We start from the raw sequence: 254,459 nt of genomic DNA on the forward strand, positions 1-254,459 counted from the left end.
CGAGCTCAGGGTTAGGGTTTATTTCGACCCCTTTGGTCAATTTGGGTGCGGTCTTCGTTGACGTGGTTGGGGCTGTGTGTGGGTGGTGGAGCGCAAAAACCGCATGTTTGGCGGCACTTATTTAGATCTCAACCCTAACTCCTAGCCTGCACAAGTTGAGGTAACGGTGAGTGTTAGGGTTACAGCCAGGGTTAGGTCATTTCGGCCCCTTTGTGGATTTGGGTGCGGTTTTGGCCTTTGGGCATGTGCGGGGGTGCTGGCGGTGTGGTAAGCGCAAAAACGCGTGTTTGGCACTTATTTGGGCCGCGTTTTGGTCCCTATTTTGAGTCCTCGAAAACCTGGCGGGCGCCGTGGTTAGCGTTTTGCGCCAAAAGTCCACGGTGCTTAGTATGACGGCGGGGAAGGAGTTTCGAGGGATGATGGTTTGGCTTTTGGGCATGTGCGGGGGTGCTTGGCGGATGTGGGAAGCGCAAAACCGCGTGTTTGGCACTTATTTGGGCCCGCTTTGGCCCTATTTTGAGTCCCAGGGTTGGAGCTAGGGTTACGGGTACGAGCGCTAGGTTAGGGTTTATTTCGACCCCTTTGGTCCATTTGGGTGCGGTCTGCTGGGACGTGTTGGGGGCTGTGTGCGGGTGGTGAGCGCAAACCGCATGTTTGGCACTTTATTTGGGATTAAACTCTAACCCTAGCCTTCCGTGCAAGTTGAGGTAACGGTGAGTGTTAGGTTACAGCCAGGGTTAGGTCATTGGCCCCTTTGGTGGATTTTGGGTGCGGTTTGGCCTTTGGCATGTGCGGGGTGCTAGCGGGTGGCAAGCGCAAAACCGCGTGTTTGGCACTTATTTGGGCCCGTTTTGGTCCTATTTTGAGTCCAGCGGCGGGCGCCGGTTAGCGTTTTGCGCCTAAGTCCACGGTGCGCTTAGGTAATGACGGCGGGGAAGGAGTTTCGATGGATGCGGTTTGGCTTTTGGCATGCGTGGGGTGCTGGCGGATGGGAAGCGCAAAACCGCATGTTTGGCACCTTATTTGGGCCCGTTTTGGCCCTATTTTGAGTCCCAGGGCTGGAGCCAGGGTTATCGGTACGAGCTTAGGTTAGGTTTATTTCGACCCCTTTGGTCCATCGGTGCGGTCTGCCTCGCTGGGACGTTGTCGTGCGGGTGGTGGAGCGCAAAACCGCATGTTTGGCACACTTATTTGGGACTTCAACCCTCAACCCTAGCCTGCACAAGTTGAGGTAACGGTGAGTGTTAGGTTACAGCCAGGGTTAGGTCATTTCGGCCCCTTTGCAGGATTTGGGCGGCGGTTTTGGCCTTCGGGCATGCGGGGGGCGTTGGGCGGCGTGGTAAGCGCAAAAACGCGTGTTTGGCACTCTATTTGGGCCCGTTTTGGTCCTATTTTGAGTCCAGTGGCGGGCGCCGTTAGGTTAGCGTTTTGCGCCAAAGTCCACGGTGCCGAGTATGACGGCGGGGAATGGGAGCTCGGGAGGATGCGGGTTTGGCTTTAAATAATGCGCGGGCGCTGGGCTTATGGAAGCGCAAAACCGCGCGTTTGGCACCTTATTTGGGCCCTGCTTTGGCCCCTATTTTGAGTCCCTTAGCTGGAGCTTCAGTCGAAAGTACCGAGCCAGGGTTAGGGTTTATTTCGACCCTTTGGTCCATTTGGGCGCGGTCTCGCTGGGACGCGTTGGGGCTGTGTGGTGCAGGAGCGCAAAACCGCATGTTTGGCACTTATTTGACTAACCCTAACCCTAGCCTCCCGTACGTTGAGGTAAACGTGAGTGTTAGGGCTACAGAGGGTTAGGTCATTTCGGCCCCTTTGGTGGATTTGTGCGGCGGTTTTGCCTTTGGCATGGTGGTGCTGGGCGGCGTGGTGGAGCGCAAAACCGCGTGTTTGGCACTTATTTGGGCCCGTTTTAACCCTATTTTGAGTCCAGCGGCGGGCGCCGTGGGTTAGCGCTTTGCGCCTAAGTCCACGGTGCTTAGTGGCCACGGCGGGGAAGGAGCCTGGAGGGATGCGGTTTGGCTTTGGGCATGTGCGGGTGCTATGATGTGGGAAGCGCAAAACCGCGTGTTTGGCAGACCTCTATTTGGGCCCGTTTTGGCCCTATTTTGAGTCCTTAGGTTGTTGGCTAGGTTATGGGTACGAGCTAGGTTAGGTTTATTTCGACCCTTTGGTCCATTTGGGTGCGGTCTTCGCTTGGACGTGTTGGGGGCTGTGTGGGTGGTGGAGCGCAAAAACCGCATGTTTGGCACTTATTTGACTCAACCCTAATCCCCAGCCTGCACAAGTTGAGGTAACGGGTGAGCGTTAGGGTTACAGCTAGGTTAGGTCATTTCGGCCTCCTTTGTGGATTTGGGTGTGGTTTTGGCCTTTGGGCAAGTGGGTGCTGGCGCGGGTGGCAAGCGCAAAAAACGCGTGTTTGGCACTTATTTGGGCCCGCTTTGGTCCTATTTTGAGTCCAGCGGGCGGGCGCCGGTTAGCGTTTTGCGCCTAAGTCCACGGTGCTTAGTATGACGGCGGGGAAGGAGTTTCGGAGGGATGCGGTTTGACTTTGGGCACGTGCGGGGTGCTGGCGCTGGGCGGATGCGCAAAACCGCGTGTTTGGCACTTATTTGGGCCCTTTCGGCCCTATTTTGAGTCTCCTAGGTTGGAGCGTAGGTTACGGGTACAGAGCTAGGGTTAGGTTTATTTTCGACCCCTTTGGTCCATTTGGGCGGTCACCGCTTGGGACGTGTTGGGGGCTGCGTGCGGGGTGGCGAGCGCAAAACCGCATGTTTGGCACTTATTTGACTTAACCCTAACCCTAGCCTGTACAAGTTGAGGTAACGGTGAGTGTTAGGGTTACAGCCAGGGTTAGGTCATTTCGGCCCCTTTGGTGGATTTGGGCGCGGTTTTGGCCTTTGGGCATGTGCGGGTGCTGGGCGGTGGCAGCGCAAAACCGCGTGTTTGGTAATTCTATTTGGGCCCGTTTTTGTCCTATTTTTGAGTCCAGCGGGCGGCGCCGTGGTTAACGTTTTGCGCCTCTGTCCACGGTGCTTTAGTATGATCATGGGGAAGGAGTTTCGGAGGGATGCGGGTTTGACTTTGGGCATGCGGCGGGTGCTGGCGGATGTGGAAGCGCAAAACCGCATGTTTGGCACTCTTATTTGGGCCCGTTTTGGCCCTATTTTGAGTCCTTAGGGTTGGAGCCAGGGTTACGGGTACGAGCTTAGGGTTAGGCGCCATTCGACCCTCTTGTACGTCCATTTCCCCAAGCGCGGTCTCGTTGGGACGTGTTGGGGGCTGTGTGCGGGGTGTGGTGGCGCAAAAACCGCATGTTTGGGCACTTATTTGGGACTAACCCTAACCCCAGCCTGCACATGTTGAGGTAACGGTGAGTGTTCAGGCTACAGCTAGGTTGTGGTCATTTCGGCCCCTTTGGTGGATTTGGGTGCGGTTTTGGCCTTTGGGCATGTGCGGGGTGCTGGCGGGGCAAGCGCAAAAAACGCGCGTTTGGCAATTTATTTGGCCCAGTTCAGGGTCCTATTTTGAGTCCAGCGGCGGGCGCCGTGGTTAGCGTTTTGCGCCTAAGTCCACGGTGCTTAGTATGACGGCGGGGGGAAGGAGTTTCGAGGCGGGATGCGGTTTGACTTTGGGCGTGCGGGTGCTGGCGGATGGGAAGCGCAAAACCGCGTGTTTGGCACTTTATTTGGGCCCGTTTTGGCCCCTATTTGAGTCCTTAGGCTGGAGCTTAGGGTTACGGCGCCGATGAGCTTAGGTTAGTTTTGCGTTCTGACCCTTTGGTCCATTCGGGCAAGCGGTCTTCGGCACGTTGGGACGTGCTGGGCTGTGCGGGGTGAGCGCAAAACCGCATAAGTTTGGCAATTATTTAGATTAACCCTAACCTTAGCCTGCAATACGTTGAGGTAACGTGGAGTGTTAGGTTACAGTTGTTAGGGTTATCATCATTTGGCCCCTTTGGTGGATTTGGGCGCGGTTTGGCCTTTCTTGGCATGTGCGTAAAAGTGCGGGTGCGTGGCAAGCGCAAAAACGCGTGTTTGGCACTTATTTGGGGCCTGTCGTTTGGTCCCTATTTTGAGTCCAGCGGCGGGCGCCGCGGTTAGCGTTTTGCGCCTAAGTCCACGGTGTTTAGTATGACGGCGGGGGAAGGAGTTTCGGCTGGGATGCGTAATTTTGGCTTTGGGCATGCGGGGGTGTTGGCGGATGTGGGAAGCGCAAAACCGCGTGTTTGGCAGCACTTATTTGGGCCCGTTTTGGCCCCATTTTGAGTCCTTAGGGTTGAGCCAGGGTTACGGGTACGAGCTTGGGGTTAGGCTCTTATTTCGACCCTTTGGTCGATTTGGGTGCGGTCTGTTGGGACGTGTTGGGGCTGTGTGGGGTGGTGAGCGCAAAACCGCATGTTTGGTGCACTTATTTGGGACTAACCCTAACCCTAGCCTGCACAAGCTGGAGGTAACGGTGAGTGTTAGGGTTACAGCTTAGGTTAAGGTCATTTCGGCCCCTTTTTGGTGGATTTGGGTGCGGTTTTGGCCTTTGGCATGTGCGGGGTGCTGGGCGGGTGTGGTAAGCGCAAAAACGCGTGTTTGGCAATCTTATTTGGGCCCGTTTTGGTCCTATTTTGAGTCCAGCGGCGGGCGCCGTGGGTTAGCGTTTTGCGCCAAAGTCCACGGTGCTTAGTATGACGGCGGGGAAAGGAGTTTCGGAAGGGATGCGGTTTGACTTTGGGCATGTGCGGGGTGCTGGGCGGATGTGGGAAGCGCAAAAACCGCGTGTTTGGCGACTTATTTAAATTCGTTTTGGCCCCTATTTTGAGTCCTTAGGGTTGGAGCTAGGGTTACGGGTACGAGCTAGGGTTAGGTTTTTATTTCGACCCCTTTGGTCGATTTGGGTGCGGTCTCCGTTGGGACGTGTTGGGGGCTGTGTGCGGGGGTGGTGAGCGCAAAAACCGCATGTTTGGCACTTATTTGGGACTAACCCTAACCCTAGCCTGCACATGTTGAGGTAACGGTGAGTGTTAGGGTTACAGCTAGGGTTAGGTCATTTCGGCCCCTTTGGTGGATTTTGTGCGCGGTTTTGGCCTTTGGGCATGTGCGGGGGTGCTGGGCGGGTGTGGCAAGCGCAAAAACCGCGTGTTTGGCACTTATTTGCAAATTCGTTTTGGTCCTATTTTGAGTCCAGCGGCGGGCGCCGTGGGTTAGCGTTTTGCGCCAAAGTCCACGGCGCTTAGTATGACGGCGGGGAAGGAGTTTCGGAAGGGATGCGGTTTGACTTTGGGCATGTGCGGGGTGCTGGCGGATGTGGGAAGCGCAAAACCGCGTGTTTGGCACTTATTTGGGCCCGTTTTGGCCCCATTTTGAGTCTTAGGGTTGGAGCTAGGGTTACGGGTACGAGCTAGGGTTAGGTTTATTTCGACCCCTTTGGTCGATTTGGGTGCGGTCTTCGTTGGGACGTGTTGGGGGCTGTGCGGGGTGGTGAGCGCAAAACCGCATGTTTGGCACTTATTTGGGACTAACCCTAACCCTAGCCTGCACAAGTTGAGGTAACGGTGAGTGTTAGGGTTACAGCTAGGGTTAGGTCATTTCGGCCCCTTTTGGTGGATTTGGGTGCGGTTTTGGCCTTTGGGCATGTGCGGGGGTGCTGGGCGGGTGTGGCAAGCGCAAAACCGCGTGTTTGGCACCTTATTTGGGCCCGTTTTGGTCCTATTTTGAGTCCAGCGGCGGGCGCCGTGGGTTAGCGTTTTGCGCCAAAGTCCACGGTGCTTAGTATGACGGCGGGGAAGGAGTTTCGGAAGGGATGCGGTTTGACTTTGGGCATGTGCGGGGTGCTGGCGGATGTGGGAAGCGCAAAACCGCGTGTTTGGCACTCTATTTGGGCCCGTTTTGGCCCTATTTTGAGTCCCAGGGTTGGAGCTAGGGTTACGGGTAATGAGCTAGGGTTAGGTTTATTTCGACCCCTTTGGTCGATTTGGGTGCGGTCTTCGTTGGGACGTGTTGGGGCTGTGTGCGGGGTGGTGGAGCAAAAACCGCATGTTTGGCACTTATTTGGGATTCAACCCTAACCCTAGCCTGCACAAGTTGAGGTAACGGTGAGTGTTAGGGTTACAGCTAGGGTTAGGTCATTTCGGCCCCTTTGGTGGATTTGGGTGCGGTTTTGGCCTTTGGGCATGTGCGGGGGTGCTGGGCGGGTGTGGCAAGCGCAAAACCGCGTGTTTGGTACTTATTTGGGCCCGTTTTGGTCCTATTTTGAGTCCAGCGGCGGGCGCCGTGGTTAGCGTTTTGCGCCAAAGTCCACGGTGCTTAGTATGACGGCGGGGAAGGAGTTTCGGAAGGGATGCGGTTTGACTTTGGGCATGTGCGGGGTGCTGGCGGATGTGGGAAGCGCAAAACCGCGTGTTTGGCACTTATTTGGGCCCGTTTTGGCCCCTATTTTGAGTCCTTAGGGTTGGAGCTAGGGTTACGGGTACGAGCTAGGGTTAGGTTTATTTCGACCCCTTTGGTCGATTTGGGTGCGGTCTTCGTTGGGACGTGTTGGGGGCTGTGTGCGGGTGGTGAGCGCAAAACCGCATGTTTGGCACTCCTTATTTGGGACTTCAACCTAACCCTAGCCTGCACAAGTTGAGGTAACGGTGAGTGTTAGGGTTACAGCTAGGGTTAGGGTCATTTCTGGCCCCTTTGGTGGATTTGGGTGCGGTTTTGGCCTTTGGGCATGTGCGGGGTGCTAAGGCGGGTGTGGCAAGCGCAAAACCGCGTGTTTGGCACTCTATTTGGGCCCGTTTTGGTCCTATTTTGAGTCCAGCGGCGGGCGCCGTGGGTTAGCGTTTTGCGCCAAAGTCCACGGTGTGCTTAGTATGACGGCGGGGGAAGGAGTTTCGGAAGGGATGCGGTTTGACTTTGGGCATGTGCGGGGTGCTGGGCGGATGTAGAAGCGCAAAACCGCGTGTTTGGCACGGCTATTTGGGCCGTTTTGGCCCTATTTTGAGTCCTTAGGGTTGGAGCTAGGGTTACGGGTACGAGCTAGGGTTAGGTTTATTTCGACCCCTTTGGTCGATTTGGGTGCGGTCTTCGTTGGGACGTGTTGGGGGCTGTGTGCGGGGGTGGTGAGCGCAAAACCGCATGTTTGGCACTTATTTGACTAACCCTAACCTCTAGCCTGCACAAGTTGAGGTAACGGTGAGTGTTAGGGTTACAGCTAGGGTTAGGTCATTTCGGCCCCTTTGGCGGATTTGGGTGCGGTTTTGGCCTTTGGGCATGTGCGGGGTGCTGGGCGGGTGTGGCAAGCGCAAAACCGCGTGTTTGGCACCTATTTGGGCCCGTTTTGGTCCTATTTTGAGTCCATGTGGCTGGCGGGCGCCGTGGGTTAGCGTTTTGCGCCAAAGTCCACGGTGCTTAGTATGACGGCGGGGGGAAGGAGTTTCGGAAGGGATGCGGTTTGACTTTGGGCATGTGCGGGGGTGCTGGGCGGATGTGGGAAGCGCAAAAAACCGCGTGTTTGGCACTTATTTGGGCCCGTTTTGGCCCTATTTTGAGTCCTTAGGGTTGGAGCTAGGGTTACGGGTACGAGCTAGGGTTAGGTTTATTTCGACCCCTTTGGTCGATTTGGGTGCGGTCTTCGTTGGGACGTGTTGGGGGGCTCTGTGCGGGGGTGGTGAGCGCAAAAAACCGCATGTTTGGCACTTATTTGGGACTAACCCTAACCCTAGCCTGCACAAGTTGAGGTAACGGTGAGTGTTAGGGTTACAGCTAGGGTTAGGTCATTTCGGCCCCTTTTGGTGGATTTGGGTGCGGTTTTGGCCTTTGGGCATGTGCGGGGGTGCTGGGCGGGTGTGGCAAGCGCAAAAAACCGCGTGTTTGGCACTTATTTGGGCCCGTTTTGGTCCTATTTTGAGTCCAGCGGCGGGCGCCGTGGGTTAGCGTTTTGCGCCTAAGGTGCTATACGGCACCTTTCCCTCTAAGATGTTTGCCACCGAAAAGGCCCCGAGCGACAACGCACCACCACCCACTGAATCAAGAGAGAGCTTTCAATCTGTCAATCCTTCCAGTGTCCTGATCAGGTGAGTTTTTCTGTGTTGAGTCAAATTAAGCCGCAGGCTCCACTCCTGGTGGTGCCCTTCCGTCAATTCCTGGGGACAGAATATGTAACGCCCATGACGACTTCAGATAAAAGGGAGCAGCTACCTGTCACCTGCTTACAACGCTGCACCTTACATACAGGAACAGCATTATTTAGACAGTCACACATTCATATTCAGTATTTAGGCCACAAGCCCACTGCTCATTTTCGACATGGAGTAAAAATATGTAATTCCCTGTTTGTTTTCCAATAAATTGTTTTATCAACCCCCAACCATGATCTCATAACGTTCAGAATTTCTACACCTAGTGGTTATAACACTTTAACTAAAGCATACATAGGTTGAAATGAGTGTGTTCTTCATGACATAATGGGGTATCTACAGTGAACATGCCACCCCTGTCTCTGTACATTCACCACCAGTAGTTTACCGTAGCATAACAGTAAACCAACCACCCTGTGATGTGTGAAACTGTTGGTTAGTTTCATATTTAAAAATAGCCATATATTTTATCTTTGATATCATTGAATGCGAAGTAAATGTATTAAACTATTATTCGGAAATTGGAAGGGCTGGGGAGTAGAACTATTGCACATCTAGCGAAGTCAGACCAATCTCATGGCACAGACATACGTAACTAACACGACAGGCAAAAATCGCCCGCAATTTCCCCAACCGAGCTAGAGTTTTTCATATTAAACACTACTGTTTCAATGACATAAAGCGCTTGGATATTTATATTGTACACAGACCAACATTTCACTCGAAATGGCAGTTTGGATACAAGCTGACATATTTCTTTGAAGACAGATACTTTCAAGAAAATTACTGAGACGGTCCCCACAAAAGAGAAAATAGTGCAAAGTTTTGCACAGAACCACGAATCGAACACCCACAGTTTGGAGAAATAACAGCCGCGGTGAGCTTCAGGATACTGTTCCGTACAATACTGACGATATCAAAATAGCGAAGGACTATTTTAATTTTTTAGGAACTACTTTATATCACCGACGGCCCAGGGATACATCCATATTTTTATCATAAGTGAAAAATAGTATTTTACAGAAAACAGGAACGGGAGAATTCATTTCACGGGACATTCCAAAAGAGGTTCCTACTTCACATGCCATCTATACTAGTCTGGATTCCTATTATTCTTCGTATATTATATATATTTATGATATTCAAGGACTATTAAAGCACTGACAATGTCCGATTGCGTAAAAAAAATATCCTTTACAAGTGTCATAACTTTTATGGCCGGAGTTGCTCCCTTCCACCCGGCATCGTATTTCGCTAATTGCTCATGATCCCACAGGAGTATTCCTAATTACTTTGCTTTGTTCAGGTAAGTCATATTAAGGATATAGAAGACATTATGTGCAAAAGTAAATCACCTGTGTGGCAACATAAAAAGTCCCATATATTTCTAATGACAATTTTAATTAAGCAAAATAATTATAAGAGAGCATCGGTTTCCGTTCATGGCTCTGCCCAACCGAATCAAGCATGTTGTTGTCGGCTTGTCACAAACTTTTATTAATAAAGATCCCTTCGGTGGCTCCGAACAAAACCTTGCACTCAATAAATGCATAAATAACTTAATGTGATTGTTTTTAACCGTCGTTACACCAAATCTTGTAATTTGTTCTCGTTTCGAGTCGCCTTCATCTTGTGATACCCTCATGTAATGTGCACTTATTTACAAGTGACAGCTCACCTGGGAGTTGGGGTATTGTGTACTTGGCACTGACGACTGAGAGGGAAATGAGTGGAAGAAGTACTTATTAATAATTCCTAATGAGAATATAATTGTTGTCCATTATACTCGATGGAACCCTAACAGTAGTATGTAACATTGTGATACAATCCTGATACAGTGTGAAATTCTCACTGTCACAGTGTTCTACAGTGTTACACAGTTCATCCTTTCTGACCCTTACACCCTCCCTTGTTAAACATTGTTCTTTGTTGGTAAGCCCTCCTGGGCTTTAACTGAGTTATTCCACACTTCATATTGAGACTATCAGAGCTGTTGGGTGTTGTATGTAGGTGTGGTATGACATGTCAAATTGCTAAGCCTGTGAAGATTGAAGCTGACTTTCATTCAAAGCATAGGCCAGACTATACAGGAGCCATTATGCAGTGTCTCAACACTGATATGTGCTTCTTCACACAGGACAACAGAGGCAGGTGTTTACAATAAACAAGAAGCATGTAATTGAAGTTGTTTGTTTAAAATTCTTCCTTTTGAGTATGAACAGACACTAATACAGCCAGGCAAGTTGTGTCTGCGTCTCCCAGCACTGACCCTTACAACTCTCAGGCTTTAGTGGAATAACTAACCTGAGTGGCTAATGTGTGTATACTGACAGAAACATGGCAATGGTTAATACACTGAGGGGGTAAATGTATCTATTTGACAAGTGATATTGCTTACATGAACCAAAAATATGATTTTACTTGTTTCATTTCATTTAATCAAGTGCAGATTGATGCTCATGCTGTTGATCACTGGGTTGTCTTGTCCAGACTCGATTATTTACAGACCGCTGCCACATAGCTGGAATATTGCTTGGTGCGGCATAAAACTACACTCACTCACTCACTCACTCACTCACTCATTTAATCAAGTAGCAGCATAAATTAAGCTGAAATACTGACACATGCACCCTGGGTTCATATTCAATGCCAATGAATAAGTTACACAGGCAGCCAAGACACTATTGGGTTCAGTAATATACAGTCTTTCTTCAGTTTAATCATTCTCAACACTTTGTTCAAATCAGTATCCAGTATAGTGACAAGCAATATGGTGCATCTAGTATGTTACAGCTGATAAGCTATAACTGGTATGCTACAGCAGGTATGCTACAGCTGGTATGCTACAGCAGGTATATTTCAGAATCTGTTTATAGAACCAGGGGATTCCAGAGCAAATCACAACCGCTTTTAGGAATATTCCAGCAATATGACTGTGGGGACAGCAGAAATGGGCTTCACACAATGTACCCATGTGGGGAATCGAACCCGGGTCTTCAGCGTGACCAGTGGACGGTTTAACCACTGGGCTACCCTACCACCCGGGGCCAGCTTTGAGTTAAATTACCCTGGTTTATATAATGACCAACACAAGGACAAACATCCTCCCTGGCTACAGACCAAGCTATATAGATGTTGAGGATTCCAGTGTTAGTGCAGTGACACAACCAGTGTGGTACAGTGTACCTGTTGTTTAGTTCACTCATGTTTCTTCAGACCAGTATTGTATATGTCTCTCTAGCACTTGAATGTTATCACTTAACACACTACATGATATTTGCTGAACAAAGTATCTTGCTGATTACATGCAGCTGAATAACTCTATCTGTTGTCTCATTATATACTGAGGGAAACAAATAAGGGAACACCACTTCATGGCGGTGTTCCTCTATTTATTCTCAGATTTCCTCCTACAGCACTTTTCAAAGTTGGTGATGAAAACTGGAAAATATTAAAGGAATGCCTGAACTTTCCTGGGCTCCTTTATTTCTTTCTCTCAGTATACATGTATAAACAAATATCTCACTCAATTCACACTGGTATTTCACAACTCTCATAGGTCATTGGTAGCAGATATAAACAGGTGAGTGATAGCCGGTATAGGCTGTATAGACTAACTTTATCGAAAACAACTTCTGTATTTCCTGAAGGGGGTCTGCTTGAGGGTGAAGTGACTTGTTATTTGTTCATGACATTATTATGGTTCCAATGTTTATGGCTGGTGGTCCTTATCCAGTGCTGAGATCAGAGATTAGAGATGGATGCAGCAGCTTGTTATTCCATATGTTCTTGTAGCTGGTTGTAGTTAGTTCCTGGGCTCCGAGGTCCCCAAAATAGTTTATTCTCTGCCAGCTAGTATGATAAGGGTCTTGGCTCCCAGTGAGGGTTCTGGTGAAACCCCTTTTCCAACTGGCTGGTCTGGTTGTGGGGAATTAGCTCAGCAAAGAGTTCAAAGTTCCAAGAAGCTAATTACATTTCTATTACCAAGAACAGAATAACATGGGGTGGCCACAGACAGTCGGTACAACCCTCTGGGCTGAGAAACATCTTGTATCTATTTAGTGGTAATGTATACCTTTTGGAATAGTATGTCTGTGAGATGAGTTGAGTTTTTATAGTCTTTCTCTATGCTATTACTGATTATGATGAAAACTAATATTCTATATTAATATTTTCCTAATATATGAATCCTAATATATCGCTTACAGTGGTAATATTGAATATTTGTATGAATTATTTACTCCATGATTACATAATGTCCTCAAGATTAATATCCCACAGTGGTGCTCCACTGACAGCTCACACCTTCTATGTATATAGAAATTCCTTTTTTCTTATTTGTACTTAAAACTGGCTTGTGTATATGTATAGACTTGGTGTTATTGATATATGGCTGAAGTATTGCCGAGAGGTTTAACAATTTTCTTTCTTTCACTCACTCACTCACTCACTCACCCACCTACTCACTCAGTGACACAACTTGGTCAGCTCACATTGATGACCTGGTTACAGTACTGGGGACCTCATATACCACAGTTACCCTGGTGTTCCACAGTTACCCTTGACAGTTACCCTGGTATACCACAGTTACCCTGACATACCACAGTTACCCTGACATACCACAGTTACCCTGATATACAACAGTTACCCTGTATACCACAGTTACCCTGATATACCACAGTTACCCTGGTATGATTACATAGACAACAGACAGTGCCATAATGCACTTGCAGTGAAGGTTATATACATCGGAAAATTATACAAAACCTGTTTTTTTCGGTAGTTGAGTGTAAACTCAAAATGTTGCTGAACCATTGTGGGTGCCTATATTCATGAGTGTCCGCCCACATTAGTGGTGGTCCGATTAATTGAAATAATCGAAGATTGGTCGCAGTGACTAAACGACCAAGCAATTGATCATGTTTTCTCATAATTGAACACAAACAATTCTGGAACACTTGTTTTCATAAACAATATTTTTCACAAGGTTGGTTTTGTCTGTTACATTTCATAAGCACTACAAGCTCGTTTCAAGTCATGATTGAATTTATCTTAAAGACTCCAAGAAATTTATGTTCCTGACATACTAGTCATCCTTTAAACATGTGAAATTTTGCCAAAACACCCAAAAGAACTACATGTACATGTTTTTTCCATATTTTTATGTGCATTAACAAATTTCATTAATGACGCTAACCAGTTTTTTTCGATAATTGATCGGTTGTAATAAACCGATCATCAATTATGAGATTTTAACCAATTCCCAACACTAGCCCACATCACCTGTTTCTGACCAGTAAGAGTGGTACAAGTACTACAATGATCTGGGTGGCTTTGCTTCACAGGCTTTATCCAATTACATAATGTGAGAGGGAAGGGCCAGCTTCCGTGTTCTTCAGAGGTTACACAGAGGTGGAACAAAAACAGAGATCAGTGATTCTACAGTCCGTTTGGCTCAAAAGCGTACCGATGAATTGCAATCTAACTCGAAAACTAATAAACATAAAATACTCAATGAAACGCTGATCATAATCAAAACATCATACCAACTCCTGTGAAGTTTTTTGCAGAATTTTTGTCCTAAAAATAAAAATGTTTAACAAACTATCATTAAAATATTGACACAGTTCACTGTTTGTTACGAGGGAGGAGAGCAGAGAAAGGGACAGCCAGGTGTTCAAGAAGCACGTTCACAGACAAAGTTATTTATTCGTTAACCTGTGCTGTGCCGTCTCCATCCGTTCTCGAACACCTGGCTGTCCCTTTCTCTGCACTCCTGGATGCCCTTTCCCTTGATGCCCATTTGTTTCAGTTTAAAGGAGATTTATTACACAACTGTTTGTGATATGTTATAATGGAAATATATTACACAACTGTTTGTAATATGTTATAAAGGAGATATATTACACAACTGTTTGTAATATGTTATAAAGGAGATATATTACACAACTGTTTGTGATGTTATAAAGGAAATATATTACACAACTGTTTGTAATATGTTATAAAGGAGATATATTACACAACTGTTGTGATATGTTATAAAGGAGATATATTACACAACTGTTTGTGATATGTTATAAAGGATATATATTACACAACTGTTTGTGATATGTTATAAAGGAGATACATTACACACCTGTTTTTGATATGTTATAATGGAAATATATTACACAACTGTTTGTAATATGTTATAAAGGAGATATATTACACAACTGTTTGTGATATTATAAAGGAAATATATTACACAACTGTTTGCAATATGTTATAAAGGAGATATATTACACAACTGTTTGTGATATTATAAAGGAAATATATTACACAACTGTTTGCAATATGTTATAAAGGAGATATACTACACAACTGTTTGTGATATGTTATAAAGGAGATATATTACACAACTGTTTGTGATATGTTATAAAGGAAATATATTACACAACTGTTTGTGATATGTTATAAAGGAGATATATTACACAACTGTTTGTGATATGTTATAAAGGAAATATATTACACAACTGTTTGTGATATGTTATAAAGGAGATATATTACACAACTGTTTGTAATATGTTATAAAGGAGGAAACAAAGTATACATCCACACACAAAAATGTCACATGTGCTTTCATTGTGTTCTAAAAAGTAACAAACAACTGCCCAAATCAGATAGCCAGCTTGTAAGTCAGGTGAAGTCAGGCGGTGACCTCATAGATGCGAGACGACGGCCATTTTACTTTGTTTACAATGCTTATATCTAAATGTTTGATCCACATTTTAAGTTGGTGAGTGAAAAATGAAACATACAACTTTATGAATGACAGTAACTTCCCTCTGTGGCACTTGTCTCTGTCACACATCACTGATGTCATAGGCCACAGAGGGAAATTGAGTAGAGGCCACGTGCCACAGAGGTACAGGTGACCAGTTTCAAGTAACGATATGTGAATGGCTGAAGTTTTTTAGTGCTTAATTAACTAAGTGTTAGCAGGGTATAATTAATTAATTGTTAAATCGCTACTGATGGTAGTGTGGTAATTGTGGCCTCAGAGGGAAGTGCCACAGAGGTACTAAACAACTTACATAAAAAGAGGAATTAATCAAACTATAGACTGTATCAAAGCACCCAATAGGCTCGTCGTTACTACTTAATATACTTTGTCTATTGTTGTATTTGAAGTGGATTAAATGTAATGAATTGTCACAAATGAGAATCTTCTGTATGTACAGCATCTGTAGACCCTGAAATCGAATCATTCACTGTTTATATATTTATGTAACTGTAGTAGATGCTGACAACCATATACATGATATACACTGTTTATATATTTATATAACTGTAGTAGGTGCTGACAACCATATACATGATATACACTGTTTATATATTTATATAACTGTAGTAGATGCTGACAACCATATACATGATATACACTGTTTATATATTTATATAATTGTAGTAGATGCTGACAACCATATACATGATATACACTGTTTATATATTTATATAACTGTAGTAGATGACAACCATATACATGATATACACTGTTTATATATTTATATAACTGTAGTAGGTGCTGACAACCATATACATGATATACACAGTTTATATATTTATATAATTGTAGTAGATGCTGACAACCATATACATGATATACACTGTTTATATATTTATATAACTGTAGTAGATGCTGACAACCATATACATGATATACACTGTTTATATATTTATATAACTGTAGTAGATGCTGACAACCATATACATGATATACACTGTTTATATATTTATATAACTGTAGTAGATGCTGACAACCATATACATGATATACACTGTTTATATATTTATATAACTGTAGTAGATGCTGACAACCATATACATGATATACACTGTTTATATATTTATATAACTGTAGTAGATGCTGACAACCATATACATGATATACACTGTTTATATATTTATATAACTGTAGTAGATGCTGACAACCATATACATGATATACACTGTTTATATATTTATATAACTGTAGTAGATGCTGACAACCATATACATGATATACACTGTTTATATATTTATATAACTGTAGTAGATGCTGACAACCATATACATGATATACACTGTTTATATATTTATATAACTGTAGTAGATGCTGACAACCATATACATGATATACACTGTTTATATATTTATATAACTGTAGTAGATGCTGACAACCATATACATGATATACACTGTTTATATATTTATATAACTGTAGTAGATGCTGACAACCATATACATGATATACACTGTTTATATATTTATATAACTGTAGTAGATGCTGACAACCATATACATGATATACACTGTTTATATATTTATATAACTGTAGTAGATGCTGACAACCATATACATGATATACACTGTTTATATATTTATATAACTGTAGTAGATGCTGACAACCATATACATGATATACACTGTTTATATATTTATATAACTGTAGTAGATGCTGACAACCATATACATGATATACACTGTTTATATATTTATATAACTGTAGTAGATGCTGACAACCATATACATGATATATGTTTATATATTTATATAACTGTAGTAGATGCTGACAACCATATACATGATATACACTGTTTATATATTTATATAACTGTAGTAGATGCTGACAACCATATACATGATATACACTGTTTATATATTTATATAACTGTAGTAGATGCTGACAACCATATACATGATATACACTGTTTATATATTTATATAACTGTAGTAGATGCTGACAACCATATACATGATATACACTGTTTATATATTTATATAACTGTAGTAGATGCTGACAACCATATACATGATATACACTGTTTATATATTTATATAACTGTAGTAGATGCTGACAACCATATACATGATATACACTGTTTATATATTTATATAACTGTAGTAGATGCTGACAACCATATACATGATATGTTTATATATTTATATAACTGTAGTAGATGCTGACAACCATATACATGATATACACTGTTTATATATTTATATAACTGTAGTAGATGCTGACAACCATATACATGATATACACTGTTTATATATTTATATAACTGTAGTAGATGCTGACAACCATATACATGATATACACTGTTTATATATTTATATAACTGTAGTAGATGCTGACAACCATATACATGATATACACTGTTTATATATTTATATAACTGTAGTAGATGCTGACAACCATATACATGATATACACTGTTTATATATTTATATAACTGTAGTAGATGCTGACAACCATATACATGATATACACTGTTTATATATTTATATAACTGTAGTAGATGCTGACAACCATATACATGATATACACTGTTTATATATTTATATAATTGTAGTAGATGCTGACAACCATATACATGATATACACTGTTTATATATTTATATAACTGTAGTAGATGCTGACAACCATATACATGATATACACTGTTTATATATTTATATAATTGTAGTAGATGCTGACAACCATATACATGATATACACTGTTTATATATTTATATAACTGTAGTAGATGCTGACAACCATATACATGATATACACTGTTTATATATTTATATAACTGTAGTAGATGCTGACAACCATATACATGATATACACTGTTTATATATTTATATAATTGTAGTAGATGCTGACAATATACATGATATACACTGTTTATATATTTATATAACTGTAGTAGATGCTGACAACCATATACATGATATACACTGTTTATATATTTATATAACTGTAGTAGATGCTGACAACCATATACATGATATACACAGTTTATATATTTATATAACTGTAGTAGATGCTGACAACCATATACATGATATACACTGTTTATATATTTATATAATTGTAGTAGATGCTGACAACCATATACATGATATACACTGTCTATATATTTATATAACTGTAGTAGATGCTGACAACCATATACATGATATACACTGTTTATATATTTATATAACTGTAGTAGATGCTGACAACCATATACATGATATACACTGTTTATATATTTATATAACTGTAGTAGATGCTGACAACCATATACATGATATACACTGTTTATATATTTATATAATTGTAGTAGATGCTGACAACCATATACATGATATACACTGTTTATATATTTATATAACTGTAGTAGATGCTGACAACCATATACATGATATACACTGTTTATATATTTATATAACTGTAGTAGATGCTGACAACCATATACATGATATACACTGTTTATATATTTATATACTAGTAACTGTAGTAGATGCTGATAATCATATACATGATATACACTGTTTAGTATACAATCAGGATAACTTACCTGAATAAATATATTTTTGACAGTGATGATGCAAATATTTTTTACATGTTTCTGCATGGGGAAGTGTGTGAAATATGAAACATGACAGGTATATTTGAGTATAATACTGTCTGTTTTTGTTTTTGTCCCCCGACGCAATGCGGAACGGGGGACTATGTATTCAGCGGCGTCCGTCCGTCCGGACGTCCTGATTCTTGTTTACGCGATATCTGATGAACTGTTATACCCAATGTCTTCAAATTTGGTGACAGCCTACATTGGGGGATTACGCAGTCACCAGTCGATTTGGGTGACCTTGACCTTAATTTCAAGGTCACCATCTCATGAAGTGTTGTACCCAATGTCTTGAAATTTGGTGACAGTCTACATTAGGGGATTATGCAGTCATCAGTCGATTTGGGTGACCTTGACCTTATTTTCAAGGTCACCACGACACTGACCACTTTTCAAACTGTTGATAAATTGATATCTCATGCACTGTTGTACCCAGTGTCTTCAAATTTGGTGACAGCCTGCATTGGGGTATTACACAGACACCAGTTTATTTGGGTGACCTTGACCTTATCTTCAAGGTCACCACGATACTTTGACCGCTTTTTAAAGGCGATATCTCATAAAACATTGCACCCAATGTTTTCAAGTATGTTGACAGCCTACATTGGGTAATTATGCAGACACCAGTCATTTCAGGCATCTTGTATGTGACCCAAAAATAAAAAGTAGTAAATATAGATATTCCATTCTTTAGTGGCCATATCAGTGGCAAACACTTGTTTTTACTAGTTTGTTGTTAAAATAAATTGGGTGTTCAATATATAACAAACTTTATGGATAACAACTTCTTTTAGTTCGTGAGTGCAAATTTTCGATACAGTTTCTTGTACCGTTGTCAAGCTTGATTTGAACATGATGAGAAGAGGGTGTATATATACTGAATGTAACAAAGAAAACAACATGTAATTCACATAACTGGCTTGGCAGTAAGCTGATGAAGCCAGTGAGTTGACAAAGGCAAGGCATGGCATGGAAGCCAGTGGTGTACAAATAATGAGATGTTTATACAGTAGATTGGGCTTGGTGGAGGAGGTGAGGTAAAATGGTTGTGCTTGAGAATATTTCGCTCATGTGACGACGTGCATGCGTGTGTATGTGTATGTGCGGCTGCTTGTACTAGCCCAGACTGAAGCTGGTTTTATAGTGCTAGCCCACTGAGATACCATGCTGCAGTGAAGCATGAATACCCCACTCAGACACATTATACTGACTCCAAGCCGACCAGTCCTTGTTGTACCCATTAATGCTGAGCGCCAGGCAGGGACCAACAAGTACCATATTTTAATGTCTTTTGGTGTGACGCGGTCGGGGATCGAACCCGTGACCTTCTGCCCATCCGCTTGGTGGAGGAGTGCATCATAAGCGGATGGAATGAATATCCTTGGTCTCGGTTGTTGGTGGGCTTTTGGCGTTTGATGTGGATGGCTTTGGTGAGCTTGAGTTTAGTCTGTTGGATTGTTAGCAAGAATGGGTCAGTCCACTCTATTTTATGATTGAGGCTTGCTTTGATGTGGTCAGAGATGGCTGATTTGCTGTTGAAATTGGTGACAGAAGTCTTTTTCTTGTGTGTTGATTGGTCGGGATGTTTCGCCTATGTAACTCTGTCCACAATCACAGTTTATTTTTATTTTGTTGATGTGTCAAGAATAAGCTGATTAATTCTGTTGCTAGAAGTTCACCTTGAAGAATTGAATTCAAGTAAAAACCATTGGTATATAAATATTTATCTGATCTTATTAAGTCATAACAGGGACAAGAAAAGAAGTAATGGAGAGATACTTCCCATGGATACCCACATGCACAATTCAGATTATTTGAAACATGTCTACTAAAACAATGAGAGTTCAAGTCACTACAACCCAACCTGAGGCAAGCATGGATTATTTTACAAAATATAGATCCAAATTTTTTCATCAACATTTCCTTGTTTGATCTGTAATGAATTAATTCCATAAACTGTCAAATTAGAAAACTAATCAATCTGTGTTCAGCAGTTTCAGTGTTGACATCAGACTGATCGTCTTCACTTGACACCTCCTCCTGGCTTTCTTTGCTGCTGTCATGATTATTTTGACTAACCACGGGCTCATATTGGTATGGACGAATATGTGTAAGGCCATTGAGCAAAAATTCAATCTTTTTGTGGGTGTTATTGTCTGTGGATTAGGGGTGAGTGATAATACCAGTTAACCCGTATATTGCAATTCGAACTTCACAATAAGATATATTGCGGTACACTTTTCGGTACACCGGTTCTCCTGATACGATAAGTAAAATTTCGTCAAGTAGTGAAAACTACTAATACCATTTGCATTTCCTTTTTATTATTATACGTTAATAGTTTTGAGAATGTTTATTGGTCATATAATTGCATTTTCGTGACTCTTAAACCATGTAAATAAAAAACTAGATTGGTACCGGCACTTGTTGTAAGAATAAACAAACCAAAATGGCGAACGCTGCTGCAGATGCTTTTTCTTGAGTTCCAAACTTTAGAGCGAAGTCTTTAATTTGGAAACATTTTCAATTGATCTCTTGTACAATCACATTTGAGTCCTGACAGTGGCCAGTGGCATCATTTCAAAAGAAAAGAAACAGTAATTTCATTACCTTAAACCATGTATTAGACTTCCACAATATATTGCAACACACATTGCAATACGCCAACACATATCGCAATATATCTCAGTACGAAACTTTTGGCAATACCCAACCCTACTGTCGATGCCATCGAGAATGTCAGTAAACTTCTAAACATGAAGAGCGATTAGCAGCAAGTCGACTGGCTACCATGATGTCAGGTCATGTGATAACAACTCAGCTCATTAACTGTCAGTAGTTTCTGGAATGCTAGTACTTTTTTAACGATTTTTGCTATTAAGATTGACTTTTGTCTTCTTCACGTTACTAATTTTGGTATGCCCTATAAATGATTAAAGTATTTTACTGCGCATCTCGTTTAGCTACAGATGTGCTCACCATACAGTGACAAAGGCCTTATTTAAATAGTTAGACAAAGTATATTACTTTGGTTAATCATAATAATTTCATTAAAAAATATTATCTGTGCTTTGAAAAAGTGTTTGGAAACTGGCCTAGGAAGGGCTTAAAATATCATGAGTTTCTATAAAACTGTTATTAACTGCTATATCCTATGATATTAAGATGTTGTCATGAATAATTATGAAAAGGACTACTATGGTTATAGGTCTGCATGCACAGAGGTGTAGAGAAAGACTGAATTGAAACATTCAGTGTGAAAGTAGCTCACATATCCATACCGCCAATAATTATTCCCAATGCAATCACATATCCATAATTATTACATTTACCACATGCATACTTCATTGAGTGTATCACCATGTGGTGTGGGGCACCTTGCTGCACCCTTGGAGTGAAGTTGGTGCGGGGGAACCTTGCTGCACCCTTGGAGTGAAGTTGGTTACACCAAGTGATAGTGTATCACCATGTGGTGTGGGGCACCTTGGTGCACCCTTGGAGTGAAGTTGGTTACACCACGTGATAGCAAGTGTATCACCATGTGGTGTTGGGCACCTTGGTGCACCCTTGGAGTGAAGTTGGTTACACCACGTGATAGCAAGTGTATCACCATGTGGTGTGGGGAACCTTCCTGCACCCTTGGAGTGAAGTTGGTTACACCATGTGATAGTGAGTGTATCACCATGTGGTGTGGGGGAACCTTCCTGCACCCTTGGAGTGAAGTTGGTTACACCCTTGGAGTGAAGTTGGTTACACCATGTGATAGTGAGTGTATCACCATGTGGTGTGGGGAACCTTGCTGCACCCTTGGAGTGAAGTTGGTTACACCACGTGATAGTGAGTGTATCACCATGTGGTGTGGGGAACCTTGGTGCACCCTTGGAGTGAAGTTGGTTACACCATGTGATAGTGAGTGTATCACCATGTGGTGTGGGGAACCTTGCTGCACCCTTGGAGTGAAGTTGGTTACACCACGTGATAGTGAGTGTATCACCATGTGGTGTGGGGAACCTTGGTGCACCCTTGGAGTGAAGTTGGTTACACCACGTGATAGTGAGTGTATCACCATGTGGTGTGGGGGAACCTTGGTGCACCCTTGGAGTGAAGTTGGTTACACCACGTGATAGTGAGTGTATCACCATGTGGTGTGGGGAACCTTGGTGCACCCTTGGAGTGAAGTTGGTTACACCACGTGATAGTGAGTGTATCACCATGTGGTGTGTGGGAACCTTGGTGCACCCTTGGAGTGAAGTTGGTTACACCATGTGATAGTGAGTGTATCACCATGTGGTGTGGGGAACCTTGCTGCACCCTTGGAGTGAAGTTGGTTACACCATGTGATAGTGAGTGTATCACCATGTGGTGTGGGGGAACCTTCCTGCACCCTTGGAGTGAAGTTGGTTACACCACGTGATAGTGAGTGTATCACCATGTGGTGTGGGGAACCTTGGTGCACCCTTGGAGTGAAGTTGGTTACACCACGTGATAGTGAGTGTATCACCATGTGGTGTGGGGAACCTTCCTGCACCCTTGGAGTGAAGTTGGTTACACCATGTGATAGTGAGTGTATCACCATGTGGTGTGGGGAACCTTCCTGCACCTTTGGAGTGAAGTTGGTTACACCATGTGATAGTGAGCGTATCACCATGTGGTGTGGGGAACCTTCCTGCACCCTTGGAGTGAAGTTGGTTACACCATGTGATAGTGAGTGTATCACCATGTGGTTTTGGGAACCTTGGTGCACCCTTGGAGTGAAGTTGGTTACACCATGTGATAGTGAGTGTATCACCATGTGGTGTGGGGAACCTTGGTGCACCCTTGGAGTGAAGTTGGTTACACCATGTGATAGTGAGTGTATCACCATGTGGTGTGGGGAACCTTGGTGCACCCTTGGAGTGAAGTTGGTTACACCTGCGTGATAGTGAGTGTATCACCATGTGGTGTGGGGAACCTTGGTGCACCCTTGGAGTGAAGTTGGTTACACCATGTGATGAGTGAGTGTATCACCATGTGGTGTGGGGAACCTTGGTGCACCCTTGGAGTGAAGTTGGTTACACCATGTGATAGTGAGTGTATCACCATGTGGTGTGGGGAACCTTGGTGCACCCTTGGAGTGAAGTTGGTTACACCATGTGATAGTGAGTGTATCACCAGGTGGTGTGGGGAACCTTGGTGCACCCTTGGAGTGAAGTTGGTTACACCAAGTGATAGTGAGTGTATCACCATGTGGTGTGGGGAACCTTGGTGCACCCTTGGAGTGAAGTTGGTTACACCACGTGATAGTGAGTGTATCACCATGTGGTGTGGGGAACCTTGCTGCACCCTTGGAGTGAAGTTGGTTACACCATGTGATAGTGAGTGTATCACCATGTGGTGTGGGGAACCTTGGTGCACCCTTGGAGTGAAGTTGGTTACACCATGTGATAGTGAGTGTATCACCATGTGGTGTGGGGAACCTTGGTGCACCCTTGGAGTGAAGTTGGTTACACCATGTGATAGTGAGTGTATCACCATGTGGTGTGGGGAACCTTGGTGCACCCTTGAGTGAAGTTGGTTACACCATGTGATAGTGAGTGTATCACCATGTGGTGTGGGGAACCTTGGTGCACCCTTGGAGTGAAGTTGGTTACACCATGTGATAGTGAGTGTATCACCATGTGGTGTGGGGAACCTTGCTGCACCCTTGGAGTGAAGTTGGTTACACCATGTGATAGTGTATCACCATGTGGTGTGGGGAACCTTGGTGCACCCTTGGAGTGAAGTTGGTTACACCACGTGATAGTGAGTGTATCACCATGCAGTGTGCGGAACCTTGGTGCACCCTTGGGGTGAAGTTGGTGCGGGGGAACCTTGCTGCACCCTTGGAGTGAAGTTGGTAACACCATGTGATAGTGAGTGTATCACCATGTGGTGTGGGGAACCTTGCTGCACCCTTGGAGTGAAGTTGGTTACACCACGTGATAGCAAGTGTATCACCATGTGGTGTGGGGGAACCTTCCTGCACCCTTGGAGTGAAGTTGGTTACACCATGTGATAGTGTATCACCATGTGGTGAGGGGCACCTTGGTGCACCCTTGGAGTGAAGTTGGTTACACCATGTGATAGTGAGTGTATCACATGTGGTGTGGGGAACCTTCCTGCACCCTTGGAGTGAAGTTGGTTACACCATGTGATAGTGAGTGTATCACCATGTGGTGTGGGGGAACCTTCCTGCACCCTTGGAGTGAAGTTGGTTACACCATGTGATAGTGAGTGTATCACCATGTGGTGTGGGGCACCTTGGTGCACCCTTGGAGTGAAGTTGGTTACACTATATGATAGTGAGTGTATCACCATGTGGTGTGGGGGAACCTTCCTGCACCCTTAGAGTGAAGTTGGTTACACCATGTGTTACGAGAGTGTTTATTTTGTAATTTGTAATAACATTGGTTAGGTGATAATAATTATGAGTCACAATGTTTTGAGTGTTGGTTGTGGGTCACAATTCGAGTCATATATACTGAGTCAAAGAAGAAACTTCACATTCTTTCTTCAGGACACTATTAAAGCACAAGAGATGGTAAGATGGTTAAATTGTTATTATTTCATTGCTAAGATCTGTGTGATGTACTCGATACACTGACAGTGCCATAATCAGTTCCATTAGGCTACACCGCTGTTCCAAAACATGGGTATACAGAATGTCAAGTCACAAGATTAAAAATGCGAAATTTCTCAGTTCAATATCGTATATGGCCGCCCCGCGCATTCACCACTGCCAAACACCGTCTCCTCATCGACTGCCTGATGCTTGTGAACACGTGGTTGGGGATTCTGCGCCATTGCTCTTGCAAGGCAGCGCCAAGTTCCTGCAAATTCTGAGGTTGGTTCCTAAGACCACAAAGCCTTCTCCCAAGTGCATCCCAAACGTGCTCTATTGGATTAAGGTCAGGGGACCTCGATGGCCAGTCCATGACGATGATTTCAGCGTTTTGAAGGAAATTTCGTGTCAACATCGCGGTATGCAGCCGAGCATTATCATGCTGGAACTGTAGACCTGGGCCATGAGCCGCCATGAAAGGAACGAGTTCAGGGGTGAGCACCTGGTCGCTGTAAGCAGCAGCTGTGAGGTTTCCACGGATGACCAGAAGTCGGGAATGGTTGTTCGCACAGAAAGCACCCCACACCATGCAACTTCCGCCCCCGAATCTGTCGACTTCCTGTACACAACATTGGGCATACCGTTCATGACGTCGTCTCCAGACTCTATGCCTGCCGTCTGCTAATTTGAGGGTAAACCTGGATTCATCGCTACAGACGACTCGATTCCAGTTTCTCTGGGTCCATCGGAGGTGACGTTGGGCCCACAGCAGACGTTGGCGTTGATGAAACGGCGCAATATTGTCAGTATTATTGATATGGGCGTCGAGAATGGAGATTGGCAGCCGCAAACCGATTCACGAATGGTCTGTGAGGACAGTCGACCTCTAAACATCTCAGCCCTGGTTCGTGTAGCCGGCAGAAATCTGTCACGTAGGTGGCGTGAGGACGATTTGGCGGTCTTCTGCTCGTGGCGCCACATCGTGGGCGACCGATCTTGGGCGATCAGAAGTGGTGCCAGTTTGTTGTAGATGACCTGCATCAAGTCATACACAATGTACGGCGGCTGCATCCCATTGCTCTTGCGGCGTCAATAACTGATCTTTCCTCTTGCAACATGCCACCGGCACGTTCACGTTGCACATTTGACAATCGTGGCATTTCAAGTACCGTTAGAACTGTGGTTTAAAAGGGTTTTTTCAATTCCTGAGGCCAATGCAAACACGTGCATATGAAGAAAACTTCGATGCGAAGATCACGTGATCGACTGCACGTCCAAAACCTGATTTGGCACTAATGTCATTTGCACGACGAATGGATGGGTTTGAGTGGGTTTTGCTAACGTTTTTCTAGAGTCGAAAGATAGGTATCCCATTTCGGATACATAGATGTATCATCAGAGAAAAATTATTCATTATTTTTCAAATTACATTTTGTGAAGTTTCTTTTTTGATTCAGTATGGTCAGTGGCAACAGTATTTTAGCGGCACGCCTTTATGATAGCGCTCCAGAGTTACCTCCCTTGACCGGATGTTTATGTTTTGACATCATCGTGTCGTATGTTCAACATGTTTCGAGAAAGATCTAAGTGTTTAATGATACAGCCATGCTTTGCTGGAAAGTTCGAGAATCTGTGTCAGTATATATAAAGGCTGGCTGTTGTGTGGTCCGACATGCAAGGACTGATACTCGGACTAACACATGGACTTATCATATCACTGGAGATGTGTTCGTCGTCGTCTGTTATCAACATCGTTTGACCTACATTCCATGCTGACCATGCGTGCCTGACCGCTCTCTTTGTAAACTACCTTCAATTAGAATATCACTGTAATAGCAAGACTCTGGTGAGTTAATATTTTATATTTGTGACCCATTACTTTAGATTTGTGACTCAACTGCATTGTACTAGAAATCTGTATTGTGATTCATTGTAGCTTGCTCACTGTTTGTTCAATATATTATTGGATATTTTAGAGTTAGATTTGTCTGTGTTATATTTTGCTGGTTCAAAGAGGGATTCTTAAACCTTTTGTCACAGCAATTATTTAACCGTAACAAAATTGGGGGCTCGTCCGGGATTGAATTCATTTGACATTTTGAGACCTATTGTGAAATTGTTTTCAAATTTCTGCAATTTTGCAACAAGTTAATTGTGAAACCAGCCAAATGGTGTTTGAACTTGAGAAGTTTCTTGAATCCCCTACCCATGAGACAGTCAGTGGATTACGCAAATCAGATTTATTGCAAATTTCTTCACATTTCAAACTTGAGGCCAAACCTGCTATGAGGAAATTTCAGATTTTGAAAATTGTGTTGAATCACTTTATCGATGAGGAAGTTTTTAGGCATGAGGTTTTGGAAATGGTGAAAGAAGAGAATTCAGAAAATTTGGAGATGAAAAAGCTTGAAATTCAGTTGCAAATTCAGAAAGAAGAAATAGAATATAGAAAAGAAAAAGAAGAAATGGATGTGATAAAGTTTGAAATGGAGAAGGAAAAATAAATAGAATAGAGAAAATTGGAAGTTGACAGAGAAATTGAACTGAAACGGCTAGAAAAGTCTTCTCCTCCGTCAAACTCTTCCTCTTTTGACATTGCAAGGCATGCAAGACTGGTACCACCTTTTAATGAGAAAGAAGTAGACAAATACTTCCTACATTTTGAAAAAGTTGCTGAAAACCTCAAGTGGCCTAGAGAGTCATGGACTATGCTACTGCAAACTGTTTTGAAGGGTAAAGCTCAGGATGCTTACTCGGCCTTGTCGATACAGCAAAGCTCAGACTATGATCTTGTCAAAAAGACACTTTTAAAAGCTTATGAGTTAGTGCCTGAAGCTTATCATCAGGAATTTAGAAATGCTCTTAAAATGGACAATGAGACTTATGTAGAGTTTGCTAGAGAAAAGGAAACTTGTTTGATAGGTGGTGTGGGTCTAGGGAAGTCACAGATTTTGATGGTTTGAGACAGTTAGTTTTGATGGAAGATTTCAAGCAGAGTGTTCATTCTGATCTCAAGACTTATTTGGATGAACATAAGGTTGATGACTTACATGAGGCAGCCATGTTGGCAGATGATTATTGTTTGACTCACAAGAGTTCTTTTAGGTCTCCGGGTTATACAAAGATTTCTGGCCAAAAGGGCTTTTCCCCGGGTAAGACTGTAGGACATGCAGGTTACAGTGGTGTTAGAACAGGTTCAAACTCTTCTGACAAGCAGTCACATTCTTTTCAGTCTAAGCCTAAGACTACCAGTGGTTCTGATCCTGTTTGTGCATATTGTAAAAAGCCAGGTCATTTGATTTCTGCATGTTACAAACTCCAGTTTATAAATCAGGCTGTAGGTTCCCCAAATGCTTTTGTGTCAATCGCACCTAAGCCTTTCTTTCCAGGTGGTTCTGAGGAGAGTATTTTTGGTGAGAATAAGTCCCCAGATTCTGTAGTTCGGAAGGAGTTTTTGCCCTTTGTTTCTCAGGGTTCTGTGTCGCTTATGGGAGATAATTCTACCCCACGGCCCGTTATTATCTTGAGGGATACTGGAGCTCTACAATCTCTGATTTTGAAGGATATTTTGCCTTTTTCTGATGAGCCTTCAGCGAACTCAGATGTTTTGCTTCAGGCTATAGGTGGCAATTCTTCTGCTCCTCTCCATTTTGTGAATTTAACTTCAGATCTGATTTCTGGTGAGGTGAAAGTTGGTGTTCTTGACTCTCTCCCAGTTCCGGGTGTCGATTTGTTGATCGGTAATGATCTTATGGGGGCCAAAGTTGGTGCTGATCCCATTGTCACTGTTTCTGCGGAGAGTTCAGTTAGTACAGAAAAGTTGGAGGATGAATTTCCGGGTATTTTTCCTTCTTGTGCAGTGACTCGTTCAATGTCGAAAGGCATTTCTTCCAAGACTTCTTTGCTGAATGATACCTTTTATGATTTGTCAGATACTTTCATGGATCATTCTTTTTGTGAGGTAGAGGGTGGTGACTTATCTTCAAAGAGTAGTGACTCTTCAGGTCTTCTTGATAAGTCTGATAGTTTGTCAGGTGGTGATCACATTCTTTCCAGAGAGCAGCTTATTAGTGCGCAGGGTGAGGATGTTGAATTGCAGAAGTTGGCTAGTAAGGCTATTTCTTTTGAGGAGGTTAGCAAGGTTCCAGTTTGTTATTATTTCAAGGATAGTGTTCTGATGAGGAATTATAGGTCGCCGGATGTTATCCGCGGAGGATGAATTGAAACTGTATCATCAAATTGTGGTTCCGAATTTATTTCGAAAGCATGTACTTTCATTGGCACATGAAAGTCCCATGGCAGGTCATCTTGGTGTAAACAAAACTTGTGAGAAAATTTTGGCACATTTCTTTTGGCCCAGTTTGAGACAAGATGTGGCTGAATTTTGTAAAACCTGTCATGCATGCCAAATTGTTGGAAAACCAAATCAGAAAATTCCTACCGCACCTTTAAAACCTATACCGGCCTTTGAGGAACCTTTCCGTAGAGTTATTATTGATTGTGTTGGTCCACTACCTAAGACAAAGTCTGGTAATCAGTATCTTCTCACTATCATGTGTGCCTCTACCAGATTTCCCGAAGCAGTTCCGCTTCGTAGGATTGTTGCTCCTGTGATTGTCAAGGCTTTGATCAAGTTTTTCACCTTAGTTGGTTTGCCAGATGTTGTTCTGTCTGATCAGGGCTCAAATTTTATGTCTAAGGTGTTTCAACAAGCTATGTACCAGTTGGGTGTATTAAGCAAATTAAGTCTAGTGCTTATCATCCGGAGTCACAGGGAGCTTTAGAGAGGTTTCATCAAACTTTGAAGAATATGATCAAGACTTATTGTTTTGAGACAGAGAAAGATTGGGATGAGGGTGTGCATTTGTTGTTGTTTGCTGTCAGGGAGTCAGTTCAGGAAAGGTAAGGGTTTAGCCCCTTTGAGCTTGTATTTGGTCACAGTGTGTGCAGGCCACTAAAACATTTAAAAGAACAATGGTTCAATCACAATCCTGAGATCAATCTTTTAGACTATGTGTCTACATTTCGGGACAGACTCTCCAAAAGCATGTGAGTTGGTCAGACAAAACTTGAAAGTTTCACAAGCAAAAATGAAACAAAACTATGACAGAAAGTCAAAAGAGAGAAAATTCATTCATGGTGAGAAAGTGTTAGTCTTACTTCCCATTCCTGGTCAACCACTGAGAGCTAGATATCAAGGTCCATATGTTGTTGACAAAAAGGTTAGCGACACAGACTATGTTGTCCTTTACGCCTGGCCGTCGTAAACAAAAGAGATTGTGTCATGAAAACATGATTAAAAAATACCATGACAGGTTTGAAACCAAACAGGTCAATTGTATTGCCACACTCTCCCCAGTTACTGATTGCACTAAAGACAATGGTGAACATGTTGACAATATTGATGATGGTGTTAGCAATGTGAAGTTTGATGACCTTAGTGATAATGTTTCACCAAAGTTAAGAAATTCTGATGTGTTAGCTCACCTTGATGAGAAACTATCACATTTATCCCCTGAGCAGAAAGTTCAATGTCAGATTTGATTCATGAGTTCTCTCATTTATTTCCTGATGTGCCTGGTCGAACTGATGTTGTTAGCCATGATATAGATGTAGGTGATGCTGTGCCTGTAAAACAACACCCATATCGCATGAACCCTGAGAAACGTGAAATTCTGCGGAAAGAAGTGAAATACATGCTGGACAATGACATTATTGAACCCATTGACAGTCCGTGGAGTTCACCATGTGTCCTTGTGCCGAAGAGCGGTGGAGGTGGTTGGCGCTGCTGTGCTGACATGAAAGCTGTCAATGCGCTCTCACGAACTGATTCGTATCCAATACCGAGAGTGGACGATTGCATCGATTACATTGGTCAAGCTAGATATATAAGTAAGTTTGACTTACTGAAGGGCTTCTGGCAGATTCCACTCACAGACCGTGCAAAGAAAATATCGGCATTTGCTACACCAGATGGACTGTATCAATACAAAGTGATGCCGTTTGGTCTGAAGAACGCACCAGCGACGTTCCAGAGACTCGTTAACAATGTCACATCTGATCTTGATAGTGTTGAAGCTTACATGGATGATGTCATCAATTAAGACATGGAGTGGGAAGACCATCTGAAAAGAACTCGTGCTTTCTTTGAAAGACTGTCTGAAGCAAAATTGACTGTGAATCTTGCAAAGTGTGAATTTGGAAAGGCACAAGTTGAATTTTTAGGGCATGTTGTAGGGCACGGCCAGGTACAGCCAGTTCATGCTAAGGTTGAAGCTATTGTACATTTTCCAGTACCTCAGTCTAACAGAGAACTCATGAGATTCTTGGGTATGGCAGGCTATTATAAAAAGTTTTGTCAAAATTTCTCAGATGTTGTAACACCACTTACCAACCTTTTGGGGGAAAAAGGTAAAATTCCAGTGGGATAGCAGTTGTCAGATTGCATTTGAAAAAGTCAAAGCCATACTCATGAATTCTCCAGTGTTGCAGGCTCCCAATTTTGAGAAAGCATTTAAGTTACAAATTGATGCAAGTGATGTAGGTGGAGGTGCTGTCCTGATTCAAGAGGATGATTCGGGAATTGAACATCCAGTTTGTTATTTTTCCAAGAAGTTTGACAAGCATCAAAGAAATTATTCTACCATTGAGAAAGAGACATTAGGTCTTTTGCTAGCTTTGCAGCATTTTGAAGTGTACCTAGGTACCACTACTTTGCCAATTGAAGTGTTTACTGATCACAATCCCTTGACTCTTCTTCATAAAATGAAGAACAAGAATCAAAGACTTATGAGGTGGAGTTTGACTTTGCAAGGGTTCAATCTTGTGATTAGACACATTAAAGGCAAAGACAATGTTTGTGCTGATGCACTTTCCAGATTGTAAATGTATAATGACTTGATGGTGCTGTATGATTGTATCTGCATTATATCATAGTAATTCTGCAAGATGTTTCTCATGTTGTTCATATTATTACATGTCATCTTATTATGTTAGTATTTTGCTATGATTGTAACAGAAAGTTTCTGTGAAACTTTCTTTTCCTTAAGGGGGAGAGTGTTACGAGAGTGTGTTTTTCGTAATTTGTAATAACATTGATTAGGTGATAATGATTATGAGTCACAATGTTTAAAGTTTTGACTGTTGGTTGTGGGTCACATTTTGAGTCATATAAGTTCAGTGGCAACAGTATTTTAGCGGCACGCCTTTATGATAGCGCTCCAGAATTACCTCCCTTGACCGGATGTTTGTGTTGACATCGTCATGTCGTATGTTCAACATGTTTCGAGAAAGATCTAAGTGTTTAGTGATACAGCCATGCTTTGCTGGAAAGTTCGAGAATCTGTGTCAATATATTTAAAGGCTGGCTGTTGTGTGGTGCGACGCAAAAGACTGACACACAGACTAACATACGGAATTACATGGATCTTTCACTGGAGTTGCCCATCGTTGTTTGCCTTCGTCACAACTCCATCGTCTGACCCTGACACTTCGTGCCTGACAGCTTTCATTTGTAAACAAGCTCCATTTATATATCTGATCTCACTGTGATTACCAAGACTCTGGTGAGTTAATATTTTATATATGTGACCGATAACTTTAGATTTGTGACTCAATTGCATTGTATTAGAAATCTGTATTGTGATTCATTGTAGCTTGCCCATTGTTTGTTCAATATATTATTGAATATTTTAGACTTGTCTGTGTTATATTTTGCTGGTTCAAAGGGAATTCTTAAACCTTTTGTCACGGCAATTATTTAATCGTAACAAAATATCTAGTGTATCGGGTATATCTAGTGTATTGGGTATTTCTAGTTTATTGGGTATGTCTAGTGTATTGGGAATGTCTAGTGTATTGGTTATGTCTAGTGTATTGGGTATGTCTAGTGTATTGGGTATGTCTAGTGTATTGGGTATATCGAGTGTATTGGGTGTATCTAGTCTATTGGGTATGTCTAGTGTATTGGGTATATCTAGTATATTGGCTGTATCTAGTGTATTGTGTATGTCTAGTGTATTGGGTATGTCTAGTGTATTGGGTATATCTAGTGTATTAGGTATGTCTAGTGTATTGGGTATATCTAGTGTATTGGATATATCTAGTGTATTAGGTATATCTAGTGTATTGGGTATATCTAGTGTATTAGGTATGTCTAGTGTATTGGATATATCTAGTGTATTAGGTATATCTAGTGTATTAAGTATGTCTAGTGTATTAGGTCCGTCTAGTGTATTAGGTATATCTAGTGTATTGGGTATATCTAGTGTATTAGGTATGTCTAGTGTATTAGGTATGTCTAGTGTATTAGGTATATCTAGTGTATTAGGTATATCTAGTGTATTGGGTATGTCTAGTGTATTAGGTATGTCTAGTGTATTAGGTATATCTAGTGTATTAGGTATGTCTAGTGTATTAGGTATATCTAGTGTATTATGTCTAGTGTATTAGGTATATATCTAGTGTAGTGTATTAGGTATGTCTAGTGTATTAGGTATGTCTAGTGTATTGTATATCTAGTGTAGGTATATCTAGTGTATAGGTATATCTAGTGTATTAGGATGTGTACTGTATTGGTGTCTAGTGTATGGGTATATCTAGTGTATTAGGTATGTCTAGTGTATTGGGTATATCTAGTGTATTGGGTATGTCGAGTGTATTGGGTATATCTAGTGTATTGGATATGTCTAGTGTATTATGTATATCTAGTGTATTGGGTATATCTAGTGTATTGGGTATATCTAGAGTATTGGATATATCGAGTCTATTAGGTATATCTAGTGTATTGGGCATGTCTAGTGTATTGGGTATGTCTAGTGTATTGGGTATGTCTAGTTTATTCAGAATATCTAGTATATTGGGTATATCTAGTGTATTGGGTATATCTAGTGTATTGGGCATGTCTAGTGTATTGGGTATATCGAGTCTATTAGGTATATCTAGTGTGTTGGGCATGTCTAGTGTATTGGGTATATCGAGTCTATTAGGTATATCTAGTGTATTGGGCATGTCTAGTGTATTCGGCATGTCTAGTGTATTGGGTATATCTAGTGTAGTATATCTAATGTATTGGGCATATCTAGTGTATTGGGTATATCTAGTGTATTGGGTATGTCTAGTGTATTGGGTATATCTAGTGTATTGGGTATATCTAGTGTATTGGGCATGTCTAGTGTATTTGGTATGTCTAGTGCATGGGTATATCTAGTGTATTGGGTATATCTAGTGTATTAGGTATATCTAGTGTATTCGGTATGTCTGGTGCCTGGCCGTAAGGTGATAGAGGAGATAGAAAATGCACACGGAAGGTTCTTTCTTGATTTCTTCATTAATTGCAGTTTTTGTATAGTAAGTGGCCTAATTGGTTGCCAAGATTACACTTATGTGAAGAATGGCTGTTCAGTGGTGGATTATTTTGTTTACATCACATGAAAATATATCACTGCTTACAGTAAATCAGTTATGGAATGACCAAGGTCTTGACTAATAAATAACTACGCACATACATATTGTTCAAGTGCAGTCTATATGCCAAAGTTTATCTAAGCTCGATATCAAACAGGCGCCATCGAAGTGTATTAGCAAAACTAAGGTGTGGTACTCTCCATCTGGAAATGGAACTAGGAAGAATCAGCCGTTCCCCTATCCGTCTCAAGGATCGAATTTGCAAATGTTGTGACCTTGGCGTGATTGAAGCTGACTTTGACTTCCTAATGGAATGTAGTGTTTATGATGACATCCGTCTTGATATGATTAATCAGATTTACAATAATTCATTGTCACTACTGTCAATAATAATTAATTAATAGCCGCAGGTATGTTTTACGTGTATGAAACGCACCTCAAACACGTTACTTAATCTTAATAATCAACTCAACTCGATCATGGTATTTTGCGTTGTATATGTTTTATTCATGTAATTCGCACGCACAGACGCACGCATGCATGCACGCACACACACACCTCTAAATCGGCCGGATATTTTCAAATATTCTGTAAAGTGCAAAGGTTATTTTTGCATTTTGAGGCCCATAGTTCTTAGATACAAACATCATGCAGTGCGTAAGATATATTGATATACAATGCAAGACTACTGTACATGGTAAAGGACAAGGTATATCGATATACAATGCAAGACTACTGAACATGGTAAAGGACAAGATATATTGATATACAATGCAAGACTACTGAACATGGTAAAGGACAAGATATATCGATATACAATGCAAGACTACTGAACATGGTCAAGGACAAGATATACTCATATACAATGCAAGACTACTGAACATGGTAAAAGACAAGGTATACTGATATGCAATGCAAGACTACTGAACATGGTAAAGGACAACATATACTGATATACAATGCAAGACTACTGAACATGGTAAAGGACAAGATATACTGATATGCAATGCAAGACTACTGAACATGGTAAAGGACAAGATATATCGATATACAATGCAAGACTACTGAACATGGTAAAGGACAAGATATATCGATATACAATGCAAGACTACTGAACATGGTAAAGGACAAGATATATCGATATACAATGCAAGACTACTGAACATGGTAAAGGACAAGGTATATCGATATACAATGCAAGACTACTGAACATGGTAAAGGACAAGGTATGACGATATACAATGCAAGACTACTGAACATGGTAAAGGACAAGATATATCGATATACAATGCAAGACTACTGAACATGGTAAAGGGCAAGATATACTGATATACAATGCAAGACTACTGAACATGGTAAAGGACAAGATATACTGATATACAATGCAAGACTACTGAACATGGTAAAGGACAAGATATACTGATATGCAATGCAAGACTACTGAACATGGTAAAGGACAAGATATATCGATATACAATGCAAGACTACTGAACATGGTAAAGGACAAGATATATTGATATACAATGCAAGACTACTGAACATGGTAAAGGACAAGATATATTGATATACAATGCAAGACTACTGAACATGGTAAAGGACAAGATATACTGATATGCAATGCAAGACTACTGAACATGGTAAAGGACAAGGTATATCGATATACAATGCAAGACTACTGAACATGGTAAAGGACAAGATATACTGATATGCAATGCAAGACTACTGAACATGGTAAAGGACAAGATATATCGATATACAATGCAAGACTACTGAACATGGTAAAGGACAAGATATATCGATATACAATGCAAGACTACTGAACATGGTAAAGGACAAGATATATCGATATACAATGCAAGACTACTGAACATGGTAAAGGACAAGATATATTGATATACAATGCAAGACAACTGAACATGGTAAAGGACAAGATATGATAAGGGTGGTTTTGGGCCCACAAACTGAATTGGATGAACACATGTTATTTGTTTAGAGACAACATAGCTTTGCATAAAAAAAGTATTTTTTAAATGATCTGAGGCCGTAATTTCAATGCAGAGGGGCCCCAAATGGGTTTTATCAGTTCCCATGAAAAATAACAAGAAGTCTGAAATATCAGTGTGCCATAGTGACTTCAAAATCACAGGGGCCCATTTTAGGTCTAATTACATTTTGGGCACAGCTTGATTTTAACAAGTAAGTGTTAAAAGTCAGTATTCACAATCAGTTTTAGCAAATATACAGTAAACATCTCATTCACAATATGTTATGACAATAACCAATCATGTAGCACTAAAAATCACAGGTCTTGACCTCAAAGGGGGCCATTTCAGATGACATTAGATTCTTGGCTCAGCTTGAATTTAACACCATTAGTGTTAAAAGTCAGTATTCAAAAATCTTCAAAAAGTAATTATTCACAACTCATTCACTGCAGAGATATAAAACATCCACTTTCACTCTTCATCCACATGGTCTTCAATCTCAGTTTCTGAATCACTGTCAAGAACTGCAGCATTCAACAGTGCATCACTGGCATCTTGTCTTGGTGTCTGCCATACCCAGATCTTCTCCACTGAAAAATAGATGACTTTATATCAATATGAAATTCTATTTTAAAAACCTTGATAATCTTTTCAAGGGTAACATTACTTATTTTCAAACCACTAATTAACAGCTGTGGGCAATTTGTAAATATTTACTCAAAGAAATGACCATACTAACATTTTGAAACAATGCTTACCTTCTCCATGTTCTTTATTGTGTGGGAACAAAGGCAACGAGACAGTGGAACAGTCAGTGTCTTTAGGCTTAAACAAGATTTACATGATATTAATTCAAGTTTGTTTGAACAGTGTAACATAGATTACCAAACTTAATAATTATTTTTATAAAATTTGGATTTCATGTGTACAAGTTAAGTTAAACATTGTAAATTGGCAGACCATACTTTTGAAAAAAAAGAAAAAGAAATGGGAGACACCGCCCAAATTTTCTCGCTAGGTGGCGCGAGTGAACTAGAGGTTACAGCGGGGAAACCGGAAGTCAGCTTTGAAAGTGGCTCATATCGGTGATTAGGTCCACAGTGGTGTGAAAATATTCATATTACCATAATCAGTTTGACTACAGGAGATCTCATGATATTTATGCAATGAAACATATGAATGAATTATATGCTGTCATAATGTGTTATATTCTTTACACTTTGACATTCCATGATTTCCTATAATTATGACAAGAACAAAAATTAAGTTAATTTAATCTGTAGAACATGACGCTGAATGTCACATATAAGTAATACATGTATTATAAATATCTGGTATGTATTATCTTCCTGTAGGCTAAATTATCGGAACTTATTTTCAACCAAACCGATTGTTCCTAAAATTTATATGAGAAAACGAAATGCATGACACTATATGTTCATAATTTCTATATAGGTTTGATCATTTAATTTAATTTAATGCAGAGTTGCAGGAGTTATGGCGATGTACTATATAACTCGACTGTTTCATTCGTTAAAGGAATAACTCGCAGTTCGACGAAAGTTTCCACACAAGGAAAAGCATATCAAATTTATCAAATATTTTTTTCTACTGAATATAGCTTATTTATGTTGTGGAAGACAGCATCTACCGGTATGAACATGGACTTTTTATCTCCTCATCCAGTGAAATTCGGAAATGGCGTCATAGCCATTTCGGAAAAAATAAAATTGCTGGTAAGCGAAAATATAAAGTAAAGTCGGGAGCCATCGAGAGTGCTTTGGTTATTGGTACCTAATATATTACAGGAGGTCATGGCTTCATAGACTACAACAACTGAAATATATCGATTCTTGATTTAGTCACGGACAGTAGTTAGTACACAACACCGTGACAGAAACAGTGCGGTTTTGACAGGTTGGAAAAAGGGCTGGTGGCGAGCACAAACTGCAGTGACTATAGAAGATTATGAATGAAAGTCTTCTTGATAAATATAAAGATAGGTTACATACCTCTCAATCAGTGCAAGTTTCCTTCCTGCTGTCGAAGCTTTTCTTTGGTGAAGCTCATATTTCAGCTTTGGTACGGACCAGAGATGGTACTGGCTTGCCATGTTTACATAAACTTGGTGGCGGCTCTAGTTGAAATTCGCGGGAAATAATTTGCAAAATTTGTAAAATCGGGCAAAACTTAGAAAAAATACGAATAGCTGCTGAAAACAATAGATCAGACTATAGATGGCAATTAGGTCGCTGAGCCAGGTATGACGACGGACCGTTGACTCACCTGGCATGAAATGCACGTGCTCCCTACAGACACAAGGGGTCATCTCAAAGATATTTTGTGCTTTTTCATGTGTGTTGACTATGTCTCATCTACTGATTAACATCTTATGTGTCTTTCTTTCATAAAGTTTATGTTGAGATATGTCAGAGAGTATGATACCCGAAAACCATAGAAACGCATCGTAGTATATAGGTGGCATGACCACCCGAAGATCGACAGGACTGGATATTATTTGTAAATTGTTATGACGTGCCGTGTACCTCCCCAGTATAATTGCCCTAAAGGATTATCTTATCTTAGCTGATATCTCTATCCCCAAGCCTGGCCCCAGGTTTTGCTTTTGAGGCGACCCCTCCTATCTGTTTCTTTTTATAGTGACAGTGAGACTGCATGGTAGCTACATCCTTCATAGTTTCGGCATAAAAGTTATTATTTTTACGTCAGTTATCGTTTATAATGAATCTACGTTTAATTTCAAATTGGGCATTTAAAAAGTGTCCTTTGTAATACAATATCGTCGCACACTAATTTGCATCAAGCCAGGGTCTGTTCCAAATAAGTCTTTTTGGACTTTGAAAAAACCCACATTGCTCATTTCTGCACTAACTTCCCCTCAGTAAAGTCCTTTTTCTCCGTTTCCTATCTCTCTACCACTGAGACTGTAGTTAGGCCCGAACTTAGTTACCAGATATTTCACACTTTCACATATCAACTACATAAATTGTAGAGATAAAAGAGAAAATACAGTTTTTTTCTATTTCGACAGTTCTATAGTACACCCACGCTCCTGGCGGATTAGTACGGTGGTACGCGCCCCATTACCAGGATTTGAACCTGCATGTCTGATAATAGATAAAATTGACAGTCCATCACTGTAACCACTAGGCTACATATTCTACTATTACCACTTGTCACTTTAAGCTTATATATTACACTTTGCAACAATGTGTCACTTGGCATCTGCTTGCGTCCATCATCTGCTAGACCTAGATACAATGTTCTTATTCTAACCATAAACCTTTCATACAGTTAAGTATAGTCATTTTGGTTAAACGTAATCTAATATATCATAGAAAACATCAAGATACATTATTTTTGTTAAAATGTGTGTTTATACACAGTTACATCCTGTTGAATGACAGTGTTATTTGACAGTGACAGGTGACTCAGAGGTGTTTGATATACAGATGATAGAACAAATATGATAAAATTCTAGAATAATTACAAAGATTCTCAACTTTAGAATGCTGCCTGATCATATTTTGAAAAATCTTTTGATGTCTTCTTACTTTTCCAGCAGAGATCAACAGGGTCTCAAAAAAACTACCCTTGTTTACCTCAAAGTAATCAGCCTTGATAGTCCCTTACGATATTGAAAATGTTTAATAGACATGTTTGATAAGTTCATTTTAGTGCTCTAAAACATTCAAAATAAATAATGAATCATGGTATAGTTGTGTAAATGTGATGGATAGTTTTTAAAGATATTGCTTTAGGCCAATGTTTATTTGTTTAGATGTTGTATGGGGCAATTTCATATAACAGAAAAAATGTATTTTTCCTTATCCTGACTCATGCTTATTGCTTGTCTTCTTCTTCTTGCGAACATAGTGGAACACGTGTATCTCCCAATTGAAGTTCCCTTCAATTAAAAAATCACTAATTAGTACTCACCACGAGTTACCTCCCTTTCACAAGCGCGGGAACTAGGGTGCCACCTGAACCCATGTGCCTCACTCTCTCCTTCTTCGCCCAGTGAGCTGGGCGTGAGAGCGCGCCTGTGTCTCCCAACACACTATATCCTTTATTTATATTTAGTTTAGTACCTCTTATATTCAGTTATAGAGGTGTAACTAGTATCCTTATTCAACTTGCATTGATTATTAGTCGTGTTTCTGCTGTTTTATTCACGGTTCGCCGTGTTTGTTCAGCAGTTTACGTTAATGAGAATCTGCTTAGGTTGTAAACTACGTTATTCCGCTACCGATCCACACTTAAAATGCCCTAGTTGCATTACTCCATGTTCTATTGTTTCTCGTTCCGTTTTGAGACGGAAGGCAGATAAATCTCGCAAACAATCTTCAGTCATGGCTAATAGATCGGAAGCTAATATACCCTGTCAACTGTTGACTGACAACCCGCCACCAGCTGGTGGCCTGCCGGAGTTTCCCTCGGGGGATAAGCGTGGGACGCAGTCCGCTATGTCCAAGAAGCGACCTGCATCTCAAGACATTCCGTCTTCACAGTCTAAGACTAGGAAAGCGTCCACATCATCTCAACGTACGCTTTTCGAACCCCCAGGTCCACAGCTTCGTCAAAAGGGAAATCTACGAAAGCTACAAATAATTTTGCCTCCGATAATCTACCTGTCTCAGAATTATGTTTATATGATGATGATATTCCGATTATCATTCCAGATGCACGTCATAAGAAACGTCCAGTATCTGCTACTGTCACTACAGCGCAGATCAACACGCAACCAGAGATGCCTACGCTGACGCCTGAGTTTATGATTGAGGGTCCCGTCACTTTCACAGAGAGGCCACCCTCAACGCCAGCACGGACCATCCCAGACGACCTAGTTAACCAAATCATGAGACTGATGGAGGACCGTTACGGTCATAATAAGTCATACAGGGCCCCAGAGCCCGCCTTGGCTTCGCGTAGGGCCCCAGAGCCCACAAACGCACATCCGCGAAGGGCAACTCAGCCCGTAGCGATCACTTCGCAAAGGAAGTCCCAGGCCGCCCCGCGAAGGAGCTAGAGCCTCTCCAGTTGCGTAGGGACATCGCGGAGAAGGAGCGCGCCGAGCCCACACCCTGTAGAACACAGAGGTCGTTTTGAAGCAAGCTCATATGTCGATTCGGACACTGACTCTACCTCGAGTCTATATCTACCTCGCCCAGAAGATTTAGAAGAGCTTCGCGAAGTCCCCAGCGTTACGAGGATGTCTCCTCCAAGGTCTCCTTACACTAGCCACTTTCGTCAGTCCGTTTCACCACAGTCCTCTCATAGATCTTCCTACAGATCTAGGACTCCGACATGTGACCCTTCATCAGAAGGAGAAGGTATCATTTTCTCAGATGCTGAGATTAGATACTGGATGGTGAATGAGTTACAACTTGCTTCCCCATCGAAGAATGAGAATTCAACTCAGACTTACCTGATGAAGGATGATGATGTAGACAATATCACCTTACCTCCTATTGACCCGATTGCAGCGGTACCAGCTAATCTTGATACAGCCTGTTCCAAATCTTCGAAAGTCCAATCTACACATTTCCCGGTCTTCAATGCCAAGAAATTTGCTGGACACAATATGGACCCCTTTTTCAAGGCCCAGGATATTGATGACAACTTTAAATTAATCAGCGATGCCAAGTCCAGAAGTAACAGAGTAGACGATCGCAAATTCACTCAATTAGATACCATCTCCAGGAGAATGTTCTTTGGATTGAATAGATCTAGAACGATTAATGAAACTCTCATCACCAAGTTCAAGAATTCTACAGAGGAGGAAGATAGAATGATCTACTCAGCTCTACTCATGCAGAAAAGAGACCACCAATTTCTTACAGAGCACCTGTCAGCGCTTACTGAAACTACTACCATGGCTCGTCGGCAAGGCTTACTAGCCTCCTGCTCTTGGGATAAGCAATTTACAGAATCTCTATACACAGCTCCATGGTCATCGCCCTTACTGTTTGGTGGCAACATAGACAAGGTCTCCAAAGAAGTATCTAAAGACTCGAGAGAGGTACTTATGATCAGATCCATGGATACCTTAGCGAACGTCATTAAACAGTCAACACAGAGATACTCGGGCAAGTCTAAGTTTTCGGGGCTACAGAAAGCACGGGACAAGAAATTAGCTGCAGCTAAAGATCCCAAGGATTCTTTTCGTCGCCCATACAACAAATTTAGGGGAGGATCAGCTAGAGGCAGATCATCCAGAGGTGCCCGTGGATTTAGACGATGGAACTCAGGTTCGGAACGACTGGAGTCTTCCACCCCCAGACGTTCCAGTACAACCGTCTCAAGTGGGTGGACGCCTTCAGCTACACTGGGAAAACTGGGGAATACTACAAGATCCATATGTATCCAACATCCTACAGCACGGATATCTAATACAACTCAAGGCCAAGCCTCCGTTAACAGTCAACCCCACAGGGTTCAACGTTCAACCGGCACAACTACCTATGTTAAGAGAAACAGTACTTACTCTGCTAAACAAACAGGCCTTAGAAGTTCTGGATCAACGAAACATCGTACCAGGTTTCTACTCCCCAGTTTTCCTAGTGCCGAAGAAAAATTCCAAGGAGAAGTTTCGTCTCATATACAACATGAGCATCTTCAACAGAGAATATCTATGCAAACCACCAACGTTCGCATGATACACTTACCGCAACTTCGGCATTTAATTCGTCCCAAAGATTACATGGCCAGCATAGATTTGCAAGATGCATATCTACACATTCCGATTCATCCCAACTCAAGGAAATATCTAAGATTTATCCTAGACGGGAAACATTACCAATGGAAGGTTCTTCCCTTCGGAATCACATCGGCCCCTTGGGTATTCACAAGAGTGACCAAGCCTATTGTCTCATACCTACATCGTCAAGGTCTTCGCAGCGCTGCTTTTTACCTAGACGACGGTATACAAGTGGATCCAGATCCACAGCGTCTCAGACTACAGCTGAACTTAATAATCAAGCTACTAACACAATTAGGATGGTTAGTAAATCTACTCAAGTCGGACCTAGAACCAATGCAGGATCTGCAATTTCTAGGAATACGATTTCTAACAGCTCAGAATCGTATTGTAGTCCCGGAGGACAGATGGATCAAGATCCAACAACTTATTCCTCAAGCCCTACTCTCTCCGTTACCACTACGACAGTGGCAGAGCCTATTGGGACTACTCACATCAGCTCAAGACTTGACAGTCAGAGGCAGGCTTCAATTACGTCCGTTACAAGTCCTCATCAATGCTCATCTCGAGGACCCTCTACCATTCAGTCTACCAGATTATGTCAAACCACATCTACTCTGGTGGACCAAGAGATTGAATGTTTGCGCAGGCGTCTCCTTAGTAGAGCCGGAATTGAAAACACATCTCTACGTAGACGCGTCACTACAAGGTTGGGGAGCCCACCTTGCTGGCAGGACAGCGTCAGGCCTATGGAGCAATCAAGAGAGCAAATGTCACATAAATCTGCTAGAGATGCAAGCAGTCATAAACGCCATAAGTCACTGGAGCAACATACTACAGAACGCTCAGTTGATGGTTCACACAGACAATTCAACAGTGGCGTTTTATGTGAACAAACAAGGTTCAACAAGGTCACAGAACCTACTGACTCGATGTTTCAGACTGTTCGATTTAATCGACAATCTAAACATACACGTCAGAGCTTGCCACATTCAAGGAGCAAAGAATGTATTAGCAGACACTCTCTCTCAGCCACACCAACCGTCGCCGACAGAATGGATGCTCCACACAGAGATATTCAATCAAATAATCATGGAAATAGGATCTCCACTGATAGACCTATTCGCCACTCGATTCAACAAGCAACTGACAACATTCGTGTCGCCAGTGCCAGACCCACTAGCATGGGCAACGGATGCACTAAGCATATCGTGGGAGAGACTCAACGCGTACGCTTTCCTGCCTCAAGCGTTGATCCCACAAGTCTTACAGAAAATCAGTCAAACGCAGAGCCTCCATCTGATTTTGGTCGCGCCCTACTGGCAAGCGAGAACTTGGTTTCCAGATCTCATTCAAGTAATGGGAAAACCAATTCTTCAGCTCCCACAACGCGCCAATCTATTGATACATCCGCACACCAAACAAGTGCACGAAACACCAGAAGCATTCCAACTTCACGTATGGATTGTATCAAGGCATGTCTGAATAAGAGAGGTTATTCTGCCAGAGCGGCAAAAGCGGTCACGCTTGCACTACGTAACTCAACTCGTAACTTATACGATGACAAATGGCACAGTTTTGTCAATTACGCTGCTAAGAAAGGATTTACAGCCAGATATGCTACACATCCTCGAGTGGCAGATTGCTTATGTTATCTACGGCAAACTAAGAATCTAAAAGGCTCAACCTTGTCCACTTATCTTGCAGCTATAAGTTCTGTCATAACTATGCGAACAGGCGTCAAGTTAACAAAAACACCAGAGTTACTCGCTTTGTTACGAGCGTTCCGATTGGAGGATCAGAAACGGAAGTTTCACGCTCCAGCCTGGGATCTAAATATAGTGCTCCAACACCTCACTAGTGAGGCTTATGAACCATTGCTATCTACATCGTTTGAATCACTGACCCACAAAACCTTATTCCTGTTAGCACTAGCTACGGCCGCCAGGATGTCAGAGATTCACGCATTGGATTACTAGAGAACATGCTTTGATGATATTCATAACATCACTCATCTGGGACTTCGCTGGGATTTTATAGCGAAAAAACCAACTGCCAGGTCAACCAGACAGATTATTCCACGTCCCAGCTCTCTCATCCATACTTGGACCGCATGATACGATGGATCTATCACTATGCCCAGTGAGAGCACTGAAAATATATCTCCAACGATCCAAACAGAGCAGAGGGAAATTCAAGAGATTATTTATCCCTATATCTACAGCTACGCAGACGGAAGTCTCACGTACTACTATCTCTATCTGGATCAGAACTGTCATACTACATGCCTACAAGGCTGCAGGACTCGACCCTCCAAGAGCTTCTAATCCTCACGAAATTAGAGCGCTAGCCTCAACTCTTGCTCTACATGGGAATTGCTCGTTGAATACCATAATGGAGGGATGTTTCTGGAGATCCGATATGGTGTTTGCCAACCACTATCTGAGAGATATCACCACCGAGGATGTCTCAGGTATCCATCATTTCGGTCCCATGGTCCTCGCTCAACAGTTGACAGTTCCACGGAGAAGATAAGTCTATCTTACAGATTTTATACTTATCTGATAACAGTACTAATAGCTACATGCTATCTATATATTTTGCTTAAGTTTAATTTATTATCTTAAGCTCAGTACTATGGGTTTTTATATCATACTATATATAAGCTTACAACTCCTAGGAGTTTTGCTATTATATATATGTTCAGCTTAAGTTTCATCAATCCTTACGCTCAGTCATATGGTCATATGCATAAATGTATTAGCTAAAAACTCTAAGGAGTTGGTTACTATTATACAGCTTAAAGTATAATTATATCTTAAGCACAGTACTATACTATTATAGCTTAAATATATGCATATCTTAAGCTTAATACTTTGGTTCATTTATAAAAGTACCCACTATAAACTCACAGAAGTTTATACTATCACATTAATAGCTTCAGCTTACATTAATGTTGCATATACTTTTATCATATTCACTAAATTGTAATAACCTTTATATGGCAGCTGATAAGTTAAGCAGCAGGAATTCATCAGTTCAGTGCCTTTATGAAGTTCCCATAGGGTTATTACAATCATCACAGTTCAAATCACTAATTATTAAAATCCAAAGTATATATATTCCCACCTCCTTTTCCGTCAGATTCTACAAGCAATAAGCATGAGTCAGGATAAGGAAAAATATGAAATTTTTAGAGTAAAATAAATATTTTATACTTATCCTGACTCATGAGGTAAGCCCTCCCGTCCTCCCCACTTAACACTTTGGATTTCTTAGGAAAAATAAAGTGTCGGGCTCGAAACAAAAGGAGAGAGTGAGGCACATGGGTTCAGGTGGCGCCCTCGTTCCCACGCTTGTGAAAGGGAGGTAACTCGTGGTGAGTACTAATTAGTGATTTTTTAATTGAAGGGAACTTCAATTGGGAGATACACGTGTTCCACTATGTTCGCAAGAAGAAGAAGACAAGCAATAAGCATGAGTCAGGATAAGTATAAAATATTAATTTTACTCTAAAAATTTCATACTGTTTTAAACATTTTGATATGAGCAAAAGCGTGACCCACCACAATTGTTTAGGTGTGCATTCTAATTTACTCTCTTCATGTGTGGTGAACAAATTGGGATGGGTCATGCTTTTGCTCACACTTTTTTTTCACTCTGAAAATAAGAAAATGTAGGTTTTTAGAAGATATTGTAAAATAGATTAACTTTGAGGTCTTCAAAGAGGAAAAAAACAGCACAAAAACATTAAAAAAAGCAATTGGAGGTAATTTCAACAATTTATTTAGCCTTCTTTATGCTAAATTATCATGTTGTAGAACTCTGAATATCATGAAGTTTTGTGGGCCAATAAGGGACTTTATCATACCTTGTCCTTTCTTTTGAGGAACAGTGATATCTTCCTTTAAGAACAGAATTTGTTGTTGGCATTAATGAGACAAATGTATCATGGGATGGATGTTAAAATAATATGGTGATATAACAGTTCTCTACTTGTCTTATAATGAGGACATAACAGAAGGAAATGAAATTCATCTTCAACAGATCATAAATCACACTTCGAGCATAACAGTTGGTTATGATCTTTCAAAGTTTAAAATGTAGTAACTGAACATTTAATTTATGCGATGCACAACACAATTTACAGTACACTCTTAAGAGATCCTTTGACTGAAAACGCTCCAATACATACTTCTCTTTGACTGGAACAGCTCCAATACATACTTGTCTTTGACTGGAACAGCTCCAATACATACTTCTCTTTGACTGAAACAGCTCCAATACATACTTCTCTTTGACTGAAACAGCTCCAATACATACTTCTCTTTGACTGAAACAGCTCCAATACATACTTCTCTTTGACTGAAACAGCTCCAATACATACTTCTCTTTGACTGAAACAGCTCCAATACATACTTCTCTTTGACTGAAACAGCTCCAATACATACTTCTCTTTGACTGAAACAGCTCCAATACATACTTCTCTTTGACTGAAACAGCTCCAATACATACTTCTCTTTGACTGAAACAGCTCCAATACATACTTCTCTTTGACTGGAACAGCTCCAATACATACCTCTCTTTGACTGAAACAGCTCCAATACATACCTCTCTTTGACTGAAACAGCTCCAATACATACTTCTCTTTGACTGAAACAGCTCCAATACATACTTCTCTTTGACTGAAACAGCTCCAATACATACTTCTCTTTGACTGAAACAGCTCCAATACATACTTCTCTTTGACTGAAACAGCTCCAATACATACTTCTCTTTGACTGAAACAGCTCCAATACATACTTCTCTTTGACTGAAACAGCTCAATACATACTTCTCTTTGACTGAAACAGCTCCAATACATACTTCTCTTTGACTGAAACAGCTCCAATACATACTTCTCTTTGACTGGAACAGCTCAATACATACTTCTCTTTGACTGGAACAGCTCCAATACATACTTCTCTTTGACTGAAACAGCTCCAATACATACTTCTCTTTGACTGAAACAGCTCCAATACATACTTCTCTTTGACTGAAACAGCTCCAATACATACTTCTCTTTGACTGAAACAGCTCCAATACATACTTCTCTTTGACTGAAACAGCTCCAATACATACTTCTCTTTGACTGAAACAGCTCCAATACATACTTCTCTTTGACTGAAACAGCTCCAATACATACTTCTCTTTGACTGAAACAGCTCCAATACATACTTCTCTTTGACTGAAACAGCTCCAATACATACTTCTCTTTGACTGAAACAGCTCCAATACATACTTTCTCTTTGACTGAAACAGCTCCAATACATACTTCTCTTTGACTGGAAACAGCTCCAATACATACTTCTCTTTGACTGAAACAGCTCCAATACATACTTCTCTTTGACTGAAACAGCTCCAATACATACTTGTCTATGACTGAAACAGCTCCAATACATACTTCTCTTTGACTGAAACAGCTCCAATACATACTTCTCTTTGACTGGAACAGCTCCAATACATACTTCTCTTTGACTGGAACAGCTCCAATACATACTTCTCTTTGACTGAAACAGCTCCAATACATACTTCTCTTTGACTGGAACAGCTCCAATACATACTTCTCTTTGACTGGAACAGCTCCAGTACATACTTCTCTTTGACTGAAACAGCTCCAATACATACTTCTCTTTGACTGAAACAGCTCCAATACATACTTCTCTTTGACTGAAACAGCTCCAATACATACTTCTCTTTGACTGAAACAGCTCCAATACATACTTCTCTTTGACTGGAACAGCTCCAATACATACTTCTCTTTGACTGGAACAGCTCCAGTACATACTTCTCTTTGACTGAAACAGCTCCAATACATACTTCTCTTTGACTGAAACAGCTCCAATACATACTTCTCTTTGACTGGAACAGCTCCAATACATACTTCTCTTTGACTGAAACAGCTCAATACATACTTCTCTTTGACTGGAAACAGCTCAATACATACTTCTCTTTGACTGAAACAGCTCCAATACATACTTGTCTTTGACTGAAACAGCTCCAATACATACTTCTCTTTGACTGAAACAGCTCCAATACATACTTCTCTTTGACTGAAACAGCTCCAATACATACTTCTCTTTGACTGAAACAGCTCCAATACATACTTGTCTTTGACTGAAACAGCTCCAATACATACTTCTCTTTGACTGAAACAGCTCCAATACATACTTCTCTTTGACTGGAACAGCTCCAATACATACTTCTCTTTGACTGAAACAGCTCCAATACATACTTCTCTTTGACTGGAACAGCTCAATACATACTTCTCTTTGACTGAAACAGCTCCAATACATACTTGTCTTGACTGAAACAGCTCCAATACATACTTCTCTTTGACTGAAACAGCTCAATACATACTTCTCTTTGACTGAAACAGCTCCAATACATACTTGTCTTTGACTGAAACAGCTCCAATACATACTTCTCTTTGACTGAAACAGCTCCAGTACATACTTCTCTTTGACTGAAACAGCTCCAATACATACTTGTCTATGACTGAAACAGCTCCAATACATACTTCTCTTTGACTGAAACAGCTCCAATACATACTTCTCTTTGACTGAAACAGCTCCAATACATACTTCTCTTTGACTGGAAACAGCTCAATACATACTTCTCTTTGACTGAAACAGCTCCAATACATACTTCTCTTTGACTGAAACAGCTCCAATACATACTTCTCTTTGACTGAAACAGCTCCAATACATACTTGTCTTTGACTGAAACAGCTCCAATACATACTTCTCTTTGACTGAAACAGCTCCAATACATACTTCTCTTTGACTGGAACAGCTCCAGTACGTACTTCTCTTTGACTTGAAACAGCTCCAGTACATACTTCTCTTTGACTGAAACAGCTCAATACATACTTGTCTATGACTGAAACAGCTCCAATACATGCTTCTCTTTGACTGAAACAGCTCCAGTACATACTTCTCTTTGACTGAAACAGCTCAATACATACTTCTCTTTGACTGAAACAGCTCAGTACATACTTCTCTTTGACTGAACAGCTCCAGTACATACTTCTCTTTGACTGGAAACAGCTCCAATACATACTTGTCTATGACTGAAACAGCTCCAATACATACTTCTCTTTGACTGGAACAGCTCAATACATACTTCTCTTTGACTGGAACAGCTCAATACATACTTGTCTTTGACTGAAACAGCTCCAGTACATACTTCTCTTTGACTGAAACAGCTCAATACATACTTCTCTTTGACTGGAACAGCTCCAATACATACTTCTCTTTGACTGGAACAGCTCCAATACATACTTGTCTATGACTGAAACAGCTCCAATACATACTTCTCTTTGACTGAAACAGCTCCAATACATACTTCTCTTTGACTGGAACAGCTCAGTACATACTTCTCTTTGACTGAAACAGCTCAATACATACTTGTCTTTGACTGAAACAGCTCCAGTACATGCTTCTCTTTGACTGAAACAGCTCAATACATACTTGTCTTTGACTGGAACAGCTCCAATACATACTTGTCTATGACTGAAACAGCTCAATACATACTTCTCTTTGACTGGAACAGCTCCAGTACCACTTCTCTTTGACTGAAACAGCTCCAATACATACTTGTCTTTGACTGGAAACAGCTCCAGTACATACTTCTCTTTGACTGAAACAGCTCCAATACATACTTCTCTTTGACTGAAACAGCTCCAATACATACTTGTCTTTGACTGAAACAGCTCCAGTACATACTTCTCTTTGACTGGAACAGCTCCAGTACATACTTCTCTTTGACTGAAACAGCTCCAATACATACTTGTCTATGACTGGAACAGCTCCAATACATACTTCTCTTTGACTGAAACAGCTCAATACATGCTTCTCTTTGACTGAAACAGCTCCAGTACATACTTGTCTTTGACTGAAACAGCTCCAATACATACTTGTCTATGACTGAAACAGCTCCAGTACATACTTCTCTTTGACTGGAAACAGCTCCAATACATACTTCTCTTTTGACTGGAACAGCTCCAATGCATACTTCTCTTTGACTGAAACAGCTCCAATACATACTTCTCTTTGACTGAAACAGCTCCAATACATACTTCTCTTTGACTGAAACAGCTCCAATACATACTTCTCTTTGACTGAAACAGCTCCAATACATACTTCTCTTTGACTGGAACAGCTCCAATACATACTTGTCTTTGACTGAAACAGCTCAGTACATACTTCTCTCTTTGACTGAAACAGCTCCAATACATACTTCTCTTTGACTGGAACAGCTCCAGTACATACTTCTTTGACTGAAACAGCTCCAGTACATACTTCTCTTTGACTGAAACAGCTCCAATACATACTTGTCTATGACTGAAACAGCTCAATACATACTTCTCTTTGACTGAAACAGCTCCAGTACATACTTCTCTTTGACTGGAAACAGCTCAATACATACTTCTCTTTGACTGGAAACAGCTCCAGTACATACTTCTCTTTGACTAGAACAGCTCAGTACATACTTCTCTTTGACTGAAACAGCTCCAATACATACTTGTCTATGACTGAAACAGCTCCAATACATACTTCTCTTTGACTGGAACAGCTCCAATACATACTTCTCTTTGACTGGAACAGCTCCAATACATACTTGTCTTTGACTGAAACAGCTCCAGTACATACTTCTCTTTGACTGAAACAGCTCCAATACATACTTCTCTTTGACTGGAACAGCTCCAGTACATACTTCTCTTTGACTGGAACAGCTCCAATACATACTTGTCTATGACTGAAACAGCTCCAATACATACTTCTCTTTGACTGAAACAGCTCCAATACATACTTCTCTTTGACTGGAACAGCTCCAGTACATACTTCTCTTTGACTGAAACAGCTCCAATACATACTTGTCTTTGACTGAAACAGCTCCAATACATACTTCTCTTTGACTGAAACAGCTCCAATACATACTTGTCTTTGACTGGAAACAGCTCAATACATACTTGTCTATGACTGAAACAGCTCCAATACATACTTCTCTTTGACTGAAACAACAGCTCCAGTACATACTTCTCTTTGACTGAAACAGCTCCAATACATACTTGTCTTTGACTGAAACAGCTCCAGTACATACTTCTCTTTGACTGAAACAGCTCCAATACATACTTCTCTTTGACTGAAACAGCTCCAATACATACTTGTCTTTGACTGAAACAGCTCCAGTACATACTTCTCTTTGACTGGAACAGCTCCAGTACATACTTCTCTTTGACTGAAACAGCTCCAATACATACTTGTCTATGACTGGAACAGCTCCAGTACATACTTCTCTTTGACTGAAACAGCTCCAATACATACTTGTCTTTGACTGAAACAGCTCCAGTACATACTTCTCTTTGACTGGAACAGCTCCAATACATACTTGTCTATGACTGAAACAGCTCCAATACATACTTGTCTATGACTGAAACAGCTCCAGTACATACTTCTCTTTGACTGGAACAGCTCCAGTACATACTTCTCTTTGACTGAAACAGCTCCAATACATACTTGTCTTTGACTGAAACAGCTCCAGTACATACTTCTCTTTGACTGAAACAGCTCCAATACATACTTGTCTTTGACTGGAACAGCTCCAATACATACTTGTCTATGACTGAAACAGCTCCAATACATACTTCTCTTTGACTGGAACAGCTCCAGTACATACTTCTCTTTGACTGAAACAGCTCCAATACATACTTGTCTTTGACTGAAACAGCTCCAGTACATACTTCTCTTTGACTGAAACAGCTCCAATACATACTTCTCTTTGACTGAAACAGCTCCAATACATACTTGTCTTTGACTGAAACAGCTCCAGTACATACTTCTCTTTGACTGGAACAGCTCCAGTACATACTTCTCTTTGACTGAAACAGCTCCAATACATACTTCTCTTTGACTGGAACAGCTCCAATACATACTTGTCTATGACTGGAACAGCTCCAGTACATACTTCTCTTTGACTGAAACAGCTCCAATACATACTTGTCTATGACTGGAACAGCTCCAATACATACTTGTCTATGACTGAAACAGCTCCAATACATACTTGTCTATGACTGAAACAGCTCCAATACATACTTGTCTATGACTGAAACAGCTCCAGTACATACTTCTCTTTGACTGAAACAGCTCCAATACATACTTCTCTTTGACTGAAACAGCTCCAATACATACTTCTCTTTGACTGAAACAGCTCCAGTACATACTTGTCTTTGACTGAAACAGCTCCAATACATACTTGTCTATGACTGAAACAGCTCCAGTACATACTTCTCTTTGACTGAAACAGCTCCAGTACATACTTCTCTTTGACTGGAACAGCTCCAGTACATACTTCTCTTTGACTGAAACAGCTCCAATACATACTTGTCTATGACTGGAACAGCTCCAATACATACTTCTCTTTGACTGAAACAGCTCCAATACATACTTCTCTTTGACTGAAACAGCTCCAGTACATACTTGTCTTTGACTGAAACAGCTCCAATACATACTTGTCTATGACTGAAACAGCTCCAGTACATACTTCTCTTTGACTGGGAAACAGCTCCAATACATACTTCTCTTTGACTGAAACAGCTCCAATACATACTTCTCTTTGACTGAAACAGCTCCAATACATACTTCTCTTTGACTGAAACAGCTCCAATACATACTTCTCTTTGACTGAAACAGCTCCAATACATACTTCTCTTTGACTGAAACAGCTCCAATACATACTTGTCTATGACTGAAACAGCTCCAATACATACTTCTCTTTGACTGAAACAGCTCCAATACATACTTCTCTTTGACTGAAACAGCTCCAATACATACTTCTCTTTGACTGGAAACAGCTCCAGTACATACTTCTCTTTGACTGAAACAGCTCCAATACATACTTCTCTTTGACTGGAACAGCTCCAATACATACTTGTCTATGACTGAAACAGCTCCAATACATACTTCTCTTTGACTGAAACAGCTCCAATACATACTTCTCTTTGACTGAAACAGCTCCAATACATACTTCTCTTTGACTGGAACAGCTCCAATACATACTTGTCTATGACTGAAACAGCTCCAGTACATACTTCTCTTTGACTGAAACAGCTCCAATACATACTTCTCTTTGACTGAAACAGCTCCAATACATACTTCTCTTTGACTGGAACAGCTCCAGTACATACTTGTCTATGACTGAAACAGCTCCAATACATACTTGTCTTTGACTGAAACAGCTCCAATACATACTTCTCTTTGACTGGAACAGCTCCAGTACATACTTGTCTTTGACTGAAACAGCTCCAATACATACTTGTCTTTGACTGAAACAGCTCCAGTACATACTTGTCTTTGACTGAAACAGCTCCAATACATACTTGTCTTTGACTGAAACAGCTCCAGTACATACTTGTCTTTGACTGAAACAGCTCCAATACATACTTGTCTTTGACTGAAACAGCTCCAATACATACTTCTCTTTGACTGAAACAGCTCCAGTACATACTTGTCTTTGACTGAAACAGCTCCAATACATACTTCTCTTTGACTGGAACAGCTCCAGTACATACTTCTCTTTGACTGAAACAGCTCCAATACATACTTCTCTTTGACTGAAACAGCTCCAATACATACTTCTCTTTGACTGAAACAGCTCCAATACATACTTCTCTTTGACTGAAACAGCTCCAATACATACTTGTCTTTGACTGAAACAGCTCCAGTACATACTTCTCTTTGACTGAAACAGCTCCAATACATACTTCTCTTTGACTGAAACAGCTCCAATACATACTTCTCTTTGACTGAAACAGCTCCAATACATACTTCTCTTTGACTGAAACAGCTCCAGTACATACTTCTCTTTGACTGAAACAGCTCCAATACATACTTGTCTATGACTGAAACAGCTCCAATACATACTTCTCTTTGACTGAAACAGCTCCAATACATACTTCTCTTTGACTGAAACAGCTCCAATACATACTTGTCTTTGACTGAAACAGCTCCAATACATACTTGTCTATGACTGAAACAGCTCCAATACATACTTCTCTTTGACTGGAACAGCTCCAATACATACTTCTCTTTGACTGAAACAGCTCCAATACATACTTCTCTTTGACTGAAACAGCTCCAATACATACTTCTCTTTGACTGAAACAGCTCCAATACATACTTCTCTTTGACTGAAACAGCTCCAATACATACTTCTCTTTGACTGAAACAGCTCCAATACATACTTGTCTATGACTGAAACAGCTCAGTACATACTCTCTTTGACTGAAACAGCTCCAATACATACTTCTCTTTGACTGAAACAGCTCCAATACATACTTCTCTTTGACTGAAACAGCTCCAATACATACTTCTCTTTGACTGAAACAGCTCCAATACATACTTGTCTTTGACTGAAACAGCTCCAATACATACTTCTCTTTGACTGGAAACAGCTCCAATACATACTTCTCTTTGACTGGAAACAGCTCAATACATACTTCTCTTTGACTGAAACAGCTCAATACATACTTGTCTTTGACTGAAACAGCTCCAATACATACTTCTCTTTGACTGAAACAGCTCAATACATACTTCTCTTTGACTGAAACAGCTCAGTACATACTTGTCTTTGACTGAAACAGCTCCAATACATACTTCTCTTTGACTGAAACAGCTCCAATACATACTTCTCTTTGACTGGAACAGCTCCAATACATACTTCTCTTTGACTGAAACAGCTCCAGTACATACTTCTCTTTGACTGAAACAGCTCCAATACATACTTGTCTATGACTGAAACAGCTCCAATACATACTTCTCTTTGACTGAAACAGCTCCAATACATACTTCTCTTTGACTGAAACAGCTCCAATACATACTTCTCTTTGACTGAAACAGCTCCAATACATACTTGTCTATGACTGAAACAGCTCCAATACATACTTCTCTTTGACTGGAACAGCTCAATACATACTTCTCTTTGACTGGAAACAGCTCAATACATACTTGTCTATGACTGAAACAGCTCCAATACATACTTCTCTTTGACTGGAAACAGCTCCAATACATACTTGTCTATGACTGAAACAGCTCCAGTACATACTTCTCTTTGACTGAAACAGCTCAATACATACTTGTCTATGACTGAAACAGCTCAGTACATACTTCTCTTTGACTGGAAACAGCTCCAATACATACTTGTCTATGACTGAAACAGCTCAGTACATACTTCTCTTTGACTGAAACAGCTCAATACATACTTCTCTTTGACTGAAACAGCTCAATACATACTTCTCTTTGACTGGAACAGCTCAATACATACTTGTCTATGACTGAAACAGCTCAATACATACTTCTCTTTGACTGGAACAGCTCCAATACATACTTCTCTTTGACTGAAACAGCTCCAGTACATACTTCTCTTTGACTGGAAACAGCTCAACATACTTCTCTTTGACTGAAACAGCTCAATACATACTTGTCTATGACTGAAACAGCTCAATACATACTTGTCTTTGACTGAAACAGCTCAATACATACTTCTCTTTGACTGAAACAGCTCAATACATACTTCTCTTTGACTGAAACAGCTCCAATACATACTTCTCTTTGACTGAAACAGCTCCAATACATACTTGTCTATGACTGAAACAGCTCCAATACATACTTCTCTTTGACTGGAACAGCTCCAATACATACTTCTCTTTGACTGAAACAGCTCCAATACATACTTGTCTATGACTGAAACAGCTCCAGTACATACTTCTCTTTGACTGAAACAGCTCCAATACATACTTCTCTTTGACTGAAACAGCTCAATACATACTTGTCTATGACTGAAACAGCTCCAATACATACTTCTCTTTGACTGAAACAGCTCAATACATACTTCTCTTTGACTGAAACAGCTCAATACATACTTCTCTTTGACTGGAACAGCTCCAATACATACTTGTCTATGACTGAAACAGCTCCAATACATACTTCTCTTTGACTGGAACAGCTCCAATACATACTTCTCTTTGACTGAAACAGCTCCAGTACATACTTCTCTTTGACTGAAACAGCTCCAATACATACTTCTCTTTGACTGGAACAGCTCCAATACATACTTCTCTTTGACTGAAACAGCTCCAGTACATACTTGTCTATGACTGAAACAGCTCCAGTACATACTTGTCTATGACTGAAACAGCTCCAATACATACTTCTCTTTGACTGAAACAGCTCCAATACATACTTGTCTATGACTGAAACAGCTCCAGTACATACTTCTCTTTGACTGAAACAGCTCAATACATACTTCTCTTTGACTGAAACAGCTCAATACATACTTCTCTTTGACTGGAACAGCTCAATACATACTTGTCTATGACTGAAACAGCTCAATACATACTTCTCTTTGACTGGAACAGCTCAATACATACTTCTCTTTGACTGAAACAGCTCCAATACATACTTCTCTTTGACTGAAACAGCTCCAATACATACTTCTCTTTGACTGAAACAGCTCCAATACATACTTGTCTATGACTGAAACAGCTCAATACATACTTGTCTTTGACTGAAACAGCTCCAATACATACTTCTCTTTGACTGAAACAGCTCCAATACATACTTGTCTATGACTGGAAACAGCTCAATACATACTTCTCTTTGACTGAAACAGCTCAATACATACTTCTCTTTGACTGAAACAGCTCCAATACATACTTGTCTATGACTGAAAACAGCTCAGTACATACTTCTCTTTGACTGAAACAGCTCAATACATACTTCTCTTTGACTGAAACAGCTCCAATACATACTTCTCTTTGACTGAGCAGCTCAATACATACTTCTCTTTGACTGGAACAGCTCAATACATGCTTCTCTTTGACTGGAACAGCTCCAATACATACTTCTCTTTGACTGAGCAGCTCCAATACATACTTCTCTTTGACTGGAACAGCTCAATACATACTTCTCTTTGACTGAAACAGCTCAATACATACTTCTCTTTGACTGGAACAGCTCCAATACATACTTCTTCTTTGACTGAAACAGCTCCAATACATACTTCTCTTTGACTGAAACAGCTCCAATACATACTTGTCTTTGACTGAAACAGCTCCAATACATACTTCTCTTTGACTGGAACAGCTCCAATACATACTTCTCTTTGACTGAAACAGCTCCAATACATACTTCTCTTTGACTGAAACAGCTCCAATACATACTTCTCTTTGACTGAAACAGCTCCAATACATACTTCTCTTTGACTGAAACAGCTCCAATACATACTTCTCTTTGACTGGAAACAGCTCCAATACATACTTCTTTGACTGAAACAGCTCCAATACATACTTCTCTTTGACTGGAACAGCTCCAATACATACTTCTCTTTGACTGAAACAGCTCCAGTACATACTTCTCTTTGACTGAAACAGCTCCAATACATACTTCTCTTTGACTGGAACAGCTCAATACATACTTCTCTTTGACTGAAACAGCTCCAATACATACTTCTCTTTGACTGAAACAGCTCCAATACATACTTCTCTTTGACTGAAACAGCTCCAATACATACTTCTCTTTGACTGAAACAGCTCCAATACATACTTCTCTTTGACTGAAACAGCTCCAATACATACTTCTCTTTGACTGAAACAGCTCCAATACATACTTCTCTTTGACTGAAACAGCTCCAATACATACTTCTCTTTGACTGGAACAGCTCCAATACATACTTCTCTTTGACTGAAACAGCTCCAATACATACTTCTCTTTGACTGAAACAGCTCCAATACATACTTCTCTTTGACTGAAACAGCTCCAATACATACTTCTCTTTGACTGGAAACAGCTGAAACAGCTCTTTGACAATACCAATACATTCTCTTTGACTGAAACAGCTCCAATACATACTTCTCTTTGACTGAAACAGCTCCAATACATACTTCTCTTTGACTGAAACAGCTCCAATACATACTTCTCTTTGACTGAAACAGCTCCAATACATACTTCTCTTTGACTGAAACAGCTCCAATACATACTTCTCTTTGACTGAAACAGCTCCAATACATACTTCTCTTTGACTGAAACAGCTCCATTACATACTTCTCAACTCCCAAGAGAGTTATAAAATTACCATAAATATAAAAAAGGATGACCTTGAAATCTTGAAATTCCAATTTTGAAATTCAATATCTTTGCATCTCTGTGTCAACATAGACTGAAAAATCTTGACATTACCACATTCTCGGCTATTCCAGACATAAACAAAACCAGTTTCAAAGAGTAACTTACAAATATGTGAAACCCAACAGTGTGCCTTGTTCATCAAACTGTTTCAACATTTCATAGCATGCTCTAGGATACCTCGACCTGTCCATATGAAGTAATCCACATCAATAGGTAATAAAACCACTGCAGTAATGTACACATAAATAACGTCTACCTACATCTCCAAAATGGCAATACTAGAAGTACGCCTGGAAACACAAAGATACCTCTTAAAAAAAGTCAATCTGCACCTTTTCTATCGACGACCAAAAAGTATATATTGTTCTTGTCTGTTTGACCCATTGATCACTTGGGGTGTTAAATGTTTATTGGCCCGACACTCTCTCTGTGAGTGGCAGTAGTTAAGTCCTTATTATCCCCCACTCATTAGGTGTCACCAGTCAATATATGGTCTGAGCCCTGAGCGTATCGGCAAATAAACCAGCCAATGAAAGTCATCGTTACATTTTTAGCTTAGATTCAACCAACAAAATAAACATAATTAAAAAACAATTATCATATATTCATGACATATAATACACATTGCTGATTACAGTGTCTATCTAATTTTGAATTCGTACTGACGGGGTTTTTTTGCTGCTGAGTATATATTGTACAAATCTAATACTGATGTTTATTCCATCAGGCCTCCGAGAAGATGGAGCTAAAGACGTTGTCATCAGTCAGATCCCGACCTATCCCTCTGTTAAATCTTCTCTGTACACAGCTCTGTACACATACTGATGTTTATTCCATCAGGCCTCCGAGAAGATGGAGCTAAAGACGTTGTCATCAGTCAGATCCCGACCTATCCCTCTGTTAAATCTTCTCTGTACACAGCTCTGTACACATACTGATGTTTATTCCATCAGGCCTCCGAGAAGATGGAGCTAAAGACGTTGTCATCAGTCAGATCCCGACCTATCCCTCTGTTAAATCTTCTCTGTACACAGCTCTGTACACATACTGATGTTTATTCCATCAGGCCTCCGAGAAGATGGAGCTAAAGACGTTGTCATCAGTCAGATCCCGACCTATCCCTCTGTTAAATCTTCTCTGTACACAGCTCTGTACACATACTGATGTTTATTCCATCAGACCTCCGAGAAGATGGAGCTAAAGACGTTGTCATCAGTCAGATCCCGACCTATCCCTCTGTTAAATCTTCTCTGTACACAGTGAGGGCCAAGACAAGACAGGCTCTGCCACGTTGTCGTTCCGACATCGAGCAGAGATATACACCAAGACTACGGATGGCGACAACTTCCACCTGGCGACAGAGACAAGATGCTCATCTTCACGACTGACTCCAACCTGAGATTTCTGTCTGCAGCTGATGTGGTGTATTGTGATGGGACATTTGACAAGTGTCCCGATGTCTTCACTCAGATGTACAGCATGCTTTTGTGGAGGGTAACATGTGCCCTTTAGTGTATGGACTATTACCAATTAAGACGGAATGGACATATAAACGCTTTTTTAGATTCTTGAGAGGCATTTAGAAGTTGGTGTATTTATAAGACGAGTATATGGATGGCAACGTTTTGTTTATTGTATGTCACGTTTCTGGGCTACTTCTTGCCCCTTCTTCAGGTGATGACTTGAAGAAGGGGCAAGAAGTAGCCCAGTAACGTTGTCCATATACTCGTCTATACGCTTTTTATGTCCCCGCCATATATGGCAGGGGCATATAGGGTTACCCTCGGTGTCCGTCCGTCCGTACGAAACAGGGAATGTATTCTATCCACTTCTCCACCATAACCGCTCTGTGGAATTAAATGAACTTATACATGGGCTTTCTTGGGACTCTAATGGTGTGCATCTCATATTTTGTTTTTTTATTTTATTGGTTTATTTTGTAAGTTGAGAGACATTTGAACTTAGGTACATTTTGCTGAATTTCTCTATGATGATAGTGTAATAGGGGATGAAGTCTATCACTTTTACAGATGTTTGAACTTAGTTGAATTTTGTTCTATTCAGCCTGTGTTCGTTCCATCCAACAGGGGGTGTACGTTATCTACTTCTTCTAAAAAACTACTTGATGGAATTCATTTAGATTACACATGTATAGGGACTCTAAAGGCATGCATCTCATATTTTGATTTTGTATTTTATTTATTTTTCCAATTTTAATGCCGTTTGAACTTAGATAAATTTTGTTGAATTTCTCTCTGAATATAGTGTTGTAGGGGGTGAAGTCTATCCACTTCTCCACAAAAGCTGCTCAACAGAATTGATTGAGCTTCCCAAGTGTTTCATTGGAACTCTATAGGTGTGCATCTCATACCTTGTTCATCCAATTTCTTAATTTTGTCACTTCTACAGATGTTTGAACTTAGTTGAATTTGGTTCTATTCATCCTGTTCGTCCCATATAACAAATTTTGTTGAATTTCTCTCTGATGATAGTGAAATAGGGGATTAGGTCTATCCACTTCTCCACAAAAACTGCTCAACAGAATTGATTAAGCTTATATGTGTGTTTTATTGGGACTCGAAAGGTGTGCATCTCATAGTTGCATAGATGTTTATTGAACTTGTTCGTGAATTTTGTTCAATTATTGATCTTTATATGATAATAGGTTGTGTTATCTAACCCCTCAACACATTGTTTGTACTGTTTTGAAGTACTTCAGTGGGACCCTGAATGTCTGAACTCTTCCTACAGCAGCGGGGGGCATCCGTGTCCCTGGACACAATTTTTTCTTGTTTAGAATTGTGAAGTCCCATGCGGACGCTCTCCATCTCAACCTATCGCCGACCATCATCTTCACCGACTTTGAAAGGGCAGCCCAGTTGAATACAATCTTCCCACAGTGTTATGAAAGGATGCTTCTTTCACTACAGTCAAGCTCTTTGGAAGTACGTCCAGAAATGCAATCTGGTGTCTGCTTTCAAAGAAGACCCAGGGGTGACTACGCTTGTCAGACGTGCCATAGCCCTTCCACATGTGCCAGTGGAATTGGTCAGTGACCTGTGGTGGTATGCCCTTGTGCACGCTCTCGAAAGTGACAATGTAGTCAATTTTACTTACTACGTCACTAGCTACTGAGTAGAGGTGGCCATGGTTGCGGGACCTGGAACCACTTTCAGACGGTTGGACCTCGCACCACAAACCACGTGGAAGGCTGGCACAGGAAGCTAAGTCTACAGATTGCAGGAACCAGCCACTGTCTGTTCAAGGTGGTGGACTTCTTGAAACAAGAACAGGCCTTTGTTGAGATAACCATCTTGCAACTTCAAGCTGGTGGCACATGCCAGATAAAAAAACCGGAAATATCGACAACTGGAGGAGGCACTGGATATGTATAAGAGACAATTTTTAAGCGGACAGAAATATTCTGTACAGTACCGCATCTTACTGGTTATTGATATGTATTGATATTGTGTATACATGTATACTGTTATGAATGTTAGAATGTCATGTTATGAAGCATTGTTAATTATATGCAGTATTAAAAATTGTTAAAATTTGTTATCCTTTTAATCTTTATAAAGATATAACCTTATATTACTCCTACTTGTCCGGTATTCAACTTTCCAATACAGACTATAGTCGTCATATCAAAGACAAGACGGTAATCCCCCGTCCGGCATCATCTGTCAGCATATTAAACAAAACGGACAGGTGGGTTTGGGAATGGGGTTGGAGGTGAGGGGCAGGTTGTAAACTGTTGGCGACATGGGGTATTTTGAAAACACAAGGGATATGTTTCCTTAACTTCCATCAAGTAAACAATGCTGACCATCGAGATAGTGATTCCTATCAACGTTTTACATTGTGTTCATGCAAGGTGCCTACATCTTTGTTGGTAGGGAAGATACAACTGCACGTTAGGAGTAAGAGGGTTGTCTTTCTTTACATTATGAACATTCAATTCCCAATCACATCAGAACGATTTCAAGCCATGTTGAAGATGGAGGACTGTTTTATTGACATTCCTTGAATCATGGGGTATTGGTTAATGAACCTGGTGAACATAGACATGCTTATAAATCTAACTTCAGATATTCAGGGCAATTTCTCAAAAATGAAAGCAAATGTCGTTTGAAGATTACAGAGAAAACAACATGTGAAATGCTGCACTTGTTCTTTGATAACATCTTTGTAAAGTTTTGGGATAAAACAGTTTAGACAAAACGTGGGTATCCTCGTGGACACCAATTGTGCTCCCATCCTTGCGGATCTGTTTCTTTATGCATACGAGTCAGAATTTATGTTCGGGTTGACAAAATCATAAGGTAATATGGCCAAGAAATTTAACCTAAGCCTCAGATTTATCAATGACATGTTATTAATAACAATCAAATAACCAATTTCCGTCCACTGTGTTACCCGCTGAACTTGAAATAAAGGAGACCAGTGAGACCGCTTCATGGGTTTCATATCTAGGTATATGCATATATATATGTATATATATGTAATAGGGTGAAATAAAAGCATTTATATTAACTTCATGTGTTGCGTTATTTTTATCAAAATGTATATACATCTGTGTTGTTTTGGGTTCAACAGAGGTTCATTGTGTTCACAATGAGCAGTTGTCGGCAAATAGTGTTTTAAGTGCTTGATGCAGGTCTCTGATTGCTTTGGATCATTCCATTACAAGGTCATAGGGTAATTAGGTTATTCTATCTTTCTGTCAGGTATGTGATTTGTAATGATCACCTGGTTGATTGGGATTGGCTTATTTTCAAATCATAGGTCATCAGCCATTTTCACACACAGCACTTGTCACCAGTACTTAATGTGCACAGCAATTCAAGATAACCAATAATCTACTTCCAAGGTTAGTAATTATAGTCCTTTATGCTATATGCTTTATTAATGAATAAATAACATAAATAAGTATCATAAGTAAGCATTCTCAGTAAAGTATTTGATAGTGTAATTAACAAATGTATGAATACTCTTATGCAAGAATGTGTGTATGAGTGATGATTTTATATATAACTTTGTATTGTAAGTGTGATTGGATTATGCATATTTATATAAATCACAATGAAGTAATTTAAACATATGCTTATTGATGTTATGTAATATAGTGTGATGTAATATGTACGCTTGTATCTTAACCCATGAATGAAATTGAACTTATGATAATACTATTGTTACAGAGTGTCTGCTGATATCAACTGATATCACCCGATCACCTGATTCCACAGAAATAAACGAGTTCACCTCACACCCGCAGCCTTTATTCTCTTCTCACTGACACAGAGGGTAAATCCCAGGCCGCAACATATATATAGAGAGAGTGATAAATAAACTCTGCACAAGGCTCTATGACCTGAGCGAAACAGGCTTGTTGTGTTGAGCAAAAAAACCAAAAGCTCCAGGCTTTGGTGTTTACATTTAACAAATTTTGGAGCACAATCCAGCATGCTCTATCAAGGCTGTGATATTAATCTTTCTCAGATGTGATTCAAATGTGTTATAGTAAACATGTGAAGTACATTCCAAACTTTACTCATCACTAACAAAAATGATGTCCGATTCCCTATTTTGACTTGAACCATAGGTTCTGATGATTTCTTCCCAGTGAACAATTGACCAACCTTTCCATTTGTCTGTGAGAGCCAGCAGCATTGTGGGCTTTACATGTTCACCTTCCATCAAAAATGTGGTTTCACAAACATAATTGCTCCCGGTATAATGGTAATTGTTCAATTGACTGTGCTTTTAGCAAAAATTTCTTATCCATGTGGAAATGGTTTGGTGACTTATATTCAAATATGACCAATATGACAAGAGTATTGGTGAACAGGCTTACATATGTTCTGATAACACTAAAAATGATATCAACAACATAAAACAATTAAAATGTAATGGCATTTTTATTTGATTGTTTTGAAGCATATATATTCAGGAAGGTCACACTCTAGTACATGACAGACTCAATGAAAGGAGGCAGACTGGTGGCCAATACAACCACAACTGAAAGTCTTGAAAGGATGACCATTTTGTACCTAATATTCCATGGGCAAGACACACTGACTAGTGTTCAGGAAATGTTCATTTATAACAAGGCGTATTGAAAATATGGCCTGTACATGTCCACTTAGGGCTAAGCTCCAGGATATGAAGGAATTAGCTGGGTAATCACCCAGAACAATCATCAAGAGTGAGGACAGGGTTTTGGTGTGAGTAGACAACAGTGGGGGTGGGGAGGGGGGTATGGGAGAGGGTTTTGAGAGGACATGAGCTTTAGGATATCTCCTAGTGTAGTGGTGGGCTTGATGTACACACAACATAATAGGAGAACATCAGCAGCCGTTAATTGTGACCATTATAAGAAATTGAAATGCTTTGAAAAAAAGAACAATGCATTGGTCAGATGAAACAAAATGGTGACAGAGATCACATCAATCAATAAGAATGCACCAGTGTTGGTGTATCAACACATGATTGTTGATCATCCCACACTATACCATTAGGGCAGCCTGATCATACTGGAATGCTCACTTATCTCAGTTGAAGTGATTCCTTGTGTCCAATATTGCCACATTACTTCTATGAAGCTCAAACAAATCATAACATATCTCATGAGCACTTTTTCAATCCTCAAGGTCAAAATGGAAAACTTTATGTTCCCAGGGATCAAATGTCCTGTTCAAGGTGCATGGCATATTCAAGTGTGTCTATCTATGTACATGGGCAGTATTGTGTAAAACAAACTTTTAAAAGTAACTGAAACTTTTCATTTTCAATTTTGCTTTCAAGCAATGTGATAGGAGATCAGGATCCAGGATTTCACACCCCTTTAACCATACAATGGTACAGTCCAAATATTGTCTGGATTGCACTTATTATGAATTCAGGGTTGTTCAGTTCATCCTTTGATTTTTATCGGGGACAAAGAATGATGATGCAGCATAAAGTAAGGCTACAATGACAGTTCACGCCTGCAGGCTTCTATTCTGTGATATAAAGCAACACCAGTAAATCCCAACTTGTTACGCCAGTGACAGAACCTACAGTTCAAGCCTGTATGCTTCTTGTCTCCTACAGCAACTTCGGTTCTACCACATCAACATACAACTACACAGTTCACCAAACCAGGACCTATTGTCCCAGAAAATCATGAATCATTTTGATTAGGACATTATTTGACTATTTGCTGCAATCTAATTAGTTCTGAAAGTTACAAAAAATGTAAGCTGTACAGGTGCAGCCCTCACTAACAACATCACAAAATCACTCCAAACATGTCCTACTACACACTGCCTGGTGCTGCCTGCAACAAACAGCTGTGAACATTGCAACACACTGTAGGGGCTAATAGTAGCCCTATGTTAATAGGGTATCACTCGATGACACTTTCAGAATCTTCCACAATCACAGAACTCTAACCATTGTGCCAAGCCGCTGTAATGATATACAGTGATGATACAGCATAGATCTTATACACAACCATTATGCTGATATTACTTGAAAGTCTGTGACAGTACTGCCAGACCTGAGTACACAAATCCTGGACCCCTAATTTTAAATGTGTAGTAGGACAAGTAATTGTGTTCATTAGGAAAAGAAGAACAACAAATGGTTCCCTGGCTGTCTTTACAAAAATTGATTTTGCAAAAGAAGCATGTGTTGTTTTTGTTTTTTAAAAAAAGTACCTGCCTATGAACCAACAATACTCTTGTCTCAAGAATAACTATATGACTTTGCTATGACAGAATTTAAACTGATCAATTTTACTACACCATCCAACAAAAGACAAATGTACAGTGAGGTGCTTCTACAATCTGCCATGGAATCTGGCAACATACATAAGCTGACATAAGTGAACAAATGTCACCAATAATTCTTGATTCTCCTCTGTAACCTCAAGGATGTGATTAGCTTTGTGAACAGAAAGAGGAGAAAATCACGTCCTTCCTGCTTGTCTTCAATCTTCCAGCAACATGAGAAGCAACATGAAATCAGACATTGGTAGAGACAGCTGAGGCTGCAGAATCTGTGCAGCATGATGACGTGAGCTGTAGGTAGGGCACAGCCACATAGAGTGGTGTCACATATATGTACACCCACATCTAAACTTCTCATTGTATACAACGTTGTCTTTGTACATCAGTGAACAATCAACATGCATATAAATACCAACATGAGTTAAACATATGAAACACAAGCAAAATATATATATATATATCCTATACATTGTCAATGTCTATATAAAACCATACCATATCTCCATATAAAACTGTAGCTGCTTGTCAGTAGAATAAATAATATGCAGCAACAGTTGGTAAGCAGTATTCTAACCCTGACCGTGAGTTTACCCATCCTGGTCCTCATGGAGGCAACACAAGACACATCTATACCAAATCGTGCCAACTGACCACAGACAGTTGACCTCTATGGACAGTGAGTACTTGCAGGTCAACTTCAAAGAGTCAGTTAACACATTTAGGCTGACCCCCATGAGACTCATAGGCCCTCCTCTACCAGACAGTGACTGCTGCATATATGTCGAACTCTACCAGACAGTGACTGCATATACCATAAAGTGAGTGGAACATCTCAACTAAACATTAAGTGCTTACACATTGACCTCCTAATACAGATAAGAACTAAATATCCTGCCCAACACCTGGTGAGAAAGGTATTATGGTTGACTTTTCCCAGTGCAGAGAGAGCATGCATTCACCCAGAGAGCATACAGCTATTGCCATGAACATGCTGTGATGCTTGCATAATACTTAATCCTTCATCAGCCTTAACTTGAGAGGATAACAGCTAAACAGCTGCTGTTGCATCTTCTATCCTGCAGTGGTGTAAGATGTCCTATCCTGCAGTAGTGAAAGAAACTCTATCCTGCAGTGGTGTAAAGATGTTCTATCCTGCAGTGGTGTAAGACGTTCTATCCTGCAGTGTTGTAAGACGCTCTATCCTGCAGTGTTGTAAGACACTCTATCCTGCAGTGGTGTAAGACGCTCTAACCTGCAGTGCTGTAAGACGTTCTACCCGGCAGTGGTGGTTAAGACGTCCTATAATGCAGTGGTGTAAGACACTCTATCCTGCAGTGGTGTAAGACACTCTTTCCTGCAGTGGTGTAAGACGCTCTTTCCTGCAGTGGTGTAAGACACTCATTCCTGCAGTGGTGCAAGATGTTCTACCCTGCAGTGGTGGTTACGACGTCCTATAATGCAGTGGTGTAAGACACTCTAACCTGCAGTGCTGTAAGACGCTCTTTCCTGCAGTGCTGTAAGACGCTCTTTCCTGCAGTGGTGTAAGACACTCTTTCCTGCAGTGGTGTAAGACGCTCTTTCCTGCAGTGGTGTAAGACACTCATTCCTGCAGTGGTGCAAGATGTTCTACCCTGCAGTGGTGGTTACGACGTCCTATAATGCAGTGGTGTAAGACACTCTATCATGCAGTGGTGTAAGACGCTCTAACCTGCAGTGCTGTAAGACGTTCTACCCGGCAGTGGTGGTTAAGACGTCCTATAATGCAGTGGTGTAAGACACTCTTTCCTGCAGTGGTGTAAGACGCTCTTTCCTGCAGTGGTGTAAGACACTCATTCCTGCAGTGGTGCAAGATGTTCTACCCTGCAGTGGTGGTTACGACGTCCTATAATGCAGTGGTGTAAGACACTCTATCCTGCAGTGGTGTAAGACGCTCTAACCTGCAGTGCTGTAAGACGTTCTACCCGGCAGTGGTGGTTAAGACGTCCTATAATGCAGTGGTGTAAGACACTCTTTCCTGCAGTGGTGTAAGACACTCTTTCCTGCAGTGGTGTAAGACGCAGTGGTGTAAGATGTTCTTCCTGCAGTGGTGTAAGACGTTCTATAATGCAGTGGTGTAAGACACTCTTTCCTGCAGTGGTGTAAGACGCTCTTTCCTGCAGTGGTGTAAGATGTTCTACCCTGCAGTGGTGGTTACGACGTCCTATAATGCAGTGGTGTAAGACACTCTTTCCTGCAGTGGTGTAAAGATGTTCTATCCTGCAGTGGTGTAAGACGTTCTATCCTGCAGTGTTGTAAGACACTCTATCCTGCAGTGGTGTAAGACGCTCTAACCTGCAGTGCTGTAAGATGTTCTACCCGGCAGTGGTGTAAACCACTCTTTCCTGCAGTGGTGTAAGACGCTCTTTCTTGCAGTGGCGTAAGACGCTCTATCCTGCAGTGGTGTAAGACGTTCTATCAAGCAGTGGTGTAAGACGCTCTAACCTGCAGTGCTGTAAGATGTTCTACCCGGCAGTGGTGTTTAAGACGTCCTATAATGCAGTGGTGTAAGACACTCTTTCCTGCAGTGGTGTAAGATGCTCTTTCCTGAAGTGGTGTAAGACGCTCTTTCCTGCAGTGGTGTAAGACACTCATTCCTGCAGTGGTGCAAGATGTTCTACCCTGCAGTGGTGGCAAGATGTCCTATAATGCAGTGGGTGGCTCTTTCCTGCAGTGGTGTAAGACTCATTCCTATAATGCAGTGGTGTAAGACGCTCTTTCCTGCAGTGGTGTAAGACACTCTTTCCTGCAGTGGTGCAAGATGTTCTACCCTGCAGTGGTGGTCACGACGTCCTATAATGCAGTGGTGTAAGACTCTCTTTCCTGCAGTGGTGTAAGACACTCTTTCCTGCAGTGGTGTAAGACACTCTTTCCTGCAGTGGTGGAAGATGTTCTTTCCTGCAGTGGTGGTTACGACGTCCTATAATGCAGTGGTGTAAGACAATCTTTGCAGTGGTGTAAGGCACTCTTTCTCTTCCTGCAGTGGTGTAAGGCGCTCTATCCTTGCAGTGGTGTAAACCGGCTCTTTCCTGCAGTGGTGTAAGACAATCTTCTCTTTCCTGCAGTGGTGTAAGACGCTCTATCTTGCAGTGGCGTAAGACGCTCTATTCTGCATTGGTGTAAGACGTTCTATCCTGCAGTGGTGTAAGACGTTCTATCTTGCAGTGGTGTAAGGCTCTCTTTCCTGCATTGGTGTAAGACGTTCTATCCTGCAGTGGTGTAGGACAATCTTTTCTGCAGTGGTGTAGGACAATCTTTTCTGCAGTGGTGTAAGACGTTCTTGCCTGCAGTGGTGTAAGATGTTCTATCCTACAGTGGTGTAAGGCTCTCTTTCCTGCATTGGTGTAAGACTTTGTATCCTGCAGTGGTGTAAGATGTTCTTTCAAGTAGTGGTGTGACAGCATTTTTCCTTTTATGTGAAATCAATTTGACCTTCAAATAAAGACAAGAATGTTAACCCTGTATCACATGCAATAACAAGGACAGCTGGGAACAGAGTAGCCAAGCAATGTGCAACTACTGACACAAGTGGACAAGGAACACATAGCATATCTCCGTGGCTGCCTCCTGTGAGTTGGTCACCAGACCCATCATTTGCTGGAGTCCAATCATATAAGAAAAACTAAAATACCTAATATTTCTGAAACAACTTAACAAATAGTCCACACAGTTGTTTTCATAGTCGGTCGGTTGTGTACCATTATATGAAAGGTTGCAGTGTAAGCATACATGGTTGGGTGCTTTGTCAGTCTACATCATAGGTTACTCTGTCACCCCATACAGTAGGTAGCTGCACCCATACCCATGTCAGTAGGTTACACCCATACAACCCCACCCCCACACACAAACACAGTAGGTTGCACTGACAGCTCACACAGTAGGCTGATCTGTTAACCCACACACTTGTTAGCACCTTCACCCCACTTAGCTGGTTGCACCAATACTCCACACACTGGCTGATCTGTTAGCCCACTTAATGGGTTGCACCATTACCCACACACAGTAGGCTGATCTGTTAGCTCACTTAATAGGTTGCACTACTTGCCCCCCCCCCCCCTCCCCACACACACACAGTAGGTTGCACCATTACCCCACACAGTAGGTTGCACAACATTTAAGCCACACACATTAGGTTGCACCATTATCTCCGAACATTAGGTTGCACCATTACCACACACAGTAGGTTGCACCATTACACACAAACACAGTAGGTTACACAGGCAGCTCACACAGTTGGCTGATCTGTTAACCCACACAGTTGTTAGTACCTTCACCCCACTTAGCAGGTTGCACCAATACTCCACACACTGGCTGATCTGTTAGCCCGCATAACAGTATTGGACATGTTTACCCACATGGTAGATTGTAGGATGTATAGATGCTATCTCACTATACGTATATAGATCTAGTCCCACAAGGCAGATTGAAAACTCTGTATTGTATCCAACATTGTAGACTGTAGAACTTGTATACCACATGGCACACTGTGGGATATATATGTTATCATGCATAGCTGACTGCAGGATATCTATATGTTATCATACATGGATATAGTAGGATATATATTAGATATCCCACATGACAGCTGCACTTACAACTCCATGCCACGTCTGTGAGCTGCACATGGCTTCTGATTGGGTACATACATGTGTTCGGCAGTGTGACAAATATGGCACAGAGCTGTTGTGTCATCTAAAAGGCCATAGATCTGTTCAGCCACAAGGGACATGGACAAGTAAACCCGAGTTGTTCAAAGTGAGGCCCAAACTTATAACACTGTATATTGCAGGCCCATCACAAGTGAAAACAAGTAACATCTTCAATAGGTATTCTCATCTTTCACAGAATCATAAACATCTTATAGACAACAAAGAAATATTCATACAATGGGATGAGATGATTACACAATATCATCAGATTATACAATGAATTCCAAATATACAAAAAGGATATAAAATATGGTAGAGATTTCTTCTGTATATGGCATCTTCTGTCACACCTTGATGACACACTCTCTCCTGTGTCCATGGCTACAGGCTCTATGCCCATGGCAATACACACCCATGTTGCCATGGCAAAATGTTACTTAGTGTAATACCAATGTTGCTATGGTAAAATACTACCGTGTATCCATGGCAATACATACCCATGTTACCATGGCAAATGTTACTCTGTGTCCATGGCAAAACATCTCCAGTGTCCATGGCTCTCATTGTCAAATCTTGATGACAGAGACAGATGTTACAATGTCTGCAGCTCCATCCATTCAGCACTGTCCAGCATCTTGTGAACAAGCATCACACAAGTCTATTAGCAGCGCAGTCTGGATGTATTCCGATCCTGACCACAGTCACAGTCATATCTCTGTTTTGTCTTTATCTGTAGTTCACATTAAGAACAAGGAAACATGGTTGTTGTCAACATAAAGTGCTGGTTGACCTTCAGCTCAGACACACACTTACACGCACACATACTCCATGTTAAAGGAGGGCATCTTCCTGGATGGCAGAGGTACATATATCTCTATAAGGTACAACAGAAACTCCTGAGATCTGACAAACATACTGACAGCACAAGTCGCATCGGCCAACTGTCGTATGTGTATCCCACAATTCACTAGTTCTTCCACTTCATATCGCTCAGCTGCCATTGTTGTGAAGGCAACCCAGTGCACTCCCCTGCAGAGAAGGAAAGGAAGTTCACAAATACGTCACAAAAAGAAATGATTTCTATTTCGACAAAACATGTAAAATGTACGACCCCATCCCCACTTGTAACCCAACATATTACACCTTGTATCTCCCCTCTATTGGTGCCTACTGCCTAATCCCTGGTGCCTACTGTCCTATCTGCCTACTGGCTGATCCATGGTGCCTACTGCCTGATCCCTGATAACTACTGCCTGATCCCTGATAACTACTGTCTTATCTGCCTACTGGCTGATCCATGGTGCCTATTGGACATCCTTGGTGCCAACTGGCTGATCCCTAGTAACTACTGCCTGGTGCCCCCTGCCAGATCCCTGGTAATTACTGCCTGGTGCCTACTACCTGATCCCTGGTCACTACTGCCTGGTGCCTACTACCTGATCCCTGGTAACTACTGCCTCATCCCTGGTAACTAGTGCCTGATCCCTGGTAACTACCGCCTGGTGCCTACTGCCTGATCCCTGGTGCCTACTGCCTGATCCCTGGTAACTAGTGCCTGATCCCTGATAACTACTGCCTGGTGCTTACTGCCTGACCCCTGGTAACTACTGCCTGACCCCTGGTGCCTACTGCCTGATCCCTGATAACTACTGCCTGGTGCCTACTGCCTCATCCCTGGTAACTAGTGCCTGATCCCTGGTAACTACTGCCTGGTGCCTACTGCCTCATCCCTGGTAACTACTGCCTGGTGCCTACTACTTGATCCCTGGTGCCTACTGCCTGATCCCTGGTAACTAGTGCCTGATTCCTGATAACTACTGCCTGGTGCTTACTGCCTGATCCCTGGTGCCTACTGCCTCATCCCTGGTAACTAGTGCCTGATCCCTGGTAACTACCACCTGTTGCCTACTGCCTGATCTCTGGTGCCTACTGCCTGATCCCTACTGCCTGATCCCTGGTAACTACTGCCTGGTGCCTACTGCCTCATCCCTGGTAACTAGTGCCTGATCCCTGGTAACTACCACCTGTTGCCTACTGCCTGATCTCTGGTGCCTACTGCCCGATCCCTGGTGCCTACTGCCTGATCCCTGGTAACTACTGCCTGGTGCCTACTGCCTCATCCCTGGTAACTAGTGCCTGATCCCTGGTAACTACCACCTGTTGCCTACTGCCTGATCTCTGGTGCCTACTGCCCGATCCCTGGTGCCTACTGCCTGACCCCTGGTAACTACTGCCTGACCCCTGGTGCCTACTGCCTGATCCCTGATAACTACTGCCTGACCCCTGGTGCCTACTGCCTGATCCCTGATAACTACTGCCTGGTGCCTACTGCCTCATCCCCTGGTAACTAGTGCCTGATCCCTGGTAACTACTGCCTGGTGCCTACTGCCTCATCCCTGGTAACTACTGCCTGGTGCCTACTACTTGATCCCTGGTGCCTACTGCCTGATCCCTGGTAACTAGTGCCTGATCCCTGATAACTACTGCCTGGTGCTTACTGCCTGATCCCTGGTGCCTACTGCCTCATCCCTGGTAACTAGTGCCTGATCCCTGGTAACTACCACCTGTTGCCTACTGCATGATCTCTGGTGCCTACTGCCTGATCCCTACTGCCTGATCCTTGGTAACTACTGCCTGGTGCCTACTGCCTCATCCCTGGTAACTAGTGCCTGATCCCTGGTAACTACCACCTGTTGCCTACTGCCTGATCTCTGGTAACTACTGCCTGATCCCTACTGCCTGATCCCTGGTAACTACTGCCTGGTGCCTACTGCCTCATCCCTGGTAACTACTGCCTGGTGCCTACTACTTGATCCCTGGTGCCTACTGCCTGATCCCTGGTAACTAGTGCCTGATTCCTGATAACTACTGCCTGGTGCTTACTGCCTGATCCCTGGTGCCTACTGCCTCATCCCTGGTAACTAGTGCCTGATCCCTGGTAACTACCACCTGATAACTACTCCTGATGCCTACTGCCTGATCCCTACTGCCTGATCCCTGGTAACTACTGCCTGGTGCCTACTGCCTCATCCCTGGTAACTAGTGCCTGATCCCTGGTAACTACCACCTGTTGCCTACTGCCTGATCTCTGGTGCCTACTGCCCGATCCCTGGTGCCTACTGCCTCATCCCTGGTAACTAGTGCCTGATCCCTGGTAACTACTGCCTGGTGCCTACTGCCTCATCCCTGGTAACTAGTGCCTGATCCCTGGTAACTACCACCTGTTGCCTACTGCCTGATCTCTGGTGCCTACTGCCCGATCCCTGGTGCCTACTGCCTGACCCCTGGTAACTACTGCCTGACCCCTGGTGCCTACTGCCTGATCCCTGATAACTACTGCCTGACCCCTGGTGCCTACTGCCTGATCCCTGATAACTACTGCCTGGTGCCTACTGCCTCATCCCTGGTAACTAGTGCCTGATCCCTGGTAACTACTGCCTGGTGCCTACTGCCTCATCCCTGGTAACTACTGCCTGGTGCCTACTACTTGATCCCTGGTGCCTACTGCCTGATCCCTGGTAACTAGTGCCTGATCCCTGATAACTACTGCCTGGTGCTTACTGCCTGATCCCTGGTGCCTACTGCCTCATCCCTGGTAACTAGTGCCTGATCCCTGGTAACTACCACCTGTTGCCTACTGCCTGATCTCTGGTGCCTACTGCCTGATCCCTACTGCCTGATCCCTGGTAACTACTGCCTGGTGCCTACTGCCTCATCCCTGGTAACTAGTGCCTGATCCCTGGTAACTACTGCCTGTTGCCTACTGCCTGATCTCTGGTGCCTACTGCCTGATCCCTGTTAACTACTGCCTCATCCCTGGTAACTAGTGCCTGATCCCTGGTAACTAGTGCCTGATCCCTGGTAACTAGTGCCTGATCCCTGATAACTACTGCCTGGTGCCTACTACCTGATCCCTGGTAAATACTGCCTCATCCCTGGTAACTAGTGCCTGATCCCTGGTAACTACCGCCTGGTGCCTACTGCCTGATCCCTGGTGCCTACTGGCTGACCCCTGGTAACTACTGCCTGATCCCTGATAACTACTGCCTGGTGCCTACTGCCTCATCCCTGGTAACTAGTGCCTGATCCCTGATAACTACTGCCTGGTGCCTACTGCCTGATCCCTGGTAACTACTGCCTGGTGTCTACTACCTGATCCCTGATAACTACTGCCTGGTGCCTACTGCCTCATCCCCGGTAACTAGTGCCTGATCCCTGGTAACTAGTGCCTGATCCCTGATAACTACTGCCTGATCCCTGATAACTACTGCCTGGTGCCTACTGCCTGATCCCTGATAACTACTGCCTGGCGCCTACTGCCTCATCCCTGGTAACTAGTGCCTGGTGCCTACTACCTGATCCCTGATAACTACTGCCTCATCCCTGGTAACTAGTGCCTGATCCCTGATAACTACTGCCTGGTGCCTACTGCCTCATCCCTGGTAACTACTGCCTGGTAACTACTGCAGGATCCATGATAACTACTGCCTGGTGCCTACTGCCTCATCCCTGGTAACTAGTGCCTGATCCCTGATAACTACTGCCTGGTCCCTACTGCCTGATCCCTGGTAACTACTGCCTGGTGCCTACTACCTGATCCCTGATAACTACTGCCTCATCCCTGGTAACTAGTGCCTGATCCCTGATAACTACTGCCTGGTGCCTACTGCCTCATCCCTGGTAACTACTGCCTGGTAACTACTGCAGGATCCATGATAACTACTGCCTGGTGCCTACTGCCTCATCCCTGGTAACTACTGCCTGGTGCCTACTACCTGATCCCTGGTAACTACTGCCTGGTGCCTACTGCCTCATCCCTGGTGCCTACTACCTGATCCCTGGTAACTACTGCCTGGTGCCTACTGCCTCATCCCTGGTAACTAGTGCCTGATCCCTGATAACTACCGCTTGTTGCCTACTGCCTGATCCCTGGTGCCTATTACCTGATCCCTGGTAACTACTGCCTGATCCCTGGTAACTACTGCCTGGTGCCTACTGCCCTATCCCGTGTGCCTACTGCCTGATCACTGGTGCCCATTGCCTGATCCCTGGTGCATACTGCCTGATCCCTGGTGCCCACTGACTGATCCCTGGTGCCTACTCCATGAATACCGGAACATACATACCAAGTGATGGAGTCCCTGAGTCATGGACAGACGGTTTTCCTAGACACAGCCCAGTGTTGACATGTCTCAGCGTCAGAGTCTGCCAGAAGGAAAATAAAATGACATTAATACTGACACAAACACAAGCAGCTTGTCACAATAAGACAGTGCTTTGCATCATACGTGTGCAAACAGTACAACATATATTCATACATAAAAGAATTGAAAACTTCGTTTGGGTTAGCGTTAGGGTCATCTTTTCTTGTAAAAGTTTCTGGTCTACATGAGGATGAGAACATATCTATTTACTGATGAGAAGACAGAGTTACTCAGAATACTAGGTGTTAATGCTGCCTCAAGAAAACTGACTGTAGCTCCATGTACCGAGTGTTACTGCTGTGTATGCTCGTACAAGATGAGTACACGAGTCATGGAGCTCGTACAAGGTGAGTACACTAGTCATGGTGCTTGTACAAGGTGAGTACACGAGTCATGGTGCTCGTACAAGTCATGAGTACAAGATGAGTACACGAGTCATGGTGCTCGTATAAGGTGAGTACACGAGTCATGGTGCTCGTACAAGATGAGTACACGAGTCATGGTGCTCGTACAAGGTGAGTACACGAGTCATGGTGCTCGTACAAGATGAGTACACGAGTCATGGTGCTCGTACAAGGTGAGTACACGAGTCATGGAGCTTGTACAAGATGAGTACAAGATTCATGGAGCTCATACCAGGTGAGTACACGAGTCATGGAGCTCGTACAAGGTGAGTACACGAGTCATGGAGCTCATACAAGGTGAGTACACGAGTCATGGAGCTCACACAAGGTGAGTACACGAGTCATGGTGCTTGTACAAGGTGAGTACACGAGTCATGGAGCTCATACAAGGTGAGTACAAGTGTCATGGTGCTCGTACAAGGTGAGTACATGAGTCATGGTGCTCGTACAAGGTGAGTACACGAGTCATGGAGCTCATACCAAGGTGAGTACAAGAGTCATGAAGCTCATACAAGGTGAGTACATGAGTCATGGAGTCATGGAGCTCATACCAGGTGAGTACAAGAGTCATGGAGCTCATACAAGGTGAGTAGTCATGGAGTCATGGAGCTCGAAGTCATGGAGCTGTGAAAGGTGTAAGTAAGAGTCATGGGGCTGAGAGGTGAGTACACAAGAGTCATGGTGCTCGTACAAGGTGAGTACACAAGTCATGGAGCTCATACAAGGTGAGTACAAGAGTCATGGTGCTCGTACAAGGTGAGTACATGAGTCATGGTGCTCTTACAAGGTGAGTACACGAGTCATGGAGCTCATACAAGGTGAGTACACGAGTCATAGAGCTCAGCTCATACAAGGTGAGTCATGGAGCTCATACAAGGTGAGTACATGAGTCATGGTGCTCTTACAAGGTGAGTACATGAGTCATGGAGCTCATACAAGGTGAGTACACGAGTCATGGAGTTCATACAAGGTGAGTACAAGAGTCATGGTGCTCATACAAGGTGAGTACATGAGTCATGGAGCTCGTACAAGGTGAGTACACGAGTCATGGAGCTCATACAAGGTGAGTACAAGAGTCATTGGCTGTTCAGTGTACTACAGGGAGGCGTGGAAGCCGCGGTGGCTGAGCGGTCTAGGCGTCTGACCTCGTGTGCTGGCGATTAGGTGCCTGACTCTGAGGGGGTGGGTTCGAATCCCAAATGGGAGTCAACCCAAGAAAGTACTAGAATCTGAACTTTACTAAGAAAGTGTAATCCCAAATATAACATATGTTACATTTGACCACTTTCTAAAATGGCATTGTGTATTTTATGTGCTTCTACCAACACTTCAATTATTCTGTACTCTCAGTGGACTATGTGCTTCTACCAAAACACCAACTATTCTGGACTTTCAGTTGACTAAGTGCTTCTACCAACACACCAACTATTCTGTACTATCAGCGGACTATGTGCTTCTACCAACCCATCAATCATCCTGGACAGTCAGTGGACTATGTGCTTCTACCAACACACCAACTATTCTGTACTCTCAGTGGACGATGTGCTTCTACCAACACACCAACTATTCTGTACTCTCAGTGGACTATGTGCTTCTACCAACACACCGACCATCCCGGAATCTCAGATGACTATGTGCTTCTACCAACACGTCAATCATCCTGGTCAGTCAGTGAACTATGTGCTTCTACCAACACGTCAATCATTCAAGACTGTGTGTGAAGTGTGTGCTACTATCAACATTTCAGCCTTCAAGGACTTTCAGTTGACAGTGTGCTTCTCTCCATCTAATGGTCCCAGTTGTGTACAGAGACTTGACCAGGACTTCTAGCTGGTGCTGCCTGTGAAGTTTGTGTACTGAAAACTATGCATACCTTTCATAGACATATACGTGGCACTACTGGTGGCTTGGCTGTGTTCAGCCTTATACTGCTGACTACTAATAGCTCAAACATATAGTACTACCTGTGGACTATATTCCCAATGGACGTTGTCAGCATCGCACCGTGCAAAATACACGGCTGATGAGCCGTGCGCCTGGACACACATATTCTCATCCGTCATAATGAGTTTCTTCTTGGTATAAGCAAACACCTAGTCGGTCATCAAAAACAAACATTTACTGACAGTGAGACATACAGCCATACAAGTCATGCAAGTGCACCACACTGGAGATGGCAGCCCTCAGCTGAAAGGAACAGAACTGTTAGAGACAACACCTGTCACAAGCCGCATGCAGTGAGATGAAGACTGGGGCAGACAGTGCATATCTCAGGTCACCAACACCTCATCAGGACTCACTACTACTCATTTCCCCCAAATACTCATTTGTTCAATAATAGATTTGATGAACAGTAACAGATGATGGTACTGTCAGAAACCCTGACACAGTTGTCTGCCCCTTGTCCTTCTCAGTACACATTAAGTCAACAGAATGCATCATATAAATGATAATTTCTTGCAAACTGACAGACAAATTATCAGTATTGTTCTTTGGCCGAAACACCCATCGACAAAACAAATCATGCCATCATCCTTTTCAGAGTTGCCTCCCTTGACATAAACAATTTTTCCTATGCACACATTTATATGGACACATTCTGCAGACTACGGAGCATTGCAAGCAGCAACAATACCTCTAAATCATATTCCCACTTTTGGTTGCCCCCCAGCCCGTGGCACTGAAATAGTTTGACAGGGCCGGTCACAGAAGAGACATCCAAACACAGGTCATCCGTCTGGAGAGCTTTCTTTTTGGTATAAGAAAACACCTGGAACAGAATGATGTTAGCACATGACAGCATCCTTGAAGAAGTGTGGACCAGGGAATCCAGCCACACAGCCATAACTCCATAATAATACCTTACTCCAAGTGTTACTCTAACGAGTTAAACCACTCAGTTTAGTAGTGGTGGTCCGATTAACTGAAATACAGGCATCCCTCGCCATAGCCCGGGTCTTGGGGTCCATGGATGACCACCCGCGTTATTAGACACCCGTGTTATAGTAACGATTACATAACGTGGAACAAAGGACAAGCCGGAAATAGCAATCAGCTGGGCACAGATCGATGTTTTGGTCCAATGTACCGGTGATTCAGTTAAAAACGATCCGAAAATATAACATGAAAGAATTTCTATTCCATTATCAGAATAATTTATATGTCAAGCAGTTATTCTAACAGAGATCTTGCTATCGTATAAGTATAATGCATGTTTTCTACGAACATATTTAACATAATAATTAGCATTGCCGCGGTACATGCCACTTTGATTGTAAAAACAAAATGTTGGCAATTAATTGTCAAATATGACTTCAATGAGTCAATAACGCTGGTCTTGGGGTCAATGGATGACAATGCTGTAAGCTGTTCGTGATTGCTGAGAAAAATGTGAAATTGGTGCTATCGCGGTAGGCGCGCGAAAAAGGGACCCTCTCGAACGTGGTAAGCGGGCGTTGTATGGAATGAGGTAGTGCCATTTCACTCACGGTTTCTCCATTGTTATTGTAAACAGTTTTAACGAATGAAAATGGGATTGAATTTAATCAAATAAAATGTGTTTTCTGACATACATTCTCGGATGGCGGAGTTTACCCGCGCAATTACGCGGTGTGTTGCATCGTAGCAAACGTTGTAAGTGTCTTTATTATAAAGTTATTACGATGTTTCGCTGTTCATCTATTATTATTGAAAAAAAACCTGCACGTTTTAAGCATCTGAAAAACCATGGATATGTACGATAAACACTGTTAATTGCAATCCACACTGAATTTCACTAGTTTACAACGTGATTAACAAGAGCTCAAGAGCGGATTTGTTGATGTGCTATTTTCGATGACGTGAATATGTGTGATCACTGGGCAACTTTTTTTATGGGAGCCACGGCTTACCCCGCGGTTTAACCGAATCCGTGGTATCGCGAAGAGCGTTATTGCGAGGGATGACTGTAATTGAAGATTGGTCGCAATGACTAAACGACCAAGCAATCGATCATGATTTCTCATAATTGACCACAAACAATTTTGGAACACTTGTTTGCTTTAACAATATTTTTCACAAGGTTGGTTTTGTCTGTTACATTTCATAAGCACTGCAAGCTAGTTCCAAGTCATGATTGAATATATATCAAAGACTCCAGGAAATTTATGTTCCTAACATGCTAGTCATCCTTTAAAGATGTAAAATGTGCAAAACACTCTAAAGAACTACATGTTTTGTCTTTATTTTGGTGCGTTAACAAACGAACAAGGAAAATTTGATAAATGACGCTAACAAATTATTTCGTCGATGATTTATCAGTTGTAATGAACCAATCATCAATTATGAGAGTTTAACCAGTTCCCGACACTACAGACTAGTGGGCGCCAGATGTCAATCTATGCAGGCCATTACAATGTGTATTAGGCCAAGTCAATCTTCATACTCTGGAGCTATCATCACACAAGTCATAACTACACAGATATAGGGATAACTTATCTCTTAAATTATTGTAATTTGTTCTGCAGATCACCTAGCTTTCATGTGTCATCTCACTTCAGGTTTATGGTCTAAATCTGATGTCTGTCAGAACAAACCATGCTGGTAAGGAAAACACAAATGTTAAGACATTATAAAGAATTTGGCATCAATAATATTTATCATCATAAGTTTCATAATTAGACGAAACTCTAAACACGGGTCATCATATTGTGTCCGGAGATGTGAATCAATTTCTATAAGGCTGCCATGGTGTTTAACTCCAGAATTGTTTTTTTTTTATCCGACTTGCAGCCTCAGAAACTATGAGTGTTGGAAATGAAGAAGTAATTGACTGACTTGACACTAGATCCACCAGATCCTTATTCCAATACATGACTGACATTTGAAACATGCTCAATAAAAAAGAACAAGTAAAATACCTCTCAGATGAGTTACTAAGTTGAAGTGGCAAGAGAATTACACCCGTGTCTACAGTGATGCATGCAAGCAATAATGTCAAACACATTAATAAAACACAAACCTTCAGCAAGAAAAGGTAAAAAACTTCATCAAATACTGTCTTAAAGGGAACAACACTCCAACTGTCAGTTGTCTAGCCACTGCCATCTTAATTATCCCCCATAATTACCAGATGCCAATTAGTTTCAAAGACTTAACATCTGGGCATCTGTGCATCAGCATGGAAGCACCTTGTTTACAATGAGGGGGAATAGTAACAAGCGTTATCCAAGCAAGACAATTACAACTCCCTTCTTGGTATAAACCCTATACCATGTATCTTCATTCACTTGATGGATAACAGACTCCCAGTACTGGTTCGGACTGGTTACTCTGACTTCAAATCCATTACACACCTTACAAATATGTAATTTTTCAAGTAAAATTGATATTTTATACTTATCCTGACTCATGATCTTTTGCTTATCTCCCTTTCCCTTGTGAATGGTAGTGGAACACTTGAATCCCTTGAAGTTAACGAAGCGGACGTAAAAATACACTCACCCACGAGTTACCTCCCTTTTCCCGCGTAAACAGTCATGTGACCAGCCTTACTTGTCACTCTCTCCTGATTCTTCTGCCCATGCACTTGGATCTGCTGTGAAATCCGAAGTGTTTCCAGCGGGGAGGTTGGGAGGGCTTGGCCTCATGAGACAGGATAAGTATAAAATATCAATTTTACTTGAAAAATTACATATTTTTTTCTTATCCTCTAGGAGGTTCTAGTCCTGCTGTTTTATAGGCTCTCAATATGACGGCTCTCATCCAGAACAATATTGTCGTTCTTGAGACTTCTGATGCCTCTGTGGATAATGGGATGAACTGGCACTTGAATTTGCATCTCCTTGTTTTTGTCTTTTGAAGATATATCTTCAGGGCTCTGACTGGACACAAGGATAGGTCTCTATATCCTCTGGTCCTAGGATTGTAGATAGAGCTGGTACGTGGAACTGTCTATCTGGTTGACCAGGTAGTTGGTTCTTGGCAATGAAGTCCTAGATCAACTGCAGCATGTTGCCCCGTGTCGAATCTTGTTCGACCAAAGTCCAGCGCATGTATCTCTGATATTCGAGCTGCCATGGCTAGCGCAAGCAGGGACAGAGTCTTCTGTGTTAGCAGCTCGAAGGTAGTCTGATCTAGAGGTTCGTAGGCATCACTGGTAAGATGACGTAGAATTACATTCAGATCCCAGGCCGGAGCTCTGAACTTCTTTTGCTGGTCCTCCAGTTTAAAAGATCTCAGCAGAGCAAGTAATTCTGGTACTTTCGTCAACTTGATGCCTGTTTTCATGGTGATCACTGTACTGATGGCAGCGAGGTATGTAGATAATGTCGAACCTTTCAGTTGTCTAGTCTGTCTAAGATGACACAGATATTCCGCCACTTGAGGATGAGTAGCTTTCATAGCAATGAAGCCTTTCCGCCTTGCATAAGTCTCAAACTTCAACCACTTGTCATCGTACAGGTAACGAGTGGAGGACTTGACTCGCACAGTCGGATGGCCCAAGTCAGTTTCTGCGGATCTGCTCAGATCACTTAAATGTCAAGGCCATCTATGGCCGACAAGTGAGTATGATTGCCGTTGGTTTTCGAGAAAATGCCTGCATACTGTCGAGGAAATGATTTGTAGATTTTGCAATAAGTTTTTAGACCTGTGGAATGCTGCTGCCGATCGAATCTAGCCCTACATAGGTGCTGTCAACGTGGCTGGAATTAATAAACGAATTTAAAAGGTGAGTTTTTGCTGTCTTGGGTGATGCATGATTTTGGCTTGGAATTGCGGAGGTAGCTGTTTTCGGCGAGTCGTGGCATATAACTTTTGAAATAATGATCCGATTGTGACCATTTATAGCTCATTTTGTAGGCAAATCATCTCGCTTTTGATCCATAGGCCTTGACGGGGCTTTATAAATAGTTGACATGGTAAAATCTAACTTTGATTGAGGAGGGGGTGGTTCCGTCGTTACATCCCTTTCCTTTTATATAGTACTAGGGTAGGGTCTATATGCCTATATGTCTTTCTAACGCTGTTTCTAAGCGTGACACGCCCCTGTGGATGTGTCTACGTAGAGATGTGTGTCAAAGGCCGCAGACGTTCGACCTGTGGGTCCACGAAAGTAGGTACCTCTTGAGATTGTCTGGCAGCAAGATAGGGTCAACGGGGTCCAGATGTTTTGTCAGGAACCGTTGCAGCGGCCTTAGTTGTAACCTTCCTGTGCAAGTCAAGTCCTGCGCCGAGGTTAGTAGACCGAGTAGACATTGCCATGTTCGTAGTGTTAACGGAGAGATGACTGCTTGTGGAATCATGGCTTATATCTTGACTCAATGATCTTCTGGGACCACAATTCGATTCTGTGTTGTGATAATTCTTATTCCCAGCAATTGAAGATCTTGTTTTGATTCTAACTCCAACTTCATCAGGTTCATTAGCCATCCTAGTTGCGTGAGCAACTTAATTGTGAAGTTCAGCTGCTGTCTGAGTTGATTGGCACTTTGAAGAACCTGTATGCCGTCATCCAGAAAACCGGCTCTGCGTAGACCTCGATGCTGCAGATAGGTGCAGATAGGCTTGGTTATTCGTATGAATATTGATAGAGCCGACGATATTCCAAACGGTAGGACGTTCCATTGGAAGTGCTAACCTCTGATTGCAGTGATGATACATCATTCTCCCCCTTATATACGCAGGCGATCTGTGTTGATCAGCATACATCGAAGCGTTGTCTATTTATAGCAAGGCTGGCTCCAGTGTAGCATCGCAGGGGACAGGTACTCATACCGACTTTTATCAGCGACAACTTTCAAAATAAACATCATTTATCCTGCTGTCCAGGCTAGACATCTATTAGATTCCCATGATGATAAAAGGCCGTAGTTGTATACTGTTTCCAAGGCTGCCGATGAATTATTCCCCCGTACCACGGGTTTGATTACAAAATACAAGTCAGTAAACTTGCTGGAGCCTACTCTGTCAGTGGGAGGCGTTGTCTGACGTGGACAATCAGCTTCCAAGCATGATGTCACCAGTGTTGTAGCAAGTTGGCCTCCATAAAATCTGATGCAATTAGTTGGTTGAGTAAAAGCGCGCGCGCGTAATTCTACGCCGCTCATATAAACCTCTTGAATAAGGATTGCTCCAAGTGTAAAATCTTGTTAAGTGATATAAATCACGTATTCCCATTGTGGATAATATAAGATAGCATGACGAAGGAGGCTGTCGAGACGTATGGCTGTATGGATCTTGAAGTAATACCGATGTTGAATCTAGTTGATAGGATATGAAATCATAATCCCCACGCTGAGTGACGAGTGTTAATAATATCATCTGTACGTCCGTTCAAGGATTTTTGAAGGCATTGTTAACCTTAAGCCCCTTACAAAGGTCGCCTTGAGGTTCTCCAGTACTTGAGATATCGGCTTCATAGGTGATATCATATTGGAGTCGAAGTCCTTAGCTTATATGCAGTACGTCTCTGTTGGGTTGGAGTCAGTGAGTGAACGACAATATCCGCAGGCCATCTGCTACCCGGTATAAGACCTCAGCATCCGTATAGATGAAGGGATTCCTTTCATCAAATAGGTTGTCGTCCGAGACTGAACCTATACAGGTATAAGGTTTGTGCAGGCTGTAGAGTTGTGCAGGCTATTAACTGTAGAGATCGCACATGTTGTAGATCTTTTTGCTGAGTTTTCCGTTTTCATCATTGCTTCGTTTTATTCAGCCGTATGGTAATAGAGTCGACGTCAACATCCTGCCTGTTGATCTAAGGGTTCGTTAACCCTAGGGTTCGCGAACCCTGTAGATGTCTGTGTTGCTGATATCTGCCTGTAGATCTGAGAGTTCGGGAACCTTGAAGATGTCTGCATCACTGACATCTGCTTGTTGATCTGAGAGTTCGGGAATCCTAAGGTTCACGATCCTTGTAGATGTCTACATTACTGGTATCTGCTTGTTGATCTGAGGGTTCGCAAACACCTTGGGTTCACGAACCTTGTAGATGCCTGCGTTGCTAATATCGCCTGTTGATCTGAGTAGTTCTCTGAGGAGTAGGTTCGCGCAGGTCCGTGGGTTCGCAGGTCCGTAGGTTTGCACACGTTGTCAGCAGATGAGAGGTTCCGTCGAGCCTTCGCCTCTTCCACGAACCTACGTTCCATCATGGCCATCATCTGGTTGGTGAATTGCCTCATAAATTCATCCTGATCCAAGTTCTGCCTCGATTGAAGCTGCTGTGATTTAGATGAAGCGTTCGCGAACGCTGATGAGTTGTGTGCCTCAACTTCACTCCGTTGAGAGGTAGGTGGTAGTTCGTCAAACAGCTGGCCTGCTGTGGCACTTGCAGGAGACGATCTAGTAGTCATGGACTTCGATTGAGTTGCCGATCTAGTAGGTACTTCAGGTAGAAGTAACGGGGGATCATCAAAAACGTCTACTTCATGCGGAGGTAATATCTCTTCGTTGAAGGATTTCTGACGCGTTGACTTACTAGGCCGCATAGATTTACCCTCCGATCTGGTAACAGATGCTCTCCTCTGCGACGTAGAAGAAGACGACGTCTTTTTCTTACTTTGAGCCGGTGTCAACTGCGTTGTAGCCGATCTCTTCTGAGCCCCCGTACCAGACGACTGCCCCTGCAACGTACTCAACATAGCACCAGTATTATGAATTTCAGCAGTAGCAAGCAACATACGGTTTGCAGGCTGATCTCCTGATTTATCAGCCGTGACTTGAGATGACTTCCACACCCGATCCATGGCACGTCAATAGATATAAGACAAAGATTGATTAAATTGTAGATTTGATAAATCAACACAATAAGTACAAGGCAAGCTGGAAGAACATGGTTTGATGCATGAAGGGCATTGGGGGTGAGGATCAGCCACGGATAACCTGTGCCTGCAAACACTGTAAGATTTCATGAAATGTAAACAAGTTACATTATGATGAAATTATGACACAAATACAAATAATCTTTACAAATTTTTTTACATATAATAAAAAGAATTACAGCGAAATCCATACAGAGCGTAATGTTTTTATTTTTAGGATCTAAATTAAAAGGATATAATGCCCTATACGGGACTCCAGTATTCGCCCAACCATCCGCTTTGGCAAAAAGGGAGAGAGTGACAAGTAAGGCTGGTCACATGACTGTTTACGCGGGAAAAGGGAGGTAACTTGTGGGTGAGTGTATTTTACGTCCGCTTCTGTAACTTCAAGGGATTCAAGTCTTCTACTACCATTCGCAAGGGAAAGGGAGATAAGCAAAAGATCATGAGTCAGGATAAGAAAAAATTATATAACTTTGATCACGGAAATACATGCAACAAACAACGACTGAGGGGATAGAGAGTGTAATTATGCCTCCCAATTTTCATGAGCAAGAACACAGACGATAACACGAGCACTGCCAACCTGCATGTGCAGAAAGTCACGTGATCAATGGTAATATCGAGCACACAGCATGTTCATGTTGACAACAAGTTGACTAGATGTCTGACAGTTGTAAGTATGTCTTTAACTCAAACAAGTTTGTAATGAAGGCCTTTCTGAAACACTGAAGAACAGCTCTTTTCTGAAAATGCAGGTAACATAAATGAAATTGATTCAAATCTAGGAACGTCTAATGTAACAAAAAGCATAATACAAGTGAATGTTTGTTTAGATTCAAATATTGTTTTATCTTTAATAACATTTTAGAACTTTTGACTCCCATGGTCATTGTCAAATTATTCCAGATAAAATTGTCTCAACTAAAAGACATTCCAATTTTTCAGATCTTTGCATTTTATTTGTCATGTAACATTGGTAAAATTATATTCTATAATAAGAAAATTCTGAATCAGCGAAAGAAATAGCCCATTTATATTTTAATATTCTCAAACTTGGAGTGTTGTTTTCCTTTAAAGACACACACGCTAAATGTTAACAGGGAGATGTATCAGGGGCTGTGATCTGGGATAGAGACACAGAGGCTGTGATCTGGGATGGAGGCAGAGAGGTCTTCAGGGTCTGTGATCTGGGATGGAGACAGAGAGGTGTATCAGGGGCTGTAATCTGGGATAGAGACAGAGAGGTGTATCAGGGGCTGTGATCTGGGATAGAGACAGAGAGGTGTATCAGGGGCTGTGATCTGGGATAGAGACAGAGAGGTGTATCAGGGGCTGTGATCTGGGATAGAGACAGAGGGGTGTATCAGGGGCTGTGATCTGGGATAGAGACAGAGAGGTGTATCAGGGGCTGTGATCTGGGATAGAGACAGAGAGGTGTATCAGGGGCTGTGATCTGGGATAGAGACAGAGAGGTGTATCAGGGGCTGTGATCTGGGATAGAGACAGAGAGGTGTATCAGGGCTGTGATCTGGGATAGAGACAGAGGGGTGTATCAGGGCTGTGATCTGGGATAGAGACAGAGAGGTGTATCAGGGCTGTGATCTGGGATAGAGACAGAGAGGTGTATCAGGGCTGTGATCTGGGATAGAGACAGAGAGGTGTATCAGGGCTGTGATCTGGGATAGAGACAGAGGGGTGTATCAGGGGCTGGCTGATCTGGGATAGAGACAGAGAGGTGTATCAGGGGCTGTGATCTGGGATAGAGACAGAGAGGTGTATCAGGGGCTGTGATCTGGGATAGAGACAGAGAGGTGTATCAGGGGCTGTGATCTGGGATAGAGACAGAGAGGTGTATCAGGGGCTGTGATCTGGGATGAGACAGAGGTGTATCAAGGGGATAGAGACAGAGAGGTGTATCAGGGGCTGTGATCTGGGATAGAGACAGAGAGGTGTATCAGGGGCTGTGATCTGGGAAGGAGACAGAGAGGTGTATCAGGGGCTGTGATCTGGGATAGAGACAGAGAGGTGTATCAGGGGCTGTGATCTGGGATAGAGACAGAGAGGTGTATCAGGGGCTGTGATCTGGGATAGAGACAGAGAGGTGTATCAGGGGCTGTGATCTGGGATAGAGACAGAGGGGTGTATCAGGGGCTGTGATCTGGGATAGAGACAGAGAGGTGTATCAGGGGCTGTGATCTGGGATAGAGACAGAGAGGTGTATCAGGGGCTGTGATCTGGGATAAGGAGACAGAGAGGTGTATCAGGGGCTGTGATCTGGGATAGAGACAGAGAGGTGTATCAGGGCTGTGATCTGGGATAGAGACAGAGAGGTGTATCAGGGCTGTGATCTGGGATAGAGACAGAGGGGTGTATCAGGGGCTGTGATCTGGGATAGAGACAGAGAGAGGTGTATCAGGGCTGTGATCTGGGATAGAGACAGAGGGGTGTATCAGGGCTGTGATCTGGGATAGAGACAGAGAGGTGTATCAGGGGCTGTGATCTGGGATAGAGAGGTGTATCAGGGCTGTGATCTGGGATAGAGGGAGACAGAGGTGTATCAGGGGCTGTGATCTGGGATAGAGACAGAGGGGTGTATCATCAGGGCTGTGATCTGGGATAGAGACAGAGGTGTATCAGGGGCTGTGATCTGGGATAGAGACAGAGAGGTGTATCAGGGGCTGTGATCTGGGAGGAGACAGAGAGGTGTATCAGGGGCTGTGATCTGGGATAGAGACAGAGAGGGTGTATCAGGGGCTGTGATCTGGGATAGAGACAGAGAGGTGTATCAGGGCTGTGATCTGGGATAGAGACAGAGAGGTGTATCAGGGGCTGTGATCTGGGAAGGAGACAGAGAGGTGTATCAGGGCTGTGATCTGGGATAGAGACAGAGAGGGTGTATCAGGGGCTGTGATCTGGGATAGAGACAGAGGTGTATCAGGGGCTGTGATGTGGGAGGAGACAGAGAGGTGTATCAGGGGCTGTGATCTGGGATAGAGACAGAGAGGTGTATCAGGGGATCTGTGATCAGGAGACAGGTGTATCAGGGGTGATGATCTGGGATAGAGACAGAGAGGTGTATCAGGGGCTGTGGATCTGGGAAGGAGACAGAGAGGTGTATCAGGGGCTGTGATCTGGGATAGAGACAGAGAGGTGTATCAGGGGCTGTGATCTGGGAAGGAGACAGAGAGGGTGTATCAGGGGCTGTGATCTGGGAAGGAGACAGAGGGGTGTATCAGGGGCTGTGATCTGGGATAGAGACAGAGAGGTGTATCAGGGGCTGTGATCTGGGATAGAGACAAAGTGTGATCAGGGGCTGTGATCTGGGATGAGAGACAGAGGTGTATCAGGGCTGTGATCTGGGATAGAGACAGAGAGGTGTATCAGGGCTGTGATCTGGGATAGAGACAGAGAGGTGTATCAGGGCTGTGATCTGGGATAGAGACAGAGAGGTGTATCAGGGCTGTGATCTGGGATAGAGACAGAGGTGTATCAGGGCTGTGATCTGGGATAGAGACAGAGGGGTGTATCAGAGGGGCTGTGATCTGGGATAGAGACAGAGGGGTGTATCAGGGGCTGTGATCTGGGATAGAGACAGAGAGGGTGTATCAGGGGCTGTGATCTGGGATGTGGGGAGACAGAGAGGTGTATCAGGGGCTGTGATCTGGGATGAGAGACAGAGAGAGGGGTATCAGGGCTGTGATCTGGGATAGAGACAGAGAGGTGTATCAGGGGGCTGTGATCTGGGATAGAGACAGAGAGGTGTATCAGGGGCTGTGATCTGGGAAGGAGACAGAGAGGTGTATCAGGGGCTGTGATCTGGGATAGAGACAGAGAGGTGTATCAGGGGCTGTGATCTGGGATAGAGACAGAGAGGTGTATCAGGGGCTGTGATCTGGGAAGGAGACAGAGAGGTGTATCAGGGGCTGTGATCTGGGAAGGAGACAGAGAGGTGTATCAGGGGCTGTGATCTGGGATAGAGACAGAGAGGTGTATCAGGGGCTGTGATCTGGGAAGGAGACAGAGAGGTGTATCAGGGGCTGTGATCTGGGAAGGAGACAGAGAGGTGTATCAGGGGCTGTGATGATCTGGGGGAGACAGAGAGGGTGTATCAGGGGGCTGTGATCTGGGGGATAGAGACAGAGAGGTGTATCAGGGGCTGTGATCTGGGATAGAGACAGAGAGGTGTATGGGGGCTGTGATCTGGGAAGGAGACAGAGGTGTATCAGGGGGCTGTGATCTGGGAAGGGAGACAGAGGGTGTATCAGGGGCTGTGATCTGGGATGGAGACAGAGAGGGTGTCAGGGCTGTGATCTGGGGAGGCAGAGAGAGGTGATCTGGGGGACAGAGTGTATCCAGGAGTTGTGGGAAGGAGATCAGAGGTGTATCAGGGGCTGTGATCTGGGATAGGAGACAGAGAGGGTGTATCAGGGGGCTGTGATCTGGGAAGAGAGAGAGAAGGTGTATCAGGGGCTGTGATCAGGGAAGGAGACAGAGGGTGTATCAGGGGCTGTGATCTGGGAAGGAGACAGAGAGGTGTATCAGGGGGGCTGTGATGTGGGAATGAGACAGACAGAGAGGTGTATCAGGGGCTGTGATCTGGGATAGAGACAGAGAGGGGAGGTGTATCAGGGGCTGTGATCTGGGAAGGAGACAGAGAGGTGTATCAGGGGCTGTGATGTGGGAAGGAGACAGAGGTGTATCAGGGGCTGTGATCTGGGATAGAGACAGAGAGGTGTATCAGGGGCTGTGATCTGGGATAGAGACAGAGAGGTGTATCAGGGGCTGTGATCTGGGAAGGAGACAGAGAGGTGTATCAGGGGCTGTGATCTGGGAAGGAGACAGAGTGGTGTATCAGGGGCTGTGATCTGGGAAGGAGACAGAGATGTGTTTCGGCCTGTGATCGGGACTGGAGACAGATAGATGTGTTTTGGGCTGTGATCTTGGACAGAGGTGGAGAGTCGTGTCAGGGGCAGTGATCTGGCATGAATGAAAACAATTAAGATTGTCAAACTGTTAAAAAATATCAACAAATAATAAAGACGAAGTACCTGATTGCCTCCCATACCGTGACATGTCACCATGCCAACCTTTTCGCCACTCTTCCTTCCCATTGTGTCAATACAAGAGCTGGTTTCCTTGTTGCGAATCTGAAAAATAGAAGACATGAACACTGGCTGTGAGTTGTGGTAACATCTGCAGACACAGTTATTCTGGCTCTTACTCTACTGGCAATAGGATCAACAATTATGAGGGTGGAGGACCATCCCATTCTGATCTGTGACTCTATCTGGTGGCAGACAAACAGTTACAAGAGAAGAGGCCCATCTTGTCCATGGAGTAATCCACAAGTTGTTCAGTATCTCGACCACATGGAGGAACAACAACTACAGGAGTGGAGGCCATCATGGCCTTTGAGCAAACCACAAGTTGATCCGTGAATCTACCACATGGTGGATCAACAACACTTACCTCACCAAGGGAGTAGAAATCAATGGGCATTTGTGATTCTGGATAGATGTTTTCCAAGTACCAGCGGAAACTATGACATTTCATCCTCTTCCTCAGTTCCTGTCGCTCTGATATGTCCCCATAGTCTGTGCTCTTCACACCTGATCAGTAAGAGATAGGGTCAGCCTAAGTAGAATAGCTTTGTCTTTGTCAGAACATTATGTGTTAGAGACATCTAGTTCTATGGAAATGATGTCTTCCAAGACCTATGATGATATGCCGTAAAACCTTGACATATCCTATAGAAGAACTTCATATACTCACCTTGACATGTCCTATAGAAGAACTCCATATACTCACCTGGATATATCCTATAGAGGAACTCCATATACTCACCTGGATATATCCTATAGAGGAACTCCATATACTCACTTTGATATATCCTATAGAGGAACTCCATATACTCACTTTGATATATCCTATAGAAGAACTCCATATACTCACCTGGATATATCCTACAGAAGTCCATATACTGACCTGGATATATCCTATATATCCTATAGAAGAACTCCATATACTCACAGTCCATATACCTGGATATATCCTATGAAGAACTCCATATACTCAGGGTGAAGATAGAATAGGTCTTCAGCAACCAATGCTTGCCACAAAAAGGAGAATATGCTTGTCAGTAAGAGGCCTAACGGATAGTGGTCAGGCTCTTGCAGACTTGGTTGACACAACGGTTCCATCGATGCTATGCTGTTGATCACTGGATTGTCTGATCCAGACTATTTATCCTATAGATGGAATATTCCTGAGTGCGGCGTAAAACTAAACTCACTCACTCACCTGGATATATCCTATAAAGGAACTCCATATACTCACCTTGATATATCCTATAGAAGTCCATATACTCACCTTGACATGATATCCTATTGAAGAACTCCATATGCTCACCTGGATATATCCTATAGAAGTCCATATACTCACCTTGACATGATATCCTATTGAAGAACTCCATATACTGACCTTGACATGATATCCTATAGAAGAACTGCATATACTGACCTGGATATATCCTATAGAAGTCCACATACTCACCTGGATATATCCTATTGAAGAACTCCATATACTCACCTGGATATATCCTACAGAAGTCCATATACTGACCTTGACATGATATCCTATAGAAGAACTGCATATACTGACCTGGATATATCCTATAGAAGTCCATATACTCACCTGGATATATCCTATTGAAGAACTGCATATACTGACCTGGATATATCCTATAGAAGACCATATACTGACCTTGACATGATATCCTATTGAAGAACTCCATATACTCACCTGGATATATCCTACAGAAGTCCACATACTAAAGAAGAACTGCATACCTTGACATGATATCCTAAAGAAGAACTGCATATACTGACCTGGATATATCCTATAAAAGTCCACATACTCACCTGGATATATCCTATTGAAGAACTCCATATACTGACCTGGATATATCCTACAGAAGTCCATATACTGACCTTGACATGATATCCTATAGAAGAACTGCATATACTGACCTGGATATATCCTATAGAAGTCCATATACTCACCTGGATATATCCTATTGAAGAACTCCATATACTCACCTGGATATATCCTACAGAAGTCCATATACTGACCTTGACATGATATCCTATAGAAGAACTGCATATACTGACCTGGATATATCCTATAGAAGACCATATACTGACCTTGACATGATATCCTATTGAAGAACTCCATATACTCACCTGGATATATCCTACAGAAGTCCACATACTCACCTTGATATATCCTATTGAAGAACTCCATAGTAGAAATCCATAAACTAACTGGATTTATCTTACATGCCTCAGTAAACTGGCCAGATTTAGCCTATAGTAGAATTCCATAGACTGACCTGGGTTAATCTTATAGAAGAACTCTTTGTATTCGTCCATCCAGACCTCCACTATCCGCTGGGTGTTGTGGTTGATGATCCTGGCAACTCCTCCTGGCCATGAGTAGGGAGATGTTTTCCGGAACACATGACCCACACGCGAACACGTAACAATATAGATCTGTCCCCCACACATCCACACCTGTCAACAACACAAGATATGTCAACAACACAAGATATATAAACAATATAGATCAGATGAGCACACATCCACACCTGTCAGCAACACAAGATTTGTCAACAATATAGATCTGTCCAGCACACCTGTGACAACTGTCACACACTTTGTGTACCCCTGTGACAACTGGTAGTCTAGATCACACACTTTGTGTACCCCTGTGACAACTGGTAGTCTACATCACACACTTTGTGTACCCCTGTGACAACTGGTAGTCTACATCACACACTTTGTGTACCCCTGTGACAACTGGTAGTCTACATCACACACTTTGTGTACCCCTGTGACAACTGGTAGTCTACATCACACACTTTGTGTACCCCTGTGACAACTGGTAGTCTACATCACACACTTTGTGTACCCCTGTGACAACTGGTAGTCTACATCACACACTTTGTGTACCCTGTGACAACTGGTAGTCTACATCACACACTTTGTGTACCCCTGTGACAACTGGTAGTCTACATCACACACTTTGTGTACCCCTGTGTCAACTGGTAGTCTACATCACACACTTTGTGTATCCCTGTGACAACTGGTAGTCTACATCACACACTTTGTGTACCCCTGTGACAACTGGTAGTCTACATCACACACTTTGTGTACCCCTGTGACAACTGGTAGTCTACATCACACACTTTGTGTACCCCTGTGACAACTGGTAGTCTACATCACACACTTTGTGTACCCCTGTGACAACTGGTAGTCTACATCACACACTTTGTGTACCCCTGTGACAACTGGTAGTCTACATCACACACTTTGTGTACCCCTGTGACAACTGGTAGTCTACATCACACACTTTGTGTACCCCTGTGACAACTGGTAGTCTACATCACACACTTTGTGTACCCCTGTGACAACTGGTAGTCTACATCACACACTTTGTGTACCCTGTGACAACTGGTAGTCTACATCACACACTTTGTGTACCCCTGTGACAACTGGTAGTCTACATCACACACTTTGTGTACCCTGTGACAACTGGTAGTCTACATCACACACTTTGTGTACCCCCTGTGACAACTGGTAGTCTACATCACACACTTTGTGTACCCCTGTGACAACTGGTAGTCTACATCACACACTTTGTGTACCCTGTGACAACTGGTAGTCTACATCACACACTTTGTGTGCCCTGTGACAACTGGTAGTCTACATCACACACTTTGTGTGCCCCCTGTGACAACTGGTAGTCTACATCACACACTTTGTGTACCCCTGTGACAACTGGTAGTCTACATCACACACTTTGTGTACCCCTGTGACAACTGGTAGTCTACATCACACACTTTGTGTACCCTGTGACAACTGGTAGTCTACATCACACACTTTGTGTACCCCTGTGACAACTGGTAGTCTACATCACACACTTTGTGTACCCCTGTGACAACTGGTAGTCTACATCACACACTTTTGTGTACCCTGTGACAACTGGTAGTCTACATCACACACTTTGTGTACCCCTGTGACAACTGGTAGTCTACATCACACACTTTGTGTACCCTGTGACAACTTTGTGTACCCTGTGACAACTGGTAGTCTACATCACACACTTTGTGTACCCTGTGTCAACTGGTAGTCTACATCACACACACTTTGTGTACCCTGTGACAACTGGTAGTCTACATCACACACTTTGTGTACCCCCTGTGACAACTGCCCTGTAGTCTACATCACACACTTTTGTGCCCTACCCCTGTGACAACTGGTAGTCTACATCACACACTTTGTGTTACCCTGTGACAACTGGTAGTCTACATCACACACTTTGTGTACCCCTGTGACAACTGGTAGTCTACATCACACACTTTGTGTACCCCTGTGACAACTGGTAGTCTACATCACACACTTTGTGTACCCCTGTGACAACTGGTAGTCTACATCACACACTACCCCTGTGACAACTGGTAGTCTACATCCCTGTGACCCTGTGACAACTGGTAGTCTAGATCACACACTTTGTGTACCCCTGTGACAACTGGTAGTCTAGATCACACACTTTGTGTACCCCTGTGACAACTGGTAGTCTACATCACACACTTTGTGTACCCTGTAACAACTGGTAGTCTACATCACACACTTTGTGTACCCCTGTGACAAGTGGAAGTTACAGCCGAGGGTATATATTATAGCCGAGGGTATATATTATACACAGGTTATATTTGGGACTACACCTTCTGACTAAAGTACAAATTCTAGTACATTTGGATTGAGTCCCAACCATGATTCGAACTTGTTGTTGACAGAGGATACCACAATGTGGCTTTGCTGTAGAGGTTAGCTTATTTCACCTGGTAAGCATGTTCACTATATACATAGTTGACTGAATGTGTTTGAGTTACGCAGAGCTTCAGTAATTTTGTGCTGATTTGGAAATCTCATATTTTTAGAATACAATTGTAACTTATACAATACATTTTTCTGTTTATAGGTTTCACACTAAATTCATTTATTGACACATTTCTGTTTCACTTATTGTTTCAACTTAGAAATGGGCATGTAAAGATGAACGTGTTATTTACATGCCCTTGAAACAAAGTATGACTGATGATACTTCTGTGTGAATATGTAGACTACAGTGTATTTGCAATAAGTAGTTGTAACACCAACCATATATACATCCTATAGGGATTACCACATTTTTATTACGTCATCTACATATCTGCATGAGTATGATGATGTCATGAATGTACGAGTTACCCATCTTGCATTACCCATAAGGTTGTCTCCAACTCGCTCGTTGTGTCTTACACCCCCACAATAAGTACAATATATTGACAATTTGAGAAATATTCTGATATGTCCTTGACATAGTCAAGTGGGTGTTTAGTTAAACCACTGGTAAATAACATATAATGAACTTTTTTGCATATATTACTTAATGATTTTTATGACACCTCAAAAAAGTATTTTAGAATGAAGAATGTGTACTACTTACCCTAAAACTCATTTCCAGGTTTTCGCCACCCCAGATGTCCATCCCCTCATCATATGACCCAGTTTCATAGAAGTAGTCTCGATGGATGGAGAACAGACCGCCAGCCATGGTAGGTGTCCTGACAACAGAAGTAACCATAACAATGACATGAACTGTTGCCAGGCAGGATACGGAAGGATGTGTCACAGGTTTCCCTATATTAATTCATATAGCTTTAAAGGATGTTGTGACTTCTACACCAAATGAAATCTGATTCAGTATATGATTAAGTATTCTGTGGCCAACATTCATACCAGGAAATAATCCCCTAACAAAAAACATGTGATATGAAAGACGAATTATGCGATACAAAATGTTTATGGCATGTTTATTTACAATTTCAGTTGTATTCCTGGTCTGCTAAGCAATTTCATATGTAGAGATTAAGATTTTCATGTGTAACTGTCCTAAAATATTAGCCCGAAATATGAGTCAGAGATTGATCATTCAAGATAAACAAAATCACTATGACAATATTTAAGCATCCCACAGTCTGGTTTTTCAACCATGACATACAGTAATAAACCCAACTTACTTCCAGTCAAAGCAGGACAAGGTAGCTCACAATGAATTAAGCTGCACATATACTGCACACATGGCAACATAATGACTTGGAAGAAAAAACAAATCAAGAAAATATTTTCTTTTTCAACTCCAATTTTTTCATCTACTGCAGAGATTTGTCTCCAAATTGTAATTTTTCAAGTAAAATTGATATTTTTATACTTATCCTGACCCATGATCTTTTGCTTATCTCCCTTTCCCTTGCGAATGGTAGTGGAACAGCGGACGTAAAAATACACTCACCCGCGAGTTACCTCCCTTTTGCACTTTCCCGCGCAAACAGTCACGTGACCAGCCTTACTTGTCACTCTCTCCTGATTTTTCTGCCCATGCACTTGAATCTGCTGTGAAATCCTAAGTGTTTCCAGCGGGGAGGTTCTGATGTTGTATTTCTGATGTATTTCTAATGTTAATACGATTCTGTGTTGTGATAAACCATACACACCTCAGTACGATATGTTCCCATTCACTTTGCATTGGTTCATCCTCATATCAACCTCTTATGACGTCATTAGCGGTTGTTTTCAAATATCCCCCTTGGGGATTATCATTATATCATTCCAGGGTCTTACAATACCAGTGTTTACTCGGGTGAATATGGAAAACCTCGGCTTCGCCTCGGTTATCCATATTCTCCCCTCGTGAAAAAACAACATCGGCAATTCTTGAATATTTCTCTCGACTTCCGTCTCGAGAAATATTCAAGAATTACCTCTGTCAAAATGACAAAAAAGATCCAAGACGGCGGGTACATCTCTCCATTCTTCTTGCTCACTTCCAGTACAAATCTACTCAACCAGAATGTTAATTCTTCCGTATACATATTATCCAGAGTTTTGATCATTTTGTTCTCATTAAGTCTGCTGTTATTTCTCCATATTGCCCATGTGTTATAAGTGTTCATGGCCCATTTGTTTCTGCCACAGGTGTTCACGGGTATGGTAGTGCGGGCTCGGTCTTCGATGTCTGTATTAGACGAAACAAACTTGAATCGCACGTCCTCATCGTTTCTTGCGGCATTACTTTCATCGTCGTCGCTAATATCAGAATGAGAAAAATCAGTGTTGTGTACCTTCTCAGGCCCAAGAACAGCAGTGAGAGAGAGAGCCTATATTTCTTGACTTGCAGCGAGTATTTCTTCGTCCGACTGTGTCGACATCGTGACTTCAAAGGACATGACACATGCTCATGCAGTACGCAAGCAGTACAGTTCTGCATTCGGTCGAGCGAAAGTTCCGTTATGTTCATGAGTGTTCGCGAACATCCCATGTTAAAAAAGGACACCCGCGGTGAGGTATCTGCAACTGAACGCACCTCGGGTCCTGCGTTCTGGTCTGTGCACTTTCCCGTGGGACGATCTCATCTTGTTTCAAGGGGTGTTTGCGGGATTTTGAGACTAAGTAAGACCTAATCCTAGTTGAGTGAGCAACTTGATCGTGAAGTTCAGCTGTAGTCCGAGTTGACTGGCACTTTGGTGAACCTGAATGCCGTCGTCCAAGTAGAAGGCATTGCGTAGACCTCGATGATGTAGATATGCGACTATAGGCTTGGTTACTCGTGTGAATAGCCACGGGATATTCCAAAGATATTCCAAACGGTAGGACGTTCCATTGGAAGTGCTGCCCTCTGAATAGGAATCGCAGATACTTTCTTGATTCCGGATGTATGGAGATGTGTAGATACGCATCCTGCAGGTCTATGCTGGCCATGTAATCTGCTGGACGGACGAGTAGTCTCAGTTGAGGTAGGTGGATCATTCTGAACCTGTCTGGTTTCAGTTGATAGTATTTGTTGAATTTGCGCATGTTGTAAATCAGTCTGAACTTCTCCTTGGAGTTCTTCTTGGGTACTAGAAAAATTTGGGAGTAGAAGCCTGGAGTGAGATGATGCTGATCTATTACCTGTACCACCTCCTTCATAAGTAGTGAGTTGATTGCTTCTTGTAGTCTGTCTGCCTGCTCCTCTGCATAATCAAAGACCATCGGGCTGAGGGTTAGCAGAGGTGTGACCTTGAGTTGTACTCTGTATCCTTCTCGTAGTACTTGGGAGATGTATTCGTCCTCTAGTATTCCCCAATTTTTCCAGCACCTTTGTAGACGTCCACCTACTGTAGATGGTTTTACAGGAATGGCTGGGGGGTGGAAGACTCCAGTCGTTACGAACCCCAATATCAACGTCTAGTTCCTCTGGATCCTCTGGGAGTGCAGCCTCTCCCTGAGTTTCCTCTGTACTTTCCGGATGGGCGACGAAAGGACCCTTTGCCCGCCTCTGAAGCTGGAGTACTTCTTCTGCTTTGCCTTCTGTATGCCGGAATATTTGGACTTGCTGTTATACTTTTGCGAAGTATGACGGATGACGTTGGCCAGAGTATCTAAGGATTTTATCATCATGAATTCTCTTGAGTCGTGAGTAGCTTCCTTAGCTGCATCGTCTATTTGTCCTTTAAAGATAGTAGGTGCCTCCCATGGAGCTCTAAGTAGCGGTTGGGTGAATCTGTCACTCCATGAACAGGAATGCCAGTAGACCTTGTCTGCGTAGCAAAGTGAGACCTGCAGATATAGATGCCAGATGGTCCGATAAAAAGTATTGGTCCTTCTTCTGAGTTATCAGCGCCGAGTATATCATTCTGTCCTCTACCTAACTTGAGTTCTGGAACTTAGTGATCAATGCTTCATTGATAGCTCTGGACCTGTCCAAACGAAGAAGGATCTCCTTGTAGCAGTATCAAGTTGAGATAACTTTTTATCTTCCAGTTTGTAAGTCTTGTTCGTTGACTAACTTCATGTTATCATCCCATTCCGGCGCCTTTATAAATGCATCTATATGATGTAAGGGGAATCTCTTCACATTAAATGATGGCAGATGCTGACTCTGGAACTTGGTTGCTTTCGCGGAAGCTGTGCGTAGGTTGGAGGGTACCTTGGATATAGGTTCAATCGGAGGGATAGTGACCGAGTCAAAGTCGTTGTTATGCATCATTTAAGTGTAGACTTCATCTTTATGCTTAGAAGGAGACTCCAAGTTCAACCCGTTGGCAATCCATGCTGTAACCTCTGAGTCTGGGAAGACAAAGTCTGCTTGCTCATCCAGTATCTCCTGATTAGTAGAGCTAGGCCTCTGCGGATCATCCATGTGCAAATGTGTATCCCTTCTCGAACCTCCATCATCTTTTCGCGAACTTCTGTCTGAAGATTCATCTCTTCGCGAACCTCTATCTGTAGATTCATCTCTTCGCGAACCTCTATGAAATGAGCCTTCTCTTCGCGAACCTCTGTCTCGTGATGAGTGACTTCGCGAACGTCTGTGAGAGATATGAAATCTCGATCTAGAGCGGCTAGGTGTAGGAGATGGATCCTTCGATGTTCTTGAACGTGAGGGTTCGCAGATGTAGAACGGTGAGTAGGCATGTCATGTGTTCTATCCTCCTCCAAGATGACAGAGTCGTCCGACTGTGGAGACCTTCGGAAATGTGTACGTTAAGCCAGCGTAGTCTTGAGATGTAGTTCATGAGGGTAGGTTGGCGCAGGTCCGTTGGTTCGCGCAGGTCCGTAGGTTTGCGCACGCTGTCAGTAGATGAGAGGATTCGCTGAGCCTTCGCTTCTTCCTCGAACCTACGTTCCATCATGGCCATCATCTGGTTGGTGAATTGTCTCATAAATTCACCCGGATCAAAGTTCTGCGTAGATTGAAGCTGCTGCAGTGTAGATGAAGCGTTCGCAAACGCTGATGAGTTGTGTGCCTCAACTTCACTCCGTTGAGAAGTTGGTGGTAGTTTGTCAAACAGCTGGCCTGCTGTGGCAGTTGCAGGAGACGATCTAGTAGTCATGGATGTCGATTGAGTCGCCGATCTCGTAGGTACTTCAGGTAGAAGTAACGGGGGATCATCAAAAACGTCTACTTCTTGTGGAGGTAATATCTCTTCGTTGAAGGATTTCTGATGCGTTGACTTACTAGGCCGCGTAGATTTACCCTCCGATCTGGCAACAGATGCTTTCTTCTGCGACTTAGAAGAAGACGACGTCTTTTTCTTAGCATGAGTCGGAGTCAACTGCGTTGTAGCCGATCTCTTCTGAGCCCCCGTACCAGCAGACTGCCCCTGCAACGTACTCAACATAGCACCAGTATTATGAATTTCAGCAGTAGCAAGCAACATACGGTTTACAGGCTCGACCCTGTTTTATCAGCCGTGACTTGAGATGACTTCCTCACCCGATCCATGGCACGTCTATAGATATAAGACAAATATTGACTAAATTGTAGATTTGATAAATCAACACAATAAGTACAGAGCAAGCTGGAAGAACATGGTTTGATGCACGAAAGGCATTGGGGGTGAGGATCAGCCACGGATAACCTGTGCCTGCAAACACTGCAAGATTTAATGAAATGTAAACAAGTTACATCACGATGAAATTATGACACAAATACAACTAATTTTTTACAGACTTTTACATATAGTACAATATAGCTATAGCCAAATCCATACACAGTGTACTTTTGAAGAATAGGACCTAAATAAAAAGGATATAATGCCGTATACAGGACTCCAGTGCTCGCCCAAGTGGATTCAAGTGCATGGGCAGAAAAATCAGGAGAGAGTGACAAGTAAGGCTGGTCACATGACTGTTTGCGCGGGAAAGAGAAAAAGGGAGGTAACTCGTGGGTGAGTGTATTTATACGTCCGCTTCGGGAACTTCAAAGGATTCAAGTGTTCCACTACCATTCGCAAGGGAAAGGGAGATAAGCAAAAGATCTTGAGTCAGGATAAGAAAAAATGTAATTTTCTGAGTAAAATTGATATTTTATACTTATCCTGACTCATGCTTATTGCTTGTCTCCTTCCTCTTGCCAACTTAGTGGAACACTTGTATCTCCTATTGAAGCTCCCTTCAATAAAACAGACGTAAAATCACTACTCACCAGAGTTGTCACTATTTCCGTTTTGGCGGGAAACCGTGGCGCCACCGTTCTCCCACGCTTCACTCTCTCCTGATTATGAGCCCGACACTAGAACTTGCAGGGAAATCCAAAGTGTCTAGTGGGGAGGTTGGGAGGGCTTACCTCATGAGTCAGGATAAGTATAAAATATCAATTTTACTCAGAAAATTACATATTTTTCCTTATCCTGACTCATGCTTATTGCTTGTAGAATCTGACGGATTGGCGGCGGGCTGTTACTTTGGATTCCATGTAGTGATTTACGTCATCTATACCCCCCTATGGGAACTTCGTATTGGCACTGTATGTAACTGCTAATCTCTGCTGCTGCTGCGACCTTGTCCTTCCAGCTGCCTTTTGATGGGGGGACCACAATAGTTAACTTTGGGTCCTTTCTTCTGTTAACATTTTATGTGGATTTTTGCGACTCCATTTCTTGATGCATGCACCAAGTGGAGAAGCGACCCTTTTCTGTACGAGTATCCTTACAAGTACTGGGTCATATCACTTATGCTAGTCGTTAGACGTGCATTGAGACTTAAGCAGAACTCTGCTGAGTGTAGGCTTTGTAAGTCATGTGATAAAAGGGCGAGACTCCGTCTCAGCGCCTTTGTGGGACTGTCAATTGTTGTGCTACAACAAGTGGCCCGATATGGTGAATGCCAGAGCTGTCCTCAGTGGCAATGTCCCTCAGGTAGTGGTTGGCAAACACCATGTCCCATTTCCAGAAGCAGCCCTCCATTATCGTCCTGATAGAGCGATTCCCATGTAGAAGTGGCGTTGACGCCAGAGCTCTAACTTCATGTGGGTTGGAGGCTCTTGGAGGATCAAGTCCTGCTGCTTCAGGAGGCCTGTAGTATGACAGTTCTGATCCAGCCTGATATTTTAATGTGGAAGACCTCCGTCTGTGTCGCTGTCGATATCGAGACGAAAAGACACTTGAATTTCCGGTTCCTGGACCTGGATCGTTGTAGGTAGACTTTCAATGCTCTCACTGGGCACAAGGATAGGACCTGCGTATCCTGTGGTCCAAGGACTGATGATAGAGGTGGGACGTGGAACTGTCTGTCTGGATGACCTGGCAGTTGATTCTTTGCTATGAAGTCCCATCTCAGTCCAATATGCACGATGTTTTGATTTGCATCAAATCGTGTTCTCTCGAAGTCCAGAGCATGTATTCCGACATCCTTGCTGCTGTTGCTAAAGTTATCAGGAACAGCGTCTTCTGCGTCAAGAACTCGAATGATGTTCTCTGTAATGGTTCGTAGATGTCACTAGTGAGATGTCGTAGAACTACGTTGAGGTCCCACGCCGGAGCTTTAAGTCTCTGTTGTTGGTCCTCCAATTAAAAGGGCGTAGTAAGGCCAGTAGCTCTGGTACTTTTGTCAGTTGCACTCGTCCTCATGGCGATAACTGAGCTCAATGCCCCTAGGTATGTTGAGAGTGTTGACCCTTTTAACCGCTTCGTTTGTCTAGGTGACAAAGGTAGTCCGCCACTTGAGGATGTGTCACTTTCATGGCAGTGAAGCCGGTCCTCGAAGCGTATGTCTCGAAGTGTCGCCACTTGTCGTCGTACAAGTTGAGTGTAGACTTGCGTAAAGCTAGTGTGACTGCTTTCGCTGCCCTGGCGGAATATCCTCTCTTGTTCAAGCATGCCTTGATACAGTCCACACGTGTAGCCGGAACACCTCTGGGTTGCCGTGCGCCTGCTTTGTGTGAGGATGTACTAGTAGATTCGTCCACTCTGGTAGTTGCAGTTGAGGCAGTCCTAGGTCTTGTATGAGAATAGGGAACAATATTCTCGCTGGCCAGTAAGGCGCGCCCCAAGTAGTTGTAGGTCTCTCGTCTGACTGATTTTCTGCAACACCCTCAGTATTAGAGCTGGTGGTGGAAACGCGTAAGCGTTTAGTCCTTGCCAGGAGATGCTTAGAGTGTCCGTTGCCCATGCCCGTGGATCTGGTATTGGTGAGACGAATGTTATCAGTTGACCCTTGTGGCAAAGAGGTCTATTAATGGTGCTCCCATCTCTCGTATGATCTGCTTGAAGATCTCTGGATGTAGCATCCAGTCTGTTGAGAATGGCTGCGTTGGACAGGATAGTGCATTTACTATCACATTCTTGGCTCTTAGAATGTGGCATGCTCTGATGTGGACATTCAGGTTGACTGTTATGCTGGCCAGTTGAAAGCAGAGGTCCAGAAGGTTCCCCGACCTTGTTGATCCTTCTGCGTGTCATGTCTTGTGCTGACGTGAGAAGAACCAACAGACTCTGCCACTTCGTAGTAATAACGGAGAGAGTAGTGCTTGAGATACAAGGACTAGTATCTGTATCCTACGATCTTGAAACCCTTGCCGTGTCCGTAAGGGAAATGAAGCTATGTCCAGCTCCGAGACTGCCATCGGTGTGAAGTCTATATAAAGTCGTCTGGCTGCCGTCACCCAAAGTCTGTCCAACGTATGTTGCTGCAATTCGTCTGATGAATCGTCTGCAATGATGACAGGGAAGGTCTCTAACCTCGTGAAGGCAGCCAAATCACGTAGGTCCCGCCTAACTGGACTGTAATTGAGGCCTTCCTCGCTCGCTGACAGGTTGTTGTCACTTGTAACCCACTTCTTGACCTGTGAACTACGGCCGACCTCTGCGCAGGGCATTGTCTCTCGTGGTCCAATCAAAATAAAGCATTTTGATTCCTTTGGCTTGCCGTGCTGTGACGTCACCAGTGTAGCAGGAAAAAAGGTCCTTGTAGAATCTAGTGCCGCCGTTGATATCTGATCACCTTTCGGTCTTGTCCGTAGCCTTCCGGAGTTACACGAGTGACCACGTGTATCGAGGGTGGAATGGTAAATGCGCGAAATATTTCGCCGCGTAATACCGATGTAGGTAGGCTGTTTTCCTGGCTGCTGTGACTGTTACTTCAGTCCTGAAGATAATGTTGTCGCCCTTTATACAGATGATCAGCTGAAATCGTCACGTTGTTAGTGCTGCTCTTGTAGACTGCATACAGCCATCTCAATGAAGCGTCGTAATTGTAGAATTAATGCTGAACTTTGTTGGAAATTCTACTCAGGGAATCGTTGACGAGAATGTAGTTACCTAGCCTTAGCAAGGCTGCTGTTGAACCACGCCAGTGAGAATATCTGCAGATTTGTACGGAAGTGAAGATCTCTATATGGCCATGAGTCTTCTAAAGTAGATATATCAATCTATGTGAATCCCGTCCCGGATTCAGTCTGAAGAGCTGTGCCGGTGATGAATTCGGACAAGAGTACCCCTCTTGAACTTTATTACATGCCCTTCAGTCTGTGTGCCGACGAAGATCTTTCCCTTCTAGGGTGACGCTAGGTCCAGTCACCCTCGTGTCCTGGTTGAGTAACCTGAAGATCTGCGTAGCGATCTGCGTGGTGGTCGTCGTGGTGTGTCTGTATGGCGCCTTGTGTGTAAGTAATCGTCTCGTAGTCCGGGATTGCCTTCCTGGCAATATATTGCGAAATGGTGATTCCCGTGATGATCTGCGAGGCGTCGTTGATGCCCTTGATGTAGGTAGTCGGCCTGAAGATCCTTTATTAGGCTCATCATCTGTTGACGGTCTCTGAAGATAGTGCCGTCCTGCACGCAGGTTGTAGACGACATGTAGCGTTCTGTTGAGAAGCTAAGTACTGCGACGTCTCTGCGTTGTAGATGGCCTGTGCGAATGCCTTCGCGCAGGCTCGGTGACGACATGTAGCATTCTGTTGAGAAGCTAAGTACTGCGACGTCTCTGCGTTGTAGATGGCCTGTGCGAATGCCTTCACGCTAGGCTCGGTGACGGCATGTAGCGTTCTGTTGAGAATCTAAGTACTGCGACTTCTCTGTGTTGTAGATGGCCTGCGCGAATGCCTTCGCGCAGGCGTGTTGAACGGTATGTAGCGTTCTGTTGAGAGGCTAAGTACTGCGATGACTCTGCGTTGTAGATGGCCTTCGCGCAGGCTCATCGACGTCCTGTAGAGGTGCGTGCTACTGCGCTGGGGATCTACGTGGAGACATGCGTGGAAACCTGCGTGCGGGAAGACCTCCCTTTGGTTTCTCTTTTTCCGTTTGGAGATCGGCGTGGAGAGAAGCCCGGTGAACTGCGTCTGTAGGGTAACCTGCGCGGAGACCTGCCTGGAGATGAGCGACTCTTGGTTCGCGAATGCCTCGGTGAATCCCTCGACAATCTGCGTGATGTCTTGGAGGCTGTGTCCGACATCCTTCGCGAATGCTGATCATCTGAGGCCGCATCTGGGGATAGGCGAGTCGTCCTTCGCGAGTGCCGTCGCGAATGTTGATCGTCCGAGTCCGCATCTGGGGATGGGTGAGACGTCCTTCGCGAGTGCCTTCACAAATGCTGATCGTCCGAGGCCGCAGCTGGGGATGGGTGAGTCGTCCTTCGCTCAGGCTGGTTGACCTCACGAATCGTAGATCTGTTCTCAGACGTCACGTAGGTGGAGGGCCTCTCTGTGGGCTGGTTGTTGAACATGCGATGCCCTTTCAAGTGCGCAGCGCCTCTCCATCATCTCTATGATCTGTTGGGAAACTGCTGCATGAAGACCCCGGGTTGAATGTCTGCGGTGATATATGAGCTGCCCTCTCTGCGTTGGTAGCGATATGGGCCAGGGATCGCTCATCTGCCGTCAGTGTAGATACCTCGGACTGCGTAGACAGCTGCGCTGAAGTCAACGTTGCTGAGACTGGCCTCTGCTTGAGGTGATGTATCTCTGGGATAACGAGCGGCTGCTCATCGTAGAGTCCCTGTTCCGCCATCGGGACAATCTCGGCCGAGAAAGTCCTTGTAGTCTGCGCTGACTTCCCTGTAGAGGTGGTCGTCGTCCTCGGGATGTGTAGCCTTCTCTGGGTAGAGGATGGCTTCTTCATCTTAGGCTGCGACGATGGGATGTCCGGAGTAGCAGGCCTCTTCTTGGGGGTGGCAGACAACGTCCCACGCCTGTCCCCCGAGGAATTCTCCAGCGCATCACCAGACAGCAAGGGGGTCGTCTGACATCAGTTGACTCAAGAGGGACTCAGCCGGCGTATCTATGATTGACAAAGCCGTCTCGACCTGTCTGCAGCACCTCTAAGGACGCAAAGAAATTATTTATTAAATGCAAAATTAGTTAAATGATGGCAATGAATAAGCCTGAGCTGGAAAAACATGTCTTAGTGCAGCTAGGGCACAGTAGATGCGGGTCAGCAGCAGAGAACCGATTATACAACGAAAACAGGTTTCATGAAATGTAAACAACTGAACAAACATGGACAAACCGTGAATAAACAGTGCTAAATACGACTAAATTTCAAACCATATTGTTGAAGGATACTAACTAAACCTCTATAAAAGTAGAATAGAGGATAATAACTAAGTAATAAACAGATATAGTGCCGTATAGGAGACACAGGTGCTCTCCCAACCGTCCACTAGGGCGAAGAAGGAGAGAGTGAAGCGTGGGAGAACGGTGGCGCCACGGTTTCCCGCCAAAACGGAAATAGAGACATCTCTGGTGAGTAGTGATTTTACGTCTGTTTTATTGAAGGGAGCTTCAATAGGAGATACAAGTGTTCCACTAAGTTGGCAAGAGGAAGGAGACAAGCAATAAGCATGAGTCAGGATAAGGAAAAATATACATCTTTGATGAACAAACCCAAAACGCTGAGTCTAAGGACATGTTTAATACATGCAGAGATGAGTGGTGTGGGTGTAGAAAGGGAGGGAACTCTGCCCACCTTGTAGGCTGACTGCGGTCACCGCCTCGTCTCTCCAGTTCTCTCTGCGGCACAGGGTACCAGCGGAAGTTGAGTTTCCAGTTGAAGCCTCCCCACGTCATGTCCGACCCAGTGATGTACTCGAACGTGTCGTCACTTATCACATCAATGATTGGACACACCACAGCCTTCCTGCAAACACATCAGCACTGACACTGTTACTTTCATCAGATTTCATTACCGTACTTCAAATAAGGCGGACAAGTTAAAGGTTACATGCAATCAAAACACAACTTTGCAGATTCTGATATCTTTCGGTATGGACTTACAGTAACTAATTATCAAAAATGCAAATTCAACTTATGAAGTTGAAAATAATGCGATAAAACCCCCCCAGCAAAATCAGAGTTCAAACGATTCACTAAATTCATCCCAACTGGGGTGAAAAGTGGTTTCAACAGCTGTGCTGCGCTCATAGCACATGTGCAGTGAATAGGTTCACCAAGCTTGAAGCGAGATGCCCAAATTATAAAGTCGAGAGCAGGAGTAGCCTAATCTTGGTTGTGTACACAAACAACAAATAGTACATAATCTACTCGTTACAAAAAATAACCTTGTTAAGGATCTAGATCTACTCAACTATGTGTCAACCAGTGAGGTGTTCACATTTTCGCTGGCAGTGAGTACTTGGAGCAGGCTTTGATGTGAGCTATTTTTCTAATGTTTTGTTGATATATCACAGGCGCGAGCTTTTTATATGTTATGACAGTAGATTACCGATTTATCTGTTTATGTAATTTCATTTAACTATTTCACCACACGTTCTTCTTACCGAGTCACTTTCTCAGTTCAATACTTAAAAGCAACGCCATTATTTAGCATTGTCAGAACTGTGATATAGATATACCTGTATACATCTGAACTGTGTGTCTGTGTGCATGCATGTCTGTGAGTCTGTTACACAAACAAACATCTGAACTGTGTGTCTGTGTGCATGCATGTCTGTGAGTCTGTTACACAAACAAACATCTGAACTGTGTGTCTGTGTGCATGCATGTCTGTGAGTCTGTTACACAAACAAACATCTGAACCGTGTCTGTGTACATGCATGTCTGTGAGTCAATCACACATATACACATCTGAACTGTGTGTGTGTGTATGCATGTCTGTCACACGAATACACATCTGAACTGTGTGTGTATGCATGTCTGTCACACGAATACACATCTGAACTGTGTGTGTATGCATGTCTGTCACACAAATACACATCTGAACTGTGTCTGTGTGCATGCATGTCTGTCACACAAATACACATCTGAACTGTGTGTGTATGCATGTCTGTCACACAAATACACATCTGAACTGTGTGTGTATGCATGTCTGTCACACAAATACACATCTGAACTGTGTGTGTATGCATGTCTGTCACACAAATACACATCTGAACTGTGTGTGTATGCATGTCTCACACAAATACACATCTGAACTGTGTGTATGCATGTCTGTCACACAAATACACATCTGAACTGTGTGTGTATGCATGTCTGTCACACAAATACACATCTGAACTGTGTGTGTATGCATGTCTCACACAAATACACATCTGAACTGTGTGTATGCATGTCTGTCACACAAATACACATCTGAACTGTGTGTGTATGCATGTCTGTCACACGAATACACATCTGAACTGTGTGTATGCATGTCTGTCACACAAATACACATCTGAACTGTGTGTCTGTGTGCATGCATGTCTGTGTGTCTGTTACACAAATATACATCTGAACTGTGTCTGTGTGCATTTCTGTGTCTATCACACAAATACACATCTGAACTGTGTGTGTGCATGCATGTCTGTGTGTCTGTTACAGAAATATACATTTGGGGTGTTTTTGGGTGGGTGGGAATGTTCCTGCTCTCAATAATCCATGACAAGTTAATTTTTCCACACTGATCATCTAAACTGACACCAGCCATATACACAGACATTGATCACTTAAGCACACATCTATCATCCACACAGACATTGATCACTTAAGCACACATCTATCATCCACACAGACATTGATCAAGGCCCACACTCACCTGTTCTTGTGGATCTCATACAGCAAGGGTTCCAGCCAACCCTCTGTACACTCACAATGAGCATCCAGGAACGTGATGACATCTCCACGAGCTTCCTTAGCTCCTGTCACAGAGAGCAGGAGATTTAATGGAGGTATGCAAATCAGACACAGACCTTACCCCACTGATTTAAACTCCCCACAGGTTTAAAGTGGTTCCAAGTGGTTTCTTCTACCCTAACACAAAGAGGACAAGCACCTCATCTGGGTTTTGTGAAACTCCAGTGCAACAGCAATGTCTGAATTTAGACACTAACCTGAGCCTCATGTTACAGAACTTCCATGTTATCATATCTGTTCCTTCCGTAGCTTCCTAGATTCATATACTACCCATCAAAAGTTTAGACTCACTTAACCCCCTGGATGCCGAGGTTTCTTCAGGTACATTTTCATAAGGTTTGAAAAGTGAACGTTGTGCGAGAATTGTGCTCGCGTGGTCCTGGATCTATGTACGGCTATAAAATTACACAGAAATGTATAATATTAAATTTCCTATCCGTTGGTATAAATATAAGTGCAACTACCTTGGAGGTTTGAGAAATAGACACTGCTAAATGTTGTCCAAATTTTTGTTATGCGTTAAAAAACAGTAAATTTCTCCGCTTTTTATCGCACACCGATAAAAGCACTGTGCTACGTATTTTTTTATGTGGCATCATTACGGAAAGTGTGAGCGAAGAAAATACAGCCTGATATCTGACTGACTGACTGACTGAGTTTAGTTTTCGCCGCTTGTACATATTGAATTGGGTTCATGTGCTTAAGCATAATCGAACCGTCTTTGGCGTGGCGAGCCCAGCATTAAAATGGCTGAAGCGACAAAAGTGTACATATGAATGGGGATTTTCTTCTATGATGTCAGCATTAAAAATGGCTTGCAAAAACAAGAATAGGTCATACATGTATAATGACAAGGGGGCATAACTCTGTTATGCTGAACACTAGGTTATACCAAATATAAATCATTTTCATTAACATTATCAGTTTTACTTATAAGGTTGAATTAAATCACAGTTCATTAACCTGTTCATATGAAATTGCAATATTAGTCCAAATAAATTGAATATTGTACATCATAGGAACTAAAGTAGTTGCAGTTATGGCTACGTTTGATCTTCAAACACTTGTGTAAAGGCTTAGAATATGGTATACTGCACTAAATATGTCAATTTCTTATGTAAATATGATTTAAACAATCAAAAACTTTCAAAGAATGAAACACTGTAAACCCTATATGCACGTATGTTACGATATTGGACAAAGCTGAATGTAGATACTGAAGTCAGTTTCATGAATAATTATCAGAACTATACGCAAAATATACACCATAATACTGACAGTGTAAACGGAAGGATTGGGCAATTGTGTTTAGTCTTGTTCAACCGACCTTCACCTCAAAGAAATTGCCTATTATGTACAACAATGTTGACGTATGACATCACTATCGCTGACCGATTTCTAACAAAATGGCGGCTTTGAGACCATTGATTCAGGGATCGTTTGTACATAAATATGAGAAGTAAGTAATCAGAATGATTCTGACTGTCTGTGTATTGTTATATGATTTTATCGTTTTCATTATAAGTAAGAGAAAAAGCCAGAAATGCAGATAATAAAATGTAATTTTTAGAGTAAAATTGATATTTTATACTTATCCTGACTCATGCTCTTTTGCTTGTCTTCTTCTTCTTGCGAACATAGTGGAACACTTGTATCTCCTTATTTGAAGCTCCCTTCAAAATAAAATCACTAATTGGTACTCACCACGAGTTGCTCCCCTTTGTTTCCCCTGGCGGGGAAAGGTGCCAGCCACCCTCTGGCCATGTGCTCCACTCTCTCCTGATTTAGAGCCCAACACTTGAATTTACAGGAAATCCAAAGTGTTATGTGGGGAGGATGGGAGGGCTAACCTCATGAGTCAGGATAAGTATAAAATATCAATTTTACTCTAAAAATTACATATTTTTCCTTATCCTGACTCATGCTCTTACTTGTAGCATCCTCACAGACGGAGGTGGGTAACAGAATACTTTGGATTTATAATTAGTGATTTTGTATAGATATACTGTAATATCCCCTCACGGGAACTTCATGAAGGCTTAGATTTAGGATGTTTCCTGTATAAAGAAAACCATAGGTTATATAAAGCCATTAAAGGGAATTACATTATGAATATATTGAACAATACATATAAATATATATATATATATATAGGTGACTCTGATAGAGGCACTGAAATTGACTATACCAAAGTATATGCTTAAGGTTGAATACTTAAGCTGAACATATATACATAGCCCTAAAACTCCGTAGAGTTATAAGCTAGATGAGTATGTATAAAATACATATTAATCTTGTGAGGATAATATTTTAGCCTCTCGAGGGACTGTCAGTTGCTGGCGAGGACCAGTGGTCGAAATGGTGAATGCCAGAGACATCTTCTGTAGTGATGTCTCTCAGGTAGTGATTAGCAAATACCATGTTAGATTTCCAATAGCATCCTTCCATAATCGTGTTCAAGGAACAGTTACCGTGTAGAGAGGGTAGAGGCCAGTGCCCTGATCTCATGTGGATTTGATGCTGTTGGTGGGTCCAAGCCTGCTGCCTTGTAGGTAGGCAGGAGAATGACAGTCCTTATCAAATAGATATTGTGGTCCGTGACACTTCTGTTTGATTAAGTGGCGATAAGGGGATGAATAAGCGTTTGAGAAATCTTCTCCTTGTTTTGGATCGTAAGTAAAATAAACTTTGAAGCTCTTACGGACACAGTGATAGGTCTTGTGTATCTTGTGATCGAGAATAGAGGATAAGCGCCGGGATGTGGAATAATCTGTCTGGTTGACCTGGCAGTTGATTTTTCGCGATGAAATCCCATCTTAATCGAGTGCTGTGTTATGATTGTCATCAAACTGTATCCTCTCGTAATCCAGGCGTGAATTTCAGACATTCTTGCTGCTGTGGCTAGCGATAGCAGAAACAGTGTTTTCTGTGAGAGAAATTCAAAGTTTGTCGATTCAAAGGTTCATAGACCTCACTCGTGAGGTGTTGTAACACTACATTCAGATCCCAAGCTGGAAGTGGAACTTCGCTTTTGGTCCTCAATCGGAAGCTCGTAGTAAGGCCAGTAACTCTGGAGATCTTGTCAATTTGACACCCGTTCTCATGGTGATTACAGAACTAAAAAGCGGCAAGATATGTTGATATCGTTGAACCTTTTAAATGTTTGTTTTGGCGTAGGTAACACAAATAGTCTGCCACTTGAGGTTGTGAAGCCTCTCTTGCTGTAAACCCTTTCTTTGTTGCATAATTTTTGAAACTGTGCCACTTGTCGTCGTACAAGTTCACGAGTTGAATAGCGTAAAGGCAAAGCGTGACTGCTTTTGCGCCCTGGCAGAATATCCTCTCTTGTTTAAACACATTTGTATACAGTCCATACGTGTAGTTGGAACATTGCTGGGTTTCCGTGCACTTGTTTGGTGTGAGGATGAATTAACAGGTTTCGCGGCAGGTAGCTCCAGTGTTGGTTGACCGATTTCTTGAATTAGTATGGGAAACCACGTTCTGCACCCGACCAGTAGAGCGACCAAAGTGAGTTGTAGGCTCTGTGTTTGTCTGATTTTCTGTAATACTTGAGGTATTATTGCTGGCTGGTGAAGCAGCGTGCGCGTGAGGCCTTCCATGATAGACTTAAATCCGTTGCCCAAGCTTGGGGGTCTGGGACTGGTGACCACGAATGTCGGTAGCTGATTGTTGAATCGGCGTGGCGAATAGGTCTATTAAGCGGCTCCTAATTGCTTGATTATCTGTGCAAAAATTTCCCTGTTGATCATCCACTCTGTCGGTGATGGTAGATGAGGCGAGAAGGCGTCTGCTAGTATATTTCTGGCTCGGGAATGTGCACTGCTCTGACATGTAGATTTAGATCTTGTATTAAATCGAACAGTTGAAAGCTTAGGTTCAAAAGGTTCATCGATCTCGTTGAGCCTTGCTTGTTTATGTAGAAGCGCCACTGTCGAATTGTCTGTATGGATCATTAAGTAGCATTTTGTAGAAATGTGCTCCAATGTAGAATAAGCGTTGATTACAGCTTTCATTTCTAGACTGTTTATATGGGTTTGCATTCTTGCTGATTCCATAACCCTGATATCGTGTGGTTGGTGAGATGAGCTCCCCAACCTTGGGTAACAGCGTCTACATACAGATGGGTTTTGTATTCCTGCTCTGCTAAACAAATCCCTTCATGAGACATTCGATTTCTTGGTCCACCATAGTAGATGCGGTCTGAGATGTTTGGTAGACTGAATGGTTGTACATCGTTGAGATGTCGTTGATGAGACCTGTAGGGGGCGTAACTGTAATCTGCCTGTGACAGTCATGTCTTGGGCTGATGTGAGAAGACCTAGTAGGCTCTGCCATTGTCGCGAGTGGTAGCGGAGAGAGTAGAGCTGGTGGAATGGTCTGCTGTATCTTGAATAGCGGTCTTCTGGTACCATAATACGGTTTGCGATTTGTGATGAATCGAATACCTAGGAACTGCAGGTCTTGCGATGGTACTAGGTCCGACTTGCGTAAGTTTACTAACCAACCTAGTTGTGTTAGTAGCTTTATGATGTAATTTAACTGTAGTTTGAGGCGCAGTGGATCTTGATCTACTTGTATCCCGTCGTCGAGGTAAAGCACTCGCGTAGCCCTTGGCGATGTAGAAATTTGATAATCGGTTTCGTTATCCTCGTGAATAGCCAGGGGCTGATGATATTCGAATGGGAAGTACTTTCCACTGGTAATGTAGCCCTTCTAGAGTAAATCGTAGGTATTTCCTGGAATCGGGATGAATGGGGATGTGCAGGTAGGCATCCTGTAGATCTATGCTGCCCATGTAGTCCATAGGGCCGAATCATCTGGCGTAACTGAGGTAAATGTATCATCTTGAAACCCGGTGGTTTTGCGTAGATAGTTCTTGTTGAAAAAGCTCATGTTGTAGATGAGTCTGTATTTCTCCGTGGAGTTTTCTTGGGAACTAGGAAAACTGGGGAGTAGAAACCTGGTTCGGCGTTTGCTTGATCTATTACTTCTATGGCCTGTTTGGATAGGAGTGATGAAACAGCCTCTCTTATCTTTGGTAGTTGTTTAAGCTTGTAAATCGAACTTGGGGGTTTGATTGTCAGCGGAGGCTTAGCCTGTAGAGGGATCTGAAATCCGTGTTGAAGAATGTTGGAGGCGTAAAGGGTCTTGCAATATTCCCCAGTTTTCCCAGTGTAGTTGGGCGTCCACCCACTTGAGCTGGCTGTACTGGAGCGGCTGGGGTGGAAGACTCCAGTCGTTCGAACCTGTGTTTCAGCGTCTATAATTGCGGGAACCTCTGGGTGTCCTGCCTCTTCCTGATCCTCCTCTATAGTTGCCATATGGGCGTGAAAAGAATCTTTACCTCTAGAGCTGGCTATCTTCCTGTCTCTTGCTCTTTGTAGGCCCGTGAACTTAGATCTGCCTGAGTATCTTTGTGAAGTCTGGCCGAAATGGCTGGCTAGTGTGTCCATCGATCTAATCATAAGGACTTCCCTGGAATCCTTAGAGACTTCCTTGGCGACTTTGTCGATTTCTCCGTCAAAGATGGATGTTGTCGACCGCGGGGCTGTATAAAGTGGGGCTGTAAAGTTCTCCCCAATTACAGAGGCGAGGAGGCCTTGGCGGCGAGCTAAGGTCAATGCTGCTGAAACAGATGTAAGATGATCCGTTAAAACTGCTGATCTTTCTTTTGCATAAGTAAGGCAGAATAAATCATTCTATCATCTTCCGTCGTGGAATCCGGAATCTAGTAATAAGAGTCTCATTGATGCGTCCTAGATCTATTTAACCCAAAGAACATCACGTCTCGTCATGGTTTCTATATGAGCCAACTTGCGATCATCCATCTTGTAAATCTTGTTCTTTACATGGCTGATGATCTTATAGTTCTCATCGATGTCCTGGGCCTTGTAGAAGGAGTCCATGTTATCGTGGAGAACTTCTTGGCTTGAAAGTTGGGCAGATGTGGTATCTGAACTTTTCGTAGCTTTCTGGAAAGCTGCATCTAGATTCTGTGGCACTGCATAATCGGGTCGATCGGGGTAGAGTGATTGCATCTGGATCATCTTCCTTCATCAAATCGTCTGCGCTGTATTGCCACTTTTAGATGGTGATGTGAGATCTAGGTTATTGACCATCAATACCGTATCTCTGCATCAGAAAATATGATTCCTCCATCATCCTCAAAACCATCATCATTAACAAATTGTAGATGCTCTTAGGGACTGCGTGTAGCTGTCTGTATATCTGATGAGGTTTGTGGCGATCTAGTTGACTTGTCGCGCTCTATGTGGAGATCTGGCGGGTGTCGACCTGGTGATGAGCGAAGTGGAGATGCGTCTATGGGATGATCTTCGGAGACTTGTGAGGTGAATGTTGATAGCCCAGCGAAGCTCTTCGGCAGTCCCTCGATGTTCTTCTAGATGATGAGGATCTGGAATCATATGTCGCCAGCGAATGCCTTAGCGAAGCTTCGAAGCTTCATTGCGTCGGTCGGGGGATCGATGATATGACCTTAGCGAAGGCCTCCGTGATGTCTGATGGTCTGAGTCCATATCTAGAGATGAAATCGAAGATGGTGATGATCTCTCCGCCAGCCGAAGGCCTTAGCGAAGAGCTGTACATCTAGGTCCGCCGTCAAGGTGGTGCGGGACTTCCTTAGCGCGAAGGTGACATCGTCTTGGCTGCTCGTTGGCGGGGGTGCCTCTGGGGTGCTGTCTACGTTGGAGCCTTCAGCGAAGGCTCGGACCCTGCTTGCGCAGTTTGTAGTGGTCCTCCATGATGTTCATAATCTGCGCATCATGTCTTCTGGGATGATCTGTGGCGAAGTCGTCGGCGTCTTTTCTGCGATGGGGTTCACATCAATGGCGTCTGGCGTCGGTGTAGAGCATCAGGCTGCATGGTGATCTCTGCAGAAGTCACAGTCGCTGACACGGTCGCTTCTTCTGCGTAAGTCGGGGATGATTATCGGCTGATCATCGTAGAGGCCCAATTCTGCTGCTGGAGCGATCTCGGCTGAAAGTTCTTGCTGTCTTCGTAGAATTTCCCTTTGGAAGTCTGCGCTGCCCTGGGTGTCCTCAATCTGCGTTGAGGCGGCGATGAGGCCCTCTTAGACTTGGTCTGCAATGGCGGGATGTCTGGGGAGGCGGTCGTTTCTTCGAGTAGCGGACTGCGTCCCCGTTCCTCTACGAAGGGTCTCTAGCAGAACACCAGGCGGAGAGGGTCGATCGCTAGCAGCTGACTGGATGGAATATCTGGACTCTCTGCCATGTTTTGCCCTTGTTTGCGTGATCTATCTGCATGCGTCTTAAAGGCATAAAGATGATATTTATTAAATGCAGAATGAGATAAATTAATGCAGTAACTGCAGCGTGAATTAAGCGCGCGCAGTAGAACAACTAGGGCATATTACATGTGGATCGGAGGCAGAAAAGCGTAATCTACAAATCGTACAGATTTTCATCAGCGTAAAGCTAGCTGAACAATCGCGAATACGCGTGAATAAACAGTAGAAATCACGATAATTAATCAATACAAATAGTAAAGGATACTAGCTATACCTCTATAGTAACCTATGAGAGGTAAAACTAAGAGATTATCAAAGGATATGGTGTGTAAGGAGACACAGCTCTCTCATCATCCTGCTCACTGGGCGAAGAAGGAGAGTGGAGCACATGGCCAGAGGGTGGCGACACCTTTCCGCCAGGGGAAACAAAGGGGAGCAACTTCGTGGTGAGTACCAATTAGTGATTTTATTTTGAAGGGGCTTCAAATAAGGAGATACAAGTGTTCCACTATGTTAGCAAGAAGAAGAAGACAAGCAAAGAGCATGAGTCAGGATAAGGAAAAACTATACAAAAATGACAAATGTACCTACCTTTCAACCTGGCTCTTATTAAACCAGTTCTTTCAAATGACCTGAGAACTTTAACTTTTACACTCAAAGTTTTTACATAATCATCAAGATCTTTTCCCAAGTGGTCTGAAACAACAAGCAGTGAGTACATTAACAGAAGCTATATGCCGGCCTATGTGTTTAGTGTAGACATACACAGTGGAGGGAGCAGTGTAGACATACACAGTGGAGGGAGCAGTGTAGACATACACAGTGGAGGGAGCAGTATGACAACACACAGGAGCACTGACAGACAATTAGATGGTGTTACAGTTTCATGCTAAAGTAGGGCAACACACAGGAGCACTGACAGACAATTAGATGGTGTTACAGTTTCATGTTAAGTAGGGCAACACACAGGAGCACTGACAGACAATTAGATGGTGTTACAGTGTCATGTTAAAGTAGGGCAACACACAGGAGCACTGACAGACAATTAGATGGTGTTACAGTTTCATGTTAAGTAGGGCAACACACAGGAGCACTGACAGACAATTAGATGGTGTTACAGTTTCATGTTAAAGTAGGGCAACACACAGGAGCACTGACAGACAATTAGATGGTGTTACAGTGTCATGTTAAAGTAGGGCAACACACAGGAGCACTGACAGACAATTAGATGGTGTTACAGTTTCATGTTAAGTAGGGCAACACACAGGAGCACTGACAGACAATTAGATGGTGTTACAGTTTCATGCTAAAGTAGGGCAACACACAGGAGCACTGACAGACAATTAGATGGTGTTACAGTTTCATGTTAAGTAGGGCAACACACAGGAGCACTGACAGACAATTAGATGGTGTTACAGTTTCATGTTAAAGTAGGGCAACACACAGGAGCACTGACAGACAATTAGATGGTGTTACAGTTTCATGCTAAAGTAGGGCAACACACAGGAGCACTGACAGACAATTAGATGGTGTTACAGTTTCATGTTAAAGTAGGGCAACACACAGGAGCACTGACAGACAATTAGATGGTGTTACAGTTTCATGCTAAAGTAGGGCAACACACAGGAGCACTGACAGACAATTAGATGGTGTTACAGTTTCATGTTAAGTAGGGCAACACACAGGAGCACTGACAGACAATTAGATGGTGTTACAGTTTCATGCTAAAGTAGGGCAACACACAGGAGCACTGACAGACAATTAGATGGTGTTACAGTTTCATGTTAAGTAGGGCAACACACAGGAGCACTGACAGACAATTAGATGGTGTTACAGTTTCATGCTAAAGTAGGGCAAACACACAGGAGCACTGACAGACAATTAGATGGTGTTACAGTTTCATGTTAAGTAGGGCAACACACAGGAGCACTGACAGACAATTAGATGGTGTTACAGTTTCAAGCTAAAGTAGGGCAACACACAGGAGCACTGACAGACAATTAGATGGTGTTACAGTTTTCATGTTAAGTAGGGCAACACACAGGAGCACTGACAGACAATTAGATGGTGTTACAGTTTCATGTTAAAGTAGGGCAACACACAGGAGCACTGACAGACAATTAGATGGTGTTACAGTGTCATGTTAAAGTAGGGCAACACACAGGAGCACTGACAGACAATTAGATGGTGTTACAGTTTCATGTTAAGTAGAAGCAACACACAGGAGCACTGACAGACAATTAGATGGTGTTACAGTTTCATGTTAAAGTAGGGCAACACACAGGAGCACTGACAGACAATTAGATGGTGTTACAGTTTCATGTTAAAGTAGGGCAACACACAGGAGCACTGACAGACAATTAGATGGTGTTACAGTTTCATGTTAAGTAGGGCAAGACACAGGAGCACTGACAGACAATTAGATGGTGTTACAATTTTATGTTAAAGTAGGGCAACACACAGAAGCACTGACAATTAGATGGTGTTACAGTTTCATGTTAAAGTAGGGCAACACACAGGAGCACTGACAGACAATTAGATGGTGTTACAGTTTCATGTTAAAGTAGGGCAACACACAGGAGCACTGACAGACAATTAGATGGTGTTACAGTTTCATGTTAAAGTAGGGCAACACACAGGAGCACTGACAGACAATTAGATGGTGTTACAGTTTCATGTTAAGTAGGGCAACACACAGGAGCACTGACAGACAATTAGATGGTGTTACAGTTTCATGCTAAAGTAGGGCAAACACACAGGAGCACTGACAGACAATTAGATGGTGTTACAGTTTCATGTTAAGTAGGGCAACACACAGGAGCACTGACAGACAATTAGATGGTGTTACAGTTTCATGTTAAGTAGGGCAACACACAGGAGCACTGACAGACAATTAGATGGTGTTACAGTTTCATGTTAAAGTAGGGCAAACACACAGGAGCACTGACAGACAATTAGATGGTGTTACAGTTTCATGTTAAAGTAGGGCAACACACAGGAGCACTGACAGACAATTAGATGGTGTTACAGTTTCATGTTAAAGTAGGGCCTTACACAGGAGCACTGACAGACAATTAGATGGTGTTACAGTTTCATGTTAAAGTAGGGCAACACACAGGAGCACTGACAGACAATTAGATGGTGTTACAGTTTCATGTTAAAGTAGGGCAAACACACAGGAGCACTGACAGACGATTAGATGGTGTTACAGTTTCATGTTAAAGTAGGGCAACACACAGGAGCACTGACAGACAATTAGATGGTGTTACAGTTTCATGTTAAAGTAGGGCAACACACAGGAGAGCACTGACAGACAATTAGATGGTGTTACAGTTTCATGTTAAAGTAGGGCAACACACAGGAGCACTGACAGACAATTAGATGGTGTTACAGTTTCATGTTAAAGTAGGGCAACACACAGAAGCACTGACAATTAGATGGTGTTACAGTTTCATGTTAAAGTAGGGCAAACACACAGGAGCACTGACAGACAATTAGATGGTGTTACAGTTTCATGTTAAGTAGGGCAACACACAGGAGCACTGACAGACAATTAGATGGTGTTACAGTTTCATGTTAAAGTAGGGCAACACACAGAAGCACTGACAATTAGATGGTGTTACAGTTTCATGTTAAAGTAGGGCAACACACAGGAGCACTGACAGACAATTAGATGGTGTTACAGTTTCATGTTAAGTAGGGCAACACACAGGAGCACTGACAGACAATTAGATGGTGTTACAGTTTCATGCTAAAGTAGGGCAACACACAGGAGCACTGACAGACAATTAGATGGTGTTACAGTTTCATGTTAAGTAGGGCAACACACAGGAGCACTGACAGACAATTAGATGGTGTTACAGTTTCATGTTAAAGTAGGGCAACACACAGGAGCACTGACAGACAATTAGATGGTGTTACAGTTTCATGTTAAAGTAGGGCAACACACAGAAGCACTGACAATTAGATGGTGTTACAGTTTCATGTTAAAGTAGGGCAACACACAGGAGCACTGACAGACAATTAGATGGTGTTACAGTTTCATGTTAAGTAGGGCAACACACAGGAGCACTGACAGACAATTAGATGGTGTTACAGTTTCATGTTAAAGTAGAGGCAACACACAGGAGCACTGACAGACAATTAGATGGTGTTACAGTTTCATGTTAAAAGTAGGGCAACACACAGGAGCACTGACAGACAATTAGATGGTGTTACAGTTTCATGTTAAGTAGGGCAACACACAGGAGCACTGACAGACAATTAGATGGCGTTACAGTTTCATGTTTAAGTAGGGCAACACACAGGAGCACTGACAGACAATTAGATGGTGTTACAGTTTCATGTTAAAGTAGGGCACACACACAGGAGCACTGACAGACAATTAGATGGTGTTACAGTTTCATGTTAAAGTAGGGCAACACACAGGAGCACTGACAGACAATTAGATGGTGTTACAGTTTCATGTTAAAGTAGGGCAAACACACAGGAGCACTGACAGACAATTAGATGGTGTTACAGTTTCATGTTAAGTATAAACACACAGGAGCACTGACAGACAATTAGATGGTGTTACAGTTTCATGTTAAAGTAGGGCAACACACAGGAGCACTGACAGACAATTAGATGGTGTTACAGTTTCATGTTAAAGTAGGGCAACACACAGGAGCACTGACAGACAATTAGATGGTGTTACAGTTTCATGTTAAGTAGGGCAACACACAGGAGCACTGACAATTAGATGGTGTTACAGTTTCATGTTAAAAGTAGGGCAACACACAGGAGCACTGACAGACAATTAGATGGTGTTACAGTTTCATGTTAAGTAGGGCAACACACAGGAGCACTGACAGACAATTAGATGGTGTTACAGTTTCATGTTAAAGTAGGGCAACACACAGGAGCACTGACAGACAATTAGATGGTGTTACAGTTTCATGTTAAAGTAGGGCAACACACAGGAGCACTGACAATTAGATGGTGTTACAGTTTCATGTTAAAGTAGGGCAACACACAGGAGCACTGACAGACAATTAGATGGTGTTACAGTTTCATGTTAAGTAGGGCAACACACAGGAGCACTGACAGACAATTAGATGGTGTTACAGTTTCATGTTAAAGTAGGGCAACACACAGGAGCACTGACAGACAATTAGATGGTGTTACAGTTTCATGTTAAGTAGGGCAACACACAGGAGCACTGACAATTAGATGGTGTTACAGTTTCATGTTAAAGTAGGGCAACACACAGGAGCACTGACAGACAATTAGATGGTGTTACAGTTTCATGTTAAAGTAGGGCAACACACAGGAGCACTGACAATTAGATGGTGTTACAGTTTCATGTTAAAGTAGGGCAACACACAGGAGCACTGACAGACAATTAGATGGTGTTACAGTTTCATGTTAAAGTAGGGCAACACACAGGAGCACTGACTGACAATTAGATGGTGTTACAGTTTCATGTTAAAGTAGGGCAAACACACAGGAGCACTGACAGACAATTAGATGGTGTTACAGTTTCATGTTAAAGTAGAGCAACACACAGGAGCACTGACAATTAGATGGTGTTACAGTTTCATGCTAAAGTAGGGCAACACACAGGAGCACTGACAGACAATTAGATGGTGTTACAGTTTCATGTTAAAGTAGGGCAACACACAGGAGCACTGACAGACAATTAGATGGTGTTACAGTTTCATGTTGAAGTAGGGCAACACACAGGAGCACTGACAATTAGATGGTGTTACAGTTTCATGTTAAAGTAGGGCAACACACAGGAGCACTGACAATTAGATGGTGTTACAGTTTCATGCTAAAGTAGGGCAACACACAGGAGCACTGACAGACAATTAGATGGTGTTACAGTTTCATGTTGAAGTACAGCACAGCCACAACAGAGACCTTCTATGCAATGCCATTTAGAAAGTGGTCAGATGCAATATATGTTACATCTGAGATTATGGAGGCTGAGCGGGTTAGGGCGGGTGACTTTGTGTGCTGGTGATTTGGTGCCTGACTCTGAGGGTGTGGGTTCGAATCCCAGATGGGACTCCACCCAACAAAAGTACTAGGATTTGTACTTTACTGAGAAAGTGTAATCCCAAATATAACATATGTTGCATTTGACCATTTTCTAAATGGCATTGTGTAATCATTGTTTACAGTTTGTTTCCACTCAGCTGTCGACCTTGAGAGAGAGAGTACAAGACATGAGTTAAAAAAATGTCCTTTCCACGTATCTGATTACCTTTCTCACTGGCATCATCCACCAAGATGATCTCTTGGAGCAATTTCCGTGGCGACCGGTTCATGATGCTGTGGACAGTGCGGAGCAAGGTGGACCAGGCCTCATTGTGGAACACAATGACCACACTGGTGGTGGGGAGGTCGTCCAGGGGTGGGTAGTTCTTCTTCTTACATCTGTTAAACACTTAGAGTTCTTATGCTCAATTCTAAACACATTGAACACAAATAATCCCTGTCCAAACCAACTTATCCCACACTGAACTATACACACAAATAATCCCACACTAAACTATACACACAAATAATCCCTGTCCAAACCAACCTATCCCACACTAAACTATACACACAAATAATCCCTGTCCAAACCAACTTATCCCACACTGAACTATACACACAAATAATCCCTGTCCAAACCAACTTATCCCACACTGAACTATACACACAAATAATCCCTGTCCAAACCAACTTATCCCACACTAAACTATACACACAAATAATCCCTGTCCAAACCAACCTATCCCACACTAAACTATACACACAAATAATCCCTGTCCAAACCAACTTATCCCACACTAAACTATACACACAAAAAATCCCTGTCCAAACCAACTTATCCAACACTGAAATATACACACAAATAATCCCTGTCCAAACCAACTTATCCCACACTGAACTATACACACAAATAATCCCTGTCCAAACCAACTTATCCCACACTGAACTATACACACAAATAATCCCTGTCCAAACCAACTTATCCCACACTGAAATATACACACAAATAATCCCTGTCCAAACCAACTTATCCCACACTAAACTATACACACAAATAATCCCTGTCAAAACCAACTTATCCAACACTGAAATATACACAAATAATCCCTGTCCAAACCAACTTATCCCACACTGAACTATACACACAAATAATCCCTGTCCAAACCAACTTATCCCACACTGAACTATACACACAAATAATCCCTGTCCAAACCAACTTATCCCACACTGAACTATACACACAAATAATCCCTGTCCAAACCAACTTATCCCACACTGAACTATACACACAAATAATCCCTGTCCAAACCAACTTATCCCACACTGACAATAATACTTATCCCACACACTATACACACAAATCCCTGTCCAAACCAACTTATCCCACACTGAACTATACACACAAATAATCCCTGTCCAAACCAACTTATCCCACACTGAACTATACACACAAATAATCCCTGTCCAAACCAACTTATCCCACACTGAACTATACACACAAATAATCCCTGACAAATCAAACCAAGTACACTTAAAGCCACAACATGATGTAAGAAGGTAGAAGTAACAGCACAAGAAACCAGATGGGTGCTCAGGCCTCACACGCCACCAATCATTTGTCAATGTCACAGATATATACATACAACTTGCACATTAAGTTAAGTTTATGACAGCAAGAGTTTGTTTTCTTTTAATAGAATTATTCACAAGATGAAGACATAAAACCAAGACACTCTTAGCAAATAACCTTTGCATATTCATTAACCAGAATACTTAGTATTCCACAACTACCAAGATCGAAACCATGATAGGAGGGCATAACAGATCAACCCAAGTATGGACAATATATCAGATATGTTATGACAGACAATGTCAACTTACGCATCCATTCTGTAGTCAGGCAATGATCTGTTGAGGGACATCATGTCACTGGCCACAAGGTTAAACTGGTTGATTTTGAACTTGCTTTTGGCTTCAGCTTCAAGGTTCTTGGGGACAACAACTGCCTTCCCCATCTCACCAGGGCCAGTTGGAGACCGGTTGGGCAGAAGACCTGCAGCAAACAGAACAAACATTACAATACAAAACAGGCTGTTGCTGTCACCATCTCTCAGGAGGGGAACAACACAGACAACTATTATTGAGGTCACCATCTCTCAGTAGGCTAAAAACACAGACAACCAATGTTGAGGTCACCATCTCTCAGGAGGCTAACAACACAGACAACCCATGTTGAGGTCACCATCTCTCAGGAGGCTAACAACACAGACAACCAATGTTGAGGTCACCATCTCTCAGGAGGCTAACAACACAGACAACCAATGTTGAGGTCACCATCTCTCAGGAGGCTAACAACACAGACAACAATGTTGAGGTCACCATCTCTCAGGACAACAACACAGTGTTGAGGTCACCATCTCTCAGGAGGCTAACAACACAGACAACCAATGTTGAGGTCACCATCTCTCAGGAGGCTAACAACACAGACAACCCATGTTGAGGTCACCATCTCTCAGGAGGGGAACAACACAGACAACCAATGTTGAGGTCACCATCTCTCAGGAGGCTAACAACACAGACAACCAATGTTGAGGTCACCATCTCTCAGGAGGGGAACAACACAGACAACCAATGTTGAGGTCACCATCTCTCAGGAGGCTTGAGGTCAATCTCACAGACAACCAATGTTGAGGTCACCATCTCTCAGGAGGCTAACAACACAGACAACAATGTTGAGGTCACCATCTCTCAGGAGGCTAACAACACAGACAACCCATGTTGAGGTCACCATCTCTCAGGAGGAACAACACAGACAACAACACAGACAACCAATGTCTCAGGAGGGGAACAAGACAGACAACCCAGACACACTGTTCTGCATCAACCATCTCTCAGGAGGCTAACAACACAGACAAGTTCTGACCTAGAAACTGAAAATGGATGGTACAGGTCACCAGTGTCTCTCAGGAGGAGGAACAACACAGACAACCATGGGTGTATCATACTCAGGCCCTAACAGTGTACATCTCATGGAGTGTATCATACCCAGGCCCAACCCAGTGTCATGTTGAGGTCACCAGGTGCCAACAACAAGACATTCAGTGGTGTTTGGTTCTGAGGGTGTGTGTTTAACAACTGTCCAGACAACCCATGTACCCTTGAGGTCACCATCTCTCAGGAGTATGAACAACACAGACAAGGTTGTGGTAGAGTTCCATTTGGTGCCAGTGCACAAGTCATACACAATTTCAAATGTTTAATCCTCATGTTCATAAATATGAAAGTTATGATGTTCACATTGATGCAGAAAATCTAAGTAACATATCACTAAAATCCTGACTAAGCATCAAGAGAGTTACAATTATGATATATGCTTTTTATTGTCATTGTTCAAGTAATTAGAAGTGGTGATTTAAATACTGTCTATCATCAACCATTTCCTGATCATAGTGTCTTTGGGGCGGTGGGGTAGCCTAATGGTTAAAGCGTTGGCTCGTCACGCCGAAGACCTGGGTTCGAATCCCCACATGGGTACAATGTGTGAAGCCCATTTCTGGTGTCCCCAGCCGTGATATTGCTGGAATATTGCTAAAAGCAGCGTAAAACCAAACTCAGTCAGTCAGTCAGTCATAGGGTCTTTACACTCAGTATCATGAGAAATATAAGGAAATCCTTGTCTTTTCAAACGTTGTAAGCCCTGACTTAACAGATTCCCTTGGGCTAAAAAGCAAATTTATGGTGAAAATTATTAAACAGATCACTGAAAATCCCGTGACTACGCAAGGTGTGACGATGAATGTTGTGCAGCCCAGTGTGTGGTACTTGACACTTACACAATCAGCATAAACAGATATGTTGTTATTGCCAACACAGCCGTACCCCTGCCTTACAGTGGCAGCATGGACATGGCTGGGACAGTCAAGTAATGGACCAGAAATCCAGGGACAATAGCACACTTACTGATTTGGTTGAAGCTAAAACTGAAAGGCTATTTAGGACATCTGTTGTGTAGAAGAGCAGAGATTCTACTGCATATATGTAAATTTGTTTGTTTTGCACCACTGAAGGGGTGGTGGAAATTACAGGTTTAATGCCTTGCCCCAAACAATTCTGTTGTAGCTGACTGATAAATGCTGCTTATAAGACAAACTGCAGGGACGTCAGTCATAGGTGTTACATTTCTACTCAGGCATGTAATCATCTGTCGTAGAAGGATTGGACTGAAAAGAAGATTATATTGGTAGAATAGACTAGGGAAGAGCTCCAGTACTTTTCACTAATTATTCAAGATATTGCCAGGACTGTTGAGCATAGGGTGACAAGTAGATGGATTTCAGAATCCCAAACATAGGTGAACGGCATGGAGGAACTCTACATTTCCATGTGTTGCCGTAGGGCACAAGGTGTGGGACATTTAGGATGTGAATGTTGTTACAACAGCACCAGGCTTCATCCTCGTGGAGGTTGCCCCATAGTCGGGATCTTTGACGCCTTTTCAGAGCAGGATACCATCATCTGCATGGAGTGGAGTGTGATGCTCTTACTGAACATCAAAACACTAATTGGGAACATGAGCGTGCCAGACTGTGATCACATCAGGGTTTAGGTTTTTAACATTTGTTTTTGTAATTTGTAAATATTTCAGTTCTGGTAAGATGGTCTCTGACAGGTGATCAGACCAAGTACTGGTCACACGTTCTTTGTAGGCAGTGGTGATCATAACTTAGCAGTATGGTTCAGAGCAACCTGACACGCCGGTACAGATAAGAAAAGGCTGTACATTCCAGTACTCTTAAAACATGACTGAATGCACATAATTTCCAGAATGTAATGAGTGCCATTTCCAAACTGCATGTAAAACAGACCTTTTACATACATTATTTACTACTCCAGCAATTAAACAGACACCCTTGGCCCTGGAAGACATAAACCCTGCCAGTGGAACACAAAGTTGTCAAAAAAATGTCAGCTACACCCATGACACTTGTCACCTAGAACATGCCATGCATGCTTTACTTTCCCAACCCTGTAGGTGTAACAGTGTGTCAACAGTGTGTAACAGTATGTGAAACTGTGTGAAACAGTGTGTAACATGTAAAACATTATGTGAAACTGTGAGTAACATTATGTGAAACAGTGTAACATTATGTGAAACAGTGTGTGTGTAACATTTTGAGAAACAGTATGTGAAACAGGAACAATTACATGTATTGTTAGTAATTATTAGTAAAATTATCTCTGGATTATGGTTGCCTTATACCTGTGGGTACCACAGACACATACAGAAATGGAAATGAAAATTTATCACCAGTGGTATGCCTAAAGAGATACAGAGTTATCTCCCTTAGCTGTGATGTCAAAGCATTGTTGCTTGAAACTCTTCAGAAATTTTCTGGAACATATATAACATCTTCTGGATTAAATCACATGGATGAAGGGTAGAAACTAGACCGCATAATCCAGATATAAGTTCACTAACAATTACTAACAATACATGTAATTGTTCCTAATAATGTCGTAAACATTCCCTCTGGATTATGGTTGCCTGAATCCCACATAAGGAAGGAGGGCTTACATCATACCACTTACTGAGCCAGTTACATCCACATAACCTACCATGGATAACTATGACTTAGGAATAAATTAGATACAAATATATAGGAAATGGATTAATATCGTGAGAGATTGAAATCCCAAACATATTCTCAGAAGACTCTATCCACAATACCCTTCCAGTGATGTCATTTAGACAAGAATAGTATTAGTAATTCCTTCTCTGAAAAACTGATCTTATATCCATAGACTTCTAGTCTATGACGTCACTTCTGGTTCCATGACGTCACTTCCGGTTCCATGACGTCATTTCCGGTTCATTACGTCACTTCCAGCCTATAGTCATTACTTCCGATTAATGACATCACTTCCAGTTCCTTACGTATCCTTAAATCTACACTCTAGAACTTGCGGATAACAGACATCACTTCAGGTAGTGAAATTGAGTCTTCCCAAGCATACAAATACAATAAGTGGTGCTCGGTTATAAGATAAGGGTCTCAACGAGCTTTACCCTTTAGATAAATGGTTCCCTCTGTTTTGTCCCTCCCAGTCTGAACTTCCATATCCATTGCCATCTCGATGTGATTCCCTTGATCCTACCCTCTTCCCCTCCCCCTTACCATTACCCTTGATGTTATAAGGAGCTGAGGTCTCCCATGTACGAAGCGACGTGCCTCAAGTAAAGGATTATGAACGTGTTCGAGGATATCCACTGACAGCTCACAACGACTTGTTCAAGTCACATGGACACCCAGGCAGCTAGTGACGTAACTAATTCCCTGGGTGCCGTTCCACTAACCGATCTTAGCCCTACGCCAATCATAAAACCCTAAAATCCCAATCTTAGCGTGACATTACGATCGGCTTACCGTTCCACTAACTAATCTTAACCAAGTCAATCGTAAAGTTAAGATCCAAAGTCTAAGAAGAAGAGCGTCCCTAATTCTTTACCAACCATGAAATGAATTTGTTAATTCTGCGATGTAAACAAACACTGCACTGTTCAAAGCCTTACAAATGTGAGGCCAGTCTGACCACTGTCGTCATGGGAACACAGCCAAGGGAGTCGGTGTAATACATTTGTACAACAATATTGCAACGTCATGGTTAAGAATAGGGATGGGTCTTGAAGTGAACAATGTTCTGAAACAAAAAGATACAAATATGTTTGATTTCATGTGGGCTTATTTGGTAGGGGATCCTAAATTTAAAGGCAGCCCCTGTGTTTTTCAAGACCACTGACTAGACTAGATTCTAGATATGTTATCAGATGATGTGCTTGTGGCGAGGTAGAGGCATTAACACGCACTTGCCCCTGAAACCAAGGTGCTCACTACCCTAATATTTTGCTCGATGCTTTTTCTCCACGTTTACACTTGGTTCCAATATACTACTTCCTCTCATTTCTCTATCTCTGCACGAAAGAGTCCTGATCTAAGCTTGGATTGGATTGTAAGATCGGGACTGGCTACAATCAGTTAGTGGAACAGGTGTCACTTTTAGCTAAGACGATTGTAAAATTGGTGTAACTTGCTAAGATTGATCTTAGATAAGATCGGTTAGTGGAACGGCATCCTGATCTCATGAGGAAAGAATCTGATGTTAACTGACTCTTGATCGTGATCATGATAGGAAAAGGAGATGGTCTCCCTGTGCCAGGATAAAATGGTGTTCTTGGAAAACTTAGAGTCCATGTAAGCCTTGCAAGAGATGAAGAGGCGATTGCGATTATGTCGGATGTTTAGAGTACGCAAAATGAATGGGGCAGACCAATCTGGATCTGTCGGATCTAGAGGCAGAGGTACAATGCTTAAGCTTCTTAACATATCTAAGGTGCAGCAGAAAGTCAGCTATCCTGGGGATATATATCTCAACTCCACTCGATAAATCTGTTCCCCATGTATCATACAAAGAAGGATGTAGATGGTCTGATCGACTGGGAGATAGCCAATGTTGCACTCGTCGCAAAACCTTGCTGTTTGAGTGTATGATACAGAATGTGATACAGTATGTGCTATAGTACAAGTTACAGTATGTGATACGGTGTGGGATATAGTGTATGTGATACAGTGTGGGATACAGGATAAATTACAGTATGTGACATAGTATATGTTACAGTATGTGACATAGTATATGTTACAGCATGTGATACAAGATGTGACATAGTACATGTTCTGAAGGCATTTTTGTTTTATCACTAAAACTGCTCGCTCAAACGCACTCGATGCATACTAGACGTATCACCTGAACACACCTGGAGATGTTGCACGTGAAAAACGAATAGGTTTTGCATATATAAGACGGTGGTCAGCGATACACCGGGCATTCGCTCCTTTCTGCCATTCGGTGCTATTCGTTCAAGTTCGTGTTTAGGCATTTAGACTATGAATGACTTTGTTGTTAGATGTGTAGGTTCAATTTGCTATTGTGGCGTTAGATTGTTGAACTTGTATTAGTATGTTTAAAGGTTAGGCAATTAGCAGTATTTAGCGGGTCATTTCATTTCAAAGTTCATTCAGAATCACTTTAGAGAATCACGTTTAGTTCTTTGTAAATCATCCATAGTTTTCTCACTTATAATAGTTGTCACATTTAGTTCCTTGTTTTAGGCCAAAAGGTAAGTTCAAAATTTTAGTTGATTAGGTTTTCAGTTAATTTGTATAGCTCTGCCCAATCGTTTTATTTTCCACTGCGTAACATTTGGTAGCAGAGCGTGGTTCTTCTGGTTAGAATATTCAGTTATAGTTGTGTTAGCATTTAGTTCAGTTAGATAGTTTAAGACATAGAAATAGTTACTGTGAATAACTATTCACTATGTCAGAGTCCAAGCCAGCTGCTAAGTCTACGTTAGAGGTCGCTCCTGGCGAGATAGAATTGAGAATAGCCAAACTTAAGCATCAGAAGACTGTATCAGAACAAATTGTTGAATTTAGTTGAAATTGAGACTCCAGATCGTAAAACAATCAGGAATGCCATAGACCAGGTTAGTTCCCTGCAGAGCAAGGCTATAGGTATCATAGTTGAGTTATTAGAGGCTTACAGCTTGATTGGTGACTCTGACAAAGTTCAGAAAACTAGTAAGGAAAATTGAAATTTTTGAAGATGAGATTCAACTGGCCCTTGATAAAGCTGAAGGGTTTCTTAGAACCAATGCACCTGCTAGTTCAAAGGCATCGAACATTAAGTCTGTAATATCAAGGTTATTTCATTCTGACGCAAGTCATTCGCATGAGAACTGTAAAGGTTCACAACATGGTTCAGGCGTTAGTCAAGGTGGCAAACCTACTTCACCCAACATAGGCTGTGTTTCACAAAAGCCAAATATGGTTAGTAAACTTCCACTTAACACCGAAGGGTATTATTCCTCTTCAGGTAAGTTATCTAGGCAGCACAATATAGGTGAAGACATGTGGAAACAATTGAAGCAACTATCCATCCCTGAAACTGGAAGAAATATATAATTTCAGGCCAATACGACCAGGGAGTGCTAAAGATTTGGACAATTTTGCCGACATGCTTGATGTAGCTGTGGTCAGTTTGAGGGAATCTGACACGATAGAGGAATTGGGAAGTGGGTGTTTGTATTCACTACTGGTTAAAAAAATGAATGAGGCTATGATAACGCAGTTTCACAGATGGATGTTTGAGCACCAAAGACAAGAGTCAGTTGAGACACTTAGGGAATGGATACTACAAGAGGCAGAGTTCCAGACAATAGCTTCAGAGGTAAAACATGGAATAGTTACAAATCAAAGACAACAGATAGGAGAGATAGTTACAAGAAAGGAACATTTGCAAGCACATATAACCGAGCTAAGGCAAGGCAATGTCATATTTGTCATGGAACAGATCATGACACGTGGGGCTGTGCACATTTCAAATCTCTTGGTCTACCAGAAAGGTGGGATAAGGCAAAACAATTAGGTTTATGCTTTCGCTGCCTTGACATCGGTCATCTGGGTAAATCATGCAGTAGAATTGAGAAAAGTGGGCTAGATGGCTGTAAGGCAAATCATAACAGGTTACTTCATGACAACAGCAAAGTGGCCAGGAACGATAGGGCTGACAGTGGTGTTGCGGAGGTTAATGATACAACCACAAAGTCTCATGAAAGAAGATCAGAGACAACAACCTTGTCAACTTCTAAACAGGAAGCACATTATCTTGCTCTTAGGACAATTCCTGTCGTTCTTAAGAATGGTAATCACAGAATGACCGTGAACGCATTGCTTGATGATGCTAGTACGCATACTTACATCAACGAAGATGTAGCATATGAACTTGGTGTGCAAGGTAATACACAACAAGTGTCGGTCAATGTCCTGAATAATAAACAGGTGACCTTTGACAGTATGCTAATTGATGTTGGCCTAGAGAGAGTGGATGGTTCAGTAGACATGACCATTACAGCTTTGACAACTACCAAAGTAACTGGTAGAATGGAAGTTATTGATTGGCGTAAACATGCAAAGCAATGGCCACATTTGAGGAATATTCAATTCCCATAGGTAAGTTCTCGGCCCATAGTTGACATCCTAATAGGTATGGACTATTTAGAGCTGCATTCTTCTCTCAAAGAAATCTGTGGGCTTCCAAGAGAGCCAGTAGCTAGGTTGACACCTTTAGGCCGTACTTGTGTGGGTCAGATACCAGGATTAGACAGGCATGCAACACATGTTGCAGGTTCATTTTTCATCCAGAATACAGAGGTAGAAGCAGATACAAATCTTGAATCTTTGATTCATTCATTTTGGGAATCTGAAAGCATTTCGAGTTCAACAACAGTTAGAAGTCTTGATGAGGATGTTGCAGTTAAGGCTGTAAAACAATCTCTTGTGTACAAAGAAGACAGATATCAGGTTGGCATTCCATGGAAGGAGGGTCGTGATAGTCTGCAAAACAATTATGACATGGCATGCAGTCGTCTTGTCAATATAGAAAAGAAGTTGTCAAAAGATCAAACCATTTCAGAAGCCTACAATGACGTCATAGTACAGTACATACAAAAGGGTTACATCAGAAAAGTACCTGAAACTGAAATAGGTCTAAGTAAATGTTTTTTGCCTCATTTTCCGGTCATTAAACCTGACAGAAGTACAACAAAGGTAAGAATAGTATTTGATGCTTCGGCTAGGAATAAAGGCATATCCTTGAATGATGTCATTCATCAAGGCCCTAAACTACAGAATGATTTGTTTGAGATCTTGCTGCGGTTTCGGAAACACCCTGTTGCAATCATTTGTGATGTTGCTGAAATGTACCTCCAAATTGAACTTGCTCAGGATGACCGTACATATCTAAGGTTTCTTTGGAGATCGATGGATAAAAACAAAAAGCCAGATGTGTTTGAGTTGCCAAAGGTTTTATTTGGACTAAATTGTTCTCCATTTTTAGCTCAGTATATCACTCAGGAACATGCAAAATCACTTCAGAAAGGGCTTCCATTAGCTGCAGCTACAATAAAAAAGTCAACCTACATGGATGACAACATTGATTCTGCAGAGACAAACAGCAAAGCTATAGAGCTCTACAAACAGCTGCAACAGCTGTGGAGTAGTGCAGGAATGCATGCTCGTAAGTGGGTCTCTAATTCAATACCAGTTCTCCAACAAATACCAGAAGAAGACAGAATAAAGGAGATTAACATTCAAATGAGTGAATTGCCATCTGTAAAAGCATTAGAGTTGCTTCTACAATGTGTAACATTGTGGTCTGACAGTCAGAATGTCCTTTGGTGGATTAGAAGACAAAGTACATGTTTTAAACCATTTGTAGCAAACAGGATTGCATACATACAGGAACATACAAACATCAGTCAATGGAAATACGTCCCTTCCAAGCAGAATGCCGTAGACATTCTTAGTAGAGGTGCAGATGTTGAAACCCTTTCCACTGACAAATGGCTGCGTGGACCTACATTTCTGACTCGTGATGAAGATGAGTGGCCAAAACAGACAGTTGCCTTTGACAACTGTGAGAATCCAGAACTAAAAAGACCTTCTCAAGTAAACGTAGTCATGTTTACTAAATCTGACTCAAACACTGATAGGTTAGAACCAAATAGATATTCTAGCTGGAAGAGACTCTGCAGAGTGTATGCTTGGGTCTATAGGTTTCTTAACAATGCTAGAGCTCCCTGTTCACTTAGAAAGAAGGGTGAACTGGATGTGGAGGACATTGAGGACGCAGAAACAGCAATACTGGTAAGAAATCAAAGGGAAGAATTTCCTGATGATTATTTTCACTGATGAGAAAATCAGAGTTGTCAGCAAACAGTAAGTTGGTCGGCCTACAGCCTTTTGTTGATGACAATGGGCTAATGAGAGCAGGGGGCAGACAGAGGTTTGCGGATGTATTGTCTTTTGATGCCAGACATCCTGTTATACTCCAAAGATATTCCTGGGTCACCAAACTGATTGTCAAATATTATCATGAGCAGGTGAGTAACATGGGTACAAATAGTACGTTGTCAGCCTTGTCCACTAGATTCTGGATTATTTCAGCTAGAGAGGAAATACATCAGTGAGAAAGACAGTGTTCATGGTGTAGAAGGCAAAAAGCTAAACCAGCACATCAGATAATGGCAGATCTCCCTAAGGTTAGGGTACGATGTTCAATGAAAGCATTTGTGACAACAGGTGTGGATTATGCAGGTCCATTTTACACGGTACAAGGTCGAGGTAAGAGTTGACAAAAATGTTATTTCTGCCTTTTCACATGTCTGTCAACACGAGCAGTAATGGCTTTTTGGGTTAGACACGGAATCGTTTCTGAATGCCTTATTTTGTATGGCGCACAGACGGGGTATGACAAAGGAAATAATCTCGGACAACGGGACTAATTTCGTTGGTGCTGCAAAAGAGCTGAAACTGGCCTAGACTCAGGCGTAATTAAATCAACTTTGGCAAACAAAAGTGTCAACTGGATGTTCAATCCCCCAAATGCGCCATACTTTGGAGGAGTCTTTGAGTCTTTGGTGAAGTCGGCCAAAAGAGCTATTTATGCTATTTTGAGTTCAGGGGATGTTAGTGATGAGGAACTCATGACAGCTGTCATAGGAGTGGAAGCTCTTATGAATTCTAGACCTTTGACGTATCAAAGCGCACATCCACAGGATGATGTTCCACTCACGCCCAATCATTTCCTACATGGTCAGGTAGGTGGGGTTTTTGCGCCAGAGTTGTACTCTACCTCCTTCAGCCCTAAGAAGCGATGGAGTTCAAGAACTCATTAGACATGATGGATGAGGGAGTGGTTCATGGTGGATGACGTGATGGTAGTATCTTCGGATACTCCTCGTGGAGTTTGGCCTCTAGGCAGAGTATTGAAGACCTATCCTGGAAAGGAAGGTCACGTGTGCGTTCTTGATGTTCAGGTTGGCTCTACAGTCTTGAAAAGGCCTATCACAAAGGTCTGCCCTCTTGAATGGAGTTAATGGTGAATTGGTGAAATAATGCTTGTAACGGCAAATGATGTACATACTCATAGACAGTTTTCCTTGTTGCTCCCATTTAGTCAGTTTTAATGATAGACTGGGGTCTATTATGGAGGGGGGCATGTTCTGAAGGCATTTTGGTTTTATCACTAAAACTGCTCGCTCAAACGCACTCGGTGCATACTAGACGTATCACCTGAACACACCTGGAGATGTTGCACGTGAAAAACGAATAGGTTTTGCATATATAAGACGGTGGTCAGCGATACACCGGGCATTCGCTCCTTTCTGCCATTCGGTGCTATTCGTTCAAGTTCGTGTTTAGGCATTTAGACTATGAATGACTTTGTTGTTAGATGTGTAGGTTCAATTTGCTATTGTGGCGTTAGATTGCTGAACTTAGGTTAGGCAATTAGCAGTATTTAGCGGGTCATTTCATTTCAAAGTTCATTTAGAATCACTTTAGAGAATCACTTTAGTTCTTTGTAAATCATCCATAGTTTTCTCACTTATAATAGTTGTCACATTTAGTTCCTTGTTTTAGGCCAAAAGGTAAGTTCAAAATTTTAGTTGATTAGGTTTTCAGTTAATTTTTATAGCTCTGCCCAATCGTTTTATTTTCCACTGCGCAACAGTACATGCTACAGTATGTGATGCCGATATATTGTATGTTACAGTATGTGATACAGTGTGAGATATAGTGTATGTTACTGTATGTGATATCATGTAGGATATAGGTGAGGTGAGGTGAAACTGGGTTTAACATCATGCTTGAGAAAATTTCGCTCATATGGCGACGTGCATGCATGTGTATGTGTATGTGCGGCTGCTTGAATTAGCTCAGACTGAAGCTGGTTTTATAGTGCTAGCCCACTGATATACCATGCCGCAGTGAAGCATGAATACCCCACTCAGACGGTAATATACAGTACCATATTTTAATGTCTTTTGGTATGACGCGGTCGGGGATCGAACTGGTAACCATCTGCTATCCGGGCGGACGCTCTAACCACTACACCACGGAGGCGGTCTGTAGGATATAGTGTAAAATTGAGTGCATGTTACAGTATATGATGCTGCGTGTGATACCGTACATGTTATGTATGTGATACAGTGTGGGATGTAGTGCCTGTTACAATATATGTGATGCAGTGTGGGATACAGTATGTGAGGTGAGGTGAAATTGGGTTTATATGAGAATATTTCGCTCATATGACGACGTGCATGCGTGTGTATGTGTATGTGCGGCTGCTTGTACTAGCCCAGACTAAAGCTGGTTTTATCGTGCTAGCCCATAAGCTACCATGCCGCAGTGAAGCATGAATACTCCAATACTGACTCTGAGCCGACCAGTCCTTGTTGTACCCATTAATGCCGAGTGCCAGGCAGGAACCAACAAGTACCATAGTTTAACTTCTTTTGGTATGATGCGGTCGGGGATCGAACCCACGACCTTCCGCTCTCCGGGCGGACGCTCTAACCACTACACCACTGAGGCGGTCAGATACAGTATGTGATACAGAGTGGGATACAGTATATGTTACAGTATGTGATACAGAGTGGGATACAGTATATGTTACAGTATGTGATACATAGTGGGATACAGTATATGTTACAGTATGTGATACAGTATATGCTACAGTATGTGATGCCACTTGTGATATGGTACATGTTACAGTATGTGATACAGAGTGGGATACAGTATATGTTACAGTATGTGATACAGTATATGCTACAGTATGTGATGCCACGTGTGATATGGTACATGTTACAGTATGTGATACAGAGTGGGATACAGTATATGTTACAGTATGTGATACAGTATATGCTACAGTATGTGATGCCACGTGTGATATGGTACATGTTACAGTATGTGATACAGTATATGCTACAGTATGCGATACAGAGTGGGATACAGTATATGTTACAGTATATGCTACAGTATGTGATGCCACGTGTGATATGGTACATGTTACAGTATGTGATACAGAGTGGGATACAGTATACATTACAGTATGTGATGCCACGTGTGATATGGTACATGTTACAGTATGCGATACAGAGTGGGATACAGTATACATTACAGTATGTGATGCCACGTGTCATATGGTACATGTTACAGTATGCAATACAGAGTGGGATACAGTATACAATACAGTATGTGATGTCACGTGTGATATGGTAAAGGTTACAGTATACACTACAGTATGTGATACAGTATATGCTACAGTATGTGATACACGTGTGTATGTGATACAGAGTGGGATACAGTATATGTTACAGTATGTGATACAGTATGTGGATATAGTACATGTTACAGTATGTAATACAGTGTGGGATATAGTGTATGTTATGTTACAGTGTGGGATAGTGTATGTGATACAGGATATAGTGTATACAGTGTACAGTGGATACAGTGTGGGATATAGTGTATGTTAGAGTATGTGATACAGTGTGTATGGATATAGTATATGTTACAGTATGTGATACAGTGTGGGATATAGTGTATGTATGTTACAGTGTGATATGATATATACAGTGTGGGATGATACAGTGTGGGATATAGTGTATGTTAGAGTATGTGATACAGTGTGGGATATAGTGTATGTTACAGTATGTAATACAGTGTGGGATATAGTGTATGTTACAGTATGTGATACAGTGTGGGATACAGTATATGTTACAGTATGTAATACAGTGTGGGATATAGTGTATGATACAGTATGTGATACAGTATGTGATATAGTGTATGCTACAGTATGTGATACAGTATACGCTACAGTATGTGATGCCACGTGTGACATGTAGGGTATATTGTAAGATGTAGAGCATGTTGAAGTACACAGTGTACCATCTGACACTCTCCACCTGCAGACAGTAGCAAATATATCAATCTAGGAATAACAAAGTCAGCAGATATTTGCTGCACCTGTGTTACCTACCAACATCGTCAACAGCATCATTTTATACAATCAACATCACCTTTTCCAAAGGATCAATACAACTCACATTATTTTCCAAACTTGTTTCATACAGACAGATGGCATGTTCTGCTTGTCATATTGACAAGACTAATGTCTTTATTTGCTGGTTTCAATAAAACACAAAACACTCTCAATGCGTCTTGTCACAGGAAACTATTGTTAGTCACAGTTCTACAAGGGGAGCAGACTGCAAACAAGAGGACATCACAAGGTGAAAAATCCCCTTGTCCCCACTAACTCGGAAAGAAAACTCATCTGATTGTTTGGTATTTCTGTATCAGGTACACAACAGAAGTCAAACTTGTTACCAAGGATGTGAATAAAACCCAAATGTTAAAATCCATAAACAACGAGAGACACAAGCTGACAACCCGGTCTATGTGTGTCCACAGTTTCATGACAGAGTACCCATTAGCTATAGAGATATGGTCAAATAAAGGCAAGATACCATAGGGTGACAACTTCTTTGTTATGTTATGGTGCATCATTTCCATCTAGATTCCTATACCACTGTCAAGTTTTTCTTGATAAACATTGAATGGTTTTCGGGTTGAACGGACAGGCAGACGAGCTGTTAACGATATATACTGCATTTCTACAACTCTATTCCGACTGTAGAGCAAGCTGGCTATAAGCTGTTAAGGATGGTAGTGTTACAGCATAATACATGCTCTGAATGTGCTCTTAAATCTGGCATATTTGTCAACAGCATATGCATATGATTGTCTGTGGCAGCATACAGCCTGGTCACAATCAGGGGTCATGTTTTTCAGACATGCTATGAAAACTAAAAGCATGAAAAGATGTATTTTTTCATGCTGCTGCAGTACTGCGTTGATGTTATCTCACCTAGCATCAACTTTCCACATGGTAGCTAAAGTTTCAGTTCAGTCAGTAACTTAACATAAGGAGAAATACATCTGAAATACTTGTACAGGTCCATAATAATGACTTCTTCTTCTTTCCTGAATCATGATTGGGGTAGATGATTTAGTTTGTCCTGAACCTTTGCTTTCTGTAATCTTAAAACATGTCTTTTGTATATTTTAGTTGAGTATATATTCCAGTGTTTATATATATCTGAATCTTCATGCATAGACTGACTGACTGTGTTTAGTTTTACTCCGCTTTTAGCAATATTACAGCAATATCGGCGCTGGGGACACCAGAAATGGGCTTAACACATTGTGCCCATGCGGGGAATCGAACCCGGGTCTTCGGCGTGACGAGACAACGCTTTAACCACTAGGCTACCCCTTCATGCATAGATGTTAATATTAAACAGTTGAGGCAGTCTCACTTGTCTTCTAAACTTAAAGTTCAGGTGGGTATATCACTGGAATGGAATAGCCTAGTTAACGGTTATTGAATGATACTAAATAATTGACATACCGGAAGCATAAGTTAAACTTCATGGCCAAATTACCAATTGCTGTTTTACTATACTGAGTATTGTGTGAAAAGAAGTAAAGTTCAAAAGCATATGGTCCAGGTACACCAGCAAGCTTTATGTTCAGTTACTTAACTGAATCATTGTTTTAGATACCTAAGTGTGGATGTGAATGTACATTTGTACATAGACATATGTATTGACATCTTCATGGCTTCACACAATTATTCTGACACTATAGGTTTTGGATTCGGAGCAAGAATAAGTACCACTTCGGTACATGATAAAGGCTTCCTCCAATGGTGACTTTGTCATGTTCATGTGACTGTCAAAGCAATGTATTTACTGGGGAGGTACCGGCTGTTTGTCTCCTCAGAGATCCCAATATCCAGTCTATTCAATGCCACAAACATGACATGGACTTGTCAGTCTAAACAATTGCCACAAACATGACATGGACTTGCCAGAGTCTAAGCAATGCCACAAACATGACATAGATGAGTCAGTCTAAACAATGTAAGAAACATGACATGGACTTGTCAGTCTCTAAACAATTGCCACAAATATGACATGGACTTGCCAGAGTCTAAACAATTGCCACAAATATGACATGGACTTGCCAGTCTAAACAATTGCCACAAACATGACATGGACTTGTCAGTCTCTAAACAATTGCCACAAATATGACATGGACTTGCCAGAGTCTAAACAATTGCCACAAACATGACATGGACTTGTCAGTGTCTAAACAATTGCCACAAATATGACATGGACTTGTCAGTGTCTAAACAATTGCCACAAATATGACATGGACTTGCCAGAGTCTAAACAATTGCCACAAACATGACATGGACTTGCCAGTGTCTAAACAATTGCCACAAATATGACATGGACTTGCCAGAGTCTAAACAATTGCCACAAATATGACATGGACTTGCCAGTCTAAACAATTGCCACAAATATGACATGGACTTGCCAGAGTCTAAACAATTGCCACATATATGACATGGACTTGCCAGAGTCTAAACAATTGCCACAAATATGACATGGACTTGCCAGAGTCTAAACAATTGCCACAAATATGACATGGACTTGCCAGTCTAAACAATTGCCACAAACATGATATGGACTTGACAGTGTCTAAACAATTGCCACAAATATGACATGGACTTGTCAGTGTCTAAACAATTGCCACAAATATGACATGGACTTGTCAGTGTCTAAACAATTGCCACAAATATGACATGGACTTGCCAGAGTCTAAACAATTGCCACAAATATGACATGGACTTGCCAGAGTCTAAACAATTGCCACAAATATGACATGGACTTGCCAGAGTCTAAACAATTGCCACAAACATGACATGGACTTGAGATGGCATGGACACACTGAGGAACATGGATACAAGGAGCACACTGAGGAACATGGATACAAGGGTTACACTGAGGCAAATGCAAGTCACATCACCACTCTTCCCCATATCTGAATAGCTTAAATGTTTCAGGCTAACAGAGAAAATCTCAGTCAAGGGACACGATCAAGCACATTGCCATAATCCAGCACTTCACTATCTGCAGAGCTTCACAGTGACGTCACATGGATGCAAGGGTCACACTGAGGAACATGGATACAAGGGGCACACTGAGGAACATGGATACAAGGGGCACACTGAGGAACATGGATGCAAGGGACACACTGAGGAACATGGATACAAGGGACACACTGAGGAACATGGATACAAGGGCACACTGAGGAACATGGATACAAGGGGCACACTGAGGAACATGGATACAAGGGGCACACTGAGGAACATGGATACAAGGGTTACACTGAGGAACATGGATACAAGGGGCACACTGAGGAACATGGATACAAGGGTTACACTGAGGAACATGGATACAAGGGTTACACTGAGGAACATGGATACAAGGGTCACACTGAGGAACATGGATACAAGGGTCACACTGAGGAACATGGATACAAGGGGCACACTGAGGAACATGGATACAAGGGACACACTGAGGAACATGGATACAAAGGGGCACACTGAGGAACATGGATACAAAGGGGCACACTGAGGAACATGGATACTAGGGTCACACTGAGGAACATGGATACAAGGGGCACACTGAGGAACATGGATACAAGGGGCACACTGAGGAACATGGATACAAGGGACACACTGAGGAACATGGATACAAGGGACACACTGAGGAACATGGATACAAGGGGCACACTGAGGAACATGGATACAAGGGTCACACTGAGGAACATGGATACAAGGGACACACTGAGGAACATGGATACAAAGGGGCACACAGGAGGAACATGGATACAAGGGACACACACTGAGGAACATGGATACAAGGGACACACTGAGGAACATGGATACAAGGGACACACTGAGGAACATGGATACAAGGGTCACACTGAGGAACATGGATACAAGGGACACACTGAGGAACATGGATACAAGGGGCACACTGAGGAACATGGATACAAGGGTCACACTGAGGAACATGGATACAAGGGACACACTGAGGAACATGGCCTTCAGTAATGCAGGTCCCAGATGCCCACCAGTTTGGTGGCCCCACAACCGAGTGTATTTGATCTGAGTATTCCACAAGCATTGACCTACCTTTTGGCAATATTCTGTTGAGGAAGCCCTCCTGCTTCTGTGGCTTGAGCGCATCATGGTGGTCGACCCGGACGTTGTTGTTGTTATTGCAGTTGGCAGCCGACATGGTGGTGCAATCAGTGAAGTACATGAGCAGGAAGACGTCCAGCATGACCCACACCATGGACGTGGCTATGATCACCTTGCAGTACTGGAACTTGAGGCGTCGACTTGCCATCTTGACACTGGTAGACTAAACTCCAAGACAACTTAGGACAAATCTGTCTCTGTTCTGGCTGATACTGAGCACCATTTACACTCAACCTCCTAGCATAAGTAGTTGGAACTTGGCCTACGTTGTATATACCATGGAGATGCTGAAACGTAGTCTCATCTACATACATACACTAATTATTGAAGCCAGCTGCAACTCTACAACAAAGACAACCTCAGGACCTAATTCTGCTGATGTGCCACAAGATGGGGAGTAACTTTCATGTCCACTGCTCACTGCTCTGAAAAAAACATCACACCCACATTACATTTATTATTTAACACAAATTTTAATGTGTTCTACATCAGTACATAAACTTCAGGCAATATGTTGTAAGTCAGGGACACATTCAGCTTATCACTAAGCTGAAGCTAAGAAAGGACGATCTAACAACTCCATTGAATAGGACGGCCTTGTTGACATGGGCAAGAGTCAACATCATCCACACCAAGTCTGCCGCGAAGTCAAGTTGTTCAATGTATACCTATTACAATTAGTTACACGTAGCGGTACCTTACCTTGCCTTGGTATACACAACTTCCGGTGCATGACAGTGGCTCCAGTACACTGGACGTCCACTCTGTATATATCCAACGTGGCGGTTTTGTAGTGGGCCAACAGGCGGAGTGATTGAGGTCAGTCGAGGTGTTTGTCACTTCCCAGCTGCCATTCCAACGCTTGGTTAAACATCGATGCAGACACCTGCAAACAAAACAATAAAAATAAACACAGCTCAACAAACATGTTCACCGATTGTGGTAGAGATTGAGTGTTAAGAACTTGCCATGGCTTCACTTACACCACATCTCAAATTAAATCTGCTTGGCCTATAAAAACCTGTGAGGCTGTTAGCCGCATTGCAAAGTTTCAGCTGATTATCAGTGAATACTGCATAATACAGGAACACAGGTGGCCTCCAGAATAAGCTGCAACCAGCATAACACATGAGTGAGGACTGACGCCGCAATGCTGATGTTGACTGCTTGTGACCACTGGCAACATTGTAATAGTGGGGTGGAAACACATATTTGGATATGTAGCTGAAAAAACACTGCCTGGCTTAAAGGACCGACACATAAATACAGACTGTGCAACATAAAAACACATCTTGCAGCTTTAAGAACAAGCTGTGTAATTCGTAGGACAAGCCCGTATCACACAGAGCACAAGTCTGTGGCACCTGTAGGTAGGGCTGGCCAAAAACATTGATAATCGGAAATATCGCTGACAGGAAAAATTATCAATGATTATCAATATGAAAATTCTGCCATCCATAATATGGTACATAAACTTTTGCAGAATAATATCGTTTTAATTTACTCACACAATACACAAAGTTAGCTCTCTATGTATAGTGTGCTTCTAGATTATGTTTATGGCGCTGTTTTGTTCGTAATCCATGCATGAACATGTAACCAATCACCAGTGATGTGAAAAATATTCATTTCTTTCAAACGTTTATTGCCATTTTTGCTCTGTCAAAGTTACTTCTCCGATACATATCGATAAGCAATCAATATTTTGTTAACGATTATCGATCAATATGATCTACACAGATAGCCAGCCCTACCTGTTGGATTGGTCTGTGGCACCTGTAAAATATGTCATATGGCAACTGCAGGACACGTCTATGACACATTAGGTCTATGGCACCTATAGGACAAGTCTGTGGCACCTGTAGGTCTATAGCACCTGTAGGACAGGTCTGTGGCACCTGTAGAACAAGTTTGTGGAACCAATAGGACAAGTCTGTGGCACCTGTAGGACAAGTCTGCGGCACCTGTAGAACAAGTTTGTGGAACCAATAGGACAATTCTGAGGCACCTGTAGAACAAGTTTGTGGAACCTATAGGACAGGTCTGTGGCACCTGTAGAACAAGTTTGTGGAACCTATAGGACAAGTCTGTGGCACATGTAGGACAGGTCTGTGGCACCTGTAGGACAAGTCTGTGGCACCTGTAGGACAAGTCTGTGGCACCTGTAGGACAGGTCTGCGGCACCTGTAGGACAAGTCTGTGGCACCTGTAGGACAGGTCTGTGGCACCTGTAGGACAGGTCTGCGGCACCTGTAGGACAAGTCTGGGGCACCTGTAGGACAAGTCTGTGGCACCTGTAGGACAAGTCTGTGGCACCTGTAGGACAGGTCTGCGGCACCTGTAGGACAAGTCTGTGGCACCTGTAGGACAAGTCTGTGGCACCTGTAGGACAGGTCTGCGGCACCTGTAGGACAAGTCTGTGGCACCTGTAGGTCAAGTCTGTGGCACCTGTAGGACAAGTTTGTGGAACCTATAGGACAGGTCTGTGGCACCTGTAGAACAAGTTTGTGGAACCTATAGGACAAGTCTGTGGCAGCTGTAGGACAGGTCTGTGGCACCTGTAGGACAAGTCTGTGGCACCTGTAGGACAAGTCTGTGGCACCTGTAGGACAAGTCACAGAAGAAGATGAGGTGAGGTGAGGTGAATTTGGGTTTAACGTCATGCTTGAGAATATTTCGCTCATATGACGACGTGCATGTGTGTGTATGTGTATGTGCGGCTGCTTGTCCTAGCCCAGACTAAAGCTGGTTTTATAGTGCTAGCCCACTGAGATACCATGCTGCAGAGTAAAGCATGAATACCCCACTCAGACACATTATACTGACTCCGAGCCGACCAGTTCTTGATGTACCCATTAATGCCGAGAGCCAAGCAGGGACCAACAAGTACCATATTTTAACATCTTTTGGTATGATGCTGTCGGGGATCGAACCCGCGACCTTCCGCTCTCCGGGCTGACGCTCTAACCACTATACCACGAAGGCGGTCCAGATTAAGATGAAGAACTAGGGGTGATTATTGAGGGTGAAACAACTATTTGCGATAGCGATAGTCTGTTGCAACATACTATTATTATACGACCTAGTTTTGTATACTTCCGGCACAGCAACTTTGTCTTAGGCGATATAAAAAACAACAACAAATGCATCCCAACGGAAAGCATGTGTATATGGCCCCTATATACGTCGGAAATATGGACAAAAGCTTTTGATACTGGTGAGGCCTTTCAAATATGATATATTCCTTCATGTGAGCCTTATTTCTGTGATGAACCTTTACATTCTATATAGTAGGGGGCTGGATAGCAAACCCGGGCTCAGTTTATCAGTTTTCTGACATGCAGTGGGGGCCTATAGTCACATCTGTCATGAAATAATACACACAGAGGGATAGGCATCCAGAGTCAAATAGCTATGGATATGATGGAACACTTGCAAAACTATGGGACAATCAATTGTGATTTGTATATTTTCAGCATAACTAAGCAATGTCAGGTAGACCAAACAGCAAACAGTATAATCCCTTGTAACTTCTGATGGGCTCTCATTACAAGAAATTCAGAATTTCTCATATAATTTAACATGTAAGACTTATTCTATGACACATATTGCATCTCCTGCCAACTGCTCTAGCTGCTGTGTGGAAACACAATTTAGAAAATGTATCCTTCATGTTCTTGGCCTCACAGGACTGCACCCGAACACAACAAACCATAATGGACCCTTCCTTAAGAGTGCCGAATGTTCTGAGTGAGCCCCTCCGTAAAAGTGGCGAATGTTCTTAGTAAGCCCTTCCATAAGAGTGCTGAATGTTCTGAGTGAGCCCTTCCATAAGAGCGCCGAATGTTCTGAGTGAGCCCTTCCGTAAGAGTGCCGAATGTTCTGAGTGAGCCCTTCCATAAGAGTGCAGAATGTTCTGAGTGAGCCCTTCCGTAAGAGTGCCGAATGTTCTGAGTGAGCCCTTCCATAAGAGTGCAGAATGTTCTGAGTGAGCCCTTCCGTAAGAGTGCGAATGTTCTGAGTGAGCCCTTCCATAAGAGTGCCGAATGTTCTGAGTGAGCCCTTCCGTAAGAGTGCCGAATGTTCTGAGTGAGCCCTTCCATAAGAGTGCAGAATGTTCTGAGTGAGCCCTTCCGTAAGAGTGCCGAATGTTCTGAGTGAGCCCTTCCGCAAGAGAGCCGAATGTTCTGAGTGAGCCCTTCCATAAGAGTGCAGAATGTTCTGAGTGAGCCCTTCCATAAGAGTGCCAAATGTTCTGAGTGAGCCCTTCCATAAGAGTGCAGAATGTTCTGAGTGAGCCCTTCCGTAAGAGTGCCGAATGTTCTGAGTGAGCCCTTCCATAAGAGTGCCAAATGTTCTGAGTGAGCCCTTCCATAAGAGTGCCAAATGTTCTGAGTGAGCCCTTCCATAAGAGTGCAGAATGTTCTGAGTGAGCCCTTCCGTAAGAGTGCCGAATGTTCTGAGTGAGCCCTTCCATAAGAGTGCAGAATGTTCTGAGTGAGCCCTTCCATAAGAGTGCAGAATGTTCTGAGTGAGCCCTTCCATAAGAGTGCCGAATGTTCTGAGTGAGCCCTTCCGTAAGAGTGCCGAATGTTCTGAGTGAGCCCTTCCGTAAGAGTGCCGAATGTTCTAAGTGAGCCCTTCCATAAGAGTGCAGAATGTTCTGAGCCCTTGAGCCCTTCTGTAAGAGTGCGAGAATGTTCTGAGTGAGCCCTTCTGTAAGAGTGCCGAATGTTCTGAGTGAGCCCTTCCGTAAGAGTGCCGAATGTTCTGAGTGCCCTTCTGAAGAGCCGAATGTTCTGAGTGAGCCCTTCCATAAGAGGGCAGAATGTTCTGAGTGAGCCCTTCCATAAGAGTGAAGAATGTTCTGAGTGAGCCCTTCCGTAAGAGAGCCGAATGTTCTGAGTGAGCCCTTCCGTAAGAGTGCCGAATGTTCTGAGTGAGCCCTTCCGTAAGAGTGCCGAATGTTCTGAGTGAGCCCTTCCATAAGAGTGCCGAATGTTCTGAGTGAGCCCTTCCATAAGAGTGCCGAATGTTCTGAGTGAGCCCTTCCGTAAGAGCGCCGAATGTTCTGAGTGAGCCCTTCCGTAAGAGTGCCGAATGTTCTGAGTGAGCCCTTCCGAATGTTCTGAGTGAAGAGCCGAATGTTCTGAGTGAGCCCTTCTGTAAGAGCGCCGAATGTTCTGAGTGAGCCCTTCCATAAGAGTGCAGAATGTTCTGAGTGAGCCCTTCCATAAGAGTGCAGAATGTTCTGAGTGAGCCCTTCCGCAAGAGAGCCGAATGTTCTGAGTGAGCCCTTCCGTAAGAGTGCCGAATGTTCTGAGTGAGCCCTTCCGTAAGAGTGCCGAATGTTCTAAGTGAGCCCTTCCATAAGAGTGCAGAATGTTCTAAGTGAGCCCTGTACCTTCATCAAGTAATTTATATAATACTACATGTACATATAGATTATGGTCTTGAAGCCCTTAGATATGATATATTTAGTTAAAAATATCGGGTTTAACAATTTGCCTCAATTTTTGCTATTGGCTGAATTCACAAACTTATGTATTAATGATATAAGACATAAGTACTCATTCATGAATATATCATTTCAGTCATACAGTTAGCACGCCCAAACAGATATGGAACATCTAAACTGACATGGAACACCCAAACTGAACATAGAACACCCAAACTGAACATGGAACACCCAAACTGAACATGGAACACCCAAACAGATATGGAACACCCAAATTGAACATGGCACACCCAAACTCACATGGCACACCCAAACTGAACATGGCACACCCGAACTCACATGGCACACCCAAACTGAACATGGAACACCCAAACTGAACATGGAACACCCAAACAGACGTGGATCACCCAAACTGAACATGGAATACGCAAACATACGTGGATCACCCAAACTGAACATGGAACACCCAAACTGAACATGGAACACCCAAACTCACATGGGACACCCAAACTGAACATGGAACACCCACACTGAACATGGAAGTTGGAACACCCAAACAGACGTGGATCACCCAAACTGAACATGGAACACCAAAACAGACGTGGATCACCCAGACAGACATGGAACACTAAAACTGAACATGGAACACCCAAACTCACATGGAGCACCCAAAATAACATGGAACACCCAAACTGAATATGGCACACCCAAACTGAACATGGAACACCCAAACTGAAATAGAACAGCCAAACTGAATATGGAACACCCAAACTCAACATGGAACACCCAAACTGAAATAGAACACCCAAACTGAATATGGAACACCCAAACTCAACATGGAACACCCAAACAGACATGGAGCACCCAAAATAACATGGATCACCCAAACTGAACATGGAATACGCAAACATACGTGGATCACCCAAACTGAACATGGAACACCCAAACTCACATGGGACACCCAAACTGAACATGGAACACCCACACTGAACATGGAAGTTGGAACACCCAAACAGACGTGGATCACCCAAACTGAACATGGAACACCAAAACAGACGTGGATCACCCAGACAGACATGGAACACTAAAACTGAACATGGAACACCCAAACTCACATGGAGCACCCAAAATAACATGGAACACCCAAACTGAATATGGCACACCCAAACTGAACATGGAACACCCAAACTGAAATAGAACAGCCAAACTGAATATGGAACACCCAAACTCAACATGGAACACCCAAACTGAAATAGAACACCCAAACTGAATATGGAACACCCAAACTCAACATGGAACACCCAAACAGACATGGAGCACCCAAAATAACATGGATCACCCAAACTGAACATGGAACACCAAAACAGACGTGGATCACCCAGACAGACATGGAACACTAAAACTGAACATGGAACACCCAAACTCACATGGAGCACCCAAAATAACATGGAACACCCAAACTGAACATGGCACTCCCACAATGAACATGGAACACCCAAACTGAAATAGAACAGCCAAACTGAATATGGAACACCCAAACTCAACATGGAACACCCAAACTGAAATAGAACACCCAAACTGAATATGGAACACCCAAACTCAACATGGAACACCCAAACAGACATGGAACACCCAAACAGACATGGAACACCCAGACAGACATGGCACACCCGAACTCAAATGGCACACCCACAATGAACATGGAACACCCAAACTGAACATGGCACACCCAAACTGAACATGGCACACCCAAACTGAACATGGCACACCCAAACTGAACATGGCACTCCCAAACTGAACATGGCACTCCCACAATGAACATGGAACACCCAAACTGAACATGGCACAACCAAACTCACATGGCACACCCAACTGAACATGGAACACCAAAACTGAACATGGAACACCCAAACTGAACATGGCACTCCCACAATGAACATGGAACACCCACAATGAACATGGAACACCCAAACTGAACATGGCACACCCAACTGAACATGGAACACCAAAACTGAACATGGAACACCCAAACTGAACATGGAACACCCAAACACACAAGGAACACACAAACTCACATGGCACACCCAAACTGAACATGGCACACCCAAACTGAACCTAGAACACGTAAATATCAGGTCCTGTGACATTAGGACCCCTGATTAAAGTTCCAAGCCCTGATATGTATTATGTGTAAGATAACATTTCACCTTGTACAGGCCTCTTTCTTTATGCAGCCCCACCACTACTGTAACACTGTCACGTGCAGCATTCACCCCTAACTACACCAAGTTCTCTATGACCTATATGTATTTAATGGAGTATGTAACACTGTCACGTGCAGCATTCACCCCTAACTACACCAAGTTCTCTATGACCTATATGTATTTAATGGAGTATGTAACACTGTCACGTGCAGCATTCACCCCTAACTACACCAAGTTCTCTATGACCTATATGTATTTAATGGAGTATGTAACACTGTCACGTGCAGCATTCACCCCTAACTACACCAAGTTCTCTATGACCTATATGTATTTAATGGAGTATGTAACACTGTCACGTGCAGCATTCACCCCTAACTACACCAAGTTCTCTATGACCTATATGTATTTAATGGAGAATGTATAAACATTTGAAGCTGCTGCTGAATGACTCACCCCTCTCCAGTTTGTGTAACATCCTCTCCTGGGGAGCATCTGCCTGTTCTCTGCATGCCGCTGTGCCATAAACCCTGACACTTGCTCCACACATAACATGTCATATTTCACATGCTTCCTTTGTCTCACTCATTAGAAGTGGCATGGGACGATCTTGTTTGTTCCTCCGAACCTCTGTTCCCTCATCACGTTCAACCTGTCTGGTTGAGATAAACCCCTCCTAATAAGTCATAAATTCAGGTATGTCGAGTGAAGTGTTCCGTAAGCTTTTGACACTTCAAACTTTTCAGTTACCCCAAAAAAGAAAAAATGTGAATGATATTCACAATACATTACCTGGCAATGGAGGCAGCAATGTGTGTCAGTACAGACTCTCAGAAACGACTCAGATATTGATACAATGGATGAGGAAGAGCTAAGAAACCTCTTTAGCAAGAACGTTTATGTCTGTAAAAGGTCACCACACACTATCACTACAGACTGTGTCACCACACACTATCACTACAGACCGTGTCACCACACACTATCATTACAGACCGTGTCACCACACACCATCACTACAGACCATGTCACCACACACCATCACTACAGACCGTGTCACCACACACCATCACTACAGACCATGTCACCACACACCATCACTACAGACCATGTCACCACACACCATCCCTACAGACAATGTCACCACACACTATCACTACAGACAATGTCACCACACACCATCACTACAGACCGTGTCACCACACACCATCACTACAGACCGTGTCACCACACACTACTATTACTACAGGCCATGTCACCACACACCATCACTACAGACTGTGTCACCACACACTATCACTACAGACCATGTCAACACACACCATCACTACAGACCGTGTCACCACACACCATCACTACAGACCGTGTCACCACACACCATCACTAGACCGTGCCACTATACACCATCACTACAGACCGTGTCACCACACACCATCACTACAGACTGTGTCACCACACCTATCACTACAGACCGTGTCACCACACACTATCACCGTGTCACACTACTACTATTACAGGCCCGTGTCACCACACACTATCACTACAGACTGTGTCACCACACACTATCACTACAGGCCGTGACATCACTACAGTGTGTCACCACACACTATCACTACAGACCGCGTCAACACACACCATCACTACAGACCGTGTCACACACCATCACTACAGACCGTGTCACCACACACCATCACTACAGACTGTGTCACCACACACTATCACTACAGACCGTGTCAACACACACTATCACTACAGACCGTGTCACCACACACTACTATTACTACAGGCCATGTCACCACACACCATCACTACAGACTGTGTCACCACACACTATCACTACAGACCGTGTCAACACACACTATCACTACAGACCGTGTCACCACACACTATCACTACAGACCATGTCACCACACACTATCACTACAGACCGTGTCACCACACACCATCACTACAGACCGTGTCACCACACACTATCACTACAGACCGTGTCAACACACACTATCACTACAGACCGTGTCACCACACACTATCACTACAGACCGTGTCACTACACACCACTACAGACACACTATCACTACAGACCGTGTCAACACACACTATCACACACTATCACTACAGACCGTGTCAACACACACTATCACTACAGACCGTGTCACTACAGACCGTGTCAACACACACTATCACTACAGACCGTGTCAACACAACTTCTGTGAGTAGCATCTAGAAGTTGGGGTGTAGAACAACAGGGAGAGTTCTATGGATATAGAACTTCTTTATTATTATCAGTCCCCCCTGGATTCTGCGGGGGGGGAAATGAAATTCTGCGGCGAATTTAAGTAAATTCTGCATTTGAATTTTAGAAATTCTGCACCAAATTCTGCAATGATATAACTGCTAATGATGCAATGATATAACTACTAATGATGCAATGATATAACTGCTAATGATGCAATGATATAACTGCTAATGATGCAATGATATAACTGCTAATGATGCAATGATATAACTGCTAATGATGCAATGATATAACTGCTACTGCTACTTGACATGTTACGTTAATATTAAGTCAATTCAGTCAGCTATGGGAGTTCTGGGAGAGCAGGAAGTGGAGCTGCAACTATGGGACGGTCTGGATCTTCCGGAAGAATATTGGGAATATCTGCCATTGTCTATTGAATGAACTTGTCATACTTGAGTCTCTGATTGTAGTAAAGAAATACCAATGCTTTGAGTCTGTTTTCAGGGATCTTCTTCGTCCTGTCAATACAAGATTATAGAGGGAAAAGCTTCGCTCTGCATCAGCTGAATTTGTAACAGCATTCATGTATCGCCTAGCAAGTTTTGCTAAGCGAGGAACTCTGTCCTGTACAGAAAACCAGAAATTGGTCACATCTTTCCATCATGTAACTCGTCCAGCGGTGCCAAAAGTATATTCAAAACAAATCTTCCTTCTTCATCGCCAAGTTCATCAAATATTACAGCCACTGGTCTTTCTTTCAGTTTTTCTTTTAACTGTGCTTTTTCACCAATGTACATGTCAATGAGATAGGTATCCTGAAGTCTGTTTCCACCTGGAATGCCTCCACCATTTAGAACTCATTTATTCAAAAACTCACGAACCGCTGGATGGTCAGTTTTAGACAACAGGATATTACAGGCAGTACACATTTTCACCCATGCATGACATATTTCAATACGTTCCTTTTCAGCAATAGTTTTGGAATGGAGAGACGTGTCAATCGTTTTATGTTTCTTTGATTTACGTCCATCTGTACCTTCAGCTTTCCTTGCGAGATGTTTTTTCTATTTAAGTAGGTGATCTTTGACAGTACTTTTCCGTGTGTGATCGATGACGACATTACAAACTTTGCAAAAGAGCTTTCCACCATCTTCATAAAGATCGCTCGACATCTGACATCGCTCGTTAGCAGACACATTTCCAAGTTTAGATCCCGTTTGACTAGGAAGACCTCGCTTGTTTAAAAATTTATCCATGACAGTGACCACAATTATCGACCGGCAACTTAGCAGACAAGCGGTATTAACTGGAACGGTGCATGTACTGGCACAAGGAATATGATTGTTAATATAACGCTTGTTGCCATGTGTTTTAATAATACCAATTGTTCGTACTCTAATTTCAGGCATATAATTCTGTATTGTGCCATAGTTCAGATTCAAATTATTAGATTTCACATGACTAGCATAAATGATTATGATGTACATTATATACGTTTAAAAAATGCCTACCCAACTTTTAGTAACACCTGGTTTTTCTGGCTGAATGGGGTTCGCTGAATGACATGTTCGAAGTTTGGATGATTTGTAAACAAGTCAACTGTTATTCAAAATTCTGCATGAAATTTTATGAATTCTGCGACGAGGAAATGCAAATTCTGCACATTTTCCGCATGAACATTGCTTTTCCGCGGCTTATGTGACATTCTGCACTCGAAGGTGAATTTTGCAAAATATTCCGCAACCGCGGAATCCAGTGGGGACTGTATTATTGTGAGAGACGTTTCGGTGTGACTACTAACACCTAGCTACTGCCACTTGCTGGATAACAATGTGAGTGGACACACCGAAACATTGCTCATATAAAAAATAAAGAAGTTGTATATCCATAGAACTTTCCACTGCTTCTACACACCTTGTCACTACATTCTGTTTGTTACAGAATCGGCCCTGGGTTTCATGTCACTTTGTTTGTGTGTTCGACTGGGAGAACAAGCACCAGTACAGAAGCATTACACAAACAATACAAGTCAGTCTCCCCATTGTCTAATTGAAAATGATGCATAGTGAGCGATGTGAATTTTTAAGTATATTGTTATTATTCCATTGTCAATATCGCTACTTGCAAAAGGTGAAGTTTTAAAACCTCAGTGGTGAGTGAATACCAGAAACAAAGATGGTAATGTTTCCCTTGAGTAGACTTACATCTGTTGTCACCATCTGACTACTTCAACATAGTCAAATCGCATATATAGCACATGCATGATTTGCACAGTGAACGGGCAACACATGAGCTTGCATAAACCTTGTCTTGTGTGCAGGTTATAATTGATCACCATCCCTTCAACAAGAGCTGACTCAGCAATCTAGTTCTGCCCTGTCTAGAAATAGGAGAGCATTGAAAACAAATTACCAGTAATATGCAGTGTTCCACACTTTTTTTATTACTTGGTTTACACTATTACAGACATTTACAGCAATATTCCTGTCTGTAGGAGGTAAAAAAAGGATAATAAAAAAGTGCTATTTCAGATTGTTTTCTAGATGTCAGTCAAAAGAAAGAGTAGCCTCCCTTTACCTATTGTTTCGTTTCAGCATTTTCACTCGGTAACGTGAATTCAGAGACTTTATTTGTTTAAATATTTTAAATCTTGTTTTAAGCTAAATTCGTAAAGGAAAGTTGATTTCAATAAAGTAGATTTTTAAATTAGTTAGTTGGCGGCTTTTACAAAAAGGAAAAATTGGTTGGGTTCTTTTTCACTTTAGAAAACATTACGGTTGGTGGATCCATAAACCAAGTAATAAAAAAAGTATGGCCTAAATGTAAGAAAAAGTCTTCATCATTAATGACATTTAATATATGTGAGTTTGACAGCTTCATAGAACTTCTGACATCCCATCTTATCCATCAGAATAAGTAATCTATGTTGTATGTCTCAAATATTTCACTAAATCTCAGACCAGTTCAAAAATGCTGTGAAAATATGATAATGAAAATGTGACTTGTTTGGACCATTGTTATTTCTTGTCTTTAAGTCAATGATTTGGCAGACAGAAGGGAGAAAAGTAGCTTCAGATCATTGGCACTCCCATTATGACTTCAGATATTGTATAACACAGGTATCCAGGACGCCAGCTGGTCACAGTGTATTCAGCATGTTGACCCCATGTATTCAGCATGTTGACCCCATGCCATGTATTCAGCATGTTGACATGCCATGTATTCAGCATGTTGACCCCATGTATTCAGCATGTTGACCCCATGTATTCAGCATGTTGACCCCATGTATTCAGCATGTTGACCCCATGTATTCAGCATGTTGACCCCATGCCATGTATTCAGCATGTTGACCCCATGTATTCAGCATGTTGACCCCATGCCATGTATTCAGCATGTTGACCCCATGTATTCAGCATGTTGACCCCATGCCATGTATTCAGCATGTTGACCCCATGTATTCAGCATGTTGACCCCATGTATTCAGCATGTTGACCCCATGTATTCAGCATGTTGACCCCATGTATTCAGCATGTTGACCCCATGCCATGTATTCAGCATGTTGACACAATGCCATGTATTCAGCATGTTGACCCCATGCCATGAATTCAGCATGTTGACCCCATGTATTCAGCATGTTGACCCCATGTATTCAGCATGTTGACCCCCCATGTATTCAGCATGTTGACCCCATGCCATGTATTCAGCATGTTGACCCCATGCCATGTATTCAGCATGTTGACCCCATGCCATGTATTCAGCATGTTGACCCCATGCCATGTATTCAGCATGTTGACCCCATGTATTCAGCATGTTGACCCCATGCCATGTATTCAGCATGTTGACCCCCCATGTATTCAGCATGTTGACCCCATGTATTCAGCATGTTGACCCATGCCATGTATTCAGCATGTTGACCCCCCATGTATTCAGCATGTTGACCATGCCATGTATTCCATGTTGACCCCATGCCATGTATTCAGCATGTTGACCCCATGTATTCAGCATGTTGACCCCATGTATTCAGCATGTTGACCCCATGCCATGTATTCAGCATGTTGACCCCATGTATTCAGCATGTTGACCCCATGTATTCAGCATGTTGACCCCATGCCATGTATTCAGCATGTTGACCCCATGTATTCAGCATGTTGACCCCATGTATTCAGCATGTTGACCCCATGTATTCAGCATGTTGACCCCATGTATTCAGCATGTTGACCCCATGCCATGTATTCAGCATGTTGACCCCATGTATTCAGCATGTTGACCCCATGTATTCAGCAAGTTTACCCCATGTATTCAGCAAGTTGACCCCATGCCATGTATTCAGCATGTTGACCCCATGCCATGTATTCAGCATGTTGACCCCATGCCATGTATTCAGCATGTTGACCCCATGTATTCAGCATGTTGACCCCATGTATTCAGCAAGTTGACCCCATGTATTCAGCATGTTGACCCCATGCCATGTATTCAGCATGTTGACCCCATGCCATGTATTCAGCATGTTGACCCCATGTATTCAGCATGTTGACCCCATGTATTCAGCATGTTGACCCCATGTATTCAGCATGGTATTCAGCATGTATTCTATAAGATGCTTTGGATATTGACCAATCATAATTTATATTTGATCCCGTTTCCTTCACTGACAACCGGATGAACAAAAAGGAAGAATGCTTAGTTTTACATTATTTAATTTTATGGAGCAATTAAATAATACCACTCAAAACAAGTCTAAACAACAGCAGTATTGCTGATTGTCAACATTATTAACAAGGGAACCAACAGCAGTATTGCAGATTGTCAACATTAGTAAGGAGGGAACCAACAGCAGTATTGGAGATTGTCAACATTAGTAAGGAGGGAACCAACAGCAATATGACAGATTGTCAACATTAGTAAGGAGGGAACCAACAGCAATATGACAGATTGTCAACATTAGTAAGGAGGGAACCAACAGCAGTATTACAGATTGTCAACATTAGTAAGGAGGGAACCAACAGCAGTATTGCAGAACCAACATTAGTAAAGAGGGAACCAACAGCAGTATTGCAGATTGTCAACATTAGTAAGGAGGGAACCAACAGCAGTATTACAGATTGTCAACATTAGTAAGGAGGGAACCAACAGCAGTATTGCAGAATGTCAACATTAGTAAGGAGGGAGACAACAGCAGTATTACAGATTGTCAACATTAGTAAGGAGGGAGACAACAGCAGTATTACAGATTGTCAACATTAGTAAGGAGGGAACCAAAAGCAGTATTGCAGATTGTCAACATTAGTAAGGAGGGAACCAACAGCAGTATTGCAGAATGATTAGTAAGGAAGGAACCAACAGCAGTATTGCAGATTGTCAACATTAGTAAGGAGGGAACCAACAGCAGTATTGCAGAATGTCAACATTAGTAAGGAGGGAACCAACAGCAGTATTGCAGATTGTCAACATTAGTAAGGAGGGAACCAACAGCAGTATTGCAGATTGTCAACATTAGTAAGGAGGGAACCAACAGCAGTATTGCAGATTGTCAACATTAGTAAGGAGGGAACCAACAGCAGTATTGCAGATTGTCAACATTAGTAAGGAGGGAACCAACAGCAGTATTGCAGATTGTCAACATTAGTAAGGAGGGAACCAACAGCAGTATTACAGATTGTCAACATTAGTAAGGAGGGAACCAACAGCAGTATTACAGATTGTCAACATTAGTAAGGAGGGAACCAACAGCAATATTACAGATTGTCAACATAAGTAAGGGGGGAACCAACAGCAATATTGCAGACTGTCAACATTATTAACGAGGGAACCAACAGCAATATTGCAGATTGTCAACATTATTAACGAGGGAACCAACAGCAATATTGCGGATTGTCAACATTATTAACGAGGGAACCAACAGCAATATTGCTGAGTGTCAACATTATTAACGAGGGAACCAACAGTAACATTGCAGATTGTCAACATTATTAACGATGGAACCAACAGCAATATTGCAGACTGTCAACATTATTAACGAGGGAACCAACAGCAATATTGCAGACTGTCAACATTATTAACGAGGGAACAACAGGAATATTGCTGATTGTCAACATTATTAACAAGGGAACCAACAGCAATATTGGTGATTATCAACATTATTAACGAGGCAACCAACAGCATATTGCAGATTGTCAACATTATTAACAAGGGAAAAAACAGCAATATTGCAGATTGTCAACATTATTAACGAGGGAACCAACAGCAATATTGCAGATTATCAACATTATTAACGAGGGAACCAACAGCAATGTTGCTGAGTGTCAACATTATTAATGAGGGAACCAACAGCAATACTGCTGATTGTCAACATTATTAACGAGGGAACCAACAGCAATATTGCAGATTATCAACATTATTAACGAGGGAACCAACAGCCATGTTGCTGAGTGTCAACATTATTAATGAGGGAACCAACAGCAATACTGCTGATTGTCAACATTATTAATGAGGGAACAACAGGAATATTGCAGACTGTCAACATTATTTACGAGGGAACCAACAGCAATATTGCTGATTGCCAACGTTATTAATGAGGGAACAACAGCAATATTGCAGATTATCAACATTATTAACGAGGGAACCAACAGCAATATTGCAGATTGTCAACATTATTAACGAGGGAACCAACAGCAATATTGCAGATTGTCAACATAAGTAAGGAGGGAACCAACACTAATATTGCAGATTATCAACAATAGTATCAAAAGAACAAACAGCAATCTTGCAGCCTCTGGGTGATATCCTGGGTAAGCTATGGGAGTTACAATCACCTTAGTTCTGAGACTGCTTTGTACAACAGCACCCTGGAGTCAGGAACAATGATTGATATTATGAGCAAGGGGGATGTTGATCTGGTATAAACCAACTCACAGAGCCTGGCCATCCAGCCTACTAGTGTCCATTAAATGACCATATCTATACTCAGAGCCTGGCCTTCCAGCCTACTAGTGTCCATTAAATGACCATATCTATACTCAGAGCCTGGCCATCCAGCCTACTAGTGTCCATTAAATGACCATATCTATACTCACAGCCTGGCCATCCAGCCTACTAGTGTCCATTAAATGACCATATCTATACTCAGAGCCTGGCCATCCAGCCTACTAGTGTCCATTAAATGACCATATCTATAATCAGAGCCTGGCCATCCAGCCTACTAGTGTCCATTAAATGACCATATCTATACTCAGAGCCTGGCCATCCAGCCTACTAGTGTCCATTAAATGACCATATCTATACTCAGAGCCTGGCCATCCAGCCTACTAGTGTCCATTAAATGACCATATCTATACTCAGCAGCAAACAAAACGTCAATACCAATTCAAATTTGGCTAGGCATTGTAATCAAATCATTACAGAAATGGACATAATAAGCGGATCAAAAACAATTTTTGTGTACAATATCTTGACATATCAATGAATAACTCAGCAGACATTACGTGAACGTTTGCAGTCCATTCAGATACAGTCTAATCCCGATGAGTCGAATCGCTGGGGACCAAGTAAAAGATTCGGCTTATCGATGTATTCGAGACATAGGTATCTACAGATTTTGATTCCCCACAAACAGCTTTGAAAAGAATGTCATTTCTCTCTTTAAACCGATTCAGCCATCCGGTACTGGCAACAAAATCTGTTATACCAAGTTGCGTTGCTAGTTCTATTGCTTTTCGGCATAGACATGGACCATTAATTGGGACATTTTGGTCCCGAGCTATCTTAAACCATTTGAGTAGTGCTTCCTCAAGTTCAGGAAACTTAGCCTCCTTTAACCTACGACGTTTTGCACCTGACTGTAACATGGATTCTTTAATCTTATCTGCAATTTTCAACCAAGTAGAAAGAGTGTTAGGCTGAATTTCAAACTCTCTCGCAATTTCACTCTTGGATTTGGTACCTGCCTCCACTGCAGTGATCGCTGCAAACTTCTTGTCAATAGTGTGCACTTTTAGAATGCGCTACGTTTTGGAGTTGATGTTTCCGATCTGTTTATCCCTCCAGATTGCTGGGAACATTGTAACTCCGCCATGCATGATATACAGATCATGAATAGTTATAACCAAATGAAAGCTGCTATATAGCGCGAACTGATTTGATTGAGTTAACTCAATGTCATGTGCTAATTCTTCCGTTTCCGTAAAATCACTAATCTGCCTTTTGAACTCACCCGACATTAGCGGAAAGGTGCGAGCCGCGCTGGTTTGTTAATTGGATCAGTTAGCAACACCAATTAACTTCTCATTGACTGACTTCGGCTTATGTATACAAGATTACTATTGTTTGAATCTCACGGGACCAAATTTCCATTTCGAGTCATCGTGTGTATTTATGAGACGAATTCGTGTAACTGGAAATCAAATGATGACAACAATAGCAGGGAATGGTCGGGACCGACAGGTACTTCGTGTTATGCATAATATTCGAGACATCGGCATTCGACTCATCGGAATTTGACTGTACTTGACTTCAGTATCTAGTGTGACCACCACGAGGGGCAACAACTTCAGCACAGCATCTATGCATGGAGTGCACGAATCGATTGATGAAGGCCATTGGCACCTGGAACCACACTCTGAGAAAGGCCTGGCGCAATAAATTAGCTGTGTTTGGCTTTGGTATGACATTATTCAATCTCCTCTGAATTTCATCCCAAAGATGGGTTTGAATTGGGTTTAAATCAGGACTAAGGGCTGGCCACTGCATAATGGTGACACTGTTCTCTCCCTGGACCAAGGTTCTGGAACACTACGGGACCCACTCTCTGGTTCAGGCCTATTTCACCCCATACCATGATGCTTGTACCTCCCCATGAGTCTCTTTCCATAACACATTGATCTGAATAACGCTGGCCACGTCGTCACCATATTCTTGTTCTGCCATCTGCAGTTGATACGCACTCCCGACTCTCATCTGTGAACAGAACAGTTCTCTATTGCCTGTATCGCCAGTTTTGGTGTTGTAGGGCAAACTGTACACGTTCACGCAGATGACGAGGGGTGAGGATAGGTCCACGGTAAGGTCTACGGCAATGGAGGTTCCCGCTGTTAAGACATCGTCATACTGTATCAATAATGATTGGTCTTCCGTGTGTTCCCACTGTTTGGCATCCTGTTTCGGATGCCTGCATGAAGAAATTCTGTACATGTTGTCGCACAACATGGCGGTCTTGTCGCCTTGTGGTCACCCTTGGTCTGCTAGTACAGGGGCGATCATTTCTGGTGTTGGTGGTCCAGAAACGTTGCTGCAGCCTGTAGATGGTCAGGACGTTGACATGGAAGTGATTGGCAACGGCTTGTGCAGTGTGGCCAGCTTCACGTCTTCCTAGCGCCTGGTTCCTCTGAGCTGTCGTGAGTCGCGGCATCCTGCTGATGTTGTAATGTGATTGATTCAACCAGGTTTGGGGGTGAATTTTATAGGGCTGGTCCTCGTGAACAGCACGTGCAGCATGAAAAACCATGGAGAACACCATACGATCTCCGAGATCAGGTTGCATTTTTGATACCATTTCCTGGGTTCCATTCTGAGTTTGGGAAGGAATGTCTTTGCTTAGATAAAGATGGAGATGTTGTCAAAAATATACAATCAAAACATTAAATGAGTTTACAGTTATCCGTTTCTGCGACTAAAAATTCCAAAACTAACGTTTCTTTTGCTGCTTAGTATATGTTGGTGGGGACCGGGGGTAGCTGAGTCACTGAGCTTCACCATCAACACCCACCACTACACACACAGCCAAGTCACTGAGCTTCACCATCAACACCCACCACTACACACACAGCCAAGTCACTGAGCTTCACCATCAACACCCACCACTACACACACAGCCAAGTCACTGAGCTTCACCATCAACACCCACCACACACCACCACTACACACACACAGCCAAGTCACTGAGCTTCACCATCAACACCCACCACTACACACACAGCCAAGTCACTGAGCTTCACCCAATCACTACCACACACTACAGCCAAGTCGCTGGGCTTCAACACCACACCCACCACTACACACACAGCCAAGTCACTGAGCTTCACCATCAACACCCACCACTACACACACAGCCAAGTCACTGAGCTTCACCATCAACACCCACCACTACACACACAGCCAAGTCACTGAGCTTCACCATCAACACCCACCACTACACACACACAGCCAAGTCACTGAGCTTCACCATCAACACCCACCACTACACACACAGCCAAGTCACTGAGCTTCACCATCAACACCCACCACTACACACACAGCCAAGCCAAGTCACTGAGCTTCACCATCAACACCCACCACTACACACACAGCCAAGTCACTGAGCTTCACCATCAACACCCACCACTACACACACAGCCAAGTCACTGAGCTTCACCATCAACACCCACCACTACACACACAGCCAAGTCACTGAGCTTCACCATCAACACCCACCACTACACACACAGCCAAGTCACTGAGCTTCACCATCAACACCCACCACACACACACAGCCAAGTCACTGAGCTTCACCATCACACCCACCACTACACACACAGCCAAGTCACTGGGCTTCACCATCAACACCCACCACTGCACGCCAGCCAGGTCACTGGGCTTCACCATCAGCACCACCACTACACACACAGCCAAGTCACTGAGCTTCACCATCAACACCCACCACTACACACACAGCCAAGTCACTGAGCTTCACCATCAACACCCACCACTACACACACAGCCAAGTCACTGAGCTTCACCATCAACACCCACCACTACACACACACAGCCAAGTCACTGAGCTTCACCATCAACACCCACCACCACACACAGCCAAGTCACAGAGCCACCACTTCACCAGCCAAGTCACTGGGCTTCACCATCAGCACCCACCACTACACACACAGCCAACTGAGCTTCACCATCAACACCCACCACTACACACACAGCCAAGTCACTGAGCTTCACCATCAACACCCACCACTACACACACAGCCAAGTCACTGAGATTCACCATCAACACCCACCACTACACACACAGCCAAGTCACTGAGCTTCACCATCAACACCCACCACTACACACACAGCCAAGTCACTGAGCTTCACCATCAACACCCACCACTACACACACAGCCAAGTCACTGAGATTCACCATTAACACCCACCACTACACACACAGCCAAGTCACTGAGCTTCACCATCAACACCCACCACTACACACACAGCCAAGTCACTGAGCTTCACCATTAACACCCACCACTACACACACAGCCAAGTCACTGAGCTTCACCATCAACACCCACCACTACACACACAGTCAAGTCACTGAGCTTCACCAACAAATCCCCAACATCATCAACAAGTATGGACCTGTTCAGAACCAGGTTCTGCTGTAGTCAAACTTTCGGCCAAATCTAAGAACTCCAATCTGCCCAAGCCTGCTGCCTCAGTTGTTTACACATTTAGAGATGCAGTTAACCCGATTAAAATGACTATGATCCTGTAGGTTGGTGGTATTGATATACATCTGGTACTAGGTTCAACTTCCAGTACTGTGTAATGTGTTTGAAAACTTAGCTAACATCATTCTTGACTGGCTTCTGCACAATTACGTAAGAAATGTGTGAGAGAAACAAAAATTCTCAATCTTAGTACCTAAGACAAGTTGAAATTCAGTTAATAAAATTCAGAATGTCTGTAGCGGTGGTCACACTTCACTGATTTTGCTTGTAATGTCTATCACCATGATTAAATCTTTATTGGGTTCACTTCATCACAGCTTGCTCCACCATTCTTAGCCCCCAGCATGTGTAGCTCAAGGGACCTCATTAGTATCCTCAGGGTTTGTGATGGTTAGGGAAGAATGGAACAGCTTTGTATCTGTCATATCTTCACTATCTTGATAGTGAGTAGTTTTACGCCACACTCAGCAATATTCCAGCTATATGGCGGCCACTATCTTGATTAGGCAATCTCATAGCAATCAAATCTTTTACTCTGATAAGATACCATCCTGCTTGGAGAAAAAGTCCTTAAGTTAATTTAGGGTGCAGGGATTTACGGGATGCAAATTCCTGCATCCTATATGCATAAAAATTGACGGATGCAGCGAAATTTATAGGCCCGTCCATAGGGATGCAAAAAATTTCGATTGAGTAACAATAAGTTATCACTGAGTCTGCTATTAGCTGGGTTATGATGTCATTTGCAAATTAATTACTGTCAGTAACAATGTGATGATCACGATACACAGTACAATAGCAGTAACTGAATTACAACAATATTACAACATAGTATTAATAATAATATTTTAGTGTCTTGGATCCCCATATTGTAGTCCAGGACCCCTGAAAATTAAGAGAAAGAGTCCCAGGGACCCTGAAATACAGGACTCAAGGTAAATCCCTGAAGGTGATTTTTCAAATACTGTAAACGTAGTATATTTCGCGCAGGTTTTATTTTCGCGCTTTTCGGCCAAAACATTTTATCGCGAAAATTTATACACCGCGAATAAACCATAACACATCAAGTTTGAAGACAGAAATCTACGGGAATCTTAAAATGACGACTGATAGTAGCATAAACAATCATACTTAACTGTCGCTGTAATGGATTTCCAAAAAAATAATTAAATAATGAGCCAAATCCCATCGCCGAATTAGCGAAAACAGCAATGTGTGTTGTGGCCGCCATGGAAATTGGTCACATGACAGATGGTTTGATACAAAACAGATTACCATGAAACGACTCGGAAAGAAATAATACAGCAGTATTTATTCATTTAGATACAAACGTATCATCATGAAGCGAATAGTCACTAACACTCAATCATCTCATTCACAACAACCCGGCTTGTTTGAAATCACAAAAAGCTTCATATACAGTATAAGTTAATTCGTCAGATCGTCAGAATTCGGAACATAAGACTGATGTGTTTTTCATCTCTTCCGGGAGTAAACGGGTTACTGTGTACTAGTATATCGCACAGATAGGGATTTCCTGTGAGTAAGCAATAAACGCCGCCTAACAGGTTAAGCCACTCTGTTTGTTTTCACTGCTATTAGTGGCGGCCAAAGAGACAGCTGGCAGTTCCGGCAATTACTGATTGTGCGAATAATTGACCGCGCGATGTAGTCTAAACTGTCAATTCCGCGAAAATAGCACCACGCGAAAATAAGTACGTTTACAGTAACCAAATCAGCAACGAGGCTTCAAAGCTCTCAGTATAAGTGAGCAAAGCATCCAGACAAGATGACGGTTTCATACTCTTTGCTTTTAACCCAATGAAACTCACGAATTACTCACTTGGTTTTATTATAGCCATCACAGTCTACCTATTTATTGTAATGTAGAGCCTATCTACAGTGCTGGGATTTAGATTTGTTGAGATTGATATGAACCCAATTGTGTTTGAAGATATCATATCACTCAGATTCACTGGCGCAAGAACAACACATTGTTCACTTAAATTTGTTCTTCACACGACTTCCATCAGAAGTTCATCAGATCGAAGACAAAGATCTGGGTTTATTGAGACTGCTTCCCTTGGTAGATCCTACAGCATACCTCAAGCCATGTACTTAGAAGTATCAGTATCTGTCAGTGTCACTGGACACTGTGACAGCAAGCAGGCAGCAGTAACACATACAAACAGACATGCTCTGGTAAGTTTGCTAAACTGGATATGACTGTGTTCAGTCTAGAGAGGACATAATGACACTGCATCCACAGTATCTGTCTACAGGGTGTATTGGGTAAAGACAAGCATTAACACAGGTTATGATATTTACATAGTTGAGAGGGGTGTGGCACTACACAAGGGCACTTACAAAGGATAACTACTATCCCGTTTACTCTTTCTATGACGAGGCAATTAGAGCCACACAGACATTGTAAACACCCACATGATGGCTTGTGTTAAAGATAATGAGGTCATTAACAACTGAGACATTGCTCAGATATTATCGAGAAAACAACACATATTCTTATACTAAAACAAAACAAAAAACAATTCACACTATAATGAGGTTTACTGATACGGATACTGTTGTTGTCTTCTAAAAGTAATGAGATGTATTACACTTGTTTACATGATTAAAGAGAAGACATCGAATGTTTCTAAGCGTCAAAAACACATAATATACATATAAAAGGATAAATATACTCCTTCAAAAAACACAAACAGAAATACCTGCTATACTGAACACCCCTATAACCCGCGATCTCACCTGCACACACACTAAATCAAAGTTAATATTGTGTAGTTCTGCATTGTGATGCCAAACACGAGACCCTGAACGAGGCAATTTCGGCACCGTCAATACATCGGAGATAACCCGATCTCTGTCACAATAACGAAAAACCGAATTGTGCTCGCTATACTTTCGTGCCAAAGTCGAATCACTAACTTCTGCAACAAAGCCAGTGTCAGTCGTTTGATAGACTGTTCACCACACCAAACACAGCACATATACTATTTAGGAAGTACCCACCCAATGATCCGCGGTCTCTCTTCCACCCTCCACGTCTCAACGCCAGCGGAAGTTTGATAAATAGATGTCGCTTATAACCTACACAACTGGGAAGGGCCCCTCAAAACACTTAAAGTCAACAGGGCCGTGCCAGGATTACAGTTTTCGTAAGCATTGTGTGTCATGTGTCTACATGGATGTGATCTATTCTACACTGTGTTCTAAGCATAATGCTCTTGATTCCTGGCAATAAGATTCCAAGTTAATGTTAGCACCACATTACAAGGGAGACAACTCGTAAAGATAGGATTTGACTGACAAGCGCCCCACCTGTGTGTACAGAAGGAAAGAGGGCAAATAGAATATATGGGCAATATTTGATCTACGGCCAGTCATTATGCTTTGATAACGTGAAAACAGGTCATGATAGATGCTTGAGAATTTCTTTAACAATAAAACTTTTGTATAAAATTGCCACATAGAGCGGGTCCTGGCAAGTGTGTTCACTGTTAATCCTCTAACCTCTCACTTAGACCCTAAAGGAGTGTAGCTCTTTCTACACGTCTACCATCAGCAAATACAACAGCACGTCTGTCTGTGAATGCAAACAAGTGTACCGTTAGATGACCATGTAGCTATGTATCCAGGAGGTGCCCATGCACGGTGTGTTAGACTCCTCGATGTATCGAATTAATGAGAGTGAGTGAATGAGTGGGTTCAGTTTTACGCCGCTTTTAACAATATTCCAGCTATATCACGGCGGGGGACACCAGAAATGGGCTTCACACATTGTACCCATGTGGGGAATTGAACCCGGGTCTTCGGCGTGACGAGCGGACGCTTTAACCACTAGGCTACCCCACCGCCCTCGAATTAATGAAATACTCCTTAATTATTATGTGTGTACACACACCATTACGTCATGAGGAGACCATACCACCTCCTCCGTCCCCTGAACCCCAAATGACATAAGATGTTTTATCCCCCGCAAATGGACTGCGTCCTTCCGTGCCCATTCGTCTTTTCCGGAGCAGAACTTTAAAACCGTTCACTATTTCTTCAGCAAACTTCTCACATAGATAGGTGTGGTGGTGAATTGGTGTGCCTTTTGGTAGTTTGAGATTTCTGAATAAAATATCTTTTTGCGTTTCCATGGCAACAAGTTTGACTTCGACTGAATTTGGTGTTGGTGCTATTTTCCGGAGTAGAACTTTAAAACCGTTAAATATTTCTTCACCAAGCTCAGCACATAGATTGGTCTGGTGGTGTTCTGGTACCGTTTGGTAGTTTTGGATTTCTGTATAACATATTTCTTTTGCGTTTCCATGGCAATAAGTTTGACTTCGACTGAAATTGGTACTGGTGCTATTGTCCGGAGCAGAAATTTAAAACCAATCACCAAACTTCTCACATAGATAGGTATCGTGGTGAACTGATGCCTTTTGGTAGTTTTGGATTTCAAAATAATATATATATTTTGCGTTTCCATGGCAACAAGTTTGGCCTCGACTGAATTTGGTGGTAGTTCTCCTTTCTGGAGCCGAACTTTAAAACCTTTGAATAATCTCCTTCCACTTTGCTCTATACACGCCAACACATTTGACTTATTCATAACTAAAGTACTGTCGGAAATTTTTAAAAAACCCTGTTTTTACGCATTTATATCTACAATTTATGTAGTTAATATGTGAAATGTGAAATATCTGTTAACTAAGTTCTGCCTAACTACAGTCTCAGTGGTAGGGAGCTAGGAAACGTAGAAAAAGGTCTTTACTAAGGAGAGATTAGTGCAGAAATGAGCAACGCAGTTTTTTTCTAAGTCGAAAACGACATATTTGGAACAGACCATGACTTTATGCAAATTAGTCTGCGACGATATTGTATTACAAAGGAAACTTGTTAAATGCCCATTTTGAAATTAAAATTAGCTTTATTATAAACGATAGCTGATGTAAAATGACATCCAATGATCGAGGGAACAAATACCAGCCCTTGAGCATGCACTAGTTGCCTGGATATGTGCGCTATACAAATATCCTATAATAATAATAACATGTATATATGTGTGGGGGACTATCTGCTTCTGTAGGTTACCACTACACATGTATATTTATCTTGCCTTACACATAAATGTCGTTTTCTGATTGGCTGAGCTTTTTTCTATTATTTTCAATGTACCCAGCTTACAAGCGAGTAACAGTTTCTGTGTACCCCGTTGGGAATGCCGAACCCATTTGGTACTTCGTAGTAGTAATTCTTTATCTCGAATAACATTGATTCACGTATTATGTACGGAAATTACCGATGTTTTGCGAATGCCAATCGATTGAAGGGACATAACTCTAAATTGTTTTTTTTGTCGTCCGAAACATCGAGGGTCCATCAGCCCATGTGTTGCGTAAGTCCATCAGGACACATACACGATGTAAATAGATTTGTTACCTACACCTTTAAGTTTCAGAATGTTGAACCTGAGTACTGCACTGTAGGCATCAATGTAAACTAGTGCTTAAAAGAAACTATACACAGCTAAATATTACATAAAATTCACATAAAAATAAAATGAAGTGATGAAACCATACAGAGCCATGCCCCATACGTACAGATCCATGCATCCTTTCTGGGAACACACGGCGAAACACGTTAAAGGTCACATGCAACGTAAAACACAACTTTGCAGATTCTGATACCTTTCGGTATGGACTTACCGAAACAAAGCGTCAAAAATGCAAATTCAACTTATAAAGTTGAAAAATAACGCGATGAAAAAAAACGCGCGAAATCGGAGTTCAAACGTTTCACTAATTTTCCCCAGACTTTTCTGGGGAATACGGGTTTCAACAGCTGGGCTGCGCTCATAGCACGTGCGCAGTGAAATAGGTTCGCGCAACTTGGAAGCGGGCTGTCTGGTGAATACTCGGTGAAGGCTTTGGTGTGAGCTATTTTCATAATGTTTTGTTGATATCTCACAGGCGCGAGCTTTTTATATGTTATGACAGTAAATAAACTGTTAATATAATTTCATTTGTCTATTTCACCACACGTTCTTCTTACCGAGTCACTTTCTCAGTTCGATACTTAAAATCAATGTCATTATTTAGCGTTGACAGAATTTCTAACTGTGATATAGATATGTCGCTGTCACAGACAAAACTCAATGTCTTGTTTTATTGACACCTGTGTGTCTGCCTGCCTGTCTGCTAATGACAATATTCAATACACAACTGCGATCACTGACCACATGCAATTTGAACTTAACACCAATCAGGCTATACACCATAAACAAAACGCATTGATTTATGGCCCGAGTTCGGTCTCTGTCACATTATGTAAGTACACAGACAGGCAGGTGTGATACTTGAACACATGACATGTTATGATGTCTGTTGATTGCAAAATGTTATACACAAAAAATGAGCATGTACTAGTATTTACAAAACCCAACATCTCTATATATACACACACAATGAGCCGTGAAGGCGGCATCTGCTAATGAACCAGCCGTTACACTTGAGTGCACACCCACCCGCTCTGACTGGGTTCGGTATCCCGGCTGCTTTGTTTCGAGGGAGGTAAACCCAAGTACAAAATATTGCACTTTTGATTTGCGATTATACGCTTATAATTTTGTTTATTTGTTTTTTCATAATCAGCAATGCATATTATATGTCATGAAGAAGTGATAATTGTGTTTTAATTATGTTTGATTTTTTTGGTTGCATGTGACCTTTAACGAAACGCTTAAACGTCGCAATAAATCCAAAACGATTTGTTTCTGTTGTAACACGTGCATACTGACGGTATAAACAGCCTACGCAACACGTGAGCAACGCAGTAGTAAAAAGAGCACAAAAAAGCATGCCACGTTTGATGCAAATCGAAAGAGATAAAGCTGTCGGAATGTCCCAACAATGAGCTAACCACACCGTCATTGCCAGAACCTTCAGCTGCACCCGATTTATTGTCATCAGACTGATGCAACGACTAAGACAAACAGGCAATAAGTCAGACAGGGCTAGAATGGGTCGACCACGTTTGACAACGCCCGGTGATGGTCGCCACATCCGGACAATTCATCTGAGAAATCGTTTTGTAACGGCGACCTCAACGACAGCGACCGCTCTAGGACACCTTATTGATCAGTCGACATACAGTGTAACGGCGACTATGAGGATATGGTGTTCGTGCATGTCCACCCTACCGCGGAGTGCATCTGACTCTTCAAAACGGACGTCGTCGACTGATATGGGCCAGGCGCATTCGACGTTGGCGGCGTGTATTGTTCACCGACGAGAGTAGGTTTTGCAGTGTTTACAGATGAGTAGGTGAACGTTTAGCGCCGAATTGCGTTCAGCAAGTCCTACCGTTTTGACCCGGATCGTGATGGTGTGGGGAGGGATCTTCGGCGGTCTCAAAACGAGACTTGTGATTATTCATGGCAACCTGAATGCTCGAAGGTACAGGGATGACGTTTGCGACCAGTCGTGTTGCCATTTATACAGCAACAACCACGTGGTATTGTCTACTAATATGATAACGCAAGGCCCCATACAGCATGACTGACAAACGACTTTCTGCATGGCATCGTTGTTTTGCCGTGGCCAGCATGTTCTCCCGACATGAATCCGATAGAACACTTATGGGACTACCTGGATCCACAAATCAAAAGACTACCATTGCCGCCTGTCACTGCTCAACAACTGGAACAATGTCTCCTTCAGGAATGGCAACGGACCACGCCTAACGTCATTCGTCGTCATACGTCATCAATGCGTCGACGTGTTTTGACGTGTAATGAATCCAGTGGTGGCCACACTCACTATTGATTAAACACTTGATGGCGTTTTCCAGAAAACACAGGCTTGTTGATTTGTGTAAATGTTCCGACTTTGATACCAGTGTACCATAAACAATCTCCACATGCACCACAACAAGTAGATATTGTCCATGTGTCGACCTGTTTTAGAACATCGACACGTCTATAAGGTAACCTCTCGTTTAGTCTAAAGCGAGTATCGTCTACGAGGCTAGTGCATTCCAAATACAGGTTATGCTGACCTAACCTCGATACCCAAGTTGATGAAGGTATCATGTTAATAGAGTTGCATTTGCTTACGTTGTTTTGTATTATTAAAGAGTTCTCGGAAGATAAAAAGGTTTGACAATGAATGACAGTGTGGATTTCGAACGTTTGATTGCACAGTTTCTAAGGTGGAATGTCTGCACGAGGTGACGTGATCGTTCAAACGCATATAAGAAATCGCCGTTTCAGCTACCGTTTTGCTTAAATTGTATAAGTCAATATGTCTAGAACCGTTTCACGGTATGCAATATGCTGAATGTAATGGTATGAACCCCAAAATTAGTAAGTACCTACACCGAAACGTCGCACTCATTGCAATAAGAAGTTGACTATCCATAGCACTTGGTTTTTCTTCATCTTCACAACTTCTAAAATGCCTCTCAAAGAAGATATGAAACCATGTGTCTTTCAGTGTGAGTCAAACAATACTTTCGACTTTGCATGAAACGAAATTGTGTACATTTGCTGTAGAATTGAATGTTCTTTTGACATTAAACACGTGTATTTATATATGCTTTTGTTTTCTTTTTAAATTTGGTCAAACACACTGTATACTTTCTTTTGAGCACTAGTTTATTAAGTGTCACTGGCGGGGTATTAGCACTGTATGAAAGAATTCAATTAGAATATATATTTATTTAGTGCTGAGACCCCGTCAGTGACAGTACATCCATTGATGTCAGTTTTTAATGTTGATTTTGCTAATCAAAGGACTGCTAAGCACAGTAGAGAAAGCAAACATTATAATTATGTGTATTGATGACAAAACATGGAAATAAAATCTGGAGTAAGAAAGTTGTCAAATAAGATGTTTGTCCACAAACACGACCAAGATCCGCTATTTTCGAACACATAAGCAGTTGCCAGTACCATAACATCATGTTGAAAGGACCTAAAGTCCTGTCCACCGACACCAACTGGCGTTAACATGAGGCCACACACATCAGGAGATGCCATCTAGGGATGAACCGTGACCAGGGAACAAACACACCCAGCACTTGGGACTGATTGGTTCACTTATCAATACTACTATCCTTCTAGCTCGCTCCAGTGTCTTCACTATCATCAATTAGAACCATACCCACTTTGCCCTCCCCTTGTCCATACCCAGTCACTGCTTCTTTCCATCCACGCCTGGATTTACTCCTGTCTTCTATCTGTCCATTACCAGTCGGTGCTTCTTACCATCCACGCCTGGATTTACTCCTGTCTTCTATTTGTCCGTTACCAGTCGGTGCTTCTTACCATCCACGCCTGGATTTACTCCTGTCTTCTATTTGTCCATTACCAGTCGGTGCTTCTTACCATCCACGCCTGGATTTACTCCTGTCTTCTATTTGTCCGTTACCAGTCGGTGTTTCTTACCATCCACGCCTGGATTTACTCCTGTCTTCTATTTGTCCATTACCAGTCGGTGCTTCTTACCATCCACGCCTGGATTTACTCCTGTCTTCTATTTGTCCATTACCAGTCGGTGCTTCTTACCATCCACGCCTGGGTTTACTCCTGTCTTCTATTTGTCCATTACCAGTCGGTGCTTCTTACCATCCACGCCTGGATTTACTCCTGTCTTCTATTTGTCCATTACCAGTCGATTTACTCCTGTCTTACCATCCACGCCTGGATTACCATCCTCCTGGATTTACTCCTGTCTTCTATTTGTCCGTTACCAGTCGGTGCTTCTTACCATCCACGCCTGGATTTACTCCTGTCTTCTATTTGTCCATTACCAGTCGGTGCTTCTTACCATCCACGCCTGGATTTACTCCTGTCTTCTATTTGTCCATTACCAGTCGGTGCTTCTTACCATCCACGCCTGGATTTCCATCCTGTCTTCTATTTGTCCATTACCAGTCGGTGCTTCTTACCATCCACGCCTGGATTTACTCCTGTCTTCTATTTGTCCATTACCAGTCGGTGCTTTTACCATCCACCCTCCACTCCTGTCTTCTATTTGTCCATTACCAGTCGGTGCTTCTTACCATCCACGCCTGATTTACTCCTGTCTTCTATTTGTCCATTACCAGTCGGTGCTTCTACCATCCACGCCTGGATTTACTCCTGTCTTCTATTTGTCCATTACCAGCAGGTGCTTCTTACCATCCACGCCCGGATTTACTCCTGTCTTCTATTTGTCCATTACCAGTCGGTGCTTCTTACCATCCACGCCTGGATTTACTCCTGTCTTCTATTTGTCCATTACCAGTCGGTGCTTCCATTTCCTCCACGCCTGGATTTACTCCTGTCTTCTATTTGTCCATTACCAGTCGGCTTCTTACCATCCACGCCCGGATTTTACTCCTGTCTTCTATTTGTCCATTACCAGTCGGTGCTTCTTACCATCCACGCCTGATTTTACTCCTGTCTTCTATTTGTCCATTACCAGTGCTGTCTTTTACCATCCACGCCTGATTTTACTCCTGTCTTCTATTTGTCCATTACCAGTCGGTGCTTCTTACCATCCACGCCTGGATTTACTCCTGTCTTCTATTTGTCCATTACCAGTCGGTGCTTTTACCATCCACGCCTGATTTATCTGTCTTCTATTTGTCCATTACCAGTCGGTCGGTTTTACCATCCACGCCTGATTTACTCCTGTCTTCTATTTGTCCATTACCAGTCGGTGCTTCTTACCATCCACGCCTGGATTTACTCCTGTCTTCTATTTGTCCATTACCAGTCGGTGCTTCTTACCACCCACGCCTGGATTTACTCCTGTCTTCTATTTGTCCATTACCAGTCGGTGCTTCTTACCATCCACGCCTGGATTTACTCCTGTCTTCTATTTGTCCATTACCAGTCGGTGCTTCTTACCATCCACGCCTGATTTTACTCCTGTCTTCTATTTGTCCATTACCAGCCGGTGCTTTACCATCCACGCCTGGATTTACTCCTGTCTTCTATTTGTCCATTACCAGTCGGTGCTTCTACCATCCACGCCTGGATTTACTCCTGTCTTCTATTTGTCCATTACCAGTCGGTGCTTTACCATCCACGCCTGATTTATTGGTGCTGTTTCCTGTCTTCTATTTGTCCATTACCAGTCGGTGCTTCCATCCACGCCTGGATTTACTCCTGTCTTCTATTTGTCCATTACCATCCACGGTGATTTCTTACCATCCACGCCTGGCTTTTACCACGCCTGATTTTACTCCTGTCTTCTATTTGTCCATTACCAGTCGGTGCTTCTTACCATCCACGCCTGGATTTACTCCTGTCTTCTATTTGTCCATTACCAGTCGGTGCTTTACCATCCACGCCTGGATTTACTCCTGTCTTCTATTTGTCCATTACCAGTCGGTGCTTCTTACCATCCACGCCTGGATTTTACTCCTGTCTTCTATTTGTCCATTACCAGTCGGTGCTTCTTACCATCCACGCCTGATTTACTCCTGTCTTCTATTTGTCCATTACCAGTCGGTGCTTCTTACCATCCACGCCTGGATTTACTCCCTGTCTTCTATTTGTCCATTACCAGTCGGTGCTTCTTACCATCCACGCCTGATTTACCCCTGTCTTCTATTTGTCCATTACCAGTCGGTGCTTCTTACCATCCACGCCTGGATTTACTCCTGTCTTCTATTTGTCCATTACCAGTCGGTGCTTCTACTTATCCACGCCTGGATTTACTCCTGTCTTCTATTTTGTCCATTACCAGTCGGTGCTTCTTACCACCACGCCTGATTTACTCCTGTCTTCTATTTGTCCATTACCAGTCGGTGCTTCTTACCATCCACGCCCTGATTTACTCCCTGTCTTCTATTTGTCCATTACCAGTCGGTGCTTCTTACCATCCACGCCTGGATTTACTCCTGTCTTCTATTTGTCCATTACCAGTCGGTGCTTCTTACCATCTTCGCCTGGATTTACTCCTGTCTTCTATTTGTCCATTACCAGTCGGTGCTTCTTACCATCCACGCCTGGATTTACTCCTGTCTTCTATTTTGTCCATTACCAGTCGGTGCTTTCTACCATCCACGCCTGATTTTACCCTGTCTTCTATTTGTCCATTACCAGTCGGTGCTTCTTACCATCCACGCCTGGATTTACTCCTGTCTTCTATTTGTCCATTACCAGTCGCTGCTTCTTACCATCCACGCCTGGATTTACTCCTGTCTTCTATTTGTCCATTACCAGTCGGTGCTTCTTACCATCCACGCCTGGATTTTACTCCTGTCTTCTATTTGTCCATTACCAGTCGGTGCTTCTTTACCATCCACGCCTGGATTTACCCTGTCTTCTATTTGTCCATTACCAGTCGGTGCTTCTTACCATCCACGCCTGGATTTACTCCTGTCTTCTATTTGTCCATTACCAGTCGGTGCTTCTTACCATCCACGCCTGGATTTACTCCTGTCTTCTATTTGTCCATTACCAGTCGGTGCTTCTTACCATCCACGCCTGGATTTACTCCTGTCTTCTATTTGTCCATTACCAGTCGGTGCTTCTTACCATCCACGCCTGGATTTACTCCTGTCTTCTATTTGTCCATTACCAGTCGGTGCTTCTTACCATCCACGCCTGATTTACTCCTGTCTTCTATTTGTCCATTACCAGTCGGTGCTTCTTACCATCCACGCCTGGATTTACTCCTGTCTTCTATTTGTCCATTACCAGTCGGTGCTTCTTACCATCCACGCCTGGATTTACTCCTGTCTTCTATTTGTCCATTACCAGTCGGTGCTTCTTACCATCCACGCCTGGATTTACTCCTGTCTTCTATTTGTCCATTACCAGTCGGTGCTTCTTACCATCCACGCCTGGATTTACTCCTGTCTTCTATTTGTCCATTACCAGTCGGTGCTTCTTACCATCCACGCCTGGATTTACTCCTGTCTTCTATTTGTCCATTACCAGTCGGTGCTTCTTACCATCCACGCCTGGATTTACTCCTGTCTTCTATTTGTCCATTACCAGTCGGTGCTTCTTACCATCCACGCCTGGATTTACTCCTGTCTTCTATTTGTCCATTACCAGTCGGTGCTTCTTACCATCCACGCCTGGATTTACTCCTGTCTTCTATTTGTCCATTACCAGTCGGTGCTTCTTACCATCCACGCCTGGATTTACTCCTGTCTTCTATTTGTCCATTACCAGTCGGTGTACCATCCACGCCTGGATTTACTCCTGTCTTCTATTTGTCCATTACCAGTCGGTGCTTCTTACCATCCACGCCTGGATTTACTCCTGTCTTCTATTTGTCCATTACCAGTCGGTGCTTCTTACCATCCACGCCTGGATTTACTCCTGTCTTCTATTTGTCCATTACCAGTCGGTGCTTCTTACCATCCACGCCTGGTCTTCTATTTGTCCATTACCTGTCTTCTATTTGTCCATTACCAGTCGGTGCTTCTTACCATCCACGCCTGGATTTACTCCTGTCTTCTATTTGTCCATTACCAGTCGGTGTTTCTTACCATCTACCTCTGGATTAACTCCTGTCTTCTATACTGAACCGCAAAAGGATTGAGGATTGAGTTCAAACTTGACAATTATGGTTAACACATTTTCGGGAATCACATTTAGAGTTCACGCAAACAAATTCACCAACAATTATATCAGTAGGATACCTCAGAGTCAGTATCGTGTGTAGCCTCCATGGGCATCGATGACGGCGTTGCATCGTCTGTGCATGGAATGAATTAGCCGGTTGATGAAGTCCATAGGCACTTGCGTCCATACTCTGCGTAATACCTGATCGAAACCAGCCGCAGTTGTCGGCCTTGGTTGGAGATCATTCAGTCTCAAATCTCGCCCCAAAGGTGTTCTGTTGGACCTAAATCCAGACTGAGTGCAGGCCATTGTAGTGTTTGGATGCCACGTTGTCTTAGGAAGTCCAATGTGTGCACGAAGATCTTTTTTTGCTGGAAGATGTGCTTTCTGTTACTTCCAAATCGTGGTACAACGTGGGGTCTTATGACTTGGTTAATATAGCGAGCAGCTAGCTGTCACGCCAATCCCTAGTCCTGGATCGGGATTCTGGTACACCACGGGGCCAACTCTCTGTTTCAGACCGACTGCACCAAACACCATGATGCTTGGGCCACCCCACGAGTCTCTTTCAACAATACACTCATTGGTGTACCGTTCAAACCTAAGTTCATAAAACTTTGGGGAAACTTGGTATATTGAAATAGCTTCCTCGTTTGTTGAACTGGTTGTCTATATGTAGCTCGGCACATTCACATTTCTCTTCATTTTCAGTCAACTTGACTTCAGTGAGTCTCTCAAGATGGCGCGGATCGATATAGGACTCGACACCCTCAAGAATGGCTGATATTTGCTTGACTTGACTACAAGAATCAGTCACTGATTCCTGGTATTGACGCTGACGCTTCAACCTTTTGCAACTTAACATCTAAGTTAGCAAACACCTAAGGCAAGGTCATGTGCTATGCCATCAAACTTTACCGGCTGGTGAGATATCATTCCGTGAATCAGTTTGTTTCAGTATTATCTGAAATCATTTGCCTTTATGTAATGTCATATTAGGCAGTCTACTAATGGTGAGTATCTGTCAGAAGATTCCTGGTTACACATAACTCAAAACGCATGAATACATAGTAACTTCTATACCACTGTTTACATTAGATAGATTGATTCCTGACAAATATTACTGTACATACAAAATATTGTAACGGATGTTTTCATACGAACCAGAATATGAACATTAGTTTTTTGAAATCATATACGCCGGTTTACGACTTGTTAATAGACCGTCGTTTGCCTGACATTTCAATACAGAAGCAAGTCATCAATCAATCTTATCGTCTCATGAAAACAAGATGTTGGACTTGCACATTATCCTTTCAACAATCAGTCCTTCATCCAGTTTAGCCCTCATGTAGGACACTACAATTTCTCAATGTTCCCGTGCATCAGTCGAGAATATCCTCTCCGGTAGAATGTCTATCAGTGTGGCCCGTTTGGTTTTAAATCAAATAGAGCTATTATAATTTCGTTATGCAACTCTGATTTTTCAACACAGTACACTACACGCCAAAAGAAACTTTACCCTCGTACCTTTATGAATTACTGAAAAACTATCAAAGATATGTTAGAAGGTATAAGTTTACAAGAAAGCTTAACAACACAGCTTTATGAAAATCACGAAAAGAAATTCTCAAATGCATTCATATATAGGTGAAATGCATCCTTTCCAGAAGAGTTAACTTGTCCTATTTTCGTCCATGTCGAAATAAACCAACAACAGTGATTTAGATGTCTTTTAAAACATTTTCTGCTGATTTTCATTAGTGAAAACAAGTAAAACGTGCCTTTGGTATTGTGAAAAAGTGTTTAGGAACATCTAAAATTAGCTTTGTTAACATTTTTGCTTGCAAAGTAACACTTTTCCATTTTCTGTGTACACATAACAATATTGCCAAAAACGCAGCCATATTCAAGCGGTATTTGCATCCATTTCACATGTGAAATGACTCTATAGGGTATGAAGAGAGACTAGAATGCATGATATGATACACAAGTACGAGATATATGCCACGACAAACAGCTGAAGAGAGAGAAAGGGCCATTGGGATGGAGCGGATGGGGTCGACATACAATGCCGCTGCCAACGCCCTCGGATGCCACCGTATCACAGTTCTACGATTTATTCAGGGTTTCAGTCAGACTGGGTCACCGTAGACAGACCAAGTAGTGGACGTCCACGCATCACAAAGCCAGCTGAAGATACGTACCTCCGTCACTAAGGCCGGAGGGTAATGTTTCTTTTGGCGATATTTGTATGTTCATTCCATTCTATCATAACCGAGTTATTAAGATTTAAAACAAAAATACATAAAGTGTTGGAAAAACAGAAGTATATAACGTGATTATATACCTCTGAATGACTTTAATTAACCAATCACAATCCAGTATTTACTGAAGTCAGAACTAGCTGTTTTAAAGTTGGTGTAAGTTCTAAGATTTGGAGGTAGTGCCAGAAGATAACATTCAAACGGGGTACTTATATATAGTTTTAATATTTTCCGTTTAAAGAAGCACTTACTGTTCCATTCCAAGATTGATAAAACTGATCAACAAGAACCCTTTTAACAGTAGCTTTAAGAACATTTGGAGAAACAATATACAATGTATACTGTGACATCCACACGATATAAGCCAGAATTCCGTAGGATATTTTCTATTGCCTTAAGTAGGTTAAACTTATGATTCGATGAGGTGGACCTCAAGGTATACAACAGAGAGTTTATTTTGTATGAATTTGTCTGGGAACCGCAACATTTTACACCAACGAGAAAGCAATGGGATTTATTTTACAAATTATTAACGGATATTGGCCCAGTTAGCCATATACCATCTTTACCGGGGTATTCATTTTACCTTAAGAATCTACTTACAAAACTTTAGATAAAGACGTTCAATGATTTGTTTTTGTTTTCATATCCCCAAACTTCTGAAGCATACAGTAAAATGGGTTGTACAAGTTTATCAAACAATCTTAACTGGCAGTGTAGTGTCACGTCTAATATTCTTATTTTCCTCAATACTGCATACATGGCTCTGGATGCTTAAACATGCAATCGTTTAATGACTTTACAAAACAAGAGTCATCAGAAGATGACAAATCCCCCCGGCCCCCATAAATTTGAAAGAACAAATCAACTGAAAGTTACTTAAAGTCCAACTTGATATTTCCAACTTGAAGTCCAAATCGTTTCCATGGAAATCAAGAAAAATAAAAATGCCAAAAATCTGCACATAGCAAAAGGCACCACTTTAGGTTCTGTTTGATATAACTATCAATTTTTGCTGAAAAATATTGAACGGTTTTCGAAGTGTGCTCCGGAAACGAAGGCCACCTCTCCTTTTTGAGAGTAAGTCCGAATTGTTTACATGGAAACCGGAAAAACAAATATGCCAAAAATCTGCAAATAGCAAAAGGCACCACTTTGGGATCTGCCTCACATATCTGCCAAGTTTTGTTGAAAGGTATTAAGAAGTTTTCGAGTTGTCCTCCGGAAACGAAGTCCATCCCTCCCTTTTGAGACTAGGTCCGAATCGTTTCCATGGAAACAGAGAAAATAATAAATCACAAAAGTCTGTAAATAGCAAAAGGCACTTCCTTAGGTTCTGTGTAATATTTCTACAAAGTTTTGCAGATAAATATTGAACGGTCTTTGAGCTATGCTCCGGAAACAAAATGATCACGGACGGACAGACGAGGCGACGACTATATAAAAACGTCCATTGTTGTTGAACAAGACTACACATCGACTATCAGCCAGACCACCTATCAGACGTCGGCTGTTATCCCCTATCACAACCAGCACGACTAGCTTGAAGCTTGAAGCTCGACGTCACTAGAATTTGACGTCCAGGGGAAGGGTCCACTGCTCGGACGAAAGTCGATTTCTTTTGTTCATGAATGATGGTCGAGTTCATGTTTGTTGCCGCAGCAACAGGGCACATGCACAGAGGAATACATTGATGATGTCCGGGTGCCTCTCACGGGACTGTAAACGTGGCCCCGTGACGATCAAACGAATCTGAATGAACAACAGTACATCACTGACCTCCTCGACGGGTTTCTAGTACCCCAGTTTCGATGGCCGTAATCTGACAATCATGGACGACTATGTTGGCCACACCGTGCATGTGCCGTTAGTGATTTCTTAGTCAAGAGGCGGTAGCAACTCTACCATGGCCCGCCAGTGAGATCCTTCAATAGAAAATCTTGATGTACTAAACCAGCCTTCCATCGCAATACCTTAACGTCAAATTCAAAGTCTCATCCAGTCAATAAGAAGGGCCATGGATCTCATTGCCAAGTTTCAAATACAAACTGAAATATAGACATTTAGTGGTGTTATCCCGTTAGTCGCCTCTTACAACAAGCATGGGTTAGAATTGGTCTTCAGCAACTCATGCTTGTGTAAAAGGTGAATAATGGGATCGGCTGGTCGTGCTCGCTGACACTATATCGCATCCCAATTGTGTACATCGATGCTCATGATGTTGATCACTGGATTGACTACTCCACTGACGATTATTTCCAGACCGCCGCCATATTGTTAGAATATTGCTGAGTGTGGCCTTAATCAACAAAGAAATCAAACAGCCAAACATTAGCACTCATGTTCAGGTTTGAAACTTTAACTTTCAAAACAATTAGTCACCATATGAATTTGGAACATACACTTAGAAAGGAAGTATTCACCATTTGTTTTTTTTCATAAACTAAGTCCACTGCATTCTGAACTTCCATACATCTTTGGAAATACCAATATGACACTGACCTTAGTTTGAAAAATGCCCAAAACATCAATACTTGGTGAAATGCTGGTTTAAGAACAGGGTGCGTTCTTGGTCAAGCCATGATGCCAAGCAACTGAAAGGGTAGTCAAATAACTTGCTATGGAATGGTCCACTGTATGTTACTTTGCATAGAAAATGAAGCTTGGAAGTATAAAGCAGTGCTCACGGAAGCGCTGAGGGGACATGGGTAGGAGAAATTATTTTTTTTAATATCGTGCACACGAAATGCTAAATGTGCGCACGATATAATATAGTGTGGGCATGATGTAACAAAGTGTGCCCACGATGTGTTATATCGAGCCCTCGAAATAAATAGACAGGATTATAAATTAAATGATATATAGTGCGCATGGGATACTAAATTATAATATAGTATGCACACGAAATACCTTGCCGTGCGCATGAAAAGATGACATCTTTTTAATATCTCGTGTGCACGATCTATCATTTTTAAAATCCTGTGTCTCTTAATTTCGTGCGCACCCTTCGTTACATAGTGCGTACACGATATATTAAATCGTGCACACATTTTAGTATCTCGCTTCAGCGCTTCTGTATGGGACAAATTCTACTGTGATCAGCATAATTGCAGGTGCACTTTACTGAAGAAATATTAAAGATTCTAAAGTGATGGAACAGATATGAACCACCTCATAGCAAAATTGAGCAAAGTTTTGTTCAGTAAATTCTGGCAACTGAAGGGAGACAACTATGCTTGGTCAATTCAGCAGAATAGAACAGTGGAACCCACAACTCAGATTTGTTGAGTCCCTGGCTGTATCCAACTCACACGCCTGTTCCAGCAAACACAAAATATTAAACAGTATTTTCTCACGTATTTGTCTGACTGACCTCACTGAATGCATTAACTCAATTTACAGTACCAAGAGTTCAACAAGTCAAACTAACTCTGATATGTTATATCATTACTTCATTATATAAATTGATATGTATACAATACGTATATCTATAAATATAAATTGATATGTATACAATACGTATATCTATAAAAATAATGTTGATAAAACAAATGATAAAGTTTTCATTTCTCATGCAAAAAATATTTACATATATATTCATATGATAATGAACGATGATGTTTGTTTGCTTGTCTGATGGAATAATCGAACAATATGGTTTGGCTGTTGTTTATGGCTGCACTCAGTAATATTCGAGCTACATCAAAGTTTATATGGTTGAGTTGGATGTGTTGAACCCCGTGAAGTCAACTAAATCTCTATCCCAGAGGTTTGACTGGATGTCTTAATGATAAAAACACTGATCCAGCCTTGCAGTTTACATGAAATCTGATGCCATAACTACAATCACTACTACTAAATTGCCAAAATAATGTTTATTATTCTGATATTATGACTTTCAGATTTTCAATAGTCTTGGATTAATCAGTTCTTGTCCTACTTCATCACCAACATACCATTAAAAAGGTGCTCATGTTGATCATGGTGTGTGTCAAAAACTAGTTCTGCAGCTTCCAGAGATCTGCATGATTCTCTTAAAAAAACCAAAACAACAAAACTTTGTCACACACTGAAATGTAAGTATCTGTATTTACATGTAAAACATGTTACAATTCCTTTGTTTCGGAAACTTTAACAACAAGCATATACAGTGTGCTACTTATACAATCTTACAAATAACAAATCCAGGTAACTATATGTAGATAGACACTTGGCACAAGGGGTAAAACACCCCCACAGTTACACAAGTACGTCTGACAGCAGACATAAAATTTGACTGACCAACAAAACAGATTCACAATATATACAAACAAAATGGTGAGATTTAAATAAGTATGAGACATGGGAACAAATCCTTCTATTGAGAACATGCTGTTGCTCTTTTAGAAACAGATAAGAAATGAAATTCCACTCTGTCATCAGCTAGCACCATCTATCTGTTGTACAAACAACAGAGTGGAAAGGACCAGCACTGGTCACCATACTAGGTCTGCACCAAACACTGCACTTCCACTGCACTCTTTCTTCACTTGCCACCATGGAGTGATAAACTTGGCTGGCCATCCATTTCACCTGGGCCTGACTGTCCAGGTAGTGTCTTCTAACATAGGTATTATGAATAGAATACACCAGTGTGCCTTGGAACACAACACATTGAGTGTTTACACCCATTCCTCACATCCAGATATTATGAATATTGAGACTGGAGTTTCTTCTCTCTCCTTTCCTCTCATTCAAACCCTGAGGTATCTCCTGCCCCTCATGGGACTAATGCAACATATCTTGTCCACTCAAGACACACATCTGCCATTCTATGTATCCTTCTGACAATATAACTCTTTCAAAGCTTTCAACTCTTCAATTAAAGTTTTGTTCTGATTTTCTAACACTGCCACTCTGTTTTCGAGGCACTTGACATATTCCTTCTTTTTTCTTCGACACTCTCGAGCAGCTTCTCTGTAAGATGAATACAATTACAACTTTATTGAAACATGAAAATCCTTTCAATTTTCACACTGATCAAAGGCTTTACACTCATGTCCACTCAACAGTGTCAAGTCTCTTATCCATCTTGCTGACAATATAATTCTTTCAAAGCTTTCAACTCTTCTATCAAAGTTTTGTTCTGATTTTCCAACACGGCAACTCTGTTTTCGAGGCACCTCACATATTCCTTCTTTTTCCTGCGACATTCTTGTGCTGCCTCTCTGTAATTTGAGTGAAAATGTTTTCATTTTAAAATATGAAATGCCAAATTTTCTTTACTAAAGACAAGAACAACCAACAGGTTTAAAATGACCTTGAAACAAAACATGAATTTCAACACTGGTTAACACAAACAGCATCCCAATATCCGAACATAAATACTACAATCAGAGGCAGACTCATCTTGAGAGTGTCACGTAACATTGTGTTTTCGAAAACAAGTCATTCAAACCCAATGCAACTGAAGTAAAGATTGCATCGTAATAGTAGTAACAGTGACACAATACTTCCACCTGAGCAGGACCATACATACATGGGTGTTATGCTGTTGTTAAGATCATGTTGATTACTTCACCACACTCATTGATAAGAGTATGTTTGTGGGCATGCATGCACGGTGTTGGTGGCCCATTAATTCAAATAATCTAGAAGATCTAAAGGATGACAACTAGTTTTAATAATTATTTATTTATAATATTATATGGTGCGATGGGGTAGCCTAGTGGTTAAAGTGTTTGATCGTCACGCCAAAGACCCAGGTTCGATTCCCCACATGGGTACAATGTGTGAAGCCTGTTTCTGGTGTCCCCCGCCGTGATTTTGCTGGAATATTACTAAAAGCAGCGTAAAACTAAACTCACTCATTATAATATCATATCATTTGACACAAACAAATTGAGTTACTTCCTTTTACCCAATGCATTCAGACAAAAAGATTATGATCTATTCCGTGCTGGTTTAAGAGATAACCCAAGTTGTTCTTGTGGAAATGTTTGTGAAAATTCTTATCATTGCCTATTTGACTGTCAATTATATACAGTACAGAGAACTACCATGATGACTAAATTACGCAGCATTACAAATGTGGATATAACCTATGAGTTACTATTACATGGCAATGCAGATCTGACTGTTCACATAAATCAAAACATATTTAAAACTGTTCAAACATATATTTGTCATTCAAAACGATTTTCTTAATTGTTGCAATTGTTCCTCTTTTTCCCATATTTCTGTTCTGTTCTTCTCTGTCCATCTTGTAGAATGAATGTAAATAATACTATGTAAATACTACGGAGAGGGTGTTCTAAGTTGTATAACTTGTACCCGATCCTTTTCTCATGAATAAAATATGTTTAAAACAAAACAACAGATTTCAGAAACTCAATACTACTTGGACCAGATAAGCTTGTTACATCAGATGTGTCCTGACTGATTACTACAGTCCGTTTGGGTTCAAATGAGAACAATGAATGATTAAATAACTCAAAATAGGGATAAGTGCAAAAAACATAAATAAGACACAAGGCCCTGATACCTCAGTACCCAACAGGATCTCAAATCTGAGGTTTATTATCAATCACGCATAAGGTTGTTTAAGAAACTATCATGTAATATTGTTCTATTTCATGCTTCACACTGAGGGGTGATAAACGCCTGGTGGAACAGCGCTGGCACAAACTTAAGGGGCAGCTCAGGAAGGTGTATGATTATCTTAAAGGTCACATGCAACGTAAAACACAACTTTGCCGATTCTGATACCTTTCGGTATGGACTTACCGAAACAAATCGTCAAAAATGCAAATTCAACTTATAAAGTTGAAAAAAAAACCACGATGAAAAAAAACGCGCGAAATCGGAGTTCAAACGTTTCACTAATTTTCCCCCGACTTTTCGGGGGAAAACGGGTTTCAACAGCTGGGCTGCGCTTATAGCATGAGCGCAGTGAAGTAGGTTCGCGCAGCTTGGAAGCGGTTGTCCGGTGAATACTCGGTGAAGGCTTTGGTGTGAGCTATTTTTCTAATGTTTTGTTGATATCTCACAGGCGCGAGCTTTTCATATGTTATGACAGTAAATTAACTGTTTATATAATTTCATTTTTCTATTTCACCACACATTCTTCTTACCGAGTCACTTTCTCAGTTCGATACTTAAAAGCAATGCCATTATTTAGCGTTGACAGAATTTCCAACTGTGATATAGATATGTCGTTGTCACAGACTAAACTCAATGTCTTGTTTTATTGACACCTGTGGGTCTGTGTGTCTGCCTGCCTGTCTGCTAATGTCAATATTCAATACACAGCTGCTATCACTGACCACATGCAATTTGAACTTAACACCAATCAGGCTATACACCATAAACAAAATGCATTGATTTATGGCCCGAGTTCGGTCTCTGTCACATTATGTAATTACACAGACAGGCAGGCGTGATACTTGAACACATGACCTGTTATGATGTCTGTTGATTGTAAAATGTTATACACAAAAAATGAGCATGTATTTACAAAACCCAACATCTCTATATATACACACACAATGACCCGTGAGGGCATCTGCAAATGAACCAGCCGTTACACTTGAGTGCACACCCACCCGCTCTGACTGGGTTTCGGTATCCCGGCTGCTTCGTTTCTTGGGAAGTAAACTGAAGTACACAATATTGCACTTTTGATTTGCGATTGTACGCTTATAATCTTGTTTATATGTTTTTTCATAACCAGCAATGTATATTATATGTCATGAATAAGTGATAATTGTGTTTTAATTATGTTTGAGTTTTTGGTTGCATGTGACCTTTAAACTTGAAGCAGAGAGAGGAAAACCACTCTACGCCATTAATAATAATCTAAAGAAAGCCTCTAAAGCTCTTGGTTTACCCTTTAGAATACTGAAGATTGTTGTAACTCACCGTGACTCGACATGTGCAATCACTCAGGTGGGGAACATATCAAAGGCTTGTAAGATAGATAAATTAGATAGTTTTAAAAAAATCAGATCAGACTATCAACAGGGGTTAAAAAATCCCATCGTCTGACGCCGGGACAAGTCCGTTTTCACTCAGGGCGATCAAATAATGGTATCTTACTTGTCCGTGGGCTACCAGACAATTTCTGCAATGTTTACAGTTTCAAACTGCAAATAAACTCGGATTTCATTTCATATCTGCTCAAAATGTAGCTATTACACTTTGACATGATACGAGAATGAAATGAAGTAACTTTCACAATGATAATAAACTAGAGTTATCGTTCTTTGCTTTTTATCACTCCTCAATTGGGGCCTCGCAGAAAGGCTATAGAAACCGAAGCATGCCTTTGTATAAATAATTGACCAATCACTGACAAGAAAGCCAGTATGTACTCGAGTCAACAGTCAGGCCGAGACAGAATAGCAGACAACCAAGTTTCAACATTTGATGTTAGAAAAATGTCACAGAAACTGATCGATAGTTTTACAATCAGGTTTAAAAAGGCCTCGGGTGACGAAACCGAAGCAGATGTTTGCACCAAACAGTTGAAAGATTAAAAATGACAAGAAGAAACATTGTAGACATTTTCGAAAGTCTTGGAGTTCAATATGGCCATGGTTACCTTACGACGAAAGCAAAGATGTTATGACTTGTAAATATTGTGCACGATTTCCGTCTGTATCCACGAGGCATGGGGTAAAGAACATGTTTGTCAATGGGTGCTCAAAATTCTGAGTAGAATAGTTTAAAATTCACAATAGTTCAGCACTTCATGCTCAGTGTTTGTCATGCTTTAGTCACAGCGTTGAAATCACATCGTGATTTAGAGGTTGGGACAAGCTATAACAAAGTAGAGACAGACAGAAAACTTTTGAAGTGTTTTAAAAACATGGACAAAAAGAATTACGATCAAATTGAGCAATTGTTTGTGACAGCATTTCTCATTGCTATCAAAGGAAAACCACTTAGACTTGCTTGAAAGGGTTGGTGTGGACAGAGGGCATAATTACAGGAACATTGATGCTACGAGCAAGTTTATTCAAGCAATAACTAAATAACCTTTTTACAATATAAGAGTCAAAGACTTCTATATAAAAAGATAATGATAATTATTACCGTATATTACCGTAGAAAAGCCGAACTTTGAGGAGAAAAAAAAGCAGTCTGTAGAAGGGGGTCGGCTTATGTATGGGTTACACTTTCGTCAAACTTTTTTCCAGGGGGTAAGAAACACTTTGTGTGAGCAAACAAACAAGAGAAGACGACTTTGTCAGTAAGGACGTCAAATTTACAATTAAACACCACTAGACAAGATTATTTCTAATTTGTTTTTGCTAGGCATTGTATTATTGCAGGGATTAAGATTGCCGTGTGTTTTTGTCTCATATATAGAGACGGAAATAGCAATCAGGTGTGCACACGTTTCCTGGCGATCTACCAGTGATTTAGTTAAAACATACACAATAATTAAACGGGATGAATTTTAATACAGAAAACTATTATTTAACCCAAAGAAATATATCCTAGCATTGTGTTATTTTAATTACAGGTTTTGCTCCATAAATGCAAAATATACATAATCAACACTAAGGTTATATGGACCCTCATGAACATGGTAAGTGGAGGTTGTACGCGCATAGAATGAGGTGGAATAAGCATGCCATTAAAATTCACACACGTTTTCACCGATGTTACTGTAAACTAGCGGTGCATGAATAACAAGGAGGTAATCCGTTCATGATTGTTGATATGTGAAATTGGTGCTATCATGGTTGGAGCGAAAAACATACCCTCACAAACATGGTAAACAGATGTTGTACGCACATGGAATGGGATAAAACAAGCATTGTCACTAAGGTGACATAATCCCCCGCCGCAAATTATCAAATCAAACTTATAAAGAAATGAAAGTTTAAGTTAAATGTCAACAAAAACATGACCAGTCAACAAAAACATGACCAGTCAACCTCTCTTGATATCCTGCTCTTTAGGTGTTCAAACACACACGTATTTTCAAGACTGACTTTGACCTGACATGAATGTCATAGTGTATGAAATATGCAAAAATAGTACTAAAGAAATTGCTTATTGAAAAACATTTAAGGGAAGTCTTGAAAGTCTGAAGAAAATCCAGAGAATCATTCTTGAAATATCTTGCTGACAATTCAGGTGAACATACTGAAATCTTCAAAGTGTCGCTGTGACCTTGAAAATTAAGTGAAGGTCACCAAAATAGACTGGGCCCTGCGCCTTCCCTGGATGAAGCTTGGTGTCAAATATGAAGAAACTCCAGTGAATGGTTCTTGAGGTATCTCGCTGACAAGCATAACCTGCAGGTTAATATGCTGAAATCTTCAAAGTGTCTCTGTGACCTTGAAAATTAAGTGAAGGTCACCAAAATCGACTGGGCCCTGCGCCTTCCCTAGATAAAGCTTTGTATTGAATATGAAGAAAATCCAGCGAACGGTTCTTGAGATAGCTTAACATGCAGGTAAAACGTGAAAGTCCCCTTGTGACCTTGAAATGAAGGTCAAGGTCACCAAACCTGACTTGGACCTTTCTTATACTGTGATGAACCTAGGTATCAAATATGAAAAGAATCTAGAGAACGGTTCTTAAGATATTCCAATTCGGACGTACGTACGTATGGACGGACGGACGGACGGAGCCTAATACTATTTATTACCCACATGGGCTAGGATACACAGGTGATTATATTTGTGATAATCGCACATGTGCTTTTCAGTGATTCTCAACGTTGATTGGTCAGCTAAGCAGAGAAGAAATATGATTGGTTGACGGAACTACTTTTCATGATCCAAGTTCATTGACAACTTTTACCGTTTCATTGATAATTAGAACATGCTGTACTCACACATTCCGAGATTTAAAAAAGAAAACAAAAAAGTTACAGAATATGAATAATCTTTCTATTAGACGTTATTATTTTGCAATAAAATTGCGTTATAAATAGTAGTCTTTTTAAACGCTATAATCTTTAAAAAAAAACAAACAACAACAATCGTTTGTAAACAAACATGGCCTCCATTAGGCTAATCCCGATCAAATAGGAAGAGTGATATGAATTTTACAGCCCTTGAATTCCCAAAACCTGTTTGTTGTTAAAACTGAATTCGGGGAAATAGAAACAGTAAGATACCGACTAAAGATGTTATCTGAAAGTGTAACAAGTGAGTCGGACACGGCGTCCATGCCACCGAACCAGGAAAGAGCTACTTTCTTACCGGAATCAGTGCTAAATGATCTTCTTCAAGATGACTTTTGATATCCATGCATTCCTAATCAATCCGAGAGGTTTGTCCCAGTATCCGATGCCGAGATTAACACATTTCATAGACTCAGATTCCGACTAGAGTTATCCTTCTTGGAACTGCTGTACTCTACAGTGACGTGAGTGTAACACGCCTTCCACAGAACAAAATGTTGTTTAATCTTCAAACTTGTTGAGTTTCTTGACAGAAAACTTTTTCTATATGTATTCGTGGGATGGTTGTCTTTTAGATTTCCCAACTTTTAACCGTTGACTTTCCCAAAAAATGACGGGTTTTTGCCAGAGTGTGTTTCAACACTACGCCGTCACCCGTCACTAGACACACGTCAGTCGTGAATGAACGATGTTCCGTCGCACTGACTTGAAACGCGCAGCGGGGGATAATAAGTAAGCCAGTTCGTTGACATGTGATCATCCAGCTACAATAAGTATGATATTCAGCGAAACAAAATATATTATCCATTTTCTGTCAACTACACTTCATTTCGAGGCGTGAGTAGACAAAATGTGATTGTGAATTCTATGAATAATGCGGACCGAAGTTGTAATTATCGGTAACTACAAGTCTGCCACGATTAGGACCCCATTCTAGGGGGTCGGCTTATGTACGTAACATGCCATTTTGACACTGATTTTAAGGGTAAAGTTAGGGGGTCGGCTTATCTACGGTAATATACGGTACTTGTAAAGCAGAATAAAAAGCCCAGTAAACATTAACATCAAAAACCATGTTGATTTATTCTTTCATAATTACATCATCATGATTATGTCATAAAATTCAGGACAAGGAGGACTTCTTCTGAAAAAGAACAGCCAGGACAAGTTACTTTCTTAAAGTTAACCTCTGCTATCAATTGTGAAACTACACTCTGAAAATATGTTGTTTCTCTTAGAACATTGCAGAAACATCTTGAAACAGCACAGGATATAAAAGTAACTAAACATAAGCTTTGGCAACTTTTACACACATTTGGCTAAAGGTACAAAAAGATAACTGGCGAGAATAGTGAGCGAGTGAGGAAAGTTTTACGCCGGACTAAGCAGAAACGTGAGGAGGATATGAGCCTGTCTTTTTGGACGAGACTTGGACGAACACTTCGCACACTGCCAGCCGTCAGTAGGTACTCAGTGAGGATAACAAAGACACAGGGAGCTAGTTACTTATAGGAAAGCGCGAGAGACTTATTGTTTTCCAGGCTTGATCCACACGGAAATGAATGGTGATGTCTTTCTGGAGTGGGTGAAAGATAAGTTAGTCCCAACTTTGCCTGAAAAAGCACTTATTGTCATAGACAATGCCCCTTATCACAGCGTGCAAGATCCAGACAGTAAAGCACCAACTTCCAATAGCCGAAATGGTGACATGTTAACATGGCTAGAACGCAATAATGTGTCATTTCCACCAAAGAAAACAAAGCCACACCTGAATGAAATAATCAAACCATCAAAATGTAAAAGCTGGACAATTACATTAGAAGTAAGAATCACGCTATATTACGACTCCATCCTTATCACTGTGATCTTAATGCTATCGAGTTGATATTGGGCATTGTCAAAGGTGATGTTGCATGCCAAAACACAACCTTCAGACTACCAGATGTTAAACACTTGTACATGAATCGCCTAGTCGAGTAACAGTCGATATCTGGAAGCAATGTGTGGCAAAAGTGGAGGACGAGGTAAACGAAGAGACAGGTTACATGATCGCCTGCATCAAACTACCATTAACACAACACAGTTGTCATAAGACAGTTACAGTGATGAATACAGTCTGTGTGACTGATCATTGTCCTTGCTCGAAATCATTGTCTATCTCTCATTTCAGTCGGTTAAACATTTAGAGACTTTCCACAGTCCTTGGGAAGTACAGCTACACAATCTTGGCACATTCCAGAAATTTGTTTTATTCAGTTTTCAGATTCCTTCAAAATATCTTTTAAAGTTCACTCAGAAATGTATTCTCCTTTCTGAAACAAATATGTTTTAGCTTGAGAATGCTGATTTCTCTTTTTTATTGGGTGTTAAATGTTTTCTGATATAGCTTGTAATGAGATGTCTTGGGGTCCAAGCAGTTATTCTATAATATATATCGCTGTGGTTTTAGTATTATGCATGTTTTCTACGAATATATTTAACATAATAATTATCATAGGTTCAGCACTGTGGATTATGTGGCTGGATACATTTTACGTATGAGACAGTTTGACAAGTCACCGTTGATACCTGCCACTTTGTTTGTAAAAACAAAATGTTGGCAATTAATTATGAAATATGACTTCAATGAGTAAATAACGCGGATCTTGGGGTCAATGGATGACGAGGCGATAATCTGTTAGTGATTGCTAAAAAGTATGTGAAATTGGTGCTATCGTGGTGGGAGCGAAAAGCGGACACTTATGAACAACTCAACAAGGTAAGCGGAAGTGGTACACGTATAGACTGAGGTGATGCCATTTCACACGTTTTCTCCGATGTTACTGTAAACAGTATTAATGAATGAAACTAGGATTAAATTTAATAAAATATAATGAAATAGATGAAGATTGTCATATTATCAGTTTTCTCGCATAATACTATACGTTTTTGGATGGCAGTGTTTACTCGTGCAATATAATGCGTTGTGTTGCATCACTACAAACATCGTAAGTACTCGGCTGATGGCGTTTCTTTATGATAAAGTTGACTTTTATAAGTTATTACGATGTTCCGCAGTTCGTCTGATTTGAAATAACTGATAAGAAGACGGAACCTGGCTACTGATCCGGTATCTGCAGTTGCTGTCCTGCTGACTTTGTAAGTAGACGACTTGAGGCGATCTCGAACTTACTTCCAGGAAAATAGTGTCCGTCAAGCAAAGAAATGCATAGATTTTGACAAAATGATTCAATTTCTAGACATTTTAGAAAAGGTTTAAAATAATTAATAAAACGACAGTACGAAAACACAGTATTTCACCCCTAATTCCTCCCATAGTGGTGACAGTAGGTAACATTAGGGATGCCACAATACATCAATACATTCAAAACTGCAGTGATAAATCTACAAATTCAACTGCCTGAGTCCCGGGACTCACTGAGATGAATAACTATGAGTCCCTGACAATAATTAAAGCTACAAATATTATTCAAACTAGTTTATTGTTAGTATAGGTTGCACAGGTGAGTCTGACCGGTCTGGGATATTTCACAGAACAGAGCTGGTAGTACCTAAATCGTAACAAATGGAGACTCTTCCATTTTAACTTGTAGCTCATACCCTATCACATCAGACACACATGTTAACAGATCACTGACAGTTTACAAAATGTTTAATCATCTTCCCTGTCATAGGTCAGCCATAACCGATGAGTATTCGGCCAACCTGACTGAAATGTCCTAACTTTGTGTTTTCTGACAGTATCGCCCGCTTCCTGGGCAGAGCATTCACTTGATACCCTTATCTCAGTTTTGTGAACTTAACAGACTTAGTATCTGTCTGGGCGGCATGTCGACTGCTATATTATAAAAATAACAGCAGGGCTCTACATGACCTTTGACAAGCAAATATTTTCTTTTACTAGAAAAATAAAAAAGTTACTAGCCAGACCCATGTAATTTCACCGTAATATTTTGTGAATAAACTTTATAAGTTCTACAATTCCAACCAAAGTTTTGTTTTGTTTCTTCACTCTGTTCAGTGATTCAAAAACAAATTACATCAAAAGAAATGTGCCAACTGGAAGCCACTTTAACAAGTATGAACACAAATAGTAACTGTCTTACTTTAATTATTAACATTGAATGAATTATATCATAAATGTCATCATAATTATAAATGAAATGATTCCCTTATATGATTTCTTTTCCAGGACTTGAGATTCAGAACCTTAAAGGTCACATGCAACCAAAAAATCAAACATAATTAAAACACAATTATCACTTATTCATTACATATAATATACATTGCTGGTTATGAAAAAACATATAAACAAAATTATAAGCGTACAATCGCAAATCAAAAGTGCAATATTGTGTACTTGGGTTTACTTCCCAAGAAACGAAGCAGCCGGGATACCGAACCCAGTCAGAGCGGGTGGGTGTGCACTCAAGTGTAACGGCTGGTTCATTTGCAGATGCCCTCACGGCTCATTGTGTGTGTATATATAGAGATGTTGGGTTTTGTAAATACATGCTCATTTTTTGTGTATAACATTTTACAATCAACAGACATCATAACATGTCATGTGTTCAAGTATCACACCTGCCTGTCTGTGTAATTACATAATGTGGCAGAGACCGAACTCAGGCCATAAATCAATGCATTTTGTTTATGGTGTATAGCCTGATTGGTGTTAAGTTCAAATTGCATGTGGTCAGTGATAGCAGCTGTGTATTGAATACTGTCATTAGCAGACAGGCAGGCAGACACACAGGTGTCAATAAAACAAGACATTGAGTTTAGTCTGTGACAACGACATATCTAAATCACAGTTAGAAATTCTGTCAACGCTAAATAATGACATTGCTTTCAAGTATCGAACTGAGAAAGTGACTCGGTAAGAACGTGTGGTGAAATAGACAAATGAAATTATGTAAACAGTTAATTTACTGTCATAACATATAAAAAGCTCGCGCCTGTGAGATATCAACAAAACATTAGAAACATAGCTCACACCAAAGCCTTCACTGGAGTATTCACCGGACAACCGGCTTCCAAGCTGCGCGAACCTATTTCACTGCGCACTTGCTATGAGCGCAGCCCAGCTGTTGAAACCCGTTTTCCCCCGAAAAGTCGGGGGAAAATTAGTGAAACGTTTGAACTCCGATTTCGCGCGGTTTTTTTCATCGCGTTATTTTTCAACTTTATAAGTTGAATTTGCATTTTTGACGATTTGTTTCGGTAAGTCCATACCGAAAAGGTATCAGAATCTGCAAAGTTGTGTTTTATGTTGCATGTGACCTTTAAACAGCAGAATGACATTCTATTTCAGCAGAACTTTAACCCTGTCAAATGTCAGTTTCACTTTCAAATTACATGCAGATAGATTTAAAAGTTGTTCAGCTACTGACTAAAGCTTCCTGCTTTTCTCTAACTGGTACTGAGAGCTCAGATTTTGTCGTCACACTGTTCATTGACCAATCAGTTTGTCTTGAAAAACCTCATTTGCAAATCGCTAACCTCCCTTTTTGGGTTTATTTATAGAGTGTAAAAACTAGGTTAGTAGTTTTTCACATGGTCGAAGAATGAATCTTGGGATCTCATTTGCATACCGCTTACCTCCCTTGGTGTGACCTAGATGTCTATTTTTGGAAACGCGGAAATGAACTGAATATCATGACGAATGAAAGCTTCGATCGTTTTAAAAATAATGTGTAGTTACAAGCTGACGTCAATTATTTGAGAATGGAAGTTAATCTACGAAGATTTAGCCATGTATACTTTGATATTGACTCTCCACAAAAATAAACATTAGTGTTTCATCACAAGCTTGCGTCCAAGAGGACGCACATGTAAAAAAAATATGAGTCCTGTCAGAATTTTTTGCGTCAGAGACGCGGGACTCGGGGGAAGATTTATCCCTGAAACTGTATCGATATTTAGTTTTGAAAGTATCAGTTTAAATATGTTTATGTATCGTTTACAATTTGCAACTGTATCATGATTTTTTATGTTATGAGAGTTATAAATGATTATTTTTCATGCACAAAGATGGGAAATTAGAACTTTTTAATCTCTGAGAATAAAAAATGTTGATCTTTTCATGGATAATTATAAAATATGAAATATGTAATTTTTTGAGTAAAATTGATATTTTATACTTATCCTGACTCATGCTCTTTTGCTTGTCCCCTTCCTCTTGCGAACATAGTGGAACACTTGTATCTCCTTAATTGACGCTCCCTTCAATGTAAAATCACTAATTGGTACTCACCCAAGAGTTACCCCCTGCCGTAAGCGCGTGAACAGGTGTCGCCACCCTCTGGCCTCATGCTTCACTCTCTCCTGATTTTGCGAGCCCAACACTTGAATTTACAGGGAAATCCAAAGTGTTATGTGGGGAGGATGGGAGGGCTAACCTCATGAGTCAGGATAAGTATAAAATATCAATTTTACTCAAAAAATTACATATTTTTCCTTATCCTGACTCATGCTCTTTTGCTTGTAGAATCCACCGGAGAGGTGGTGGGTAAAACAGAATACTTTGGATTATAATTAGTGATTTAAATAAGTGATATTGTAATAACCCCTGCGGGAACTTCATAAGGCATAGAGACTTAGGATATTTCCTTTATAATAAGCCATAAGATATATATTACTATAAGTGGGGTATTACATTACTAATATACTGATATACCAATATATATATAAAATGCTACTCTAATAGAGAAGCTGTACACTGAATATAAACTCAGTATGAGCTTAAGGTTGAATAACCTAAGCTAAATATGTACATAGCCCTAGAACTCCGTGGAGTTATAAGCTAATTAATATATGCATAATATACATAATAATCTCGTGGGGGTGAATATTAACGCCTACGAGGGACTGTCAGTTGCTGAGCGAGGACCAAAGGACCGAAATGGTGAATGCCAGAGACGTCCTCGGTGGTGATATCTCTCAGATAGTGATTAGCAAACACCATGTTAGATTTCCAGAAGCATCCTTCCATAATTGTATTTAATGAACAGTTACCGTGAAGGGCGAGGGTGGAGGCCAATGCCCTGATTTCATGTGGATTAGATGCTGTTGGAGGGTCCAGTCCTGCTGCCTTATAGGCTGAGAATGACAGTTCTTATCCATATAGATATGGTGGTACGAGAGACTTCTGTCTGATTTGTAGGCTTATAACGGGATGAACAATCTTCTGAGCTATCTACTGCTTGCTTTGGAACGGCACGTAAATAGATTATGAGAGCTCATTACTGGGCATAGAGATAAGTCCAATGTATCTTGAGATCCGAGAATCAAGGATAGCGCAGGGACGTGAAATAACCTGTCTGGTTGACCTGGTAGTTGATTTTGGCGATGAAATCCCATCTTAATCCCAGGTGCGCTGTGTTTTGATTGTCATCAAACTGTATCCTCTCATAATCTAGAGCTGAATTTCAGATATTCTGGCTGCCGTGGCTAGCGATAACAGGAAAACTGTTTTCTGTGAGAGAAATTCAAAAGTTGTCGATTCCAATGGTTCATAATCCTCACTTGTGAGGTGTTGTAACACTACATTCAGATCCCAACCTGGGCGTGGAACTTCCGCTTTGGTCCTCCAATCGAAAGCACGAGTAAGGCCAGTAACTCTGGTGTTTTTGTCAATTTAACACCCGCTCTCATAGAAATCACAGAACTAAAGCGGCAAGATATGTTGACAATGTCGAGCCTTTTAAATGTTTGTTTTGCCGTAAGTAACACAAATAGTCTGCCACTTGAGGATGCGTAGCATCTCTTGCTGTAAAACCCTTGTTTGCTGCATAATTTTGAAACTTTGCCACTTGTCATCATACAAGTTACGCGTTGAGTATCGTAAGGCAAGCGTGACCGCTTTTGCGCTCTGGTAGAATATCCTCTTGTTTAAACACATTTTAATAAAGTCCATACATTGAAGTTTGAATACTTCTGGGTTTCTGTGCACCTGTTTGGTGTGTGGATGTATTAACAGGTTTGAGCTTGGGTAGCTCTAGTGCCGGGTTGACCGATTTCTTGTATTAGAGCTGAAACCACGCTCTGGCCGGCCAGTAGGGCCGACCAAAATGAGTTGTAGGCTCTGTGTTTGGCTGATTTTCTGTAATACTTGAGGTATTATTGCTGGGGCGGAAACGCTGCACGCATTGAGGCCTTCCCATGATATGCTTAGAGCCGTCCGTTGCCCATGCTTGTGGGTCTGGCACTGGTGACATTTAATGTCGGTAGTTGATTGTTGAACCTTGTGGCTAATAGATCTACTAGCGCCCCTCCTATTTGCTTGATTATCTGTGCAAATATCTCTGTATTGAGCATCCATTCTGTCGGCGACGGCAGATGTGGCCGAGAGAGCGCGTCTGCTAGTATATTCCTGGCTCCGGAATGTGGCATGCTTTGACATGTAGATTTAGATCTTGGATTAATTCAACAGTTGAAAGGTTAAAGTCAAAAGGTTCGGGCGATCTCGCTGAGCCTTGCCTGTTCACATAAAACGCCACTGTCGAAGTTGTCGGTATGTATCATCAGGTGCGATTCTGTAGAATGTTGCTCCAATGTCTTATGGCGCTGATTACAGCTTTCATCTCTAATGCGCTTATGTGGAGTTTGCTTTCTAGCTGATTCCATAACCCTGATGCCGTCCGGTTGGTGAGATGAGCTCCCCAACCTTGGAGCGACGCGTCTACATATAGATGGGTTTTGAATTCCTGCTCTGCTAAACAAATCCCTTCGCAGACATTCGATTTCTTTGTCCACCATAGTAGATGAGGTCTGAGATGTTCCGGTAGACTGAATGGTTGTAGGTCGTCGAGATGTGTGTTGATGAAGACCTGTAAGGGACGTAACTGTAATCTGCCTATGACTGTCAAGTCTTGGGCTGATGTTAGAAGACCTAGTAAGCTCTGCCATTGTCGAAGTGGTAGCGGAGAGAGTAGAGCTGGTGGAATGATCTGTTGGATCTTGAGCCAACGGTCTTCTGGTACGACTATACGGTTGAGATTGGTGATAAATCGAATGCCTAGGAATTGCAGATCTTGCGATGGTACTAGGTCCGACTTGTGTAAGTTTACTAACCATCCCAGCTGTGTTAGTAGCTTTATGATGTAGTTTAACTGTAGTTTGAGATGCTGTGGATCTTGATCTACTTGTATCCCGCCGTCGAGGAAGAACGACTCGCGTAGCCCTTTGACGATGTAGATATGTGACAATCGGTTTCGTTATCCTCTCGGAATAACCATGGGGCTGATGCTATTCAATGGGAGTACTTTCCACTGGTAATGTAACCCGCCTAGCGAAACCGTAGGTATTTCCTGGATTCGGGATGTATAGGGATGTGCAGATAAGCATCTTGTAGATCTATACTGCCCATGTAGTCCATGGGGCTTAATCATGTGCCAGAATTGCGTGTAGATGTATCATGCTGAACCTGGGTGGTCTGCTTAGATAAGTCTTGTTGAAGAAGCTCATGTTGTAAATGAGTCTGTATTTCTCCTTGGAGTTTTTCTTGGGTACTAGGAAAACTGGGGAGTAGAAACCTGGTTCGATGTTTCCTTGCTCTATTACTTCTATGGCCTGCTTGGTTAGGAGTAATGTAACAGCCTCTCTTAACTTTAGTAGTTGCTGTGCCTGTACCTCGAACTTGTGAGGGTTGACTGTTAGTGGAGGCTTGGCCTGTAGTGGGATACGAAATCCGCGTTGAAGAATGTTGGAGACATAGGTGTCTTGAAGAATTCCCCAGTTTTCCCAGTGTAGTTGGAGACGTCCACCCACTTGGGGGTGGAAGACTCCAGTCGTTCCGAACCTGTCTTTCAGCGTTTATAGATGCGGGAACATCTGGGTGTCCTGCCTCTTCCTGACCCTCCTCTATAGTTGCCATATGGGCGACGAAAAGAATCTCTTCCCCTGGAACTGGCAATCTTCCTGTCTCTTGCTCTTTGTAGGCCCATGAATTTAGATCTCCCTGAGTATCTTTGTGACGTCTGTCGAATGACACTGGCTAGCGTGTCCATCGATTTAATCATCAGGACTTCTCTGGAATCCTTGGTGACTTCCTTGGAGACTCTGTCTATTGCTCGGTCAAAGATGGATGGGGAAGACCACGGGCTGTATATAGTGGAGCTGTAAAGTTCTCACCCCAGTTGCAGGAAGCGAGGAGGCCTTGACGACGAAGCTAAGGTCAGTGCTGCTGAGACAGATGTGAGATGATCTGTTAAGAACTGCTGGTCCTTCTTTGCATGAGTAGGGCCGGAGTAAATCATTCTATCATCTTCAGAGGTCGGTTCAAATCTGGTGATAAGTGTCTCATTTATTGTTCTAGATCTATTTAGACCAAAGAACATACTTCGCCATGGTTTCTATCTGAACCAATTTCCCATCATCAATCTTGTAGTACTTGTTCTTGGCATCGGAGATCAGCTTGTAGTTCTCATCGATGTCTTGGCGCTTTGAAGAAGGGGTCCATATTATGCGTGGAGAACTTCTTGGCGCGGAAATTTGGCAGATGTGGCGCCTGAACCTTCGCGGGCTTTGTTAAATGCTGTATCTAGGTTCTGTGGCACCGCCGCTAATCGGGTCGATTGGGGTAGTGTAATAGCATCTGCATCGCCTTCTTTCATCAGATAAGTCTGCTCGAATTGCCACTCTTGGAAGGTGATGAGAGATCTAGATTATTGACCATCCAATATCTTATCTCTGCATCTGAGAAAATAATTCCTCCATCGTCTTCCATTCCATCATCATAAATAAGAGGTTGTTGCTCTTCTGATGTAGGGCTGTGTGGCTCTATCTCTATATCGCTTTGACGCTTGTGGAGATCTAGTTGTAGGCTTATGTGCAGACCTGTGAGGTGATCGACGTGGTGATGTAACGTGGAGATCGGGCGTGGTGATCGGGCGAGGCGATCGCCTTGGTGATCTGCATCGATAGGTTGATCTTCTTGGCGCACCTATGAGGGGACTGATGGTAGCTTCGCTGGCTCTTTGTGTAGTCCCTCGATGTCCTTTTTAGATAATGACGATCTGGGTTCAGGTGTCCTTCGCGAAACGCCTTCTAAGCTTCGGCTGGCGTCCGGTCCTGGGGAACGGTGATATGACCTTCGCGAAGGCTTCCGCGGTGGTCTGATGATCAGATTCCGTGATCTGAGTATGATGCCGAAGAAGGTGATGATCTTCCCCCGCTCGCTTCAAGGCTGTACATCTGGGTCCTTCGTCGAGGTGGTCTGTGACTTCCTTCGCGAAGGCTGCATCGCCGTGGCTGCTACGCTGACAGGGGTGCCTCTGGGGTGCTGTTCACGCTTGGAGCCTTCGCTGGAAGGCTCGACCCTGGGATGGCTGCTTCTCCAGTCTGTAGTGGCCTTCCATCATGATCATGATCTGCTTCATAAGATCGCCTGGGATGATCTGCGACGAGTAGATGGTGCCCTCTGGCGTGCTAGCGGTGGGGCCCTCAGCCATCTCGCCTGACATCAGTGTAGAGGCATCAGGCTGCATGGTGATCTCTGCTGAAGTCACTGTCGCTGTCACTGGTCGCTTCTGTGGCGTATGTCGGGTATGATGATAGGCTGGTCATCGAGAGGCCCAATTCTGCTGCTGGAACGATCTCAGCTGAGAAAGTTCTCGATGACTTCAGATTTCCCTTTGGAAGATGACGCTGCCCTGGGGGTACGTAAGTCTGCGTTGAGAAGACGCTGAGGCCCTCTTGGACTTTGTCTGGCGATGACGGGATGTCTGGGGAGGCCGGTCGCTTCTTAGAGGTGACGGACTGCATCCCACGCCCCTCTTCCGATGGGGTCTCAAGCAGAACACCAGACGGGAGGGATCGCCGACAGCAGCTGACTGGATGGGTAATCCGGCATCGGCCATGTCTACACCTAGTTTGCGCGGACCTATCTGCAACACGCCTCAAGACGCAAAAATGGTATTTATTAAAGGCAGAATTGGTTAAATTAATGCAGTAACTGCAACGTGAATCAAACGCACAAGGCGAAGTACAACTAGGGCATACTACATGCGGATCCGCAGCGAAAAAACGTAATCTACAAATAGTACAGTTTTTCATCAACGTAAAACTAGCTGAACAATCACGCACTCACGTGAATAAACAGTAGAAATACGATTAATTATCAATGCAAATAACTGAAGGATACTAGCTATACCTTTATAGTAAACTATAATAGGTAACTAACTAAGAAAAACCAAAGGATATAGTGTGTAAGGAGACACAGGCGCTCTCACATCCTGCTCACTGGGCGAAGAAGGAGAGAGTGAAGCATGAGGCCAGAGGGTGGCGACACCTGTTCCCGCGCTTACGGCAGGGGAGGTAACTCTTGGGTGAGTACCAATTAGTGATTTTACATTGAAGGGAGCTTCAATTAAGGAGATACAAGTGTTCCACTATGTTCGCAAGAGGAAGGGGACAAGCAAAAGAGCATGAGTCAGGATAAGGAAAAATAATAATGTTCAAAATGTAACTAAATTTACATAATGCCGCAAAAACAGGTATAGTGATATGTACCGAATCGTGACATGGGTATCGTGATACGTATTGATTCATGAAACTTATGTATTGTGAAATCCCTAAGTAACATCACAGGCGATTCTGATTACGAGACTGATAACATGAACCTGGGTAAATGTGACCCGTGATATATTGAGATGACCCCTACTAGTCAGGAAACAGACAGCGCTGTTCCACCAGCCGTTTGTCACCCCTCGGTGTGAAGCGTGAAAATAGAACAACATTACATGATTAAACAACCTTTTCCGTGATCAATCAAAAAACGTCAGATTTCAGATTCTGTTGGGTACTGAGGTATCAGGACCATGTGTCTTATTATGTTTTGTGCACTTATCTCTATTTTGATTTGAGCTATTTATTCATTCATCATTCTCATTTCAACCCAAACGAACTGTAAGCTGGCTACATTAAATTTACACCACACCTGTCAGTGGGCGATGTGGAGTTTGTTTGCCCAGTTACGTTTGCCTGCTGCTGAAGGAATCAAATGCTACTACTACTGCTACTACTTTAACACAAGGTTACAAATTGTGATACTCAACCACATGATAAGACATGAACATGATTTGTGTGAAATTATCTGAAAATTTTCATGTGGCAAACAAGTTGTTATCATCAAACAAATAGTGTCTAAGTTGCCTGACTAGTTAACTTGGGTTTGATCTAATAGCATTAAGTAATAAATATTTTGTTTCATATAAGAAGGTAAAAAGCTAATGTCTCCCTGAATGAAAACAACCATTCCATCTTATATTACTAAATATTACTCTTGCAAAATCAACCCCCAAATTATAAAAAATATCACATATTAAAATGGGAAGCTCTTCTGTATATCATGGTCAGAATTAAATTCACAACGAAACATTGGTGAATAACACCTCTGCTAAAAAGTTATATCAATCATACAATGCCATACATACCTATTTTTAAGCAGCCTAAGTTCTCTCTTGCGTGATGCCTCCTCTCCATGTCCTCCTGGACTTGTGATAGGACTCCCGGCTGCAGCCATCACCACTCCTTGGGGAAGGGCACCTGATGTAGCAATCTGGTATGCCTGGACTCCTGTTCCACCAACTGACACTGAAACATAAAGAGGAATTACCACATAAGCCTTTTCAGGAAAGTCACATACATTCAAAATGTGAACTACAAGAATACTTACATAGAAGTGGGGATGTGGAAAAGTTTGTGCCCAAGTGTGGGCTAGGAAAATTCTATTTGTGCAAGGATTAATCTTAAAGTACCGAAGGGAATTTCTTGACTGTAATTGGGATTCACCAACAGTCTGTAGAGTGGTGGAAGTAGCACCCACTGGTGGCCTTGGGAATTACAATGACTGGCATCATGTATATTGACTTCTGGTTGCTCAATGTTTATTGCACCCGCATACCCACAAGTATGTGTTCAGGATGAAAACTTCGTCCCACAATGTGTTTTCTAACTAATCAGTCGTGTGAACATTTGCTCTTATATACTACCACTCTGCCACTCAGTTAGGATGTGATTTTTGTAGAAATTTTGGAGGTTCACATAAGGAACTGTGAAGGATAGTTTTTTCTCAAAACTGTTAGATATGTTTGCACTGAGGAAGATGCCTGTAGAATTCTTTTTTATATTTACAGTGTTTCTCATATAAACAGGTTTATGGAGGTACTCACTTCACATACAGAACAACAGTCAAGATGAGTAATCCCCCGGTAGCAAAAACTTTAAAGAACAAATCTTTTGACTGTGTCGTCCAATTTGATGAGAGAATTACTATCTAATCTTTTCTGAATGCAAGAGTAGTTATTGAGCATTCAAAACAATACCATGTAATAATCAGTCTAAATTGTTGCCAGAGAAACGTAAAAAATATAAACATCTCCAAATAACAAAAGACACTAGACAACCACACCACTACAAAAAGTCAAACTTGTTGCCATGGAAACAGGAAGATTGAATGTGTAAAAAAGGCAACACTTCAGCTCCCCGACTAATACATGTCCCATGGTTGGATGAAAAATGTTAGTTCTGCTCTGGAAATAACACCCACCTAAGTTACAGCAAAGTGTAACTCAGCTGTCTAACCAACTCAGCGGTGGCTGTCCACTTTCTATATGGTATTGTGTATGCACAGCTTTCGGCTATGGGAGCCGTGCCAATTTGTCTGACTTCCATTTTGTGTAAGCTGGGTTGGTTGAGTTGGTTAGGCGTGTGACTTTATGTGCTGGCAGCACTTCAGGATTTGTTTGACCTATTGTTGTTGAAAGATATTGAACTGTTATACTCTAGTAAACAAAATGATTGTGGACAGACAGACAGACAGACAGACAAACAGGCAGACAGACAGAGGTGGGGTCACAGGGATTAAAAGCGAAAACAATACACAGATTTTTTAAAAAAGAAATGGCTATCTACCAAATAAACCTCACCAGTACCCGGTATATAGAACTGCCCATCAGGTCCCTGTGCATACTGAACAATAGTAGCCCCCTGAGCCCCTGTTGAGGGACTGGCATTTGACATTGTCAATGTCTGGAGTCCTTGTGACACAGGTGTACCATCAGGATGAGTCGTGATCTGGATGGCCCCTGCAGGAACAACTAAAACAAAAAAAATAACCCATGAAGAGTTAGCAACAATCCTTTTGTATCAATACTGTATCATGGCTGAAAGTTAATGACAAAAACTGAACAAGAATGCAATAATGTCAGGAAAATCCATGGCTCTAACAGTGTGCAAACTTGTTTCCACATTTTGCTAGACAGTCGGGCTAGCTATGCCTGAAAGTTAGTAGCCCACAAAATAATTCACTAGCCCGAAATTTGAATGTAGAATCTAAGCAAAAGATTACAGATGAGAATATGATATTGTCAGCATGACACAGGTTTCATCATTATCCTAATAATATGATGAACATTCTTATCAGGACATAATTGTGCATGATTTAAAAGTGTATTAGAACTTTATTCTTCTTATTTTTTATTTGTTCCCATGGTTAAAAGGTCAATAACAAGGGTATATGGTAGCAACAAGCACAGAAAAGGTGAAGATACATTGCTGTAGAGATATAATAATAATTAGTTGCTGAATATTGGGATGAGCGAATTCTATTTAAGACTGAATTTCTCGATTTCATTGTTTCTCTTTGAAATAATTTTTTCTACAGGAAATATCTCTTTTAATACCTTTTTATAATTACTGAATTTTATTTGTATTAGAACTTAACAAGTCGGAGAATTTGATATGTTTAAGACTTATTCTATGCCATTCATGCTAACTACTCTCAACATTGAGGGGAAATGAAATTTAGAACCAGTATCCTGTTGTAAATGGACCTTTCCACAAGTGTACAGCATACACTAAGTTTTACAAATGTATTCTCCTGCATGAAAGTAATAGTTATTTTTCCAGCCAGTCTATTTCTTGCCTTGTGAAGTAAAATATATTAAATTACTATCTAAACACATCAAAATCTCAGTGATCACAAATGGTGTTTCAAAGTAACAGGACATTGGGTCTGTCTGACACACTGAAAATTCACAGGACCCATAGAACAAAAATCAAACACATTTCATATTTAACATGTCTCATAAAGTGGCGATGAAATTCTTAACAAGCGTAAAATTTATAAACAGCAAACGAGTGTCACATGTCACATATAACAACTTCAGTCAAAGTCATTGTGAAATATACAGTCAGACACTGGGGCTGTAGACTGGTTGTAGACTTCCATCGGACCGCCGGCAAATCTGCCGGAATTGTCCGAGAGTCTGATGCTATTCATGAACACTGAAACCTTAATCTGAAAACAACAACAGATAGTCGTCCACTGCATACCAACAAAATGAACAGCTTTTTGAGGTAGACATGTCCAAAATCTATAATCGTACTCGCAAGTAATTCCTCCTGAAGTTGACAATGAACAGATATATACATTAAAAAATTAATGATAAAAGAATGAAAATTAATACACATACTATTATTCCTTATCCTGACTCATATCCTGACCCATCATATACAAATTGCTTGAAAATGTCAGCAGGTGGTGGGAAGCTACCTCATTTGGAATTCATGAACAGTTATATAACCACCCATGAGACTTCTATTGTTCTTAGATCTTGGGTACCAATTTCTTTATCGGAAATGCGATTTCATGGATTTATAAGGTCTGCAGAGAACATTTTTATGGATGATACATATGCTAAGCATAAGTCGTAAACTGAACTGAACTGGATCACACACTCATTATGAAGCAAAACGGGCATGGACACTCAGGTGTTGGTCATTGGTCAGGAAGCTGACTTCTACAAGATGTGATTCTGAGTGAGAAATTATAGAATGAAGGAACTGTCCATTTCCGTGCTGCAACCAAAGAGCCAAACTGGTGGATCCCAGCAATATCTTCTGTAGTGGTATGTCTGAGATATTGGTTGGCAAAGACTGTATCAGACTTAAATAAACAGCCTCCCATGACTGACTGCGGGGTGCAATTAAGCCATTAACAGGTTCCACCTTTGTAAGTTAATATTTTTCGCTGGTGTAAGTAACATTTACCAGCAGGTTGCACCCAGTGCAAGTAACTTGATAGCTTCAAAACATAGTAAATCATCATAGCAACAGTGTGTGAACTTGTTTCCTCCCGATTAAAGTGTAAACATCTGTGCTTGTAAATTGGTGACGTCGTGTGTTGAATTCTAATGTTTGTGTATACATGTTGATGACGTATAGTTAACAGCGATTGGGAAAATCATGCGCCTTTTAAAAATTCTGGGCTCATTTTTCTTCCCACTGATGTGCCGTAATCGTGAAAACAATTTCTTTTGAAAATTAACACATTCAACACCACAAATAGTCGCGTCAAAATAATGTATAATTTTAGGAACCTACCTGACATATGATTTATTTATTAAATCTGTCATTTTCACAATGTCTGAAAACACTTATTACATTTCGAATTGATGACATACTATCAACAGAATTAAAATTAGAAACCATTTCTCGCAATGTTATTGAAAAACATGTAAATTGGAAAGAGCAAAATAACAATATTTCAAGGGAAATCATTAGTTTAATTGAATAAACTAATGAATAAAATCAACAAAAGTACCCATAATTGTTGTTAAACAAACATTTGATGTACAAAGTTTCCATCTGTTCGTGCCATCATGTAATACTAGTCAAGTGTCTGAAGTGACGTCATGGTTTTCGTCGCCTCAATCTTCACACTTGGACACGATTTGTAGTGTGACAATTTATGTATGGGAAATTTGTCTTAGGATACAATCAAGCACAATACGCCCACAATGGTCCATATTTTATGTATAGGAAGTGATTTCTTGCTTAGGACATTCAGAAGACCACGATTTCATCCCAAACTTACGCGCCTAAATCTAAAAGTTTTTGTTCAGGAGGGCAGTATCCATTGCTGTAATATGATCGACTGTCTTAGGTCACTTGTATGATTTTGACCATTCGCGATCCTTATAGCAGACAGTGGCAAAAACAAAGCGTCATTAGAAACAAACTTTTATCCAATAGTGTGATGATGGTGATTTTTATGGAGAAGCATGTACAATGTGAGTGACCCCCCCAAAATGTATGTACAAAGTAAGGATGTGATAGAACAGTTACCACATAACTATAGCAAAATGCTAAAGTTAGACTTTGTGTGGACAAGACACTTCTCCCAAGCTGAAGTGGGATCCCAAGCTTGAAGTGAAGTGTCTATGTATGGATGAAGGCTCTTTTGAAAAAGCTAATCCACAGGCTTGACTTAACAGTCAAAGGATGTACGTTTTCAGACATGATGGAAGAAAAATCTTCAGATCCTGAAGATCTAGAAATGTTCTCATGAATCTCTGAATAGGATCTCTCTCCGTAAGTGCTTGTGCCGACATGAGAACCAATGTAAACAACCACGTGGCTATATATATTCCAAATGGGAGTGCCTTCCATTGGTAACGCTGGTCTTGATACATGGAAACGAAAGTACTTCCTGGATGCTTGATGACAGAGGATGAGTAGATGTTGTTGAGCATTCTTGTTGAATTCCATCATGTTGTAAAAGAAACCGAAATTTCACCTGTTAAAGTTAGTGAGTGAGTTTAGTTCTATGCCAGAATCAGCAATATTCCAGCTATATGGCAGTGGTCTGTAAATAATCAGGTCTAGACCAGACAATCCAGTGATAAAGCACGAGCATGGGTTAACCAAGTCAGTGAGCCTGACGACAAGCATGGGTTACTTAAGATCAATTCTAACCAGGATCTTCACGGGTCTCACCTGTCTCCTGGTTGAATTTCCTATCCCAATTGCGTAGACTGATGCTCCTGTATACTGCTGAGTGAGAGTCTGAGCTGATGTGAGAAGGCCAAGATCACCTACCAAGAACCTGAATCTTGTCCAGGGACAAACAGCCTTGGTTTGTGCTGTATAATAGTGCAGTGAAGTGAAGACCTGGGGAGGTCTTCATCCCCAATATTCATCAGCCATCCCAACTGATTAAGTAATGAACTTGGTCAAGGCCAGCTAGATGGATAGTTATGTTAGGAATGTGGGTTTTTGAAAAATTAATTAATTAAGCTTCAAAGACAACCTCTCTTTGTGACAGCTTTGTGTAAATAGCTATGGGGACATGGAAAAGCCACATAGCAGAACCATCCACCAGTAGTGTAGACTTTGAAAAATATAGCAGAGATAGTAACTGTCCTCCAAATAGTGACAGTTTGAGACATTCATTGAAAGGCGATGGAGACAATCCTGAATTGAGGCGACTCCCAACACTGTGAATTGAAGGCATACATGCTGAAGATGATGCACTGTCTCTCTGAATCCAACTTGGGTACAAAGGAAGACTTTGAGTTGGAGCCTGGTATTGATGGTTTAGGGCCTAACAATTCAAACACTCACTTTGGTGAGCTGTCAACTGTGCTGGTGATACTCCCACCGAATAAACATCCTAGTAAGCGGAAATGTGGAGATGAGTGGTAGACAGTATCACTCTCTGAAAATGTTGGACATAAACATGCAGTCAGACAGCATCCACTTTTTCTCTTTCCGCTTATTGTGAAATTTAGGATAAGGATGAATGTTGTTGGAAGTTCCCAGCTGCATTGATCCAATTTGGCTGGGTCTACTTTTAAGGGATTTCTCTTCTCAAACACTGGCCTCTAGTGTTGGGAATTGGTTAAAATCTCATAATTGATGATTGGTTCATTACAACCGATCAATCATCGAAAATAAATGGTTATCGCCATTTATCAAATTGTCCTGGTTATGTTTGTTAATGCACAAAAAATAATGAAAAAAACATGCATTTCTTTCGCGTTTTTTTTGTTTGCAAATTTAACGTCTTTAAAGGAAGACTAGTATGTTAGGAACATAAATTTCCTGGAGTCTTCAAGATAAATTTAATCACGACTTGGAACGAGCTTGTAGTGCTTATGAAACGTAACATTCAAAACCAACCTTGTGATAAATATTGTTAATGCAAACAAGTGTTCCAAAATTATTTGTGTTCGATTATGACCAAACGTGATCGATTGCTTGGTCGTTTAGTCATTGCGACCAATCTTCGATTATTTCAATTAATTGGACCACCACTACTGGCCTCTGGTTGATAATTAAGGTGACTGTCAAGTGACTGTCACTGACGGCTTACACTCTCCCTTGAAGCCATGCCTTATCTTGCCTCCTCTCCCATGAAATGAATTGTTCAGGGATCTGGTTTTCTAGGTCTGTACAATAGTTATTAAGACTAGGGAGGTCAGGCACGGTGGCCATCTTGTTTTGAAAGTGAAACTAATCAAAATTCATCACATTTCAGTTTCATAAACAGAAATAAAAATAACATATATGCTTGTGAAGAATGTCTTAATAAAACATTATGTCTATTGTTGTTTTGTTTTCCTTCTTATTTCATAATGAATTGAATGTTTCTTCAGATATGCAACTTATTAGGTTAACAAGGGCATGCTCCCATTTGCCAAAATGGCACCATCTAATATTCGTACCCTCAGTGTTCACGGTAAAAATAGGAGGTGTGCCTGTATTCACATGACTACGATATTTACATCACATGACAGATGGAAGAGTCTATTTCATGATTTTGACTTCGTTCTAAAGTTAGAGGTGGGAAATTTGAACAACAAAATCATTCAAAGGTAAGTTTACCAAAATGTTCTGATAAAAAATTAAAATGGCGGGAAAACGAATCGCCACCGCCACCGAAAGGCACACATACTATTTTGCAAACGAAGTGCCATCGTTTCCCCTCTCTCACAGCAGACATGAGAGCTGACTCGCAAACAGCGCCAAAAATGAAAGTGTCCCCAAGGACAATGTGACAGGTTAACCCCTACATAACTACACAAGACTTACATAAGGTATAATGTACGTTATTTCTTTGATGTGAATTAAAGGTTTTTTTAGAAAAAAGGTAAACCATTGAAGAAAATACTGATTTTATAATTACCTCTCCCCATGTATAAAAGTGTACTCTTCCAATTTTTACCGCTGTCACTAACAGTGAATGTATCAACAACCAAAACATTCAAGACATCGTATGTTCAATCTCAATCCTGATAATTCCTTCCAAACACTATTAACACTGACATGTTGTCTCTCTGTTTACACTGGGTCGTAATTAACCCCAATTTCCATCACAGCAGTGCTGTCATGACAGTCGCTGATCGAATGGTCTTGGTCAGAAGTGGGGGTGACGAGGGAGAAAGTGGAGCACTTGCTGACACGCCCTGACCTGACAGGTAAGGGCTGTGCCTCTTCTAGACAAATATACATGGAACAAGCATTTTATCTGTGCCAAAACACCATTTAAAACTATTTTTTTATGTACACTGATGTTTTCATGACAACGAAGGTCCTTGTATCATTATGGACTAATCCATGTTGTTTTTTGCTACACCTCGTCACAACTTAATTGAGGACGACATTTTTGTGTGCTTTCATTGTCTGCTCCCATTAGACACACCCACCTTGAAATGAGATTATGTCAACAAGATACAGCTAACTTCCAATAAACTGCCGACCAAATTTCTATCATACACACATGGAAACTACCGAAAACTATTTCTCAATTTCACTTCTGGTTTGCTTCGTTAACCCTCGTACCATTATCACAATGAAATAATTATTGGTGAAATGTCTTTGCTCTGACTTGACATGAGCATGGTAACATGGTATTAAATTTCACAGTAGAAATTACGTAATTGTAACGAAATATCATAAATAACAGATTGAACTTTCCTACTTTGTATTTTTACACCAATGAAAAAATGAGGGTTGGTGTATGTATTTATTTATTTGAATTTTTTTACATGGATTGGTGTTTTTTGGCAACCAAACCTTGAGCAGTTCTTAGAACTATCCCACTGGCTTTAACCACTAAACCCTAAAAATATGTGAGATATACCATTACAAAACAACAATATTTACCAAATAATTTTCAGATTTTAGGGGAACTTTTACCCATGTCTTTTACTATCAAGTTATCATCACATATATCTGTAGATTATGAACATTGTTGAAAACAAATATGTATTTTGTTCTGGACTTGATGTCATTTCACTAAATGGAAAATTATACTTCATGAGAGGGGGAAAATAACCACCAAAAACTAGATTCATTGTATGAAGACTATAGTAATTAATTTTTCAAATGATGTATTTCTTCTTTCAGTATCCCAATCCTGACCTTATCCTGAACCATTGTCTTTTGTTGGAGCCCTCCCCGCTTTCATACCGGTAACAAGGGATGAGTCTACTGTGTTTTCAGTTTTGATATAACCTGATCTTATTATCTGAACTGGAAACATGGTATGCTCTTCTCTTACATCAAATAACTGGTTCTTACTGTCAAATTTAAATTTCTCGCATCCTATTTATGGATGAGAGTTTATCTCTGTTTGGCAACATTAATTATTTATCATATAATGATACATATCATTTCTTTTTATTTTAAAACATAAGCATGATAAATGCACTTGTGTTATGATCTAGACTTGTATCATGAATGAAATATGAGCATGGATTGACTTTAGATTGTTTACTAAGGTAATTATTCACTATTTTCACACTATTTTACACATGAATATTTGGATTCAAATAGTGAATAAAAACTAGGTGTTGGTGATGACTGTATGGTCATTGTACTTTGTTTAGAGCATTAACAATGAACATTGTCATCTTCAGTGAATCATTAATGAACACTAGTCTTCAGATGGTGATGTGTGCCGATGAAACTGAATAATATATATCAAAACCACATTTCTGGTTTGTTGTTTCTTATTATGAGAGATAAAGCCTTATTACTTGCAGTAAATATTGTGTTGCAGTAGCTACAAATGTAGCAAATGGAAAGATCTACCTGCCTTCCAAATTTCATCAGGATATGTTAATTTTTGTGGGTGTCATTGGACCATTACATGGTGCCACATCTATTATGAGATGAAACATGACAAAATAGCAAAATTTGGATGATCATTTTAAATAGATAATGAAGGATTAATTGTTTTTAACTTCATTTATTGGGATAAAATAGTTGTTTTTAATCACATTAGCAATCTTGAACTGACTGTCAGTTATTTGCACACGTATAAGACCATTCAAAGTTGGGTCAATTTTGTCTATTCTTGGCCGTACAAATTCCTGTTTTTCCATGTTTTGACAGTATAAAGTTAAGAGTTTTAATACAAACAAGGAATTGATTATGAATGGTTTGTTTGAACACATTTTTTTCAGATGAATAATACATATTAAATAGAAAAACACCTATTCAATTTTTTTCCCTGGCCCTTTTTAATCCCTTCATTGTGGCCAAACTGAATGGCGGTCATCTTGGAAAACAAAATGGCGGCTATATACACTAATAAAACATTCATATCTCAAAACGTTTTTGACATAAATTAAAAAGGAAAAGTGCTTTTTACTCACTTATGCATGAACTAAAAGTGTGTGTACACTTCTGAGTAATAAAATGCATGTACAAAATTAGCCTGACCTGCCTATTAAGACAATGATATAAATAATACTCTTAACCATGATATAAGTGACGATGAAATCTGCAATGTTATCTCTAGTTTAAAAAACAGAATACTGACTGGACCTGATGGAATTTTACCACAAATGTTACAGTGTTGTGATACTGTTTTACTAAGATATATGTCTGCATAGTCTTTAATCAAATCTTCAGCTGAGGAATGGTCAGCTGGACTTATTAAACCTATACATAAGAAAAAGCTTTCAGAACAATATTGACAATTATAGAGGATTTATTTACATAAAGGGTGAAAATCTACGGATGTCCACTTTTATAATATGACGGAGATGACGTTTTAGTATACTCTTAACTGCTCACAAAAGCTCACAGACAATACCAATGCCGTTACAAAACTTTTTTATATATGTAAAGTGTTTACTTCAAATAACATTTCAGATCTGTGTTGCGGCTTTGTTTAAAATATTACAAAATTAAAGTTACCAAAGAAAGAAACCAACACCAAAATCACTAATTCAACAGAATGTCATCATTAACAGGAACTTGCATTACGAACTACAGTTTCAGATATCTGTTCTGCAATTTCAAAGAAGAAAATCAGAAAATTTCTGTTCAATCAGGTTAAAATAATATATCGCATAATATGGCAAAAAAAGAAGAAGAGAAAATATTCATATGTTAGCCCCCAGCGTTACCTACACATGACTAAATTTTATTGAATTTAAAAAAATGATAGCCTTGTAAAAGTCGGCAATTGAATTTTCATCAATACTGCCAAGGTCTTACTATCTAGTGGTTTCTGAGGTTCAGTGGTTGAGATATGCACAGAGCACATAGCCTTAATAAAACTGAATGGTATTCCTTGTGGTCAGAAATACTCAGGCACAACTGCCCCGAAATTATGGCTGGTGTGATCTCTGTTGACCATGAGCTGTTTCTGAATCGTTTTCAAACCTTGGCCAATTACCCGCAGTAAAATAAATGACATGGTCACCCACTATAAATTAACATGAATTATGTTAACAATTTTTGTAGGTGAGGTGTACATCTTGTTTAAACTGGCAATTTATCAATGACTTTTCAGTACTTCTTGACACTGATGCATGCTATACCTGTTGCTTGCTGGTACTGGACAGCATTGGCTGAACTGGTGAGATTCTGGGCTGCCTCATTACTTTCCTGACCATCCTGGCTTTGACTGTCATTAGATTCATCATCCATCTTAGACACAGGTGATGATAAGTCATTCAAGATCTTTCTGCAAGAAAGCCAACCTTTATTTTTAAAATGTACCTGAATATTAACTTCTATAGTGACTACTTTACAGATGAAAGCTCATTTAAATAAAACACTGTTTGAAAAGATAAAATGCATCAAAATACTGCTGCTAACCTAGGGACATACAAAACGTGAACGTAAAAAAACACAATGTGAGCTTCCAGTTCCTTGGTACAAAGTGATGCTTTATACTTGTTCCAAAATTGAAGAATCTGTCATACAATTATTTAATAGCTATTCAAAGTTACAGAAAGAGTGAGTGAGTGAGTTTAGGTTTATGCCGCTTTTAGCAATATTCCTGCAATATCACGACAGGGGACACCAGAAATGGGCTTCACACACTGTACTCATGTGGGAAATCGAACTTGGGTCTTTAGCGTGACGAGCGAACACTTTAACCACTAGGCTACCCCACCGCACCATAATACTATAAATTAATAATTATTAAAACTAGTACCGTCTTTGAGTATTTGAATTAATGGGCCACCAAATCCTGTACTTCATCTCTGGCGTACACAAAGATGAAATATGTGACAGATTATCATTAGGATCCAATAGATCATAAACCTAAAATACTCTGGACCATGTAGTCTGCAGTCAATGTCAAAATCTTTTCAGTGGGCCTGTGTGTTGATCACTGGAATTTCTGGTCCAGACTCAATTATATATAGACCGCCGCCATATAGCTGGAATATTGTTGAGTGCAGCGTAAAACTAAACTCACTCACTAACTCAGTGGGCCTGTGTACTGGCAATTCTAAGATGCCTAGCGGTTAGAACAATCAAAAAAAATTACATTATCAGACAATAAAGGTATAGTTTTTGAATGACGTAACAATTGAATGACGTTATCCCGTCACTGCGCCATTCTAGTGTGCCCCCTCGTAATCGAACCATTTTACATTACGTCACAATGTAAGCGATGTCACAGGGCTACAGATATGGGGCGCACAGGCGTAATGTACACCTCAAAATCAATTAAGTACGACATAATATAAGATTTCAAGCGTATAGTGTATGCACATAAATACCTTTGTACGTCTAACATGTAATTTCCGTGTGTATCGTACAAATGGAAATCTATTTCGGATAAATACTTGTCAAGTTACTTTTGCGAAACACGATTTGACACATGAGGAAACCCCGACAGTAGGAATTCCTTGCGTTGCCATGCAACGATATGCGTCACTATTTTTCGATTGGCTAAAAACTACACTGTTCCTATTTATATCCAGTCGGACCTGACATTTCGCGCATCACACGGTCGCTCAGTTATTTCTCACGCGTCTTCAAATACAAATACATGGTTGGAAATAGTGATCGATGAATCGTCCAGACAAACCACATCACCAACTCGCTCACACAAAAACATGTCAGTACTCCTTCATTATTTTATCAGTACACCTCCACTTGCAATATGATGTGTAACTGTAAGCACACTCGCACCCCCAAAAGTTATCTGGAGCCCTGATGTCAGTTGTCATCGCCTCGTGCGGCCTCCTACAGTAAAATACTCTGTTGCATCCCATTTCTTGGTTTGCAGTTGCTTCTTGCAGCTAACATCACTGGTGGAAACATTACGTTTATGTTTTACGATGGTTAAAATGTGTCAATTCGACTCACAGGTTTTCAGCGACACGGTAACAATCGCAATGTTTACATTCCCACAATGCAATCGTGGAATGTCGCTTGACGACTCAGCTTCATCTGGATGTACTGATCTAAACTTACGTTGGTAGTAGAAATGCGACGTTCATATTGCCCCATATGGTTTACGTTAATGACAGATGTAATTAAAATAATTCAGAAAAGATATTTAATCCGAACGTAAACCGTCATCAAACTGTTATCATTTGGGTTTTTTTGATAACGTTCGTCTTAATGTAGGGGGGGCAGACACATCAATAGAAAAGCGAGCCAGTTAGCCCTGTTATTAATTTAGGTCACCGACACCGTCGTTTGTTTTCTGCCTTAAATTAAATTGTAATTATCCTTAGAAAGTATTAAATTTGGCATCTTAGAAGAATACAGTTCGCTCTACCACCATGTATAGTGTAATAAAGCACACTTTCGCCCTGAACTATTATAACGTTAAAGCACTCGGACGCAAGCGTCCTCATTAAGATTACATTAAGATTCAGGTACCTGTATTGCTATACCTATTGTAATACATTGGGGGCTAAAGTGTTTGACAGTGAGTAACACTGATTGTAAATGCAGATCCTGTTTTCTACATACGGAGGCCTAAAAACCACATATCACTGCTCGGTTTTATAGCTATCTCAAAATAACTTTGACAGCTTGGGATTTCCATTATCATTTTTTTACAGAATTTAGAGTATGCAAAGTTTTGTCAAGTAATAACTTCAGGATACTTCAGAGATTTAAAGCCTCTGTAGATGTTAACCATGGACCACAAAACTTCATATTGAATATTTTAACTATAAATTGTATATTTATAATACTTATCATATCTCACATATTGTATTCTTTCTCTTTTATGTCGAACATGAAGTGGAAACATGCTGTTAAGCAAAGTTGCACAAAGTTTCTGGCCTCCCAAAGTTTCTGGCCCGAGCCCGAACACTCCCACTCCAATTCTCGGACGAATTAGAGGCTTGCTAAAAGCATGTAGCACAACCTTTGCTGGACCATGTGACTTCCCGGTCTTGACATTTTCATCTTGTTGCAACGTAATAGTATATATCTGCAAAGTGGGGATGGTTGATGGGCGTCGATTGTGTGAGATAGGATTAGTATTAGAAATATACAAATTTTAAAAACTTATCCTATCTCACGTATTGTACTTATCCCACAGTTTGATGGTGGATTGCACATTACCCTGAGTCTAGTAGTTGACAACCATGGAGATGTGATGACACACAAGGAGGCCTGTACGAGTGCTACCTCCTGATAGGTCGCTGAACACATATACTTGTGCTGGGTTGCTTCCTCCAAACCCCTTGGCATACACGACACAAAAACTCCCAGGGAGTGGGCATTCCCGAGTTAATGTGGTTTTCAGCCGTAACCTTTGCTCAAGACAAAGGGACAGAGATCAGCATGTAAACCTCACCTCACCCCAATTTATTAGAAAACGACGAATTATCGGAAAGCCCTGATTGGTGAAAGTTCATGGAACTCTGACCCAGCCAGTCTCTGCTTCGAAATCGTTCCCTGCAGTCTCCAAATTCGGAAAATGCTCGATGAGCTAAACTTCAGTTCTGGGTAACATTGAGTAGCCCTCGCTCCTCTGTGTGGGCATAATTTTAAATGTCTCCATGAACTTCATAGCGGAACACTTCGAAAACCCATAGGAATTTGGTATACACACGTCACTGACGTTCCCTGAGGTCAGTAAGCATGAGTGTCGAGAACCTCTGTGTTGTGTACAAGACTGACTTGCAGTCTATGACGAAGTCAAGGGAATGACTGTACTCGAAACACTCTGGGCAGCGACCCTGCGTTGATGGGCCATTGATAAGTCAGCACTAGAGGACAAAACTGGTGAAGTCCCTCCACGTTACTGACGTAGGTAGTAGGATGCAAACACTGTCTCTGACCTCCAAGAGCAGCCCTCCATTATAGATGGTGGGGAGCAGCTGCTGTGAAGAACAGGTGGCTCTTGTCTCATGTTGATTCGATGCTACCGAAGAAGGGAGATTGACAAACATGTAGGCCTGTAGGATGGTGATCTCATCCAAAAGCCAAAGTAGTCCGTGATACTTCTGCTGATGAGGATGGTGACAGCAGGATGAAGAGGTGCTTTCACAGTCGACGATGTTGTGTGAAGCCGCACTGTAGCGTCTCAATGCCATGACAGGGCAGATTGTGAGGTCTTCAATGTCGTCACGCCCGAGGATAGTGTACAATGGGGGTAAGGAGAATAGCCTGTCTGGTTGTCCTGGCAGTTGGTTCTTAGCTACGAAATCCAATCCAAGTCCTACAAAACACTCTGCCATGTTTCTTCTTCTCAAAGCTCACTCGGTGGATGTCCCAACGCATGGAGCTCTCAGATGTGTGCTGCCATAGCTTGGCTATGAGGAAGAAGGTTTTAAAGGTGATGCGCTCAAAACTTTTCTCACCTAATGGTTCAAATTCATCTGAGATGACATTTCGAAGCATGACCGATAAAGCCCAAGCTGGAGGCCGGTATTTCTTGGTCTGATTGGCCAACTTGTAGGACCGCTGTGGAGATCTTGATGCCAGTAGCGGTGAATAAACTGTGTACGCTGAGTTGGGATCAGTTTGGACTTCTTTAGATTGACGATCCAACCTATTCAGTGAACTGCTGGGGCTGAAGGAGAGCCTGCTTGCTCTGGGCTTGTAGTTGTTTGCAGTCGTCAATGTAAGGCTTCGTAATACGAGTTAACAGCCACGGGGCTGCGGAAATGCCAAAAGAGGAGCACTTTCTATTGGCAATGGATGCCTTGGAACAAAAATCGAAGATACTTGTGATGATCAGGGTATATCAGAATGTGTAGACATGTATCCTGGAGGTCTAAGCTAAATCCCTTGGTCTGATGATCGACCGGAGAACAACCACAATATCATTCTGAAGTGAGGGGGTGATTGAAGATAAGTGGCGTTGAACCATTTCATGTTGAAGATCAACCGGAGTTTGTTATAATCTTTCTTGGGGAGAAAGAAGATCGGGGAGCAGAAGCCGGGAGTGTCTGGTGAGGGGCCGAGAGACTATTGCTGACTTCTGAAGTAATGTACCTGTGGTGGAGTGAAGAACTTCTATCTTTATACAAGACAAATCTTATGGATGACAACTTCTTGATTTATTTTGCACAAACTTCTATCTTTGTTGACAGGTAGGTGCGGTGTACTGGATCAGATATCAGTGGTTGTGTACCGATGACTGAGAGCTTGTAACCCGTGCTGAGTGTTGTCAACATGATGATCCAGTTCCTTGCATAGGTGCCCAGTCTTCCGCCTACTGGTGAGTCAACTATCAGGACAGCTGGGGACGGAAGGTGTCAGAAAGTCACTGCTTGCTAGGCTCAGCTCTGCGAGCTATGTCTGGCTTGTGTCCACCTCGGCTGCCCTGAGAAGGGCGGGAAGCTCTCCTGGGTCACTGCTGAAATGACCTGCCCGAAAAGGCTCGCGCAGATCGGGGTTCACAGGTGTGTAGTGAGCCGCTCTTCTCTGCCATAAGGAGTCCCCAATTTCTGTAGCTTGCCAAGCTTAATGGAAACCTGAAACTGGGTTTCTTTACCAACTTCAGACGTGAAGGAGCTGAAACAAGTCAATCTTGAAGGGTGAGCTGGGTGATCGCCTCAATCCTGGAAAAGTCGTGGAAGGTGGGATCCCCAATTCCGGTAGGATCGCCACTTGAGAAACGCCCAACGATGATAAAAGGTGTAATTGGTGATCCACTCGTGATGTCAGTAGGAGGTGAAGAAGAGAAATGGTGATACTGTTCGATCTGCAGAACTACGAACGGCTGCTATCTGTGTAGTAGAGGTGATCTGGTCTCAGGGGGACTTAAGGTAGGGTCTGAACAGTGTTCACGAATGGTGTTTCAAAGTAACAGGACATTGGGTCCTGTAAGGTTCAGATGTCTGTCTGACCCACTGAAAATTCACAGGACCCACAGAATAAAATTAAACACACATTTCAGATTAACATTTCTTATAATTGGCATTGAAATTCTTAACAAACATAAGATTTGTAAACAGCAAACAAGTGTCACATGTCACATAACAACTTCAGTCAAAGTCATTGTGAAATATACAGTCAGACACTGGGGCCGGCGGGTTGTATAATCCACCGGATGTGAGAGTCAGATGATATTCATGAACACTGTCTGAAGGATGAAAAACGTGCCATAAATTCTCTGACAAATAAGAATCCGGCCGAGTGTCCAGAAAATCATCTTGATCAGACGACTGTGACGGTCTATGCGCCTTCTTAAATGGCCTATTGTGCAGGGATTTCTTGGGGGCGGATGGACAATGTTCTATCCATGAACCAACCCTACGATAGGCTGCAAAGTCATAGTCACTAAGGTGGGAACAAAACTGACAAATCTTAGTCCAGGCACACAAACCTAGATGTTTTCTGGAAGCTTTGTCCTTGCCCATGGTATCTAAAGTTAACCACAGTCAAGAGGGACAGCAAAAACAACACATCTACACTCCAATGAGACAAGAAAGAGAAATGACAAGACAGGGAAGTCACATGGTCAACCGGAAGTCGTGATGCATACTTGTAGCAAGCTACTAAACTGTCCGAGAACAGGAGCGGTGGGGAGTGCTTCAGGCGAGGGACTCACGGAGGCCAGAAACTTTGTTCATCTTCGTTTCACAGCGCGTATCCACTTCATGGTTGACATAAGAGAGACAGCAGAATATGTGAGATACGATAAGTTTAAAAAATACTTGTTTATCAAATATACTGGTTTTTAGAAAGAATACTACAATATGTATCAATATTGAAAAGCAGTATACTTTTGACTTTTTTATATTTTTTTCAAAACTTATGTTTTGGGGTTATTTTCAGCAAATACTTGTCTTTGTACTATATGGACTAATACAAGCTAACTTTACCAGACCCAAAGAAATCACAGGGGCCTCGGAAGCCTGGGTTTGTAACAAAGAGATTCATACCTGGTTACCATATCAAAAAATTAAACACGATCATTATTAATTGTACCAACAAAAATTAATCCCATTGTATAAAGTCATCATATATCAATGTTTCCATTTGTAAGATCTTGCTAATTCCAAGATGAACCTGGAATCACTTTACTAACCAATACGGATTGTGTAAATACATGTACACGAGATATCTCTATTTCTGTGTGAACATTGCTATTTGGTGGTTACTAATCTTGTTACAATTAGGCTATCGTCATGAGTACATGAGATGTGTTTCGTACCACCTAGAAACCGCATTGTGTCAAAGTGATCAATGAGGAAAGACAACCTGACATCTTCAAAGTCATCAATATCCCCCGCAATGGCAAAATACTCTTCATGATTATGTCTACGAGTTATGATTATGTCAAATATTTAGGTGTGTATATAGAAAAGTGGAAGGAGAGTATTGAAAGGTTTTTAAAGTTCTGCTTTATCAGCAGCACTATCACCAATTTCAGTCAAACTTGTTGCCATGGAAATGCCAAAAATATTTTATTCAGCATTCCCAAACTAGCAAAAGGCACCAGTACACCACCAGACCAATCTATGTGCCAAGTTTGGTGAAGAAACATTGAACGGTTTTAGAGTTCTGCTCCGGAAAAGAGCACTACTACAATTTCAGGCTAAGTCAAACTTGTTGCCATGGAAACGTCAAAAATATCTTATTCAGAATTCCAAAACTACCAAAAGGCACCAGTACACCACCAGATCTATCTATGTGCCAAGTTTGGTGAAGAAATATTGAACGGTTTTAGAGTTCTGCTCCAGAAAAGAGCACTACCACTAATTTCAGTCAAAGTCGAACTTGTTGCCATGGAAACGCCAAAAATATTTAATTCAGAATTCCAAAACTACCAAAAGGCACCAGTACACCACCAGATCCATGTATGTGCAAAGTTGGGTGAAGAAATATTGAACAGTTTTAGAGTTCTGCTCTGGAAAAGACAAATGTGCACGCAGACGGACGGAGTCCATTTTAATACCCCCCGCAAAACGCGTTGATGGGGATAACAAACATGGATGAATGGATGCTAACAAACTAACAAATTTTAAACAGTCTGATACCTATATGATGGCCTTCTTGCTAGGATCTCTCTCCTCTTTTTGGCATCTGAGTCATCTGAAGATAGTTCATCATCAACAGCAGCGACCTGCAGGTATAGATAATAAACAGTGACCGAGTTAAAAGTTATCATAACATCGGCAATATTTCAGCCATATCTTAACATTATTACCAATACAGGGTTTTACATGACACGCGATTCCTGTGTATATGACGCAAAATATTTCTAATAGACTCTCATACAAGTCAAGCTTGATGCAAGTTTAATGACTGACCCTCAGAATTCAGTTCAATAAAATCGATTTGATAAGCAAATCTTCCATGTTATGGAAGAACAGCAAATTGAAGCCATAAAGAAAAGTCCATACATTGGCCTTATGTTGGATGAGACTTGTGACATTACCATACAAAACAAGCTTGCAGGTTATTTCAGGAATATTGATGGTGAACTCTCTGGTTGAACCTGCTTGTATACAGTATGCTGGACTTTGTTATGACTGAATTGAACAGTGAAAAATATACTATTTATCAGCTAATCGTATAAATGGCAATACAACACTAAACAACAAAATCTTTGCAAAAATCTTGCTGTTTCCTTCACACAAACAACTATTACATTAACATTTTCATGACTCCCAAATCATGAAAATAACTCCCCAAAATAAATACTGTGAGTCACCATGACTCCCATTTTTCAAAGCCTGTGTAAAACCCTACCAATATGAAGTATGAAGGTACACTGCAACACAATGTCTGGATTTTGAAGGTCGCTATTGCCTAAGGATCACCATGAAATAACTTTTTGCTTCCGATTACCTGACCAATAATAAATGCTTACACAATAATATTTTTACTATTAATGAATTCAACTGACATTTGCTCCAATGTTTCTCGATCACTAATCTCACAGAGTTTTTATGAAAATTGTATAGTTAAACTTCATTGTAAGTCAAAGAGGAATTGTAATAGTTCTGTGTGTGAGGATATGGTTTGGGGAAATTATATTTCAGTGTGCAGTGAATCAAGTTGACAAAATTCAGACAGACACAAATGGTTCCTCTTTACTTGACATCATAAACAAGCATTGTCAATAAGGTGACATAATCCCCTTATCAAATCAAACTTAAAAAGTAATGAAAGTTTAAGATGAAGTTAAATGTCAACAAAAACATGACCAGTCAACCTCTCTTGATACATAATAATAAATGCATATTTATAATGCGCCCCTTCCACACCATAAGGCATGCTCAAAGCGCTACAGAATATTTACACTGGAGTATTTACAGATGAAGTTATATATAATATACTGAGAAAAGGTGGGTTTAAGTCTGGACTTATGACAATGTCAATTGTGTCAGAGCTTTTTAAGGCACATGGGAGAGAGTTCCAAAGTACAGGTGCAGAGTAAGAAAATGATTGGTGTCCAAAGGATTTCACTTTGTAGGTCGGAATGACCAGTCGATTATGTGTGTTTGAGTGCAAGTTGCGTGCGGGGACATACGGATATAGGAGTTCAGACAAGTAGCAGGGAGCCAAACCATGGAGGAACGTATATGTCAGACAGAGGATCTTACATGTATCTTGCTCTTTAGTTGTTCAAACACACAAATATTTTCAAGACTGACTTTGACCTTGACATGAATGTCATAGTGCATGAAATATGCAAAAATGGTACTAAAGAAATTGCTTATTGAAAAACATTCAAGGGAAGTCTTGAAAGTCTATGAAGAAAATCCAGAGAATTCAGGTTAACTTGCTGAAATCTACAAAGTGTGGCTGTGATCTTGAAAATTATGTGAAGGTCACCAAAATTGACTGGGCCCTGCGCCTTCCCTGGATGAAGCTTGGCATCAAATATGAAGAAAATCCAGTGAATGGTTCTTGAGGTATCTCACTGACAAGCATAACATGCAAGTTAATATGCTGAAATCTTCAAAGTGTCGCCATGACCTTGAAAATTATGTGAAGGTCACCAAAATCGACTGTGACATGCGCCTTCCCTAGATAAAGCTTGGCGTTGAATATGAAGAAAATCTTGAGAACGGTTTTGAGATATTTTGCTGACAAGAGTAAAACGTTAAAGTCCCCTTGTGACCTTGAAATTAAGGTCAAGGTCACCAAAGCTGACTTGGACCTTTCTTATACTGTGATGAACCTAGGTACCAAATAGGAAAAGAATCTAGTCAACAGTTCTTAAGATATTCCAATTCGTATGTACGGACAGAGCCTAATACTATATCCCCCGCTGCGCGCTTAACGTGCAGCAGGGGATAACAAATATGTTTATATCTTTGCACAGATGTTGTGAGGGAATGCTGACATTAATGCTGGGACTAATAATAGTCATCGTAGATGCGAATAAGCACAATTCTAGCACGACATTGTGTGATACTTGATTCTGATTGGCTGAGAGCTCATCAAAACCGTACTTAAATGGCAGTTTAAGACAGCTAATTAAAGTGACCGACTCACTGCGCATTACGAATACAACGAACTCATTGACCCTATTGTTTGTAAACAAACATGTCGGACATCGGCAATTTCTATCTCGGCAGCATCTTTGGGTGTTTTTTTAAGTAAAAAGCGAATGGTTTGAAGAAGGATTTCTTGACCCTAATCCCACGCTAACTCGTTTGGTTTTTAAATTACATTTAGCGGTCTTAAATCAACGATAAAGGACCGCAAAATAGAAAACAGAGTAGCTTTATCTTCTAAATGTAGACGTGGAGAAACTGTACGCACTCCTTATCATTGGCTACCTGGAAAAGAATATATGTTGGCATACAGCAAATCGGTCCAAAATTAAATTCTGGGGTCTGCATTTCTGGAGAAAAAATTTAAAAGGTGAAAATTCAAAAGAAATGTATGATTAATAAAATTATTGGATCATATCTTTAATGGAAATTATAAAGAAGAAGAGTGCACTTACTCTGACAACTTGAATAGTCTGGACATTGCCAGTACTGCCAGCAGACTGAATGACGGAGTGTTGGTTTGACTGTATCACAGACTGGACTTGGACAGGCTGGTTGGGAATAGTCACATGAACTACTGATATACCTTGTGAACCATTTTCTAGATCTCCTTGAGCATTGCCTTCAGACATATCTGAAACAGATACCAAGAAAATAGCCCTGTCAAAAAAGATGGTGGGTTGATTCAGAATGTGTACATCAAAATTCTTGCACAACATAAAAATGTCATGTAACCATGGTAAAATGAATCCTAAACAGTTTCTAGCTAAACTTGTAATTTAATCATTACTTCATATCACAACAACTCTTGCAACAGTTCCAGTTGTGTTAACTTATACCAGAAAATATTATACTATTGTAGATCTTCTTTCAGGAGATTGTGCAGTATGAATCACTTTCTAAACATGCAAGTTGAATATCAGGTAAACTAAGATTGACTTAGTGCAAGCAATTTTTTATGACATTTGGATGCTTACATTTAATGTTATTTCTCTTATCAAAAGTGGAATTACTGCAGAACATAATTAAAAAATATTACTACAAACAAAGGTGACGGGGGCATATTACAACCCATGTTGGCACAGGGTTAAACGCTTGAGGCTAAGAAGGAAAAAGTTACTGGTGCTTGGTGGTAGTGTTTCATTGTACCCATAAGTTGGGATGTCACTCCAGAACACATCTTGCATGTCTTGAAAAGGAACCATATGTGAGGGCTGACCTGAAATGTTCTGACTTGAAGCACGACCAGACTACATTCATGGAGTTCAGCGCAAATTATGTTTTTACGAAACCCATTTTGAGGTCCACACACTTCTGCAAATCATGCTGTTATACCAGGATCACAATGATGTCAAAGCACTCTCCCAGGGCTCCAGATAATTTTTAAACATCAGGAGTATGTACTCTTCATTTTCACAATATAGGAGTACTGGAAAACATCTACATTTAGAGTGCTGAATGGAATTTAATGGAGTATCAGTAATCTTGTGTTTCGTTTCATATATGCACCACAACATTGCTGCTCTTGTGTAAACAGGTCAATAAACAATAAAACAATACTTTTTCATATAAATATGTCTGTAAATGATTCTAAGACCGTACACCATTGCTGTGGTGCGTATCTGCTACGCTTTCTAAATTATTTCCTACCATATCGTGCATATTTTTTATCCGTACATACGCCGATACAGCCCTTATCTGGAGCCCTGCTTTCCTATGAATAGTTCAAAACGACTAACAAATTACCTCTGCCACATGATATGAATTACCATGCCTTGATTCATGACATCTTACACAGCCAAATCAAGATGCTGTATGTGTTTAATTAGTGTACCCATCCAGATAAATAGATGTGAATGGTTAACCTTCACCGAGAAAATATCTTAATAAGTGAAACACTTTTTCCATCGTTATCCTTTGTTTACACTGGTTGTATAGCTCCATGTGCTGAAACCAATGTCCTACAAAGAACTACTACTTTAACAAGCATTACAGTAACTTCCATGTAGAAATATCTGCAGTTCTTTCTTTAAGACTGTCAGATGTCTAAATCTGATAGTGCCAAATCTGGTAAATATGGAAGACATTTAATGTGTTCATAGTCACAGTAATTGCACCACTGGTGACTATAGACATGTGAACAGACACATTGTTGTGAGAGAACAACACACCTTTAATTAGTGACCCACCATGTTTAGCCCTGATATTCTCATGCAGTTGCCCAAACCAATCAACATACTAATGGCAATTAATGGTTTGGGTGCTGTTGTACAAAGCAACCATAGCACTACAAGTGACATAGGTGCACCATGGCATATGATGAATCTGGAATGTTGTCAATCAGGAGTCAGAAGTCATGGTGTTGTGCTTGCTGAAACCATTGTTGTACCCAAGTGATTCCTAAGAGTAAGTGAGTATGGTTTTACGCCACTTTTAGCAATATTCCAGCAACATCATGACAGGGGACACAAGAAATTGGCTCCACACATTGTACCCATGTAGGGATTCGAACCCGGGTCTTCGACGTCACAAGCGGACGCTTTAACAACTAGGCTACCCCCACAGCCCATTCATTCCTAAGAATAATCTGAACATGAGATGCATTTAAGCTGTGACCTGACATTTGATGAATCATCATGTATGTGACATAATGGCATGGCAACATTTTTGTTGCAGCAGTTGAAGGCTGTCCCAATCCTGGATCATTTTCGAGGCTCCCTCTTTCCATCTTGATGTGCGTAGAAATATGCTGTCTAGTTAGGTATTTAGTTCAAATGCAGCCTTGAGAGCATGGAAAGTCTTGTACTAACATAACTTCATGAAACAGGACCTTGATGATTGTTATAATCAAGATTGAAATTGCAAATGTTTTCCCTTGAGTGGAAGCAGTAACAAAAAACCTTTCCAAAGACAAGATATTACAAGGGTCCTTTGGGACATTTGTTTGAAAATTCCCATGTTTGAGATTAAGAATGACACAGCAGGAAATGTGAAGCTGTGTCAACAGTTTCAAAAAGCATGTTTCTGGAGTTTAAACATGATCAACTCTATAGACTTTAGATGATATTATTTGATGTAGAGAAAAACAGTATAAAGAAAAATTTTTTTTAGTCGACTGGCATATACTTGTATTTTCAAGTTTAGTTTAATATGATGGACTCATATAAGCTGACTACTGAATTAATTGTAACTGTTGGGTGAGGGAGAAGACTGTGTTTGTACAGTCAGATCTTCCTTGCCATGCTCAGCCTTCAAATTCCATAAAATATTCAAGACATTCAAAGTGTAAGAAAGACGGCTGTTTGTCAGTCATTTTAACATTTTCGAAAATGCTAACACCTGTACTTCAAAGTCTTTCACAACTTTAAAACTGACAGTTCCCAATGGGTTACATATTAGTAAGTTGGCACAATAAGTGTTTCTTTGGTGTTTAACACAACAACAATTAATATTCCAGCTATATGAAGGCAGTCTGTAAGTAATCAAACTTGGATCATCCTATCTAGTGACATCACATGCATCAATCAACACAACATTATCAAGTGACATGCAATCCATCAAATCACTGACCATCCAATCCATGTAGACACATCTCACAACAAGCATAGGTTGTAGTCATTTCCTTAAATCCTCATAGATAGTTTGTTAATAAAATAATGATCACAATGATGTTTTGTCACAACTCATGCTCAAAGTCTTCCAATTAACATTTATGACAAGTTACAGTGATTATATGAGATATTCTGATAATTCTCTCCCTCAAATAATAAAACTATGGAATTCACCACAACAAAGTTTTATTCACAAGTCATAACACCCTATAGTATCACAATATACTGTGACAAATATACAAATATGCACATGGACTAACAACCAGAAAATTGCAAGTTTGAGCCTAATGGATTTTCTCTGTGAAATGTGAAGTGATCATGCGAAGATGTGATGAATTCCAACAGTTCTAAAGGATTTTATTTAAAGATTCCATATATTGAAATGATCATTGATCTCGTCATTACCTGTACCAACATTTAATCTGAACATTAGCACTAAAGACCAACAGAATGTTATGCAATCTTCATTCAAATTGTAACTAGCAATATTAGCAGCAATTACTCCACTTTATCCAGTTTCACAACAGACAAATAGCAGATCATGTTGTTGATGTGTGAACCCTTGCATATAAATCTGTATGTTAATCATTAATGTCAACCATCCAGCATCAACTTGCATAAATACTTTGGGTCAGAATGGACCAGTGGATTGTATACGAAAGTACTCCTGACAACCAACCTGAATCACTGCTTTATGCAGAAAAGGAAGTAATCACTGAAGCAGTTTCCTTAAACCTGCACAGAAACAAATTCATTACAAAATCAAAGTTCAACTACGGTTTATCAAAACTGAATTTATATAAAGGATTTGGCATTTAAATGAAAGAATTCGCAAACAGCACATTTTTTTAATGTGGCTGCCTTTCATCATATAATGTTCAGTGGCCAAGAGTGTTAATACGCGGAAGATCACAACAGAAAAAAATAATTTTCATAGCTAGTCCTGATTCTTCGGCATAATTAAACACAAGTGATGACAAATCAAGCAATTAACACAGAACAACAAGTGTACAAGCTGCTGGGGTCAACAACAAATCAACATCCAATCACCCACGACTGACCTCGATTTTCATTTCAAGTCTGTCAGCATGGCTACCGAGAGAAAATGTTTCAATTTACCAACGGGTTAGTGTTTAAGGAGTTCCTCATGGCTGGCGGAATAAACTTGGGAAGACTAAAGGTAACATCTGATCAAAGGGGTAACCCCGTGGTGACTTCGTCATCAAAGGAGAGAAACGGGACAACACAAGGGAAAACCCCGGAAAAAGTCTTGAGTCGCTGACTAAAATGCAGACATGGCTTCAACAGATCTACAAAATGTGGCTGACAACCTCTGGAATGTTGTTCTCTGTGTCACGGTCGAAGCAAACTGTGCCAAATTTTCGTGATTCCCGCACGACAACACGTTTGATTGTTGTGAGTACTTACCGGTTACGTACTTTTCGTCACCAACTTTGCCGCAATCGGAGTGGATAAATTTGCAGGATACGTAGTGGCCACGTCAAAATACACGATCAGCGTCACAAGCTTCAACAACAAGCCTCAGCACTTGAGCAATTTTAGGTATTCCTACGCGAGAGTGACGTTTGGGAGCTTTTGATTGGTCCATATTTTTGCGTTGACGTCATTCGTCTGGGCGATGACGCGTGCTGATTATCGTGGAAAATGTCGTTTTATGACCTTTATTAATAGGGAGAATATTTTCAGTGAAAAAATAGCTCTTATCATTGAACTCCTTTTCTCGTAAAAGAAGAAAATCTCAAAAGTGATTGTTTGAAAACCGAGTGAAGGACAGCTTTACTTTAACACCGTACTCTTTATTTCCGTGAATGTACTGACAATGTACTTTGTTCATCGGAGGAAAGCTCAGTTCATTTCATGGGAGGGGTGAACACATCATAAATACGACACAACACAGCTTTACAAATATCCACTCAGATATGAAAGCTAAATAATAATTGATTAAGGGGTATTATATACCCGACTGAGCATACCAATTAGCTAATGCACCTGGAATATCGATCTGTCGTGGGACTGGACAACCTATTCTACCTCCTACGTCAGACCCATTCCCGTGGAGGAAATAAGGTAATGAGGTTACTCTGGGGATGAAAATACAAGTTTGGACTATCTCTGGAGTTTTGCATTGCAAAAGACGCGATACAACGGTAATCAATGCAACGAATTAAACACTTAAGTTGCTGGTAAACCTTGCTTAATTTGGAATTGCGCTGGTAAACCTTGCTTAATTTGGAATTGCGCTTGCAGTACCTGATTCGTGAAACTTTGAGACTGACCTTGTGTTGAAACAGGAAAAGGTGTGCCAACTATATGAATCACCGCAAACTGGTCAGAATTGCTGATATTTGAAATGTCTTTATATTAAGCACTAACTGTAATACATTCACTGACATTCACTGTCATTGTTCTTCATTCACTGACATATTTAATACTAGTATGCATCATTTAACACAACGTGATCTCTCTCTCTCTTTCTCTCTGATCACATTCTCTATACAGTATGACACAGTTGACATGTTCCATAAACCTACAACTGTATAGGCACTGTGTACCTCTATAAAGCTACAACTCTATAGGCACTGTGTACCTCTATAAAGCTACAACTGTATAGGCACTGTGTACCTCTATAAAGCTACAACTGTTTAGGCACTGTGTACCTCTATAAAGCTACAACTGTATAGGCACTGTGTACCTCTATAAAGCTACAACTGTATAGGCACTGTGTACCTCTATAAAGCTACAACTGTATAGGCACTGTGTACCTCTATAAAGCTACAACTGTATAGGCACTGTGTACCTCTATAAAGCTACAACTGTATAGGCACTGTGTACCTCTATAAAGTTACAGCTGTATAGGCACTGTGTACCTCTATAAAGCTACAACTGTATAGGCACTGTGTACCCCTCTTTAAAGCTACAACTCTATAGGCACTGTGTACCTCTATAAAGCTACAACTGTATAGGCACTGTGTACCTCTATAAAGCTACAACTGTATAGGCACTGTGTACCTCTATAAAGCTACAACTGTATAGGCACTGTGTACCTCTATAAAGCTACAACTCTATAGGCACTGTGTCCCTCTTTAAAGCTACAACTGTATAGGCACTGTGTACCTCTATAAAGCTACAACTGTATAGGCACTGTGTACCTCTATAAAGCTACAACTGTATAGGCACTGTGTACCTCTATAAAGCTACAACTGTATAGGCACTGTGTACCTCTATAAAGCTACAACTGTATAGGCACTGTGTACCTCTATAAAGCTACAACTGTATAGGCACTGTGTACCTCTATAAAGCTACAACTCTATAGGCACTGTGTACCTCTATAAAGCTACAACTGTATAGGCACTGTGTACCTCTATAAAGCTACAACTCTATAGGCACTGTGTACCTCTATAAAGCTACAACTGTATAGGCACTGTGTACCTCTATAAAGCTACAACTGTATAGGCACTGTGTACCTCTATAAAGCTACAACTGTATAGGCACTGTGTACCTCTATAAAGCTACAACTGTATAGGCACTGTGTACCTCTATAAAGCTATAATAGCTATAAAGCTACAACTGTATAGGCACTGTGTACCTCTATAAAGCTACAACTGTATAGGCACTGTGTACCTCTATAAAGCTACAACTGTATAGGCATTGTGTACCTCTATAAAGCTACAACTGTATAGGCATTGTGTACCTCTATAAAGCTACAACTGTATAGGCATTGTGTACCTCTATAAAGCTACAACTGTATAGGCACTGTGTACCTCTATAAAGCTACAACTGTATAGGCACTGTGTACCTCTATAAAGCTACAACTGTATAGGCATTGTGTACCTCTATAAAGCTACAACTGTATAGGCATTGTGTACCTCTATAAAGCTACAACTGTATAGGCACTGTGTACCTCTATAAAGCTACAACTGTATAAAGCTACACTGTATGGCACTGCCTCTATAAAGCTACAACTGTAATAGGCACTGTGTACCTCTTTAAAGCTACAACTGTATAGGCACTGTGTACCTCTATAAAGCTACAACTGTATAGGCACTGTGTACTTCTATAAAGCCACAACTGTATAGGCACTGTACCTCTTTAAAGCTACAACTGTATAGGCACTGTGTACCCTCTAAATAAACTGCTACAAGCTACAACTGTATAGGCACTGTGTACCTCTATAAAGCTACAACTGTATAGGCACTGTGTACCTCTTTAAAGCTAAACTATAGGCACTGTGTACCTCTTTAAAGCTACAACTGTATAGACACTGTGTACCTCTATAAAGCTACAACTGTATAGGCACTGTGTACCTCTATAAAGCTACAACTGTATAGGCACTGTGTTCTTCTATAAAGCTGGGGTAGGCTTAATGGTACAAAAGCTGTGCCTCTATAGAAGTTACAACCCGAAAACCGGGGTTCAAAGCCCCACATGGGCACAATGTGTCAAGCCCATTTATGGTGTCCCCGACGTGATGTTGATTGTTGCTGGAAAATATTGCTAAAGTGTACCTCATATAAAACTAAACTCACTCAGTCAGTCAACTGTAGGCATTGTGTACCTCTATAAAGCTACAACTGTATAGGCACTGTGTACCTCTATAAAGCTACAACTGTATGGGCACTCTATGTACCTCTATAAAGCTACAACTGTATAGGCATTGTGTACCTCTATAAAGCTACAACTGTATAGGCACTGTGTACCTCTATAAAGCTACAACTGTATAGGCACTGTGTACCTCTATAAAGCTACAACTGTATAGGCACTGTGTATAGGCAATGTCTATAAAGCTACAACTGTATAGGTCACTGATATGGCTGCAATATTGATGCTACAATAGGCATGTGTACCTCTTAAAAGCTACAACTGTAAGGCACTGTGTACCTCTATAAAGCTACAACTGTAGGCACTGTGTACCTCTGTATATAGGCATTGTGTACCTCTATAAAGCTACAACTGTATAGGCACTGTGTACCTCTTTAAAGCTACAACTGTATAGGCACTGTGTACCTCTATAAAGCTACAACTGTATAGGCAGTGTGTATCTCCATAAAGCTACAACTGTATAGGCACTGTGTACCTCTATAAAACTACATTAGTATGGCACTGTGTACCTCTATAAAGCTACAACTGTATAGGCACTGTGTACCTCTATAAAACTACATTAGTATGGCACTGTGTACCTCTATAAAACTACATTAGTATGGCACTGTTGACACGCTCTGTAGAACTACATCTGTATGACACAGTTAACATGTTGTGTAGAACTACATCTGTATGACACTGTTAACATGTTGTGTAGAACTACATCTGTACGACACTGTTAACATGTTGTGTAGTACTACATCTGTATGGCACTGTTAACATGTTGTGTAGGTTCCACTACACTAAATCAGTATCACATGCTCCCTGCGCGAGAGCTGTATGTAAACAAGTGAAGAGAGACAGAGACATGTGACAGCTGTGATTGGATGAAATAGTGTAAGATGTTTGTTTTTTAAAAGCACATCCAACCATCAATAGATTCAAGTGTAAGTTCTTATCATGCTGTAGTCTAAAAGTGATTTCATCTGTTGAAGGGGTCATTTGCCTTGATCGAGGTCGACTAACAGGCGGCAGGGTACTGTGATTTCATCTGTTGAAGGGGTCATTTGCCTTGATCGACTAACAGGCGGCAGGGTACTGTGATTTCATCTGTTGAAGGGGTCATTTGCCTTGATCGACTAACAGGCGGCAGGGTACTGTGATTTCATCTGTTGAAGGGGTCATTTGCCTTGATCGACTAACAGGCGGCAGGGTACTGTGGTCAGTGTTTCAGACTGCTAGGCATAATCCAACCCCTCACTTATTACATTCTGGCAAAGTTCATCATCCAGCCTTACATATGTCAGGATGTTAAAGCTGCTTAATGTTAAACCTGTCCAATTTCTGGCCTGAATTCCATGATTTTTGTCGTTCAAAATATATTTTGGATTGATATGATCAAGGCAGTCCCAGTCATGCATGGAATTAACCCATGCCCCCCCTTCTTTTGTGAAATAAGAGTAAACTCCCATGGTATATGTATGATTTGAAAACTTTCTCTATTAATGCAGAAGTGCATTTTGTATAGCTTTGGTGAAATAGACATGCTATAACTCTTACAGCTCTGTCAGTACAGCAAATCACTATATTCTTGTGCCATATAGATATGTTGGACAGGAAAAAGTATTGAAGCTTAGAAGTTACATGTATATATACAGTACATAAATCACAGATTTGCCTAGGGTAAATGTTTCTAAATTTTCCTATAGGTTCCACTACACTAAATCAGTATCACATGCTCCCTGCGCCAGAGCTGTATGTAAACAAGTGAAGAGAGACAGAGACATGTGACAGCTGTGATTGGATGAATTAGTGTAAGATGTTTGTTTTTTAAAAGCACATCCAACCAGTAATTAAAACTGACCACAATTTTAAGTATTTAGTGCTGTCATTTTTATCACCATCACTTATGCTTATTGTGTGTACAGATATTTTCCAGTAGGTGACATTTGGTGCGGAACTGGGGTTGATGTGTTCCGCTTCCTGTGCTCGCAAAACGATCCAGACAAGTTGGCCTGATATTTTGTTTTATGGTAGTTTAAAGGCCAGAGTGTACCCATGTGTACATGGAATGGCTGTTGATAGCCTGGATATTTTTTAATAAAATATAAGGTTACTATAGAAGTCTATGGGAAAACATTTGGTGGTGTGTAACCTGTAGTACTACATCTGTATGGCACTGTTAACATGTTCTATAGAACTACATCTGTACAACACTGTTACCATGTTCTGTAGAGTGAGTGAGTTTAGTTTTGCGCTGCACTCAGCAATATTCCAGCTATATGACGGGGGTCTGTAAATAATCGAGTCTGGGCCAGACAATCCAGTGATCAACAGCATGAGCATCGATCTGCACAATTGGGAACCGATGACATATGTCAACCAAATCAGCAGCCTGACCACCCGATCGGGTTAGTCACCTCTTACGACAAGCATGGGTTATTGAAGGCACATTCTAACCCGGACCTTCACGGGTCTGTTCCTTAGAACTACATCTTTGCGGCACTGTTAACATGTTCCGTAGAACTACATCTGTAGGGCACTGTGTGCAAGCATGCTATGGATAAATAATAGACAGATCTGAAGAAAGGCGATGATGTAAGGGAGCTAACTCCTCGAAGGTTTGTCACGTTCGTGGCAGTGGGATTCCGACTGTTGGCGATTATCCCGAGTTGCAGACGAGGACGGAAGCTAACTCACCACGCCAAATCAACAAGTCTTAGTGGTTATATCCCCAAACTTCCTCATCCCAGTACTAACACATCATAATACTAATGGAGAGCGGAAGGTCGTGGGTTCGATCCCCGACCGCGTCATACTAAAAAGACGTTAAAATATGGTACTTGTTGGTCCCTGCCTGGCGCTCGGCATTAATTGCTACAACAAGGACTGGTCGGCTCGGAGTCGGTATAATGTGTCTGAGTGGGGTATTCATGCTTCACTGCGGCATGGTATCTCAGTGGGCTAGCACTAAAAAAACAGCTTAAGTCTGGGCTAGTACAAGCAGCCACACATACACACGCATGCACGTCGTCATATGAGCGAAATATCCTCAAGTACGACGTAAAACCCAATTTCACCTCACCTCACCTCATAATACTAATAGGGGCGGTGGGGTAGTCTAGTGGTTAAAGCGTTGGCTCGTCACGCCGAAGACCCGGGTTCGAATCCCCACATGGGTACAATGAGTGAAGCTTATTTCTGGTGTCCCCCGCCGTGATATTGCTGGAATATTGCTAAAAGCGGCGTAAAACCATACTCAGTCAGTCATAATACTAATACTCCTCATCACCCCCCTTGTAGGTAATAGGATAGCCCGGGAAGTGCACTGAACTGAAACAACAGATAATGATACATCACCTGATTTAGCAGAGTAGAGAAGAGAGCCGTTAGATAATAAATCTGAAATATATATACCTGTAATATAAATTCGTGCATGTTTCGTGTAGGTAAAAATTGTAAATTTTGTTTTCTTGTTTTACCTTGAAATGTTGTTGATTCGGTGTCCTCCCATTCTTCAGACAGTCATTCTTCAGACACTTGAGTAGAGGGATTACTTACCCCCACAGCAATAATGGAACAGCTTAATTAGCCTACTCAGTGCCCAGAAGAGTAGAGAGATTTTTAAACGGAGATTAATTCGCCTACTCAGTGCTCGTTATAGTTTTCGATTTTACAATAAGAAAATTACAATTAGAAAATTCACTATTTTAGATTGGAAGCATCTCATATTGACACTCTCAGTACATCTATTATAAGACATCAGATTTATATTTTCTTGTTCTGATCTATCAATTATTCTATTCAAACACTTTTGACATTTTTCTTGTGCATCTGTACTGAAATCGAGCAAATAAAATCTGATAAAACATTTTACTACCCTTTCGTTTATTGATTATGCTGTGTACATTAAATGCGAGAGTAGGTGCAAATATGCTTTCTTTCAAATATCCGTTCATAGAATTCTCCGCCGTGATGTTGCTGGAATATTGCTAAAAGCGGCGTAAAACCAAACTCAGTCAGTCAGTCATAGTATTCAGAATATGCAAAACATAAATTATGCAAGCTTAACGTACATTTAATGTAAATGTATATTAAAATACGTAGTTTTACAATATAACATGGCTAATCAGTTTTGAAATTTTATATTTATTGCGTAAAAGGGGCCAACAAGCCAAACATTCCTTCCAATTCTGTTTTGCAAATATATAGTAATATGTAGCAAACAAATTCCAAAAGAGAATATGAGTTGTATTATGCTTACTTGAAGCTCTACTACCAAACATACTTGCACTATCAAATCCAGGCATAAACACATAAAGCAATTTTAAGGAAATTGATAATGTTATGGTATGGACATTGGCATTAATTGTTATGAAACTGACACAATAACGGCAGTGACATTTTTAATAATAGCCAGTTTTACATGTTTACTTTAAAAGATGATTTAATGAAATTTGTCAGTCAGATATTTCAGAATGTTCAAAGAATATGTAATAGGCAAAATATTTACTTATGGATGTTCCTGTCATGCGAGTGAGTGAGTGAGTTAATATTTAACGTCACATCGGCAATATTTCAGCCATATTGTGACGAGAACATTCGATATTGAAATTAAACATATATATGTTATTAAAAACCTGTCGACGAAGGACAGTAAAACAACTAGAATATCACAATTACAACTAAAACTAGTATGGAGAGTTAAAACAGAGAGCACTATTTGGACAATACAATATAAAAACAAGCTATAGATCGCCAACACCAGAAGGTAGATCACCAAACTAGGTTCCATGGGGACTTACAGTACCTTGGCTACCTGCATGGACCCTAGTTGGATTTACACCATCCCTTCAGCTGCTGGAGATTGTAAGAAATGTTAGCTACAATTAAAATTACAGGAATGCTACGTTTAAAAATCCTGGCAAGTTTAAATTGACTTTGAAAGGTTTGGGACTTACGTACCCTCTCACCTGTCATGCGAAAAACAGGTAAAGACAGCATGTTACGGGAGTGACAGCATGTTACGGCAGTGCCACTGTGACGGTATATAATGTCACCACCGTAACGGCCATATCGCAGCCGTGTTATTCTACGCCTGACTCTTCAGGTGATGTTGTCGTTATAAGTTTTGGGATGTGGAAGTTTTGTGAGGATACCGTTTTAGTACTTCGTAACATTTGACAGTATCGATGTCAGGAGTTAACACATGTACTTCAAAAAAAAATGTTTAGAATAAACCATTTAGATTTATCATAATTTCAAAGACAAGTGTTTCTCAGCGGCTGTACTCTCAGACATGGGGACAGTCTTTTCTTTTTGTGAATATTTCTCCAAACCTCTCGGTCCGCTCACGTTGATCCATGGAGAAGATAAAGCACAGAATCCTTGACCAGATACTGGACACAATAAGAAACGAAATGTTATAGACAATAACACACGCACACGCACACGCACACGCACACACACATTTCTTGTATACATTATGTTTCAAACAACTTTACGTAACATGTCATACAAGCTGTACTCAACAGCAAAAAAAAACGTCAGTACAAATTCAAAATTAGATAGGCATTGTAATCAAATCATTACAGAAATGGACATAATAAGCGGATCAAAAACATTCTTTGTGCACAATATCTTGACACATCCATGAATAACTCAGCACAATTCCAAGACATTACGTGAACGTTTGCAGTCCATTCAGACTCTTGACTTCAGTATCTAGTGTGACCACCACTAGCGGCAATAACTGCAGCACAACGGCTATGCACAGAGTGCACCAATCGATTGATGTAGGCCATTGGCACATTGAACCACACTCTGAGAAAGGCCTGGCGCAATAAATCAAGTGCCAGTGTTCTGCCTTGGTATGACATTATTCAGTCTCCTCTGAATTTCATCCCAAAGATGTTCAACTGGGTTTAAATCGGGACTAAGGGTTCGCCACTGCATAATGTTGACACCGTTCTGCTGTAGGAAGTCCCGTGTAGCTCTGACAGTATCATGCTGGAAAATGTTGTTCCGGTGACGTGTGAAATGTGGTATGACGTGGGGTCTGAGAGCTTGGTCGATGTAGCGCACCGCTGTGATGCCGCCTCCTCTCCCTGGACCAAGGTTCTGGCACACCACATGACCCACTCTCTGATTCAGGCCTATCCACCCCATACCATGATGCTAGCACCTCCCCATAAGTCTCTTTCCATAACACATTGATCTGAGTAACGCTGACCACGTCGTCGCCATATTCTTGTTCTGCCATCTGCAGTTGATACGCAGTACCGACTCTCATCTGTGAACAGAACAGTTCTCCATTGCCTGTATCGCCAGTTTTGGTGTTGTAGGGCAAACCGTAGACGTTCATGCCGATGACGAGGGGTGAGGATAGGTCAACGGTAAGGTCTGCGGCAATGGAGGTTCCCACCGTTAAGACGTCGGCGTACTGTATCAGTACTGATGACCGCCTCCGTGGTGTAGTGGTTAGAGCGTCCGCCCGGAGAGCGGAAGGTCGTGGGTTCGATCCCCGACCAAACGACGTTAAAATATGGTACTTGTTGGTCCCTGCCTGGCGCTCGGCATTAATGGGTACAGTTATCCGTTTCTGAGAAAGAAAATTCCAAACTGACCTTTCTTTTGCTGCTTAGTATATGTACATCAACCCCATCTATTATGTAAACATTCACCTGGCTTCCTATCAATTGTATAAGAGAGAGCGATTTATTTGCAAATAAGGCCATATGACCTACAGTACAAAATAGTACATGATATAATTCAGTTACCAAATGTGTGCTTAATATGGATCGAGGAAACGATTTTGCTCACAATGTTTAGCAGAATAAACGTATTTCAAATATTTCACAAAGTAGTTAATGATGTTAATATCTGAGGATGTACAGAGACTTTGAATGGCTCTAATTCAATCCTTGTATGTCACCTAACTAGCTTCCAATCAACTTACTCAATCTCGTATACAAGCGTTGTACATCAACCTTATTTAATGCATAAACAACACATCCCCAATCTATTGTAATAACAACTCTTGTATATATTCTGTCAGTTTGTTTCTCATGTATCACTTGCTTGACAACAACATTAGCATCTATGTCGAAACGTCGCCTTTTACAGAATAAAAGAAGATGTGTATCCATAAAAATTGTCACTATTCTTCAATACCAGACACAACACTGAAAACAGTAATAGTCTCAAAACTGTCACTATCATCTTCATCAGATTGGTAAACTAAGACGATATCTTTCAGATGAAACCGCCAAAACTCTCACTCAAGCAACAGTCATATCTCGCCTTGACTATGCCAATTCACTTTTGTTTGGGATAACAGCTTCCCTGGTTCATCGACTCCAGGTTATACAAAACACAGCCGCCAGGATAATAACTCGTTGTCCTCGAAGAGACCACATCACCCCCAGGTTAAGAGAACTGCATTGGCTACCTGTTGCATAGAATTCATGGTGCTTACCATTATCTACAAGTGCCTGAAGACCAACACTGCTCCATCTTACTTGTCATCTCTTCTAAACAACCATAGACCAACAAGAACTCTTAGATCACAAGATAAAGATCTGCTTATCACCAGACCATCCAGGACCAAATACGGGGACCGCTGCTTTGAATGTGCAGCTCCCATGCTATGGAACAACTTCCCTATGTCGCTAAAATCCGCCCCAAGTCTACAAACTTTTCGAAAACATTTAAAGACACATCTATTTGAAATGAAATAGACTGAACTGCACAAGCGCCTGTGAGCAGCCTAGCTGGAACTCGGCGCTATAGAAGTAGATTATTATTATTATTAAAACTGGACACAACAATAGACACAATGCTGGACACAACAATAGACACGATGCTGGAAACTAGACACAACAATAGACACAATGCTGGACACAACAATAGACACGATGCTGGACACAATAATAGTCTAATAACTGGACACAACAATAGACACATTGCTGGAAACTAGACACAACAATAGACACAATGCTGGACACAATAATAGACAATGCTGGAAACAATAATAGTCTCAAAACTGGACACAACAATAGACACAATGTTGGAAATAGTAATAGTCTCAAAACTAGACACAATATGGGAAACAGTAATAGTCTCAAAACTGGAAACAACAATAGACACAATGCTGGACACAGCAATAGACAATGCTGGAAACAGTAAAAGTCTCAAAACTGGACACAACAATAGACACAATGCTTAACACAACAATAGTCTCAAAACTGGACACAACAACAGACACAATGCTGGACACAACAATAGACACAATGCTGGAAACAGTAATACAGTGGAATCTGTCTGTCGAATCCGGACTCTTTATAAACCGGTTTTCTCAGTGATCCGGACTACTCTCTGAGTCCCGGCAAAATTGTTCTTAATTTTTCATTAAAACTTGCTTTATGATCCGGATTCCCTCAATTACGGATTACGGACTAAAACAACAGCCCCGGTAATCAATGCTGGACACAACAATACTCACGATGCTGGACACAATACACGATGCTGAACACAACAATAGACACAATGCTGGACAAAACAATAGACACGATGCTGGACACAACAATAGACACAATGCTGGACACAACAATAGACACAATGCTGGAAACAGTAATAGTCTCAAAACTAGACACAACAATAGACACAGTATTGGAAACAGTAATAGTCTCAAAACTAGACACAACAATAGATACAATACTGGACACAGTAATAGTCTCAAAACTAGACACAACAATAGACACAATACTGGACACAGTAATAGTCTCAAAACTAGACACAACAATAGACACAATATTGGAAACAGTAATAGTCTCAAAACTAGACACAACAATAGATACAATACTGGACACAGTAATAGTCTCAAAACTAGACACAGAATTGGAAACAGTAATAGTTTCAAAACTAGACAAAGAATTGGAAACAGTAATAGTCTCAAAACTAGACACAGAATTGGAAACAGTATTAGTCTCAAAACTAGACACAGAATTGGAAACAGTAATAGTCTCAAAACTAGAGTCAGAATTGGAAACAGTAATAGACTCAAAACTAGACACAACAATAGATACAATACTGGACACAGTAATAGTCTCAAAACTAGACACAACAATAGACACAATATTGGAAACAGTAATAGTCTCAAAACTATGCACAACAATAGATACAATACTGGACACAGTAATAGTCTCAAAACTAGACACAGAATTGGAAACAGTAATAGTTTCAAAACTAGACACAGAATTGGAAACAGTAATAGTCTCAAAACTAGACACAGAATTGGAAACAGTAATAGTCTCAAAACTAGACACAGAATTGGAAACAGTAATAGTCTCAAAACTAGACACAACAATAGACACAATACTGGACACAGTAATAGTCTCAAAACTAGACAAAGAATTGGAAACAGTAATAGTCTCAAAACTAGACACAGAATTGGAAACAGTAATAGTCTCAAAACTAGACACAGAATTGGAAACAGTAATAGTCTCAAAACTAGACACAGAATTGGAAACAGTAATAGTCTCAAAACTAGACACAGAATTGGAAACAGTAATAGTCTCAAAACTAGACAAAGAATTGGAAACAGTAATAGTCTCAAAACTAGACAAAGAATTGGAAACAGTAATAGTCTCAAAACTAGACACAGAATTGGAAACAGTAATATTCTCAAAACTAGACACAACAATAGACACAATATGGGAAACAGTAATAGTCTCAAAACTGAACATTACAATAGACACGATGCTGGACACAACAAGAGACACGATGCTGGACACAACAAGAGACACAATGCTGAAAACAGTAATAGTCTCAAACCTAGACACAACAATAGACACAATATGGGAAACAGTAATAGTCTCAAAACTGAACATTACAATAGACACGATGCTGGACACAACAAGAGACACGATGCTGGACACAACAAGAGACACAATGCTGAAAACAGTAATAGTCTCAAACCTAGACACAACAATAGACACAATATGGGAAACAGTAATAGTCTCAAAACTGAACATTACAATAGACACGATGCTGGACACAACAAGAGACACGATGCTGGACACAACAAGAGACACAATGCTGAAAACAGTAATAGTCTCAAACCTAGACACAACAATAGACACAATATGGGAAACAGTAATAGTCTCAAAACTGAACATAACAATAGACACAATGCTGGACACAACAATAGACACAATGCTGGACACAACAATAGACACAATGCTGGACACAACAAGAGACACAATGCTGGACACAACAATAGACACAATGCTGGACACAACAAGAGACACAATGCTGGAAACAGTAATAGTCTCAAACCTAGACACAACAATAGACACAATACTGGAATCAATAACAACATACGTATTACCAGACAATTCTCGACACAATAATATACTATATTATCAGGTTCGACTAGGCAGCGTTTCCTGGGAGAAGTCCCATTCGCTGTCTGGGCTGCGTGTAGAGGGGGCAAGGGCCCTGAGCTGATGATGGACCTTACCAGACTGACTGTGCCAGGATCACCTGAACCCTCTCTGCTGCATATTTATCTGTAAAATATACGTTATATCTCACAATATGGACACAATAATAATCTATGTAATACCAGGCAATTGTGGATACAATAATAATATACTCGGCACATAAAGAAACTGTGCATACAAAAATTTAAAATCTAAATTTATCAAACCTGTGTAGACACATAAGGATTTAAACTCAGAGATTAGTGACATGTATCCAACATGCATGCACGTGCCACGTTCCGTGAGGTCAGTGGGTTCGTCCTTGAGACGTGCAATACGTTGTTACACGTGCATTCCGGGAAAGAGAAACAGAGCAAATGAATGCCACACAATACTGTCACTTTGGAAAGCTCAACCCCTGCCCTTGCGATCGTTCAAAAACTTAAACGGCTATTGAAACGCATAGCATGCCAAGGCTCACGTCTGCACAACGTCATGAGGCCATTGGGATGGTCCGTGGGGGAATGTCTCAACGACAAGTGGCTGCACATTTCCACTGCCAGAGACGCTACCAGAACACAAATGACGTCATCGATCTGCCACGTTCTGGACGTCCACGTGTAACAACGCCAAGACAGGACAGATGGATACGGTTGACCCATCTTCTACACAGGTTTCAGACTGCAGTGATGACTGCCCGAACCATCCCAGGACCAGGACAGTTCGACAACGTTTACGTCATCACGAGATCAGACCACGACTGCCCGCCATACGGCCTATCCTGACACAACGTCATTGACAAGCTCGCCGGATGTGGTGCCGAAATCATGTCCACAGACCCTTGTTTTGGTGGAGAAATGTTGTTTTTACAGATGAGTCCAGGTTTAACATTTCCCATAGTGATGGACGTCAGTGTGTCTATAGACGCGTGGGAGAACGTTATGCACAGGCCTGTGTCTTGGAGAGGAATCGCTTTGGTGGTGGTTCCGTGATGATTTGGGGTGGAATAACAGCACGCCAAAGAACTCCTTTGGTGATTGTTCAGGACAACTTAACTGGTGTGGGCTACAGGGACGAGATTCTTCGACCTGTGGCAATTCTTTTTCTGCAACATCATGGCCCTGGGTTAACATTCCAACAGGACAATGCCCGCCCTCATACGGCAAGGGTTGCTATGGATTTCTTGCAACACCACAACGTTGACTTACTGCCTTGGCCTGCAAATTGACCGGATCTCTCCCCGATAGAGCATGTTTGGGACGAGATGGATCGACGTCTACGCCGTCTTCCTCATCCGCCAGATAACGTCCTTGACCTTGCAACAGAACTTGAGAGAATGTGGCGTGACATCCCACAAGCCTTCCTTGCACGTTTGATAGGCTCTATGCATCGTCGATGCACTGCTGTTCTCAATGCCGATGGTGGCCATACCCGTTATTGAACTTGTGACATGGTCGTTTGACCCCTGTCCCGCTTGTGGACTCGTGACGTCATTGTGATTGACTTTTCAATTGAAATTCTCCCGACTTGTTATGGTCTCATGATCCCTCCATTAAAGTTTATATGTACCGTTTACATTGTTATCGTACTTATCAACTGGGATAATATTTTGACAAGGCACATTTTCTTTATGTGGCTAGTATAATAGAATAGAATAGAATAATACTTTTATGCCTTTTCAGGAATTTGTGTTACATCAGCAGAGCTACTGACACATTAGAGAGATACCAAACATATTTACATAAATTCTTTAATTTAGGTATCTTCACATTTGTTTAAGAGAGATATGGTACTTGGAATAAAGGATGTACGGGCTCTCTTAGTTTTCACAATTGGAACTTTGTAGTGGCGGCCTGAAGGGAGGAGGTTGTATTCCGAATTTACGTAGTGAGTACGGTCAGATATGATTTTGACAGCTTGATTCACGATTTGCCTCTCATATATTGATGATAAACATTCAAATCTGACTCCAGCGATTTTACTTGCAGTGTTAACAATTTTGTCTATTTTAGATTTGAGATGAACTGAGAGAGACCCGTACCAACAATGGAAGGAAAATGTTAAAATACTCTGAATAAATGCTACATAAAAAGATGACATCACATATGGGTTAACATTAAAAGATCTCAGTTTACGCATGAGATGAAGACATTGTTGACACTTTTTGTATAGGGCTTCAGTGTTAGAATTCCAATTCAGCTTAGATTCAATGAAGGTTCCCAGATACTTATACTCCGACACTGTCTCAACACATTCACCGTTGATTATCACTGGAAGCATTTCTGTGGGTTTACGCCGAAAGTCAATTATCAGTTCCTTTGTTTTTGTGACATTTAAGAGTAAGTGTTTTTCTGCACACCAAGTCGTAAAATGATTAATGTCCTCTTTATACAGTTCTTCAGAATCAGTGTCGTTCAGTTTGCCGACAATTGCTGCATCATCTGCGAACTTTACAGTTGAACAGGCTGAATTCGAGCTTGCACAATCATTAGTGTAGAGGGTGAAAAGAACAGGAGATATTACACAGCTCTGTGGTGCACCAGTGTTGGTGGTCCGTTTACTCGATACAGCCCAATATAGATACAATGCGTGACCCAATATAGATACAATGAGTGACCCAATATAGATACAATACTAGACCCAATATAGATACAATACTGGACCCAATAAAGATACAATACTGGACCCAATACTGGACCCAATATAGACACAATAATAATCGACACAATACTGGACCAAGTATAGACACAATACTGGACCCAATATAGACACCATACTGGACACAATAATAATAGACACAATACTGGACACAATATGGACCCCAAACTGGAAACAATAATAATGGACACAATACTGGACACAATACTGGACACAATAATAATCGACACAATACTGGACCCAATATAGACACAATACTGGACCCAGTATAGACACAATACTGGACACAATACTGGACAAAATAATAATCGACACAATACTGGACACAATACTGGACCCAATATAGACACAATACTCGACACATAATACTGACACAATAATAATAGACACAATACTGGACCCAATATAGACACAATAATACTGGACCCAATAATAATAGACACAATACTGGACCCAATGTAGACACAATACTGGACACAACAATAATAGACACAATACAGGACCAAATGTAGACACAATACTGGACACAATAATAATAGACACAATACAGGACCCAATATAGACACAATACTGGACACAATAATAATAGACACAATACTGGACCCAACATAGACACAATACTGGACACAATAATAATAGACACAATACTGGACCCAACATAGACACAATACTGGACACACAAAATAATAATAGACACAATACTGGACCAAATGTACTGGAGACAATAATACTGGACACAATAATAGACATAATACTGGACACAATAATAGACACAATACTGGACCAAATGTAGACATAATACTGGACACAATAGACATAATACTGGACACAATAATAGACACAATACTGGGACAATAACAATAATAATAGACCCACAATACAATAGATAATAATAGACACAATAGATAGACACAATACTGGACACCAATAATAATAGACACAATACTGGACCCAATATAGACACAATACTGGACCCAGTATAGACACAATACTGGACCCAATATAGACACAATACTGGACCCAATATAGACACAATACTGGACCCAATAATAATAGACACAATACTGGACACAATATAGACACAATACTGGACCCAGTATAGACACAATACTGGACCCAGTATAGACACAATACTGGACCCAATATAGACACAATACTGGACACAATAATAGACACAATACTAGACCCAATATAGACACAATACTGGACCCAATAATAGATAGACACAATACTGGACCCAATATAGACACAATACTGGACCCAATAATAATAGACACAATACTCAGACCCAATGCAGACACAATACTGGACACTAACAATAATAGACACAATACAGGACCAAATGTAGACACAATACTGGACACAATAATAATAGACACAATACTAGACCCAATATAGACACAATACTGGACACAATAATAATAGACACAATACTAGACCCAATATAGACACAATACTGGACACAATAATAATAGACACAATACTGGACCCAATATAGACACAATACTGGACACTAAAGTAATAGACACAATTCTGGACCAAATGTAGACATAATACTGGACACAATAATAGACATAATACTGGACACAATAACAGACACAATACTGGGCACAATAATAATAGACACAATACTAGACCCAATATAGACACAATACTGGACACAATAATAATAGACACAATACTAGACCCAATATAGACACAATACTGGACACAATACTGGACCCAATAATAATAGACACAATACTGGACCCAGTATAGACACAATACTGGACCCAATATAGACACAATACTGGACCCAATATAGACACAATACTGGACCCAATAATAATAGACACAATACTGGAACAATAATAGACACAATACTGGACCCAGTATAGACACAATACTGGACCCAGTATAGACACAATACTGGACCCAATATAGACACAATACTGGACCCAATAATAATAGACACAATACTGGACACAATACTGGACACAATACTGGACACAATAATAATAGACACAATACTAGACCCAATATAGACACAATACTGGACACAATAATAATAGACACAATACTGGACCCAATATAGACACAATACTGGACACAATAATAATAGACACAATACTGGACCCAACATAGACACAATACTGGACAAAATAATAATAGACACAATACTAGACCCAATATAGACACAATACTAGACACAATAATAATAGACACAATACTGGACCCAATATAGACACAATACTGGACACTTAAGTAATAGACACAATTCTGGACCAAATGTAGACATAATACTGGACATAATAATAGACATAATACTGGACACAATAACAGACACAATACTGGACACAATAATAATAGACACAATACTAGACCCAATATAGACACAATACTGGACACTAAAGTAATAGACACAATTCTGGACCAAATGTAGACATAATACTGGACACAATAATAGACATAATACTGGACACAATAACAGACACAATACTGGGCACAATAATAATAGACACAATACTAGACCCAATATAGACACAATACTGGACACAATAATAATAGACACAATACTGGACCCAATATAGACACAATACTGGTTCGACAAGGCCGCATTCTCAGCCCAGTGTTATTTATATTATATATAATTAAACTTGTAACGGCCATGTATAGATCGTGTACAGGTGGAATATTCGTCACCGAAGTTATTGAAGACTTGATGTTCATACTTTTGACGGATGACGTGCTATTTTCGTCTACCATCATCGGTTTACAGAGACAGCTTAAAATATTGGAATCCTACTGCTCAGAATCAGGACTACACTTGAATGTTAACAATTCCAACATTACAGTTTTTAGACACTGTGGAAAACTAGCACAAAATTAAAAATGGACTTATAAAGGACTGCCTATCGACACCGTCACCTACTACAAATACCGTGGCCTTATCTTCTCATCACGACTAGTAGGGACAAAATCATGTGACACTCGCACAGCAAGCTAGTAAGGCATGCCTCGCAACATACAGATTCCTACAGAAAAAATAAAGATATAACGTTTTCAACTGCATGTACGACATTCGGCACTAAAGTTCTACCAATACTCCTCTATGGTGAAAAAATTCAAAGAAACTAATTTAAACACGTGGAAGATATTTTTTTGGGGATTTAAGATTCCTTATTCTTTCGCAAACAACGTTTCGTACCGATGAAGGGGTCTGTAATGGTCCCGAAACGTTAATGCAATAAAATATATATATATATATATCACGACTATCATGGTGGACACAGTAATGTACATAACACTAAAGACAATAAACGACACAGATATAGACGTGATGGTGGACACAGTAATGTACATAACACTAAAGACAATAAACTACACAGATATAGACGTGATGGTGGACACAGTAATGTACATAACACTAAAGACAATAATTGACACAGATATAGACGTGATGGTGGACACAGTAATGTACATAAACACTAAAGTACATAACACTAAAGACAATAAACGACACAGATATAGACGTGATGGTGGACACAGTAATGTACATAACACTAAAGACAATAATTGAGACAGACATATACGGGATGGTGGACACAGGAATGTACATAACACTAAAGACAATAAACGACACAGATATAGACGTGATGGTGGACACAGTAATGTACATAACACTAAAGACAATAAACGACACAGATATAGACGTGATGGTGGACACAGTAATGTACATAACACTAAAGACAATAAACTACACAGATATACACGTGATGTGGACACAGTCATCTACATAATACTAAAGAAAGACAATGATGGTGACACAGATATAAACGTACGGGATGGTGGACACAGTAATGTACATAACACTAAAGACAATAAACGCCACAGATATAGACGTGATGGTGGACACATAATGTACATAACACTAAAGAATGTACATAACACTAAAGACAATAAACTAAACACAGATATAGACGTGATGGTGGACACAGTAATGTACATAACACTAAAGACAATAAACGCCACAGATATAGACGATATGGTGGACACAGTAATGTACATAACACTAAAGACAATAAACACTAAAGACAATAAATTGACAGATATATAGACGTGATGGTGGACACAGTAATGTACATAACACTAAAGACAATGAAAACCACAGATATAGACGTGATGGTGGACACAGTAATGTACATAACACTAAAGACAATAAACGACACAGATATAGACGTGATGGTGGACACAGTAATGTACATAACACTAAAGACAATAAACGACACAGATATAGACGTGATGGTGGACACAGTAATGTACATAACACTAAAGACAATAATTGCCACAGATATAGACGTGATGGTGGACACAGTAATGTACATAACACTAAAGACAATATGGTGGACACAGTAATGTACATAACACAGATATAGACGGATGGACACAGTAATATACATAACACTAAAGACAATAAATGAATACACACGTGATGGTGGACACAGTAATGTACATAACACTAAAGACAATAATTGACACAGATATAGACGTTATGGTGGACACAGTAATGTACATAACACTAAAGACAATAAACGCCACAGATATAGACGTGATGGTGGACACAGTAATGTACATAACACTAAAGACAATAATTGACACAGATATAGACGTGATGGTGGACACAGTAATGTACATAACACTAAAGACAATAAACGCCACAGATATAGACGTGATGGTGGACACAGTAATGTACATAACACTAAAGACAATAAACTACACAGATATGGACGTTATGGTGGACACAGTAATATACATAACACTAAAGACAATAAACGACACAGAAATACACGTGATGGTGGACACAGGAATGTACATAACACTAAAGACAATAAACATACACAGATATAAACGGTATGGTGGACACAGAAATGTACATAACACTAAAGACAATAATTGAGACAGACATATACGGGATGGTGAACACAGAAATGTACATAACACTAAAGACAATAATTGAGACAGACATACACGGGATGGTGGACACAGGAATGTTCATAACACTAAAGACAATAAACGACACAGATATAGACGTGATGGTGGACACAGTAATGTACATAACACTAAAGACAATAAACGCCACAGATATAGACGTGATGGTGGACACAGTAATGTACATAACACTAAAGACAATAAACGACACAGATATACACGTGATGGTGGACACAGTAATGTACATAACACTAAAGACAATAAACGATGGTGGACACAGATATATGCACGTGATGGTGGACACAGTAATGTACATAACACTAAAGACAATAAACGACACAGATATAGACGTGATGGTG

At 41.5% G+C, this 254,459-nt stretch overlaps 2 protein-coding genes across 7 annotated transcripts; both read right to left on the reverse strand.

Annotated features, from left to right (window-relative positions):
• Window positions 1-71,253: 71,253 nt before the first annotated feature.
• On the reverse strand, window positions 71,254-169,187 carry LOC124265778 (polypeptide N-acetylgalactosaminyltransferase 13-like). Of its 2 annotated transcripts, none has more exons than XM_046700595.1 (15): window positions 169,074-169,187; window positions 145,380-145,563; window positions 144,609-145,102; window positions 126,483-126,654; window positions 124,828-125,000; window positions 119,169-119,273; window positions 111,192-111,294; window positions 109,128-109,298; window positions 97,850-97,967; window positions 94,692-94,872; window positions 92,771-92,910; window positions 92,350-92,448; window positions 80,131-80,265; window positions 77,014-77,092; window positions 71,254-72,916 (listed from the first exon to the last, which is right to left on the reverse strand). In XM_046700595.1, the coding sequence occupies exons 3-15, from the start codon at window positions 144,823-144,825 to the stop codon at window positions 72,855-72,857; spliced, it is 1,755 nt and encodes a 584-aa protein (XP_046556551.1). In that variant the 5' UTR covers window positions 144,826-145,102; window positions 145,380-145,563; window positions 169,074-169,187; the 3' UTR covers window positions 71,254-72,854. The 2 variants fall into 2 exon arrangements, with proteins under 2 accessions (XP_046556551.1, XP_046556558.1); XM_046700602.1 differs by lacking the exon at window positions 80,131-80,265 and adding an exon at window positions 79,460-79,588 and having other exon boundaries at window positions 169,074-169,179.
• Window positions 169,188-185,965: 16,778 nt separating this feature from the next.
• LOC124265788 (cAMP-responsive element modulator-like) lies at window positions 185,966-232,944 on the reverse strand. Of its 5 annotated transcripts, none has more exons than XM_046700636.1 (7): window positions 232,820-232,944; window positions 228,236-228,414; window positions 225,309-225,394; window positions 217,428-217,573; window positions 207,732-207,902; window positions 206,238-206,397; window positions 185,966-186,851 (listed from the first exon to the last, which is right to left on the reverse strand). In XM_046700636.1, the coding sequence occupies exons 2-7, from the start codon at window positions 228,410-228,412 to the stop codon at window positions 186,707-186,709; spliced, it is 885 nt and encodes a 294-aa protein (XP_046556592.1). In that variant the 5' UTR covers window positions 228,413-228,414; window positions 232,820-232,944; the 3' UTR covers window positions 185,966-186,706. The 5 variants fall into 5 exon arrangements, with proteins under 5 accessions (XP_046556592.1, XP_046556600.1, XP_046556571.1 ...); XM_046700644.1 differs by having other exon boundaries at window positions 186,795-187,102; window positions 207,738-207,902; XM_046700615.1 differs by having other exon boundaries at window positions 186,795-187,102.
• Window positions 232,945-254,459: the final 21,515 nt, after the last annotated feature.

Source organism: Haliotis rubra, unplaced genomic scaffold (genome assembly GCF_003918875.1).
Source record: "Haliotis rubra isolate DU_JTF1 unplaced genomic scaffold, ASM391887v1 Scf1217, whole genome shotgun sequence".
NCBI lineage: Eukaryota > Metazoa > Mollusca > Gastropoda > Lepetellida > Haliotidae > Haliotis > Haliotis rubra.

Excerpts from the sequence above, each read along its gene's own strand:
- LOC124265778 (XM_046700595.1), bottom strand. The coding sequence starts at position 144,825 with ATGGCAAGTCGACGCCTCAAGTTCCAGTACTGCAAGGTGATCATAGCC. Across the intron at positions 126,655-144,608 it reads CAACAGAATATTGCCAAAAG|GTCTTCTGCCCAACCGGTCT; the intron begins GTAGGTCAATGC and ends TGTTTGCTGCAG. Across the intron at positions 109,299-111,191 it reads TATGAGATCCACAAGAACAG|GAAGGCTGTGGTGTGTCCAA; the intron begins GTGAGTGTGGGC and ends ATGTGTTTGCAG.
- LOC124265788 (XM_046700636.1), bottom strand. The coding sequence starts at position 228,412 with ATGTCTGAAGGCAATGCTCAAGGAGATCTAGAAAATGGTTCACAAGGT. Across the intron at positions 217,574-225,308 it reads GCAAGAAGGCCATCATATAG|AAAGATCTTGAATGACTTAT; the intron begins GTATCAGACTGT and ends GCTTTCTTGCAG. Across the intron at positions 207,903-217,427 it reads CCAGTACCAGCAAGCAACAG|TTGTTCCTGCAGGGGCCATC; the intron begins GTATAGCATGCA and ends TTTTTGTTTTAG.